We start from the raw sequence: 245,749 nt of genomic DNA, 5'->3' as shown, positions 1-245,749 counted from the left end.
GCTGCCTGGGCTAGGTGACATGAGGTGTGTAGCTGAGACGCTATGGGACAAGCCACCCCAGGGTCCTCGTGGGCTAGCTCGAACCTGAAGCTGCAGGCACAGACATCCTGAACCACAGGCACCACCTGATGCGGACCTGTTTCTCATGGGGCAACTCTACCTGCAAGGGCCCTTGGCTCAGCAAGGTGGGCACACCCTCAGCCAGGCCTCCCCGCACCCCACCTCCCCGCCATGTTAAAGCATGGCTGAAGCACGCATGGGGGCGGGTGTTCCCCACTACTGCCAAGAAAAGCTGGGGGTCTTGGCCGGGCTGTGAGATGCTGGGAAGACACCAGGAGCCTGTGGTTTGGAGGGTACCGCAGCCAAGCATCATGGCCACCTCCCGAGCTGATGTCCCCTTCTGCACCCCTGCAGTCAGTGCCCTCCTCCGGCAAGGCCCACCCCTCCCTTTCCTTGCCTATTTCAGTTTCCATCCAGCCCTCAAAAACTGCTGGTCACCCTCTTCTGTATACCTGCCTCCCGAGGGGCCATAGGAGTAGAAGACAGCACCTCAGGGCCGCTGGAGGTGCCTTACCCAGCTTCCGAGCTAAGGGTGAGGCCGGGAGGGGGTGGCTTGGCCCCTGAGCGCAGCCCCTCTCCCTCCCGTGTGGTTGTGCAATCTGAGCCACAAGCAGAAGTGTGCAGGAATCACCCAGGGTAATTGTAGGTTACACCAAACAATCTGAAGAATTAAAATCATATTTTCATTGCACCATAAAAACATGCAAAGGCGGCGGGAAGGCGGCCCTCAGGCCAGGTGGAGAGCACCTGGCCTGTGGCGCTCTGGCCCCTCCTTCATCCCTAGGAGGAGGGGACAGGGTAGGGGCAGGCCTAGAGAGGGGCCTCAGGCCATGATGTGAGCCTGGAGCCAAGTGGCATGCAAGACAGATGACACTGCTCAGTGCTCTTATTGAGACCCACATGCAGTGAGCCCTGGCTCAGGGAAGCAGCTGTCAGAACACCCTGCCCAGCTGGGACCCCAGAATCTGGTCCCCACGCCCCACAGAGCAGTGTGTACATGTGGGAGTCCAGGTTCCTGGGCACCATGGCAGCAACTGCATACTGACACAGCACATGGCTCAAAGGTGGCTCTGGTGATGGCCGAGGCCAGGCCCTTTGTGGCAGGCTTTCAGCTGGGCCAGGCCTCTGCCCACCATTTACCAAAAAGACGTGACCCCCATGCAGGGGAGCCAGCGGGCCTATGGAGCTTCAGGGCCACATGGGCAGCACCCCCACGAGCTGTCCCGAGCCCCACAGGACTGGACAGTGAGGCTGGTGATGCCCAGCACCATGGGTGCATTGCTCAATCCTAGGTCCGTGGTCGGCAAACTGCAGCTCGCGAGCCACATGCGGCTCTTTGGCCCCTTGAGTGTGGCTCTTCCTAAGCCTTAGGAGTACCCTAATTAAGTTAGTAACAATGTACCTACCGATATAGTTTAAAAAATTTGGCTCTCAAAAGAAATTTCAATCGTTGTACTGTTGATATTTGGCTCTGTTGACTGATGAGTTTGCCGACCACTCTAGGTGATGGCACAGGCCAGACACAGCACGGAGTGGGCATTACAGACATGGCAGGTGCACCGGAGCAAGGTTGGTACTGCAGAAAGGGGTGTGTAGAGAAAACACCGGGGGCTGGGCACGTGGGAGCACCCTGGCAGCCAGTGATGGGCCATCCTGACCCTCACCCCAGAGAGGTGCCCCGTGTGCACGAGGGCTCCCACTCAGGCAGCATCATGTCCATCATCACAAAAAGCAACAAGGCCATTTCAGGTTCCTCATTTGCCCCGAGGCAGAGACCGATCCGGCTCAAGGAATCTGAGGCCCCTGCCTACAAGGGCCCCTCCTGCTGCCCTGGCCGCCGTGTTAGCTGACCTCTGCAGACTTCGCCGTTGCCTCCACGACAGAGGCACACCTCCTCCCCGTGGAGAGGCGGCCCTCGCAGGATCCAGCACGGGGCGCGCCGCCAGCCGTGCGTTAAATGGGACACGGCTGATCTCGCGCTGCACTTGTCGGGAGGGCCCGGCCCAGCCCAGCACTTGGCATCTTAATTGGGCGTCTGAGAGCTCCTGCACACGCTGCACAGAGAGCCGAGGCTCCCGTAGGCCCATTAGGTGCAAAGACATTCCTTTGTTTGCTGACAAGCAGGGTCCCATCCAAGGCTCCCGGGCCGGCAGACTAAGTGATGTTTTCTTAAGAAAGACATGAGATTAACCGCCACTAAAGCCCCAGCACAATGCCAGGCCCTGCCCGGCGCTGTCGGCCTATCTCTCTGCGGTGACTGACAGGCACCATCAAGCCTCAATGTGCAGGATTAGCTGGAGCACAGCACACAAGCTGACTTGGAGGCCACCATGAAAACGAATGAGGTGCCTGACATTCAGGGGACAGAAAGCCTCCAACCCCTGCCCACTCCTGTCGCTGGGTCACACTGCTGGCAGGATGCTCACCTACCGGGAGCTCAGAGTACCTGTGAGCACAGAGGGTCCCGGGAGGGGTTCCCCTAGATCTATGCTGGGAGGAAGGGTCGGGGTCATCCGAGGCACTGATGCTACCCAGCTCCTGTCGCAGAACAATCTGGAAGCAGTTCCCAAATGATGAAGGGAGGTGATGGGGGGGAGGGGGTGACAGGCTGGTGGGGGCACATCGGGGGCACCACAGGCAGGGCACACTTCAGGAAAACACCCTCTTTATTTGCACTCCGGAAATACCAGGGGGGCTCAGACGTGGGCAGCCCACAGGGTGGGTTTCTGCGCAGGTCGTCATCATCTGGCATCGGGGGCCTGGCAGGGCCGGCCCGAGCAGGAGGGGCAACAGGGCAGGTGTGGGGGCTGACGTCCCACGGGAGCCATCCCTGCAGGGCACACGGGCAGTCCATCCAGACACGCCGCCCACGCCAGACACCTCCAGGGCTCTCCAGGCAGGGCGGAGGGTCGCCTGGGCTGGGCCTTCAGTGTCCTGCCAAAGATGGGGGTCAGCATGAGATGGCCACACCATCCCCGCATACCCGTGGCCACCACTCTCGTGCCCACACGCAGGGACCCTCTCAGGGCACATCTACCCTGGGATGAGTCACAGGGAGCCCTGTTCTGTGAAAAATACTCTTCGATGATAAAATTTTTATCATCTTTCAGGTGTGACACTCAGGTAAGAGTTTCCTCAGGTTCCCTGTGTTTGTCTGGATCGAAGGCAGCCCTGACCGGGGCACCCTGGTGGAGCAGGTGCCCCTGGAGAGGCCCTGAGCCACTGCCCATGGGACCCTCGGCCACTGCACGGCCCTTCAGGCTGAGGCTGGAGGATGCTGGGACTGAGAGATGAAAGGCTCTGACCACAGGCAGCCCTTAGGCAGGGGTCAGGGAGGGTCTCGCTAATGTCTTCCTCCTCAGAAGAGGGTTGGAGGCAGCAACGGCAGCCAGAGGCTTCCGGCCGCTGCCGGCCCCGCCTGGCTTTGCGAAGCTCTAGCAGAAGCAGCTGTGTGGCAGCAGCTGTGCGCAAGGCAGCATCTCCACCTTCTGGGCGAGAGAGAAATGAGCGGGTGCTGCTCTGCACGGAGCAGGACTGGAGAAGGAGGCCCGCTCCTCCTACCCAGCAGCCCACTGAGCTCAGCCTGGGGGCACTTTCCACACCCAGTGTCCCACATGGCACCGGCCACCTGAGATGGGTGCGAGCCCAGCCTCAGGGCACTTCCTGCCTGAGGGAGCAGCGGCAGCCAGGCCAGGGTCTGGGGCACCCTGGGGAGGTGGGACCCTCAGTGGCCTCCTTTCCCATCCTTGTTTCTTTGGCTACTATGGCCTGTGAGGTGACCCAGCAGGTACAGCCTGCCACGCACCCTTCCCCCTTCCGTCACGGCTCTACCCTTACTTGGAGCCCACCCCACACGTACCTGGATCCAAAGCCCCGAAGGGCCTGGCTGTGGGGCAGCAGGTGTGTCGTGTGCCCTGGGCTTGGCAGGGATGGCGGCTTAACCTCAGCAGCCAGTCACGGTGGGGTCCAAGCCTGAGCGCTTGGAGATCCGCAGTTTGGTCACCTCCTCGGCACAGGTAGGGTGGATGCCCACGGTCCGCATCACCTGCGCGTAGGAGGCACCACATCTACACGCAGGGGGAGGGGCAGTGAGGCCGGGCAGGGAGACGTGTTCATGTTACCCTGTCCCCGGGAAGGCGGCACACAGGAGGGCACCTCAGAAGTCTTGGTCTTCTCACCCCCTCCCAACCCTGGCCCCCACCCTCTCTCCTCCAGCCAGCAGCCAGAAACACCTGCCAACACCTGCTGGACCCATCCCATCTCCCTCCAAGAAGATGCCTGCAGTGGCCAAGCGGCCCTGCCTCAAGCCCGCCTCCCACCTGAGCCTCCCTCACTTGCTCCAGCCTGGCCCCCTGCCGCTCCCAGCCCACCAGACACAGCTCTACTTGGGCTGTGGCTCCAGCCGGTCCTGCTGTGGGCCCACTTCCTCAGTCTGCCTGAGCCCACTTTTTACTACGGCAGCCTGGACCTGCCCAGCCCCCCCCCCCCCCCCGGCCCGCTCTTCCGCTCGGCACCCGGCACTTAACACGCAAGTGCCGCCTGCATGCTCCCCACGCACTGCGCGCTCTTTGGCACGCTGTGTGTGGGCACCCCACAGGGCACGCCCATCGCACAGCTCTTCTTATGTCTGCACACGCGTGCTGGAATGGCTAGCCGGTGGGAAGAGTCCCGCCACGAATGACTAGTGTGTTCATTTCACATGTGGACAGAGGGCCTTCCTCCCGACTGACGGAAACGTCACTCCGTCGCTCCACTGACCTGCTCAAAGCTTCAGCGTCTCCGCTGTGCAGACGCTGGGAAAGGACCTGGGGTTTCTTGGTGTTTCAATTACATTTTAAAATCCTGATCGAGACACATCAGCTCTCCTCTTATTTTTATGTTCTTTTCCTCTGAACTGCCTATTCATGTTCTCTGTCTATTGGATTCGTCCTGTAATTACTACTGTTGATTTCTAAGAGTTCTTTGCATAGGAAAGAAATCAGCCCTTTGCAGCTGCAGCATTATTGAAAAGGCTGCCGCATTTTAAAGAGTCTCCAGAAATTGTTCCAGCCGAGTGAGTCCTGGCAAAAGCAACCACAAGCCGGAGCATGGAGACGGCTCCGTGGGAGAGCCGTGGCTCTCCGTGTTCCAGCGGCCAGAGAGCTGGGCTGGAGCTGTGGAGGCCGGCCTGCCAGCACTCACACAGGTCAGTGGGCTGGGTTCCAGGGGACACCCTCAGCTGTTCTCCTTGTACCCAGGGTGGGCTGCCCTCCCCACAATGGGCTCTGGCAAGGCTCAGTAGAGCTTTGTACCAGGCACATGGGCCTCCTTCCAAAGGTCACTCTATGTAAGATGAATCCGTGATTAAGGACCACAGACACGTTCCAAGGATGTTACTCCAGTCCTGGACCCAGCCCTGCCCACCCTCCTCTCCTCCAAGGCCCAGCTCCCCTTCCCCTCCAGGGAGAACCTGACGCCACAACCCAGTGATCACCTGGACATGTGTGGGAAGGGCTAGGAGGGCAATGGTGGGCCTGAGGCTCGCTGCCCTATGACGGGTGCCCCACCTGAGGGCCCATGCTGCCCATGGGGAGGCTGAGGTGTCCCTGGGACGTCTGGACTAGACCCTCGCCTTTGCAGCCCTCCATCATCAGGTTTTCTGGGCATCGACCCTGCTCCTGGAACCTCCACACACCCCAAGCATCCGTGGGGATCCGGAAGCACATGTCTTCCGGATGACATGAGTCCAGCCCCTCCCCCCACCCCCCGGCCTCTAGCAGGCCCACACCCAGCTGCCCAACCTCCTCACTGCCCTAGACAACCCCCTCATACCCAGAACCACCGTCAGCAAAGGCTCCAGGCAGGGGCCCCACAGTGCACAGCCTGTGCCCAAGATCCAGATAATGGCTGGGGCTCCAGCAGACGAGTGCTTGCCCAGGGGGGCTGGTGCCCACAGGACACCTGAGGCTGAGACCTTGCTCATGACCACCTGGGTGCATTCTGAGTTAGAGAAGACCCAAAGGGTGACCTCCCCCGCCCAGGGCCAGCCAAGGACAGGATGCTCTCCTCTTGCTCCCCACACTGGCCATACACACTCAGTGTGGCCGGCTTCACAGGGTTTGGCTGGAGAAGAAAGCTGCCTCTTGTCTGGCTGAACCTGCCCCATCTGAGCAGACGTTCTGCTGAAAACACAGACAACACTACATAAAAGCAACGTCAATGCAGCGGACGTTCACTGTAGTGCTGCCAACAGTCGGAGGGACACCCGTCTGAGCATCGAGTAACAGCCGCATTCTTCCGGACTTACTTGATCCCCAGAGCAAATCCTTGAGTAACTTCACCTGCGTTGGGGCCCAGGAAGTGCAGGCCCAGCACCGGCTTTGGGGGCTTCTGCAGGCACACCATCTGAAAGCCACATTGCCAGCTGCCATCTGCTGGAGGTGGGACCCGGGCTGCATGTGGACCACCCCCCAGTGTATGTGTGGCCATGGGGGGCTCCCCCACCCCCGGGGCCCACTCTTTCCCTCTCTCTCACCCCCTGGCATGCCCCGACTGGGCCCCCGAGGACACGCACCTTTATGTAACACTGGGACGCGTCCCGTTCAGCCACTGTGAACTCGAGAGGCTTATAGTAGGCGTGATAAACCTGGCGACAAGATACCGATTCCTGGAGTCAGTGGCTGCAGCCAACCAAGCCCCCTGGACATTTCCCAGCTCTGACAGGCTGTGTGAACACAGCAGGGACTTGGGATTGCCCACTTGGTTGTGGTCTGGGGCCAGGACATGGCTGGCTGGCCTTGAAGAGCACCCCTCTCGCCCACGCACAGGCAGTCAATGGCCAGAGCCACCCTGCAGGGCAGGCCTCGCCCATTCAGGCCGAGATCCCCATGAACCACAGCAGCAGAGCAGGCGCCAGGTTAGCGCCACCCACTGTGACTGGTCACTGAGCCCAAAGCTCAGCACAGGGCATGGGAACCGCCCAGGAGTGCAGTCTGAGCGGACGCTGCGGAGTGACCGGGTGACAGGCAGTGGGAGACAGGAGCGGTTAGCGGGTGGCCATCTGGCCTCCCTCAGGCACCCTGGGGCTTGGTGGGCCCTCACTGAGCAGGGAGGAGGGGGCAGGCGCAGGGGGCCCCCAGCCCACACCGGAGCTGTCGGACAAAGGCTTTCAGCACCCGAGAAGGGACCGACAGCGCGTTCAGGGCTGCGGCCGAGTAAAAAATGAGCAGGGCCCTCACATGTGTTGCACAGCCATTATTAATTAATGGAGCTTCAGAGAATATTGTTCTAACTAAGACAGAATTGTAAAAAAAACAAACAAAGGGTATTTGGCCATTCAACATTGTGAAACATAAAACAACATTATAAAATGCCATGAACATATGTCCCAGTGTACTTGCGATGAATCAAACAAAAATAGCAAATAAAGTGCTGAGGGGAAGGCCGGCCTGTCAAGCCTGGCCTGTTGATGGAGGGGACTGGGGCACTGGGGCAAGGGGCAGGCCGTGGAGTCCAGTGGCTTATTCCCAGAGGGCACCAAGCCCTGCTGTGGTGACCACATGGGGTCTGGTTTCTAATCGGTCCGCCTGCAGGCTGCTGCAGCAAGAGGAAGCCACACTGAAGGATGACTTTCCAGCATCCAAAGTCTCTCCACATCCTGCCAGGCTGCCTGGGCACGCGCTGTGCACCCCCAGGCACAGCTGGCCTGTCGGAGCAGACCCCAGAAGCAGCCTCGTCTGCTGAAAGCCCTGCCTCTGGGATGAGAGGCCAAGTCTGGGCTGTCAGGGGCCTGCGGGAACTAGGAGGGTCTTGAAGAGGAGCAGAGGCAGAAGCTGGCATGGGGCTGGGTGGGGTGAGGAGTCACAGACTGCAGGAACCACAGGGGAGTTGGGGAGTCGCAGGAAGTTGAGGTACCTGGGGGCAGGCCAGGCTGGGACAGGAGAATAGGGGACGAGGGTTAGAGGTCAGAGTGCAGGAGAAGACTTTCCAGGTCTAGGGAGACATGTGCCCCTGTGAGGTGGCCATACCCCAAAGCTCCCAAGGCCACCCTCTAACACTCCCATTCACATGTCCCTTCCAGCCACCTCACAGCCTCACAGCCATGGCTCTGGGCCCCGCCTGCTCCTGCCCTGCAAAGATGCAGTCCTGGGATGCAGGAAAGCCAGCACTCCTGCTCACCAGCTGGGCCTCTCAGGGAGGGGGTGCCAGAGGGCACGGGTGTCACACAGGTGTCACGTTGTGGCAGCCCCTTCTGCTTGGGGCCCTGACTTACCTCCACATGCTCCTTTCCGTGGCGTGCCACAGCCGCCTCCTCGGACAGCCCCACACAGCCATATTCCAGCGGGGTGAACACTGTGGTGGGGACCTGGAAAGACACACCCTTAGGGACCCAAGATTGAAGATTCTCACCGGGCCAAGTTATCAGACATGCTGGCCGGCAGGCCACAAGCAGTGGGAAGACTCACTCACTTATTCCTGGGCTCTACCCACAGAGCTAAACTTCACATATATATGCACACACACACACACACACACACACACACACAAGCACTGACATGCACCCACCCATTGATGTCCACACACACACACACAGACATGCACCCACCCATTGATGTACACACACACACATGCATGCAGATGTGTACATATACACCCATATGCATGCACATATGCACAGACATGCACAAAATGCAGACATATATACACACAGGCATGTATGTACTCACACCACACACCCACATGCACATACACAGACGTGCACATACATGCACCTCACATGTAGACATGCACACATACCCTCACACTCCAGGCTGAAGTTAGCCTGTGAAGAGCAGTGAGCACTCACATTGTCATAGTCCATCAGGTCTGAGGACTGGCCGCAGAGCCTCTGGGCCAGGAGCCTCCCTGCCAGGATAGCTGTGGGTGTCAGCTCGGGCCGCCCCTGACGAGGAAGGAGAGGTGTGCAGTGAGTTCGGCATGTCTTGTAAGGGAGTCTGTGCGTCGCCCTCCACCTTCCTAGTGAGGTGTCTCCCTTTCAGAAACTCCCAAACGCTGTTTGCTGCTGGGCCTCCGCAGTGGGACAGCAGGCCCTCCGCAGGTCTGTGGTTCTCTCTTCACTCCCTCTGTGCTGCTCTGGGCGGTCACACCTTCCCCGGCAGAGCGGTGAGCTGCTAATGAGCCTGCCGGGCTCCCTTGTGGCTTCTACCTGCACCCCTTCTTCATGTCAGTGACCTTGCAGAGCTGAGCCCACAACAAAGCTCAAAAGGGATCCTGCTGCCACTCATTCAGTGAACTGGGATTCTGGCTAAACGGGGCCCTGGAAGCATTCTGTGTGCTCCGGACACAGCTCATCACAGCCCATTACAAACCCAAAATGAAAACACCGCTCTGCTGGGGACCCCTCTGTCCTAGTGTGTGTCCTGCAGGGGGTGGGGGGCGGGGGGACACAGCCCCCAGCGTTCCTGCATGGGTAGGCCTGGGACAGGCTGCCAATCACCTCTGCAGCAGCAGGAAATGCAGATGTTGTTTGACATTCCAGAAATGAATGGAGATCCACAGAGATAACTCGGGAGAGCGGGCTGTGCATTCCACCGAGCCTGGCTAGTTGCGGAAACCTCCAGGCGCACGCTCACAATATCGCACTAAACAATGGCTCCCCCCCAACCCGGACCATTGCGGTGTTAACCCTTGTGCCTGCTCAGAATGACCTTTCCAAGTAAGCGAATTTAATATCTGAATAAACGATGCCTTGTGTGTGCCGCATGTTCCTGGCCACATGGTCTAAAACAGCGGTCGCTAATCGGTGGTCTGCGGACCACTGGTGGTCCACGAGGTCCGAAAGGTTGGCGACCGCTTGTCTAAAATATTACAGTTTCTGCTGTGTTAGCACAAGCCCTGCAGCGGATGGAACACCAACTCACTCAGCTCCCGGGGTGCGTAGAGAGCGCATCCTATTCGAACTGGGCTCTCTCCCAAGACCATGATGCTATCTCAGGGCACAGCTCACAGGATGGACACCAGCAGCGAATGCCACTTCCAGGCCTCAGAGATCACAGTGAGCAATGGCTGCTGGCTATGCCGGCTGGGTCCACGGGACACTTGAGGACATGTACAGCCACTCACTTCCGTTCACACAACAGGACGATTAGGTGGTCAACGGTGACCTGGAGGGGAACTGACCAGAGCTCTGGCCACACGCCCCAGCTGAGCTGTCCCCGAAGACCCATGCCAGAAGGGAAAACTGGCCCTTCAGGAACCATGGGAAGGCTGGGCCTTGCATGTACCTGCCCTGGCCTGTCTCCATGTGCCCAAGCTCTCCCGAAGGCCCCCAAATATCATGACCACAGCAGAGGCTGGCAGGTGACGCTGAGGGAAGGATGGTCCCACAGCATCAGTGACAACTGCCTCCTGTGTCCTCTCAGCTCCAGGATGCCTCACCTAGCAATCCACTCACCTTAGATACTGGCTCCCCTACCCCTAGGCATTTCCCAAGGTGGGTTCCCTGGTGTACCTGGGCACAAGCATCCTCATTCAGCTCCCCTGTGCCCTTTCTAGCTCTTCTCCAGCCCAGGGTTCGCTCACCCCACCCCCCCTTAGGTCTCTCCTGACCCAGTAACTAAGCATCTTCTGAATCCGAAATAGTTTACTCATTTATTTGTCACCTGTGACCACTACCAGAATGTTGCCTCTTTGAAGCCTGGGATTTTATCTGTTCCTGCAGTGGCCCCAGAACCCAGAAAAGTGCTTGGTACCAGAACAGTGGGCACTCAGTCAGTGCATGAGGAATGAATGTAAATTAGCCTATCACTGTGGGTTTAATAGCCCTCCCCCACCCCAATTCACCTCTGCTTGGAACCTCAGAATGTGGCCTTATTGGGAAATAAAGGTCTTTGCAGATATGATTAAGGTGAGGATGGAGATGAGTTCATACTGGATTAGGGTGGGCCCTAAATCCAATGAGAGGGTCCTGCCAAGAGACGAACAATAGCACAGCCGCCTGAGGAGACGGTCACGTGAGACAGAGATTGCAGAGCTGCAGCTCCGAGCCTGGGCCGTCTGGGCCATCAGATGCTAGGAAGGTCCTTCCCCCAGAGGCTTGGAGGGGGCGACTTCAGACCTCCAGCCTCCAGCATTAGAGAAAGTCAGCTTCTATCGTTCTAAGCCACCCAGTTTGCGGTGATTTGTGATGGCAGCCCTGGGAAACTGACATACATGTCAATGATGCCAGCAGGTCTCAAGGCCAGGAGGCTGTTGGGGTCCGGGTGCCTGGTGCCCCTCTCAGTTCCCTTTGACCAGGAACTCTCCTGAGCCACTTCCTCAGTATGTGCTGCACACGTGTGGGGCAGGCCGACTGCAACTGAGGCTTTTGGAGGAGCAGGGGCCCCACAACTGACCAGCTGTAGGTCTTGCTAGGAGCCTGTGAGGGGACAGGGCTTCCACCAGGGACTCGAAGGTGGTGTGCACCCTCCTTTCCAGGGGAGGGAACAGGCAGGCCTGAGTGGGGCTGGGTCCACACCCTGTCAGGCTCCAGCGCCCTCAGGCCCTGCCCGTCTACCAGTCCAGGGAGAGTACTGACCTGCCCAGAGATCAGAGCGTAAACTGAGGCAAGGAGGTCAGATCCAGTGCTCTGGGGCCAACATGGCAGCATTTCCAGTGCCTGTACCTCTGCCCACGTGCGGGGAGGTTGAGGCGGCCACTGCAGTGAACAGGTGCCATTGCCTCAGAGCTGACGCAGCAGTTTGCAATAGGAATCTACTAACGGTGCTCCAAGCCGTCCCCACCTGCCCTCCATGGCAAGGAAGAGCATTCGAGAGAGCAGAGGCTGATGCCCAATTCCTCCCAGAACTCAAGTCTAATGGCACCTGGGACTTGGCCCAGAGCCTCTGTCAGCCATGTGTTTCCCCAAGGCCTGGCCAGGGTAGGTGGCCAGGGTGGGGGACCGGGGGAAGGGGTTCAGGCATCGGGCACTAGCCATACCTCCGCTGTGTCTCCAATGGCATAGATATGGGGGACGGAGGTGGCTTCCTGGGCATCAACCAGGATCTTCTGACTCTCAGGATTGGTGTTCACTCCAGCCTTCTCCAAATTCAGATTTCTGGTTTCTGGAACTCGCCCTGAAGGAAAGAAAGAGCAGTTTATTTATTGCAGTTTTCTTTAGCAGTTCTGACCAAGATCCCTTGGTTTATTTGAAACACTTTACCTACTTTAGAATTGGTAAAACATCAAACACAAACATTGTCAGGGACTCCTGGCCCCACAGGCCTCAAACACACACACACACACACACACACACCCTTTCCATTTGCACAAAGAATCAATGGAAGGATGAGGCAGGACCAGCAGAAACAGTGGGCCTCAGAAAGGGAGGAAGCAGGGGGAAGGGACAGAGACAGGAATAGGATTTCTCTAAACACATCCTGTGATACAGTTTTGTTTTCTTAATCGTATATATGATTACATATTTAAAAATAAATTTAAATTTAAAATGGGGAAAAAATCCCTATGACTTATAAATAACCCGAAACCAAGGGGCCTGAGTGTGTATGAAGCTGGTAACGGCAATAGAAAGATGCTTTGTTCAAAAACTGAAGGAACCAACATTTTAACTGAACATCCTCAGAGGGTTATGTCCTAACAATAAGTAAATCTGCAAACAGCTCTGGGGTGTTGCAGAGAACAGTTAAAACCTCGTAATGTTAAATTTGAAATTCATTATTTTTTTAAAATATAAAGTTCCTGGTTCTCACCACAGAAAGGTCTAGAAGCAGTGAGGACCCAAGGGCGATATGCATCGAGACTGATCACTAAGCCTCCGCCATGAAGGGGCCGGGATCGGGGCGCAGCCCACTCCAGGCCTGGGTGCCCTGGACATGGCAGAGCAGCCACAGACACGATGTGACAGGGCCATGCAGCTGGTAAAGACATCACGTCCCCCGGGAAGACACGGACTGTGTACACCCAGGCCCCTCACAGAAGCTGGGGCTCCTGTCCTGCACGTGCATTTTCCACTCAGGTCTCTATGGAGCCCATCTGTGGGCCTCAGGTGAGCTGACGGCCTTAAGTCCCCATATGGCCCTTCCCGGGGTGGACTGACCCCCTTCCACTCTCTGTGACCCCTGGGCTCCCCATGCTCCTCCTGACGGGTCGGACTGGGGCAAGGGCAGCATTTCATAGGGATTTTATGCTCCTATCCTGCCATCAGATTATTTGAGTGGGTAAGCTGTGGCCTTGCGTCCCAGGTGCCACAGGGAGGGGAGCCAGCCCTGAGCAAGCAGCGAGAACGCACAAACCCACACGCTGCTCAGGGCCTCAGGACAGGCCCCTCGGCCGCTCTAGGGGGCTAGAAGGTGGTTCTTGCGGCGGCTCCATGCTGCAGACCTCAGCTCCCCCACTTGTGTGTGTCATGACCTGCCCAGCAGACAGCCCCAGCTTTGAGAGAAGACCTGCGCCAAGGGGCAAAGCACACCACGCCCACCCCTGGTGCAGTCAGCTTGGTTAATCCTGCTCTTGGGTGCAGAGCCAGGAGGGGCAGGGACAGTGGTCCCGGGGTGCTGGCGCAGTGCCTCCCTGCCAGGCTCCACATGCCACAGCCTGGGCGTCATCACAGCGGAGCTGTCAGCCCGGATCCTTTTATCCCTCATCTAGTCGATGTGGCCTCACTGAGCAGGAAGTGGCAAAGGCAGCTCTTCCTGCCCGACCCTTGGAGGGTAGTGGGCAGCTCATGGCCCCCAGAGGCTCAGGGTGATCCCCTAATGACAAAAATTAATGATTTCTAAGGCATAGTTCCCACAACTTGCAGTGGCTCAGACACACAAGAGGTCGGGTAGCGGGTGGTGCCAATCTGAACATCTGGAGGACCAAGCCGTGTGAAAGGGAAACCTCGTCTCCAGCTGCTCTCTTGAAGCGGGAAGTCAAAACAGAGACTTGGCTAAGCCGCGCTTCTCAAGTTCATGGGGAGCCGGCTCCAGCCTCTTCACTCCGCTTGGCCACAGGAATCGGGTGCCAGGCAGGCTGGCACCCATCACCAATCAGGCCAGACATAGGCAACAAGAGGCTCCGAGGTCCCTGCCTTCTGACGGCACTAGAGTGGTATGAATGGAGACCCGTGAGAATGCAGAGCGGGACATGCCACCGCAGCCAGTGTCCTGCCCTGGACAAGATGGCCTGGGGGGGCCAGGCCTGACTCCCGAGTAAGGGAGATTGGTCTTTTGGAACCAGCGGGCACCCAGGAGCCCTCGTGCATTTGGGAAGGGACTGGAACATGCTGTGCCTCAGTGAGGAAGGAGCTGGGCCCTATGGGCAGAACTGGAGGGGGTTGGCTGGGTGGGCCAAGGGTCCCTGCAGGCAGAGAGCTCCTAGCTCAGCCCGCTGGTTCTTCCCCAGGCCCCCAGTTCTGCGGAACACAGCATTCAGCAGCTCACCATGCCCACCGCTTCCTGCGGATTGCTGGGGGCTGGGGCAAGCCGGTGCCCCAGACCCACTTGCTCTGATGCTGACCACGCTGTACCCGAACTCTCTCCTGCACTGTTGCCTGGCCAGTCACAGGAGACCAAGAGCATTTCCTCACATACCTCGTGGTAACCATGGTAACTACACACCTTGCAGATGCCAGCAAACCACATCTGAGGTCCTGAAGAAAATACAATATCCCCCCTATTCACGGACGTGATACATTCCAACACCCCCAGTGGATGCTTGAAACCGTGGATTGTACTGAAACTTATACTTTTTCTTCTTATACATCAGCACTTTTCAACCTTTTTCATCTCATGGCGCACATAAACTAATGACTAAAATTCTGTGGCACATCAAAAAATATCTTTTTTGCCAATCTGACCAAAAAATAGGTGTAATTTTGATTCACTCACACTGGACGGCTATTGTTATATTGACTGTTGTCGTTTTTTCGTTTGACAATCTAAGGGAAAACATGTCAGAGCTCCTGGCTAGTCAGGTATTGCATGTTTTAGAAATTCTTGCGGCACACTGGTTGAAAGTCGCTGTTATACATGCATGCCTTTTCACTTAAAGGAAGCACTTTATGGCTTCTCGTTGGCATATTCTAACCGCCAGTGTTACCACTCTTCTGCTTTGGGGCCGTTACTAAGTAAAATAAGGGTTATTTGAACGCAAGCACTGTAATACCTCGGCAACTGATCTGATAACAGAGATGGCTACTAAGTGACTAATGGGGGGAGGCAGGTACAGCGTGGACCCTGGACAAAGGGATGATTCACGTCCCAGGATGGAGTGAGTCATGCAAGATTTCATCCCTCTACTCAGAACAGCATGCAATTTAAAACGTATGCACTGTTTATTTCTGGAATCTTCACTTAATATTTTTGGACTTCAGTTGACTGTGGGTAACTAAAATAGCAGAAGGTAAAACCATGCCTAACAGGGGACTACTATATAGATAAGTTTAAAAGTAGCAAATTTGTTACTTAGTAACAAATTTATGAATAACAAATGCATGAATCAGGTTGCCTCTATAGTCCATTTTGAAGCCAGAATTTTTAGGATCCCCGGAGGCCCAGAGGGGGGAGAATGGGTGCCATGGTGGAACCCAGTGGCTGGCCACACAAGCAGGGTAGCTCTACCACATGGACAATGCCCAGCCGCGGCCCAGGCTGTACATAAATGGCACAAAGCAAGATGCAGACAAGTCATCTCCTTGACCATTTTCCTTTTATCTTATTTAAAAATAAAGGTACTACTCTGGCCGGTATGGCTGTTAGTTGGTTGGAGCATCGTCCCGTAAACTAAAACGTTGCAAGTTTGATCCCTGGTTCGGCTGTGTATGGGAAGGCAATTGATTGATGTTTCTTTCTCACATCAATGTTTCTCTCTCTCCCTTCCCCTCTCTTTAAAATCAATAAGCATGCCCTCTGGTGAAGATTAAAAAAATAAATAAAGATACCACTCCTCAAAGGATTTGGGGGAAGAGGGGAGCCCCCACCATGCCCCAGGCTGCATCACCCTGCATGTCACACACAATACTCCCCCCCAATACCCCTGCTCCGCCCCGTACAGAATCTCTCCCCCTTCAGCCTGGGCTCTTGGCACCAGCTTGGGTCCAAGTTTCGCTGAATGGCTCCCCTGGTGGGACTCCTGGAGGCTCCCAAGTCTCTGCTCCCTGGACACCACGGGGCTGGAGATGGCGATCTGTCTACATGTCAGTTTAGATTCATGGGGCAGGTCCTCAGAAGAGGGCCATGGGCCAGGTGGGGCCCGGCAGACGCCGCACCCCCATGGCTCCTTCTCGGGCTCTGCTCTTTCCCAAAGGGGGTGTTGAGGGCTCAGCGCTCTCAGTGCTGATCTTGACTAGCAAACTTATTTTTTGGCCTCGCATTTACTCTATTTCCTCTTGCGAATTGTCAGTTCCTGCCTTTTCTCATTCACTTATAGACATTTTCATGACTTTCTTGCCTTGTAAGAGCTTCTTAGGGAATACACGTATGATACTCTGCCGTGTTACAGCAAACAATGAGAACATTAAAATTCCAGGTACAAACAGATGTTCTCTCTTCCTCCTCAGAGGCCACAACCATCTGCATAAATATTTGAATGGGCCCCACCACGCTCTGCCCTCACCAGGCCCAGCCTTGCCCATTGGCTAGTCCCTCTGGAGGACCATGTGACCCGTGGTGTCTCTGAGGTGAAACAGTCCCTCCTTCCCAGCACCCACCACCCAGGGCCCCAAAGTGGTGGCAGAATCAGCATTCAGCCCAGATGTTCTTGGTACAACCGGATGGGCCAGCCCTCCTCTGATGCCACAGCTGCTGCTGCTCACTGGCCACCACACCACGCAGCCGCTGGAGAAGCCAAATCTGAGAACCCCAAGAACCGCTGGTCAATTACTACTTGCTCTGCCGGGCACTGGGGCGCAGATAACCGGGCACAGGCAGCTTCACGTGCCTCTTCCATCCATTACGGGAAGACGGGCATTCCCCCCGATTTCACGCCTGCCTGGAGCACATGTTCTGACGAGTGAAGGGCAATCCGTGTAACGAGGTAAGATTTAAGTGCCAGCAGGGGTATGACAGGGCGAGTGAGGGCTGTGATCAGAGAGATGCAGCAAGGATTTGCAGGAAGCAGCTGGAGGCTCAGTGCCGGGAGCTCGGGAGTCTAGGCGGCTGGACAGGCAGCGTGGGCGAGGGCCCGGAAGCAGCTTCACACATAGGCTCATTACGGCCCCCACAAGCGACCCTCCTGAGGTGCACGTGGACCCCCAGAGCTGGCCACTCCCCCTGGCCAGGCCTGTGCAGCACCTCGAACCAGGCACAAATGGGAACTCACACCTTCGGAATCTCTAGTTGGATTTTCGGAGCCTTAGTTTTCAAAAATGCATTATATATGTTTTGTCCTCCTTCAGACTTCAGGGGAAATGATAAAAACAGCAAAGGGCTTCTTTTATTTTCTCAAATGGCCCCTTCTCAGTGAGTCCCAGGCGCATCCACAGCTGCAAGCCCGCCAGGGACAGAGAGCTGCTATCCTGCTGGCCTCGGCATCCCAGGCAGGGCTCCATGTTTGTTGAATGAATGAGTGAGGTCCTGGGCCTCAGTGTGACCTGAGGTGGGCTGCTTGCTGGGACCACCAGCATCCACCAGGGCCTCCTAGGCCATCATGAGGGAGCCTCTTACCTGGAAGGCTCCTTGGACAAGCGGAGCGAGCTTGCCCCTTGGGGCGCACATGTCTGTTGGCCAGAGTCCAACTGGAAGACCATGTGTGGGTCTTTCCTGACTAAGCCTGTATGCCAGCACGGGCATCGCATAAAAAAGCCACGCTGGCCCTGCAGTCAGCCATGGACTCAGTGCAATCTCCAGCTCAGTCCCAGCTACAGCCGGGTCCAAGGGACCCCTGGAAGGAACGTGCTCCCTGGCAGGCGGCAATTATAGTTGTAACAGTTAGAGATGTAATTCTCCCGCTGTTGGCTGCTCCGAGTGGCACTTGCAGAGTTGAGACTGTGCACATTAATGTGGTGCCCATTTATCTCTAGGAGAACTTTCACTAAGGTGTGTTTTCTTTCCTTTTTTCCTAATTGGTTTCTGCTAAGTTCTAACCATAAATCCTGGGTTTGACTTGGTTAAGAGACCCCATCTGATCCCTGTGTGCACCGTCGCTGGCTGGCTCTGGTGGCTGTGGGGGGCACGGTGACCCTGGACACAAGGAGCTGGCTTGCAGACCTGGCACAGCTCTCCATCCTGGCTGGTGGCTCATCCCAAGCAGAGGGCATGAGGCCAGTCTGGGAGCACAGGGCACTGTTTTCCCGCTGCCCCTCTCCTGGCTTCTGCCACTGCAAGCCGGGGCGGAGGGACATGAAGGTCACAGCCGATGGCGCTGCTTCAGGAGCGGTGGTGACTGCCGGCCACACGGTGTGGTAGGGAAGCCTGTGGCCACTCCCCTGGGCCTGTGAAAGTGCCGATAGGCACGCGCTCCATAAATGTCTTCTTTTCCTCCAAAAACAAAGCATAGACACAGCAGATTTGGGTCTCTCTTGATGTCAGTAATTACAAACTTGACATGTGCACTGACCTAAAAAGGCATTAGAATATCAGAAGGAGAGTAGTTCATTCTTTAAGGCCAGCGGCTCCACCTTGAGAGAGGGAAGGGAGGGGGGGCACTGGGTGAATCGAGGTATCTGTCACAGAGCAGTCTTCTGTGTGTGACCTGTCACAGCCAGGCCACTGCACAGTCCCCTCTGGGAAGGAGACAGCCACACGCGTGCTTTCCTATAGCCGTAGCAAGATGCGGTCCCAGAGAACAGGCCTGGTGGCCTTGGACCCAAGCCTCTCCAATCCAGGTTGCATCCATGGGTAGCCTACAAGTTCCTCCCCAACATCTATGACCTTGAGGAGCCGGAGCCCTGGACTGCCTCTTCCTTTTAGCTGGACTCGGAGCACTCTCACCCATGAATCCCCAGCCCTGGGGCTCAGTTCTGTTGTGCCTCCTGCCCCCTCTCCTGCTGCCTGGCACCGTGGGGGAAATTCCTCAGGGACTTTGGGAGCCGTGTGGGTGGTGTGGCGGCGCCATCTGATGAGCACAGGTGAGCACGGACGGCTACCATGTGCCCTGGAACACAATCCCGGGGGCAGAGGGAGAAGAGCTCCAGGCCGAAGTCCACCCTGGACAGATGTGCCCCCTCCCTGGGCGTGGTGGGCCCCCATCATGGCTCCCTGGGCACCTCCTGTGCCCCTGGCCGTGGTCCAGTACACATGCTGTGTGGGTGGGCTACACTCAAGAGCGGCTCATGGTGGGCGCCTCAATGTGGTGGTTGATGGAAGTGGGAGCGCTGGGCCCCCAGTGCCTCAGCGCCAGGGCCTGCTGGCTCCTTTTACGCCCCCTTAGCGGCTCAGAGTGACCTAAGGCGGACAACCACAGCTCTTCTGCTGGGACGGAGCCTGAGAAAAGGAAATGGCTTCAGGGCTGATTCCCCAGGTCCCACCCAGGAGACCCTGGGGGCTCCCGAGGCAGGTCTGGAACAGCCCTCCCGGCACTGTGGGCGCTGAGAACACGGCCATCTGGCTCTTCCAACAGTGAGCAGAATGCCCAGGGCCCGGGATGGATGTGCCAAAGCCTTCATCCTTCCCTCGAGTGAAGGACAGCATCTTCCCGAGAGGCTGGAGATGCTGAGGGGCAGGGGTTTCGGCTTGTGACTTTCCAGGCTGCAGTCCAAACCCCTTTCGTCCGCACTTTGAAATAAAACCTAAGCTAAACTAAAGCTGACCACCAGCCTAGAAGCATTGACGCTCGAAGTGTCCACTCCTGACAACTCGTCCTGCTCCTGCTCCCCCAGACAGCGAGGATTCAGGCCACAACTGGTTAACTGTGCAGGGCGAATTCGAGCCGGCAGCACAGGCTGACTGTCTTCACTCAGCACTGTAATCGGCACATCTGCAGACAGGAAATCCTCCTCGCTGCGAGTTCCCAGTCTATTATCTGAGACACCTGGTGTGGGTGGGTGATTCAGAGACAAACAATGAGAGGGCCCCCTGCACAGCAATTAACTGCTTTAACTGCTAATGTGTTTAATCCACCACGTGGAGATCAAGGCTGCTCGGAGGAAGAGGCTCAGAGTCCTCCTTGGCTTCCAGACTGCAGGGCTGACTTTGCCATCCCTGCATGCACTGTCCTCGCCAGCTGTGGCCCAGGCATCAGGCACATGGGCATCCGGGCTAGGCCGGCACTCAGCCCCACTGGAGCTCCTGGCAGCCCTCTGCGTGTGTCCATGGGACATGAGGGGCATCCTTCCCTTTTCTGTTTTTAACTGATGTCAAAGCCCAGCTCACTGCTGGGGCGGGATGTCCGGTCCAAGAGCTCTGTTGCACCAGCTGTGTGGCCCCCAGGGCGTTTTATTTTAACCTCCTGGATCGGATCATCCTTTATTGCGAGTAGAAATAGAGCTTTGGTTAAAGGCTTACAGGAGTAAACCGGCAGAAAACATTCCCAGTCGTTCAACTGGGAAGTAGCTCCTGATGTTTACAAAACCTGGCCCAGGAGCGAGCAGCAAAGTCAGCACATGCCCGTGCAGCCCCAGAAGGCGTGCCAGAAACCGCCGCCTCCGCAGCGCCGCCTGGGGAAGCAAGGTCAAAGGCCAAGGGCTGTGAAAAGCTTACACCCCCAGCATCAATCACGCCGGGCAGACTGTCTGGGGATGCTCTTTTTGAAAACACAAAAAATAAAATGAGCTCCTGGTGGGGGAGGGCAGGCATGCATGTTGGGGGGCCTAGCTTGTCATCCACCAGGCCCCGTCTGGGAGCTGGGCGACCCTAAAGCTTTCCGAGGGCACAGACCCTTGCCCTCTGAGCTGCTGCCATCAGCATGGCCTCAGCAGGTAGTGCTGGGTACAGGCTTGCGCCTCGGTGCAAAGGTGGAGCCCAGGGAGGTGGGGGCACAGAGACGTCAGAAGACGCAGGGCTAGTGCTGGGGTACAAACGGGAGAGAGAAACATGCGCCTCCGAGTTTAGAGCGGAGTTAAGATATTAAAGGTCAATTTACCTTTCTGGGTCTGAACAGTTAAACAATCTTTCAGTGTTCATCAGCATAAACCTACCTAAAGTTTACTTTTACAATTGGATCAAGAATATTTCCCTTGGTAATTTACTGAAGTTTGATGAAGAGGCACTAAATTCGCTCTGGGGCAATTCCGATCCTTCTCCTTGTTCCTCAGATCTGCTCATGTTGACCACCAAAGTGAAGAGCTGACTCCTCTGGAGTTCAGCTCCCCTTGTGATTTCCGATCACTCTGAGCAAGTCGGAGAACAGGCTTTTCAGAAATCCCCTCTGTGATGCAAACCTGCTCCTCAAGGTGCACAGGAACCGAGCCACCAGGTCTTAGCCAGCACCGACCGGACGCCCTCTGAACGCTCGGTACCCACGCGCTTCATGGGCATAAGCCCGATGACAATCCTGTTAGCCACATGGATTTCCAGCCCACGTTCACCGAAGAGGACAACTGACCAGGCGGAGAAAACCCCTCACACTGAAAACATCAAGGGTGAGCAAGACCCCGATTTAACATGCAAGTTGGCGGGTGATGAGGAAAACGGCTCTAACCCCAGAAGCCACAGCAAGAGCGTCCCAGCAGAGACCAGCTCCCGAGGGCATGGTGTCTGGGCCCCTTGTTCTCCCTACCCAGCTCCAGGCCTTTCCTCAAAGCCCATTCCCCTCCTGAGTCCAGCCCAGGTCCAGGCCCTGGGCAAGGATCTTCCCCCACCACACCCACACTCTGCACCCTCCTCCTCGGGGGTGGCCTAGGAGTGCAGGGAGGGCCCCCTGGGAGGGAGTGTCTGGCAAGGTGGGCAATGGGCGAGTTCTGAGCAGCCACACTTGCCCAGCCTTTGCCCTGCCAACAGCTGCTCCGAGGCCTCTCAGAGCACTGGAGGATGAGAACACAGCCCATGCCTGGCCGGAAAAGGCCTCAGGGCTCTGTCCTGTCACTGGATGCTGTCTTTGGAAATCTGCAGTGTGACTTCTGGAAATGCCCCCCCCCCCCCCCCCCCCGTAGCATGTGATGACCTACAGAGCGCCCAGCAGCCCACTGGGAAGTTTATCAGGAGCAATCCCGCAAGTCTTTACGATGGCCCAAGAGGTGCATTGTAGCGCCAACCCGCCTAAGAGCCAGAGGGTGAGGGAGCTCCTGGAGGCAGTGGAAGGGGGAAGCGGTGCCACGCTCTCCACGTGTGTGCACTCTTGCACACGCACGCGTGGCTCACACACCTTACCTATGGCCCACAGGACGGTGTTGAAGGTGTCCATGCCCTCCCTGCCAGAGGCGACGTCCTTCCAGGTGACCTGAAGCTGGTTGTCCGGGAGCCTCTTCACTCTCAAGGGGATGCAGCCCTTCAGAAACCTGGTTCCGTGAGAAGCCATGTAGTCCGTGACCAAGGTTGACATTTGCTGCAAAGCCCAGAGGAAAATGCTATGAGGACCAGGTGGCAGTGAAAATGTCACTACTGATGACTGAGCAGGAAGGGAGGACCTAGCCGCCTGCCTCCTTGCAAAGGCCCTGAGGTGGGGGTAAGAGGGGTCTCTTCCAAAGAGAGGGTTCAGGGCCCCCTTCTTCTACGTGGCCCCATGCAGACCACCCCCACCTTCAGGCCCCCTTGTTCTCTGTGGAACTGAAAGAAGAGCCAGGAGACCATCGGGCACCCCCTTCCCCAGCCCCCAGCTCTAAACCAGAGACCCCTGAGCCATTCAGTTAGGATGCACTTGACCTCTGGGCTCTGTAGATGCTAATTAACTGTCTCCACTGAAAGTAATGGCAGAGAAGCACCCCTTTCTCCTGGGGGCTCCCCACCCTCGCTCATGGAGCAGGGAGCTGGGCCAGTAGGTGGGCCCCTCAGTTCCCCACCAAGAAACGCAGGGGTAGTGGGTGTTGCTGGGGGGCGAGTCATCTATAGAGAGGGCTCCTTGCTCTCAGCCCGCGCTCCCAGGCTGCGGACGGGGATCCTAGTTCCGGAGCCACCGTGGGACTTGTCACCAAGGCGCGGTCAGCCACAGCTTCCTTCTTCAGGAGAAAGTAAGTCAATTTAAATGCTCTGCTGTCCGCTCAGATGCACCAGCTCACTTAGGGACGCGGACACCAGGAGAAGCCCTGCCTCTCTGGGATTGTCGCACCCGTCACAGGAGCAGGCAAGGGGGCTGCCTGCCCTTCCTGGAGCCCTCGGGACTCCTGGTCGCCTGGACATCCCTGTCGCCGTCTGAGGGGAATTGCCGGCCCCCTTGAGCTAAGTGCAGGTCCACTGTCCCCAGGCCTGCCCCTGGAGCTGCATGAAGAGCTCTGACAGACTCTTCTTGCTGAAGCACGGCCATGGCCGCCTGGCCTTGCCATTGTCCTTCCCCCGGGGCACACCTGGAGCCTGCTCCCTCCCCTCCCGGCCCTCCCTGGGTGATCCCATTGCCTCCAAGTGGGACTGTGCCCAGGCATCAGACCGCCTCCCCTGCTGTGCTGCCTCCTGCTCAGCTTTGCTCACTCCAGCCCCTCGGGAGGCCTGATCCAGCCTCTTCTCCTTCCCTCCATTGGCCCCTCTCTGGGAACTGCTCCCCTTCCCACTGTCTCCAGCTTCTGCCTCCATTCAGTGCCAAGGCCAGCCCTCCCGCAGCCCTGATCCCGCAGTCCCCTCTGCCTCTCCTGCCTCATTTCTGCTGCCTCCTCCATGTGGCCTCCTCGTGGCTCCTGTCTGCTGCCTGGTACATTCTCCCCATGGCCCGGGGCTCAGAGGCCTGTCCCCACAGCAGGCACTCGGGGCCTCTGCGCACATGGAGGGCCCTCCATGGCAGGCAAGTCTCTGCACCACCGAGCAGGACAGGCCCAGGAGCGGAGGGTGGACTGAGGGCCAGTGGGACTGTGTGATGAGGGGCTGTCTATCTTCTTTGGGGAGGCACGGGGGGTTTGCCATCATAACAACCCCACGCTTGGATTTTAACAGGTGACCTTTCCTTGGAGAGTTTTTAGTTAAAAACATTCAACACGCTGTTCACATGGGTGCATCTGCCATCGGCACGGGTGTCTGCGTCCCAGACCCTCGTGAGGACAACCTGCACAGGTGAGATGGCCCTCTGGCTCCTGCCACACAGCGGTCAGGGGTGGGCACACAGGCTCACTGTGCATTCAGCTGGCACTGCCCCTGTACAAGGCATGTGAGCGATGAGGCCTCAGAAGCCATACTGATGCTCCGAGTGCTCAGGGTGGACTGTCCACGGCCGGGGAACCGAGTGCTCGTCAGGGCTCGCGGGTCCCGTCTTTCAGTCTATGGCAGGTGGCCAGGAGCTGCTATCTTCTGAAGTGGCCACCCAGGGCCTCGCCAGTCTGCCACCTGCTTCCTTGCCTGGTGCTCCCCTTGCTGAGGGGGCACCCCCATCAGACCCCAGCAAGGAGGCGGGGCTAGCACCTCTGCTGACATACACCTGCTGATGGAACAGCCGAGGTCTGCGAGGCTGGCCCGGCACGCCCAGAGCTGCCACGCGCTCTACATGACAGCCCTGCTTCCACCCTGGCAGGTGTTTTATGTTTTATGAACAACCTCCTCATTCAACTCAAGGGCCACACACTTGAGAGGCTCCCAGCCCACACCTGTGCCTGCCTGGGCTGGGGCCACAGGCTGGTGGGAGCAGACCACAGGGTGGGAGCTGGGCCTGGGCTGTACCTGGTCAAAGCCCCGCAGAGGGATGCTGCGCATCATGACGGTGGTGTCCAGTCCCAGGCCGGTGAGGAAGCCGGCGCACTCCAGGGCCACGTCTGCCAGAGACAAGCTAAGGAGTGCTCGCTGCCATCATGACATCGGGAGCCACGTGGCAAGATCCCCAGGGCCCGACACCACAGCCCACTTCCCACTAGTCCCCAGCCGGCCCAAAGGAGTCTTCCAACGCCAGCCGCAGAGCACCCCTCCCCCATCTCTCAAATGTGGGGGACAGAGGAGGGGCTCCCTCCAGCACCTACAGGCCGGGTGGCTTCTGCCTCCACGGGGCATCTGTCCAGACTCCCCAGAGTTTCATCTCAGCCTTTAGGATGAGGCCCACTCTGTGGGGTCCAAGTGGTGATGGAGTGGAAACGCCCCGTCCATGAAAGACACAAGGCAGCAGCTTCTGGCCTGTGTTCTCGGCTGGCAGCCCCAGCACTTTCATCTCCCGGAATGACCCCCTTCCTGACCCCAGGGCCTCCTGTGGCTCCTCTCCTGACCCCCCTGGTCTGCGGCTCCCTCTAAAGGAACGGACCTGAGTGAGTGGGGCTGCTCTCCAGGGAGGATCACCTGCCTCACGGCTGTGCCCAGCTGGCCCAGCTGCCTCAGCTGCTCAGTGTGTGGCTCAGGAACAGCCTCCGGAAGCCCTAGACTCAAAGGTCAGCCTAAAATTGTCCCCTGAGCACAGGTCATCCACCCTGAGTGGCCCTGTAAGTGCCTGCTTCCAGGCAGCGGAGTGTACTCCCGGGCAGAGGGAGAGCAGTGGGAGGGCTCTGGGCATGGAGCTTCCCCCCTCAGGACGCAGGCACGGCCCTTGGTCTCCTGCACGCCATCAAAGGATACAGCTGGCTCCAACCACCAACCTGTTAGGAATGAACACAGAGAAGAAGAGCAGAAGTGAGTCTCACACGCAGCCCACCGTCACACACAGGCAGCTGCTCCAAGGAGGGGCTGTGCCATGGGGACAGGGCTCTTCAGCCTCCGTGCAAGGCACTCAGTCAGCTGATGTGTGACTGCGGGCGAGTCAGCTGAGGCCGAGTGTTCAAACAGCTTGTCCCAAGGTACAAAACCCACTTCCCAGAGGCTGCAGGTGGGAAATTCAACATGACAAACAGTGTCATTGGATCAGAAAATTGCCTGGTGGTGAAGGATGTGAGTGGCCAGTGACAAAACAGCACATATCCCATGAAAGGCCCTGGAAGTGGGACCACATGGCCCCAGGGACCTGTTGGGAAAGTTCGAGGAAGCAGAAGGATTTTCCTTCTTCCTCAGGTTAGCCCTGCCTTGGGGTCTCTCTGGACCTCCTGCAGCCAGGGTGGAAACAAGGACACTTTGCAGAATGGGGAGGGCACCACACAGTGGGTGGGGGCTCCTGGAAAGCATTGTCTATGGGCAGAACTCTTGACCAGGGAAGGCCAGGCCGGGAGGCTGACACCTGTCTGTCCAGCCCCAGCACACGCCGGCCCAGGGCCTGGAAAGACAGCGTCTCTGAGCAAGGAGAAGGGTGCTTGGGAGAAGAGGCAGACACAGGACATAGGGACCCAGCAGACTCGTTTAAAGTACCTGCCACAGTAGTATAAACGCTCTCCCGCAGTTCAGCTCCACGCTTGGCATGCACACACATACACACTTGCACGCATGCTCACACATGCACGCGTGCACGGAACCTAACGCAGAATGAAAACTCCCAGCCTGGGAGGCGATGTGTGGGTGGGCTTGTCAGATCACTGCTTCAGCCTTTGAACAAGAGGAGGTGATGTAAGGATGGCTAAGCCTAATGTCAGCTCTAATCCCGCCAGGTACTAATGATATAATTCCATTTCAAGAAGTGGCGGATCCCAGGGAACACTCCTTCAGGTGCCCTGAGAGAAGCAACTGGCACATGGCTTCCTCTCGGGAGCTGGAGAGAGCCACGGAGTCACGCTTGGGAGACTGCAGCGAGCTCAGTGCACGGGGAAGCCGAGGGGACTCCTGCACCCGTGTGGTGTCACCTAGATGTCTATGCATAGGCACGTTTTCAAAACTACAAAAGACCTAACTTTTTTTTGGGACTTGATGTATATGGTGAAAGGTATAAGCTTTTCTGTAAGATATGAAATTACGATACAAACAGATTTTAGCTACCCTGCCCCAAACACAAGAACAAAGCTGAGCCAGAGCATCAATGCTGACCATACAACACAGCGAGTGCACTTTGCCCCCCGCTTCCAGTGGCAGCAGTGGCGTGTGCTGACCGCCAGGGCAACCCCTCTGTCCTCCAAATGGCCTGCCCTGCTCATCTCCGAGCCTTCCTGTCTCTGTAAAAGTGGGCCGTCCTGCGGAGTGGACTGTCCACAGCCTGTGGCCTACAGGACAGCTCCAGGCCCTCATGCCACATTGTATACAACACAGCCACGTGGTCTCCTGATCTGGGCAAACACATTATGTTTCTGCAGCCCCCGCATTCCTCCCTACCCTCCTGCACTAAAGATGGGGGGTTGGATGGAGAGATGGGGCAGGCAGGCGCTGACTCCCAGCTCCCCCCACAGACACCCCTCAGTGCACTGGGCCTCCCACTCCCACCTCAAAGTCACAGTGCCCCCAACCCCAGGGCCACCAGCTCTGAGTCGCCAACAGGGGGCATATTTGGGAGGAGGCAGGAGCCAGGCAGGCCTTTCCGAAGGGGTTGTCCTTGACCAAATGTGGGCAGCTGAAATCCCACAAACAAAAGCAGGCCTCCCACAGGTGCCGAGGGCGGCTCTGGGCCTCTTCCTGCCTTCACAAGGCAGGATTATCAAACATCTTGGTTCTCACTCTACCCGGCATCCCAATTTATCAAATAATGCTTATTCTTTGAAGAATGAAGGATCCGAGAACTCGGCCAGGGAACCCCTTCGAATGGACTCAAGTAAGAAAGAGATGGAGCAAAAGTGGAGCCTCCAGGTCATGAGTGGGGAGAGTGCCAGGAGGCAGGGGGCCATCTCATTTTTATTGGTAAGTTTGAAACTGCAGACCAGCTTCCACTGGCCACTGAGGACATGCTCGGCCTGGATAGGGGCCTGAGGATGATGGGGCTGAGCCTGGGTGCTGCGTCACAGTGACCAACACTGGCCTGGCTGGCCATGGGAGGACAGCAGTGCCAGCAGAAGAAGTCGGGGGCCAGCTTGTTGCACCTGGGGGAGGGAGGAGTAAGCTTCTGAGGGCTGGAAACTTGCCTATCTCTGCATTAGGAGGCCCAGGACTGGGCCATCAGCCCACGCCAGAAGTCACCACCTGTCCTTGGAGGCCCCGATTCCATTTCCCTGTGCTCTGAGCAGTCCTACTCTCTGTGCCTTTCGGTGTGCAAACATTTTACACGAAGGTGTAGCTACAGCGGGATTAGCCTAATCACAGGGCAGGCTTTCTTGTTCAAGATCTGAATGGGGGGAAACAGAAACAAAAGCCTTAATTCAGGCCCGGGAAGCCCTGGCTTAAAGAGCTCTCCACCTGCCTCTCGAGTTTGAAGGCCCCTGCTCTGCTCCCCAAGGGGAATACCCACACAAAGTGAGGGCCTCGCGGCAGGCACCTGGCCCCTTGGCAGTCCTGCCAGCGCAGGAAATGCCAAGCAGGCCCCAGGGAAGCAGCACAGGGGGCGGGGGACCCAAGGCCTCCTCCCCCCGTGTGGGCCAGCCCCCTCCCACCCTCAGGGCCTGTTGCTGGGCCCACTTCCACTAGGCGCAGATCTCTACATTCTGGCCCCATGACGGATGCCACCTCGGGCGCTGGCCCCACAACTACTGCCGCCCTGAGGCGGCGTCTCCCCAGCCCCTGAGGCCTCCACGACTTAGTCCCAGGGACACGCAGGGAGGTGGTCAGCAGTGCTGTACAGCCGGTAGCCAGGTCCAAGCTGCTGGCTCACCTCCCTTTCTGGATGTGAGGATGTCACGCTAAAGGAATATGGAAGTCGGGCAGAAAATGAAAAATGAAGCTGCAGTGAATTTTCCTAAATTAATGGCTGTGGTGCTTCGCAAAATAAGATTTACATTCTTCTCTCCTGCTCTTAGGAAGAGGGAAAAGCGGTTACAGTACCTAATCAGCTTCTAACTCAACAAGGGTCACACAAAAGCTCCTGCCACGGCCTCCTCTGACAGGCAGCCCAAGTCACAAACTCCCTGCTTCACGCTCGCTGGGGCCCAAGGACAGAGGTCAGGCTGTGGAGCAGCCGCAGGGCCGCGCACAGTCCGGCTGGCAAGCGAGCTGGGCCATGCGGGACAGGCCGGCCAGCGCCTCCCTCTGCAGACACTCCAGGAGACCTAGGCGGCCGAGTGGCAGTGGGAACACAGGGTCCTGGGTCCCACCTTGACGTGGCAATTCTGCTGCCTGGTGGGTCCCACATGGGAGAAGAGCCGTCCCAGGTGGCTCCGGCCTCATTCAAGTCCTCTTGGCCATTAGAGAAAGTTCTGGCACTGACGTCAGCCGAGAGCTCTCACTCAGAGCCAGGTCTGCAGAGAGCTGACCTCAAGTCCAGAGCGAGCCCCAGGCAGCAGGGCTGAGCAGCTGGGCCAGGAAGCCCAGGGGGTTGAGTACAGTGACCCTGATTGCCTACCCTTAAGGCATGCCAACAGTTGCAACACGTAGGTGGGCCTGAGCAGGTTGGTGCTGGGCCCAAGTCCCAACCAGGCTGCCTGGGGCCAAAAGGCCTCTCAGGGGAGAGGGCCCTCCGTGTGAGCAAGCAAACATCCTGGGGCCGTGGATCAAGGTGGAACCCAGCTGCCTCGGGGGCACTTGGGTCTAGAAACCCCAGGACCTGCATCCTTCCAGGAGCTGTCGGGAGTGGGCCCCTTTCTCCCCTTCCATGTTCCCTCCACCTGCCCGGGGGTTGCCCAGCTGAATGAAGGGCCATGCAGGACTTGGGCCTCCCTAGGCAGGGCTGGACACCCCCTCTGTGCCCCTACTTCCTCCACTGGTTAGGGACAGCTCCCCAAAGCGGCCATTATTCCCCTGCCAGCCCAGAGGACACCTTCCTTCCTCCAGAATCACCCACACATCTTCAACCCATCCTGCATTTCCACACAAAAATAAAGAAATAAGGCCCTAACCAGTTTGGTTCAGTGGGTAGAGCATCAGCCTATGGACTGAAGGATCCCAGGTTCGATCCTAGTCAAGGGCACATGCCTGGGTTGTGGGCTTGATCCCCAGTAGGGGGCTTGCAGGAGGCAGCCGATCAATGATTCTCTCTCATCATTGATGTTTCTATCTCTCACTCTCTCTTCCTTTTTCTCTGAAATCAATACAAATATATTTTTAAAAAAGAGAGAGCGAGAAAGAAACAAGAATAATGGAAAAGGCACACAAGCCGGACACAAAGCTGGCATTCAGGCGGCAGAGCTGAGGATGCCAACCTGTACAGCCTGCCTCAGGCCCCGCACGTGCTGGCCCAGCCTGCCTGGCCTCCGAAGGTCCTGCCCGTGAACTCGGGAACTCATGCTGCACTTACTGGAGTCCTCTACACGGGATGTGTCACCTCCAGGAGGTCCAAATCGGGTACCCCGCTGTGTAGTGAGGGTGTTGACTCTGTTTTCCGACTGGGCCTGGGCTGGGCCACCCCCTCTGCCATCTATTAGCCCTGGGCTCCTCAGACCTGGACACAAGCAAAGGACGAAAGGGTCTCCTCCCATGCCCAGGAGGCTAAGACAGCACTGAGGCTGTGGGGGTCCAAAGAGCAACAAAGGTGGCAGAGCAAACGCAAGAGGCTGAAAGCCACAGGCCCACCGTGGGCTCCACGTACCAGATCTGGAGCTACTGGTCACTGTTCGCCATGGCAGAAGGTCTCTGCTGCCCAGGCCCCATCACAGGAAGAGAAGAGGGGGGGGCCCGCATACGCAGCAGAACCCATGAGAAAGCTGGGGCCTGGCGTGTCACCCAAAGCCTCCAACTGGCCTTGGGGCGCCGTTCAGAGGACAGAGTACCCGCTGCAGGGGGAGGCCAGGCGCATCGGGCACCCTCGGCCACCAGCTTGGCCTCCTTGATGGGGGTGAGTAGAAACGTCCCGCCCGGTGACGGGAGGCACTTGGGGCCAGGGGGCAGCCCTCAGGTCCATATTAATTTCAGCTCCATTTTAAAGGCGAGTTAAAATAAACACGGGGAATATTTATAAGGCAAATAAATCTGGCAGAAACAGCCCCTCCAAGTGTGAGCAGAGGCCTCCCCCTCAGCCCCAGCCCAAGCTGATAAAATACAGAAATGCTACTGTAGACCCTGCGGGCTTATTTTGACTGCACGGAGGAATGTAACATGTAAACACTGACTCCCATATCACACTGTTACAACTTGCATTAACAGCACCGGACAAAAGCTGCATTTTCACAGAAGCATCGTACAGGGATATATCTCCAGCTTAATTTTTTAAAAAAACCATTTCCTCACATAAATCATGCTCAGAACGAAACGGGTGACTGATACATTGCAAACACTTTTTTTCTTAAACAATAACATACCTAGATTCCTTCTAAACGAAAGAGCTTGTTTAAAAAAAAATCTTCTAAATTTTTTTTTCTTTTCTGAAGAAAATAAACACTACAGTTTCTTTCCCGACCAAAGTATCTGGGGCCGTGTCTTCCTGGCCGAATGGGCCACGGCCCCAGCACATGGCCACAGAGGAGCAGTGCAAGCCAGGACCACCTCGCCGCTTGCTGCCGGTACCCACTGCACCCGGGCCCCCCACCTTACCCCTCTGATGCCAGGCACTCTCGCCAATGCCACAGGAAAAGCGGAGCTGAGAGCCAGGGCAGGGCAGGGACTCAACTCCTGGATGGAGCTTTCAGATTGGCCTGAGGGGCTGAGCAGCCAGCTATGCTGGACTCCAGCAGCCTGGTCACCACCCCACCACACCACAGATGAATTGCAAACACCCCGGACACAAAGGCAAAGCCGAAGGGTGGAAGCCCTAAGGGAAAATACAGAAGCTTTTTTTTTTTTTAAGGAAAAAAAAAAATCTTGGGGGTAGGGAAGGCCTTCCTGAACATGCAATAAATCTAAAAGCCATTAAGTGTAAAAAGAGATCTAAGTTACATTAAAAAAAACATTTGTACATTGCACAAGTTAAAAGACATGACAAGCTGAGAAAGCCTGCAACATAAACGACATGGGATCACAGTCCTAATATGCAAACCAGCTGGAAGATAAGAGATAAGAGAAGAAAAAGAAAACCAGATAGAAAGCAGGCCAAGGACCAAGCTAACAATTCACACACGCGCGCAGGCACACGGACATTCACACACAAACTCACATACAGATACTCCATTTTAAATGGCCGATACACAAAAAGATTAATAATCATAGCAGATGCAAATAAAACCAGGTCACGTTTAACCTATTGGATAGTCCAAGATAAAAGAACAGAAACCCAGAAATTATGCATAAAGAGAAAAAAGGAATAAATGTGACAACACAAACATTAAAAATTTCTGCATGAAAAACTACCTTTAAGTCAAAAGACAAACAGCCTGGGGGTGCTTGTGGAAGGTGATGGACAGAGGGACACAAACCTGCATGAGCCTGAGCGCAGATGCTGGGAGGGACCCAGACGTGCCTCGGGCAGAAGCCACTGGTGCTCCCCTGATGGGGGCAGGAGAGGCCCCTTTCATTTTTATGCCAATGGAAAAGCTGGTGCCCACATGAGGAGGTAGAACAGGGAGCAGCCTGCCAGGAGGGAGCATGTCAGCAGATGTGTGAAGGTGTGAAGGGCATCTGCCTTGGACCTCAGGTTTCTACTTGTGAGACACCCTCAGGTATATGTTACACATAAGAAGCACTTATGCCCCGGGCAGTTTGGCTCAGCGGATCGAGTGTCCCAGGTTCAATTCTGGTCAAGGGCACATACCTTGGTTGCAGGGTCAGTCCTCAGCCCTGGTTGGGGCGCATGAGGAAGCAACCAATCGTTGTCTCTCTCTCTCTGCCTCTCCCCTTCTCTTCCACTCTCTCTAAAAATCAATGGGAAAATATTCTCAGGTGAGGATTAACCAAAAAAAAGAAGAAGTAGTAGTATTTATGATGGTATATAAGATGCACACCAAAGGTTTCCATTGCAACATTTTATAACAATGAAAAACACCAAAGGTCCCATTGCAACATGTTATAACAATGAAAAAGAGAAACTACTGAGATGCTCCAGAACCGTGAAAAGATAAAATAAATTACAATATATCCATTCAAGGGAATCCAGCCTTTCCCTGAACAAAGATGCTTGGTGAACAGGAAATGATGGTGGTGAGCAGAGCACCATGACATGCACACACTCCCCATGTACACAACACACACACACACGCCTCACATCTATGCTTGTGCACACATGCCTGTCCACCTCTGGACACATTTTTCCACCCACATTTCCTCGTAGGCAAGTCCCAAGGCAGCCCAGTGCTGCTCACAACCAGGCCTCTGTCGCCCTCTGGTGGCCTTTTTGGTTGGCCCGAGCATGAAGTCCCCTCCATAACCTACAGGCAGGAGCTCTATGGACCTAGAACAGCTCTGTGGATGCAGGAAATGAACTTAGTGCATTTTCACCTGCTTGGGAAACATAAAACCGCTCACATGCTTCACAGCTCTCATTTCCACAACGGGGCTGTGGTTTCTGGAACCTTCTTTGCCAGATCTCAGGGAAGTCCAAGGTACGGACCAGGTGAAAGTAGAAAAGTTTGAGGCCAGAGGGGCTGAGGGCTTTTCCTATGACCTGACCCTCTTTCCCTCAGCGAGTGCTCCCCTCTCTGATGTTTCTGACAGGACCCACTGGAACCCTGGGGCTCCGGGGAACCCTGTTTGAAAACCACTGCCCTAGACAATATTCGATTCACTTGGTGACACATGTGCCAATCAGGGCACAAATACTGAGCTTTCTGTCCTCCTCTCAGGAAGGTGGGAGGAATGTACTAGGAGAGAGGACCACACAGTATTCTACACAGCCCTGATGTTTAAGAAATGAACAAAGGGGCCCCCCACTCAGGCATGTATCAGGTCTTACGTTTTTCCAGGGGATTCCTTCAGCCAGAAGATGTCATCACTTGTAATCCCATGTTCCACAGCACCTTCAATCTATCCAGAAAAAAGGATCAATGTGAGAGGATGTCATCTGACCTGTCCTAGAGACTTCCTCAAAGGGGACACCCGTTTTGTAGACACAACACAACCAGACCCACCCAGCCCACTTGTGGGTGCACTTTCCTGCTCTACAGATTCTTCAGGTTGTGGCCTCTAGGGACAGGTGACCTGTCTATATCTAACTCGGTGTGCCATCTGCCCAGCATGAATGCACTGCCTCTCCTTGGCTGTGCAAGGTGACCAGAGAGCCAGGGCACGGCCAGCAGCTCTTTCCTCTCCGCTCTCCAGGACCCCCAATTCTCTCCAGACCCAGAGCTATGGGGAGGGGAGGGGGAAGCTAGGCAGGGGTGCGGGAGCAAGCCATCTTCCAGGGCACCAGACTGAAGGCTGGACGGGAAGGCCCAATGGTCTCTACCCAGGAGGGGAAGCACAGGTGGCCGTGCCCAGGAATTATATGGGTCCTCCTGTATCCCAGCGGGGCCTGGTGAGGGGCTCTTGAGCAAGTGGAAAGACACCAGGCGAGCCCTAACCGGTTTGGCTCAGTGGATAGAGGGCCGGCCTGCGGACTGAAGGGTCCCAGGTTCAATTCTGGTCAAGGGCATGTACCTGGGTTGCGGGCACATCCCCAGTAAGGGGTGTGCAGGAGGCAGCTGATCGATGTCTCTCATCGATGTTTCTAACTCTCTATCCCTCTCCCTTACTCTCTGTAAAAAGTCAATAATATATATTTTTAAAAGAATACTAAAAAAAAAAAAAAAAAGACACCAGGCGAGCACTCCCTCAGGCCTGTGGGAGTAAGATGTGCTGGTGGAGAGGAAATGGATTTCAAACAGTTTATGATTCCAACTGGCAAAAAAAATAAAGCCAGGGATTTCTTGGGTTTGCTGAAGGGAAACCGAAAGGTCTGAAAATCAAAGGGAGTGAAACACAAGCAAGTCTTGGCAGGCACCCAGGGGAGTGGGCGGCAGGGTCATCCCAGATGAGGTGTCAGAGAACAGGACAGCCAGGACTAGGACCCGCAGCTCCTGCCTCATCTCCCTCTGGGCAAACAGAGACATCGGCAGCTGCCCCGCCGAGGTCCAGCAGGGTGGAGCCAGGCCAGCGCCCTCCATAGGGCACCCTGGTGTGGGGCTGCGTGAGCTCCGCCCGGGGCCTCAAAGGAGCTGAGATGACTATCCGGCTCCTGGGGCTGTAGGCTGGGCGAGGGGTCACTAACAGTCACCCTGCCAGCCTTCAGAGCCAAGCAGCCTGCCCAGGCCCAGCCCTGAGCACAAGCTTCCCCCCGCCCCGAGGCTGCTGCTGCTGGCCCGACAGCTGAAGGGAAGGCCCAGTGGTCTCGGAGGACAGAGGTGTGCTTTTTCCTCGGTGCCCCATTTCCAGAAAAAGCACAAAACAGAAGCTGGAGGTTCGGGGTTTAGGTGTCTGCGAGGAAACAGGACCAGTCCTTGTCTTCCGTCCATGCTCCATCTGGGTCTCGGTAGGAGGCAGGAGTCCTCAGGCTCGTGTCGCCTGTGGGCCTGTGCCCTTTGCTGCGGCCCATGTGGAGGCGCAGGGCTTGCAGCACCCACTTCCCGGGGACCCCGAGAGACCCTTGAGGATGTGGCTCAACCAAACCCCTCTGTCCTCCCTTCCTGCTTCCCCTTCTGCCTCACCCCACCTGGGGCCTCTTCCTCAGCTCACCTTCCTGGTAGCAGGGAGGACAGAGAAGCCCCCCGTAAGACGGGGTCAGGAGGTGACGTCAGCGAACAGGGTGTGGACTGAGGGCCTCCCGAGGTCCACCCCTCCATAAAAACAGCAAAAGAACCGGCAAAAGCGACCAGATTCGACTTTTTCCTAACTCCGGAAGTTAACCGACGGCTTGTGGCAACACAGGGAACATTAAGTCAAGAAAAATGGCTGGAACTTGGTAAGAACGGTAAGTTCTGTGGAGTTTTCATGTACGCTAGTCCCATCCCCCAGCTCAGTGGCAGCCTTGAAAAATGACAGCACGGAGAGAGCAGAACGAAGCAGCCATCGGCAGGCCTTGCCGGGGGCTCCCTGAGAGACCCCACTCCATAGGCTGGTCTTCCTCTGACCTCCCCTGACCTCGCCCAGCGCCGAAAGCCTCTCCCTGGGGAGGATTTGCCCAGTGACCGAACATCACGGCTGCCTCCGGTGATGGATAACAACGGATGCACACAACAGCCGGACCAAAAGCGGAAAAGGAAAAGCTGGGGCCGGAGAGGTCCACTGGGGCTTTCAAACGCTCCAGCGTGTTCCTGGGATCTAGGTGGCCAGGCGTCGGCATTGGGCTGCGCACATGCCTGGGAAAGGCCTGAAATGGCACTGAGCTCTCAGCCTCTGGCTGACCTCGGGCTCTGCCCCACCAGGAAGTGAGGGCTAAGGCAGCTCCTCGTGCCTGGCTCAGTGTCGGAGGAATGCCTCAAAATGCCCACGGGCCCTCGGCAAAGACGGGAGATTTCTTGGTTCCAGGTGTTTAAGGAAATCTCCGTCGTTAGCTGACCACTAAGCTAACTGAGCAGAGAATTCAGTGGCCTCACACAACGAAGAATAAAGACTTTACAAAATCAGTTCAGAAAAATCATCCAACAGCAATACACAAAATCCTACAGTGGAGAGAGACTCTGATTCCCAGAGTTAACGTATTATTTAATTTGGAAAAGTTCTGTTATTGCCTGGCTGGTGTCGCTCAGTGGTTGAGCATGGACGTATGAACCAGGAGGTCACGGTTTGATTCCCAGTCAGGGCACATGCCCGAGTTGCAGGCTCAATCCCCAGTGTGGGGTGTGCAGGAGGCAGCCAATCAATGATTCTCTCTCATCATTGATGTGTCTATCTCTCCCTCTCCCTTCCTCTCTGAAATTAATAAAAATATATTTAAGAATGAAAAGTTCCGTTATCAACAAAAAACTATGAGACAAGCAAAGAAGAAAGTATGACCTTCACACACTGCTGGTAGGAATATGAAATGGTGTAGCTGCTTTGGAAAACAGCCCGGCAATTCCTCAGGAGGTTACACATAGAGTTAATATGACCCAGCAACTCCACTCCAAGGCAGGTAGATATATATATATATATATATATATATATATATATATATATATATATCTCCAAAAGAAGTGAAAACTTAAGTCCACAGAGAAACTCCTACGCAGATGTTCACAGCAGCACGATTTGTAAAAGCTAAAAGTGGAAACAACCCAGGTGTCCATCAATGGACAAGGGCATAAACCAAACCGGACACACACATACAATGCAATATTATTCGTCATAAAAGGAAATGAAGTTCTGATACAGGCTGCACCACGAACGAACCCTGAAGGTGTTATGCCAAGTGCACAAGCCAGTCACAAAGGCCACACCGTGCGTGATTCCATTTATGTGACATGTCCATAAAGACAGACAGCAGGCCAGTGGTTGCCAGGGGCTGGGGAAGCAGGGAATGGGGCGTGACTGCTAAGGGGTCTGGGGATTCATTTTTGGGTGATGAAAATGTTCTGAAATTAAGTAGTGGTGATTGATGGTTGCACAACTCTGTGAAATAGCCACTGAATTGTATCCTTTAAAAGGGTACATTTTATGGTATGTGAATTTTGTCAATTAAAAAAAAAAGATTTGGGTTTGGAGGAGGAAGAACAAGGTCTAAGTCCTGGATGTTCCAATGTTCTGAGGCTGAAGAGAAAAGGAAGAACCAACAAAGGAGACAGAACAAGTGGCGCTGAGATACAGGAGAATAGGTCTGGTGGTTCCCAGATGTTGCTCAGTGATTGAGCATCGACCCAGGAACCAAGAGGGCTCCCAGTTCTATCCCAGATTGCGGGCTGATCCCCAGTAGGGGGCATGCAGGAAGCAGCCAATTGATGTTTCTCTTTCATCAATGTTTCCATTTCTCTATCCCTCTCCCTTCCTCTCTCTCTAAAATCAATAAAAACTATTTTTTTTTTTTTTTTAAGAATGACTTGAGAATGGCTCTTAGGATTCAGCAGTGTGGGGGTCCTGGTGACCTGAGTCAGCAGAGTGGATTCAAGGAAGAATTGGAAAATAGAAAGTAACGATAGTGAGCACGCAAAAACCTTTTTTAAAGAAGAGGAAGAGTGGGGGTGCTGCTGGGGCGGGAAGCATGAGCACAGTAAACAGTATATCACATGAGCCCAGAGACCATGAACTTGCCCAGGGCGGCAGGGAAGGCTGTGTTCGAGGACACTCACGTGCGTGGGGTACTTCGGTCTCCCTCCAGTAGCGATGACAATGTGCTTAGCCGAAAGCAGAGTCTGAAAAGAAACCAAGAAAGCCAGGGTCAGACAGATACATTGTGGTCACCCACGCCTCTGCCAGCAGGTACCCCAGGGCAGAGACCCACGCTTCTAATGCAACCCCTGCCGGGCACTGCGGACCCTGTGGGCAGCAGCTCAGAGGCCCTGTGGAGGTGGGAGCCCATTAGGGTCCAGGGACAGGCAGAAAAGGACAGGGAGCTGCTCTAACTCCAAGCACCTCACAGTTTACAAAGCACGCTGTGGGTGTCTCGTTTCCTTGAAGCCCCACTAAACCGTGCGAGGGTGTGATTGCCCACTCCGTGGCCTCATCACGTGTCACCCCACGTGGCACCTGAATCGCCCATGATCCGCTTCATCCCTCATAGAGAATGACAAAGAGCCTCGGAGGAATCTGCCTCGTCCGCTCAGCAGCACTGATTACTGAGAACAGCACCTCAGTCCGAGGCACGGTAGGTCGGGACTCACCTCTTTCCCACCTTTTGCCACTCCGCGAACCATGTGCGCATCCACAAAGCTGGCCTTCATATTAAAGTAGCTGACTTTTCTGCAAAATAAATAGAATTTTCAAGCATTTCCTATACAAATTCAGCATCACCTGCGCGATGAAATAGGGAGCACTGGGTGGCTAGTAAAATGTGAGCGCGATCCCACAGTGCACGTCCTCCACCCACAGTCCAGGTGGGGAAGCGGAGAGAACGGTGCCAGGAAGCACGGGGGAGGGGCAGAAGCACGGCCTCCCCTAGGGGTCAGGCACATTCCACTAGAAAGAGACCCCCAAGTGCACACAGTTACCCCAAAACATCCCAACCACCAATTTCCCGCTGGCAAGGAAGAGTGCCCAGAGGACAGCCAGCACCCCCAACCTTTAGGGATAGTGAGACCAGGAAATGGGTCGAGCACAAGGGTGGTCAGGAGCAGGGTGTACGGAAGCAACCCACCCTCTCTGATCACAAAGGCTATGCTGTGGTGTGGGCTCTAGGTGGCGCTGGGGAGCCTTCACCACCACCTTGACCTGGCGTTCTTCCCAATGCCAAGCTCTGTGCCTCCACGTCCCACCTGAAGCTCCTACAGAAGTCCTTGTTCACCCATGAAGAGCTGCAGGACACAGACACACAATTCCACACCAGCCTCCTTCTGTGAGCAGCTCTAGAGTCAGCCCACTGCCCGGCCTGTTTGGTGCCTGCCTGGGGTCAGACAGAACAAACGGCAGAGCCTGATGCCTCCAGAAAACTGCACTGGGGAGCAGCGAGCCCCATTCAGAGAAGAAATGATGCAATGTGCCCTAGCTCCCCGAGGGACCGCTGGGGAAGCCGGGGTAGCAGCCTCCTGGCTCAGCTTTCTTGGGTAACAGGGCACAAAACAGCTGCCTACTGCACGGCCAGGAAGATCCCTTGGGACCAAGCTAAGGGTGCTCAGATGAGGGCCACCAGACCTCTGAGGGAGTGGGTCTCCTCCATGACCCACGTGGCCTAGGGCAGAACGACTGGATAAGGAGCAAAGCTTAGCCTGAGTCAAGTACAGTTTCAGGCACCTCTCCCTAAGGATGGGAGATGCTTTGGTGGCAGGAAATGTCAGCATCTGGGCTGGGGATCCCAAAGGGCTGATGGGCCCTGCTGGCCTCAGGCTGGAGTGATCAATCAGGCCTGTGCTCTAGCGCACAACGCCAGGCCTCGTCACCGTGCCCAGGGAGCCGGAAGCCAGAACAGGGGCCGCCCGCTAAACCTTCTACATCGTGAACCTCACACTGTGCTGCTCTGGGCTCTGCTGGGCCACCCCGCAGGGCAGCCTCCACTCCCAGGGCACTCGCCTGCCAGCTGCTTATCTGCACGCTCCACCTTCTGGGCCAGGACTCTCATCTCATTGCTGCTGAGCCCCCATGAGTAAGGGCTTGTCAAGGTCTGAGATGACCCAGGGAAGGCCAGGGGGCGGCGAGGCTCAGTACCTCTCCTGCAGCTGGACCCGGTGCCCCCAGTTCAGGGACTTCACGTAGTTTTGAACGGCTTCTGCCATTTTCCTCCTGTTATCGCACAAAACAAAATGTGAAAAGCCACCACAGAAGTGGTAGCTGTAGAGTCCCAAACAGACTGTTAGATGCAAATAGTGCGTCAACAGAAACACCACGAAACGGAGGTGTCTCTAAAAATGGTCAAACATGATGTCCCTCCCCATGGCCACCACCGCTGTCCAGGTTTGGGGATGTGGACCTTCGGACTCATGGGAAACAGGGCTTTGTTCCCCAGTGGTCAGGACAGGGCAGCAGCCCTGCGTCTAGGTCACCAAGAACCCCAAAGGGGCCTGTGTGTGGCTCTCAGTGGACCAGGTGCCATCTGCTAAACCTAAAATGGTTTCCACCCCAAAACACTGGCCTTGGGGTCAGATCATCCTATTTGGGGGTGTCCTGTGTGCTGCAGGACCTATAGCAGCATCCCAGGGTGCTACCCAGTAGACGTAGCAGTACACCCCTCCCTCACCCCTCTGGTGATAACCAAAAATGTCTCCAGACACTGCCACATGCCTGGGGTCCAAGGTTGCCCCAGGTGAGAAGCCCCATGGGTCAGCATGCTTCTCTGCAGGTTAGCAGATGAATAACCCTCCGCCTCCTCCGGGAGGAGCAGAAAAGCCCAGGGAACAGCCGGGCCCCTCACCAGTCATGCGGGACCTGCTGGGGCACCTCCCAGCCGTAGTAGGGGGCGTCTCGGATCATGCCCCCCAGCAGCGCTGCATGGTGCATCAGCTTCTTGGGGATGCAGCCAACATTCACGCAGGTGCCGCCGAGGCCCCACCGGGTGCCTGGTGTGTTGAGAAGAGCACATTTAGATTTATATGCGGGCGAGGCTTTCCTGTTCTTCTACAGTTTAGAATCCCCTTAGGTTGTGGTTTGTAACTCATACATGGCCCAGAGGACCCTGCTCTACTGCTCTGCTCTGTATAATAGTGTTCAGAGTCCTTTTTTAGTGTGTTTTGTTGTTAATCCTGACTGGGCCAGGGATGGAACCTGCCACTCAGGTACGTGCCCTAGACCGGAAATCGGGCCTGCAACCCTCAGGTGCATAGGCCGACTCTAACCACTGAACAACACCAACCAGAGCCAGAGTCATTTTTAAATAAGAACAAGAAACTTTAAAATAATGGCAGTTTACAGGGAAACAGGGCACTCTCTGGAGACTCTGGAAAGCAGGGGCTCAGCTGCCCTCTATACCAGGAACTGCCCTTCCCTACCCACTTCCCAGGACACGTGGCTCCAGTTGGGGGCTGCCTACCTTGCGGGGACGGTTCCACGTAGTCTACCACGGCCACCTTCTTTCCCAGCTGAGCGGCTGGAATGACAAGAGGAGAGGGCAGGTGGGCACAACTGGGGAGCTGCTTTGGGGCTGGGACTCCAGGAGCCTATGTGACCCAGAAGGGGTGGGAAAGGACGAGGGCCAGTGGCACCACCAGCTCTGCACCTGGGTCTCCCACTGCCTGCTGCCACCCAGCTGTGCTGCCCACAGGCAGAAACCCTCTTCTGGGCCCAGCTCTTCCTCGCCTCCCACCCCGCCTGGTTCCAGGCCCAGACACTCAGCACAAGCCTAGTGCCGTCAATGTGTTGATGTTTCTCTCTCCCTCCCTCTCCGAAATCAATAAAAATATTTTAAAAAACATACATATATGCACACAAAGACACACACACACACACACACACACACACACAGATGTTCATAGCAGCACTGTTCACAATAGCCCCAAACTAGAAACAAGCCAAATGTCCATTTACAGGTGAATGAACCAACAAAATGTGATATATATATAACAGAATACTAATCAACAAGAAAAAAGAATGGACTGTGGATATATATAGCAACATCGATGAATCTCAAAGTAATCCTGCTACGTGAAAGAAGCCAGAAAAAAATACATATAGCATGATTCCATTTGTACACAATTTTAGAAAATGCAAACTAATGTATAGTGAGAGAACACGGATCACGGCTCGCTGGAGGATACCGCAGGGAGCGGGGAGCAGGAAGGACTTCTCAGCGTGTGAGGAAACTTTGCAGGTTGTTATGGGCTGCATTGTGCCCCTCCCAAATTGGGGTGCTAACCCCCAGAATCTCAGGATGTAGCCTTACTTGAAGGCAGGGTCTTCACGGGGGTGAGCTGTTAAAATGAGGTCAGATGGGTAGGCGCTAATACGATCTGACTAGTATCTTTATATAAAAAGACACCAGCAGAGGGACAACCACGTGAGGACACAATGAGAAGGCGGCCAGGTACAAGCCAAAGAGAGAGGTTTCAGAATAAACGGACCCTGCTGGCCCGTGACCTCAGACTTCCGGCCTCCGGAACTATAGGAAAGTACAGTTCTGCTGTTTGAGCCGCTCGGTCTATGACAGGGATGGCGAACCTTTTGAGCTCGGCGTGTCAGCACTTTGAAAAACCCTAACTTAACTCTGGTGCCGTGTCACATCTAGAAATTTGTTGATATTTGCAACCATAGTAAAACAAAGACTTACATTTTTGATATTTATTTTATATATTTAAATGCCATTTAACAAAGAAAAATCAACCAAAAAAATGAGTTCGCGTGTCACCTCTGACACGCGTGTCATAGGTTCGCCATCATTGGTCTATGACCTTCGTCACGACAGCCCCAGCACACTAATACAGGGGTGATGGATTCATTATCTTGATTGTGGTACCATTTCACAGGTGTGTATGTATGTCAAACCTTAGCAAGTTGTCCACTTTAAATATATACGATTTGTTAATTATGTCTTAATAAAGTTGTAAAAAATGCCACTGTTACAAAAGCCAAAGACAGACCCGGGAATTGTTTTGGGTTGAGATACGTCTCTAGAGAGACGACACTGGAGTGGACACAGGTCCAGGGCTTTCTCCTGCTCTAAGGGACAGACAACTGCCCCTAGAGTGGCTCAGTGGTCCAGTGGAGTGAAGACCTAAAGTCCCTCTGGGAACCCCCAAATCAGCCAGGAGACTTCCCAGGTTCCTGGCCCTCAGAGCAGGCGGGGCCCCTTCCCCACCCCTCAGAGCAAGAGCAGTGGAGAGTGAATTTCCTTTACACCATCTGAGATTCTAAAACCTAGTATCTGCCACGAGGGAGCCATAGATTCATGGCCAGGGTGCCTGCTCAACTCCCTCTTGCTTTCGGCCCTGTTTCTCTCCCGTCCCCTCCCCTTCACTCTCCCACATCTGCCCGCTGTCATTTAGACTGGGGAGCAGGCTGCTGGGCGCTCCTCCAGCAGAGCCCAGGGTCTACAGTGAAACCCTGGCAGCCTGTCCCCACCTGGGGGAGTGGCACACTGCAACTCTAGAGAGGCGTGATGTCTCAGGGTGCCTCTGGTCCAGCCCGTTTACTGCACACCTTTTCACTAAATGCCCCCGGGTGCCTGGACCCATCTGGAGAGCAAGACCCAGCCAGCACATCAAACCGTGATCTCTGCGGGACGGTGCCAGGGCTAAGAACAAGGACAGCGGAGCCAGTGATGGGAACTGGACATGCAGGAGGGTACAATTCGCCATCTCAGCAACAAAGACTGGAGGGAGGCGAGTGAGCCCCACAGCTAACAGGGCAGGTGAAGAGCAGGCTACACAGGGCAACCGCCAGCCAGGGCACAAGGCCAGAGGGACCTAAGGGAGCATTTGCAAAACAGCGAAGAGGCAGGGGGCTGAGTGGTGTGAGGGAGGGATTGGGTGGTAGGAGAGATATCCCAAGGTGGGGAGATCCCGTGAGGCCTGGGGCTGGTGCCGAGGAGGGCAGACTCAGACTTGGGGTTCCAACCTGGCTGCTGTGTGCTGCACAGATAACTGGGGTACAATGGGGAGCAGGGCACAGTGATAAGATTGCTGGGGTGATCCTGGCAGAGTGATAGGACCCTGGAAGCCAGCTGTGGAGACAATGAATTCTGCTCATGGCTTCTCAGGGCACATCCCCACCCAGCCCTGGAGAACACCACTGAAAACTTGGTGGCACCATAAGGGCACAAGACACATACCTTCCTTGGCACAGGCCAGCCCGCCGGATCCCCCACCAATCACCAGGAGATCGTAGTCCAGTAGTCCTGCTGGAATAAGGGGAAAAGGCTAAGAAGGGCAGGACAAGCCTGGGGCCCCAATCCCAGAAGGTGACACAGAATATCCAAAGTGCAAGCAGCCCCGTCTGGTTAAAAGTGGCACAGGCCCTTGCCCTACCCAGCTTGGCTCAGTGGATAGAGTGTCAGCCTGAGGACCAAAGGGTCCCAGGTTCGATTCCAGTCATGGGCACATACAGGCTCCTCCCTGGCCCTGAGTTCCTCCCTGAAATGCCTTTGGGGCTCACTGTGGTGTCACCTCAGAGGCAGCATGCATCCTCCATTCCCGTGCCCAGCACAGAGGACTGCTCGTCTCTTCTACAAACTACTGACATAGAAGGCAGTCAAGAGACAGCCAAAAAGACATGGAGAAAGGGAATGGAGTGATAGGTGAGGACAGGTGTGTCCTTAGGGATGGCCAGCCTGTGAGAGCTCTAACCCAGGGCCCAAGTTAGGGATACCCAGCGCAGGCAGGGGATCAAAGACTCTGAAGAGGCCTTAAACTGCTGTCAGTTACTCTGATGGCTTCCATGTGAGCCTAGAGCACCAGGAAAGAAGAAATCATAGGAAATTATCAGTCCGTGGGTCTGCTACCCAAGGCCAGTGACCCTGAGCCTGGGCCTCTCCGTGAGAAGAGTGCAACCGTTTTGGCAGCCACCTCAACCTTCCTGGCTGTGGAGACAACACCCAGAGCCCCAGCCCCGCAGGGACCTGAGCTCAGGAGATGCCCCACAGGCCTCAGTCCGGGGCCTGTGCTCCTCAGGGACACAGCAGCTCGAGCCTAGAGGAGGCCCTGGGTTGCAGTTGAGGAAGCCTGGGGAGCAGCCGCCCAGAGCTGTGTCCAGGCACTCGGTCCATGGCCTGCAGGCAGCCTGCCCATGGGGACCCGCAGCTGTGCCCGCCAAGCAGCAGGAGGCATCGGAGGGCACCTGAGATGCATGCACAGGTTCTTAGGGATCGAATGGAGCCACAACTCGGTTCAAGCAGCCAGTCCAAAGTGGACCCAGTTCCAAATGCAACTCAAAGACGCTGAAGAGGTCTTCACCTGCTGTCAGTTACTCTGATGGCTTCCATATGAGCCTGGAGAACCCAAAACCAACTGCCGCTGGAGAAGAGCTACCGTCGGATGAGGAGCTCAGGCTAGCTGCCTGTCGGGGTACCAGGGGGAGGCTTTACCCAGCAGAACACCCCTACCTTCCATTGCAGGTGCTCGTCCTTCCTGCCACCACAGCAGGGTCCCCGCTGAGTCTCCCTGCCCCGAAGCCCAGCCCGGTGCCCCCCACCCCCTTTATCTGGCCAGCTACCAGGCAGAGGACAGGAAGAGCAACTGGCCATGTGGAATAGGGGCTTATCTTTAGCGGTTTGCTCTCCCCACTCACTGTGCACACCCAGGAGCCCTCTGAGCCTGATAACCACTTGGAAGAGGCCGGCAGTGGAGCCTTCGGTAAGTGAGAGGAATCTGCCTTTGAACTCATGGGAAGGTTCAGATAGATTGCCGGGGAGGAGTGACCCTGAAGGACCCCAGAGGGGATGGGGTGGGAGCTACTCTGCAGAGTCATCTAGACCAGGGGTCGGCAAACTCATCAGTCAACAGAGCCAAATATCAACAGTACAACGATTGAAATTTCTTTTGAGAGCCACATTTTTTAAACTTAAACTGTATAGGTAGGTACATTGTTATTAACTTCATTAGGGGACTCCTAAGCTGGCCTTTGCTAAAAACGTCCTCAATCTGATTGAGGTATGTTCCCTGAGGTCGACCCCTTCCAACTCTCTCCCATCCACATTCGTCTTGTATACTCGTTTCGTATCTCCTTTCCGAAAACCGTTCTGCGCATGGGCCACAAAGTTTCAGTCGCGCTGTACGTGCGCGCCCGCACGTGGTACTTTGTGGAAGAGCCACACTCAAGGGGCCAAAGAGCCGCATGTGGCTCGCGAGCCGCGGTTTGCTGACCACTGCATTAGAGGCACCTGTGCACTCCATGCCCTGGGCTGCCTCACAGCCTCGCCCTCCCCACCTCAGCCAGGCCCAGCAGGCAGGGCTGGCCCAGAAAGGCCTGGCCTTGGAGTTCTTAGCCCACTGCCCTTTAATTTTCTGCTCCTCTCTGACCACGGTGCCTGGCACCGGAGCCCAGCGCGTGTGGCAAGGCTGAGTGAACCGTGTGCTGCTCTGGGAGGGCAAGTGGTCCCCCGGTGTGCCAGTTCGCTTGGGGCACTACCTTGGGGAGACCCTGGCAGTAAGTGTTAGGGGACAAGGGACACCAGCAGCACTGCCATGCTGGTTCCTGTCCAGGGAATGCATCACAGTCTCCCCACAAGCCTGGACGGAGCAGGCATCCTTCTACTCTGAGACGCTGCAAGGCTGACATGGAGGAGAAGGTTTAACATCTGACCGGGTGTCCTTGTTGGGGGTTGGCCCTGTCTGCTCACCACCACAGCTGGGGGAGGGGTGGGAGGGGACAGAATTCTTGGGGCACTGCCTCCTGCCTAACTGGAAACTAAAGACTCCGACCCAAGGCCACTGGCATGACACTCAGCTTAAAAAAAAAAAACCTAACCGTGCCCTAACCGGTTTGGCTCAGTGGACAGAGCTCAGTCAGCCTGCGGACTCAAGGGTCCCGGGTTCGGTTCCGGTCAAGGGCATGTACCTTGGTTGTGGGCACATCCCTAGGAGGGGGTGTGGAGGAGGCAGCTGATCGATGTTTCTCTCTCATCGATGTTTCTAACTCTCTATCCCGCTCCCTTCCTCTCTGTAAAAAATCAATAAAATATATTTAAAAAAACAAAATCCTGAACCGTAGGGGCAGCTCCTGTTTACAGATCTTTTCCTTGGCTCCCCTGGGATCCCCAAGGCCACAGAGTACACGTTTGCCCAGTTACACGTGCAGTCAGCCCTTGCTCCCCAGCCCACCACCGGCCAAGGGCCACCACCCGATTCCCGCAGCCCCAGGCCGGGGAAGGAGCCCTCACCGGTCCCTGCTCGGGCCCTTGCACACCCACTACACCCTCCTGAGCAGCCAGCCCGAGCTCGGGACCCTGGCGGCACTTGTGCGCCTGTGATCACGGTCCTGGTTTGGTCAGTGTCCCTCCGTGGCTCCAGGAGGTTGAGCCACAAGTCCTCTCCAGCCCAGGGCACCCGCAGAGCAGGGCGGACAGCGGGTGCCCAGCCCGCCGGCTCCCCGGCGCCCCTCCCGGACTCCCGCGTGCGCCTGGACTGAGTGAGCACTTGCGGGGTGGGGCGCTAGGGCCTCGGGGAGAGGGGGCGGCCCCTGGGAACCTCGGGCGCCGAGCCGTCCCCCTCGGGGGGTCCAGACTTCATCCTGGGCAAGGGGAGGGGGGCCGAGCGCAGGTGCCTCCCCAGCAGCACCCCCTGCACGGCTCCCAGCGGCTCCTCCCTCCGGACGGGGCCCGAGGGCGCCCGGCAGCGGGAGGACGCCCGTCCCAGCCGCCACCGCGACACCCAGGGCCACCCCCGCGTGGGCACCCCGGCCGGACCCGCCCTACCTGCTGCGCCCTGCGCCGCGCCCCGCACCCCGCCCGCCGAGGCCGAGGTCGAGGCCTGCGTCCGCCACCGGAAGCGCCCGCAGACTCCCCGCAGCGCCGCCCGCACGGCCATCGCCATCGCCGCCGTCGCCGCGGGGCCTCGTGGCCGGGCTGCCCGCCGCGCTGCCTGCGCCGCCCCCGGGTCCGCCAGGGCGAGGTGAGTGCGCGCGGCGGCCGCCGGGCGGAGCCGACCTGCCGCGGGGTCCGACCTGGTCCCGCTGGGCCGGGGATCCGGGCCGGGCGCGGGCACTCCGACCTGGGGCGGGGGGGTCTCTGGGCCGGAGTTGGGGATTCGGTTGGAGGGGTGGGGGGTTCGGACCCGGATGAAGGGGTCCGATCTTGGGGGGCGGGGGGCTCTGGGCAGTCGTTGGGGGAGGGGAACCAGACTTCACCGAGGGCGGGGAGCGCTGTGCTGTGTGTGGGGCAAGATCCGACTTGGGGACAGGGGTCCAGAGTGGGGGGGTCCCACTTCCCGTGGGGATCCAGACTCCTGGGGGGATCCAGACCCCTGGGTGGGGGGGCTGCCGCCTGGGGTGGGGGGCTGCCCTGGTGACTGATTGCAGAGTCAGGTCCTGACTCACCCGGAGAGGGTCACCCTTGGCCTCGGAGCTGGATCGGAACCTCGGGGGCGGGATAGTGAGGGCCCAGGCCCAGAGGGGCTCGGGGTGTCCCCCACAGGCTCTCTCTTGGAGGCCTTGGGGTACCCCAGGCCGTTCCCTTCACGGGAACCGGCTGCCCCACCAGGGAGGCCATGACAGTAGCCCAAGACTCACGCCACCCCTTGAGAATGTAGAGAAAAGGGAAGTTGCCCCAGGCCTGACCTGCTAACTTTTGGGGGTTTCCAGCCAGGGTCGTCTGTGTCCTTTGCTGGGACTGAGCTGGCCTGGGTGCTATGGGGGTGCTCAGAGGAACAATTCCTGTGAGGGGGGCCGTGTCACAGATGAACACAGCCAGACACTAGCTCAAGCGGTGAGGACGGATTTTATTCAGTAAATGCTGAGAGCAGGCGAAAGCGCTTGATATGCTCAGAGGACCTGGATGTGTGTGTATGTATGTGTATGTTTATATATATATATATTAATTGATTTTAGAAAGGAAGGGAAAGGGAGAAAGAGATAGAAACGTCAATGATGAGAAAGAATCAATGATCGGCTGCCTCCTGCACGGCCCACACTGGGGATCCAGCCCTCATGTGCCCTGACGGGGAACCCAGCTTCAACCACCTGGTTCCTAAGTCAACACTCAACCACTGAGCCGCACGGGTTGGGCGAAACTGGGTATTTTTAAAAGGGAGAATAAAATGGGGGGGGGGAGGTCGGGGGGGGGGGGTTGAGAGAGTTGGGAAAGTGAAAATTATGAAAAGCAGAATGGGGGGTTGGTCCACGTGACGCTTACTGGAAAGGGGACCTGGCCCTTCTCCAGTCCACCTCAGGCCAGTCGGTGGGTAGTGTGTGGGTTTTTGACTTTGTGCAGGAAAAATGTTACGAGTCCAGGTGAATTTTAGAGGACGTTGGTTAACGTTGGGGACAGTGAAGCAAGAAAGGGCTGGGGAAGCGAGCCTGGGCTCACCAAGAGGTCAGAGAAAAGGGGGCCTTGGGGTCAGGTTTAGGAGGTTTGCCGGGACGAATTGCCACTGGCCGTTGTTGCCCTGGTTGTAAGCCTCGTGGGGTCACTTAGAGTTTAGGAGATGCATCCCTGTGGAGAAAGGAGGGGAAGAAGGGACGAAGGCTTGGGTGTTCGAGCACCCGCTGGGACCTTCCTTCTCAGGGGATTTAAAGTCTGGGCATTTAGGGGAGGTCTTAAGAGAGGGTCGCAATAGAATATTCATCCGCTTTATGCTGATGTACCAAAAAAAGAGATTTATTCTCTTAGCCCAGTGGTTCTCATCCTTCCTAATGCTGCGACCCTTTAATACAGTTCCTCATGTTGTGGTGACCCCCAACCATAAAATTATTTTCGTTGCTACTTCATAACTGTAATTTTGCTACTGTTATGAATCGTCATGTAAATATCTGATATGCAGGATGTATTTTCATTGTTACAAATTGAACATCATTAAAGCATAGTGATTAATCACAAAAACAATATGTAATTATATATGTGTTTTCCGATGGTCTTAGGCGACCCCTGTGAAAGGGTCGTTTGACCCCCAAAGGGGTCACGACCCACAGGTTGAGAACCGCTGTCTTAACCTCATCTATCCTTGGGTTTGATTAGCAAATGGCACTAATTGGATTTCTGCTGTCTCCCCAAGTAAGGTATTTAAGCCATTTTCACTCTGGTTGGGAAGAAGTGCAAACCATTGGCTCCTAAGTGTCCATGGTTTAGAGGAGATAGGATTTGCTAGGTGTCTAGAAGCTGCTTGGCATCTAGATTTTCTAGATGGCTGCAAACGGCAGTTGAACCATCCGTCTCAGTTTCCCTCTGCTGCTTATCCTGGCTTACTAGCTTGCTAAGTGGCACTTGTGGAAGTTAAGTTCCTCCTCCCTACCTTCACCCCCCCCCCCCCCCCCCCCACACACACAGGTGGGGAGACGGGTGTGTCCTCGGTTATTGTCTGGAACAGGCAGGCACCTTAAGGGAGGGATGGGGTCATCCTGGGAATGGATGGATGCAGCCTTGAGCTGTTAGAAACTATGTTAGTATTTGTTCAAATCTTTATAGGCCAAGGTCGAGGCCTAGTTGAGAAGAAGGCTCAGAGGAGCCAGGTAGGGTTTGGTCAAGGAGAGAGTCCTTATCAAGTCCTGTTCTCGTCGAAGGAAAGAAGAATTAAACAAAGTCCATTGCCTTTTTGGTCATCTTTTGTTCATTAAAGAACAGCTGAACCATCTGTTGGGATTTGGTAATAGAAGATATTTGCTGGATGGTGCAAGCTATGAGGCATGAAAAAAAATGTTTTTATTTATTTTAGAGAAAGAGGAAGGGAGAGGGCGAGAAAGGGAGAGAAACATCATGCAAGAAACATGTATCAGCTGCCTCCTGCACACCCCCTCCTGGAGATTGAGCCTATGACTTTGTGGGGGATTGAACTGGCGACCTTCTGGTACATGGGATGATGCTTAACCAACTGAGCCACACCAGGCCAGGGCATGAGGGACATTGTTATGGACACAGGAAGCAAAGCAGAGGAACTGACTGTAATCCCAGTTTGTGAGTCCTGCGGGCAGACAGTTGAGAAAAGTTTAGATTTGAGCTGTAAGGGTCTGTAGGTGGTGGAGTGAGGATGGCGGTCGCAAACCAATGGATTTCCGGTGTGTAGTTTGAAAGTTTGTGGTGATGGCCTCCTAGACATCGGTGTCACAGGCAAGGTTATAGCCTGGAAGATGCAGGAGTTCCCAGGGACTTTCCGAGTGGCCCATGCAACAGCCACTCCAGTACAGGGGCTGCCTGTACATGATTTATTGTGGTGATGAGTTCTTTGAAAAAAATTTTTAATGTATTTTTATTGATTTCAGAGAGAAGAAGGGAGAAAGAGAGAGAGAAACATCAAGGATGAGAGCGAACCATTGATCGCCTGCCTCCCGCACGCTTGGGGATTGAGCCCACAACCCGGGTGTGTGTCCTGACCCGGAATCGAATCAGGACCTTCCTGGTTCATGAGTCAGCCTTGACCACTGAGCCACACTGGCCTGGCTTTGAAATTTATTTCAAGTTGTGGGGCTCTTTCAGATCCTGAAGGAAAAGGGGCAGCTGCAACACAACCTGAGTCCCAGTAAGGGTCTGGGCAGTCAAGTTTTAGATGCTAAGTCAGGAGGGAGAGTGTAAAATGGAAACATCAGTTTGGAGAATTGGAGCCAGATATTGAAGGAAACTAAAAATGATTTAGTAAGGGCTGACAGTATGTGTAAGATGGCAGGATCCCGTCTCCTTCCTCTGTAGATGATAAAATCTCGAAGGCAGTGAACAAGACCGGTATCTTCAGGGTGTGTTATTTTTCTCCTTTGAGAAATTTATCTCGACAGTCACTTCTTCCTTTTTGATCAAAGATAACCAGAGTAATTATTCTTGTTTAAAATAGTTCTGGTCTCATTAAATTTGGCCCAACTTGTATAAGCAACGTCCAAACCTGTAGAGAATTTTTATGAGTTTATTTGAGCCAAACTGCCAAGTGCCCAGAAGCAACTCTCAACGGCTTGAGAAAATGCTCCCGAGAAGGGCAGTTGGGTAGCTTATTTTAGACATTAAAATAAAAGGAAGAGATGTAAGGAGGGTTACATGAAACTCATTAGTGATAGACTAAGGGGGCCAGAGAAAGCAAAACAGGGGTGTGGGAAATCTCTGGGATTAGCTATAAAGTAAACCGGAGCCCTGGCCAGTGTGACTCAGTTGGTGGGGGGTCGTCCCGTGCACCGGGGGGTTGGATTCCTGGTCAAGGGCACATGCCCAGGTTGCTGGCTCAATCCCCAGTAGGGGACGTGCAGGAGGCAGCCTATTGATGTTGCACTCTCACATTGATGTTCCTCTCTCTCTCTCTCTCTCTCTCTCTCTCTCTCTCTCTCTCTCAAAATCAATAAACTATTTTTTAAAAAATGAATCGGAGAGACACATATTTCCTTTACATGAGTGGTGACAGCACAGTTATAATTAACATTTACAGCACATAGCGATGGCGTGTGGGAAACGAGATAACAACGAGGGCTCCTGTGGTCCGGTGCTCTGGTACCCGGAGGGGTCTGAAAAAGAAGATTACTCTGATATTTCAAAGGTATGTTACCTTAAAGGCAAAAAACAAAACCAAAGTAGACAGGCTTGCTCAAGATAAAGACTGACCTTTGTCAAGGAAGCTACGGGCCTTGACTGCCGGCCAGGACTCACTTTTAGTTAGGAATGTTTACATTCAGACCCTCCTGCGTGGTTACTTTTGGTCTCTGAGTCTGCAAGGCCCGCCATACAGGCCCCCCCTTGAGCTTGTCAGGTTTAGTACTGGGCCACTTTTTCATCCACAAGTGCAGCAAGAATGGTAATTGACCACATAGGCCTTGGTGGGACTTTTTTTGGGCGTCTCAGATTAGATTTTTTTAAAAAATATATTTTTATCGATTTTAGAGAGGAAGGGAGAGAGAGAGAGAGAGAGATAGAAACATCCACGATGAGAGAGAATCATCGATCGGCTGCCTCCTGCCCACCCCCTACTGGGGATCGAGCCCGCAACCTGAGCATGTGCCCTTGACTGGAATCGAACCCGGGACCCTCCAGTCTGCAGGGCAACACTCTATCCACTGATCCAAACCAGCTAGGACTCAGATTAGACTTTTAAAAGCCTCTCAAGGCTAGGAAGCCAAGCCAAAAACTTACCATCACACTTCCCCTAGAGATCTGTGTGAATTCTCAAGGTCTCCAAAATACCCTATGGTTCCTGGGCCGGCCAGGAAGTGACCTCCCTTGCTCACCAGAAGACTGGGAACCCTGTTAAGCCAGGTACCAGACTGTTTTCTCAAGAGGGCTTTGTGAGGCACTGGCTCCATAAAGTCGACCATAGTTCCTTAAAACTGTCTGTCTGGTCATATCTGATTCTATACATCCTTTTCAAATGATATTCCTTGGTAATATAACCAATGTTTTTAATTATGTCCTGTCACAAAGAGGACAGATTCTTTTTTCTTTTTTTTTTAAAAAAAAGAATATTTTATTGATTTTTGAAGTGAGGAAGGGAGAGCCCTAGCCAGTTTGGCTCAGTGGATAGAGCGTTGGCCTGCGGACTGAAAGGTCCCAGGTTCGATTCTGGTCAAGGGCATGTACCCTGGTTGCGGGCACATCCCCAGTAGGAGGTGTGCAGGAGGCTGCTGATCGATGTTTCTAACTCTCTATCCCTTTCTCTCTGTAAAAAATCAATAAAATATATTTTTTTAAAAAAGAAAGAAAAAGAAAACGCCTGTCAAATAAACCTAATTAATTTAGCATCTCTCTTTATAAGGGAAAGAACAAATCCTTTGAGATCTTCCAGGGACCCTCTGTAAAATCCCACAGTCAGTTCGAGATCAAGAAGACTTCATTTAGAATTTGATTTTAGAAAGGGAAAGTTGTCCAAAAATGTCAAAAGGTTTGAACCTTTTTGTAAATAGGATCCCAGGTCACTGTGAAACAATACTTAGTTATCTAGTTAACCGAAGTGACAACAAAAGACTTCAAAAGTAAATATAAGCGCAAACAACTGTAAAATAACCTTGGCTCTTTTTGTAAATAGGATCCCAGGTCATTGTGAAACAATACTTAGTTATCTAGTTAACCAGAGTGACAACAAAAGACTTCAAAAGTAAATATAAGCGCAAACAACTGTGAAATAACCTTGGCTCTTTTGACAGTGAGAAGACTGGGCTGTCCTTAGTAATGACAGGGCGTGAAGTGACAACATGAAGCCCAGAGGATGCAAGGTTTCTGGAGGAAGGGTCAGCGTTGGCACAGGAGGAAGGAGGAGCAGAGGTGATGGAAGGAGCCACTTTGCACAGATCTGCAGTTTCCCGAAGAAGCCATTCAAATTCCAAATTAGCCTTAGTGAAGTCATGCCAACCAGAAAGGGAGCGGCAGAATTAGCACCGAAATGGATGTAGTCAGCCAGGGTGCAAGAAGGGGTACAGTAGCTGAAAAGCACCCATGGAGGGAGCAGGATCAACTAGAGACCAAGAGGCCTCCCCAGGAGCCAGGAGGGATTTCCTCCAGCCCCGAGGAACCTTCCAGAGGAAATCTGGCTTCTCACCCAGCTTCGGAGCATATACTCAGAATCAGAACCAAAACCTGTCCTCACCACACACTTCAACATTTGTCGGGAGCACGGGGTCAGAAGTTGAAATCACCACAAGGTGCCAGAATGAATAGCAGAGGAGATAAGACATCTCTCTGGGTGCCGGAGGGCGTGAAAGGAGGAGGGCTCACATTCAGTTTCCATAAGGGGACAGGGCTCAACCAGACACCTGCTGGGGTTTTGCTCACGGTGCCCAAGAGCTGCCAGAGAGCTTGCTCCCAGTTCCCCAGCAGAGCAGGCTCTTGGGCTCTGACATACAGGCTGGCCTGCGGGGTGGATGGCCAACCACCCCTCCCTGGCAGGCATATCCTGTCCCCACCACAGGATCCTGGCCAGCCCACCCACTTTTGCCCCCAGATTGTCCCTTATATTCTGAGGTCGGACCTTTCTTCTGTCACTCCTGCAGCCAAAGGAATAAGTGACATCCTGCCCCTCCCACAGGCATCCAGAACGAGTGCGAGGCAGAGACTGAGGAGGTGTCGGCAATGCGGGATCTTTGCAAAGGGGCCGAAGGCATTTCTGTTGATCTTTTACGGGTTTTTTAAACGAGCCTAGGAACCGGGTCATATAGTTAGTTCATCTTTTTTTATTATTATTTCAGAGAGGAAGGGAAAGGGAGAGAGAGAGAGAAACATCGATGATGAGAGAGAATCATTGGTTGGCTGCCTCCTACACGCCCCAAACTGGGGATTGAGCCCGCAACCTGGCAGATGACCTGACCAGGAGTTGAACCGTGACCTACTGGTGCGTAGGTCGACACTCAACTACTGAGCCATGCTGGCTGGGCAGTTCATCCTTTTAAAGAATTTTTAAGAGTCTCAGTAACACCCACTGGTGCTTAATGTGCAATATATTTATGAAAAGTGTTTCCATTTCCTTGAAGGAAAGATGAGTGTCATCTAGGATGTGCTAAATGTGAAAATGAATACTGACCAGCTGCAAAGTGATAAACTGGCTACCAAGCACAAAGTACCCCCAACCCCAGCCTCAGGAGCCTGTGGGCCAAGAGGGGCATGCCTGTAGGGCGAATGGAGCACCCCACATGCAGATGTTGGGGGGGGAAGCCTGGACATTGGTGAAGTTTAACTGCGTCAAGCTGGATGTGGCAAAACACTTTTGTCGCGAAGGATTATGGAGTTAAAGGTCCAGGGGTTGATGGCTCTGGGTGTCAGTGACCCATCTGACTGCCCCCCTGCCTCTGAGGTGTTGCAGGGGGAATACATAAGAATGGGTTTAGATAAGGAAAGTTTATTGGGGGGTGCGTGCTATTGTGGTTTCGGGAAAGGGCCTGGCCTGCCCCTTGCCATGTCTGTGTTGTCTGAGATGTACGCTGGATGCACACACTGGGCACGTTGAAAGGAAGCATGTGGGGCGGGTGCAGATTCTGCTGGGACAGGAAGACCCCTTCTGCTGCCTCCAAGTGGGGAGAGGAGCGTGCACCCTGGAGGCAGGTGGCCCGCTAGGTGCATGCAGCCTGCGGCAGTCTGGATCGGGGGCAGGCAGCGGGCGGCAGAGAGGCATTCCTGAGTGTCTGGGTCCCCCAGGGAGAGGGGGGCTTGGCTGCTCTTCTAGATCCTGCTTCCTAAGGGAATGGCATGTTCCTTCTCTTTTGGGGACAGGGAGTGCCAGAGGCAGGACTGCTTGTGTTACTGGTTTTCCACTGTTTTCTTTTAACTGCAGTAAAATATACGTAACCTAAGACTTACCATTGTAGCATTTCTAAGTGTATAACTCAGTGGCATTGTTGTATAACTATTGCCACTATTTCCAGAACTTTCTCACCATTCCAAAAAGAAACTCTGGCCCTAGCGGGTTTGCCTCAGTGGATAGAGCGTCGGCCTGTGGACTGAAGGGTCCCAGGTTCGATTCCAGTCAAAGGGCACATCCTTCGGTTGCAGACTCGATCCCCAACCCTGGTTGGGGTTCATGTGGGAGGCAACCAATCAGTGTGTCTCTCTCACATTGATTCTTTCTCTCTCTGAGTTTCTCCTCCCCCCCCCCCTTCTAAAAAAAAAAAAAATCAATGGAAAAATATCCTTGGGTGAGGATTAACAACAACAACAAAAAACAAAAAGAAACTCTACCCATTCAGCAGTAATTCCACCTCCCTCCAGCTCCTGGCAACCCCTATTCTACTTTCTGTCTCTATGGATTTGCCTATTCTTTGTCATATAAGTGGAATCATACAATATTTATCCTTTTGTGTCTGGCTTATTTCACTTAGCATAATGTCTTTTTTTTTTTTAAATCCTCACCTGAGTTTATGCTGAGAGAAAGGGAGGAGGGGGGAGAGAGAGAGAAAGAGAAAGATTGGTTCCCTTCTGTATGTGCCCTGACCCAGGACTGAAGCCAAAACCTTTTGTGGTGTACGGGACAACACTCCAACCAACTGTGCCACTCTGGCTGGGCACATATGTCCTCAAGGCTCATCTATGGAGTAGCGTCTGTCAGTATTTCATTCATTTTAGTAACTAAATAATATTCCATTGTTTGGATAGACCACATTTTATTTTCCATTCACTCATCGATTGACGGACACTTGGGTTGTTTCTGTGCTTTGGCTATTGTGAATAATGCTGAGCTGTCTCCCGGGAACAGACTGCCCTCACCCTCAGCTCTTTCCAAGGGCAGAGCAGCAGGCACTCAGGTCCCAGGACCCAAAACAAGAGGAGCTCCCATGTTTAATTTCCCCACAAAGGACTCACAGGGCAAAATCGCAGGTCAGAACATCTGCAAGCTCTGGATGGCTTCCCCTGTGGTGTCTGTGAGATTTTATTTTTTATTTTTTATTTTTTTTAATATATTTTATTGATTTTTTACAGAGAGGAAGGGAGAGAAACAGAGAGTCAGAAACATCGATGAGAGAGAAACATCGACCAGCCACCTCCTGCACATCCCCCACCGGGGATGTGCCCGCAACCCAGGCACATGCCCTTGACCGGAATCGAACCTGGGACCCTTCAGTCCACAGGCCGGCGCTCCATTCATTGAGCCAAACCGGTTTCGGCTGTGAGATTTTATTTTATTTTTTTATTTTTTATTTTTTTTGAGATTTTATTTTTAACTAGAGGCCCGATGCACGAAATTCGTGCAAGAGTAGGCCTCCTTGCCCCTGGCTGCCGGCACCAGCTTCCCTCTGGCACCTGGGACCTCGGCTTCCCTCGAAGTCCAGGCTTCGTCCAGAAGGAAGTCCGGTCTCATTAGCATATTACACTTTTATTATTATAGATGGCATGACTCTGTTTCACACTTCCGCCCTTTTGTTCTGCAAAGCTCGGGTGGGCCTGGACTGTTCTCTCCCAGGGCTGGGTGGGTGTGGCCTCGTCCAGCACTGCTGGGCAACGCAGAGCAGTAAGGTTTAGAAACAGGGTGGCCCTGCAATCAGGGAAGGCTGCTGGGGTTTAGAAGGGGAGGTGCCCATTGGGAGGCAGTGTGGCCAGTCACCAGTGCTCAGCCGGTGGCCGGGGGCAACGAGTCCCTCTAGGGTTGCTGGAGGACCAGATGAGGTGGGCATGAAGCCCATTCCCCTAGGCACTGCAAGGGGGAGGGGGATAGTACCTCAAGTGTCTCCCTGAGCCCCATGCCCCTGGCCCAAGGGGACCCTGGAGGAGCCAGTGGGAGGTGGGTATGACGGGCGATGAGGAAGCATGACAGCCCTTGCACAGCGGGGCCACTTCTGTCCTGTTTAGAGCTGCCCTGCCTGTCGGGCATGCCACCTGCTCCTTACAGGAAAGGGGAGGGGCTACAGGCCACCCCACAGGTAGGGCCCCTCTGTGCACCCTTCTGCGGAGTTATGGACAGACAGACCTGGAGATAGAGATTTAAAAGCCAGATTCTTACACAATTTGAGTATTAAGGGGATTGAAATGTATAGTTTATGATCCCAGAGTTTGCCAAGTGATTCACTATTTAAGCAGAATATTCCTTCTTAATTCAGATTTATTTCTAACATTTACTAGGGTTTTTTTAAAAATACAGAGAATAAAACAAAATGGCCCAGTATCTCACCACCCAAACACACTAGTCATAATAGTAATAAATAAAGCAGCACAGGTGTGGCTGGGAAATACTAAGCATGCAGACAGGAGCTCGGTGAACAGTCCTGGGCATTCAGGTGGCGCAGGCCCCCCCGCCATTGTTTCCTGTCCTCTGAGCCCTAGAAGGGAGACACTGTCCTTACCCACCACCCCCTCTCCCTCTGTGATCCCCTCACCTGCGAGGTGTGCCCTGTCCCATGGCGGCCCGGGAACTTCCACAGAAACCAGCCTGATTCACAGTCTGTCAGGCTGTGAGGCCCAGGGTCACCCCAATCTGCTGCCAAGACCTGCTCCTGTTTCCCGTGTCCGCTCGGGGCTCCTGGCCTCCTTCTGTGAGCTTCGTATTTGCTGCCTTAACTCATCTTTTTCTCCCTGATTGGTAGGTGCTCTTTGTAACTAGCCCTTGGTCTTATATGTCACTTCTAAATTGAAAATCGCTCTCCTGGGAAATAGGCCTTGAGCAGAGTGGTTCATTCATTTCTCCTGCTTTTCATAAGTCACGGGTGCACGTGCCCTCATAACCCGGCGGGCCAGCGCGGACCAGAGGGACTGTCCCTTCTCTCCTGGGCTGTCTCTGCCTCTCTGAGGCCTTCCGTCCTCTTTCCCCCGAGGAGGGAAGGTAGAGAGCAAGACTGGCTTCCAGGGTGGGCCCAGATAGCTGGACCCTGGCCATTTTCCAGTTACAGTTTCCATTGGTGATTATCTCAAGGCAGAAGAACTCCCCAGCCCTGGCCGGTTTGGCTCAGTGGATAGAGCGTCAGCCTGCGGACTGAAGGGTCCCGGGTTCGAGTCCAGTCAAGGGCACGTGCCCAGGTTGCGTGTGGATCCTCAGTGGGGGTTGTGCTGGGAAATCTGCCCTGTAGGTCGGGGTGGTGCTGGGAGCAGGGGTGTGGAGCGAGGATTCGGGCCCATTGGTTGCGCAGACTTGGACCTGCTGAGCACGTGTCCGCGCAGCCTTGTGTAAATAGGCCACGTGGCCTGAGAGAACCTAGAGACCTGGTGTCCACGCCGCCCCGGGCGGAGTCTCGGCTGTCACGTTCATTCTCCGCTGTCCCGCAGCCCGCTCTTCCTCATGGCCCAGGGCACTGGGGTTTGGAGCCATCAGCTGTTCTTGAGGGGGCCTCCCCTCCCAGACCCTCAGCCTGCCTGCTCGCCGGGGTGCGCCTTTCCAAGTGGGAGCCAGGATTCCAAGGGCCTTTCCTGTGAGTGACCAGCTCCCGGGGTGAAGCTTCCCATAATCCTCTTTCTTTCGCCCTTTAACATGGTGAGGTCTCCAGCCTGAAATCCGAGCACGCACCCTGAACACTTTGAGATCTCGGCGCTAACCCAGCCTTGCCCTGTCTCCAGGGGCCCTGGCCCAGCTCCGTGTGGCTGGCTCCTGACCTACTTGCCTGAGGGGTGGCAAGCCAGGGCAGGCCCTCAGGCACTTGTAGCAGCAGATACAGCTGGCACCTCTGCTTACACTGGGGTACAGGTGGCAGGGCTGGCCTTTCTTGTCCAGAGATAGCCTCGAGCCCTGGCCTGTGTGGCTCAGTTGGTTGGGCGTCCCATGCACCAAAAGGTTGCCAGTTCGATTCCTGGTCAGGCCACATGCCTGGGTGGCTGGCTCAGTCCCCCGGCAGGAGACATGCAGGAGGCAGCCTATTGATGTTTCACTCTCACATCAATGTTTCTCTCGCTCTCTCGTTCCCTTTCTCTTAATAAAAAAATCTTCAAAAGGAACAAAAAAAAAAAAAGGAAATAGACTCGCCCCCTGTGCCTGGCCTGAGGACTGCCTATGTCCTTATTTGGAAACTCAAAGAACTACATGAGATCCCAGACTATTCTGAGTGGGCACCCACGTGGGCTGAACATAGAACAGGACTCCCCTGTGCCAGCTGTGCCCCCCTTAGGTCCCAGGCTGTCTGGGAACGTGCCCAGAGAGGGGGACTGTGACGAGTAGGCCCAGGCAGGACTGTCAGACACACACCTGGCAGTCTGCCTGAGGATTCAGCCTTAGCTGGAAACACTTTGCATGGGGATTGGGCCTGTGCTCCCCTGGCACTGGGGCACTTGGTTGATCTCTTCAACCTTGGGCCCCCACCAGCACAAGGGGGACCATGGTAGTGTTGTAGGTGGGCAGTGGGAAGGCAGGAATGGCAGCCGGTGTTAGACTGGTGGGGTCAGACCAAACCTGGGTTCAGCAACCTCAGTACTTGGGTTCTGGCTAGGAAAGAATTCAGAGCAAGACCCCAACTGTAAGAGAACATTTGTTTGGCAAATCACAGGGGTAGAAGTCATTCCTAGAAGAAATGGGCTTAGGAATCCAGTTGTGGAGATAAAAGAAGGGCCCTTGAAGCTTGGGAATGAGGAGCTAATGGGAAAGTGCCTGGGGCAGGGAGGTGGGGAGGAGGAGGGAACAGGGTTGCTCCTGGAAGGGAGAGCTTACTGTGTCCTCCATCCTAAGGCTTTTAAGGGCTGCAATTTTAGGGGAGATCCCAGGAGAAGATCTTAATACAGTGGTTCTCAGCCTCGGCTGGGAATCTTTTTAAAATCCTGATTTCTGGGCCTCATCCCCCGGAAATTCTGTTTCTTTGTTATGGGGTGGGGCCACAACATTAGTAACAAAGAAACAGAATTTCCGGAGGATGAGGCCCAGAAATCAGGATTTTAAAAAGATTCCCAGGTGATTCTAATGTGCAGCCAAGGTTGAGAACCACTGTCTTAAAAGAATATTCAGTAGTTTTCCAGGGTGTCCACTCAGTGGTCTCCACTGATGGATTGGCCGGCACCAGGGCAGGAGTCATTATTCCCTGCAGCTGGTCCTGAGGTCAGCCATGGCTGGTTCCGTTGCTTCTCTGGGCCTGGAGCGGAAATACAACCGAGGCCTAGATGTTAGCTCTAGGGAGGAAAGGTCAGGGGGTCCAAATCGCATGACCAGGGTCTGCTAGGGGAGAAAAGGTCACCCTGGGGGCGAGGTCCCACCCTACAATTGATTGGCCCTTGCTCTGCTCCTGTCTAACTGCCTACAGCAGTAGCACCAACAAAGTGAGGAGAGGAGCCAGGAGGGCGGGTCTGCACTAATTTAGGGGAACTTGAGCCCCCAGCTGGCTTCAGGACTGCCTGGCCAGCCACAAAGCACTGCAGCCGGCCACCTCCCCTTGACACCCTCCTCCTTCTTTCTCCTCCTCCCCCGCCCACTCCTGCCCTGTGTCAGATGCTGGAGACTCCACCCCTGCTGTTGGTGGCCTTCTTATTGTGCCTGTCACTGCTGGGGCTGCTGTTCTTCCTGCGACGCAGCGGCTTGCTTCTCATCTGCTGGAACGAGTTCGTCTTGCAGCCCATCTACAGCCTGCTTATGGGTCACAGCAAGGAGCAGCGCATCCTGCGCCACGTGCTGCAGCACGCCGTGGCCGGGGACCCAGAGAGCGTGCTGGAGGCCATCGACACCTACTGCTCACAGAAGGAGTGGGCCATGAACGTGGGCGACAAGAAAGGTGGGTGGCCTGGCCAGCAGGTACTGAATAGAGGAAGGGGGACCCCAGGCCAGGCAGCACAGCCCATACAGGAGGGGCCTACTATCACCCCATTTCTTGCGTGTTGGGGTGGGTGCTCATCTGGAGCCCTGGGGGCCCGAGCCACCTGTCCAGCCAGGGGTCAAGGCTGTGCAGAGACCCTAACGCCCACATCACTGTCCCTGTGGGGAGGGAGGGACATTCGATAAACTCAGGAGGCCACTGTGTGGGGTCCCCTCCTGGCCACAGACCAACAGCCAGTATTACAGGGGACAGCTGTGGCTCCATGCAGGCCTTGTTCTCACACGCCATCCCTCAGAGCCCGGCTGGTGCAGGGTGGGCAGTGGGTTCCTGCGTGTCCCTGCCAGGCATGAGGGTGCACAGAGCTCCTTGGACTCTGCCCAGCCCAGGCACTGGCTGCCTCCTGACCTTTGACTCCAGCTTGGGGCACAGGAGTGTGCTGTGTTGCACGCCCTGAAGTCCAGCCCTGAGGACAAACGTGACAGCTACTGTCTGGCTCCGGGAGCTAGGAAAGCCCTGAGCAAGGCCCCTGGGGGTGGGGTGGGGAGGTTTCCACAGAGGGCAGCTCTGGGTTAAGGCCAGTATAGTCAGCCAGGGAACATGGAAAGAGAAGGGCCAGTGTGTGGAAAGGCAGAGGCCCAAGGTACCATGGGAGCTTGGGGGGTCTGTACAGTGGGATGGGGCCTTGGGGGAGGGCTGGGGCCAGGCATTGGGAGAGGCTGTCACTTAGTCAGAAGGAACTGACCAGGACTGGGATTGGGTTTCTCCTGCCTGCCTTCACCCCTGTCCACCCCTGAAGGCCAGATCGTGGACGCAGTGGTGCGGGAGCAGCGCCCCTCCGTGTTGCTGGAGCTGGGGGCTTACTGCGGCTACTCGGCCGTTCGGATGGGCCGCCTGCTGGCACCCGGCGCCCGCCTGCTCACCATCGAGCTCAATCCTGACTACGCCGCCATCACCCAGCAGATGCTGGACTTCGCCGGCCTGCAGGACAGGGTGCGACACCTCCCCCGGTGACAGATGTGGACACTGACAGGCCAGGTGTGGGAGGATGGGAGGGGGAGGCCTGGGGCCTGCCCCGCATGGTTCCAGACCACACTTATCCCGCTGCAGCCAGGCCTCAGGGCCTCCTGGGCCAGGTTTCACGGGCCTCCAGCAGCTCCGTGAGGGCGCCTTACTGCCCATTCCTCAGAGCAGGAAACCTCCGCAGAGGGAGGGGCAGAGTGGAGACTGTGTCCCCAGAACCGCAGAGAAACTGTCGGTGGGCTTGCCTGGGCGTCCGGGTGGGGCGGGCTCTTTGACCCCCGTGGGCACAGGCACTGATGGAGCGCTGTTGCAGGTAACCGTGGTCGTGGGGGCATCCCAGGACATCATCCCGCAGCTGAAGAAGAAATATGACGTGGACACGCTGGACATGGTCTTCCTGGACCACTGGAAGGACCGGTACCTGCCGGACACGCTCCTCCTGGAGGTGAGCTGTGCCACCACCCGGTCAGGATGCGCTGGCTGCCGGCACGGGCTGCCCGGCCGGTGGGCCTCAGCCTCTGAAGAGCCAAGTGCTCCAGCGAAGCCCTGCCAAGGGGGGGCCTGGGGGCCACAGGTGGCTGCTGGGGGTCAGGGAGCTCCGAGGACTGCAGGAGGCCTGGGGCAGGACGGAGACCAGGAAAGGGTTCTGGCAGCCTGTGCCAGGGCAGCAGGTGGGGAGCTCATGGACCAGATGGTCTGATCCAAAGGGCACAGGGCAGAGGAGGCAGGAGGGAAGCAGCCTGGCGGCCGTGTGGCTCTCCCAGCTGGACGGTGCTGGTCAGGGAACTCAGTGTCTCCTGCCCTTCTTCCTGGGGCTCCTTGCTTTGCACCCCCCATGCCTCCACTGCCAGACTGTCCCAGCCCTCAGTGCCAGCTGCTCAGCCCGCACAAAGTGGTGACCAGTGGTTGCCTTGTCAGGAGGGTGGAGCTTGGGGCCTGTAATGAGTTGACATATGGCGCTTTATATTGATGCCCACTGCATTGGCCCTCCTGGTTGGTCAAGAGGACTCTTAGAAGCACCTTGGCCCTCATGGAGGGCTTGGGACACTCTGTCCCACCCCAGCCTCCCTGCCCGAGGGCCAGCCTGGCGCTGTCCCATGTTATCTGTCCTGTGCTCACCCACCTCGGCTCCCCCACGGGGTGGACACTCTGCCCAGTGCAGGGACTGGGAGCACAGGAGCCACGGCTGAAGACTGGGCAGCACCTGGAACCCAGTGGTTCCGGTGGGTGCGAAAGGGCTTTGAGTGTTCCAGGTGTGGGCCGACTCGGGGCAGAGGGCCAGAGGGCAGGGGCACAAGAGCTCCTAGCACATGAGGGGGAGGTTAGTGTCCAGGAAAGATCCCTGTTGGGTGTGTAGAGAATGGGGAGGGGTGGCTGTGAGGAGGGGGTGCAGATGTCCCGAACCTCAGGGAGGCAGGGCGTGCTGGTGGTGGGAAGGGAGGGGACCCTGGACTAGAAGTTGGACGGGTCCTGTGTTGGCTAAGACATGCGGAGATGACGAGGAGACGCGGGGTGGGGGGGAGGGCAGCGGAGGGGAGCATGCCTGAGCCTGGGGAGGCCCACCAGGCAGAGGGGCGAGAGCCTGGAAATCGGGTATTAAGGGCAGAAACCAGGTGGCCAGCCCAGCGGGGCCTGTGTCACAGGGCGTGGGGAGGATTCCAGCAGCCTGGGTGTGGTGATGAATTCAGGGGCCTGCATTTACCGAAGAGCAGCAAATACTGCCGTTCAGTAACTAGGAGACTGATAGTTTTCTCAGTGCTGCTTGTTCAAGGCTGGTAATTCTCCCAAAAGCAGTGGCTGTCTACCTTGGCTGCACATTAGAATTCACCTGGGAATCTTTTTAAAATCCTGATTTCTGGGCCCCATCCTCCGGAAATTCTGTTTCTTTGTTACTAATGTTGTGGCCCCACCCCATCACAAAGAAACAGAATTTCCGGAGGATGGGGCCCAGAAATCAGGATTTTAAAAAGATTCCCAGATGATTCTAATGTGCAGCCAAGGTTGACAACCACTGCTCAAAAAAGAAGCCACGAATGGGACCAGCTGTACTTTTCCAGCGTGTCTGCCGCCCCACACCTGTGACTCTGCAGGCCCCTGGCTCGTGCGGGGCAGGGCCAGCTGCCCCTCCCCTCCGTTGGGAATAAGGGGCAGGGGAGGCGCAGGGGGTGGGGGTGTCTGTTCAAAGTTGGAGGCCACTTTGAAGAGGCCTCAGCCACTTGGCACCTGGGTGTCTCCATGGGGCCGCTTGAGGTGTCCTCACAACATGGCAGCTGGCTTCCCCCAAAGCCAGAGGTGAGAGAGCAAGAGACAGACAGACAGACAGACAGACAGAAGGAGGGGCTGGGTGCCGAGTGTGACCTCGTCTGGAAGCCACGTCCTGTGGCTTCTGCCTTCTCTGTGTTAGAAGCCAGTCCCTGAGCCCGGCCCACATCCACCCCTTGAAGGTCTGTGACCTGTGGACACAGTTTCAATCACCTCACACCTGGCACCCTGTGCTCACACCACTTCCTCCCAGGCAGCTGGCACAACCGGCTTGCTCAGCCTCTGAGCTTCTGGCCAGAAGTCTCCGGGGGTCTGTGTCCTGTCGGAGGCTGGCGTCTGGGAAGAGGCAGTGCAGGCACCGTGTCTTCCCCTCATGGCCAGCCTCCTCCGGGATGGCTGGGCCCCAGCAACCTCCACAGGTGGCCAAGTTTCCTCCCTTCCGCTCCTTCTCTCCCGGTTAACCGGGTGGTTTTCAGTGCCAGTGGTGCCCTGAGTCCTTCAGCGGGACCCTTCGAGGCTGGAGCCCCTGCTCCCAGCTCACTTTGTGCACTTCATGCCCCCCCTGAGCTGCCCTTCTGGGGCCTGGGCCAGGGGCGCCTCCCCCCGGGGTGCTCTTTTTTCGGTCTTTTTAGGCAATGTTGCTAAAAGTTCTGTTCCTTCTCTTTTTTAAGAGAAAACACTCTATGATTCATAATGATACATTCTGTTCAAATCCTGTCTCGTGGGTTGCCTCAGCCTCGTGACCTCACACTTGCGTGTTTTCCGGAGCTCTGGCTGGAGGGCCCTCAGCTTCCCCCACAGCCCACAGGCTGGAGGGAACCGCAGCCACCACCAGGAGGGCGGGAACCCCAGTCAGACTCCGCCCTAGGGCACAGCCCTAGAGGGGTGCAGAGTTAGTCCGATTTTCAGTCACTTGGAGATGCCCCACGTGTGTGGTCCTGTGGGCAGTTTCAGACACACCTGGGGTCACTTGTTTTCCGTGTTTGGATTGCTTTTTTTTTTTTTAAACTGTTATGATTATGTAAAAAAGTTCTGTGCTTCCAAAATCAAATCCAGGAGACAAGGCAACCCTTATCCTAGTCCACCTGTCCCCCAAGGTAAACATTCCCCCTTTAGGCTTCCCATTCTATTGTTCCCTGTAATCGAAGCAGCCCCTTCCTCGGCTGTGAGCACTGGAGGACCTAGGCTGTGTCCAGCTGCCCCTCCTTCCTTCTGCAGAGCCAGGCCCGGCACGCCAGCTGGCTGCCCAGGGCCCGGTGGCTGATGGAATGGGGCATGTTGAATGCTGGGGCTTGGGGATGTCCAAAGCGAATCCCTGAGGGCAGGCTTGTGGGTGGGGAGATGTGCCTCTCCCCTGCCCCCCTAGCACTGCAGGGTCATCCTGGTCAGGCCAGCTTGCACCTCCAGGGGCCACTCCAAGAGACACACACAGGGGCACCAGGCATTTTTCCCGCCTGGAGAAGCTGCATTTTCTTGGCACTGGGTGATGAGGGACCCACTGGCTTTAGCACTGTGACCCAAATCCCCGCCCCATCATCACCTCCAGTCATCTTGCTAGCATTTAGTGAGCTCCTGTTGCGTACTGCACACAGCTCTAGGGGCCAAGGATGCAGGCGTGAACGGAGGAAAAGATCCTCAGAGCTGTTGTGCTAGAGGTGGGACCTGCACTCAGCACAGCCCTTTCTTGCAGGGGACATGCTGGGGAGGAGGGCTGCAGAGAGCCTCTTGTGACCCCGGGAGGTGAGGGGGCTCACCCAGGGGTCAGGCCAGCATATGGAGCCTCCACCCGGTCAGGGGCACCTGTCCTGCTGGTTTGGAGCAAACTTGATGGGAACCCTTGACCTTCCCCCCCTCCAACTGTCTTGCCCCCTGCAGGAGTGCGGCCTGTTACGCAAGGGGACGGTGTTGCTGGCTGACAACGTCATCTGCCCAGGAACGCCGGAGTTTCTGGCGCACGTGCGTGGGAGCAGCCGCTTTGACTGCACACACTTCTCCTCCTTCCTGGAGTACTCCCAGGCCGTGGATGGCCTGGAGAAGGCCGTCTACATGGGCCCGGACAGCCCAGCACGGCCTTGACCGCCTCCCCTGCTCTGGGGCACTCGCCAAGCCTGGTCAGGAAGGTCACGATGGGCATGCTGCCACCAACCCTGCTTCTGCAGTTCTGGGGTCTGTCCTCAGTGCCACACACTGGAGGCCTGCGAGGCCACGGCCAGCCACACTGGCCCCTCTGCACATGGCTCCAGGCTGTCACACACCAACCCACCCCAGAGCAACCCACTCACCATGCACAATCCCTGCAATCAGTCTGGAAAGTTATCTGTGAATACCAAGTCAGGGTTAGGTGGTGCCCATGGCTCACTCACCCCACCAGCATGCCAGTAGGGTTTCTTACACGGACAGGCCCTGACCCAGCAAAGGGGAAAGTGGGGAACATCTGGAAACTTGGGCTGTGCACTCACAGTCTGTCCTCGAGCTTGGCAGTCACCAGGTAGCAGCAGTGCCTCAGTGCTGGCACTGTGACCAACAACACATCGCACCTCTGATTCCTCATTTTCTCTTCTCCTTCACTAAAACGGGCCGATTTTTAACAATTTTATATATTGATATCATGACTAAAAGATACTAAAATGGTAATTAAAGATCTAAGTATTTCGATATAAGAGGTCAACTTTGTTTTTTTTCAACCACTGCACTGCTCTTTCCTTCCCCTGGCACCCTCCGTGTTGGCACCAAACACACAGCACTCCCCTTGACTGGATGCCAATGTTGCCCATGCGCCCGGGGGCTCCCAGCACTGCTCCTCCGGTGGCCAGGCCAGGAGCCTGTCACAGCCCCACCTGGACAGCTGCAGTCTGGGCTCAGCCCCCGCTGCAGGCTGTGTCACCTGGGAAACCAGAACAGGGCAGCTGGCCACCCTTCATCTCTGGCCAAGCAGGTGTTGGGGAATGGAGGCCTCAGCCTGCAGCAGAGCCAGGCATGGCCTCCAGCACCTGGTCCCTCGGGGCCCCTGGTGGCACTAAGTGTAAGCACCTCCCCCGGCCCACTTAGCCTTGTGTATGGAAGAGACAACAGGCTCAGACCAGGCTGCACAGCTGGTGAGCAATGAGGTAGAGTTGATCTGTAGCCACTAAACCCACAGCTGCCTCCAGCCCCGGCCCTGTCCCTCCAATCCCAACCCCCAGACGGCTTGGACCTCTGGTCAACTCAGGGGAGCATCCTGTCCTGGATGAGCCCCTCTGCCCAGGACACCACACTGGGGCTCAGGGCCCAGCCAACCACCAGGAGCAAGCGCACCCCTCTCTGTATGTAGCAAGGGGATCGCAGAGAATGTGTGTGGGAACCACCCAGGGGCCTGAGAGCTGAGAATCCTCTGGACCCCTGGGGCCACCCTCCCCCCCCAAACTCCCCACCTCGCAAACAGGAGCAATCAGCTTGTGGCGAGAGATCTGAGCCATGAAAGAAGTTCCTTGGTCGCTTTTTTTAATTTTTAAATTTTCTTACAAAAATTTACGTGTTTACCAATACAGTCTTATTTTGGTTTTGTTTTCAATGCTTTTTGTCAGTGTTTTTCTTCTGTTTTGAAGTCACAAACAGCAGGCACTGAACAGCAGTCCCCCACTGCTGCGGAGGGTCAGTCCGGGTGGGGTCAGGCCCCGGGCTCTGGCAGACGGTGCAGAGGCTGCGCCCGGGCCAGTGTACCTAGGGAGGCTCCCACTGCACTGGGGTTCCACGCATCCACGGGGAGGGGGGGGCTAGAACAGCCTGACCCCCATCTCGTTGTCTCCAATCCTCTCTGTGGGGTCAGCCCCCCTAGAGCAGCCCAGTGGCTGGCCTGTAGGGGTGGGGGGGAGCAGGAGTGGAAACCCAGGGGATCCCCTCCACCCTTCAGAGTCAAACTCCTGAGCCCCCCTCCCTGCCCAGCTGCCTGTTCCCAGGGCCAGCTGCCCAGCTCTTCTGGGGCAACTACACTCTCCTCCTATTCTTCTGACCCCAAAGCAAAGCCAGGCCAGGCCCCCTCTCCTGCTGCCTCCCTGGACCCTGCCCTGCAGCCCCCCTCAGCCTTCTCTCGCACTTGCACACAGCACCATGCACACAGCACCATGCACACAGCACCGTGCACACAGCACCATGCACACAGCACCATGCACACAGCACCATGCACACAGCACCATGTCAGTAAACAGCTAACTCTGCCTAGGGAGTTAGGGAGGGAGCGAGGGGGTGGGAAGGGAGGCGTGTCGACAAAGTCCAGCCTTGGCTCCCGCGCAGACTGCCGACCCCTGCCGCCAGGGGGCTCCAAAGCTCCGAGGCTGGGTCTGTGCAGGCTGGCCCTGGAGTTCCCTTCTTCCCATGATCAGATTCCTAAGAATGAAAAGCTGGACCCAGGCCCTGAGGAGGGAGAGGGAAAGGCTGAGCAGGGTCCCAGGCCCTGAGGAGGGAGAGGGAAAGGCTGAGCAGGGTGGCAGGGTGGCAGGGTGGCAGGGTGGCAGGGGAGGGCTGCCTCCTCAGACTAGGCAGATGGAGGTGTATACAAAGGCAGCAGCTGTGGGACGACCCTGAGGGTCTCACCACCAGGGCCAATCCCAACATGCTGTTCTTCAGAGGCCATGAACTTGGGGTGTTTCAAGGTGTAGGGGGGGCCATCCCTGCTCTGGTTCCATCTCCTCAGGGCCCTGACTTGGCTTGTCCTTCCCTAAGATGGGCATTCAGGCGGCTGGGCTCGAGGTGGTGGAGCGGGGAGGGGTCCCACCAGGGAGCGCGCAGGGAGGACAGAGCATGCGGCCAGCAGAGATGAAAAAAACCCCCCGCCCAGAGAACGGGAAACGGCTGGACAAATAACCAGAGGAGAGAACGTACCAGGCATGCAAGCTAGACCCAGGAGTCAACGGGCTGAGGCTTGGTGTCCCCCACAGCGTCCACCAGCCTGACCGCGGGCCTGCTGGGCCCCGGAGGAGGAGCCTTCCTGCTGGGGTCAGGCTGCAGCAGATGGGCGAGGGCAGGAGGGTGTTAGAGGCAGAACACAGTAGGTTAGTCAGAGCTGATTCTGGGCGCTGGTCTGGTCCGAGGGGCAGGGCCCATGCTGGTGCACAGGAGGGGAGGGCCGAAGGGGCGGGGAGCCAGGCTAATGTGGCTCACACAGGTGCAGAGTGATGAGTGGATGCACGAGGCCTGTGCCCAAAGCCAGGGGATTGGCAAAGAGCAGGGGGCAGGTGCTGCCCTGGAAGTGGGAACACGATGGGCCCTTGCCCACACACATACATGCAGAGTAGGGGGTAGACACACTTGCTCAGACTCCTGGGGTCCTGTGCACTGTGCCAGGCTGTGCCCCCTGTCATGTGCCCCCTCCCTCTCTGAGTGTGAGCTTCGAACCAGCTGCACCCACAGACTGACTCTGATGTGAGGTTCCCAAGGTGGAGGAGCCACTCCCTGGGCCCAATCTCCCAGCCCAGCTGCCCTACAGGTGAGCCCCACCCCAGGTGGATGCCAGGCCCCATCTCGCCTGAGCCCCTCTCCAGGCAACCACTACTCATGCTGCCTCCCTGGGCACCTGCCACAGCCACTCACTTTCAACGGCTCCTTCTCAGAGGTCTCCCCTGCAGGGGCACTGCCTCGAGCCCTCCACTCTCTCTGGCCCATCGTGGAGTATCCGTCTGTGGGGGCACAGGGGGGTCCTGAGGGGAAGGCCCCACGGAGCAGATCTCCCTCTGGCTGGGACAGGGTGCATCTGGAGAGGGCACCAGCTTCCCTGCCCCAGCACCGTCCTGGAGGCCTAGGACAGGTCTTCCCATAGCTCCTCCTCCCGGCTCTCACCATCCCCTGCCTCAACCGCTCAGGCCTTGCAGCGGCTCACTGCTTCCCCTTGGCAGCTCAGGACCCCCACCCCCACCCCCCGTGCGCATGCATACACACACACACACACACACACACAGCATAACCACCTGGCCCACGCCCCCTCCTCCCCACACAGGAAGCACGCAGCACTGCCCCTGCACTCACCTGGGCCAAGGGCCTCCATGGGGATCACATCCCGGCTGCCTGGCTTCTCACCATCTAAAAGGCACAAGCAAGGGGCTGGCTGGCTGCAAGCAGCAGTGGGGGGGCCACGGCAGATACACCCATGGCTGGGCTGGTCTCAGAGACCCTGGGTACCCTTCATCACTAACATCTTTGCACCCTTTTGCTGGGTCACTGCCCATTGCCAACCTCTTCCCACAACTTGGCACCAGTGTGAGTACCGTGGTGGAGAGGATGTAAAAGGCTGCAAACAGGGAAAGGGGCCACCCTGAGGCCATTTTCCTGTAAGCCGGCCCACCTCCCTCCTCCACGCCTCACCAGCCTTGTCACTATCAATGCACCGTGTGGAGAGGCTACCCCACCTCAGGGATGGGTTCCCACACCCCAACCCGCCCGTCCTCACCCAGGCTCTTGTCCACCAGCGGCAGTGTGCTGTCATCAAACCCTCCGGGACTCAGTGCTCCCTTGGGCCCCTTGGCATTAGCAGCAGCTGACTGGAGGGGAGAGAGCAAAACAGACAGGGGTGGGGGTCAGGGGCACTCCGGCGGGGGACCCAGCCTGGCAATGTGAGAAAGGAAAGGCTGTGCAGGCTGCACCTGGAAGCGTGCCTTGGTCCAGCCATCCCTCTGCAGGGCGCCACGCAGCTCCTTGTAGCTCCACACAGTCTGCAGCACGTGGGACGCAGCCTTCGCCTCTCGCACCGATTGGCTGTGGCCGGGCCCAGGACGGGGTCAATGTCCGTTCCCACCCCCGGACCGCCCTCCCCCGTCCCCACCCGCGTACCTGGAGGCACCAAGGGCCACCAGCGCCGGCACGCCGCGGGCCTGCAGCAGCGAGCGTGCATTGTCCAGGCTATCGGACACGATCTCGTGGATGGTGTTGAGCACGGCCACCACAGTGTCCTCCTCCAAGCGGGCCCCGGGTCGCGCTGGAGCCTGTGCATTGCGCACGTTCCGCACCAGCTCGGCCATGGCGTAGCTCCCTGAGGGGCAGGGTCGGGTGTTAGGACACGCCTCTGCCCACCCGTGGGGAGAAGCGGGGTTCAGGAGAGAGGAGCCCACAGTTCCCAGTGCACAGGGGGCTAGGCTCAGACAGCTTGAAGAAGACTGGCGCTCCAGTGCCTGGGACAGAGTGATGGGGCCCAGGCCAGGCCCCTGCAGCAGGGGGCCTTTGGCCCCTACGTTAGGACCCCGAGGGCCGTCCACCCAGCTCCCATCCAGTGTCCTCACCGATGAGGTCCTTGTTGCGTCGGTCCAGCGAAAGGTTCCGCAAGGCAATGGCGACGGCGCGCACCACCTTGTCCGTCTCGGACTGCAACAGCTCCACCAGAACGGGCAGGCCGCGCTCCTTGCGCACGGTGGCGCGAATGTAGGTGGCCCACTGTGGCAGCAGAGGAGGCGGAGCACGCTCAGCACCCGGAGCAGCACCTCACTCAGGATGGACTCTCCCACCTGAGCCCTGACCACTCCTTCAGCAGGACTGTGCTCCTGACAAAGCCTTACACCAGCAGCTCAATTCTGCCTCCACCAGACGCCTCCACACCCCACCACCCAGGGCACAACTCTCCCTTCACCAGACGCCTCCACACCCCTCCACCCAGGGCACACTGCTTACAGCCCTAGCGCCCAGAACCCCTGGTCTTGGGGAGGCTCCTCCCCTCCCCCTGCCTGGCCAAAGGCAGGAGTAGGCACCAACACAGGCACGGGGATTCCTTCTCTGGCCCCTCCCTGCCAGACATGGCCTCTCACCATCCAGTTGCCAGCACTGAGGTTCTGTAGGGCACCAGCCGCGGCCTCCAGGGTGTTGAAGTTCCGGCTCTCCGTGAGGAGTGAGAGGTAGAGACGCACCACCTCGGGCTGGTACAGCAACTCAAAGCCTGGGCACAGAGCACCAGCTGCCTACGGTCGCCCAGACCGCCCACATCACCGCCTCTCCCTCCTCCTCCTCTCAGGGCAAGGCTGAGCTGGGACCCAGGGATGGGTGTGGTGCAGTCAGGAAGTGTTTAACAATGTTATGGCTACCCCAGAGAAATAGCAGGCCCACCTCACAGAGGAATCGAGAGGCTCAGGGAGGCCTACCAGTGGAGAGAAGGTGGCAACCAGGGCCTCTCCCCTAGCAACAGGACTCAAACTCCCTAGCAACAAAACCCATCCTCCCAGTAGCTAACAGGGGCTGTGCAACTGGAGGGTGAGGCCTAGCGACAAGACCCCCCCTCCCCTAGCAACAGGGCCCAGCTCCCGTATATAACTGAGGCTCCATTACCAGGGTCATGCCCTTAGCAGCAGGGCCCATCCCTCCAAGAGGTCCAGGCCTGGCAGCAGCACTCGCCACAGTGTTTCAGAGATGAGGGGCTGAGCAGTTGCCAAGGCTACTGTACCCACACCAGGGCTTCTGCCTGTTCCTGGACATTACCTCCCTGTCCCCTGTCCTCTCACCCCCTTCTAGCCCTCATGTCCTATGCTCCCTCCACCCCAGCCTAGCTGGGCTTCCAATTCCCCAAACACGTGGCCCCCTGAGGTGTTGGCTCGGGCTGATTCCTCAGCCTGTGGTGTCCCCCCCAGATCTCCTGTGGCTGGTCCCTTCCATTCTGCTTGGGAGCATCTGGGCTTGCAGGGTGGGCTGTGTCCATATTGGATCCGCAAGGCCCTTCAGGCCTCCTTAGTGGCACAAAGCTTTACTACTGGACAGTCCCGAGCCTGGACTCCACCTCCACCCACTCACCTTTGGCAGCCTCCGTTCTCTTAGGCAGGTCCAACGTGTCAAAGTTTCGGTCCATGTCACCATCCTTCCTCCCTGGAACAGAAGAACAGTGGGAGGTGAGGTGGACCCCGTGGGGGGAAGGTGTGTGTCACGAGGGCCAGGCACAGCACTTTTCTGCCTAGAGCCCAGAAAGCGCCCCCACGTCCAGGACGAGGCACCAAGAGGCCAGGGGGGGCAGTGTTAGCAGCAGGGCCTAGGGATGTCCCAGCCAGGACTCAGCTCCCACCAGGTGCTGGGAGCTGCATTGCAGACCTGTCCAGTGGCCTCCTTGTGGCTGCCAGGTGTGTGCACTGAGGGATTCAGTGGCTGGGTGGTGGGTAGGTGCACACAGGGAAGCCGAGGCCTGGCAGGGACAGGACATGCCTGGCTACACAAGGCAGGGCTGGGGCCAATGAGTCCTACCCAGGGGGAAACTTGCCCGTCTGGGGCCTAGACCCGGTCCCAGGCTCTGTTGGCCAGGAAAACCCTGCTCATAGGCCAAGCCCCTGCAGCAGCTCCACTTAACACCTGTCAGCCTCAACCTGTACACCTCTGGGTGCATCGCCACCTCCTGGCCATCATCCCCACCTCAGATGAAGGAGTTTCTCCTTTGGAAAGCAGCAGAGTTGAGTTTAAGCAGTCACCAACCTCTCGGACCTCAGGGACCACCAGTGGTCTGCAGACCACCGGTTGGCAACCGCTGGTTTAGATGACCTGGGACCCCCACCATCCCTGGCCTTCTGGGGCCTTTATGTGGTCCCTGTGTGAGCCACACATGCCCCATTCCACTGGAGAGACACCCCCAGGCCTTAAGGACATCAGCTCTGCCCCGCTCCTAGCTCCAGGCCCAGCCCTGCCTGGGGAGCAAAGTCTGAGGTTACAGAGGGACAGCCCCTTAGCCTCCAAATCAGTGCACGGCTGACATTCCTGCCGTTGTCATGGAGATGGCTGCCCAGAGAAGGGACTGGGGGTGGGGCAGGACCTTGAGGCTGGAAAGCCCTGCAGTAAAGAAGACCACTGCCTGAGCAGTAAGGGGAGGGGCCTATGCCTCCTTGGTGCCCGCTGCACCCGCCAGGCCTGCATGGCAGGACAAACAGGGACTCACCTTGATGGAACCAGTCCTCTGGGCGGCCGGAGGAAGCACAGGAGAAAGGAGATGAGCCTGAGCGGGCAGCACCCCCCACCCTGTGCCCTCCCAGGAAGCCTCGACTTCCCACTGCACACCCTGGGTTAAACAGGTGGCATGTGGAATCTCACTCCAATTACTCTTGGGGGTTGAGTGCCCACAAGTAGGACAGCAAAGGGGTCAGCAAAGGCCCACACAGGTGGGACAGGTGAAGGTGATCCACAGATTCCAGCAGCTGCCGGGGTGATGTTGGAGCCTGCACCCTGAAGGTGGAGTGGGGTGCTGCCCCCAGGATTTCTCAGGGTCTTCAGGTAGGTGCTCTATCAATGCCAGAAGATGGCATCATCTTCTGCGCTTTCCAAACTTGGGCCCATAGAACCCTCCCTAGAGCTAAGGGACTAGGCCCACCACATAGTGCAGAGGGGTGAAGGCTGGGCCTGTTGGATGGGTATCCCAGGGTGGCCCACCCACCTTGGCTCCCTGCTTTCCCACTTCCCATGAATGCCATGGGTATAGAGAGCCTCAGCCTGTGTGTGTGGCAGGAGGGGGGGTTCTAAAGTGGTACCCCACCCAGTCCCATCCACACACCTTTGGTCTTCTTGCCACCAAAGCAGCCAGCATCATCCCGCCTCCGGTGCTGGGAGCCCACAGTACTGCCCAGGGGCCCAGGTTCGGCCTCCTGGTACCTGTCGGCCCCGGGCACCTCCTTGTGCACATGGTACGACAGGTTCCGCATGATGCATACGCAGTTCTCCACCGACTGTGGGAGAAGAGAGCTGATGGGGTACGGCCGGGTGGATATGGGGGATGCTAAGCCTCTGAGAGGGCTGAGGGTGTAGCCATGGAGGCCTGAGGCAGGGGGCCCACACGGGCAAGAACCCTCAGGCAGGGGCCAAGAGAGGAAAAGGGTGGAGCACCTACTTCCTGTAGGACCTCATCTGGGCTTTGGGGCAGGCCCACTGCACAATATGGTCACTACGGGGTGGCCTGTCCTGCCCCAGACGTGCGGGCCTGTTCCCTCTGTGCCGCCCATATGCTTCAAGCCCCCTGGGCCCCGTTTCTGGTCCATCTCCCTGACCCTTTGTGGGAGGCTGAGTCTGCCCCTGACTGGGACCTGCTGGGACCACCGTGTCTCACCCCGCCCACCTTGTTGTCTGTGTCCTTCCTGCCCACGGCTGACTGAAGGGCGTGCAGGAGCGCGTCCACCAGCCCTTCACATTCCCGAAGTCGCCGCCGGGCCTCTGCGCCATCTGAGCTCACGTTCCTAGGTAGCCAAGAGCAAGCTCCGTGACCCCTGACTCCCACCGGGACTGCCCCGGCCCCCACCTGGCCTTGGGGGCTTGTTTCCATCTACAAAATGGACACTAACACTGCCCTGTTGAGGTGATCGGCAGCTGACACCAGCCTGCGGCAGTGAAGGGGGTGAGGCTGGCCTTCCTTCGGGGAGGGAGCCCTAACCTGGCATCTCCATGGCGGGGGTGGGGGAGAAGCTTTCCTGACTGGGAAGGGACAGAGGTGGGTCCAGAAGCCTGAATCTGTGCACAGACCATTCTGGCTTCCCCCTGCCCCAATGGCAGCTCTACTATTCCTAAGGTCGGGATCCTATAGGATGGGGCCCTATCTTGATAAACAGTCAGGACTGTGGGGACACTGGACTGCCTGTGGGGTCTCTGCAGGCCCTCCTGTTATGGGGGAGAGGTCACAGGAGATAGGATGAGGCCTCTGAGGCAGACTGAAGAGGAGGGTCCTGGCTCCCCATTCCCTGGGTGTCATGATGATGGAAGAGTGGGTCGAAGCTGGGCATGAATAGGGCCATGGGGTACCGCACAACAGGGTGGCAGACTTTGTCCAGAGGCAGCCCTTGGGCGTAAGTATAAGCCCATGAGGCCCCATTCTTGGGACTGGGACAGGAACTGTGACAGGGCTGATCCCTAAGACTCGGGCAGCTAGTTGTCTTCCAGGTTATCTGGGACGGGAGGACATGTCTCTCCCAGGATAGCTGTTTGCATGCAGGTTTTGGTGCCCGGCTCCTGCCTCCTTGACCAGGAACAGCCCAGGGCGGCTGCTCAGGGGGTGCCTGAGCCCGGCCCCACCCCCACCTCAAGCAGCCTGATGTGTTCTTGAAGACAGTCGTCCACTCGGCATCCCGTGGCTTGGAGTCCTCATTGGGCTCTCGCTCCCAGCCCGAATGGGGCACAATGACCTCGTGGGTCAGTGTCTGTAGGCCATGGTCAATGATGACCATCTTCAGGGGCTCGTAGGATGACAGGTTCCAGAGTGTGCCTGTGGGGCACCATTGACCAGCCAGTGCTGACCATGGGCACTGCCTCCCTGCCTCCCATGTGACTGCTCAGGACCTGCCGCACCGTCCATCATGCCCCAGCTCAGGCCAGAAGGTAGGAAGTGACAAAAGCTGTTACAGGCTCTGGATGCTCCTCCTGGCTGGGGCATATGGCACCTACCACTGGCTCCCACTGAGGAGGGGGTGAGGGCCCAAGGGGCTAGGACAAGAGCAAGGAGCCTGGGGCTGGATACAGCAGGTGCTTTCTCTTCCCCACCCCTTCCCAGCCACATGGGTGGGTAGGCCTATGACTGGGGCCACAATGAAAGGTGGTCATGTGACCCTGCCATTGGGAGTAGGACCGGTGGGGAGGGGCCCCGTGCCAGCCCCACCAGTGGCAGCAAAGTCAGAGGTAAAGATCGGGGACCTTTCATGGCATCTAAGCCTGACACCTGCCCCCAGCAGTTGGGACTCCTGACTAAATGGGGTGCTTTCCCGGGCCAAGCCTCACTCTCGTCTCTTCCCAGGGGATGCAGGGCCGGCCAGGTGCCACTCACCTGTGACGAGCTCTCGGACCTCATTGTCCCGGGCGGCCCGCAGCAGGCGCACCAGGGCGGGCACGCCGCCACAGTCCCGGATGGCGGCCTTGTTGTCAGTGTCTCGGCCATAGGAGAGGTTGCGCAGTGCCCCACAGGCCCGGCGCCGCACCTCTGCCCTTGGGTGGTCCAGCAGAGCCACGAGCAGGGGCAGCCCCCGCAGCTGCCTCACACGCCGCTTGACACCCTCGTTCTCAAAGCACAGGTGCTGCAGGTAGGCAGCTGCGTTGGCCTTCACGGGGTCCACGGGGTGCCGCAGCATGGCCAGTACCTCGGGCAGCTCAGGGTCCCGCCAGCGTGGCTCTTTACGGGCGCTGTCGACAGAGGGCGAGCGCCGCACCATCCGGTCCAGGCTGCCCAGGCTGCCCCGTTCTGGCTGGGCCAGGGGTGCTGCTGTGGCTGGGAATGGGGGCCTCTCCTCCATCAGCTCACCGCCGTCATCGGCCGCGTCCTCATAGGCCCTGTGCAAACGAACAGGGCACGCGAACACGTTGTCAGCGGCTGCCCGCCCTACCCCTGAGCTGCCGCAACAGACCTCCAGGGAAACGTGAACCCACTGAGGGTGGGACTGGGCCTGAAGTGTTGGTACTTGGCCCCAAGCACTGCATGGGTGTTGAGAGTCATATTCCAGCCCAGCAAGAACCGACTCAGAACCAACGACAGAATCAACCCCAGCCAATGGTCATCAGGGCTGCATCCCTCCCAGATAGGGCTCACTCACTCCCATCACCAGGCAGTATCCCCTGATTCTGAGTTAAATGCCTTTCTAGGAAATATCTGCCCATGCCTGGGAAGTCCCACCTTCCCATGAGGCCCGTCTCTGCCTGGTGCCAGGATGTGGGGGGAGGTGATCTTTGTATATGGCCATCCTGGTGGGCCCATCTAAGGGGCATACGGACTACCAGTCCCCCAGGGCACAGATGTCCTTGTGGGTTTTTACCATCAAACCCACTTCCCAGGAGAGGGACTAAGGTTAGGAGGAGCCAGGTGTCTTGCCCATCGTCATGCAACATACTCCAGACCCAGGTTGTGGTCATGTTCCCATTCTACAGATAGAGAAGCTGAGGGCAGAGGGAACAGATCCAGAGGTTATGCTGAGGTCTGGAGGGAGGTGGGGCTCTAGGGTTCCAGTTGCATCTGTACATGAGGCCTGGGGAGAGGCTGAGACTTCAAGCTTAGAGAAACACCCCGAGCCTCTTGGGTTCCTGTCTTCAGGGTCACCTGCCTAGAGCAGGGGCACTATGACTACCTTCTTTCATGCCCAGACCTGCAGGGAGGGCACCCAGTGCAACTTCCACCATCCCAGAGCCTATCCTTGCTGCTGTCCTTGAGAAGCATGGAGGCCAACTCAAACTGACGTGTGCGTGACTAACTCATTTAGCCCGGGCAGCTAGACTACCTGTGGGGTACTCTCTGGAGGGCGAGTGGAAGGCAGACTCCCTGTTGGTGGTGGCAGGGCACAGGGTGCTCACCTAGTGCGAAGGCCCCGCCCACAATCAGGCCGCCTCCTCGTAGCCGTGCCATAGTCAGCCTCCAGCTCGGGGCCACCCCCATCATCGGCAGCCAGGCTGCGTGTGTCGTCTTCCAAGCCATATGGCTCTGCCTGGAAGCGCTCGGGCTGGGAGCGACCGGCTGGCGGCACAGGCTCTGGGCCCTCGGTGAAGGCTTCACGGCGGCCAGGCAGCGTGAAGCAGCCATCACCGGGGCCGGGGCCAAGAGGGCCACCACGTGGGGGCCGCACACCCAGCCCCCGGGACAGGCTGCCATAGCTGGGGATGTCCCGGGGCTCGGGGCTGTCAGGAAAGCTACTCCCGCTGCTGAGGTAGGTGCGAGAGAGCGTGGCCGCCGGGCCACCCCCACGCAGCAGGAAGTGCCGGTCCAGGGTGCCATCACCGAAGTGTCCTAGCGGGGGGCCACCATCCAGGAGGGGGAGGCCGTCTGGGCCCATGGGCACCTGGCGCACGGTTCGTGTAGTCACTGTCTTGACCATCTTGGTGACCTGGTGAGTAAGTAGGTAGCCAATGGGCTGGGCAGCCTGAGAGGCCCAGACACTGCCCACAGGGCCAGAGTGGCCTCAGTCTTCCACCCGAACAAGTGGCCTCTAGGAAGCTGGGGCATGCGCCTACTCTACACACAGGACAACTGCGGCTCCACAGCCCACTTGCCAAGCACCTGGGCCCAGCCATACCTTGGTCTCCGTGCGCCGCGTAGTGCCATCTTCTGACATGACGATGGACACGTGGGAGGTGGGGGTGCCGGGGTCCTCCTCCACCGTCACGGTCTCCTCCAGCACGTCCGGCGCCTCTGGCATTGTGGCCAGTGAGACCTGGCTGCCCGGGCTCTGCTCCTGGGTGAGGGGTGTGGGTGTCGGTGGGAGGACCCAAGGCTCACCCTGCCCTAGAGTGCAGGTAGGTGCTGGCCTGGATGCGAGGAATGCCTTCATCCCCGCCCTAGGAACCCACTGACCGAAGGGCCTGTTTCAGCCCCAGTGGTGAGAACAGCACGTACCTGCCTCTGAACGCTGAGGGGCTGACCTTGCCCTGTTGCCCCATCCCAAGGGGGGGCCCCCAGAGGCTGGCCCCCATTCCAGGGCCTCCTGGGGCTGAGCTGGCAGAAAAGGTCCCGTGTCTTAGCAGTGAGGCCTAACAGCAGCAGGCTCCTGGGGGCCCAAGGCTAGGCAGGACCCACTGGATGTCCTCCAGGTGTCCTGGGCCACCTCCCTGCCCCACCTCACAAATGCTGAGTACAGAGGCCTTAAGGCGGCAGTTTCAGTAGCGTTCACCAACTCGCTGTGGCCACACCGAGGCTCCCCTGTCCCTAAGGCCAGCCAGACACCCTCGCAGACCAGAAATACCCAGCTCCCAGAATGCCCTGTGCACTCGGAGGACCAAAATATCCTCACACTCCTTCCGGCCCAGACACTCTTAGGGTGTTGAGTGGGCAAGGCCTAGTCCTACCATCACTAAGACCCTGAGAGCCCAGAGACTGGGTTCAGGCCAAGGAGTGGGTTCAGGCCAAGGGGGCCCGGCTTGTCCTTGACAAGAACACCAGTGTCACCTCCCTGTTCACCACCCCAGATCTCCCCAACCTTGGCCCTCTGCTCCTGAACACCTGCTCATTCTCAACCTGCTCCCCCCCACCCCCAACCTCTCCCCGCCATCATCCCTGCAGGGGACGACCATGGTGGAATTCCAGGCAAGATGGCTCTGGACAGAGGCTCTTCAAAGGCCCTGTCCCCTCTGGCCAATGGGGAAACTGAGGCTCAAAGAGGACAGACCAGCCCATAGCAGAACTGGCTAGTCCCCTGCTGTGCTGTGTGGCACAGGGACCAAGATCTACCCCTGAGTCTCTGACCATATGAATTCCACACACAGCACCGTCTCAGGATCAGCACCTGGCCATGGTGGGCAGGGGCTGAAATCCAAGCCACAGGGGGTGGGTAATGGGGAGCACATTCCTGGACAGCCAGGGCCAGCAGAAGCACAGGCTCTGCTCTGCAGCCCAGGCCCCATGCTTTACAGGATGGGTCCCCAGCCTGGGCCCCAGGCCCCTAAGACCTGCACAGGCATGGAGCTGAGGCCCAGGGAAGACCAGCAGCTCCCATCTGCGTCTGTCTGGCATCTGAGCCCTACTCAGCTCCTGTCCCTGAGTCTTGCTCGGAGTTATGCAGGGAAAGGCAGTCAGGGGTGCCTTCAGGGTGTGACATTTTCCCAGGTCGGGGTCCTGTCCTGAAGGAATGCTTGAGCCCCCCAACTGCTTGTAGCATTGAGGTTCTGGGTCCCTGTAACTTCTTCAGGGGTCCAGAGAAGGGCCTAAACTATCATGATAGGACAGGTGCATCCCTCAGGCTCTGGTGACATAGGAAGAGGCACAGAATGTAGCCCAAGCAGGAGAAAACATGTGATTTTATAAAAGGGAAACTGAGTCCTGACAAAGGGGAAAAGCTCTACCCAGAACTTCACAAACTGCTAATGGGGGGATTTCAGGCATCCTTATAGAAGACGATTTTGCACAGAAGGCAATTTTGCAAAGCCTTTTAGCCACACCTCACCCCTTGTGGGCCACAGCCTTGACTATCACTTTCTCAGTCTTGGGATGCAGGGGGAGTGCCTACTGGAGACCTGGCCAGGAAGGAGGAACACTGTCCCCTGGGAAAGAGAGGTAAACTGAGGCCCAGAGTAGGGACATGCTGATGGGTTGCCAGGCAGGGTGGCCTGAGCGCTTCTTGGAGGGCACTGGGGAGCCAGGACAGTTCTGAAACAGGAGAAGGTTTAGGAATGGCCTGTCACTGCTGGGGCTTTGGGTGCCCCATCTGTATTTAGCAAGTACAGGAACAGATGTGTGGCAGGGACTGAATTCTCTCTGCTGGGTTCCCAAGGGCCAGGCACGGAGGGGCCTCGGGTCTGGCTGGCCCTGGTGGTTGCAAGTATCAGGGCGGGGCAAGAAGCAAGACTGACATGAGGGATGAGGACTGTTGCCCAGGACACAACACTGCCAGTGGGATATGGCCCCTCAGTAAATTTGCATACATTTGCATACATTATCACTTTCATAGAAGAGCCTCTACTCCCTGGCTGGGATTGGGAGAAGCACATTTCAGATCTCAATACTACTCTGTGGTCTAGCTTATTCTTTTCATTCCGACCTGTAGTGAGGTTCTGACACAGTGAAGTCAGGAGGGTGAGGAGATGGGGTGTCCAGGAGAGCCAGGGCCCTCCAACAGGGCCTGACAATCCTGCAGCACCACCCATCTACACCCAGTCCAGGCAGCCCTGTACGATCCTGAGACACCAAGAGCCCCTGCTGGCAAATGACCTCAGGGAGCTAAAAACAGGCGATGACTTCACCCAGGCAGGCAGGCAGGCAGGAGCCTGAGTCAGCCGGAGATCATGGAAAGGCCTGGCCCCCATTACCTATGCCTGGGCACATGCATGCAGACAGGGACCTAGTCACACATGTGCATGTACCTGATCCCTCTGAAAGGGACACACGTGTGCACGAGAACCAGCCTGGCCCATAGGCCTGAGTAAGTCAGTGTGTGTGCTCTAACAGCACTCAGTGGGCAGTGCCCACCATCAGCAGAGGTGTGCACACATCCCCATCCCCTCCTGTCTTCCACCATGGGCCAGACTCCCTCAACCAGCATCCAGGCATCCACTATAGGAGTCTCAGAGCTGGAAGCAGATGGGGAAACTGAGGCCTAGGGTAGGGAGAAGCCTAAGGTCTACCCGTGGCTTGGGACTGTGCAACATCTTTGGGTTGGGGACCTGAGATCATGGGCCAATGACCAGCACACAGTTGGTGCTCAACAGAGGCAGCTGACCAGTGGGCCTGGATCCTTGGCTAGTCTTGAGGCCCTGCTCTAGGGCCACATGTACCACCCATGTCCACCTACCCAGGCCAGCCCATGGGTCCATGGCCCATGAGCTCTGGCCCAGAGAGGGGCCATTGCCCAAACCTGGGGTTTCCCATGAGCTCCCTTGAACTTATGGGGAAGGGGCTGGCCCAGGTCTCCAAGTGGGGGCTGGAGTTCCCCAGAAAGGTAATGCTCACAAGAGGATGCCTAGAGGCACAGAGCTGAGCACAGCATCTGGGCCCTGGGCCTGTTCACACAGAAACAGGAAGGACCCGTGCTGTCAAGGCTGTGGGACAGGCGGAGATAGTGTCAGTCCACCTTTGTGGTCAGATGTGGGACAATGCAGAGGGGTCACTACCTGGGCAAAAGTTCACAATAGCCTCTGGGGTGCATTGGGAATGGCTGAGGGAGGGGACAGAGGAAACAAGCCAGGTTGTAATGGGGGTGGGGGGGTGGGGGGCAGGCTGGACTGGGGTCCCAGAGGCATGGATCTACCTGCACCACCTGCACTTGTCAGATGAGCACCCGTGGTCTGTTTCATGAATAATGAACCAAGGGGCAGGTGTACCACTCTGTCCACGGATTCCCACACCTGCCTCCCATACCCCCCCAGGGCCAGGCCCCCAGAGGGTGTAAGATGGATGCTGCTGAATGAACAGAGGGGTAGAGGAGTGACAGCCCCCTCCCACCAGCAGGGCCATCCCAGCTGGACTCAATGATAAGCCAGGCTGGCCTCTCTCATCAGGGAGCAAACCCTTAGCCACCACAGACACTCTCTCCCTTGGTGCCCATGGCCTCTGCCCAGCCCTGGCGGACTGGAGGTCAGTCCTCCACAGCAGCAGTCCTCCTGCCTGGGCACAGCCTCACTCTGACTGGCAGAGAGGCCAAGAGGTAGTGGGTGCCCAGCAGGCTGGGGGAGCAGGATTGTGGGGCACAGAAAGCAGAGCTGCTGGCTGTCACTCATCCCAACTTCCCCAAACCCAGCCCACATCCATTGGCCACACTGTGGCCCAAATTCCCCAGCTCCTCCCATGACCACCTCATCTCTGGGGTAGTCAGTGGCCAGACCCTGGGGACCACATCAGGGATCCACAGGAGGCCAAGACTGGCTGGCTGTCCCCGGAGGCAGCTCTGTGGGAGACAGCACAAGGGGTCCCTGCGGTTGTCCTCCACCCAGCCTGCTTCTGGACCTATTACTGGACCCCGCCCACTCTGGGCAAGAGTGCCGGCTGCACACGGGCCTCCCCCAGCCCCGGCGCTGGAAGGCAGACAGCCCCGGTTTTCCTCGGAGACCCCACCCGCCTCTGCACGTGGGCAGGGCCGTCCCCACCCCTCCCCTCACGTGCGCTGCCGCCGCAGACAGGGCTTCCCTTAAATCTCCCTCTGGAATCTCCTTCGCAGCTCCCCGGAGCCTGAACCCGCGCTGGGGCGACGGAGGGGAAGGGAGGAGAGGAGGGAACAGGAGGCCTGGCTGGGCTTCCCCCTCCGGACTCGGCATCCCTCTTGCACAGGAGCTGCTCCCGAAGCCTTCGCCCTCCGCCCCTGTCGTCGGCACCTGTCCTGGGCGCTGGCCCGGGGTGCACCCCCCGAGTCCCGGCCCCGCTCCCCGCTCAGGGTCGCACCGCCCGGGCTCCCCCGACCCCGCCCGGCCCCCGGAGACCCCGCGCCAGGCAGAGCCACCGCAGGCGCGCCCACTCCGCCGCCCCGCCCGGGCCAGATGCGCCGGCCCGGAGCACAGACAATAGCCGCCTCCGGCCGCCGGCTTCGAGAGACAAAAGCGGGTCCTCCCGGGAAGGCCGGCGCCCCGCCCTCCGCCGCTGGTCCCGGGACCAAGTTCCCTCCAACCTGTCTGAGTTCGGCCGGCATTGGGCCGGCTCGGGAGGCGCGGACCGGAGGTGGGGCAGCAGCGGCTGGTCCGGGCTCGGCTCCGAAGCCTCGGTCGCTGGTGCTCGGGCTCCGCGGACTCGCTCCCCGCGGGGGCGGACCTGGCGGCGGTCACGGCGAGCAGCCAATCGGGCGGGGCCGCGCCCAGGCGGGGCGGGGCGGGGACCGGTGGGCGGGGCCTGGAGGGGCGGAGCTCTGCCGCCTGGGCGAGGCAGGGGCGGGGGGGGGGGGGGGGGTTGGAGGCGGTGTCCCCTGCAGCGGGTCTGGCCTCCTCATCCCTCCCCCGTACCCCACTTCCCCGCGAAGGTGATCTTTTTCCTGCCCCGAGATGAGCCCAGTCCCTCTTCCCGGGCTTAGGTCTGTCCCCATTAAAAAGCTCACACGTCCCCCCCTGTAGAGTTGAGGAAACAGTTCTGGCAGTGCAGGGTCCAGTGGCTATGGACAGAGGGCAAGGCCACTCTCACCTGCAGGACTGCTCATCCTGACTGCGACTCGGTTTCCCCTAGCCGTGAAATGCGGGCCGATAAGACAGTAGTTCCTAACCTGACAGTGCTGCAGCGGTCTCTCAGACCCCGCTCCAGGCCAACTGCCCATCCCCAAAAGGCCTCCCCCCAAGTAAGTGTCCCCACAGAGCTCAACCGAGACCTGGCAAAGGGACCTGCATTGACCCACTTTGTCTTGGGTTTTCTCCCTCAAGGCCCAGGTCCGGATCTCTCCACCCTCTAAGGAGGGGCAACTGTTGGGTGACCCTGGGTGAAAGCTTTTGAGGCTGAGTTGCCTCAGACCCTCTCCCCTCCATGTATTTGATCTACTGGGAAGTGGTGGTGGTGGGAGGGGGGGGCGTTCAGAGTTGTGGGTTAATCAGGATACACCCCCCCCCCCCTCCCAGAAGCCTGGTGAGAAGGTGCAGCCACACCCTGGGGAGTCTGGCTCTGTTGGAAAGAAATGTAGACAAGAGAAGGGCTGGGCTGGGCTGGGCCACCTCTTGGGTCCTTTCCCACAAAAACAAGCCAGTGGCTCTTGCATTATAATCAAGGTAACCTAACTAGGCTCTGGGAGGCACAGAGCTGGGCCAGCCCAGGGAGAGTCAGTGTGTCAGAAAAGAGAGGAGGCCGGGCCTCCTGTCTCCTACCTGTTTTTCCACAGGCACCACTTAGAGCCACCACAGGGCCTCTTGTCTTCCACAACATGCCATGTGCATAGACCATGCAGCCAGCATGCGCGAGCACTCTGGGTGTCCACTGCCTGTCCCTCTGAGCCTCAGTTTTACCACTGGCACAGGGGTGAGTTGACCTGACCACTGGCCCCTATATCATCAATCCATGGCAGCCCTAGGTGGAGCAGAAGCAAGAGGGCTGGGGCAGAAGCAGGAGGATGGACCACTGCCCTAAGGTCACTTGGCCTGGATGCTTACCCCAGCCTGAAGCTGGGTAGGTCCCGAGTGATGACCATTCCCCCTCCACCCCCCTACACACACACACACACACACACACACACACACACACACACACACTGGTGAGGGCCAGCCCTGCTCCAGCCAGGTGTCTGGAGGAGGGGACTCTTCCTGCTGGAGGATGAAGGGCAGGCAACCAGGACTGTGACACAGTCTAGGGGTGGGGGTAGCCCCTGGCCTCTCAGCCCCCTGGCCCAGCTACCTGCTCCCAAGCTATGCAGAGCCCAGCTCTGACCCTGAGGACCAGCTCCTGGTAGCTCTGTGGCTCAGCAGGTAGGTCACTAGGCCCCCCTCATGCTGAGATGGATCTGGAAAGCAGGTTTGGCATTGAGGTTGCTAGGACTGGACAGCCAGATGTGGTCCCACCTCCCCCAGCAGCCCCCTTAGCCCTGCCAGTCTAGCCACCGCCCTGGGAACACACTCTCTCCCATCTCAGCCTGAGAAAACCATATCCTCCCAAGAGAGAAAAAATTGAGGGCAGGCTAGGGAGGGGTGGTGGGCAGAGAGGGATAGTGGCCTGAGGTCTCCCCTGCACTGCCCTCAGGAAGCCAGGGCAGCTCCAGGCCATGGGAACATCTTCCCTCTTCCCTCGGGGGCATCAACCCTTGTCGGTGCCCTCTGGGCTGAAGGCCCAAGCCTTTTCCGGCCTGGGAGGGCTGGATAGAGCTCCTGGCGCCTGAGGAGCAGCCTTGGGGTCATTGGCTGTTGCTATCCCCGTGAGGCCCAGCTAGGCTGTTCTGCCCCTCCTTGAGTTTGGGGGTACAGGCTTCACCTTTGGAGGACTCAGCAGGACCAGATAAGGGAGGCTGTGCATGTGCTTGGGGAAACATCAGGAGGTGCTCCGGCTACCAAGTTGAGGAGAGCAACCCTACTGTCCTGCCCAGGAAACGGATGAGCCCACGGGGAGGGCCTCCAGGGTCACTGCGAGGAACCCAGGGGAACACTCAGGCCTCTGCCCCCCCCCCCCGAGGCCACTGAGCCTGGTGGTGAGGAGGGGGCACATCGGGAGGCCTGCAGGGTGGGATCCCCACACAGGGACCCTACTCCCAGCTCTCCCTAAGTTCACAGGATAGCTCCACCCTGCCTGTCCCCCACCCCATGCCTCAGTTAATAATGGGAACCAAAATAATCTTGCCAAACTCCAGGACTCCCACATTTCTTTGTCCTGCCCCTACCATCCAGTGAGCAAGGTGCTTTGTTAACTAGTCTGCAGGTTAGGCACTGGGGCACAGTGGGTGGCGGGAAGAGTCCAGGAGGCCTGACTCCTAACCATGAATCTCTAATGGCAGAGTTATCAGGGTCTGGCCACAAGGCAGACAGGGTTCCATACCTCCTGGGGGCTGATCAGGGGCCAGTGGAGACACTGAACCCCCAGGTTATCCTCTGGGCGGCAGGCAGAGCCCAAGGCCTTGCTGGAGCCTTCCCCTGGGGCTGACCCACTGATGCATGCTATGAAGAACACCATGGCAGGGAGACTCCAGGGCTGGCAAAACCCTCCGTGTCCCCATGCTGACCACTGGGGTGCCCAGAATAGAGCCTGTTCAGCTGCCTGGGCTCTGGGGGCTCACTCAAGTGGAGGGTGCTGTTCTGAGGGTCAGGTTGTGTCCTGCCCATTTATCGCATGGTGCCCTGCACACCCACCTGGGAGTTCTAGTCCCTTGGGAATCCCACTTTTCTCCTCTCCCCCAGAGACCCCAGGAGGTCTTGCAATAAGCCAATGCATGCTGGCATGCGGCCCACCAGGAACCCTTGATTGTTTTCCCACTTGACCATTTTATCCTTCCTGAGTCACTGGGCTGTTACCTGCAAGACCAGCTGTTGCCAGGCCATCGGCAGGGGTTGCCCACTGCCCACGCCACCACTGCCCACACCAGGCTGCTGGGCACGCTCCAGCTGCAAGGCAACATGGCGCCGCTCCTGCTCTAGTGCCCGTGTCAGCCGCTCAAAGCGAGCCTCCTGCTCCTTCACCGAGGCCAGGATGCTGGCAGCCGAGTGCACGTTGCAGTCCTCCATGACCAGGACGCCTGCTGGCTGCAGGCAAAGCAGAGCAAGGTCAAGGTAGGGCCGAGGCAGAGGGCACCATGGGCCCCCTGCCTGCCCCACTCACAAATCACACAACTCACTCCCACGCTGGAGCATCCAGCCCTCAAGAGAGAAGCCACATTGATTAAATTCTAAATTAAAAGCCATGAATCTGAGGCTGGCCGGAAGCAGCCGGCTCCTTCCCAGTGGGGTGTGGGGCTCTGCTCCCTGGCAGGAACAGCAGAACCATGGACTATGGGGGTCCTAGAGCCCACTGGGAAGGAAGGGCCAGAAGAGCTTGGTGTGACCAGCACTCAGACCTCCCAGGCCCTCTGCTGCCCACAGCACATGCCAACTCACCCCATCTTATGGGGCCAGCCTAGGCTCTTCTCATGAGGTGAATGCTGGGGCCCAGAGAGGTTGGGGGACCTGTCCATAGCCACACAGCTGGTGTGGCAGAGCCAATGGACCAGTGAGCAGGACATCAGGTGTCACTCCCCAGCCACCAGGTGCTCGCGGGACACCTAGGCAGGCACAGGGGTGACACTGGCCTTCAGACCAGCGGTCTGGCCTCCAGTCACAGCTACACTGGATGGAACAGGGTGATGTCTACCCACACGGCCGAGTGAAGGCCGAGCACAGACAGTGTGGTTGTGATTCTGTGCCTGAAAGTGGCCCATGAATACTGGATCCGGAGAAGGTTGAGGGTAGGGGGCCCAGGCTACCCAGGCCCAGTGTGCCAGGAGAGCCAGGCCTGCCTGGGTCCGGGTCCAGTGCTTCCCCTGCAGGTCCCAGGGAATGGGGAGAGAGTGGCAGAGCTTGGCAGCTGCAATCACAAGCCAGCGCTGTTCCTCACCGCTTGCTCCCTGGCTGCTCAGTGTGTTTGCTTTCCATGGGCAAAAAGATGCAAGAGGAGCATTTGGAGTTCACACCCAGCCACATAGGAGTGCAAGGGGTGCAGGCCATGTGGCCACACTGCCAGGCACTTAGCGTGCCCCATGGAGCCAGTGCTGCTCAGGGCATCCTCCTGATCCAACCCGCACAGGCCACTGAGGCTGCCTCCACTCATGTAGGGCCTGAGCTTAGAGACAGCACAGTGGGCAGCACGTGAGAAGGTCCAGCTGCAGGGGCAGAGCCCTGAGAGGAAGGTCAGTGCTAGGCTTGCCCCCCTGATGCTGGCTGGGCCAGGGACACTGTGGGGGTGTGGGTGCACCTCCAGTTTAAAGAACACCGCGGAGTCCGATCCACTGCGACAACTGGGGAAACTGAGGCCCAGAGAGGAAAAGAGGCCAGCATAGGTCCCAGAAGCTGCTTCTCATTTCCCCAGAACCAGTCACACAAATAAGCTGTCAGTGTGACCTGGAGGAGGGGTGATGAGGTCAGCACAGGCGGAAGAATGAACTGAACTCCTGCAGGGAGAGGTCCTGGCACTCACAGGGAGGTGGGGGTGCAGTGAGTCAGCAGGGGATAAGGGACAAACAGCCCGGCATGGACACAGCCCCCTGTGCAGGGGTCACAGACACACCTACATATGGTGGCCACCAGGCCCTGTGCACAGATCAACTAAACCTGGCTGCCCAGGTGGGTGTTATGGGCACTTTCTCCCTCGAGGGCAGCACAGGGCAGGATGGAGGTCAAAGTAGGTCAGCCTGCAGCCAGCCTTGATTGTGGCTGGGCGGCCTCAGCTGAGCCTCATGCCCAGGCAGCACAGCTGAGACCAGGGCCACACATAGGAGGGCAAGGTGTGTCTGGGAGGGGATGATCAGGACCTATGGGACGGCCAGGAGGTGGCTTCCCGCCCTCCTCGTGCAGAGACATGGGTTCTTGCCTAACCTCAGGCTTCCCCTCCTCCCAGACCCTGGGACAGCAGGCAAGGGGCAGCCTTAGCCTCCAGCTTCCCTGCCCTGAGCCCTCCGGCAGGCCCCAGCTCTGAAGGGGGCCGTTTGCTCTGGCTGGGAGCTGGCCAGAGGCCCAGAATTCTGAGCCTATAGTGAGAAGGTGGCCAAACCCCACACTGACCTTTCCATTACCCAGTTCTCTCAGTTGGAGCTAAATGGCTGTGCGTCTCCCAGGTGACACTCCCAAATGCCAGCCAGCTTGAGGGTAGAATGCCCCACAGCTGCCTACTGGAGAACAGAGACCCCAGGTCTGGGGCCCATGCCCCCTGATCCAGTCTGAAGGTACACCTCTCTGTCTGCCTGTGAGGGAGGGCACTGAACCTTGCAGGCTGCAGCCTTGTCACCTTGGTGGCCACAAGAGCAGCCCTGGCATGTGCAGGAAGCAGACTGCTGGCTGGGGACATCTAGGAAGCGGGGAAGACACAGGCCCACTCTCCAGACATGGTAGCTTCCCTAAGTCCAAGGTGGGCACATGTGACCCAGGCTAGCACCCCAGAGGTGGCTTTTCTGATGGTAACTCAAAACGCTATTTTTATATTAAAACAATAAATATGTAATGACATGAAAGGCAAAATGGGCATGAATGATTAACATCAACCATGAGACTTTCCCAGCTGGCCCTAGGTTGGAGCTCCGATCCTGGGTAGTGGTAGTCACTAGACTCACTCCTGCAGGGACCCAGGAGGCTCTGGAGGCAGGCGGGGAGGTGCCACCCTGACTGACATCATCACAGCCATTCACCTGGGAAGGGCCCTGCACTACCTGCAGGGCAGACCTATCATGATCCCCACCCTGACCCCAGGCACCACCTTTGCATGTGTCTTTTCACCACACACGCCCGCCTGCCCATGGAGGTGACGTAGCAAGAAGACAGGAACAAACAGGCTGTCCAGAGACAGGAGTGGAGGTGCTCGACTGGGGAAAGCCTGTCCAGGCTTTGACACCCAGGAGTGATCCCAGGTGAATGGACTGGTGGGTGGGTGGAGGGATGGAAGTACAGAGGCTGGATGGAAGGGGAAATGAATGAACGAGTAAACAGATGGGTGGATTGCAGAATAAGTAGGTCATTGTATGAGAGGAAGGGGGTAGATGAGTGGATGGGTGGGTGGGTGGCTACATGGGTAGTTGGTGAGTGGGTAAAAGGATGGGTGGAGGCTGGCTGGAGGCATGAGTAAATGGACAGTTGGGCAGATGAATGAGTGGGCAGGTGGGCAAGAATGAGGCTCTGAAACACCGCTGGGAGGAGGGGCCTTGTCCCCAAACCTTCTGGGGCACAACTGTAGACACTGCACTCCATCAGGAAACAGAAGGCACCATCAGAGGAACTGGGGGGAGATGCTGAACCTTCCCCCAAAACCTAAGCCCACATTTTTGTTGTTGTTGTTAATCCTCACCAGAGGACTTTTTTTTCCCATTGCTTTTTAGAGAAGCTGGAAGGGTTAGGGGGAGGGAGGGAGGGGGGAGGGAGGATAGGAAGGAGGAAGAAGGAGGGAGGGAGTGGGAGAAAGAGAGACAATGTGGGAGAGACACATCGATTAGTTGCCTCCCAACTGGAGGTGGGGTGCGTGCGAACCACAACCCAGATACGTGACCTTGACCGGGAATTGAACCCCCGACCTTTTGGTGCACAGGCCAACGCTCTAACCACTGAGCGCCACCGGTCAGGGCCTAAGCCCACATTTGCCGGCTTCCTGCTGACCCAGACATTCCTGCTCACAGGGAGTACAGCCAAACCCTGCTCCAGAAAATCAAATTATGGGGCCTGAGTCCAATCTGGCTTGAGGAATTAGAGGAATTTCCTAAGGGTCAGGCCAGCAGGGGGAGGCAGGCAGGAGGCTTGGGCTCCGATCCTGACCTCTCACCGGCCATCTGTCAGTCTACTGCCAGCTGTCCCTGTCCCCCGTGAGCGGAGAGAGGGGACTCAACACCGGTTGAACCTCCTTCCCCACCCCACTCCCCACCCATCTGGATGGGGAGGAAGGGTGCGAGCAGGAGCGGAAGAGCAGAACCCAGGTCTGGTGGTGCCGAAGCTCTCTCTGCCAGGGGGCCCCATGTCCCCTCAGCACTGCTAGCAGGGAGATTGCTCCCTACACCTCTGGCCTTGTGGGGGGACCACCTTTACCATCACTCCCTGCTGTGGTGACAGCCACAGGGATAGCTTCTGGTCAGCCTACAGGAATGCACCCTGTGCCAAGGCTGGGGAACAAGGTTGGAACAGGAGGCTGGGGCATGGGGTTCACAAGGGGGAAGTCCTCGTCTGTCCGTCCATCCATCCCAGCCAGGACCACTGGGTCACTCATAGTCAGTGCAGGGCCTGGGCTGCCTGGGCTGCCTGGGCTGCCTGGGCGGGAAGAGGCTGTTCTCAACCTTAAAGAAACTGCCAAGGCAAAGACAAAGCAGCTTAATTTTGGGAGAATGAGACATTTCTGTACATCAAAAATAAAAGCCCTGTATTTTGGTTATAGGTTGTTGTTTTTAAAGCGACACCATTCACAGTAGCACATGTAGAGAACGTTACAGGCGAAAGACAATGACTTTACTTCTAGACGGTGACTTCACGGTGGGAGCTGGTGAGGGTACGCGGAGATACGTCACACTAGTCTCTCTACTTCTGTGCATTTGTGATTTTCCACACTGGAAAGTAGGAGAAAAAGACATAAAGATAACCCAAAGCCAATCGACACATTGGGATCAAGTCCTTGTGGTAAAGTATCTCCTTTGTCTATAAAGTGCTCTTATAAATCAATAGAAAAACCAAAACCCCAAAGTAGGTAAAGGTCATAAACAAGGGCTGTGGCCTGAGAGAGAAGATGCAATGAGAGCGGAAGCCACTGTGTGCCTAAGCGCGTACACAGAAAAAGGACGGGAAGGAATTCGTCTCTGGCCTCAGCAGCTCCAGGCCCCTTGGTCCTGAGCCAATGTTCTAGGAAGGAACACAAGCTTCTGCTACCATCAGACCCTAAGAAAGAATTGGGAAAAACAGACATCCGCCCCAGCTGGCAGCCAAGTGGGTGAAGAAGCTGGGGACCTGAGCTCCCCAGGGTCTTGGGCAGTGCCTGCCCAAGGGAAGCAGTAGGATTTTCAGGGAGCTGGCAGAGCCCATCTGGCATTCATCCCGGAAATTAGATTCCCCAGCAGAGGAGGTGCTCCTACTGCATTGGACCATACACCATGGGGGGTGAGGGTGGAGGGGGTGGTGGCCCTTCGGTGACCTCCTCCTACCCTAAGACTATCTGTCCACCTGGACCCCCAGCAGTACACCTCCCATGATCACATGGAAGACAACTCCTACATTCGGGGAGACAATCTGGGGGTGTTCTTCCCAAGAGGTTCTTGCCCTATACTTATGGGGTGCCATAGGTCAAGCACTGGTCAGCACCTGGGTAGGGGGGCCGTTTGGCAGGTGATCCAGAAGAACTGGGGCTGTGTGTGTGTGTGTGTGTGTGTGTGTTGGGCAGGGGCAGGGCGGGGGTGCATGATGCAGTACGTTCAGGGTCAGATCCAGGCAGGGACATTCCTGGGGCCCAGGGATCCTGAGATCGGAGGAGCTGAGAGCCTGGGCCAGGGGTGGGGCTGGGGAGTGGCCAGGTGATTGCAGGTCAGACACAGCAATACAGGCAGGGGCAGGTGAGCATCCCAGCTGCTGCCCCCCCCCCCCCCCCCCCCGCCAGGAGGAAGGCCTGAGCCACAGGGAGCCACTGCCAGAGCCCCTGAAGGGTCTGGCCTGAGATTCCCACTGGGACTGATCAGATTGTGTTCCCTGTGGCCATTGTGGCACCCCTCATGTCTCCTTGGTTCCCTGGGGCCCGCCTCTCTGTGAGGACTTGTGGTGTGGAAATGTACAGCAGTCCCCCAGGTCCTAGGCTGGGATTCTGGGCAGCCCTCTCACTGCCCCTCCTGCACCTGACCCAGACGGCAGCTGCAGCATGTGCCTGAGGGCTAAGCCTTTCAAGCTCCAAGTGTGGGTATGGGCAGCGAGGACCCACCTTCTCTGTGGTCCCTGGAACAGCCAGCCCTGGGGCACCCCAAGGCCCCAGAGTTGGGGAGCCAGGGGCTCCAGGCAGAGGGCTTGGGGGTGGCAGTCACAGTCCTCTCTCCACCTGCACCAGCAGCCCACCCGCTCCAGGTCCAGCATGAGAGGGGAATCTGAGGCATAAGGGAGGGGTTGAACCGCAAGGTGCCCCACTGTGTGGGATCCAGCTGGCCCTCTGCCTCCTTTGCCTCCCCCACCAGGCACCCAGCCTGGAAGGCACCCTGTGTGGCTCCCCAGCCCCTCCAGTAGAGCCCTGCTCACCACAGCCTTCCATCTCAGGAAGAGCAGGGCAATGTGTGGGGGGGGTGCAGTTACGAGAGCGCCAGCTCAGCGACCCAACCAACTGCATTCTGGGGTGATCACAGGGACTGAGGCTCACAGCCAGGCTGGGACCAACCCCAGACAGACCCCACAGCAACCAGGGCCTGGGAGCCCAGCCTCTACTGAGGGGACAAGGGATCCGTGAGATGTTCTGACGGCCCACCTGGCACAGCCGGGCAGCTGTCAGGCCAGGCCGAGGGCTGAAGCCTGGCAGCGCAGCCATCACCCACAGTAGCCACTGGCCTGTGCACACCGGTGCCCTCTGCCTGGAATGCCTCTTTCCCCCCACACAGTGGACCCCCTTCTTCCAGGCCCCCTCTGTCACCATGGCAACACCCAGGCTTCTCCGGGAGGGACAGAGCCTCTTTGTGGTGGTACAAAGCCTCTTTGAGGGGCGGTGGGGTTACAGCCCCTGGGGGATGAGACAGGGTCCCTCAATCCCCTGCCCCCCATTACAGAGCCGAGGAAGCTGGGACAGGAGAGCCTGAGGGTTAGGGGTCCCTGGGATGAGCATCAGGGCACCTGGAAGTGGCTGTCTGCTGGGGGCTGGGGGACTTCCCACTGTCTCCGCCATCCTCTGACAAGCAGCATACTCTGCCTAGATAAATGGAAAACGGCACAGGCAGCAGGGGAGCTCCCACCTCACTGGAAACCAGGCACGGAAGTCCTGGGTGCTGGCAGATAACTGGAGGCCTGGGACCAGGGCTGCTGAAGGGACTGCCCACAGTGTCTGGTCCATCCCAGTTCACTGTCCCTTGATTCTCTAGCCTGGCTTCCCCCACTGTAGAGGCCCCCATCTCTGCCTGCCCGCCCTGAGAATTCTGCCAGCCAAGCTGTGTGGCCTGGAGCAGACTTGCTGAAGCCACAGCCTTGCGACAGGCTTGGATAAGGGAAGCTCACTGTGGCCTGACTTGCTCCAGGGTTGGGGAGATGGGACTGTGAGGGCAACGTAGGTCCAGGGCACAGTGACAGGGATCAAATGCAGAGTCCCTGCCCCCCCCACCCCAACATGTTTGTCCTGTCTGTACCCCAGCTCCACAGTCAGGGAGGCTCACCCCAACAGATGCCCCTCCTCCCAGGAGGTGGTCCTAGCCATAGAGCCCCTCGCCATCTTAGCCCACGGGGTCCTCCCACCCTGACTGCTGCTGACCAGGCACTTGGCAGTGCCCCTGCACATTGGGCCCCTGCCGGGCTGGCCCTCCCCAAGTGACCTCAGTCTGACCCACTGCAGCTTTGCTAACTAAGCCCCTGGGGTGGGGGGATCACAGGCCCAGGGGGCCAGCATGAGGCGGTAATGGCCCCACGACAGATTCTTCCCTTTGTGGGCAGAACCACACTGATGCCAGGGAGGGTGGCCCTGACACATTAGTGCCCCTGCAAGTCAGCAACCATCCCCTGCACCCCGATGTTGGCCCCTGCTCCACCTACCCGGCCAGCTCTCTCAGCATTCCTGCTAGCTGCTGACACTTCAGGCAGCGGGATGTGCCTGCGGGGACCATCATCAGCAATATACCCAGTCAATCCTCTCATGGCCCTGGGCCGGAGGGAGGTGGGAGGGGACCCCAACATAGCCAAGGGGAGATGGGGCCTGGGGCTCAGATGAATCACCCAGAGCCCCCAGAAGAAGGTTCTCCAGGAAGAGTGAGATGTGTGGTAAATTGGCCCTCACTCCCCCATCAGGAAACAGCACTGGGGACCCAGGCAGGGAGACTCCACGTGGCTTCACCTGCAGGCACTCACAGCTCAGTGAGAGGGACAGGGCCTACAAGCAGCACCGGTGTCAGAGGGCCCCTCCAGCTGCTGTGGCAGAAGCAGAGTGGCCGTGGCCATGGCTGCCTTATTCTCGATGGATCGGACGGGGGGGGGGGGGGGGGGGCTGGGGGGGGCTCCAGGCACTCCCAGCCTTGCTCCTGGCCTGCTGCGTCAGAGGGCCGGGTCCCCTCTGGTCCGCTCTTGCCCACAGTCCCAAGTGGCCTCTGGCCAGCTCTGGCTCCTTGCAGGGGCCCCCAGGGACAGCCCTTCCCTCCCAGAAACCGAGCTAGATGCCAGCATTGCTGCTCCCAACCACTCTCCTCCTCCTGGGAACCAGCTCTGCTGCTCTGAAGGGCTGAGTGCCCATGGCAACAAGTCCAGACACCACCAACCTCCAGTCAACAGCAAAGTCCTGCTTTTCATATGCAAATAACCCAGTGGGACTGGGCAGGGGGCTCCACCCCACCCCCACTCAGCACAGACTTTAAGATCTGCAGTGTCCCTGTCTGGCTCCCCCCAACCCACACACATATGTAATATGCCACGAGAGCCTGCTGGGAACCAGGCTTGTCTGTGGCTGGCCACAAGGAGGAAGAAACACTGCAGAGGCTTGCTGAGTATTCTGGGACTTCCTAAAACTCACCTGCAGCACCTGCGTGCAGCCACCCACTCAGTCATGCACACACACGCAGGCATACTATCTGCTCTGCGTGGCTGCTAATGAGCTTGCCATAACTGCCCTATGGAGCTGCTCCTGCCCCACCAGAAAATGGGTGGTGCCCTGGCCGGTTTGGCTCAGTGGATAGAGTTTTGGCCTGCGGACTGAAACGTCCCAGGTTCTATTCCGGTCAAGGGCACATGCCTGGGTTGCGGGCTCGATACCCAGTGGGGGGGCATGCAGGAGGCAGCCAATCAATGAATCTCTCTCATCACTGATGTTTCTATCTCTCTCTCCCTCTCCCTTCCTCTCTGAAATCAATAAAAATGTATTTTAAAAAAATGGGTGGTAGGTGGCCTGACAGTCCTTGTGAGGAGGGGAAGGTAAAACTATGGCTCCTTAGCCATCATGGCTCCTGGTGAGGATCAGCGGTCCTGGGCAGACCCTATTACTGTCCTGAACACCGGGCAAGGCTGCCCCCGACCAAGAGGCCAGACCTGTTCCTGACAACACAGTCTGCAAGCGGCCCCAAGCCTCTGGCCCACACTAAGGTCTATCTGTGACAGATGGGGGTGGCTGGGCCACGGACCCTGGTCAGAAGCACCCAGCATGCACAGACCTCCTGCAGCACCCCACACCCCGGGCAGACCTTGTGCCCTTAGGAGACTCGAGGGCCTTACGCTGAAACATGTTCAGTGCATTTATTATTAGCACAGATATTAGGGAATAGCTGGCATGTGTTCTCAAATGGCGAAAGGCAGCGTTGAACTGATGCACTGAGAACAGACCATAATGAGGAGGTTCCTGTAGAGATTTACAGGAAAACATGGCAGAGGCAGCAAACAGCAGGCAGGGCCGAGCAGAAAACCAGGTTACAGTGAGTTAGCAGAAAGCAAACTCGAGGCAGTCCTTCCAAACCAGCAGAAAATGATTAAAGAGTTGATAAAAGAGGAAAGACAGGAGATGTGGAAAACGAATCCTGGGCCAAGTTTTGACATAACGGGGATTCTCTGAGGCAGAAAAAATAGACAAGAGACCCAAAGAAAAGGTCAGAAACTGGCCTCCCGCGGGACTGTCATTGTCCAGGCCGAAGCTGAGAAAATTGTGGACATGGCTATTGCCTGGGTTTTACGATTCACTCTCATTAGGTTGATATTTCCTCGGACTTCTTAAACATGTGGTGTCCACTCTGCAGTGTGGGAAGGAGGCCTCCCTAGGCTGGCGTCCAGGCCACACTGAGGTCTGGGTTCACGTTCTCCACCAGGCTGCCCACAGCCCTGGACATGGTCCGGATATTCATGGATGTCAGCTGCAGCATCCGCTGCCCACTCATCACCTCCCACGTTGCAGACACTTTTTTGGGTAAAAAATAGCTGACAGCCTTATTAAAAACAAACAGGAAACTTCACCTCCTTAAGTCGAGATCTTTAAAAGGGTTAACCTAGCTCTGAGATCACAGGAAGCAGACTTCAGGGTGAAGTCCCTGGATTTCCAAAGTCACGTTGCTGTTCGCATGGTCAATCTTTCCCGGGAGGCAGCAAACCAGGACCCTGGACTATGGCTTTAAGAGCCAAAAGAAGGGGCCTGGCTGGGTAGGTAAGTTGGTTAGAGTGTTGTCCGGATATGCCAAGGTTGCGAGTTTGATTCCTGGTCAGAGCACATACAAAAAGCAACCAATAGCCCTCACAGGTTTGGCTCAGTGGATAGAGTGTCAGCCTGCGGACTGAAGGATCCCTGGTTCGATTCCAGTTGAGAGCACATGCCTGGGCTGTGGGCTTCATTCCCAGTGTGGGGCTTGCAGGAGGCAGCCAATCAATGATTCTCTCTCATCATTCTATCTCGCTCTCCCTCTCCCTTCCTCTCTGAAATCAATAAAAATTGTTTTAAAAAGCAACCAATAAATGCATAAATAAGTGGAACAACAAATCAATGTTTCTCTCTTTCCCCCCTACTAAAAAAAAAAAATCAATCAATAAAAAAGATAAAAATTTAAGCATACAGAGCTTACTATTTAGAAACAGTGAAAAAATATATTCACATGTCATACATAAACATGTATGAATGGTAGAATGGTGGCTGCCAGAGGGGAAATGGGGAGATGCTGGTCAAAGTGTACAAACTGTCAGTTATAAGATGACTAAATTCTGAGGACCTAATATACAGCATGATGACTACAGTTAATAACATTGTATTATATACAGCAGGTCTTTAATAACATCATTTTGTTCAACATCATTTCATTATAACATTGATGAGATGCCATAGGACCTTAACTCGTTTATATAAATTAACCTGTGGTAAAATTGGTTTCATGATACGTCATTTTGCCCCAGTTCCAAGAACTCATTAGTAATGTTGTGAGGACTTACTGTGCTTAAAAGTTGCTATGAGAGAAGAACTTTAATGTTCTCACTGTAACAACAACAGAACAATAAAAATAATGTGAGGTGAAGGGATGGGTTAATGAATCTTATTGTTGTAAACATTTCACAATATATATATGTATCAAATTGTCACATTATATACCATAAACTTATACAGTATTATATGTTAATTACATCTCAATAAAGCTGGAAATAAAAATATGGGTTATAGCTAAAGCTGTTCTCAGAGGTAAATTCATAGCCTTAATTACTTTTATAATTAAAAATAAAAAAATAATATGGCCCTAACCGGTTTGGCTCAGTGGATAGAGTGCCAGACTACAGACTGAAAGGTCCCGGGTTCGATTCCGGTCAAGGGCATGTACCTTGGTTGCAGGCACATCCCCAGTAGGGGGTGTTCAGGAGGCAGCTAATCGATGTTTCTCTCTCATCAATGTTTCTAACTCTCTATCCCTCTCCCTTCCTCTCTGTAGAAAATCAATAAAATATATATTTTTAAAAAATAATATGGATAAATCTAAAATTAATGAGCACACAGGCATCTAAGTCCCCAAACCAAGATTCTCATCGAAATAACCGATGCATCTCTCACTGACTACCTTTCATATGCCAGAAATGGAAAAAATTCTAATAGAGAAAATTAACCTATGAACCTAGCAGGACTGAAGGAAGACAGAGAAAATTAATCTCTGACCCTAGCTAGGACCACAATGTGAAGTTACTGCTATGCCTCCCTCAGCTCTTAAGCCTCTGTATGGACAAGGCAGACACAACAAATCTAACCTTTCCCCTGCTGCCTCACATGGAACTGAAGGTGCAGGTGGGCAGGGACAGCCATCGCCTCAGCTTCTACTGAATTACAGGCCAGAGCTGAGTGGCAACCAGCACAGCACCTGGCATGCAGCGGTGCTCAATTAATTCCTGCTGCATGAAGGAAGAAAGGATGAGCAGCTGGAGTATAGTGCCCAGTGAACAGAGCCCTGTGACTCCCATGCCTGGGCTGCCCTGAAGAGTCAGAGCATGTGCTGTACACAGAGGCCAATTTTTGCAAGAAACTGGAGAAATGCCAGGAGATGGATTGCCGTGGGGCTCCTGGGGGCTCAGAAGGACACCGACTTGAAGCGAGTGCGTCTGTGTCTAGAATGGCACGAGGGGGGAGTGGGCACAGAGACCTCGCCCAGGCAGAGCCTGCTGATGCTGAAGGTGGGTGTGGCAAGGGGTGAGGCTGGTGCTATCGCAGGGACCAGGTATGGCTTATCCTGAAGGTTGATGGGGAAGCATCTCATGGGGGGTGTTGGGGCAAGAGAACCAGACCCAGCTCAGGAGCTTCCCCTGTCCTGGCCAAAGCAGCCCGCCATCAGCTTCAGGGGAGGGGATGGCAGACACTCCTCCAGTCCCACCCAGCCCCCTTCTCTTGCCCAAGGCTGCTGTCTTCAGACTCCATGCATCTGGCCTGAGGTTCATCCTCTTGCCCATCAGTTGGTGGGGACAGAGGGAGGAGTCTGAGCTAACAGAGCAGAACAGGTTGGGTCAGGGTAGGGGAGGATAACCAGGAGCAAGAGGACATGTCAGCCTGCATGCTGGGCCAGGGTTCCTCCAGGGTACGCAGCTACTGCCTTTGTCACAGGTCACAGATGGCCTCCTTCCCCGCACTGCACCCTGGGACATCACACACCTCCACCCCCAGCAACACTAAACCTCTGGAAGTCCTGGTTCTGCAAAGACAAAGTCTGCAAGCATAAAGGCTTAATTAAAAAGTAACTAATGCCCGTTACAAAGATTTGGCAAATAAACATTTGGAATTATTTCTTCAAATTCAAATATTCTAAATTAGTCTCATCACAAACAATAGGTTTCTGCAGAAACAAAGGCCAGAGAACAGTTAGCAAGAAGATAGAAATGGAAGATGTACTTGTCTGGGGCAGGCCTGGGAGCCACTCCCCCCCCCCCCCCCCACTCTGCTTGTTGAGCCTCAGTTTCCCCATCATAATCTCTCACACTCATGCTGGGAGGCCCAAGAGGCAAGGCCCCAGCTGGGCCTGAGGCTGTGGTGGGGAGCGGGCAGGGAATAGCCAGGTGGTCAGAGGAGAGGCGTGGGAGGGCCAGCACAGTGAAGGGCACCCACTCTCTTGTGTTGGCAAAGCATCAACACAGAAGATGCTGGTGAGGGGGAGGGGAGTCCCAAGCCCAGCAGCTTAAACTTGGACATGCAGAAGCCACCTCCCTAAGAGCCTAGGAAGGACCGCCAGGGCCAGGATGCAGGGGTGGGACAGCCATTATTTTTTTTCCCCTTTTCTGGTTTATTTTCTACATTTTCTATAGAAAAGCACATATTGGTTTATAATTTATTAAAAAGGCTCTGGTGCCACTGTCGTTTAGCATCTGTGGGTTGGTCCTGTGGCCTCTCCCTGGCTTTCAGCCCCTCAGGGGAGCCTGGCCCAGGGATTTAGGAGGCACCCTTGTGGCATCACTGAGGCCATGGCCTTGACCCAGGCAGGGCCTGGGGTGACAGGAGGTGATGGGGAGGTAGGTGACAGGAGATGATTTGTGAAGGGTGGGCCTCGCTGGGGCTGAGACCCCTCCACCTCTGCCATCCCAGACTCTTCAGTGGCCCAGGCCTGTTTCCCCATCTATATACTTGGTGCCCCCCCACTCCCTATCCCTGATCTGGGGCCCAGATCCCACAGGCCAGGAAAGGCCACAGGGCACCTTTCCCTCCAGGGCACAGAGCAAAAGCCTCCCCCTACCCCCAGGATGGGTCTGGCAGCATCTCCACAGCCTCATTATCTCACAAAATGCAGAGAGCAGCAAGTACATTCAGACGAATGAATGGTCTAATTAGGTTTTCAGGAGAGTGAAATATTTTGAAAAGAAAAAGTTTAACTAAAGGCATATTCGAAATACCAAACTCATCAACTGCAAACATCAACCTGGCAAGATGCGCCATGGGGGTGGGGTGCCTCTGGCTTCCCCAACCGGGATGCCTTCCCTGTGGGTGAGAGAAACAGAGCTGATGACTCCGGTGCTCCAGCTGAGAGTCATGCTGGGCAGGGCACCCAGGGCCGGGGGGAACGGAGGCCCCTCAGCAGCCTGATGGTCCAGGGGCTTCTCGGGCAGCTCCCCCAAGGACAGTACAAGAAGGGGGACAAAGCAGAACAAGTCCAGGGAAGAGCCCTAAGCTGACTCTGGCCAGAGTGACAGTGAGAGGCCCCCCGAAGAGCAGAGGGGCAGGGGATGCTCTGGGAGGAGGGTGATGGGGCTGGGGAGTGAGGGTAAACACACCACAACAGCCACTGAGGGCTGGCAGGGACTGCCCGGCCTCACTAAGCTGGCCCCACTGCACCCTCCACGCCACTGGCTGTGACTCACCCCGAGTGAGGGATGGTGCAGCCAGAGCTGGCACGGCACTCACATCACGACTGCAGTGGCCGGCACGGAGCCCTTCATGCGGCCTGTGGGGCCAGCAGAGCCAGGGTCTGAACCCAATCCTGCCGCATAAGTGTCCTTCCTTCTGCCTCACCTGAGATTGCAGGGGTTCTGGGGGTGGAAAGGGACTTGGGGCTGTGGTGCTGGCTCCTGTTTCTCACACTGAGCCTGTAAGGTCTGATCAAATAATTGAATCGATGCCCCCTCCCCTGGGAAACTGACCTTTAAATAATTTTAGGTCTGACATTCCCTTTCGCTTAGACCACATTCCATTTGCTAAGACCAGTAACTTTCCCCTCCAGACTTGCCCAGGATCTAGACCCACCCAGAGAATTCCCCACTGAAGACGCCCACCTAGAGTCCTTTAAAATATCTGACTCCCCTTCCCTGGGTGCAGGCATCATTTTGGGGCTCAGCCTATCTGGTCTCACCAGATGACCTAATAAATTTATAATTCTTTGCCACTTTCGGCCTCATGTGCTCCTCCTTCGGCGACTCTAACAGAGCCCACCTGGGGAATGACCCGCAAGTCCAATCACAGAGGCCCCTAGATACCTGGCTTAGGACAGCCCACAGGTGAGAGGGCAGCTGGCCGGCCTGAACCAGGCTTTCCAGCCATGTAGGCAAGATCCTTGCGTGGCAGGCAGATTGGCCACCTACCACACACCTACCAGCCATGAGGCTGAGACACAAACAGGACACGTGAGCCCCTGGCCAGGTGGTGCCACCCACTGCGGGCATGAGGAAGCCAGGTTCAGGACCCTTGAGAAAGAGGCCAGTTCACTCCCCCAGTATGACAAACCTGCCTGGGTAAGAGACACCACATGTGAAAGCCCACAAACTGTCATCAGGAGACCCATGCCCCTCCTTGCAGGTGGTTCTGGGGCTGTCCCATGCCACTGCCACAGGTAGCACCTAGCATTCAAAGCCTGGATGTCCACAAAGGAACCCGGTCACCTTTGGGGTTTCTGAGGGGGCCCCACCATGGCAGGGACCTGTTCTCAGTAATGAAGGGTACTCAGAGGGGCTTCGAGCCCAAGATACAGGGAAAACAGAGCAGGCAAGGTGTGTATGGGACAGCACGTGACACAAACCCACACAGGGAGGGCCAACGGGCTCCACCAGTGCAAGCCTGTGATTCCAAAGAGAGAGGAGGTCCCAACAGAGTGGACCCAACATGTCCCTATAGCTAAACATACAGAGGGATGGGCTTCTGAGAACAAGGGCTGATCACGGGAGGCCCTGACCGGATCTTCTTAACAATCCACTGGGCTCTGGCCAAGGGCACCACAAACCCAAGGACACATTATGTGACATTTCCAATTTCTGGTGACAGACAAGACACAGTTGAGCAGCCCTAGCCAGTTTGGCTCAGTGGATAGAGTGTCGGCCTACGGACCAAAGGGTCCCGGGTTCCATTTCAGTCAAGGGCATGGAACTTGGTTGCAGGCTCCTCTCCGGCCCAGGCTCTGGTCGGTCGGGGCTGCAGGAGGCAACCAGTTGATATGTTTCTCTCACATCGATATTTCTCTCTATCTTTCTCTCTCTCTTCAACTCTCCCTAAAAATCAGTGGGAAAACTATCCTCGGGTGAGGATTAACAACAACAACAAAAAGATACAGTTCAGCACACTCCCCCTCCCCGGAGCATGCCTGCACCTTCCCCTTCTCCTTCTCCTTCTCCCAAATTCCTGCATTTCCTAAACGCTAAGGGATCCCACAAGACGTGCAACCAGGGGAGCAATGGGCAGCAGCAGCTCATCCCAGGCGAGCCCCCCTGAACCTGTCCCCAAGGCCCCCTTTTCTCTGGCTCTCCAGCCAGCTGACAGCAGCCCCGCCTTGGCTCACTTCTTCCCCATAATGTTTCCTGAGAGCTATGGCTGCCCTACTGCTCTTTCTTGTTGCTTCTTCTACCCTAAGCCCTTCCTTGTTTTGCTGTCCCCAGCTTTAATAAACATACTCTCAAAATAAATAAAAAAGAAACAGCTCAGATACAACTGTATAAAAAAAGTTAAATCCTCTCCTCACATTTATGTCCAAGTAAATTCTAGATCAGGGGTGGGCAAACTTTTTGACTCGAGGGCCACAATGGGTTCTTAAACTGGACCGGAGGGCCGGAACAAAAGCATGGATGGAGTGTTTGTGTGAACTAATATAAATTCAAAGTAAACATCATTACATAAAAGGGTATGGTCTTTTTTTTTTTTAGTTTTATTCATTTCAAACGGGCCGATCCGGCCCGCGGGCCGTAGTTTGCCCACGGCTGTTCTAGATGAATGAAATCTTGAGTGTAAACACTAAACTAGAAAGACCCACAGGAAAAGACTGATGTGAATTTATCTGGCTACATGCTAGGGAGGACAATGCATAGAACAATGAAACAAGTAAAAAAGAAAAAAAACTCAGTAGGTTTCACCACAAAATATGAAAAATGTCTGAATATGTAAACCATCACAAACTAAAATTAAAAGGCTGAAAAAAACTTGCAGCAGGCAGGCAGACAAGGGAAGAATTCATTCTTTAATGCGTCAAGACTCATACCAATGGTTAAAAAACACATCAAAACCTCAAGAAACCCTGGCTAGGGGCCAGAAGTGCAGCCTTACTCAACCACAAAAGCTGAACTGAGCCCCAGCCAGTTTGTTCAGTGGTTAGAGCATCAGCCTGAGGACTGAAGGGTCCCAGGTTCGATTCTGGCCAAGGGCACATTCCTGGGTTTCGGGCTCACTCCCCAGTGGGGGGTGTGCAGGAGGCAGCTGATCGATGTTTCTCTCTCATTGATGTTTCTAACTCTCTATCCCTCTCCCCCTTCCTCTCTGTAAAAAAATCAATAAAATTAATTTTTTAAAATGGTGAGAGAAAAATCATTGATCAGCCGCCTCCTACACGCCCCCTACTGGGGATCGAGCCTGCAACCCGGGCATGTGCCCTGAATGGGAATCGAACCCTGGCCTCCTGCTTCATAGGTTGATGCTCAACTACTGAGCCACACCAGCTGGGCAGCTTGAGCTTCTTTAACCCAATTCAGAGCCCCTGCAAGGCCTACCAGTCCGGCCACCAAGGTGCTCGGCTGGACCTTTGTCCTCCAACGCAGCCAAGTGCAGCGGATCCCCAGGTCCCACCAGCCCAGCTGTGAGCCTCCAACAGCTGAGGTCCTGGGGAAGAGACCAGAAAAGAGGGGGGTTCCTCGCACCTCTCCTCTGTCGCACAGCCCTTAGCACAGGACACGCAGGCATCTGGAGATCCCAGGGCTCTCACCACCCCCTGAGCCCTGACTGGGCCAGGCCCCCCACACTGGGCACTCGGTGAGGCTCCTGAGCTGGTCGGCTGAGCCTCCTACAGAGACGGCACCCAGTGGGTCGGGAGCGGATCACTGGGCTGGGGACTGGGAGCCTGTACTGGACGGAGAAGAGTGACTGGGCACATTCTTACAAGCCATCACCACTCTATGAAAGCCACCACCACAGTAAACTCTGGCAGACTGAGGTGTCAGCAGGGCACACCTTGCACTATTCAGAGGGTCCTTGGGGAGACAGGGGCCACTCAGCCTCCTGCTAAACTTCCTGGCATCATGCCCATCCCACTGGGGCTGTGATTAACAGAGAAACCCACAAAACAGATACCACCCAAGGCCTTGGGCCAGCACATGCCATCAGACTATTCAGGGCACTGTCATCCGTGGCAGCTTTCGCTCTACAACGCAGACCAGTGTGGCTGTGAGTGGCAGACCTACGGCCGGCAGAATTGAAACATTTCCTCTCTGGGCCTGACAAAGCCTGCTGCTTGGCCTTGGTGCCCTCCTCCTGGCACTCTGGCATGTGGGCCCATTGCCTGTCCGTAGCCGGTGGCTTTAGTCTCCCCTGGCAGCAGGGACCACCCTGAGCTAAGAGCAGAGCTGGGCAAGCTGTGCCAATATCAGACACTGCCGTGGCAGACGTCCATGAGAAGGTGGTGCAGAACAGCCCAGCTAACATCCTGGTCAGTTGGCCCGAATGCAGGCTCATCCCTTAAGCCAGGTGTCAAATGGTGGCTGCTGTCCACACTCACGCCATCAGTGAATCCAGGCAGGGGTGGCAGGAGGTCCCAGGTCCTGTTCAGGGTGCTATGCCCACCCAGCGAGACCCTGACTGCAAGCACATACCACTGAGAGCCACGGTCCATCCCTGTTGACCCCACTGACCCAGCCCACCAGGACACTCTGCTGTCCTGTGTGAGGAGATGTCCCCAGGCCAAACCCAGGTCACCTACCTGTCTCAAGGGGAGATCAGCATGTCCCGACACCCATCCTGCCAACTCCAGCTCCTGCAGGGAAACCGAAGGCACCTCGTGAGGCCCACCTGCCAGGCTGTCTCTTCTGGATGTGGCAGACTCCTGTCATCCCTGATCCCGAGGTCACCGGTGGTGCTTCTGACATGCACAGTTGTGAGCACTCTTGTCCCCACTCGACTGGGACCATCACATCTGCAGTGTGCACTGGAATACCATGGTCCCTGTGTTTCCAACGTGTGACGATTCTTCAGAAGTGTGATTGTTGAGTTGTGAACTGATAATAACATCTGTCCCCCTTCTAGAAGGCGGGGTGTGCTTTGTTGTGTTAAAGGCCCAGAAAGGAGAACTCCCACACCAGCATCCAGCCCATGCAGGGTGTCACGACCCACTGCCTAGGGCTCTGTCCCCACCCCCTGCTGGGCCCTGCTTCCCCCTACCTGACCTGCAGGACAGGCCACCTGCTTTTCCCGAGGCTCTCTCAGGCCAACCCAGCTCCCTGGTCTCTGGGCGCCAGGGACTGAAGCTACGGCCAAGTGCCCTTCACATGCCTGCAGAAGTGGGGACAGAGGACCCACGTGGCCTTCTGTCTTGACCAACAACCTGGGATGTGTCATGAAAAAGAAAGCCAGGGTGGCAGAGATGGGCAGGGAGGGTCTGGACCCCAGATGGGAGGCGATCTCCTGGGAGGTGTGATTGATTTCAGGAGCTCTCGCCCTCAGCTCCACGGTATCTTCCAGATGGTTCCACCTAGGTCCAATCTTCCTTTGTGGACGTGGCCCCTTCGGGGCCTGGAGGGTGGGCCTCCGTCCTCACTCAGCCCCTTCATCAAGAGTAGGGGCTTCAAGTCAGGGAGGATCATGGGGTGGGAGGCAGGACACTGGGGCCTGAGGCAGGGAAGCACGGCAGCCAAGCTGGGCATGCACATGCATGTGAAGACATGAGCTTGTGCGCCGAGGAAGGGAGGCGTGGTCAGGAGTCCACCTGCCCATGGACGCCCTCCTGCTCACAGCCCAGGTGCTGCTGCTCCCGTGCCTAGGTCTGAGGCCCAAGGATCAGCTTTTGCTCAGAATGTGACATTTCTGGGACACCTCAGTTTTCGGCTTAAATGTTCATATAGAGCTCGTCCCAGAGAACTGCATGCCTTTTTTATTTATTTATTCAGGCCTGAAAACCACCAGCCTCGCCCTAGCCGGTTTGGCTCAGTGGATAGAGCGTCAGCCCTCGGACTGAAGGGTCCTGGGTTGGATTCTGGTCAAGGGCACATACCTCGGTTGCAGCCTCAATCCCTGGCCCTGGCCCAGGCGTGTGCGGAAGGCAACCAATCGATGTGTCTCTCTCTCTCTCTATCCCTCCCACTCCCTTCCACTCTCTCTAAAAATCCTTGGAAAAATATCCTTAGGTAAGGATTAACAAACAAATAAAAAAACCCACTAGCCTCTCCCCAAGCACTGGCCTCATGAGAACCCCCTTTTTTTAAATGGTGGAGGTTTTATTATTTTATTTTATTCATATATTTTTTATTGATTTCAGAGAGGAAGGGAGAGGGGGAGAGAGATAGAAACATCAATGATGAGAATCATTGACTGGCTGCCTCTTGCACGCCCCCTACTGGGGATCGAGGCCACAACCTGGGCATGTACCCTTGACCAGAATCAAACCCAGGACCCTTCAGTCTGCAGGCCAATACTCTATTCATTGATGAGAAGCCTCTTGAAGTAACTGGCTGTGCACTAACATCACATAGACTCTCACTCGACACCTTGGGCCGGCCCAATACCCCATGTTACAGATGGGGAAACTGGGTCCAGGCAAGGTAGCACTGGGCCAGCACTTGAACTCAGGAGGTTTTCCTGCCCCCAGGGCTCCCACAACTCACCCACTGAGCTGGGAATGTGCGGTCACAAGAAGAATGTGCTCCTTTTCGTGGGGCTCCTGCCAGGCCAAGAACTCCACAAACACAGAGGAGACCAAGTAGTAAATACTAGTGTGGGGGTGGGAACATCTGCAGGGCTCCGCGGGGGAGGGAATCCAAGGAAGAGTTTCCCACAGTGGAGGGTGGAAGCAGAGGGAGCAGGAGGGCATGGGGAGGCATGAGTCTCCACTCCCAGGGCATCCTTGTCACGGCAGTGCTGTATCGGTCGGGGCAGGACAGAGCCTAAACAGGAGCCCCGGGGCAGTGGACAGATGGACAAACCGATGAACAGACTTGAGATATGAAGGTAGAACCAGTGATGTGATTTGTGATGTGAGGGCAGGGGGTACCTGTCATGGGGAGCCCTTCTCATCATGCCCTCAGAATTGGTCTGCAGGTTCTGGGGTCACCGGCCAGGCCAAGAACCCTCTACCAAGAACCTCAAGGTCAAGGGAGTCACCGCACCCCTTAATCAGACCCACCCCAGCCTTGGGAAGGCCTGTTGTGTCTCCAACTGAGGCAGAAGCCCAGCCCAGCCTTCAAGGGCCAGCCACCAGGCCAGAACAGCAAGCTATGGACCCGCAGACATCTGACAACGAGACAGCTCCCATGGGCACCAATGGAGTCCAGAGGAGGGCTGGGGCTAGGGCTGGGCTGGTGGCCTGGGGCCACAGTGGGTAGTGAGGAGCTCAGGTTAGGGTCTCCAGCAGGCCTGTCAGAGAGCCCGCTTTGCACCAGAGCCCCGGGCTGCACCACGGCAAATCCTGATGAGCTCTTCCAAGCCGCCTCCCTGTCACTCTGGTAACTCGGTGCATCGTGAAAAGGCACCCACTTTGGCTGCACCCTTTCGGTTATAGATGAGGGCACTGAGGCAGAGAGGCACAGCCCCGCCCTGAGTGGCTGGTTTGGAGTCTTTGCCTGGATGGTCGTGATGGCGGGGCTGTCCTATGGAAGCAGGGCGGTGCCTGGGGTATGCAACAGAAGGAGTCCTCACTCTCAGTGCTGTGCTGCGGCAGGGCCCGTCCCTTACTGCCCTCGCCCAAGACGGTGCTCAACCACCCTGCCATCCAGACTTAGGGTGTCCTCTGCCTGCACCAACGGTGATGAGGGGCTCTGAGGGGTAGCAAGGGGCTTGTTCCAGGGGTCCTGGCTCCTCTCCAGCCGTGCACCCAGAACAGGCAACCTAGAGAAAGCAGAGCCCTGGTCTCCCTACAGGGTGCCTTGGGGAAGGGTCCTGGGTGGAGCCAGTTTTGCCCGGCACAGTGGTCCCTGGTGCCCTCTGGTGGCCGCACTTAGCTTGCTGCTGCTTTGCTCTAGACCAGGGGTGGGGAATGTCTAGCCCTGGGCAGTACAAGGCCTGAGAAATCATTTAGTCTGGCCCTCCCAAGGCATTAGGGGTGAGTTAATTAAATGTTTGACCAAATATAGCAGGCAAATTTTTAAGCTGGTAATTTTGTATGGCCCTTGATTGATGTTATAAATATTCAAATGGCCGTTGGCAGAAAAAAGGTTCCCCACCCCTGCTCTAGGGGCTGCTGGCCCCTCTGGGTCCACTGGGGCAGGGGGAACGCCTATGACTAACCCAGGGTGGCGGGAGGGGAAAGGGGGAGCCATGTAGGTGAGGCTCCACCAGCACTGGGCTCATCTTCTGACCTGTGAAGTAGGTCACCATGTGCTGCCCTTCCAGTTGGGAAGGCCCACGGAAGGGTTCCTGACCCCATGTCCCCCCTCTGGTTACTCCAATTCAGGGGCTCCCGCAGAGTGGCCCTAGACCTCATCCTCATCTTGATGGAAGCTGCAGCAAAAGAACACATGTCTTCCCCCCATTTGAGCCATTACTGGGGAATTTCCCAGAACCCCTTGTACCCTCCCCTCTGTATACCACAGTGCTTGCCCCCAAGGCCCTCATTTTCCTTTCCTGGTCCTCCACTCCAGCTCTGTCCCCTCCCTCTCTCTGCCCCCTCCCTCTCTTGCTGAAGCTCGGTCACAGGGCAGATGCTAGGGGCTGACTAAGGCTCTGCATGCCTGGTGTCCTTGGCACCCCCCCACCTCAGCTGTGCTTCAGTTTCTGGTTGCTCTTGGAGGCAAAGGATCCCGCTGCTCATGTCCCCCAAGCCTGTCTCTTGGGGTGAAGGGGGCACAGTAAACCCACCCTGAATCCTTGTGCAACGCAAACAGGAAAGGAGATGCAAAGGAACCCCCAAATTAGGAAGAGGCCTGAGGGGCTACCTCTGGAGGGGACACTATAGTCCAGATGTGACAGGGGAATGGGGGCAGCTCTGACTTAGTAGGATGGAAGGCTGAGGGCTTCAGCCAGTTCATCCAGGAGGGACTTGTTCATCAGGTACCAGGGTCTTGCAGAAAAGCGAGTGAGGAAGAGCAGGGTGGGGCTGGCCTCGCTGTACTCACATGACCCTCCTCCCCAGGCCAGATCAGAGTCCCCAGCAAGAAGCACGCTATGTGCCCAGCTCTTTGCTGGATGCTGGCAGACCACAGACTTGCAGGGGCAACAGGGGATAGACATGGTACAGTAGATGGAAGAGAGCAAGGCTGGGAGAAAGCATACCTTCAGATTCATGGCCACCCATGCTGCGGCCAAACTCAAGGCCTGGACCACCTGCTCGGGAATTGAATGGCCACGGGCTTTGACTGTCCCCTGTGTCCAGCACCGTCCCAGAGATACACTGAGCACAGGTCAGGCAGGCAGACCTCTGGTGGCAGCCTGGATCTGGGAGTGGAGGCAGGTAGAGTAGGGGGCTCACAACGTGCCCCTGGTGATGTCCTTATGGGGCAGGTTGCCCCCATAGGCACTAAGCTGCTCATCCCCTGAGCACCTGAATATGTAAGTCCTGACCTGGTGTGTGCCCTGCACAGTAACATGCGTGACAAGGGGAAGGGGCATGAGCAAGAGGTGACCGCCCGAGGTTACATTAAGAGTCTATCCTAAAAGATCAAACCCCATCGAGCAGGTTCTTCTCTTTCCTTTGTTTCTAAACATTTTTGGATCTAAAGTGCATCGGAACCAGAGCAATACACTCTGCATAGGTTATGAACGGTGACTTGTTGTAAGTCCCCAATATTTAATTATTTAAAGATTAAAATGGAAGGCTGGGAATGCCCGGCTGCCTGCCCAAGGCGACACCTCAGCGAACCCGGGCTGGGTAGCATTCTGAGTGGATAGGACGCGGTTCTGCTAGGGCCCCGGAGGTGGCCCAGGGGGATGAAGGTGGGAGGTAGGGTGGGCGGGGCACCGCTCAAGGATCCAGGACAGCGTCCTTCCCACCCCACCCACCCCGCCCCCCTTGTCCTCTAGGCAGTGGAAGCAACGGATGCGGAGACATCCCCTCGGGCCCCCGATGAGCCCCAGCGCTTCCCAGCGGCGCCCCGCCCCCAGGAAACTTCCCTGTCCCCGTAGCCCCTCCGGCGGTTGTAAAGTTTCCGTGGATGCACAGCCCTGCTGGCTACAGGGCGCCCGGCGTCGCGCAGTGCAGGGGCCCAGGTCAGTCGGACAGGGCCCGGAGGCCACGCACAAAGGGACCTGTCCCCGCCAGTCGAGGGTCTCGCGCACCGCGGCGCAAATGTGCGGGTGGGGCGGAGCTGGGTTCCGATCCCCAGCCCGACCCGGTCCAGACTTGGACTCCCAGCCAAAGGCCCCGCCCCGACCCAGCCCCTGCCGGGCCCTCACTGACAGCTCCAACCTCTGGCTCCCTGCGGACCCCGCCCTCCGGCCCAGCCTACCTGGAGCTCGGCGTGGGCGGCTCCGCAGCGCGGCCCCCGCCCCCAGAAGGGTGTCCCCAGGTCCCTGAGCGTGCGGGATGCGGCGTCCCCAGGGCGCACTGCAAGGGGCGGTTCGCAGGGCCTCGAGTGGGAGCCGTGCGGGGGCTGACCCTCCTGGCCCGGCAATCAGCCCCCGGGACAGCCCGCGCGCCCCTCGCGTGGCCCGTGCGCAAAGCGGCCCCAGCCAGCTACTCGGCTCTCCACCCCGCCCCATCCGCCCGCAAATTTTCCCATTGGTCCGGAGGCCCGGCGCGGCCCAGCAACCGGCGCCGATTGGCCGGGCTCGGGGAGACGCCAGCTTCCCATTGGGCCATCTTAATGTCCGTCCCGACCGATACCGGTCCCCTTGTAGAGCGGCGAAGGCCCGGCACCTGCCGGGACCGCTGCTGCGGTGGCGGTCGGGGCCGCGAGGCCGTTCCCTCCCTCCTTCCCTCCTTCGAGGACGTCCCCGGGCCGTCGGGCCCCGAGCAGGAGCTGGAAGGACTAACGCCCCCTCCCCGGATTCCGGCCGCGTTGTCCCCATCACCACCCCCACTTCGTAGCTATTCTTCGCTAGCACCTGCTGTTTGCCAAGCGCTTTTCCTGTCCACACCGAATTATGTTCCTCACACAGCCCGCGGGGGAGAGTTCTGCTGCCACCACCCACCCCGTTTGCAGGTTGGGAAACAGACTCAGAGAGGTTCCCACTTGCTAGAGGCCACGGGGGCCCATCTGATACCTGGGCCCGGGGGCTCCCCCGCCTTCATCTCCCCTGGGTTCCCACAGCAAAGGCAGGGAGCAGGCTTAGAGAGGCCGTCCTGGGTGATGTCCTGCAGGGTTTCCAGGGCGGGAAGGGACCCCCTCGCTGAACAAGGGGTTTTCCTCTACTTAACAGTGGTTCTCAACCTTCTGGCCCTTTAAATACAGTTCCTCATGTTGTGACCTAACCATAAAATTATTATCGTTGTTACTTCATAACGGTCATGTTGCTACTGTGATGAATCGTAATGTAAATATCTGATATGCAGGATGGTCTTAGGCGACCCCTGTGAAAGGGTCATTCAACCGCCAAAGGGGTGTGGCGACCCACAGGTTGAGAACCGCTGCTCTACTATCAGGCCTGAATCTTCAGATACATCAGGCTCAGCCCACCTTATGGCGCAACTCAGGACTATCTTCCACCCCATCCCTCATCCCACTGCCACAGAGGAATCTGTGCCTTTATTACTCCCCTTCCCTGGTGTCCCACTTCCTCCACCCTTCCCTGGGTTCGCAGAGGAACACTATGGGGTTCTGCCACCTGGGTTGAGGTTAGCAAAGGTTGTATTTCCCTGCCAGGTAGAGAGCAGCCACCTGGTCCCTGCAGTGACACAGGGTGCACGTGACCATGAATGGGACTATCACCCTAGGCCAGTGATGGCAAACCTATGACACGCGAACTCATTTTTTTGGTTGATTTTTCTTTGTTAAATGGCATTTAAATATATAAAATAAATATCAAAAATATAAATCTTTGTTTTACTATGGTTGCAAAGATCAAAAAATTTCTGTATGTGACACGGCACCAGAGTTAAGTTAGGGTTTTTCAAAATGCTGACACGCCGAGCTCAAAAGGTTCGCCATCACTGCCCTAGGCCAACTCCCCTTAACTCTGTGGTGTGGGAGGCACCAGTGGGGATTGTTTCAGAGGCCTCGTTCTTGGTTCTAGGCCTTTCCTGTCCTGGTTGCACCTGGAGAGGATGAGCAGATAGACCCTCAGCTCACCATATTCCCCATGGCCACCCAGGGAGCTACGCTGCCCACAACACTGCTAATGGAGGGACCAGACATTCGTGTCTTATCCACTCATGTCAGAGGCCAGAGTGTTCGCCCAATAGTTTCTTAGAACAAAGAAAGGGAAATGACTTGAGGTTAGAACTCACCACTGGGACCACCGTTGGGTCCCCATGTGCCTTGGCATACAAGGCTAATTGATCCCAGAAGCCTTTCAGAGCCAGGCAGCCACCACCAATCAACTGGAGTTGGCACTTAAGGGTGACGTGGGGTTCAGGGTGCAGATTCTTCTCCCGTGGGTCCTGGCCCTATGAAGTTTGAAGAATAAACCTGTGGACAAAAAGGCTTCTTTAATAAAAAATATAGAAGTTTATTGGAAGTATATACAAACTCCATCTGGGCATGAGTGTCCCCAAAGGGGTCCCCCTGGGGAGGGGCCCCCAAATGGGAAAAGCTTGCTCTCTCTCTCTCTCTCTCTCTCTCTCTCTAATGGGAAAAATATAAATCCAAACATCTAGAATCTGTATCTACTGAGTCTCTTTGTCTCCGGGTTTATAAAGGCTGTAGTTGTCTGAACCTGACCCTTTCTAATTGGACCTTTCGAACCCCATACTTTCCTCATTGGTCATTCTGCTATATAGTATTAGTTTCAAAGCTCAAAGCCTACGTGGTGCCCTTCACATACTCGTCTTATCTGTTCAGGTTGGAGTTGCTTTTAATCTACCTTATGGCTCTTTTCATTGCTCAGGCCAGAAGTGCCTGCACCCTCCCTGGACAGCCCCCCTTCCTGTCTGCCTAATTAAGCTAGCTAGCTAACCCTTATCAAGGGGACAGCCATTTGGCATCCTGGCTCAAGGATGTTGCTCAAAGCTCTGGGCAGGCAGAATGAAGTGTCCCTCTCTGGAACACAAAGGCCTTGTTTAGCAAGATAGCTCTTTTCCCATGGAGCCACATAATCAGTGACATTCTGGCCTAGTTGCCACATGGGCTGGGGCATTTAGGAGTGGATTTAATTAGTCCAACATTCACTATAGATCTCACCAAGGGCCTTGGGCCCTGGTCCTTCCCCTCTTTTTACAGTGACCTTGTGGTCCAGCATCACCTCTTCCCTATATACTTGCTCATGGTGGCAAAAGAGGCTGGACAGACTTCTGCTGAGATTATTCACCTAAATCAGCCCAAGCAGTCACCTCTGTCCCCCTTAATTCTTGACAGGGTTGCAAAGACCCATCTGCTCCTGAACTAGATCACCAGCACATACAGAGGATCAGGGTGGGCAACCACAGTTCCAAGAGGACTTGGCCACTATCCAGTAGTGGGCCCACCATGACCCAAGCTGCAGGTGAGGGTCAGAAAGTCAGAGAGCAGGAGAGATGGACACCACCACTCGTTCACTGAGTACCAAGTCTCCTCTCTATCTCCCACTCTCGCTTCTCAGCCAATGGCCATCTCTGAATGACATCCCTGGGGCACATGAGGAAAACTACAGGGAGGAAGAGGTTTAGATAGATGTCAGGAAGAGCTTTCCAGCAGTTGCAGATGTTCAGACACCAAAACCATGGCCACATCAGGTAGTGAGCTCCCTGTCTCAGGATGTGTGTAATTACAAGTGGGATGGTAGTGAGCCCCTTTGCAGCCCTGAGACTTCAGGGCTCAGATGTCCACTGTGACCCATCTCATTGGTCTTGCCTGCTCCCTAACATCACATGTCATCCAGACTGGAGTCAGTGGTGACAGAACAGGAAGGAAGACTATGTCCGTGGGCACCTGAAGTCCCCAGTTCCCATGTCTGCAAAGGGCTTTTGCAGGGTTCCAGGGGGAACACAGATGAGATGGCAAAAGAGTGGGGTGCAATGGATCTTAGGGGATGCCATGCAGGTTTGGGTTTGTCTCTTGCCTTTGCTGATTACCCTTGCCCTTTCTGAGCTCCAGTTTCCCACAGGGCATCAGTGCTCTGAGTCAGGATCAAGGCACCTAGGTCTTCAATGCGGGGCTGTGGAGCTGATCTAGCCACTGCCACTTACCACCGTTTTTAAACTTCAAGCCAGTGACTAACTGCTCTGAGTCTTGGTGTCTGCATCTGTAAAAGGGGATGAATGAGAGCTGTGTACTGAAACACTAGGTTTAGAGTGTTAGCACATTGTTGTTATCCTTAATATAAGTGTCATTCTTGTCATAGTTTGCTGAGTGCCCACTTTGGAGCAAGCTGCCCTAGGCCTCTGATTCTCCACTTTCCTTACACTCAGGTGCCCCAGGCAGTGGGGCTAGGGAGCCCAGTGATTGCTTTTGTCCAGTTGGGAAGGCCCCATTCAGTGCCCTTTCCCGGCCTCTTGCTCACTGGCTCACCTAGTACAGATCAGGCGGGGCTAGCCCTTCATCCTTGGGGCCTGGGCCTGCAGAACAGCCTCCATAGGCTATGGTGGCGGGATGGGGCTGGGATGCCTAGTCCAGGGTCTGTCCTGAACATGGCAGGGATGTCAGGGTATCAGGATTACAGGGGAGAGGATGGCCAGGTCCAGAGGCCCACAATGGATGGACCTAGGGGTGGGGGTGGGGAAGAGGACGACAAGGACCCAGCCTGAGAGGCGGGTCCGGAAGTGAGCATCCCTGTAGTGCTTCCAGCGAGCCTTCGGGTGGATAGGTGGCCCATAAGCTTCTGGAGCTCAGGCCGCGGCCCCACGGGTCCTCGCCGGCATGAGCTCGGGGGCGGCTGCAAGCAGCTGTGAACTCCCGCGGGCGTCCCCAGGACCGGGATGCGTAGAAGGCTGGGAAGCCGTGGGGATCACAAGTCCCCAGACAACGCGCAGACCTGAGTCTTGGCGCAGCTCTGGGGGCGGGGCGCCGGGAGGCTGCAGTCCCCGAGCGACAGCGCAGGTAGCCAACCGTACCCCAGGGTGTAGTGCACTGCCCCGCCCCTCTCCAGGCAACCCAATGGCGAGCGCGCGAATGGTGTCAGAGGCGGGACCTGGGCGGTGGCGGCGGCGCGCGGACGCGGCACCCGGAAGTCGGCAGCGGCGGAGGCGGTGAGTGTGCGGCTGGCTGCCTGGGCTGGCGGGCTCAGTTCCCTGCGGGGCGGGCCTGGGCTCGGGGCGCTGGGCTCTGGAGGCGCGGGTGCGGAGGGGCGGGGTGGTACCTCCCTGCCCTGCTTGAGTTTCCCCTTCCTGAGGCGTGGAGTAGAAATCGAGCGGCCAGATCCGGGGAGACCAAACCAACCCCGGCTGACGAACGGCCCCGCGCCGTTACTGAAAGTCGTTTCTAGGGATCCCCGCCAGGATGGGATGCGGGGGCTACTGGCAGGCAGGGCTGGTCTCGCTGCAGGGAAGCAGAGACTGTCGGTGCTGGGAGTTGCGTGGTCCCGGTGTCGGTCAGCTACGGAGCCCTGAGTCACGCTGCTGCCTCCTTGCGTCCTGCCGCGGGGCCAGCGGGGTGACAGCTGATGCATGTCTGAGTAGGCAGCAAATGCTGGGTTATCCTTTCGCCTGGACAAGGCCTTCCTGGGGTGGCTTTGGGGGGTCAGACCCTCCCCCCAGGTCATCAGGGGTGGGGGCGCGGGTCCCTGAGCCTCAGGCCCTCATCCTCCAGCGGATATATCACATGCGGGGTACAGGCCTGGCTTGTCCTGCTCCAGACCTGCTGACCGCTGTTTTGCTGCTGCTGTTTGGGCTCAGCACCCTCTTCGGTGAGGCAGACGTGATGTGGTGGCAGCTGTCAGAGGTGTCTCCAGCTGGCAGTGCCTTGGAAGTGCTTTCTCACACTTGTTTGATGGTCCTCTGGGCAACCTTTTGGGGCAAGTGTTCATTGACCAAACACTGTTCACAATGAAGAAAACTCAGGCTGAGAGGCAGATGGCGTTCCCAAGGTCACATAGAGTCGGGGCTGGCTCCTGGTGCCGCTGCTCCTTCTGGGTCTCTCTCCCAGGAGCCTTCCTGCATCACGTGACCTGTCAGGTGGCAACTGGAGAGGATGGCTGTGTTGTGTAGGCAGGTGGACACAGCAGAACCTCTGTCTGCCTCCAACCCTGTTCTCCAGGGTCCCAGTGTTCCCATGGGACAGGGTGGTTGGCTCTGGGGCTTCTACCCTCAGGCCCCTGACTATTTAATACCCCAGTCCTGCAGCTTCTTGTTCTGATGTGCCCACAGACTGGCAGGATCTTCAGACCAGGCCACTGCCTGCTCCAGCGTGTGGTGATGATAGTCCTTTCCTGAACGCAGGCAATAGGCCAGCCCCTCTGTTCGGCGGCCCAGCCCCTGAGCTGCTATTACTGCCCCATGCTTCCTTCGTGTTTTCATTTGATGACTCCCATTTTGGCCGTTTCCCCATGGGTGCAGCCGTGTGCTGTGTTCTCTGACCAGGCCTCCGTAAGAAAGGGCAGGCTCTCTGAGGGGATGAGGGGACCCCAGAGCCTGTCTGGAGAGAAACAGGCCCCGGGGGCAGGGAAACTGGGAGGCTTCTAGAAGCGGGGCTATGTTGACACTGATGCTCCAGTTCGAGAGCAGAGTCCATCCTTCGCGAACATTTCCGTCGGCACGTGAGGACAGCACTGCAGAGCCTGGCATCCGTTGGTCTGGACCGTGCGGTTCAATGATGGGTTCTATGAAAATAGGCCACCCCAGAACTACTGAGCTGCCCTTTCATATTATCAATGCAGCTTTTTCCTTTCTCTGTCAACTTTCTATTTATTTATTTACTTAAATATATTTTTATTGGTTTCAGAGAGGAAGGGAGAGGGAGAGATAGAAACATCAATGATGAGAGAGAATCATTGATCAGCTGCCTCCTGCATGCCCCACACTGGGGATCGAGCCCCCAACCCCGGGCATGTGCCCTGACCAGGAATCAAACCGAGACCTCCTGGTTCGTAGGCTGATACTCAACCATTGAGCCGGGCTCAGCTTTCTTTCTTTCTTTCTTTTTTAAATATATTTTATTGATTTTTTACAGAGAGGAAGGGAGAGAGAGAGAGAGTTAGAAACATCGATGAGAGAGAAACATCGATCAGCTGCCTCCTGCACATCTCCCACTGGGAATGTGCCCGCAACCAAGGTACATGCCGGAATCGAACCTGGGACCTTTCAGTCTGCAGGCCGACGCTCTATCCACTGCGCCAAACCGGTTTCGGCGCAGCTTTCTTTTTAGATTGCAAAATATATGCGCACTTAAAAGTAAAAAACCGACCCCCATCTCCTGGTGGCTGTTTCTCCTTGGGTTCATCTATTGAGGTCTTCAGGACCATGCCAACTTTAGTGCTTGCTTTCATCCTCTTTTGAAGGGTTGGGGGAAAGGTGGCCCCTTCCTCCTGTGTTAACCATGTAGGCAGGCCACAGGGGCCACTGTGAGGCCTGGCTGGCTCGCGGGGAAGCGAGGGTTCCTGCAGGAGAGGCCAAGGTGCAGGGGCCACCTCATGACTGGAGCATTCCTCAGTGCTCACCTTTGTCCCTCCTTTGTGCTGCTCCTTTGAACTGTGAAGGGACAATGACACGTGGTGTGAGGCTGAATCAGTGCTCCCAAAACATCTCAAAGATCTTAGGAGAGCGTATCACTGTAGGACATTTGTCATGGTGAAATGCCACTTAACAGTCGAAACGACAAAGTGTAGATCGAGGAGTCCTCAGTCCCCGAGTGGTGAGGAGGGTGGAGCACTGCAGCAGGCCGGCTGCTGAGAATATTTACAGACGTCAGGGCTTTCTCAGCCAAGGCCTGGGAACAGCGACACTGTGTACCCATGTGTGTTTACCTCTTCTGCTGGCAACTGCTAGGAGGACTTCAGGCGGCAAGTGAAAAGAGCAGCGAGCCTATGCTTTCCAGCTCTGCCCCTGGGAACCGTTACTGGGTCGGGAGGAGGTGCCCGGCTCTGCAGCCATCATGTGTGAAGCCTGAGCAATCGCATCCTCTGCACGGCTCCTCAAGACTAGATAGACAGGCTGGCTAGACTTAAAAGTGTATTCCCAAATGTGTAACGTGCTCGGCGTAATGAAATTGGACCTGACTCTAGGGACCAGTTAACCTCTGTCTAGAGCCTTAGCATGTGCAGCTGGATAGAACACTGTTTTTTTAAAAAAATATTTATTTTTATTGACTTCAGAGAGGAAGGGAGAGGGAAAGAGAGATAGAAACATCAATGATGAGAGAGAATCACCGATGGACTGCTCCCTGCACGCCCCACACTGGGGACGGAGCCCACAACCTGGGCATGTGCCCTTGACCGGAATCAAACCCGGGACCCTTCAGTCCACAGGCCAGTGCTCTGTCCACTGAGCCAAACTGGCTAGGGCCTGATTGTTTTTTTTATGCTGATTTGATGTGAACTGGGAGATTCACTTTCCTGAGTGTCTTGCCCCGTTGGCTCTGTGTTGTGGCAAAAATACCTCGTCATTCACTGGCGTGCGTCTCTGCCATGCATTGCTCCATTCTGACCTAGTATCTCCCCACCGACCAGATGCCCTGCTTGCCTTTTTAGTTGATAAAGGGAAGTGATCCCAATCAGGGAGCAAGTCCCCTTCTCCCCTCTGGCCCTACCCCCACCCCCAACCCCCGTCCACACCTGGTGTGACTTTGGTGTCAGCTCGTTATTGTGCAGAAGTCGCAGCAGCCCAGCAGTGCTTGGTCCCTATTTTGAGGCATTTTGAGCCAGGGCTAGGTCTGTTCTTGTCCAGTTTCCTGCATAGCCAGTCATGGGGAAGGAAGATGGGCAATGACATTCCACCTGTCAGATAGCCCTGTGCCTCATACTTTGCTGAGAAAGATGTGAAAGCACACAGCTGACTGGAGATGGGGCTTTTGCTGGCTGTGCAGAGTTGGGAAATTTTCCACACGAGAGTGTGTTTCTGAGCGACCTGGGAGTGGGAACCACAACCACAGACCCCGCTGGCCCCCAGGAGCTGCTGGTTGTGCCAGCAGGAGGTGTGGAGCCTTGGGCTTGGGTACAGAGAGGCTGGGCCAATGAGCCTGCCTCGGGTGTGAGAGGACAGGTGTGCTGGAAGGAAGGGGAAGGGAGACACCCTTGGTGCAAACGCTGCAGGAGGTGGTGCTGGTGGGCACTGGGTGGGTGGCAGCAGTCAGTGCATTATGCTGTTAGCCGCCCCGCAAGATGAGGCGGGCAGCCAGGTAGGGACTGGACCACCCCCAGCAGTGCTGAGGCCTGCCAGTCCCCCTGCTGGGTCCTTTTCCATCCGGGCTGGCAGTGACAATGAGGCCTTCTCGATGGCCCTCCGGCCCCTCTTGCCTCCTCTCCCAGTGGCCTCCATGAGGTCAATGGCTCACTTTGCCTTTCACCCACCTGTATGTGCTGGGGCGGGGGGGTGGAGAGTACGGGGGGAGCAGGGAAGCAGATCCTCACTGTTGGTCAGCAAGCTGTGGACCAGTCCATCACGGTGCCAGGTTATGTTCCCTGTGGCCCTTGCCTGAGCCACTGCAGTCATCGCTGCATCTCTTGGCATGTTACTCTGACCTGATTTGGCCAGGCCTGCCTGCCTGTCATTTTCTCATTGTGCTCTTGTGAGATGCCACACGGAGTCAGGCTTGAAGCTTGACTCGCTGAAGAGCCTGAGCCTTCTGACAGAGGCAGTTTACCTGGCTCCACTTGGCTGTTGGAAACAGCCCTGTTGGTCCTCCTTGAGGCAGGAGAGGAGGAAGGAAGCGCCAGCTGGAGTGGGTGATTCAGAGGCAGGGAGTGAGCAGCAGGACGAAGCTGGCCAGAACTCTCAAAAGCGCTGTCAGCAGATGGGCTGTGAGTGCCTAGAAAGCTTCTGTGCTCTGTAGCCAGCACCCGCGCCAAACCCGAGACCCATTCTTCCTGTGCGTCAGAATCACCAGGTGGTGAGACCGGGGCAAAGCCAGATTCGCCGCGCTGTGAGCTGGGAAGACTTCCACTGGCTTTCTTAGATAGGATGGGAAGCTCTTGGCTTCGGTTTGAAGAGGGCGTTTTCCTTTCGCTTCACACTTCAGGGTGCACGCAGGGACTTCCGGTGCATGTGGGAAGCGCTAGCCCTGCTCTACACATGTGGATCCCCGCCAGCTGCAGGTGGGCAGTGAAGCGAAGAAGGGGAGGGGCCTGTGGGCAGCGGGCCTGGCTGAGTGGGGGGGTGAGGGATTGGAGAGAAAGGCAGTTCCTGATGGTCCCCTCCCCAGGGGCTGGCTTTCCTCTGGTCCTTCCCTCCCAATGACTGCGTTTTCATCGAGGCTGCAGCCCTGGGCTCTCTGTGCCCACACCTCTGGCAGAAGGCTGCCTGGAGATCCATTGGCGGCCTTTCCTTAGACCACAGAACCCTCCCTGCTACACCTGGAGGCTGATCTGCCACTCCCTTGAACCAGCTAGGACAGCGGGGTCCTGCAGCCGAGTCTCTATATGGCCTGTGAGCATCAGTGGCCAGACCTGCCCTTTGCCAGTGGCCTCACCTAGTGGCCAGGCACGCAGCTCAGGGAGGGACACAGTAGGTCCAGGGAGACATGATGGCCTCCTCCTCTGACAGTCCAGAGTGGCACATCCTTAGTGGAACAGCCTTCAGAATAGCCCTTCGTCCCGGGGGGCTCTGGACCAGTGGGATTCCGGCAGGGATGGATTGGCAGGGTTCCTACCACACTGACCGAGGCAGCCTGGGTGCCACAGACACCGCCAGCCGGCCTTGCTTGGAGCATGCTTATGCCTGAGAGAGACCAGCTCCTCTGGGGTGAGGAGACTTGTGTCTTCTGTGTCAGACTAGGATCAGGTGGCAATGCTGGGAACCCTGTCAGCTGTGCCTGGTGGGTGGGGCACGTGGGGTCCTGGGAGGCCCAGCATGCTTCCTATCTCTGCACCATGTCCTGGATGATTCTGCTGACTCATCATAAGCTGTGTCTAACCTGCAGTTAAATCCACTGCTGAGTTGTAGTTCGTGGTTATCTATACCTCCCACTTGGGAAAGTTCTTTCTGGTGCTTCGTGAACCCCTTTTTCTCTGTGGATATTCCCAAGCTCCCTGTTTTCTGCGATGAGAGTGTGGTGAGTTTACGAGACGTGCGGGGATCTCTTTCTGCTGGTTCTTGTACTTGGTGCTTTGCTCTGTTAGGCGGTTCTTTCTGACTGTGTACTGCTTTGTCCTAGAAATTATTTGTGAGACTTCTTGGAGGTCTGGGGGTGAAGATGAGAATTTTGGTTTGCTAGGTGCCCGGGGGCACTGCCAGTGTGGGACTCCTCAAACCACGTCTTGGCGTGAGGGTTCCTGGACCCCTGCGGTGGCCCTGGCTCCATTCTCGGAGCCCCTCAAGGACTCCCTCCCTTGTAGGCTGTCCCTGCCGCCCCCGGTGGCTGTGGCTATAGCCCACCCTCGCCCTCTGAATGTTGCTCCTCGGGGTTCCAAAGGGGTTTCCTACGAGGTCCTGTCTTGAGGCAGTCCTGGGTTTTGTCTTCTGTCCCTCTCTCCCAGGGTCACCAGAGCCAGGTTTGCCTGGATGAGTCAGTGCCCCAGGGCAGGAATGCTCCAATCTCTGTTTTTCCCATCTCTGAATTCCTACATTCTCCAAGATGTTGCCTAAAGTCTGCATGACCAGTTAGCTCTTGGCTGCTTTTAAGATGTTTTCACATTCTCTCAAGCATTTTGAGTTTTTACCAAGAATGTTGGTTCCATCAGGCTGCCCACAAATATTGGGATGGTCAGGGTGCCCACAGATGGGAACCCAGCCCGCTCCTGTCAGCTCGGGCTGGTGGCCAGCAGCCCATCGCCTATGGCTGTACACCCCCTAGCACCTTGCACTTCTGCTAGTCACCATGGCGACACCTCACATAGCTACAGGCTTTACTGAGGGCAAAGGTAGCTCCCCTGTGGCCCTTACCTTTGCCCATGCCTGAAGGGGCCAGGGGGCCAAGTCCTGGGGGTCCCTCCAGGGCTTGTGGGAACCAGTGGAGATAGTGGTGGAGTCAGTCCTTCCCCCCACCTCTCACCCCAGTCAGACCAGTAAGCAGAAGGGAGTGGAGTGGTGGGAGCACCCTGGCATTGTCCACAAGAAGGCCCCAGGAGCTAGGCAGCCTCAGAGTGGCTCTCAGCTGACAGCCTTGGGCCTTCGCCCCTCCATGGCTGTTTTATACTCTATGGCTGTAGCCCCTGCTGCCCGCCCACCTGCCCGTGGGGTGCTGGCAGGGAGATGGCTGTGCAGCGCTGGTGAGCGTCATGGTGTTGGGCACATGACTCTGGCATGTCTAGGGAAGGCCAGGGGCGTTACAGAGCTGGTTCTGTTCAAAGAACATTGCAGGTTTGGGACGGTGGATCTGTTGTCTGCTGGTTATTCAAATCATTTTCTTTTTTCCTTTTCCCACAGACTGTGTAACCCTGTGTGAGCAAAGCCACCCTCAGGGACCGATGTGCATCATCTTCTTTAAGTTCGATCCTCGCCCTGTTTCCAAAAATGCGTACAGGTAACCCCTCACTCTGAGTCTGCCGCCATCTGCTCAGCCTCGGGTGCCCCACAGGCCACAGTAGCCATGTAGGTGGCCCAGGCAGGAGAGGCATGCTGCTGCTGCCCCGGCGGGAGGAGGGCAGCCCTGGGACGAGCTGCTCAGGCCTGGCAGTGCCTCTCGGACCGTGGTCACTCAGCATGGGCGCTGGAGGGAATGCCCCTGGAGGGAATGCTGGAGGGAATGCGGTAAAGACCCTGAGCCGATGTACAGATTGTACAAATACACTAAGACTCGGCCTCTAAAGATGCCTGCGTGGGCGGGACGGAGGAGTGAAGTGGGCCCCGGCAGCGGCACATCCCTGTGGGCTGACAGAGGACCAGGGGGCAGCGGAATTGGGGTGTGGGAGCCCCACTTGCACTGGCTGGTCTGTGTTGCCGGGAGAGGTCTGGGTAATGCGGTCAGGGTGCGGGTTCCTGTTGTCTTTGGGACTTGCCCATGTTGTTACTGAGGCCAGTTTTCCTTGTTAACTAGAGAGAGAAGACCGTGGCTTCTCTGTTTTGACCCGAGAGTCTCAGTCGTGCTTTCTTCTTCAGGCTCATCCTGGCATCCAACAGGGATGAATTCTACCACAGGCCATCCAAGGTGGCAGAATTCTGGGGCAACAACAATGAGATCCTCAGTGGTGAGTCTTTCCTCGTGGTGGGTGGCCACAGCGTGGCAGGAAGCGCCAGCCCCAGACGGTTCTAGCAGTTACGGTGCTGCTTCCCCGTGTACGTTCGGAATGAATAAGTGGACACTGATGGGTCTAATGGGGTCGGCTCCAAAGTCTCGGTCCCGGGACAGTGTTGGGCTGGCCAGCCCCAGAATTGTCCACCCAGCACTGTCCCTGTGGCTTCATGTGTCGTGGGTCCCCAGAAGAGGTAGCTGGAAGGATCCGTTGGTTTTATTTGGATCCACATGTTCCCTGTGGACATGCAGTTGTATTGGTGTGTGGGTGCAAGTCCACCCTCTGTCACTCTGCAGCATCACTGTTGTGTGTGTGTGTGTGTGCGCGCACGCACATATGTATGCACACACACGTGCTTATCTCTGCACACGTTTCTGTTTACATACAAGCACCCTTGGTCCAGTGAGAGCTGGTCTGAATTTGGGGAGCAGAGGTTTGGTTGGGGCACCTTTGGGTGGGAGCCTCACGAGGGGTTCCTGTGGAGGAGAAGTGAAGGTGACAGCCAGGTCCCCTGCCCACCCAGCCCACAGCCTCCCTGAGCCACTTGGACAGGGAGAAGTTCCTGCTCATGGGGTGGGCAGGGGTTGACTTGGAGGGCATGCAGACAGGTGTTGGCTAGGCCAGGAGTCCCATTGCCTGGGAGCCAGGTGCCAGGCAAGCACAAGGGAGCCTGGCAGAGTTGACACGGTGCCCAGTGTGCTGGGCAGGGTGCCCTCGTGGGCCCAGGGAGGCAGCGTGTGCTCTGCTCCGCCTGCAGTGTCTAAAGGCTCAGCTATGGAGCTTCCTGTGTAGACGATGGTTGGGCAATGGTGCGAGGGAAGCACTGCTAGACCATCCTGGTGCTGGGTGACAGGAGGACAGGAGTGGGGGGACCAGGGCAGGGCGCTGTCCTGGGCAGGAGGTCTCGGAGGTGGTGGGCAAAGCTGCCGAGAGGCTGGGAGTGGGGACTCAAGATGACTGAGTGCAAGAGGGAGGAGAGGCTGGGTCCCAGCCCTCTTGGGCTAGGATAGAACAGAAGGGAGATAGGGCAGGCTGTATGTGTCGCTGCTGCACACAAGGAGGCTGAAGTGTGTGTGTGTGTGTGTGTGTGTGTGTGTGTGTGTGTGTTGAGGGGGGCTTTTCGGGATGAGTGGGGTGAGGGGCTGTTGCCTTGGGGTAGCGGGGCAGGAGGCACCTCTCCAGGATTCCTGTAGATGAGGATTGGATGAAAGGTTAGGCTACCTGGGCCATCCTGGCCACCTGGGCTCCACCCTACCCTGGCACCTGGGCCAGCACCCTGCCCCTGAATCAGTGCCAGTCCTGGCTGGGAAGCTCCAGCCACTCCGAATTGTTCATCCTTTGTAGTGATTTGGAGGAGGCCCCTGGCATGCTGAGAAGGAGCACCTGCCTGGTGGAAGGGAGGCCCAGCTGCAGCACAGGCTGGGTGAGCCCAGTGGGTGCTGCACGCAGCTTAGGGGCAAACACACCAAAGTCAATGGAACAGGTAGTGGGTGGGTGCGCTGCAGGCCTGGATGTGCACCGGGCTCCCAATGAAGCTCTCGCTGTGAGGGTCCTGTGCTTTCTGCCGGAGGAGGACAGCCAGCCACCCTTGCACCAGATGCGGGATGAGGTTCCCGCGATGGAGCTGGTGCTCTGCTCCCAGCCCAGTGCCAACCCAAGCTCCAGGATGCTGTTGGCATCAGTTGGCCTGAGGGGTGGAGCATGGGGAGGGCATCTTTCCAGTGTCTTGCCCCGCCCTGTGGACTCAGATCCCCCGTTCCACAGCCAGGGCTGTGGGACTGAGGTTCGACTGCCCAGGACACAGGGAGAGGGTGGGTACTGCTAGTGGTGATGTTGGCGTCTGTCCAGGGCTCGACATGGAGGAAGGCAAGGAAGGAGGCACATGGCTGGGCATCAGCACTCGGGGGAAGCTGGCAGCGCTCACCAACTACCTGCAGCCGCGGCAGGACCCAGATGCGAGGGGCCGAGGTACCATGGGGCGGGGGAGGGGTGCTGGGGGCTAGCTTAGAGGAGCGGGGGCTGGCCTCGGGTGGGCCTCGGGGTGGGGGCTTCCTTGGGCATGTGCAGAGGCAGGAGGAGGAGCTGGAATGGGGGAGAGGGCGTGTTTCCTGGGTCCGGTAATCCACTGGCTGGCAGTCACTGTGGGCACCACCCTTGGTCTGGCCCACATGACACTGACCTTTCACGCCTCTCAGGGAATATGTTTCAGACTTGTCCCCAGGCAATGTGTCCCTCTGGCTATGTGTCATTGTCCCCCCTGTTCAATGTTTGCAGAGCAGATGCCCGTGGGAGGATAGTTCCCGGGACACATGTTGTCCCTACTAAAGACGTTCCCCCTCATGCTGGACTTCCATATGGGGGCATAATGGAGGAAAACTTTTTTTTTTTTAAATATATTTTATTGATTTTTTTACAGAGAGGAAGGGAGAGGGATAGAGACTTAGAAACATCGATGAGAGAGAAACATCGATCAGCTGCCTCCTGCACATCTCCCACTGGGGATGTGCCCGCAACCCAGGTACATGCCCTTGACCGGAATCGAACCTGGGACCTTTCAGTCCGCAGGCCGACGCTCTATCCACTGAGCCAAACCGGTTTCGGCGGAAAACTTTTTTTTAACCAATAAAAGCAGAATCCTCTATGCCGACCTCCTTGGCTGTGGGGTCAGTGAGGTGTAGCCAGCCCACGCGGGGCCATCCTTCTCCCCAGGGAGGGGGCTAAGCCTGCTGCCTCAGCCATGTCTGTTCCCTGCTCACAGGTGAACTGGTGGCCCACTTTCTGACCGCAGACATGGACAGTTTTTCCTACTTGAAGAAGGTCTCCACAGAGGGTCACCTGTACAATGGCTTCAACCTCTTAGCAGCCGACCTGAGGTGAGTCTGCTGGCGGGGGCCAGGGGGGGGGTGGTGGCAGCCCACCGAGTGCCCCCACAGGACTGGGACTGGACTCAGCAGGGAGTAGGGTGCCTGCCCCGCTGCTCAGCTCGGGTGCCGTGGCATCTGGGGCAGCCTCTCTTAGTCGGCTTGGTGAACGTCCTGAGGGCTGAGCCCCTCCCAGACCCACTGCCGTGGGGACCTGGGAAGTAGAGCTTTGCAGTGGGGCTCCCTGTGACGGTGTGGGGGCTGTTGGCTCCTGCCATCGGGGAACTGGAGCATGACTGCCGGGCGCTGTCCTAGTACAGGGCATGCCCCCTGCCGACACCCGCCCCTCGGACCCAGGTCCTCTCCCGTCCGTGCCTATGGCTGAGGAGCCCCCTGCTTTGGGACCATGCCTCACTTGCACTGCTCGCTGGGAGGCAGAGGTGCCCCAGGCCGGAGAAGGAAGGTGCAAGCACAGCTGGCAGTGGCCCTGGAGCGCTCTGGGACCCCATGGGGATAGGGCTGTGGCGATTGCCAGACAGCGACGGGTCTGCACGATCCGTGGCCCCTGTATGACCCTCTCTGCCCTCCTGTTCACAGCACAGAGAAGGGAGATGTCTTCTGCTACTATGGAAACCAGGGGGAGCCCGAACCCATTGTCCTGGCGCCAGGTGAGCCTGCTCTGGTGGGTGGCGACAGGGTGGGGGCTGCTCCTATGGGGACACCGCTGTATTTTTCAGAGACTGGGGCCCGCTCATATTTCTCTCCTGGGACTGCTTTTTGGCTGTTTGTGTACCTTAAGGCCTACATGACAGGCTGCCCTCAGCTGAGGCCGCCTCCCCCCAGCACTGAGCCTGGGACCGCCCTGAGAAAACGGGAAACTAAAAGGCACAAAAGGACAGAGAGTGCCACCCCCTCCCACCCCCAAATTCTATGCATCGGCCCCGAGGCCTTTGTGGAAGCATCTGGAATCGGTCTCCGTGATGCCCTCAGTTCTCAGTGCTAGGGACTCTGTGACTAGAGATGCTTGATTTTTGCTAGATTGTTGCTTGGAAGAAATTCTTTTCACCTAACATCCTATTGTTTCATCCCTGAGCCTGCCCTCGCCTGGTCCATGTCACTGTCTTTTTAATAACAGTTTTATTGAGATACTAGTAGGCCTGTACATGAATCTGTGGGCCAGTAGGTCGCTGCCACCCTGCTGTAGCTCTCCATCGCCCTCCTGTAGCTCCCTCCATGGGCCCCCCCCCCTCCCGCCCTTAGCTTGTTGCCCTGCCCTTTCCTGTAGCTCTCCTGCCTCCCGCTTGCTTGCTGCCCTGCTCCATCCTGTAGCTCTCTGTGGCCTTTGTAGCCAGTAGGTCGTTGCCACCCTCCTGTAGTTCCCCACCCCCAGCTCCTCTCCCCTCTTACCCCCCTAATGGCTTGCTGCCCTGCCCCCTCCTGTAGCTCTCCACAGCCCACTTGTACCTCCTGGCCCACCTGCTGATTCGTGATCTGGTCGTGATGCGCTTGGTCGTTACACCTCCGGGCGTAATGGCTAATTAGCACATATAACTCACATGCCATAGTTCCCCCATTTAAGTGTACCATTTAGTGGATTTTCATATATTCACACAGTTGTGCAGTTGTCAGCATCACTGCTATTTAACGTTTCCATCCCCTCAAAAAGAAACCATACCCTTTCCTCCTCTTCCCCAGCCCCTGGCAACCACCAATCTACGTTCTGTCTCCGTGGTTTTTCCTATTCTCCTTGGCATGTTTTCAAGGTTGATCCGTGTTGTAGCATGAATTAGGTTTAATTCCTTTTTATGGCTGAATTATATTCTGTTGCATGTATATCCTACATTTTGTTTCTCTGTTCATCCCTTGATGGACATTTGGGTTTTCTTTTCTACCCTTTGGCTATTGCGGATAATGCAGCTATGAACATTTGTTACAAATTTTTGTGTGGACACGTGTTTCCATTTCTCTTGGGTATATACTTAGGAGTGGAATTGTTGGATCATAAAGTAACTGTTTAATCTTTTGAGAAACTGCCAACTGTTTCCCAAAGCAGCTACACCATTTTACATTCCCACCAGTATAGGAAGTTCCAGGTTCTTCACATCCTCGCCAAAAGTTGTCATTGTCTATTTGTGTGTGTGTGTGTGTGTGTGTGTGTTCTATTACAGCCATCCTAGTGGGTATGAAGTGGTATCTCATTGTGGTTTTGATTTGCATGTTCCAGATGGCTAATGATATTGAGCAGCTTTTTGTGTACTTAATAGTCATTTTTGTATCTTCTTTGAGGAAATGTCTATTCAGATCTTGAATTGGATTGTTTGTATTTTTATTTTTATGTTGAAGTTCATCATATATTCTCGCCCTTATCAGATATATAATTTACAAAAATTGTCTACCCTTCTTTGAGTTTTCTTTTTACTTTCTTGTTGATCAAGAAAGTTTTGAAGTGCATCATTGTAAATTGATGATGTCCATTTTATATTTTTTCTTTTGTTTTTTTTGTGTGCTTTTGGTATCATAGCTAAGAAATCATTGACTAATCTAAGGTTGTGTAGCTTTTCCCCTATACTTTCTTCTAAGAGTTTTATAGTTTTAGCTTTTACATTTAGGTCTTTGGGACATTTTGAATTGATTTTTGTATATGGTGTGAGGTAGGGGTTCCACTCCATTCTCTGCCTGTGGCTGCCCAGATGCCCAGCACTACTGCTGAGTGGCCTTTCCCGTCACTCCTGATAGATAAAGCTCAGTGATACTCTGGGCTGGTGGCGTGGCTATGGGGGCCTGGTAGAGCCAGAGCTGTCTTCCTTGGAAGTTGCTGAAGTCATGCCATACTTAGTCAAGTTCTTGCCTGGAAAGTCTGGTAGCTGGAGGGGGTGGTGGCTCCCTGTCCTCAGTGTATCTTTCAGGACGCATGACTCTGAGCTCCCCTACCCCTGCTACCTGCTGTAACCTCTCCACCTCAAGGCCATGACTCTCTCTCTCTCTCTCTCTCTCTCTCTCTCTCTTTCTCTCTCTCTCTCTTCCTCTTGACATGAGAACCACCCCACCCCTTTTTTTGTGATGCCTTCTATTAACCACCGAGAACTTGTTCTGAGAAACTCGTGTCAAGACCTTAAGGCTCCCCCAGCCAGGGTCCCTGCCAGCATGTAGGGGAGGCCCTGCCCATGCCCACTAGGTGGGGCTATCGTGATGTGGTGGGTTCTCTACCTGCTGATGTGAGCCAGGATCCATTTGGGGCAGTCACCCTCCTGGCCTCTGGTTGTGATTTTCCCACCCTTGACCTGCTCGGGTGGGCCCACACATTGAAGCCTTTTCCTAGCTTAGGGAGGGATGAGAGTGAGATGGGGAGGTGGTTCCCCCTTTCCTTTGCCCAGTTGGATTTCAGGTTGTGTATTCCTTATTGTCAAGGCCATTTGGCCTCTGTATCTTGCAGTCTCCTATTGGTGCCCTACCATGTTGAGTTTTCCACCTCTGGCCATGCCGATGGTTGGGAGTACCCATAGAGAAGATGCTGGAGTGTGGGGCAGCCTGGCCTCCGTGCCCCCAGCTGTATCCTGGCACCTTGCCTGGTGCTGGGTGGGTGGGCGGGAGCTTACCCTAAATTCAGGCAGTGGGGCCTTTGCACTGGTGGACTGACCCCTCTCTGCAGGGACCTATGGGCTGAGCAATGCGCTGCTGGACACGCCTTGGAGGAAGCTGTGCTTTGGGAAGCGGCTCTTCCTGGAGGCTGTGGAGCGGAGCCAGGCCCTCCCTAAGGAAGTCCTCGTGGCCCAGCTTCTGGACGTGCTCAACAACGAGGAGGCGTGAGTGGGTGGGTCCTGCTGGGGTGAGCAGAGTGTCTCCCCATCACTCTGGCCCTGGGGCAGAGAGGCAGGCAGTCTCTGCTGCCCTGTGAGGCCTGTGGAGGTGACGGGGGCCAGCTCCTCAGCTGAAGGAGAACCTGACGGATATGCTGACACGCTGTCCCCTGCCCCCTCCCACCTGTCCCTGTGGACAGGTAAGGTTTCCGATGGGGGCCTTTGAGGATGGGAGGTGGGGCAGTCGTGGGCCAGTAGTGTGCTGGGAAGCTCGGTGCTCTCAGAGCTTGATGTGGGCTTGGGTGGTGCTCACAGGAGCTGGAGGCTCCCCTCTGTTTGCACACGGGAGCTGTGGCATAGAGGCCCACCCAGATATTACCTGGGGAAAAGCTGTCTCCGGCCCATCTTCCCTGAGGCACTTCAGAGGTCTCTGCATGGAATGGCATATTTCAGCCATCCCAGTGGGGGTAGGGGTGTGTGTCAAGGTGCTGGCCAAGCTACCTTCCTCCCACGCAGCAACACGGCCCACACATCCCTCCTCCTCCCCACTCAGGCCAGGCCAGTGTCCTGCCCAGATGCCCATGGCCTCTTAGAAGAGCCGCCCACAGCCTGCCCCTCACTCCTCTCCCCTACAGCCCCTTTCTGCCCTGGCTCACCCTCCCTCTCCTCTTTGAACCATGAACCAGGGCACTGCCTCAGCACAGCTGACCCCTTAGGGAAGCCCTGCCTGGGCCGGCCTGGTCACTGTCCATCATCCCTGCTGGCCCATGACAGGCCCTGGCTGCGTTTATTGATAGCTGTGGTGGCCAGCAAGCTGCAGGGCTTGAGTGGGCTCCTGTCACGTGGAGAGATGCCCATAGGGCACCTCTTGGCATAAGCAGGAGCATATGTGGCCAGGTGACTGCATCTCGCAGCCTGGCCCCTGCCCGCAGCGCCCCCACTGATGCAGGCCCCACTGAGAGGAGGAGGCAAGCTTGCTCCCAGGGTGGCTTCTGTCCCCCTGCAGAGGACGGGACGCTGCACAGCTCTGACCAAACAGACGCCAGGCATTTTCAGGTCCAGCAGAGCCTTCCTAGCACTGAGCTCATAGGTGCTCATGTCCTCGGAGTCTTGAGTTCTGGGTCCTGGGTCCTGGGAAAGCTCCTGGTGGCCCTGGCAGGGGGTGCTGTCCCAGTAACCGCTGTCTGGTCTCCTAGGCCCAGCCACGGAGTCCTAAGTGAAAGTCTTGACCAAGATTTGAGCCTTTGAGCAGAAAAGTGCAAAATAGACCTTCCAAGGCTGCGGGCGGGCAGCAGGTGTGGAGGTGGGGAGGTGACCCCTCCTTTGTCCTTCCAGGCAGTTGCCAGACCCGGCCATTGAGGACCAAGGCAGGGAGTATGTGCAGCCCATTCTGAGCAAGTATGCGGCTGTGTGCGTGCGCTGCCCAGGCTACGGCACCAGGTACGGCGGGCTGCTGGGTGCATCTGGTCCTGTCTCACCAGGAACCTGGCCTTACCCGAGCTCTGTGGATCCCAGAGCCTCTGCCTTATCTAGAAGTGGATGCCGTTTCAGCTCAGGGGGCTGTGGGGTGAGCAGATGCCAGCTCCAGGGGTGCTGTACACCAGACACAAGGCCCCCGAGGCTTCCATTGCTTCCCAAGAGGGGGTCCTAGGCTGCCCCCTACCCTCTTACACAGCCACAAGGGGGCCAAAATGGCATTGGGCAAATCCCTGTCAGCCTGGAGGTCCCAGTGTCTGGCTCCTCCCTTCACTTGCCTGTGTCCCTGGGCCTGTCACGTTCTTTGTGTGACCAAGGTCGGGATTAGGTCACCTCAGCCGGGGATGTTGCCGTATCCCAGGAAAGGCGAAAATGTCTCAGCTGCGAGATGATAATGTCCAGGAGTAAGAAGCTGTCCTGGCAAATTCCTTTCCTGTCTTCCTCCCTCCTGGGTGTGCGGCTGGGAGTCCTGGCCTGCCCATGTGGCTCCATCAGAGGGCAGCCCACATGCTGTACTTAGAGGTGGCTGGGAGGCACAGAGGAGGGTAGGTTGGGGTCCAGCCAGATGCGTTAGGAGTGCTGCTGCCACGTGCCTGGTCTACCTGGCCTGGAGGTGGAGCACAGCCTCGTGTACAAGCCACATCTGCCTAGGCTCAGCTTGCACCAGGCCCCAGGGGCACCAGCCTTGTGTCAGGCTGGGGACCTGCAGTGACTGTGGTGGATGAGCCATGCCCTTGGGGGTCCATGGCTACCAAGGACTCAGGGAAGAGTACTGACCGTGACCAGTACTGACTAACGTCAGGGTGATGTCACACATTTACCTGGTTTTTGGATTCAGGTCGTTTGAGATTGAGTGAGCCAAGCCCCTCCTTTCCCCGCAGGTGGGAGAGGTTGGGTTATTGCTGCCTTAGGTGGTTCTCCCAGGAGGATGTGTGCCAACCTTGCTACGGCTCTGCTGATGCTGAGGGCATCAGGCAGGGGAATGGGCATGTGAAGTCCTGGTGACCAGCAGGCCCCTCTGAGTCTTCTATCCTTCAGGAACTGACCGTTTCAAGCCCTCTGGCTGGGGGAACGGATGGTGTGAATGCCGGCACTGATGCTCCCAGGCCCCGGGAGGGTTGCACGCCTGAATGGCAGTCTTTCTGGCTGGGCGGCTTTTTCCTTGGCAGGGGCATATTTCCCTCAAGCCCTCCGTCATCATAGGCTTATTTTTTGACTAAACCGTGTGCTCGTGTGAACTTGGTGTGTGAGGCAGAATGCCAGGTCTACTCCCTGTCTGGTTGCATGGCCGCTGGGTCCCACCTTGACTGTGGGGAGGGCCAGGCAGGAGGACAGGTGTGTTGAGCATTGGAACAGGGTAGTGGGGGCGGCGAGGGAGGGCACAGAGGAGTTTTCTAGGTGAAAGAAGGCCCGGGCCCCAAATAGTTGACAGGCTGACCGCTTGGAAGAGCTGTGTGGCCGAATGTCCGTAGTTGTGCTGGGCCATTGCCGGAGAGCCCAGGGCTCACCCTGGTGAGAGTGGTGGGTGGTTGGAACTTGTACCACAGAGGGTGGGCAGGGAAGGCTGGGGGTGTGTCAGAGTGGAGGCAACAGGAGTCATCAAGCTTCATCCTGGGGGGCCAGCCAGGGAGCTCCAGGCCCCACCAGGCTCAGTGCCCAGCTACCCCAGAGGGTCCCTCTACTTCCAAAGGCTGCTGCTCATTTGTGACCTGCCTCTAGGCATGCTGAGTGCCTAGCACAGGCCCCAGGTGTGGTGGACTTGCCCCTTCTGCCTCAGATCTGACCCCAGTTGGGGCGCTGACAGGTGGGCCGGGGTCGAGGGCAGCGGGCTGAATGTGGGCCCTGTGCTCTCTTTCAGAACCAACACGGTCATCCTCGTGGACGTGGATGGGCATGTGACCTTCACAGAGCGCAGCATGCTAGACAAAGACCCTTCCCGCTGGGAGACCAGGACCCACGAGTTTACGCTGCAGAGCTAAGACCTCCCCCTGAGTGCAGCCAGCAGGCTCCTGTAAGGCCCTGCCTTGAGCACTGGATGGGAACCTTCCACAGCACAGGCACTGCCTGTGTGTGACTTGGCCAGCATCTCTCAGCACCAGGGCCCTCTGATTTGTGTGTGATCTGTCTGTGTCCCAGTATCCAGCTCGAAGTCCATCCTTATGCCAGTGGGAGTGGCAAGTCCCACACAGCCAGGTCAGGGGCAGGGCCAGGTGCATTCACACATGCACAGCACACCTGGCCCTGCCCCCTCCCCATGCATAGAGACACCCACGCAAGGCACATGCTTACATACATGCCTACAGGTGTATAGGCACACATGTACACCCATGGTGCACACACACACAGGCACAGGCACAGGCAATAGATGTGTGCACAGTTGCTGGAACACACACATGCTCCCAGGCATACACACATGTGCTTGTGCCAGACAGGCAGAGGTGTGCCTCTCACACCCACACTCACTTCTGGCCAGTGGATCTTTGGCTTTGATCAAAAACAACAGGAGTAGACCTTTGTCTAGAAGTGTCCCCTTCTCTCCTGGACATGGTCCAGATCCTGACAACCAGACCGGCTCTTGGAGGACAGACTGGCCACATTCTGAATGAGGAATGAGGAAGAACCAAGGAAAACCTTCTCTCATCACAGAAGCACAGTCTGGTTGGTGGATCCAGTGGTCCCGTGTGCATGGGGCTGTCCCATGACTGGAGTCCTGCATGTGCTGGGCACCCAGCAGCCTGTCAGACCCTCCCTGCCCACTGGTCGTGGGTTCTGGGCAGGCCCATCTCAGCGAGGGGACACAGCCAGCCCCTGCCCATCCCTCCTCTTTAGGCGAATCACACTTCACAGGAATCTGTACTTGAATGTGAGACGTTGACAATAAAACGCTGAGGCTATGGTGAGTCCATCCATTCCATGTGCTTAACTTGTGTGACGGGGACAAATGGAGCTGTTGTATGTGTGGGGTTGGTGGCTGCTCTCCGGCCTGCAGGAGCTCCTGTGGCACAGGTGATAGTACAGGGCTCTTTCCACTTTCTCCTTTGCGCATGGTCTCCTGAGCACCATGCTGGTCCTTGGGCTGATGCCCGGGTGTGGGAGAGCCTGGGTATATGGGATATAGTAGGTGCCAGTGACAGGGCCTCCTGAGCTAGGCCAAGGAGCCAGGGATGTATCCAGGTTCAGCGGGGAGCCCCCGAGAGCCCCCTGACGGAGCAGTGTGGTCAGACCTGCACTTGGTGTGGACTGTGGAGTAGGTTTCAAGGTAAGAGGGTGATGGAGTCTGTCTCAACCCCAGGACCAGGGTTGGGGACAAGCACTTGGGAGTTCCTATCCCCATTTGGGGCCAAGCATAAGGGGGTCCCACACGTCCAATGCCAGGACCCAGGCTTCCCTGTGCCTCTGTAGCCAACCCCCAACTTGGGGCACACACACACAGGCACACACAGGCACAGGCAATAGATGTGTGCACACTTGCTGGAACACACACACGCTCCCAGGCATACACACACATGCGCTTGTGCCAGACAAGCAGAGGTGTGCCTCTCACACCCACACTCACTTCTGGCCATCGCAGAGAAATGAGAGCTTATGGGATGTGGACCTGCATCAGGCCCGACTTGGCTGCTCATTCTATGCCGACACCCTTTATCTGCCTCAGCGGGCTGCCCCACAGCGTGGGCCAGTGCCCACACCAGCATCCACCCTAGCCAGGCATGTCCACCCTCGTAGGGCACCACTGGGCTGGGTGCAGAGCCACTGAAGAGCCTCCAAAGGTATTCACCTCTGCCCCAGGGGTGGGCAACAAGGGAAACTTCCCCACCTGTGTCATGGCCTCCTCTGTGTCTAGCCTGCCCAGGGCTCCCCAATAGCCTGGGTCCCCCGAGGAAGAGGCAGCTCAAGGTGTAATTCTGTGATTGTTAGGGGTTGAATTTTGTGCCCCCAAAGGATATATGTAATCCTAACCCCAGGACCTCAGAATGGGACCATATTAGAAGTAATCAAGGTAAAGTGAGGCCATTAAGGTGGGCCCTAAGCAAATATGACTGATGTCCTTATAAAAAAGGGAAAATCTGGACATGCACACAGGAGAACGCCCTATGAAGACGATGACTATGCTGCCACGCACCAAGAAATTACCAGAAGCTGGGAGAAAAGCCTGGAACAGATCTTTCCCAGCACTATTAGAAGGCGCGTGGCCCTGCTGTCACCTTGATCTTAGACTTCAGGCCTTCAGAACTGTTGTCGAAGCCACTCATTTGTGGTACTTGGTTATGGCATTCCTAGCAAAACGATATAATTGTGACCTTCACTTGACAGGTGAGAAAACCAAGGCTTAGATTTGCACCATAACAGTCCCTCAGTCCCCAGAGCACATGGGAGTCAGAGCCATGAGGCTAGGAAAGAGCATGAAGAGGACAAGCTGTGTGCCTGGCCCTGTAGGCCCATAGTGTCCTCCCACTCTGGCCTCATCCTGCTGTTGGCACCCCTCCCACCTTCACCTCACTTAAGCCCCTGCCACTGCTATGGCCACATTTTCTGCACAGCTCCTGCCCCAGGGCCTTTGCACTCATTGTCCCCTCTGCCTAAATAACTCCTCTTCCAAATATCCCAACTGCACTCTCCATCACATTCTGCAGACTGTTGCTAAAGTGATTTTTGGAGGGGCATCCCATCTAAAATTGCCATTTTCTCTGCCTGACTCCCTGCTCTTTCTCTATATCAGTTAGCACTGTCTGACATACTATGTATTTTGATTGTGTATGTTTCCCTGTCAGGAGAGCTCCAGGAAGGTGGGACCTTTCCTCTTTTGCCTACCGCTATATCCTGATGCCTTGACTCAAGGATATAGTGCTGATGTTGCTCAAGCCTCCATTTATTTAGTGCCTTTTAGTGAGGCCCCTATACTGTTAGAAGGGTACTAGGACCATAGGAATCTGATGCCTTCTAGAAGCACTTTTGGCATACCATCCAGGAAGTCCTGGGCCTGATGTTGGCATGGCTTAGCCAGTCTTCTCTGCTTGCCACCGGATGCATTTGGTCCCTGAGTTCCCCAACATGGGTCTTCTTCTCCTGGGTGAATGGGGAATTCATCCATCCCTTTCTCAGATGCCCTTTTTCCCAGATGAGCTTCTCTTACTCTCTGGCTCCACGACAGCCAAGTTGAGATGTGCTGGCACGGAGGCCAGAGGTGTGGAGCTGACGGATGCAGAGGCAAGTCTATGAGGAGGCATGACCAGCTCAGGAATGCAGCCTGACCTTAAGTTTTGTCCTGGCAGTCTGCAGAGACTGCCCATGACACCCCATCTTTTGACAATTTTTGTCAACTGATGGTCATTGGTGCTAATTCAATGCCAACAGGAATTCCCAATTTGGGGTGTGGTGACAAGGAAACTTTATTCAGTGCAAAACAGGTAAATTGTGATAGCAGTGTGGCTGGGAAAACAGCACAGCTGTAGAACAGCTCTGAGGCCAGGCCCCTCTCCAACTAGACAGCTCTGCTCTGTCCTGCAAGATGCTCTGCTGTGGCCTGCAAGATATCTCCAGTGTTTCTGCTCAGCCAGGGGAAGTCTTCAGTCTTTGATGAAAAGGGAGAGTGTGTTCTCTGAGCCAGAAGGGAGTTGGCTTATAAGGACAGAAGTCCCTGCTCCTGGTCCCTGATTGGTCTGTCCTCATGCAAGGACTCAACCTTGCAGTTTGGTTGGTCCAAAAGGCGGTCCTGATTGGTTAGAATAGAGTCACTCTGATTGGTTGGAACTGCACAGCTCCAATTGGACAGGGAAAGCCTCAGCCCTATTGGTTGAAATAGGATTCTCAGAATTCCTTCATAAAGCCTGGCTCAGATGGCAAAAACACGGTGCAGGAAGGGAGTTCAGTGGTCCCTTCTCTGTGAAGTGCAGATTGTGTGACAGGTTCATGTGCAGAAATGGCTGCTAGACTGTTTTTTAAAATTTGAGCTCAGTTAGCTACCAGGAGCCCTTCTTAGTAGTTACCTTTTTTTTTTTTTTTGCTCAGGGTTCACAATTTAGATGTGTTTACATTTGCTGGTGACCATGATCACTTGGCTAAGGTGCCAGCAGATGGCATCATCCAGGCTCTTCAGCAGAAACCTGGCTCCTGGGTGGCTAGGCTAAAGTGCAAACAAGCCCAGAGGGAAGTTGACCATCGCAGCTTGGGCTGGAGTTCCAGATTCCAGGCTTCAATCTTTGTGACTCTGAGGCTGGAGCCAGGTGGGGATTATGGGGGAGGGCTGGTGGTGAGGGTCCTTGTCCATCATCCAGTTGGTAGAGATAGCTAAGGCTGAATGGTGGTGTAGCAAGGGTCCCATGGGCCCTGATGGCACTGGGCCAAGGTCAGCAGCTGGCCAAATCCAGGAACCAGAACCTCATGAGGCTCAATGCCCACTGTGAGGTGCCTGGTGCTGGCAGCTAGGTGGATGGAAGGGGGCAGGAAGGGAAGAATGGGACTGTGTAGGCTTCCAGTTTCCTCACCTGCAATATTCTCTCTCCCCACTTTTATTAACCTTTCCATTGAAGGAATTGCAATTTGCTACAAACTTCAAAAAAAATAGAACTATGGACGTATGAAAAAAAGGCCACATGCTAACCTGACTAGTTCAGGGAAGGCCTGCATGGCGGTTTTGCAAATTCCAAGACCAAAAGTAACCACAAGGGATGGTCTGAAATTAAAAATTTAATTAAAAGCAGTTGATAGGAGGTAGTCATTTCCTAGGCCAGTATTTTCCGTGACAAAGATCAACTTCTGATCTTTACTGAGCCTATTGTCTTTCTGCATCTAAGAAAACATACCTGTGAAGTGTCTGGGTAACCAAAAATGGCACCAAGGGAGACCACAAATCCCCTCATTGTTATTGTTATCATGTGAATTGTTGACTGTTAAGTATTCTGTACTCACCTATGTAATAGAAGCATGTGTCCATCCTTTCACTTTTTATCCAATCTCAGAGGTTTCCCCACTTTGCTTTCTCCCACCTCCCTAATCTAGCACCAGTGGATTTCAAGTAACCCACTTACAGCTCCTCTTTTGATGGTAGTTTATAAAAACAAGGTAAAAACCAGCCATTCTCCGGAGCATTATCCCAATACATTGAGGTTTTGCTTCCTGGCAATTGTCAACAGTTTCGCTCAAATAAACTCACAAAAATTCTTTACAGGTTTATTTATTTTTTTATGTTAACAGAACAAAGAATTCCAATATCATTCATCCACTTCCCCCAAATGTTAACACCTTGCCTAACTACAATAAAATGATTACAACCAGGAAAGTAGCATTGTTAAATACTATTAACTGATCTACAGGCTTTATTTGAATTTTACCAATTGCCCCACTAATATCCCTTTCCTAAGCCAGCTTCCAATCTCTGATCCAGATCCCACATCGCAACTTGTTGTGTCTCCTTTGATCAAAGATGGCTCCTTAGTCTGTCTTTGACTTCCATGATCTTGACACTTTAGAAAAGTACCAGCCAGTGTTTTGGTAGAATGTCTCTCAGTTGGGTTTGTCTGATTTTTCTTCATGATGACATTCAGGGTTAGCCTTTTGGGCAGAAATACCAAGTGATACATGCCCTCAGGAGGCACACAGTTTTTCTCTTTTCTGGTGCTTCTTTCCCCCTTCAGTTTTATTTGGGTATAATTAACATACAAGCAACACATTCTTACAGTGTATAACTTGGTAAGTTTGGATGTGTATACGTTTGCTGATGACTTGGATCACTTTGTTAAGGTGGTGTCTCTCAGGTTTTTTCCACTGCAATTGGGGAAGAAACCGCACCTCTGTAAAACACACCCCACCACCAGTTTCTCATACTTTTGCCCACCTTTAAAAAATATATATATATTATTGATTTTTTTTGCAGAGGAAGGGAATAGAGTTAGAAACATCATGAGAGAGAAACATCAATCAGCTGCCTCCGGCACGCCCCCTACTGGAAATCGGCGCGCAACCAAGGTACATGCTCTCCATCAGAATCGAACCCGGGACCTTTCAGTCCATGGCCCGGCGCTCTATCCACTGAACCAAACCAGTCAAGGCTTGCCCACCCCTTTTTTTTTTTTTTTTTTTTTTAAGCATCCATTGATTTTGTCTGAAGCAGTTTAGGCGCTGTCTGCCAGGTAGGATACTTTCTACTTCCATCATTCCTTCACCATTTATTTACGGGCACTCTGGTCTAACTAAGGAATAACGGTCCTTTCATTTCCTATATCCTCCCTTTCTTGAGGCTCTTGTCACAGTATTGGCAAATGGAAGACTGCAAGACAATTGAGGATACTTGTCTTTTTATCCCTAATGATAATATTTAATTATTTTAATTGGAAAATTTCTGTGTGGACACTCTCATCCGCACGGCCTAGACTGGAGACGGAAGGAGCCCTGAGACCACCCAAGCACCCTCAACTCCCGGCATTCCCGAGCTCCCGGATTCCCGGCATCCACCGTAACCCTCCCCCAACCCCCCATTCCCGGCGTTCCCAGCGCTCCTCTGTTCCCGGCATTCCCTGCGCGCCCCGTTCCCGGCGCTCCTCGCGGCGATCGCCCTCCGCGCGGCAAGCCCCGCCCGGGCTGCGACGGTTAGCGCGGCCGCGGCCTCAGTTTCTGGTCCCGCCCACGCGGCCGCGCTATTGGGCTGCACGCCGAGGCCTCGAGAGCCCTGCGCCGCCGATTGGCGGCCTCCTCAGCCCGCTCCGCGGATTCCCCAATGCGGGGCGGCCGCGCCCAGGGATTGGCCGTGCACCGCCAAGGCCCGCCCTCCGCTCGCCCGCGCGGCAGGCGGGTCCGGCCGACCCGGGAGAGCCTGGGTGGCCTTTCTGGTTGGCGGCGGCGGCCGGGCCGTGAGGGTCTCCCTATTGTAGTCGGGCTGCGGGCAGCTCGGGCAGGCCGCGGGCGCCAGAGGTAGGTGCTGGGCGCGAAGGGCGCCCCGCGGGTCGGGCGGGCGCTGCGGCCTGCGCGAGGGTGCGCCCTTACTCGCGCGGGCGGTGGGCCGCGGCCCGGGAGGCACGGAGGGGCGGGGCGGGGCGGGGCGGGTGTGCGTGAGGCGGGCCTGGCCACGCGGAGTCTCGGCCTTTGTGAAGTATTAGGGACGAGGGCCTGGGAGAGCGTGGGGCTGGGGTCCCGCACGGCCGGGGGGGGGTGTGTGGGACGGCGAGGTTCTGCGGCTGGGGGGCGGGCCCCGGGACCAGGCGGCGCCGAGGCCGGTCCCTTTCCGCCCGGGGTAACTGTCCGAGTGTAAAGAAACCCCTCACCCCGTGGGCCCGAAGCCCTAGCATCGCTTTCGGGCGGGAAAGGTATGAACATGGTCGTGCTTGCTTAGGACCCTGCGGGGAATCTGAGAAGTCGCCCAAGTCTTTCTCTCCACTAATCCTCATGGGTTGAGTATCACACCTAGATACTCTGGACGTGGTTTTATCATAACAATGATCGTGGTAGAAGTACAAGGAAAAGGGGGCAACCTGTTGACAGTGATTATCTGTCAGGTATCCTCTCATGGACTTGGGTTGCTCATGGTAGGAGTTTGACTTACCGTTGCTGCATGCTGTGCATGTACCTTGCTACCCGGTGCTCGGTGCTCGGTGCTCGGTGCTCGGCCGTGCAGTCTAGTGCTGGTGACCGGGAGGCCAACCACTAGGACGGGGCCCGCTGTTTCCTGGCAGCGGAATGGACTTCTCAGTCACCGGGCTATGGGCAGCCCCCTCACGGGCCTTCGCTCCCCAGAGGGAGTGAACGGTCCCAGTCGGCGGTGCGGGCACAGGAGGAGGCCCATTGGAGGATGACAAAAGGGACGGATGAGGTCACGCTGCTGCTGGGTTGGGCGGGAAGCCGCCGCAGGAGAGGCTTGACCTCAAGGCAGCGGCCACAGCCTTGTAACCAGCACAGCTGTGCCTCCCTGCCAGCCCCGTCAGCGCAGGGTGCTGTCCAAGTGTGCCGGTTGTACCCCCGCGCCGGGGACTCAGGGAAGCCCGCTTTAAGCCTGCTGCTGGCTTACTGTCCACTTGGCAGGCAGGGTCTGCATGTGTTCAGGCAGCTGAAGCAGCAGTGAGGCCCACGGCAGGGTGAACCATCCGTTTGCGTTCTCTGTGGTCAGGCACCGTGTGGGACAGTTCCCAAGTGTTGTTTTACAGCTTAACCGTGGCCTTGGGGGTAGCAAACATCCGACCGGTTTGCCCGGCCCTCCCCTCCGTGGTGATCTCATCCAGCCGCCTGGCTTTAATGCCATCTCTCCTTGACATCTCCATCTCCAGCCCAGCCTGCCATCTGAGCTGCAGCCTCAGCTTTCTAGCTGCCTCCTCCCATCTCTCTGTGTTACTTTGATGCTAAGTAGCCACGTGCAAACTGAAACGCCCGATCTTTACCCCCAAACACTCCTCATGCTGCCTTCACCACCTCAGTGCATGACAGCTCTGTTCTTGAGTTTGGAGCCACCTGGATTCTTCTCAGGCCTCCATACCACCCTCGGGACCATTTATCATCACCCCCGGTTTAAGTCTGGTAATAAGCCTCTTAATTCTTCTTTTTGCTCTCACCCTTGCCCCTCTCCTCATGATTCTTTTACATTGCAAGATAATGTAAGACGGAGGCAGTTCAGCTTGGAGCCAGCTTGCCTGGGTGGTAAAGCAGCTCCACCACTTTCTAGCTGTGTGACCTTGAGCAAGTTGCTTAACCTTTCTCGGTGCTGTGTGAGCACTGGCGAATAAAAGTTCACGAAGGGCTTAGAAAAGGGTCCAGCTGAGAGTTGGCTGCCACTGCTGTCCTTGGGTCACGTGACCCCACTGCTTGGGCTTTCCTGTCCAGTGGCCCATCTCAAGATAAGAGCCAGAGTCCTGGTCTTGCTTGCTCGCACAGACCTGGCCTCCTCTCATTTCCTGTCAGCACACTGCTCTCACCTGCTACACCACACTCCTACCCAGGGCCTTTGTTCTTTCTGTGCTTGGAGTGTCCCCTCCTCACACTCCCACTACCCACCTGGCTCACTCTCCTTACCTTCAGATGGACAATGGCTATGAGGTCTTTACTGTCCATTCTTTCTGAAGCTGCCTCCCCTTTCTCAATTCCTTGCTTTATTTTCTCTTGAGCACTTATCAGTTTTTCTTAGTTGTTACTTGACCATCTCCTGCTAAAACATGAGCTCTGTGGGGCAGGGATTTTGTCTGCCTGGCGTCCTCAGCATCTAGGATAGTGTGTGTGTGTGTGTGTGTGTGTGTGTGTATGTGTGTGTGTGTGCAGGCTACATTGAAGGGGTTTAGCAAACACTTGTTGAATGAGTAGTGAAAGCTTGCAGAGGGAAGGTAAGGAACTTGTTCAGAGCTGCCCCACTGTGGGGCTTTGCACCTTGAGCTGCTGCCTCCTGGGGCTGGGCAGTTTTTCCTGATCTTCCAAGAAGCACACACTTTCTCTCCACAGCTCTCCAACCTCACCCTATGCACCTCTTCAAGGCTTCCTTCAGCTGTTATCATTGTCATCTTTGCTTTGTGCTTCTACCACATGGCTACTTCTTAGCCTTTTAATATGGTAGTAGGCATTCCCTCTCCTGTGCTGCCACTTGTCTTCAATCCTCCCATCTCCTTATGTCTTCTTCATTTTAGTTTTTGTTTTTTGGGTTTTTTTTAGCCCCAAGAGTCACATTTGGCCCTAGCTTGAGTCTGGACAGACCTGCCAGGTGCTGAGGGGTTTGGTCCTGGTCTGATCTGTGTTCTGTAGCTCTGGGCATGCTGACCTGCTTGTCCTTCTCTTAAAATGATCTTTCTTGGTTGGCAGGAAACTGGTCTTACTCTACTCAGTGTTCCTGGTGCCTCTCTGGTTGCAGCCTCCTTAGTGTTTGCCTGCAGCTCAGTCTATCTGTCCTTATCTATGTGCTGCATTTCCTTCATCCTTAGCACCTTTGACAGACACATCTCTGGGGAGGTATTGTGTTAAATTACCATTGAAACCAGAACAGTAAGGACATCTTAGAATCTTGGAAATAGAGTGACAGCTTGGTGATCATTGCCCTTCCAACTGTGTCCAGGTCGTGGGGACCTTACTTGTCTCTGGTAGTGCCTCCCTCAGAGTAGACAGCCAGTATTTGTTCAAAGACTTGATTAAACAAGCCTCTGGTTTTTATGTTGTGCCAGCTGCAAAATACAACCACCATACTCTGTCCCATCACCACAAACTTTTTAAACATGTGATGTCTGCTGATTCCTGTCTATGCAACCAGTCATGCTGCCCTGTGCATATATAGGCATGCATGTGCATATCTGCACCGTGTGCATGGCATATTTACATGTATGTCTGTCTGCACTGTGTGTGAGCCTGCATGTGCTTTGCTCTGATGCTCAGGCCTCCTGCAGACCTCTGGGTTTTGGATTGCCCCTCTGAGCTGCCTTCCAGCCTCATACCAGTCCGTTTGTCATGCTTTCTCTGGAGTGAAGCTTCTCAGAGCTGCGTCCTCAACCCTGTTCTTGGTCTCTATTCCCTCTCTGGGCAGCCTCTCTTCTGTGGCTTTGACGACTACCACCTCTTGAATGTGTTCTGGCCCGTATTCTCAGGACCAGTTAGTTCCAGAGCGGTGACCTCAGCTCCTGTTGGACAGGGCTCCTGCCCGAATGCTGAAACACATGCGTCCCTCCAGGGGAAAGCCTCATTTGCTCTCAGTTCCCTCTTGTCTGTGCTCTCCACCTCTACCCAGTCAGCAGAGTGGTTAGTATGGTGTCTTCACTGTTCCTGAAGGCTCCTGTTCTTTCACGCCTTGGCCCTCTGGCCTCGAGGACTCCTACCCCTTGGGCATAGGGACTGTGCCTGGAGCAGTGGTTAGCTTCTTTTCTCAAATAAGGATTAAACTGTGGCATGAGAGTCAACTCACCCTGTGTGGCTCCTCATTGCCCCCAGGATGGAGCCAGGCTCCAGATGGTACCTAGAACTCCCTGTGCCTTGGCTCCAGCTGTCTCCTGCAGCTGCCCCACCAACCCTGGCCTGGCTCCCTTCCCACAGCCACCACCCCTTCCTCTACTGGGAACAGAACCACGCCACCTCTGGCGACTTCAGCACGCTGCATCACTGTCCCGGTCCACGTGCCACCTTGTGGGCCCAGGAGAGCCCTGGGGTTCCAGGGTAGCAGAGCGCCCGGCTGTACCTCTGAGGCCCTAGTGCTGCAGAGTTGAGCTGAGGGTCTCGTGCTCACCCTCTGACTGACCCAGCCCTAGCAGGTGAGTAGATTGATGTTGCTCTGATGGCCGGAGGGAGGCCACACACCTTATGTGTGCTCTGGAAAGGGCAGCCTTACACCACGTGCTTGCTTACCAAATAAACTGAGTTAGTGGAATGCTGCGGTGAAGTTTAGTGTAGATTTTTTTTTAATCCTTTTGAGCCTTAAGACTAAATACTGTTTTTATGCTTCTGAAGTAGGAACTACAGTGGACAATTAATAAAATATTTAACTTGGGCTTACTATCATTTAGGTTATAAAGAAATAAAGTAAAGGTAGTTTGTTTTAAAGCTTAAAAGGTTCTCTTAGGCAGTATTTTTGTGTGTGTGTTTTTTTGTTTGTTTGTTTGTTTTTTGCTACACTGTTAAAAGCACTTGACTCTTGGTACCAGGGAAGTAGAAGGTTTCTGTCATTTGTGACGATGTTTTTAAATCTCTTTGCAGGTAGAAGAAGAAAGGTGCCACTTTGGCATGAAGACAGACTCGCTTAGTCGTCAGTCATTTAAGCTGAGTGCATTGTGATTTCCAATAATTGAGGCAGTGGTTCTAAAAGCTGTCTACATTAATGAAAAGAGCAATGTGGCCAGCTTGACTAAGCCGCCAGTGTGTGCAGCGCGGGCAGGACGGCACCGGGTCTCGACGGACTTGTGCATGTTAGCAGTATAGATTTATGTGAGGTTTTTAAAAACTGGTCTTTTAAAATAGTTTTAACCACTTTTACTATGGAGACATATGAGAGTCCCTCTCCTCTCCCGCGTGAGCCCGCAGGAGAAGCGGTGATGGAGAAACGTGCTTGCCCCCTCCAAGCGCTGCCCCGTGAACAGTCTCCACCACCTCCCCTGCAAACGTCCAGTGATGCAGAGGTAATGGACGTTGGCTCTGGTGGTGATGGACAGGCCGAACCCCCTGCTGAGGACCCACTCAACTTCTACGGAGCTTCTCTTCTCTCCAAAGGATCCTTCTCTAAAGCCCGTCTCCTCATAGACCCGAACTGTAGTGGCTACAGCCCGCGCACCGCCCGGCACGCACCTGCGGTCCGGAAGTTCTCCCCTGACCTTAAGTTGCTTAAGGATGTAAAGATTAGTGTGAGCTTTACCGAGAGCTGCAGGAGTAAGGACAGGAAGGTGCTGTACACAGGAGTGGAGCGCGACGCTCGTGCGGAGTGCAGTCTGGCCCTTAGCCCTGTCAGTGGAGACATGCATGCTTGTCCCTTTGGCGGGAGTGTTGGTAATGGGGTAGGCATAGGGGGTGAGAGTGCTGATAAGAAGGATGAGGAGAATGATCTGGATCAGGAAAAGAGAGTGGAGTATGCAGTGCTCGATGAGTTAGAAGATTTTACTGACAATTTGGAGCTAGATGAAGAAGGAGCAGGCGGGTTCACGGCTAAAGCAATCGTGCAAAGAGACAGAGTGGATGAAGAGGCCTTGAATTTCTCCTACGAGGTATGTCGGTGACCTCTCCTTTGGAGTGCTCTTGACAAAACCCAAAGAGAGGTGTTTGGGAACAGCAGCATCTTTTGTAAGCTGGTGTTGCAGAGAAAAGAAGTCCATGCGAGGTGGAAGAGGGTTAGCTATAAAGAGTCCACGTTGTTAAACTGATGAAAAGTTTGGCTGACAAGTCAGCCTTTTACCAACCTGAGTTGGAAAATGCTGCGGAGACATGCTCCCTAATGGTGTGTGTGCCTGGACCAAGCCTTTTGGCTTCCGTTTTTTGTTTTGTCCCGTTTGTTTTTCAGATGATCATGCACCATAAAGGCACATCTAGGTCCCATTCAGAGTGCCTCATTTCTGTGTCCGTTCTCACTAGTGTTGTTAAACTTGCCTGTGGTGCAGGAATGTAGGTGCTGGGGCTGTAGTGTCTGAATAGTATGTTTTGCAGGATGATTTTGACAACGACGTTGATGCTCTGTTGGAAGAGGGCCTTTGTGCTCCCAAAAAGAGGAGAGTGGATGAGAAATATGGAGGAGACAGCGACCATCCATCTGATGGAGAGACAAGTGTGCAGCCAATGATGACCAAGATTAAAACAGTGCTCAAAAGTAAGTTGGGTCAAAAGTAGTGAGTGTTTGCAGGGCAGTGGAAGTGCAGGTTTGAGAAGTTTTTGGATACCAGATGACAGTCTCGGCATGCTTTTGAGGGCAAGATAATCATGTCTGATGAAGGGGAAATAAGACACAAGGACGCACCCAGAAGCACTACCACCCAGGTGCAAATTGTGGTGTATGCTGTGGAAACTACAGAGAAGCTAGTGTCTTGCAGGGGAACTGGGAAGGGACTTCTGATGGGGTGGGGAGTGGACCCCTGAGGAAGGGACATTGGTGTGTTCTGGGAGATGACAAGACAGGCAACCAGTGTGTGTGGAGGTTGAGGCCAGAGGTGGGTGCTCAGCATGGTGGTAGGTGAAGGTCAAGGTCCAAGTTCTCTAGACTCTGTTGTTCTCAGGAGAAGTCACTAGAAGCAAACAGGTGTTCAAAACAAAACATGGTAGAATAAATTTTATTGTGGCATAATTGCTCTCAATAAAAATGCTAAATCTAATGATTTGTGGGTTTTTTTTGTGTTTATATTTAATTCTCACCTGAGGATATTTTTTATTTTTTCCATCGTTTTTCAGAGAGAATAGAAAGGAGGGAGGGAGGGGGGAAGAGTGAGCGAGAAACATCAATATGAGAGAGACACATCGACTGGTTGCCTCCTACACTCGCCTGGACATGGGGTGGGGAGCAAACCTGAAACCCAGGTATGAACCCTTTACCCCAAATCAAACCCGGGACCCTTTGGTGTGCAGGATGATGCTCTAACCACTGAGCTACGCCGGCCAATGGCTGGTTTTTAAAACAGATTTAGAAATATGTTATATTTTTAAAGATTAAAAGGATGCTGACAACTTGGAAAAAAATGTATCTTTGTAGCTAGAGGTAGAAAAAAAGCAGGCAGATATTGTTACACAATTTTTATCTAAAAGCATAGCTCCTATGGCTGCAGCATGGCACGTGTATTTCAGATAGGCAGGGTGGGAGCTCTTGGTGTACAAGTGGAGGTGTTCTAAAGGTACAGGCAGCAGGATTTACACTTGGATTTGAGGACAGAGTGGAGAGCAGTAGGGAGACGTCCAGAGTTTTGTTCGCGCAACTGCTTTGCCAATGCAGTGCCAGTCTGAGAGGAGTCTGTCTGTCCTGGCGGCACCTGTGAGTGTCTAGGTGGAGATGTAGAGCTGGGCATTTGGACAGCAGAGATGGGCTGAAGAGATGCATGGGGACTCTGGTAGGCAGACAGGTGACACCTTAGTCTGAGGTGCTTGGTACAGAAGGTGATGAGGTGTGATGGGAGGAAATTGAGGGGTAGGTTGTATGCAGTCTCCTCTGGCTATGTAGTGGATGCGTCATGGTGGGCAGGTGTGTATCTGCCTATGTTGACGTGGTTGGAATAGGACAAATGTTGGGTTCACTGATTGCAGACGGAGATGAACTTGGGTCTCAGCTTCTGCGAACGGGTTGAGGGGCAGTCTTCACCTTGGTGCCTCTGGCAGGTTTGCTTTGTGCTCTTTCTGGGGTTTCAGTACCTCATTCTGAGCAGGTAAAGTCGTGTCCGTTTTGAGCAGTGCACAGGCTAGCAGTATGCCTGGCCACTCTACCTACCTGCTTGGGCACTGGCTTTCCCTCTGCATTCTTCTCCACCTGGCAGCCTGACTGGCAGTGGTGCCTCCCTCCCAGGAGTTGCAGCTTGCTCCTCCTGCTTACAGACTGCATATGAGCAGCATGTGAGCTCTTCGGACAGCCGGGGCAACTTTATGGCCACTCATTGGTATAAATGAGTGGCCTGGATGCACCTGTGTCCCATATTGTGCTTGGTTTGTATTTCATTTGATGTAAGGCAGCTCTTTGGCCTGGCTCACAGGGGAGAGTGCCTGATAAGGGTTTGTGCACTTCTGACCTGAAATACTCCCTTCCAGGGGCTGTCCTGACACCAGCTGTCCAGGAGGTGCTGGGAGGTGCCAAGCAACAGACAGGGCTGGGGTAGGCTCTGTCTGGAGGTGGGGCACTTCCTTACTTGCTTAGTTCTTAGAGGTTCTTTTCAATATTTGGTCCATTTTACCGTTTTTATCTGCCTTATGTCATAATTTTAAAAAATCCCAACAGTTTTTGTGTTTTTCAAGTGATTGTAGGATGTTCTTCTATGCAGGTCGTGGCCGCCCACCTACAGAACCATTGCCTGATGGGTGGATCATGACATTCCATAACTCCGGAGTCCCTGTGTACCTACACCGAGAGTCTCGGGTGGTCACCTGGTCGAGGCCGTACTTCTTGGGAACGGGAAGCATACGGGTATGGGATGCATCAGTCCTGAATTTAGTCTTGCAAATTCGCAGACAAGAATGTGCACACATTGCATCATAGCCAAGCTGAGGCAGCTGAAAGACATCGGATTTCAGACTGGGGTCATCCTTATAATCTATTACAATTTTACTATCCACAGAAACATGACCCTCCTCTGAGTAGCATCCCCTGTCTGCATTACAAGAAAATGAAGGACAACGAGGAAAGGGAGCAAAACAGTGAGCTTTCCCCTAGTGGGGAGGTGTCCCCTGTCAAGCCCCTCAGTCGATCTGCAGAGCTGGAGTTTCCCCTGGAAGAGCCTGATTCCATGGGGGCCGACACGGGGCCCCCAGATGAGAAGGATCCACTGGGGGCTGAGGCTGCCCCTGGGGCCCTGGGGCAGGTGAAGGCCAAAGTTGAGGTGTGCAAAGACGAATCAGTTGGTAAGTTTCCAGAGTGAACTCTTTCCATTTTGCTGCCTTGTACTATCTGCAGGGATGCCCCTACATCCTGTGGGGTCTCCTTCTTTCTGCTGAAGACCATCTGTTCCTAGTTATGTCTGTGAAGAAGGGACTGCTGGGGACCTCTGTCTACCCACAACATGGCTGGGAAGTCCCATCTCCCTGTTCTTTGGAGAACCTGCCTAGGTCCCACGCTCCAGGCCCCTGCTCCTGGGCTCTGTGGGGCCCATGTGGCCAATGCTGTCATGGAGATGGCTGTTAGTGCAGGCCCACCTTTTTCTCTAGTCATTTTTATGTTCTTTCCTGAAGTTTTGCTTTTTTTAGTAGGATGTATTTGATGTGGCGTTTTGATTTATCTTGATGCACTCAGAACAGGCTACTTCAATCCATAGACTCATTGTTGGGAAACTATCACTATTCTGTGGGCATTTCACACTTAAATCCTGCAGTTGTGGGTGTGTGTTGGTGTTTTTCACTCCCTCTCCTGTCTTTAAGCTTAGTTTCACCCATTCAAATTTTAACATTTTGATAAAAATTTTTTATTATTTTTTAAAAGATATATTTTTACTAGAGGCCTGGTGCACAAAATTTGTGTACTGGGGGGCGGGGGAGTCCCTCAACCTGGACTGCGCCCTCTCGAAGTTCAGGAGCCCTCAGGGATCTCCGACTGACAGCTTAGGCTCGCAGGAGAGGCTCCTGCCACCGTTGCGGCACTCGCCAGCCGTGAGCCTGGCTTCTGACTGAGCAGCGCTCCCCCTGTGGGAGCACACTGACCACCAGGGGGCAGCTCCTGCTTTGAGCGTCTGCCCCCTGGTGGTCAGTGTACATCACAGTGACCAGTCGTTCTGCTGTTTGGTTGATTTGCATATTAGTCTTTTATTATATAGGATTAATTTCAGGGAGGAAGGGGGAGAGAGAGTGAGAGATAGAAACATCAGTGATGAGAGAGAATCATTGCTCCATTGCCTCTTGCAGGCCCCACAAGGGATGGAGCCCAAAACGTGGGCATGTGGCCTGACCAGGAATTGAACCATGACCTCCTGGTTCATGGGTCAATGCTTAACCACTGAGCAACATCGGTTGGACTTTTATTATTACTTTTAATCCTCACCTGAGGACATGCTTAGAGAGAGAACGGGGAGGGGGAGAGGGAGGGAGAGAAACATCAATCATGAGAGAAAATCATTGATCGGCTGCCTCCTGCACTCCCCCTACTGGAGATTGTGCCTGCAACCAGGCATGTACCCTTGACTGGAATCGAACCTGGGACCCTTTAGTCCACAGGCTGACGCTCTACCCACTGTGCAAAACCCGCCAGGGCTTTTGATGTTTTTTGAATTGATTTCAGAGAGAGGAAAGGAGAGGGAGAAAAGAATAGAAACATCAGTGATGAGGGAGAATCATTGATTGGCTGCCTCGTGCATGCCCCCTACTGGGGATTGAGCCTGCAACCCAGGCATGTGCCCTGACTGGGAATTGAACTGTGACCTCCTGGTTCATGGGTCGACGCTCAACCACTGAGCCACACTGGTTAGGTTGAATCTTTTTTCAAAGAGGACTTTGCCTTTTCAGGATTTCTGATTATGTGTATTGCTGCCTGGCTTGTCTCCTAACTATTCCATGTAAGGAGCCTAAGGGCTAGGGAGATGGCTTCTGGGGGATGGGGGAGAAGCAGCATGCTGGTTATAGCCTTGGACATCTGGGGAAAGGCAGAGTCTCACTGGTCCCCGAGTTCCCCCGATGGATGGATCTCAGTCTTCTCTCAACCTGTCTGTCTGGTGTTGCCTTCCTCCCTCTTGCAAGCCGGCTTCCTCTGTCTTCTGTGGGTGTGTTAAGGCTTTTCTCTGGGACCTAGCTGGAAGGGAGCTCTCCCTTTGAGATAGTGCTCTACTTTTTTGTACTATCTTTTATGCACGTGTAAATGATTGTATTTCTGTTTTTCGAAAACACCTGCCTCCCACTTATAACCTCATTCTCCTGTGAGAGGCGACCACTGGTACTTACTTCCAGACTCACTTCTCTGCATTCTGTGCAAAGAAGTATGTAGTTTCAGTTTATAATTAAGTAGGTGCAAGTTTATTTTTTGTAGCCTTTTGTTTTAAAAAGCTACATCTCAGTGTACATCTCAATCTTCCTACACAGAATCCCTCTCTCCACCTTCTGCTGGTATTGCTCTTAGGGCTGGGCTTGAGCTACGGCACACTTGAGTGCTAGGAGGCAGGCAGGAGACTATTGAGGCTGATGGGAACCTCTAGGAAGTCCTGGGGAGAAGGGGATAATAGTAGGTGTAACAGTAAAAGTGGGAGGCCCCAGGAAACTTCACTGAATGGTGCGGGGGTGGAGTACTCAGCTGAGGCAAGGCCCTGCCTGATCTGTGGGGCTGAGCCAGGGGCCATGTGGGGAGAGGCATGATGAGTATCCAGGTCTAAGCTGCCAGAGGGTGTTACTGAATTTGGAGGCTGCCAGGGTGGCTGGAGGGGAGAGCAAGCAAGATGGGCAGTGGGTGCATGGCTCCCCTGCCTGCTACTGGCAGTTAGGCACCTGTTTTGATGGACTCTGAAGGCCATCTGATTTTTTTTAAAGCTTTCTTCTTTTTTTTTTTAATCCTTGTTCTTACTCCAAATTAACTAAAAGAATATCCCAGAAGTTTGTTCATAAGGACCTTTCAGAATAATTTGAGCTGGCTGAGTGAAGGGACCTCATTCTTTGCTTCCCATGCCCTTCAAAAGGGACATGGAAAGAGCAGTGGGTATTGTGTGGTGGGACCTGTCTAGTGGCAGCCCATCACTGTCCAATTCACTGGACAGAGAAAATGACTTAATTGAAAATTAGTAATATGTCTCGCTGGTAAATCTTATATAGATCTTGAGGAATTTCGGAGCTACTTGGAGAAGCGTTTTGACTTTGAGCAAGTTACTGTAAAGAAATTCAGAACTTGGGCCGAGCGGCGGCAGTTTAACCGAGAAATGAAACGTAAACAGGCGGAGTCTGAGAGGCCCATCCTGCCGGCCAATCAGAAGCTCATTACTCTATCTGTGCAAGATGCACCCACAAAGAAAGGTGAGTGGGGCTTGTAAATTGTAACATTGGCAGACTGGTTATATTGTTATTTTTCATTTGATGTTCTTAAAATGTATACTTTGTGTGTGAGTTGCATTTTAATTGAAAGCTTATGTTTACCCTACGAATGCAGAATTCCGACACATTCATGGCAGTGCGCCTCTAATTCAATGACTTGGTAACTTGGATGGTGCCAGGTCCCAAGTGCTAGCTTGTAGCGGGGTCCTCACACTGTTGTTGAGATGGTCCTTCTTGTCACAGAATTTGTCATTAACCCCAACGGGAAATCGGAGGTCTGCATCCTGCACGAGTACATGCAGCGTGTCCTCAAGGTCCGCCCGGTTTATAATTTCTTTGAATGTGGTAAGTTTGACCTTCCTCATCTCAGTACTAAAGTCACACACCTCACTTTGATCATGGCTGGGGAGATGGGAACTAGCTGTTAGTTGGGATAGAAATGAAAGGGAAGGACAAGGAGAAGGATATTGCAGATAGGCAGTTCATTTTTATGGGAATGTGTCTAGAGACTAAGGGTTACTGCCTCTGCTTCCCCTTTTATTGTTCACACTCCACCCTCCTTCATCTTCCTTTGTTCCTTGCTCTGAGGAAGGCCTCCCATTGTCTCCAGGCTCCCCCAGGTGGATGAAGGAGCTTCAGGCCTGCCCTTCCCATCAATTGTCTCCTGTCCATCCTTGTCACATCCTTGAAAACCAATTTTTCTTCCTGTTGGAAGCCAGAACCTAGGAATTACTCATTGCTTTTCATGTTTCTTTGGCTCACTACATCTGTGCATCCCTGCCCCTCTCTGTACTCTGTCCGTCTTTCACAGACATTGGTCCCTGTTCCTGGTGGTTCTGCCTCTAACCTTCAGCTCACTATCACATGGTCCCCCTTTCTTGAAATTTTCCGGGTGTGTTCTCTGCCTGCTGACCATGTCAGCCCCATCTCAATGCCTCAGGGAGTCTCAGGTCTCTGTCTTCCAGCAGCAGTCTTGGCCCCACCTTGTCTGCTGGTGTGAGCAGATTGTGTGTGTGTGTGTGTGCGTGCGCTTGAGTGTGCACACTGGCTTCTAATGTCTTGGCAAGTGTGTTTTAAAACAGTAATTTTAATTTTAAGAGAACCCAAGTGAGCCTTTTGGCGCCTCGGTGACCATTGATGGTGTGACCTATGGATCTGGAACTGCAAGCAGCAAAAAACTTGCGAAGAATAAAGCTGGTAATGTGCCTGCTTAGATGTCAGAGCCCCATACTACCCACTGTGTTTGTCCCTCCTCTTGGTTGGGGAGGGCTGAGCAGCAGGAGTGGGAGTGGTGTGGTTGGGGAGAATCCATTTTATTTCTGTAATTGTCTATTTGATTTTTAAAAATTATTTGTTCATTGGGAAAGATTCAGATATAGAAAGTAAAGCCTGAGAAATAAAAGTAGAAAGTTCCTTCTTAACTCATTGGCAGCCAGGCTGAAATCTCCCACCCTTTCCTCCCTACTCACAGAGCTGACTGGGCTGCACTAGGCACATGTTGTAGAGTGGGTTTGTATTTAAACGGAGCAAAATGTGGGCATGCTAGGAGATGAAAAACAGGTGAGTCAGCATGCTATTGGCATTCTCTTTGAGTGGTTTTGACATTTGTGAGGACGATTTCCTGAGTCCTTCAAACTGCACATTTGGGACTGCCACTCATTGAACACAGCAGATCCGGGGGAAAGCTTATGTTTTCTGGTTAAAACCCATTGCTCTTTTTGACCGTGTATTTGCTGTTCACTTTTATGCTCAGCACTAGTAGTTGGCATTTTTTTCCAGAAGCCATTTGCCCTAGCTCAGGGCTATTTGGCCTCTTCTTAGGAGTGGACCACATTGCAGGGTAGGTGTTGGGTGCACCCCAGACTCTGGTACCCATAGGCTGATTCGTGAGGTTTCTACTATTCCCATCGTCTTCCAGAGCGGCTCTGCCCTTCACAGAGTGTGAAATATGTCAGTGTTGTTCAAATCTCACTAGGTCTCGGCTCAGTTTAAGTGTTTTTGCCCATGGGACTTAGCGTTTCCCTCGGTGTTGCTTTCTTTCGATGGTGTATGCTGAATACAATTGGAATAATACATTACTGTCTGTCCTTCCTCTGTGAGGCTGTGCTGGGCTCATCCAGTGCGCCCCGTTCTCTAGGAAGGCCTATTGCCCATTTTTGAGAAATTCTGTCAGAAGACTTTTTTTTAAATCCTCACCCAAGGATTTTTTTCCATTGATTTTTAGAGAGAATAGAAGAAAGACGGGAAGACAGAGAGAAATATCCATGTGAGAGAAACACATGGATTGGTTGCCTCCTGCACGAGCATTTTTTTCCAGAAGCCATTTGCCCCAGCTCAGGGCTATTTGGCCTCTTCTTAGCAGTGGACCACAGGGCCACCTGACCAGGGCCTGGGCTGGGGAGAAAGCCTGCGACTAGGTACGTGCCCTTGACCGGAATCTAACCCGGACCCTTGGGTCCACAGGCCCACGCTCTATCCACTGATCCAAGCTGGCTAGGATGACTTTTTCTTTAAAAAAAAAAATGTTTTTATTGGCTTTTAGAGAGAGAGGAAGGGAGAGGGATATACAGATAGAAACATCTATGAGAGAGGAACATCATCAATCAGCTGCTTCCTGCATGCCCCCTACTGGGGATTGAGCCCACAACCTGGGTGTGTGCCCTGACTGGGAATTGAACTGGTGACCTCTTAGTTCTTGGGTTGATGCTCAAACTCTGAGCTATACCGACCGGGCCCCAAAGACTTTTTCAGCTCAACAGGCTGGGTGTTACTGAAGTCATGGAGCCGTTAACATAGAGCAGGCCCAGCATGGGGATGGAGACATTCTGGTGACAGGACCCTGCTGCACTCCTCCCACGAGCAGGGACCCACTTTTTCTGCCCAGACTCTAGCTTATCTTTAGACACCTCCACTTGGATGTCTTGCTGGTACTATAACCGTACAGGGCCAGGCTGTCACACATCCCTCCCCGCTCCCTCAGTGCCCCACGTCCCCATGCCATTGGTGAGTGGCACCCTTGCTCACTTGGACACCTGTGCTCAACATGGAGTCATCCCTGTGCTCTGTCCTGCAGCTGTTTTTCCAGATAATCCATCTGATCTGGCTGCTTCTCCCTGCCACACACATGTAGCTTACTCAGTTTGCAGTTCTCCCTACTTGGTCCAGGTTCTGCTGAGCCATTTGTCTGCATGTCACGTGAATCCTCTGACATGCACATCTCCTCTCCCTAACCTGCTACAAGTGCCTCAGGGCCGATTGCCTCTGTCACTGCCTCCTTTTCTTAGGATGTGCTCTTTCCATCCTCTGCTGTCTCTGCCTCTAAAAGTACTGCTGCTCCCTAAGGCCCTTGCTCCCCTGAGTCATGGGGTCCCTGGTCCTGCCGAGGAGCCAGTGTGTAGCTTGCTCTGCAGTTGGAAAGCTGGCTGGGCCTAAATCCTCATCCTCAAGATTTTTCTTTTCCTAGCTCGAGCTACGCTGGAAATCCTCATCCCTGATTTTGTTAAACAGACTTCTGAGGAGAAGCCCAAAGACAGTGAAGAGCTGGAGGTGAGTGTCATGACTGCCCTGTTTGGAACTGCAATTCTCAGCTCAGCCTGCCCTGCCAGTGCAGGGTGTGCTCAGTGATTTAATCATTCAAGGTGATATTGTTTGTTCATATTTTATAAAAGGGGAAACTTGCTTATCTTTGTGCAAGCACAGGAAAGAAATGTCATTTTTGTCCCCTGTGTCTTGTAATTGGTGTCAAGAAGTTGCTTGTGAGCAATAAATGTATTTAGAAGGAAATCAGCTCTCTCCTTATAGTAGATCTGTGGTGGGAATGAACCTTTGAGGCAGGGTCTACAAAAGTTAAATTAGTCTTATATTAGGAACCATTTAAAACTACTTGTGAACTTTTTTGGGGTAAATCTGTTTCTATGATTTCTAACAAGGGCTTTTCAAACTCTGAAGAGTTTGAAAGATTATATATCAATAAAGCTTTTAGTCTTTTTAACTAAAAGCTTTATTGATATATAATTTATATGCCATGAATTTTATCCTTTTAAAGTTCAGTGGATATTTGTATATAATCATCACAACAATCTAACCTTAAAAATTTTTAGCAATAATTCCCAATTCTCCCCATTCACTAGCCCTCAACACTAATTAGAAGCCACTAATGTACTTGCTGTCTCTGGATTTGCCAGTTGCTATCTCTGGATTTGCCAATTCTGGACATTTCATAGGAATGAAATCACATATGCGGTCCTTTGTGACTGGCTTCTTTCACTTAACATGTTGTGTTATTTGTGGATCTTATTAGATTGAGAATGTTGACTTCTACTCCTGGTTTGCTAAGAGTTTTTGCCAGGAATAGATGTTGGATTTTCTCAGATAGTTTTTCTGTATCTAATAAGATGATTGTGTGTGTTTTGTCTTTTACTTTACTAATATGGTGATATATTACATTGATTTTTGAATGTTTTTTTTTTTAAGCTGTGATAATTTGTTATTTATTTTTAAACATCCATACATTCCCCAACAGGGGATTAAACTGGCAACCTTTTGTTGCACAGGACAGTGTTCATCCAACTGAGCCACTCTGGCTGGGCTGATTTTTGAATGTTAAACTAACTTTGCATTCCTGGGATAAATCCCACTGGTCATGATGTATCTTTTTTTTCTCTTTTTTTGTTGTTAATCCTCCCCTGAGGATATTTTTTCCCATTTATTTATTTATTTATTTATTTATTTATTTATTTTTTAGAGCAATTAGAAGGGAAGTGGAGACAGGGCAATGTATAATTATTTTTATGTATTGCTGGATTTGGCTGCTAGTATTTTATTGAGAACTTTTTGTAGCTCTATTTATTTAGAAGGGATACTGATCTGTAGTTTTCTTGTATGTTTTTGTCTAGTATTGGTATGGGGTAATACTGGCCTAAAAGAATGAGTTGGAAAGTGTTCCTCTTCCATTTTGTGGAATAGTTTGTGAAGGACCGGTATTAATTTTTTAAACATTTGATAGAATTCACCTGTGAAACCACTAGGGCCTAGAGCAGCCGTGGGCAAACTATGGCCCGTGGGCCGGATCTGGCCCATTTGAAATGAATAAAACTAAAAAAAAAAAAGACCGTACCCTTTTATGTAATGATGTTTACTTTGAATTTATATTAGTTCACACAAACACTCCATCCATGATTTTGTTCCGGCCCTCCGGTCCAGTTTAAGAACCCACTGTGGCCCTCGAGTCAAAAAGTTTGCCCACCCCTGGCCTAGACTTTTCTTTGAAGTTATTTAATTACTAGTTCAATCTTTTTACTTGTTATACATCTATTCAGATTTTTTATTCCTTCTTGAGCTAGTTTGGGATATTGTATCTTTCTGGAAATTTTTCAATTTGATGTAGGTTATGTAATTCATTGGTATTTCTTTTTCTTGCCTTATTATTTTGGCTATAATCTTGAGTACAGTGCTGAGTAGCAGTAGGGAGGGTGGACATCCTTGTCTTGTACCTGATAATTGGGAGAAGAATCTAGCAACTCTTGCCAGTGAGTATGATGTTAGCTGTCAGGTCATTTCATCAGATCAAGGAAAGTCTCTTCTATTTCTTCTTTGTTGAGTGTTTTATCATGAAAGGGTGTTGGATTTTTGTCAAATGCCCTTTCTGTATCTGTTAACATTATCATAAGGTTCTTCTTTGTTAATACTAATATAGTGAATTATGTTGATTGATTTTTTAAAAATGCATTTCTGGGCCCTGGCTGGTGTGGCTCAGTTGGTTGGAGCATTGTCCCATGCACCAAGGGGCTGCAGGTTTGATTCCCTGTCAGGTCACATATCCAGGTTTCAGGTTCGATCTTGTTGGGATGCATTAGGGAGGCAGTCGATTGTTGTTCTTCTCTTCCTCTCTCTCTAGAATCAAAGGAAAAAGTGTGTCCTTGGGTGAGAATTAAAATTTAAAAATTCATTCCTATGATAAGTTCTACTTGGGTGTGATAGAAATTTTTTTATGTTAATGGTTTCAATTTGCTAATACTGTTTAGGATTTTTATACCTGGTTTGTGAGGGATTTTAGTTTGTTATTTTCTTGTACATCCATGGTCTGGTGTTAATATCAGGGTACTACTGCTCAGCATCATAAAGTGAGTTGGCAGTTGTTCCCTCCTCTTCAGATTTTTTGAAAGAATCTCTATAGAATCAGTGTCATTTCTTCCTCTTAAATGTTTGGTAGTCATCACTACTGAAGCCATCTGCACCTGGAGTTTTCTTCAAGGAAAAGTTTTTAGCTACAAATTTAATTTCTGGAATAGAATAGGGAAGCAATTTTCTTTCTTTCTTCTTTCTTTCTTTCTTTCTTTTTTTAGGGCAGCAATTTTAAAACAGTATGCTGCAAGAATTTTTAAAACATGCAGTACCTGACTAGTTAGGGGCACTGACTTCTTTTCCCTTAGATTGTCAAATAAAAAATGACAACAGCCACACAATAACCCTCTAGTGTGAATGAATTAAAATCATACTTTTTTTTTTTAATTAGGCAAAAAATATACTTTTGGAGTGCCGCAGAATTTTAGTCATTAGTTTATGTATTCCATGAGATGAAAAAGGTTAAAAATAACTGGAATAGGGCAATGCAGGTAGTTTGCATTTTTTAGGGATTGGTCTGTTTTATCTAAATTTTTAAATTTATGGGTCTTGGGTTCTCTGTGGTGTTTCTTCACTGTCTGTTGGGCCAGTCACCTGGGCTCTTGCTGTTCTCAGTGGTCACTTCTGCCCTTTGCCTTTGCTCTCTAGAGTTGGAGTACCTACACTCCCCTGGCAGCTTAACCATCAGTAACATGTGGCCATGGCTACTTGGTAATTGTGGTGTTGACCTTTGGCAGAGGCTGTTGGGTATTTTGGGGCTTCTGAGAGTGGGCATGTGTGTGTGTTGGCTTTAGCTCTGTCAGGGAGGAACCTGGAGCTGTAGGGTTCATAAGTTATCCACCTGCTCAGCCTCATTACAGGTCCACAGCCCAGGTGCCGACTACTGGTTAGAAAGTTAGTCCTCACAGGCTGAATGAGAAAACCAGACATTGCTGATGTGTTGGCTGCCTGACCAGCCATTAAGGATGGGCCCAGAGCCTTACGTCTTGATAAGTAACTTTTCCTGGAAATTGATCCACAATGATATGGGCGCTTGAGATGGAGGCGTCTTGTGGGAACCTGTGAGAAAACAAATAACTAGGTGATAGCAAGAGGATTTCCTGTTCACAGAATCAACAGTACTTTTCAGAAACAGTGCCTTCCTTTCCTCCACGCAGTCATAGTGAGCCTGTCTCCTCACTGAAGCAGGTGGAGGTAGAGGAGCCCCACCTCCCTGCTCAGAGCAGAGGGGAGGGAGATAGAGAGAACGCCACGTGGAGATGGGAGTTAGGCTTCCACAAGCCACCAGAAGTTGGAAAAGTCAAGGAAGGCTCTTCCTTGGGAGGCTTCAGAAGGAGCAGGACCCTGCTGACACCTTGACTTCTGGCCTCCAGAAGTGAGAGAAAATTAATTTCTGTTGTTTTAAGCCACCCAGTTTGTGGTACTTTGTTATGGCAGCCCCTCCTGGGGAGGTGAACCTCGCTCCTGACTGGCATCCATTCACCCGGGGGCGGCTCCTGTCTCTTTTGTGCAGAGTTTCCCTTTTTTTCCCTGACGGGTTAAGTGGTTTCTTGTTAACCTTTCTATTCTTTGGTCGCAGTGATCACTTTTAAATCCAGGACAACATTTGTGTTTAAGACTAGAGCCCGACCAGGCACTTTGTAGCCTTTGGGGAGAATTAGAGTGCAGCTTTTGCTTTGCTTACCTTCTCTGTTCTGTAATCTCACTTATGATGTTCAAGTTTTTCTCCAAAGGTTATTTATCCTTAGATTTCAGACTATGTGAAGTCTGAAGATTCAGGTTCAGAAAAGGCTATCCGGGCTGGCTAGCTAGGCAGCCCAGGTCCTCACTGTACCAAGGTCTCCCACCCCATCCATGCCCTGTCTCTAGCCTGGTGTAGTGCAGCTACTCATCCTTGTCTCCAGAGGGCCAGCTGGACAGGGAAGTGGGGGGTGTGAGGTGCTCTGTGAAGCAATAAGGAGGACAGTAAGCCTCTGGGGGAAGCAGACAGCATGGGGAGCAGCTCTGCCAGGCCAGTACTTAGGAGTGGCTGCTTTGTTTTGTAGTATTTTAACCACATCAGTATCGAGGACTCGCGGGTCTACGAGTTGACCAGCAAGGCCGGACTGTTGTCTCCCTATCAGATCCTCCACGAGTGCCTTAAAAGGTAGGGTGGGAGCTTCCCGTCCTAAGCCTGGTTGGGGGCTTCTATCTGGGTGCCCAACATCCTTACTGGCTGTTGATCCTGACTCAAGAGGCAATGCTAAAGCCCGAGAGCCATTGCAAGTGTTCCCTGGCGGTCCATCAGAGAGCCCCATGGGATCAGGTTGGGTGTACCTGGAGAACCTCACCCTCCAGCTGAGAAGCAGTTTTGGGGAAAGGGTTGGCATTGTCTTGAGAGAGCCCTTAACTTTCTGGAAGTAGCTGTTTCCTCCTCCTCAGCAGATGCCACCTGTTGTCTTTGTTTTTTTCTTAGAAACCATGGGATGGGTGACACATCCATCAAGTTTGAAGTGGTTCCTGGTAAAAACCAGAAGAGTGAATATGTCATGGCGTGCGGCAAGCACACAGTGCGCGGCTGGTGTAAGGACCCCATCTCCTCCTCCTTGCCACCCACCATGCTGGCAGATGACCACTGGGGGATGTTGCTTTGCTGCCACCCCATCCTGGGGTCTCTCTGGGAGTTTTGAGCCCCTTTGCCTTGGTTCCCAGTCACTGCCTGCTGTTGCTCCTGAGCTCCAGCTGTGTGCACTGGCTCCCTACAGTTTTGTCCACCAGCATCTCACGTCAACATCTGAAACACAGTCAGCCTGAGGCTCGACTTTGGTAGTCCTGTCTGTGCTGTCTCTGTCTTCTCTCCCCTGGGCTAGGACTGCTCATTCTGGTTAGGCCATGTGTGCCCCTCCTGCCATCTCTGCCCCCTACAGTTCTTGGTCCTTGTGGTCGATGCTGCTCAAACAGCAGCAGTCTCCACCCCGCTATGCTCTGCATTCCTGTGCTGCCCCTCTGCCTCTGGTCTGTGTGCACTACCTGTGCTCTTTACCTAATGTGAGTTTTGAAATGACGGCCTTTTAAAATATAACTTTATTTTAAAAGAAAAATTTTTGTTACTACGATATACACAAAACCAATGCTGTATAAATTAGAAGGTAGTGCACAAGTTGACCCTGGGAAAATTCAGAACCACGTTGAGACCTGGTGTGCCTCGCACTCTAGCAGACACCAGTCCCACTGAGAAGTGCTCCTAAGCAGGTGGGCGGAGCTTGAAATAGAAGAGGGATCCTGGTGCCAGAATTCTCTCCTCCAAGCTGGGAAGCCCTGTCTGAAAGTGTGGTGGCCTGGGCCTTCTGGGAAAACCCTCCTCCTGTGCCTCCTCCAAGGAACCTGAGGCCACATGCTTCATGACACCTCATTGCTGCTTGACAGTGTGTCTGGAAGTATGGGGTTGTGGTGGGAGGAAGGGCCCTTAAGCTGTGTGACTTGATCATGTCCTGACCTCCTAGAGCCTCTGATGGGCTGTTCTGTGAAGTGAGATAGGGGTGGGTCCTGGTCTGGAATTTGTGAGGTGCTTGTGCTCAGCTTGGTGGTGGAGCACTTCTCACCTGCTTCCTGTAGAATGTGCCCTCAGCTCGAGGGGGGAGGGGCAGATGAGCTCCTTTTTAGGCAAGGTGACTGTTTTGGATAGCTGGATATTTGTGACTCCCTCTCTGTGTATCCTTCCCCTCTTCACAGGTAAAAATAAGAGAGTTGGGAAGCAGTTAGCCTCTCAGAAAATCCTTCAGCTCCTGCACCCACATGTCAAGAACTGGGGGTCTTTACTACGCATGTATGGCCGTGAAAGCAGCAAGATGGTCAAACAGGTAATGGGACTCTCCTCCCAACCTTGGAGTATATGCTTGGGGTCGCACTGTCACAGGGATAGAGTCACGCAACTCTGCTCTTGTTCATGGCCACCTTTCTTGGGTTCTCTGCTGGGCTATTTCTGTGACTTTGTTGGGGTGGGGTCATCCTGCCCAAGGGACCTGGGCCTGGCTCTGGCAGTGTAGGGAAGGGACTGGAGCAGCAGAAGTGCAGATGGTGAGTGCTGCCAGCCCCGAGACCTTAGTCCAGTGATGGGAGGCCTTATGCTATTTTGAGGCCACACAGTGGCTGAGGGAGAGTGAGCATGCAAGGGCAGCTCTCTTGGCTATGAACACAGTTACTGAGCTTTAATTAATTCAACAGCCTGTGTGTCATTTGTTTTGTTTCTGCTACTTTTGCCAAGATCTTGAGATTTAAACCAATACCTTTAGGTAGATCGCAGATAGTTGGATGACAGATGCTTTGTTGGGTGGAGGGAAGTACTAGGAGGTGAGTGTTTACATTTTTAATTCCCCCCCTGATGTTTATAGAAAACGCACTGGGTTATCAGCACCCCAGTAAGTAGAGGGATGATCAGTGTACAGTTGGGGAACTACAGGTGGTAACTCCAAAGATCACACAGTAGACCCTCAGACCATCCCTGAAGATGCTCTTGCTTTGGGCATGATAGGTGGGATGAAGGAAGTGACAGGTCCCCAACTTCCTTAGAGGAACCTCAGGATATGTGTTTTTGAGAAAACTTGGATGCAATGCACATGAAACTTACCTTGCCTTTTATATATGCTTGCCTTCTGTGTACCCTCTCGGGCTAAGGTTGAAGGAGAGAAAGCCCACTTTGGCCCATGGGTGGGAACCTTTCCTAAGCTGGAGGGCGAGGGGTCAAGCCTGGGAACAGCCCAGCATGCGGCTTTTGGAAGACAGGTGGGGTCTGGCACCCCAAATACAGTAGTTGTCCTGAGAGATGGAGGGCCTTAGGACAGTTGGATCTTACACTGAGAGTCTAGAGCAGCTGTGGGCAAACTACAGCCCCCGGATCCGGCCCGTTTGAAATGAATAAAACTATTGAAAAAAAAGACTGTACCCTTTTATGTAATGATGTTTACTTTGAATTTATATTAGTTCACACAAACACTCCATCCATACTTTTGTTCCGGCCCTCCGGTCCAGTTTAAGAACCCATTGTGGCCCTCGAGTCAAAAAGTTTGCCCACCCCTGGTTTAGAGCATGCAGAGAGCTCAGTGGCTGGGGCTGATGGCCTCCCAGCCTAGGTACCACTTCAGTCAGAGGGCTCTGGGCACAGCAAGCCTGGCTGACTACTGTATCTAAGGCAGTGGCTAGCTTCCTTGGGTCTGGATAGGACTGGAAACAGCTGGGTACCTGGGTGCTTTTGTCCCAGAGCAGGTTGTGGCTTTCTGTCCACTGAGGATGGGGCAGTGGGGGCAGCATAATGTTCTCTGCACAGGTTGAGGGTGGGGCAGCTGGTGTGGGGTCCAGGGCAGACCTGAGATGGAGGCACTGTGCTCCTTAGGAGACCTCAGACAAGAGTGTGATCGAGCTGCAGCAGTATGCCAAGAAGAACAAGCCGAACCTGCACATCCTAAGCAAGCTGCAGGAGGAGATGAAGAGGCTGGCCGAGGAGAGGGTGAGCACAGGCCATGGCTCCTCCATCCCCTTGCCCCCAAGGCAGGGGAGGGTACCAAGCTGTGTCACACTATGGCAGCTGGGGGGCGGGGGAAGCTGTCCCATAGTAACCCATCACTGGCTTCTGATACCCTGGCAGTGCCCAGGCACCTGAAAAGCCATCCAGATTAGATTTGCTTTTCCTTGAGCTTTAGCATTCGTGATACTTATGCTAAGTCCCTATTTTATATAATTAAATTAGAGAGCTGGCAGCTCTAGCTTGATAGTGCTTGTGAAGGGCCCGGCCTCTTATGCACTGACTTTTAGTGCTGGCTGTTTGAGGGCAGGGGAGTGCACTGGCTAGCACTCTGCCCCTTGCGTGCGCGCCCCCCCACACACACACACTCTGGGTCCTTGTGGGTGACAGACTGCCATCCTGGACCTTTTCCTCTTAGAGTCCTCAGCAGTTCTGAGGAAGGAGTGTGGTTCACAGAACGGTTGAATGCAGGTAGGGCTCAGTCCCCATGCCGTTTCTAAAACCACCCATTCAGGGAGCCTCTGGTCTCGGATCTTTTCAGCTGTGGTATCAGCCTGGGCCTGTATAAACCCTGAAGTAGGTGTCTGTTGTCTTTGTGGACTTTTTGGGTCCAGGGGATGCCTCGCTGCTGCCCTCAGGTAGGGGTGAGGAGAGAGACCCACTAGGGGCGTATCCCTGGTGGCTGTAACCTCCTTGGCTCTTCATTATTGACTGTCCTGATACCCAGGGAATCATGTACTCTGATGGTGTCCAGGGTTATCCTCCCATCCAGGCCCCTGCCTGGCCCACTCCTCAGGCCTTTATTCTTTCCAGCCTGAAATTGCAAAGCACGGGGGCCCTCCTACTCCAGAGGCTGCCTGGCACCAGTCTGCTGGGCTCACCCCCCACCCACCCATCTCCCTCTGGAGCCTCTTGCCTGAAGCTGGGCTGCAACATGTTCCCACCTCACTGGCATCCCTGACCTTCATTGTTTTTCTAGGAGGAGACGCGGAAGAAGCCCAAGATGTCTATTGTGGCATCTGCTCAGCCTGGTGGCGAGCCCCTGTGCACTGTGGACGTGTGAGGAGGTGGTGGACCGGGCATGGGGGCTGCCAGCTCTGTGCCAGGAGACCATGCACCGCTCACTCTGCAGCCTCTCATCTCCAATCTAAGTTCCTCCCCTGCAGCCACATGTCTGAGGCTGGGGCCAGAGGGGTGGGGCTCCAGTGTATGGGGACAGCCAGGGCCACATTCTACTATACCATTTCCTTGTGGGCCACCCACAGGTCTGAGTGGACGTGTTCAAGCATCAGCTCAGCCTGCCCGTGCAGGTGGAAGCTGAGCTTGGAGATGACCTATGCTTTTACGGATTTGCTGCAGACTGGTTTTATGAAGATTTTCATGAATTTTAGTATGTAACATGCACTGACAAGAAATGATAGTTGGATCACAGATGAAATGAGAAGTGATGGCCAAGTGCTATGGCGCCCTGTGTCTAGGGCTCCTGCAGGCCACTGCAGGAACCTGGTCAGAAGGCGCATGCTGGCACACCATCCCCTTTCCTGCCTCCTGTGTTTTCCCCTTTTTTCCCCTGAAAATGTAACAGGAATGAGTATTTCAGACCTTTTAGGTTTAAAATAAACACAATTTTAGCATCAGAACTATTTTTCAGAGATTGCAGGCAAATCAAGGTGATTATTTTTCAGCCAGTGTGTTTCTGCCTGGCTTGTTTCCCAAGCCCTGAGCTGGGTTGTGATCCATTTTTCGAAGTCTTTTTAAAAAATTAGTTTTTTTTTTTATTGATTTGAGAGAGAGAAAAGCAATCAATTTGTTGTTCCACTTATTTATGCATTTATTAGTTGATTCATGTATGTGCCCTGACCAGGGATCAAACCCGCAAACTTGGCATATCATATCAGGACGATGCTCTGACAAACTGAGCTATCCACCGGCCAGGGCCTTCTGAGTAAGTCTTAATGCCCTAAAAACACACCTAGGCTGGTTACCTTCACTGGCCTTTAGCAACTTTTTACTAAAGATTTTTGCACAGTCAAATCTCTCTATCCACTCTTCAGTTTTTAAAGCTTTTATGATATTTTAGCATTTGGAAAGAAACTTTTACAGTGTGTAGAAGATAGATTTGGAATCATGTAGCAGATATAAACAATTAATGAATTTTAGCACGTGGGTTTATTTAAGAAGAGGGAACAAGGACCCGTAGTGCAATCCATTCTTGATCACAAACTGGCACTCCTCTCCAGATTTGGTGCAAGCACATGGATGGTAGCTTCACTGGATTTCAAAGGCAGCTGCCCTGTGCAGCCAGGTCTGGTAACCAGCTCACTCCTCTGACCAGCAGCCTGTGCTCTCCAGGTGGCCCCTGTGGACAGGTGCAGGGTTAGATGTGACCCTGCTCTGAGTCCCAGAGGGTGCGGGGGCCCTTGGTTGTCCCCCACATGTAAGGTAGTGGTGGTTAGCCTTTGGTTTCCTGTTCCCAGCACCTCTTCAGGGTGCCACATGCTCATGGTGCACTGCCAGATACAGGAGCCCAGTGCTGGGTTGCATTGTTATGTTCTTTGGGTGTGCCTGTCCACCACATCCCCTGTGGATGGTGTTTTGTTTCCAGGAAGACAATTGGTGGTGTCTGCTTCCGGGAAGACAATGTTGGCCTTGTAGGCCACCCAGTGTATCCCTCCCTCAGCACCCATGTGACCAAGGTTAGCTTCTGTGTTGACCTTTATAAAACAGAGTCCTCAAATCAAATTGCTGTAATTATGCACTTGCTTCTGTCTTGCTTCCTGTCTGCAGCAATGAATAATTGACTGACGGTTTGCCCTTAAAACAGCCAGATGCGCCATTATGAACCAAAGCTTTGTGCACGTGTTACTAGAAGTGGGTGAGCCTCTGTGGCCCCACCATATCCTTCCTGTCCCATGTGTGGTGTGCGTGTGGTGTGCACACAGCTGTGCTGTGGGGGTAGAGGGCAAGGAGAGCCTCTGCTGATCTGATGCCACCTCTGTGCGTCATGTATGTCCCAGATGGTGGCTGATCCATGGCTGTAACAGCGAGCCTTGATTGTTTGGACACATAAAACAAACCTGTCCAAAAGGTTCTGACTGGTGTTTTTTTCTAGCTGTGGAAGACTAGGGGGTCTTGTGGACCCTCAGTTTGCCAGAACCTCTCTGGAGCAAACCCCAGTGAGCCTAGGGCTTTTGCCTGGACACAGCTGCTCCCCATAGTAGCCAAACAGCATCCCAGTCCAGCTTCCTTCTTCAGGGTTCAGTTGGGGGTGGAACAAAATTGACGGTCCTCCCTTTGGTGCAGGGAAAGTGGGGGCTAGACAGGCAAGGCCAGCCCCTTGCCCTGTGTTGTACACCCCGACAACCCCCTACACACACACTTGGCCTTGGTTTCTCATCACAGAAACATCAGTAGTTTAGCAGTTGTTTATTCTGGCCCTTGTGGTCCAAAAAGAATGAGTGTGTGTGTACCTGTGTGCAGGGTGCAAGAGCCTATAACCCACAGTAACGGGAAGGCCCTGGGCAGGACAGCTGGGTCTTAATGTCCTGTTGGTAGTACTACCTCAGTGTTTTGGGGTGAGGCAAGGATTTGAGGAGCTACTTGGTTTCTGCCCGTGAAGCCGACTAGACTTGTTCTGGAAAGGCTGGTTTCCACTGCTCCAGGGCCTAGGAAGGAGGGGAGGACCCAGATTCCTGCTGGGTGTCATCTGGGGGCCCAGGTGAGTGCTGAGCTGGTGGGTCCTGGGGCTCCAGGGTCTCTGTGCCATTGGGGTGCTCCACCCTCTCGAACAAGATGAGCATCTCGCAATGCGGGGTCTGCGGGAACAGGTCCACAGCCACAGCTTTGACTGGCCGGAAGGGGGTGCCCTTCACCCGATTAGATGGGGCTCTGCAGAGGCTATGGTGGGAAGGGAATAGTCCAGGTCAGTCACATGGCTGGGCTCCTGTGGGAGGCGTAGGGCTGGGTGCTGGCCCTATTCCACCCCAAGCCCCCACCTTAAACTCACTCTACAAAGTTGCCTATGGCCGCGCGGGGGTTGCAGGAGACGTACAGGAGCCTCTTGAGGTTCTCAGCTCTGCGGATGGCCAGGATCACTTTGGAATCTGAGGAGGCAGACTCCTTAAGGGGAGGTTCCCATCTCAAAGAAGGGGTAGCCCAATGGATGTGGACATCACCCAGACGTCACTGCCCTCCATTCCCGGTACCATCCACAAATGGAGGCTACTCACGCAGGCCGGCACGGGGTGGGTCCAGGATGGCAACAAGCTTCTGGGAGGCCAGTTTGCTCACCAGGGCAGGCACCAGGTCCTCAGCCCTCCCACAGTGGAACTCGACATTGCTCAACTCTGCAGATGGTACAGCAAGCCTGTTGGGATCCAGGATGCTCTGCCACACAGGGCTCGCTGAGCTGCCCGCTGTGGTGTCCTGAAGCCCCTGACCAGAGATGCCATAGGAAAACTCACTGGCCAGGGAGCTTGCTCACCCTCCTTCCCTGTCAGGCAGCCCCAGGCTTTGTGGGTGGGTGCACACTAGGGGCCCTGTTGTACCTTCTGCAGTTTCTGTCACGTGTCCCCACATCCCCCCACTCCCTAGAAGCCATGTAATGGGTTCTAGGTGTGGTGTTAAAGTGTATAGCAGTGGGGACTGCCACTGTGTGGTACATTGGCTCTCACCATTGTTGTTGGCATTCACCCGGGCATCTTCCACAGCTTCCTGGCACAGCTCAATCCCCACAACTCTCTTCACCTTCTGAATCAAGGGGAGGTTACAGGCTGATGGTGCCTTGCACCTCCCCAGGGGCCTGGGGTGGAGAGTAGCAGGAGGCATTGTGGGGAGTAGAAGAGGATCTGGGACAGGCTAGGGGGTCACAAAGTGGTGATAGCAGGAGGGTTGGGTGAGGAGAGGGCATCCTCAGCTGAGGTGGGTGGGAGGGCTCACCCGGGCCAGGGCCAGGCCGATGGTGCCAGTGCCACAGCACACGTCCAGCACTGTGCTCTCCATATCCAGCTGGGCCCAGTCCTGGATGACTGTGTAGAGCACCTCAGCAGCTGGGGTGTTCACCTTGAGGTGGGCCAGCACGACCCAGGATGTCAAAGCAGCCCCACTGCCCAAATTTGCCTCCCCCTGCAGCGCCCCACCAAGTGTCTGCATTCCCCGGGGAACTCCCCCTCTCTTAAGACCTGTGGCCAGTCCCTGGCTCACTCATCTGATCCCACCTTTCCCCACCTCTAATTGCTGAAGCACCCCTAGTGGTCCAACTGCTCTTCCATCTACAAGATGTTGGGCAACCTCACTCAGGGCCCTGACTTTAAAAGCAACTTGATGCTGACCCCCCACATCCCTAACTTAAGAACTTCTGAGTGATGGATGTGTGGGACCCTCCCCCATCAGCATCAGGCACAGAAGACTTCACACCAGAGCCCTGGCACTACCCAGCTCCCACTCCCTACATGTGTCTCTCCAGCAGGGTTATATCACAAAGGTCTAGTTAGTGAAATTTACTACCTCACAGCACTTACGGCTCCCCCGCCTGAATGCTCTCCCCCAAACTTGTGCAGGCTAACACTTGTCACCTACCCTAGCCCACTATCCCAACTACGTCCTGGTGTCACATTGGGCCTCCATGTGTCTGTATGATCCCCAGGGCACTCAGCTACCTGGAAGAAGGCATGAGGGGAAATCTGGAAGGTCAACCCCAGCAGATCTTCGTGGATGTACTGGTCCCCAGCTATGTGCTCCAAGGGCAGGCCCTCTTGGCTGGGTGTCTTTCTGTGGGTGGTGAGGCCAGTCAGTGTTGCTAGCCCTCGAAAGGATTCACCCCAGCCTCCCATCCAGGCTCCTCACCGCTGTCCCTCCTTCACGAAGTAGAGGCAGGTCACCCCGCTGGCCTTGCCTGGTCCCGCTGTGAAGTGCTGCGCTAAGGAGGCCTTCAGCCCTGCCAGCTCCTCGGGGCTCAGTTTCTGGAGGAGACAGTAGAAAAGGCCGTGAGGCTGTGTTGCATGCAGCCCACTCTGGCTGGGACACCTTCACCCAGCAGGGCCACCCAGCCTGAGACCTGAGGATGGAAGTAGGCAATGGCCATGGCTTGGCCACGGCGGCTGGTGCGCACGGTCAGCTGCTTCCAGTGGCCTGAGTATGTCTCTGGGTCGTATGCCGAGTACGGAGTAGACCTGTAGGAGCCATAAGCAGCCCTGAGTCCCCAACATCTCCTGACCAGAACTGGGCAAGCAACCTTCCTGCTCTCCTTTAGCCACACCCACCAGGCCACCACAGTCATAGGACTCTCGCCCCCACCTTTCCCCAGCAGGACTCAGGCTCTGCGATAAGTCCGAACATTCCGGAACCTTCTCCCAGCTGCAAGTCCTCACCGGATAAACTCTTGAAAGGCCTTCACCACCTGCTTGGTGGCCTCAGGGATGTGCACAGTGTCAAAGGGGGCCGCCACCGCACAGGTCCCGCCCTTGTACTTTCCTAGCCGGCAGCCCACAGTGTTGTCCTCTCCATCCACTCCGATGCCCACCAGAAACTCACACTTGTTCCGATACTCGGTCTGCAGGGTGAGCAGAGGGAGGCAGAGAGACACAGCTGACCTTAACCTGGCAGCCCACCACCACTTGTTCACGGAGGGAACCACAGCGAGTGGGAGAGGGCACTGTGTGAGAAGCCCCCGCTCCCCCATCGGGTGTGGCAATCCAGGGGACAAGGCCAACAACAGCTAGCAGGCTAGTGACCAACACGAGTAGCACATGCAAAGCAAGGGGTGGGTGAGGACGGTTTTCTTTAGGAGCGTGGGGTAAAGGTTTGTGGGCTACACCTGCTGGGGTGATGGCCGGACCCCCTCCAGGGGGCAGCAGGCTTTGTTGTGCTTGTGCCTCTGCGAGATCAGCCAAGGCAGCAGGGCACGGTTGGTGTTCCCAATTTCCCTGCAGAGTGAGGGGGGACCAGGGTTAGACTCAGCCCCCAAACCATCTCCAACGACTCTCCAAACGCCTAGGTGCCTAGGACCCTCACTTTGTACCTCATTATCCCCACTGGTAGCACAGGGTCTTACTGGCTAGCTCCCCAAGAGTCTGTGCAGATGCCCAGGAGGTCTGTACAGAGCACAGGCAGGTCTGACCAAGCATGGAGCTAAACAGAGCTCCGGGGTCGAGGGGGTGACTGTGTTCACACTCACTTGGCAAGCTTCTGCAGCACCTGTTCACACTCCAGCCGCTTCCGGTCAAGCTGCTCATCATAGGGCACCGTCCAAAGAGGGGTCACTACATCAGCCACGCACGTGGCTGGAGGCTCGCCCTCCTCCTCACGCTGCCTCTTCCTGGCCATGGGATCGGCCTTGGGCCTGGCCAGGCGCACGCTGAGGGGGCGGCCCTTCCAGAGGGCACCGTGCAGTACACGCAAGGCCTTGTCCCGCTCAGCGGCGCAGCGGAATGTCACAAAAGCGCAAGGAGGTTGGCCGAAGAGCTTGGTCTTATGGGGCTGCAGGCCAAAGCGGCCCAGAAAGCGTCGGACATCACTGAAGCTGGCGTGGCGTGGCACGTTCTGCAGCTCCAATTTGAAGATCTCTGAAGTGAACAGGTCGTCCCTGATGTAGCTGTAGAGCCCCGGCTGAGGGCCTGCCTTGGCAGCTGTCCCAGCTCCTCCTTCTTCCTCCTCCTTCTCGTCGGGGACTGGGGCTGCAGAGGTGCCCAGGGCACTGCTGCTGTCCTGGCCGCAGCCATCCATTGGCCCAGGGCCCTGTGTGGAGACAGGCATGGGCTGGGATGAGGGGTGGACTCTGGGTGCTGACGTCCAGGATTCATCGCCTCACATCTAGACCTCCATTTAGTGCTTCCCACACCCAGCCCCACCCTTCCTACCATCCTCACCCTCCGATCCCTTCTCTCCCATCTCACACCCCCATCCCCAGTGGCTTCCCACCGCGCCCCCATCTCCATCTCCTTTCATGAAGTCCGCCATCGCCGCCCCGCGGGTCTAGCCGGGATCGCCCTTCACTTTGCTTGGTTGTCGAGCTTGTCACTCATCGTCCGGTCGGTCCTGCTGCCTGGACCCACCGCCTCACCCTGGGCCTGGCGCACGGGAAGCTCTCAGAGCGCGGGTTTGGCTCCCTGAGGCCGCCTCCCGGCTCCGACCCGAGGGCGGGGCGCGAACCCTCGGTGCTCAGGTCCCGGTCTCGGGAATGGGGCGCACCGCCCGCCGGCCAGGGGCGCGCGCCAGTGGCTCGCCCCGCCGGCCGCTGTCCAGTCGGCTAGCGCATGCAGACTAGGCGGTGCGCCTCCATCAGCCTGGCTTCCGGCTACGTCATCGCCGCGCGACGGCACCGACTCCAGCGTCTGGCCCTTGCTTTCTTGAGCCCCAAGACCACGCGCGGCCGAGGGGCGGAAGTGCGCGCGAGGGCCGTCGGGAGCGCACGCTCTCTGGGCTGCCAGGAGGGCCGGGCATGCGCCGCGGGCGTTTTGGCGGGAAGCACGGGGCGGGCCGGACAATGATAATGTCCGTCGCCTGAGCCAATAAAGCTGCACTGGTTTTGAATCGCGGCGCGTTTCCCGCCTCCGGGGTCAGGGGTCAGGGTTCGGGTCGCTGGGCGGAGGGAAGAGCGGGCGGGCGGGAGGCGCCGGCGCCAGACGCGGAGTGAAAGAGCTACGAGTCGCCGCCGAGAGGCCCCGGAACCAGCAGCGACCGAGCCAGCCGCGCCGCCGCCACCGCCGCCGCGCCGCCATGGCGGCCGCCAAGGTGCGGCTGGGCCTGGGTTGGGGGGGGGGGTGATGGCCGGGGGCCGGGGGCCTGAGGCCGCTACCGGCGGCCACGTGGGCGGCCCGCGCCGTTGCCGCCAACCCCCGCTGGCCTGCGATCTTGGCGCTTGCGGGTCGCCGTGGCGCGGGATCGGGCTGTGGGGGGTGCGGCCTGGGGTCTCGAGACATTCGGAGCCAGGACGCGCGGGGCCTGGGGTTGCGGGCTCGGGCCCGGGGTCTGCGGGTGCCTACGCGACCTTGGCGCGGCCCCACCGCCCAGTCTTCTGGGTCTCGTGTTCCCTTCGCCGCTCTCCTCGGACGCAGGCCGGTTTCCTCCGGCCCGGCCCCCTTGCGGGCTCCCGCCGAGCTCGTGCATCCCTCCCTCTGGTCTGCGCCGCGCTCCATTCATTCTGGCCTAATCCCGGCCGGCCACGGCCTCTGCGGTCCGGGGGGGTCCTGGCCGGGCGGGCCCAGGGTGGGGGCGGCTTTGTCGGCAGCGGCTGTCTCCTTGCGGAGCTGGCCGCGCGCAGAGCCGCAGTGCCGTCCGACCCAGGAAAGCGGCGAAAGGCTTATCTTTTCTTTCTCGGCTTCAATCTGGTAATGAAGTGACCGGGTTTCTTACAGTTTTGTGGATCAAAGCCGCGTGTTCTGTACCTAAAATAAGATCCTTTGCGTCCTCTCTAAAGCGGGCCAGAATTTTACGGCTCTTAGTTCTATGGCTCTTTTGACTTTAATTTCCGAAGCAAGGTAAAGTTTTCGGACAGAACTGCGAATTCCTTGTAAAAAACTGGCAGTCCCCAACTTTTCCGTCTGGTAAGCAAGAGCACACGTTTTTCTCGATCAGTGCAAACTCAACCGGTTGCTTTTTGCTTTCATTGTGACACTGTCCTCTTCGGCCCATCATTGCGCCCTTTCATCTAAACTGGGCCTGATCGGTATCTGCATTTTACAGATGACGGCACTGAGGCTCCAAGAAATGGGGCGGGTTTCCCCCAGGCCACTTGCTCGGTAGGTGGCTGAGTTTTGGGAACCCCAGTCAGTTGTGATTGATGCCTCCTGGGGGAGGAGGGTGCTGAAGCCCAGCGTGTCTCACCGTGTGCTGGGCCGACATGCAAACCTTTCCTAGTGTGAAAGGCTGGAGGCGTCATCTCTTGCTGTGTGCTGAGGCCATGCGCTGGTGAGGATGCCCACTTTGGACCCTGGTGAGCCCTGGCTTGCAGGCCATCAGTCAAAACTCTCCACACCTCCCTCCACAGGACACCCATGAGGACCATGATACCTCCACCGAGAATGCAGACGAATCCAACCACGACCCTCAGTTTGAGCCTATAGTTTCTCTTCCTGAGCAAGAAATTAAAACCCTGGAAGAAGATGAAGAGGAACTTTTCAAAATGTAAGTAACTGATCCTCTTACAGGAGTAGATTATCTTTCGTTTGAGACGGAATTGGTGCTTTTTGTGGGTGCCCAGGCCTTGGCTTGACCTATCATTGGACCGAGGCTGAAGAAAGGGCCTGGAATTGTGTGATGACTAATCAGGGCTGCTATTGCAACCCACTTATTACATAATTTATTACTGGGTACCCCTGCTGCTCTGTGGCCAGTGCTGCGGAGGGCACAGGCACTCCCTGGTGTCCTGTGGCTGTTCTGTATCCACAAAGGTGCATCTCCCCATGTCCCGCCAACTCCCAGAGCCCCTTTCCCTGGGTTGAGCAGGGAGTCTATTATTATTATTATCTTTTATTATTAGTAGTAGTATTTTGCACATGGTCTTTAGCATTCTGAAGCTTGTGAATTCTTTTTTTTTAACCTTGACCGGAATCGAACCTGGGACCCTTCAGTCCGCACGCCGACGCTCTATCCACTGAGCCAAACCAGTCAGGGCGTGAATTCTGGATTCGTTGTGTTTAATGCACAAAACAATGCCTGGAATTACAAACCAAAATGGGTGGTGTTATAGTCACTGGGGTTACTTTTTAAAAGTTACTCTGAATGTGCTTCTTGGCACCTTCAGTGAGAAGCTACAAGGCATTGTTTTTGGAGGGGAGTGCGGGTTAGTGTTGTTTTGAAGCAGTGCCTACACGAGCAATGTGTTGTTGAGATGTCTGACCTGTGGCCTATTGGGCATGCTCAGAATTGCAGGAAATGCTACAAGTTAATGAGAATAGGGTGTAGTGTGTCCCTAGTCCAAGTGTGTGGAACTCCCCCCTCCCCAAACCTATCCAAGATACTGGGTTATGGTTTGAGTGCTTTGCTTGAGGTGGAGGCAGGGGAACAGAGGCAGTCACCAACCCTGGGACCCATCCCTTTAAGGAAGGGAGCCTGGGGAGACCAACTCCCAAGGATCTGGGAAAGGGTTGGGAAGCACAAGAGACTCGGTTGGGAAGTTTGTAAGGGGGACATTCTGATAAAAGGGAAGTATGTGCCCTGTTTATCAGAATTCTGATTTACAGGAGTGTCAAAGGCGGCACCTCTAATTATTCCTTGACCTTTTCCAAACAAGCCTGCTTATGCAGACCCCCGGGTGTTTACTGGAATCCTTATGCTTAATCCCTGGATGCCCTTGCCTAGAGGACAGTGTAAACACGTGTCCTCCCAAGATTACTCACCCTACTGATTGCATAAAAAAATTCCAATAAAAGCTTAACAAGCCCTGACCGGTTTTGCTCAGTGGTTAGAGCGTCAGCCTGTAGACTGAAGGGTCCCGGGTTCGATTCTGGTCAAGGGCATGTACCTTGGTTGCGGACACATCCCCAGTGGGAGTGTGCAGGAGGCAGCTGATCGATATTTCTCTCTCATCGATGTTTCTAACTCTCTATCCCTCTCCCTCTCTGTAAAAAATCAATAAAATATATTTATAAAAAAAAGCTTAATGAGGCAGGCAAGCCCCTAAGCCCTCTCCACCACAGTCAGACTGTGTCGGAGTAATCTCTTCATCCGTCATTCAGGGGCTGCTGGTCAGCCCCGGCAGGAAAGAAGAGATGAATATGCCCCTTTGATTTCAGAAGGTGGTTCTCCAAATCTCTGCTCTGCCCAGAAATGATGCTGCAGCCAGGGCTGGCTGTTACTGTCATCTCCTTGTCCCTGCGGGGGTGGGAGGTACTCTTGGTGTCCTAGACACAGGCCCTTCCTGAGGGAAGTGAGGCCAGCAAGTCTCACCTTTGTATGTGGTCCTAGGGCTCTAGATCAGTGGTCGGCAAACTCATGAGTCAACAGAGCCAAATATCAACAGTACTTCTTCAAAATAGACTCACCTAGGCCAAAAACCGACTTCTGCATGGACTACGCCGAAGTTCCAATCGCACGTGGTATTTTGTGGAAGAGCCACACTCAAGGGGCCAAAGACCCGCATGTGGCTCCAGAGCCGCAGTTTGCCGACCACGGCTCTAGGTCAAAGCCCTTGGGGGCGTCCTTGTGAGAACATGCCTCCCTTAACAGAGTTGAGTTTTTGGGAGAGAGCAGAATTTCTGCAGAAAAGGGAACAATAGAGTGGGGATCCTGTGGGGAAGCAAAACGGGCAGGTGTGGTTGGTGATGGGAGGATGTTGGCCTGAGCCCTGAGGAGGACTGCTGGGCTCGGCTGTGGTGGCGGCCTTGCCTGGGCCCAGTGAGGTACTGTTCTGGGCAGGAAGACAGGGGATTGGGCCAGAGCCTGGTGGTCTGGTGGGGGCTGGGGAAGCACAGGGGGCATCTCACAGCTGAGGGAAAGGTTGGCCCTGTGGAAGGCAGGGGTCCTTGGCCTCCATCTGCTTCCATGCTGTCCCTGTGGCCCCACGGATCACCAGGAAGTCCCGTACCGTCTTCACAGACACGCTCAGCAGACTCAGGTGAGCTATTTTGCTGATGGGTCAGGTCTTTCTGTTAGAAAACGTGACTGGCCCTAGTCGGTTTGGCTCAGTGGATAGAGCATCGGCCTGCGGACTAAAGGTCCCAGGTTCGATTCTGGCCAAGGGCACAGGCTTGGGTTGTGGGTTCGATCCCCCCTAGTAGGGGGCATGCAGGAGGCAGCCGATCAATGATTCTCATTATTGATGTTTCTCTCTCTCCCTCTCTGAAAAAAATGTTTTTAAAAAAGGAAAAGAACACGGTGTGACTGTAGAAATCTTTTATTCTTTCTTATCATCATGTTAAAACTTGGAATTTGCTTTTTTGCTCTTTTGGTGACATTTTAGTTTGTAGTTCTTGGAGTACAAAGAAAGGAAAGGGTGTACGTTTGAGACATCAGGTACAGCTGTTTGTTTAACACCCAGAAAAGAAGTGCTTTTTCCATCAAAGGTTGGTGCCTTTTGTCTGATACCTTTTCTGTGTATCTAAGCTCTCATGTAACGGCTTTTCTTGAAGGCGGGCAAAGCTGTTTCGATTCGCTTCAGAGAACGATCTCCCAGAATGGAAGGAGCGAGGCACCGGCGACGTGAAGCTCCTGAAGCATAAGGAAAAAGGGACCATCCGCCTCCTCATGAGGAGGGACAAGACCTTGAAGATCTGCGCCAACCACTATAGTAGGTGGCCTCTCGGGGGTGCTTTCCTTCTGGGCCCGACACGGCATCGGGGCAGCTTCCGACCTGTGGGCAGCCTGCTTCAGGCCTGCACTGCGACCCAGGAGTGTCCCGTCCGCCAGTGCACGTTTACAGTGTGTGTTTTCTTTTAATTTAAACTAGGAAATGAGGTTTTCCAACGTGCCTCAGACCTCAGAGCAGACCTGCAGAGAAGCTTATAGCCCACGGGGGTGTGGAGACTGGGCAGGTGGGACCAAGCGGGATGGAGGCAGAGCCCAGTGTGGCCTCGGAACCAGGCTCGGCCTAAGGGCGTGTGAGTGCGTTTGTGTGTGTGCTCACGTGCCTCTGTGTGTGAAGTGCCTGGGCGGCAGCCTTCCCACCCGTTGGTGTGTTCTGTCCCCACGTGGTGTTCCCTGGGGAGGACATGGGATTGGAACGGGGTGGGGAGAAGGTGGCTACCTCACCCTTAGGAGCCTGGGAAGCGTCACGAGTGGGTGGAAGCCCTTGGGCAGGTGTGACGTTAGCGCTGGGCTTAGTGCGGTAGGGTTTTTAGGATTAGCCACCCAAGGCCTGGCCTGTGAAGAGGTGACTGAAGTCAGCGTGTCCTGGACTCCGTTTCTGATCCAGGGCCGTGCTGCATTTCTGGTGTGATGTGTGTCTGACAGGGCAGGGCCCCTTTGCTCACAGGGTGACTGCTGTCCGGAACCAGAGTGCAATGGCCCTCGGGGGTGATGTGGGGGGTCCTCCTTGTACCACAGTTGCTTCGGCCCCATTCGGCCTCTGTGTGCCAGTCTCCACGTCCCAGCCTGCCTGCTCTTCCCTGTCCTTGCCGATCAACCCAATTTGAAGTGCCTTCTCAGGGGTCTTCCTGACACTTGTGCTATTTTTAGAGGTTTGCCAGGTGGCTAGGTCACTTCTGTGTGAGTTGCAGGTGAGTCCTGGGCCTGGTGCACACCCTAGGCCCTTGGTGGACCCGGCGGTTGATGGTGGGAGGAAGGCTGTGCATGCCCTGCGAGGCACACGGCTCGCCGCTCATCTGGGTGATGATGTGATGTGTGGCCCAGGGCTGGGCTTGGCCTGTCCCACATCCCTGGAGACCTCTGCTACTGGTAGACGGCTGGGCATGGCACTGGGGGTGCTTCTGTTCTTTCAGAACAGCTAGTCTCCCTTGGATGTACGTAGAGCCTGTGGAGAAGGGCAGTTTGCTTATTCCAGGCCATGACTGTGTCTTCCGTGACATGACCATGTCACAAGGCTTATAGTGCCCACTTCTGGTAGACTGGCGCCTCCCCACTGGCCTGCCTTGGCATAGATAGCTGAGATTGGGTGTGTGGTTCTGACTGTGCACCATTCTGGGTGATCTTCCCACTTCTCAGCTTTTGGCCCTCTGATGACCCCCAACTTCCAAAGGGTCAGGTCCCCAGAAAGGGCTGGGTCTGCCTATCATTGTGCCCATGTCTCCTGGGTCTGGAGGCTGCACCAAGGGGCGGGCTGTGATCAGCTGCATTGGCTTTGGAGCCCTTGACTGATTTAGGGTGTTCCTGGTTTTAAGTGAACATGGGGCATTTTAAAAGAGGTTTGGGTAAATTCCAGATTGCCCCAAATCATCCCTGTTTGGCCCAAAATGGGACCTTGGGTTGGCAGGCAGAACTGCAGTCCTGGAGTGGCGTGGCCGGGGTGGTAAGTTGGCCCTGTGGTAGTGGACATTATCCTCATGGCGCTTCTCCTCCAGTCACGCCAATGATGGAGCTGAAGCCAAACGCAGGCAGTGACCGTGCCTGGGTCTGGAACACCCACGCCGACTTCGCTGATGAGCGCCCTAAGCCGGAGCTGCTGGCCATCCGCTTCCTCAATGCTGAAAGTAAGCAGGAGGGGGGGCGGGCCTCTGGGCTGGCCTGAGTGCTGCCGCCAGTTTTACAGTGTAGCAGTTTCATTGCAAACAGAAACACTATTGCTTTCCAGGGAGAATTGATGGTAATTGGGAAGCTGTGGTGGGAATTGTTACTATCTTGCTATCTGGTGGGCCCTCAAGGAAGGGATCTAAGTGCAGTCAAGCCAAGCGCTCTTGCATCTAGGTCTAGGAGCAGTGAGTGCCTTTCCCTCTTAACCGCAAAGGAGGCTGCACCAGCCAGGTTCCCTTCACCATCACCTGGTCACCTGGGTGCCAGCAGGGGCTGTGCTAAGATCCACAGGCTGAGGCTGATCTCTCCCCTGCTTGGGTGTCTTTTCGGCCCAGCTGGTCAAAGCTGTGCCCAGTGTGCCCTGCAGGAGTTGGGTGGGTGCTGGAGCTCAGTGGCCCTGTAGCTCACCATTGGTGTGAGTGAACCTCTCTTCTGCTCTAGAACGGGGCCTGTCCAGCAGCTACTTCAACCTGAATGGAGGGCAGAGTACCTGGGCGGAGGCCCTGGCCCTTGGTTGCATGAGGCCACCATACTGCTGCTGTGCCCAAATTGTTGCAGAGTCAGATGGAAGGAGACGGCTCAGCATAGCCACTAGCCTCAGGAGGGACCTAAGAAACAGTCACTGCCCAGTCTGGGCAGAAGTGGATCCAGGGTCATGTTAGATGGCCCAGCTTGTCAGAATGGCTATGGGACTGGCCCTTAATGAGCCCTGGCTCTTCACACTTGCTGGACTTGTCCCCTTCACTTCTCAGGATTCTGAGGAAGTCTCTTCTTTCCGCAGATGCACAGAAATTCAAGACAAAGTTTGAAGAATGCAGGAAAGAGATCGAAGAGAGAGAAAAGAAAGGTAACATGGTGTTCATGGGTGGGGGCCTCCTTGCAGACTCACTCTGCACCCGGCTGCCGTCCCAGACGGGTGCTTTTTCAGTCTGCCACAGAAACATTCCAGGGACTGCGACTACCTTGACCTGTGCAGGGTGACGCAGCTGCCCGGGGACATGGTGCTTTCTGGGAGTGAGCTGGCCATCCAGGCCCCAGTGCATGCTCACTGACCTGGTCTCACTACACTTGGGCCGGTGGGCAGGTCATAGTGTCTGACTGGAGCCCTACAGAGGCTGAATGGACTTTGAGAGGTCCTCACGGCCATCTGCTTATTCAGGGCCTGATAACGGCTGCCATAGCCAGTGACACAACTGAGCAGACTGACTGAGGTCCCAGGTGTGTGTGTGTATTTGGGTGACTCTGGAGGCATGCGATAGAACAGCAGCCTGTCCTGAGGGGAGTGTCAGGATCCCGTGAGGCAGGTGCATCTCGCTCCCGCGTGGGCCGGGGAGAAGACGCTTCTGTTTTCTTACTGTGTTCCCCGTGTTTCAGGAGGACCGGGCAAAAACGATAATGCCGAGAAAGTGGCTGAAAAGCTAGAAGCTCTTTCGGTGGAGGAGAGCAAGGAGTCCGGAGCGGAGGAGACCAAGGAGAAAGCTGAGGAGAAGCAATAAGTCCTCTGCCCTTGTTTTCTGTTCCTTTTTCCTTTTTTAAAAAATTTGCCCTGCCCCGTCTTTTCGGTTTGTTTTTATTCTGTTTTGTTTTTACAAGGGACTTTATATAAAGAACTGAATTCCAACATTCAGGTGGGTTTTTTTTTTTTTTTGGAAGTTTTTGCCCTATTGAAGATGACCAGAAAATCCATTCCCCAGTCATGCAGATGTACTGTGCTAACTTTCTTTTCCATAGTGGAAACACTTATTTATAGTCATCAAACATAGTGAATAAACAACTCATTCGAAACCTTCATGGAGGGCAGGACCTTGTGTGCGCTGGCCCTGTCCTGGCAGCTGTGTGGGTTCCTGCTGGCTCCAGGGGGTTGGGGTGGCACTCTGGGTCTGACCCTGCTTGTTCTGCCCTGGACTTTGGGCCACTGTTGGCTACTGGGGCTGTGGTATGTCTGAGCTGGTACTAGTGGGGCAACTGGGCTCAGGGAGACCAGTGTTGGGTACTGCCTCCTGAAGGCCTCAAGTGCCTTTGCCGGTGGTGAGGAGTAGAGAGGATTTTTTCTTCCTTTGCCTTTGGGGAAGAGAAAGGAAGATCACCAGATTCTTTGGCTGTGGTACAAGGAAGCCAAGCAGATCTCCGGGCTTTGGCCAAGGCTGTCTCTGGTCGGCCCTCAGGCTGGGAAAGGCCAGTCCCGTAGCACCCAACCCAATCTTGCAGTGCCTCGGCAGGCCTTGGCCTCATCGCCATCGTCGGAGAAAACCATCCCATCGTCCATGTGTTCTCGGCATCCATCTGGGTGGAATTGTGGACATCTGCAATGGCTTTAAATAAAAGGATGCTTTCAAGAGTGCAAATGGGGTAGTGCCATTTGGGGGTTTGTCTTGTAGATGGGCTACCTCTGTAGAATCATCCCACGTATGGGAGGATTCTTAGTGTGCCGGCAGGATCTGGAAAACACATGGTCTCACCTGGGTCGGCATGTTCCTGGCAAATAACCAGGCCCCCGAGGATCTGTGGCCTTCCCACCCTCAGCGGGGGAGGAGCAATCTGTGCCCACCCAGACGGACATGCTCCTGCCGCCGGTGGCTGTTTGAGTTAACACCTACCAGAGGTCTTTCCAGTGTAGCCAAGTCTAGCTGGGCCCTGTGTGTCCTGTGATGTTTGTCCCGTTTAAACTGTGTCCGTGGTCACTCGGGGATGCACCTCCAAAGGAAGCCGCTCTTGTTTTAAAACTGAAGACTTCCCTGGCCAGCTTAGTTGTGTCCTGGCAGCCTTAGGCCCCAGGGCACAGGCCAGTGTTGTGCAGTGGTTTTTCCCACCCAAGGAGGAACACAGAAGCATGTGCACTGCCCCTCTGGAGTTGGAATTGTGATGCTGTGAGGGCAGATGCCCTTTCCTTGTGAGGTCTCTGTTGGATGCATTATGTGAAAGGGCCCAGGGGCTTGACACGCCTTTCAGCACAGAATGGATGTTACTGTTTTGGGCTCCAATGAAAGCTAACCTCACCTCATGTAAGACCCCAGGCTGACTCCTTGGACGAGGAGAGGGGAAGGCCCCTCAGAATTGCTGGAGGAGAGTGGTGCTGTGACCAGGGTGCATTAACGATGCGGCTGTTCACACTACAGAAGGCGCTGCAAGGGGAGACATGCAAGTGTGAGCCAGGACGCCGGTAGGGGTTCCTTTAACCCCCCTCACTCGCTGCCCCCAGCCGGTGTGGGTGGCACAGGTGATGATGTTAAGCCAGAATTGAGGTGCTAACAATATTGGGGAAGAAGAGATAGGAATGACCTACATTCATTCATTCCCACCCTGTGGGTGGGAAGGGGGTTGGGAACGCTGCGCTTTCCTTTCCCTGGGATCTTAACTCCTTGGGTAGAGTATTTCTGGGCTGTGACCTCACTGGGTCTCCCCCACCCAGGACCCCCTCTACAGGGACTTCAGCAGAGACATGACGGCCCTCTCTTCCTGTGACCAGCATTTGGCACTCAGCTCTCAGCTGACCTGGCACCCCTACACAAAGCAGGGCCCTACTGTGGGTGCAGTGGGGGAGGGGCCTCTTGATGGGTGGGCCTATGTCCAGGCCCTGTTACCAGAAGTTGGTGTGTGTGTGTGTGTGTGTGTGTGTGTGTGTGGCAAGGGGGGCGGTGGGGGACAGCATTCCCTGTACAGGGCTGCAGAAGGGCATGAACAAAGGTGAAGTGGTGGGGCAGGGTTTGGCTGGCGTGGTGTCCCCTGTCCCGAGGGCCTGTTTGCATTAGGCCTGTAGGGCTGTGGCATCTCCGCTAGGCTTGAGGAGGGGTCTGCTCCAGGTGGAGTCTGTCCTTTGTCCACCTTTGCACCTTGAATCCACCCCACCGCCCCCAGACCCTGTCATAGAGCCAGTCCCCCAAGGGCTGGGCCTCCCGGAGTGGGCAAGGCTACAACTGGATGTGGTGGGAGAAAGCACATCACCAGATCTGCTGTCAAGCTGCATTAACGCTGGGGTCTGGCCCCCATCCAGGGTTCCTTAGTAGTAGCTTGCAGCCTTTGGGGCCGGAGCCTTAAGAAGGCCCACCTACCAGCATGGAGGGGCCTCTAGGAGCCACCGGGCCTGTGTCAGCGTGGCCGGAGGAGATGGCCAGTGTGCCTCGCAGTGCCGCGGACAGAGACACTTGGTGCTCACTGGGGAGGCCTTGGAGCTTGATGGAGGTTCCGACCTCCCAGAGGCGCTGCACTCGCTGCCCAGATGGTCCCGCCCACTCCGCGCCGGCTCTGCGAGGCCGCGGGTCCACCTTAAGTGGCGTGGGCAGGGGCGGGGGGGATTTCCTGCCGGAGGTGGGCCTGACCACGGGCCGATCCCACGCAGGGGCAGAGTGCCCGGTGCTTCCTGAGGGGTGCTCCACCCTGCCTCGGGGGGCCGAGGGACGCGCCTGGCCCGGGGCCTCTACCCACCCACACCCCAGGCCTGCAGCTCGGGCCAGGAGGCAGAGGGACCACTCCCCCTGCCCTGAGGCTGTCCGCGAGCGGTGCTGCTCCAGCCAAGCGGCCCGAGGGCTGAGCGGCGGGACGGGGATAAACACCCAAGGTGCCCGCGCAGTGTCACCGCTGACCCCCTGGTGGGGGAGCCCCCGAGGAGCCGGGCCTGGCGCTCCCGAGAATGGCCTGGAGCGGGGGCATCGCCTGCCCGCAGGCACCCGCTGCTCGGGGGCGTTCAGGGAGCGAGCGGTCTGCAGAGGCCCAGGAGGGGCCTGCGGGCTGGACACAGGGTGCCCGGTGTCCTCTACAGTGTCCAGCTGGTGGGCAGGGCTTTGCAGGTGCGACGGCTGTGGCTTAGAGAGCCGCGGGCACTCGCTAGACCGGGGCCCCGAGGCGAGGAGAGGCCCGCTTTCTGAGCGTCCCGAGCGCCGCGCAGGAGGCCGACCCGGCTCCACCGCGCGCGCAGGGCCCGGGGCGGGAGCTCGGGAGCCCCAGGCTGGGGTGGGCTCTGCAGCCCGCATCCTCACGAGGGCGTGGTGGGGCGGGAGCGTCCTCCTGGCCTCTGGCCCCGCCCCGCGCCCCCGCCCCCCGCCTCCCGGTCCACCTTAAGGGGCGCGCTGACATCAGTGCGCCGCCGCCGCTCCGCCCCTGGGGTGGGATTTCCTCCTCCTCCGCCGCCGCCGCCGCCGCGGGTCCTGCGCCGCGTCCAACCCGCCCCGCCGACCCCGGCACGACCCCGCCGGCCCCGCCCGTCAGGCCCCGGGGAGGGATGCGGCGGCGCGGCGCCCAGGATGCCCCGCAGCCCCGGGACGCGCCTCAAACCCGCCAAGTACATCCCCGTGGCCACCGCCGCCGCGCTGCTGGTCGGCTCCAGCACCCTGTTCTTCGTGTTCACGTGAGTCCGCCGCGTCGCCGGGGGCGCAGGGGCCACAGCCCGGCCAGAGGGGTAGGGACCAGGGGCAGGGACCGGGTCCAGAGGGCTGGGCAGGACAGGGCTGGCACCAGGGGTTTGGGCAGCGTGAGCCCGCACCCTGGGCTGAGGCCGAGGCCGTGAAGGTGCCTGTCCTGGGCACCAGGAAAAGGTGAGTCCTGTGTGCGGGGACACCCGTGCCCCGTGGGCACCTAATGAGTGTGCCAGGCAGGCCCTGGGTGTGAGCCGCTGGGCCTGGGCAGGAGAGTGTGTGCAGTGGCTGCCCAGGGTGTGGCTGCAGCGCTCCCCTCCCCACAGGCTTCAGGAGGGACGTGGGCTGCCCGGAGCCACCAGCCCTTCCTGCAAGGAGCTGAGGATGTGTTCGGCCCCCTCTCCTGGCTGTCCGGCCAGGGGCCAGAGCCGCGTTGTTCCTGAGTAGGTGTGGTCTAGCCCATCTGCCACGTGCCTGCCCCACGGCCCCCAGTGACCCTGGCGTGGCAGCACCCTCCTCCCTTCCTTGACCTTCATAGGAAAGCCTAGTGATCGCGGCTGGAGGGCCCAGGCCAGGCCACACCCAGGGACACTGGCCATGGCGGGCTTTGGAACCCTTGAGGCAGAAGGCAGGCTGGGCTCTGGGTTTTGCAGCTTTAGACACGGGCTGGCTCACAGATCAGAGTGGTGCTGGCGATGCAGCTCCCTCCCCGTGGTCATGCCCCTCCCCGCCCCCCAGGTCTCCTTCTGGCACAAGGAGGGATTGGGGGCCCCAGACTTCAGCCATGCGGGACTGTGACCACCTCCTTCCACAGGTCCCAGACTTAGTTAGACACAGCTCTGGGGACCAAAGTAACCTGGGACCTGAAGCCAGTGGGACCTCTGTTCAGAGGCAGGTCAGCCCCCGAGAGAGAGTGAATCGGAGGCGGGGTGGGCAGGGGCCGGCATGGCCCCCTTTCACATTAGCCAGAGCGAGCGTGGCTGCCTTGTGTTCGGTGGGTCTGCATTGGGTGTCTGTGGAGGCGGGAGAGCCCTCTACCTGGACTCCGGAGCTGGGTAGGTGCCACCGGCTGCCAAGAGCGTGTTTAAAAAAGGCCTGTGTGGACGGGCTTATTTCTGGCTTTGGTGAGCAGGCGGATTCGTGTCACTCAGAAGCTGCTGACTGTGGGGCAGAGAGGAGAGGGGCAGGTGGGCAGCAGACACCGGAAGAGGGGGGGACGAGTCCTGCTGGGTCTCCTGCAGGGATGGGGCCCAGCGCAGTCCTGGCTCTGGGGTCGGGGTGAAAGGTTTGAGGGGGGTCTCTGCGTGACCATCATTTTCTCAGTTTCTCATTTCCTATGTGCATTGTAGCATTTTTTTCCTCCCAACTTTCAAAGTAATACGTGTTCTCTATTGAGCACTTGTGAAATGCAGGAAAAAAAAAAAAGACCATTTAAAAAGAAATTGAAATTGACCTCACCCCAGAGAGCCATTGTCTCTTTCTGTAGGCTCACCTGGCCTGGTGTCCAGCGCTCGTGGTGAGGTTGTGATTTCAGAGGGCTCTTACTCCCTGTCCTGTGAACTTGACCCACCCCCAGGCCGTAGGCTCCAAACCTGCTGCCCGCTCTGCACCCTGCCCCATGCCAGGTCTTCCTCTGTTCTCACAGATGGGGGTCTGGGTTCAGGGACGTCGTGCTAGGAGGTGCAGGGTTCCTTTGGGGTACCACAGGTGGTGCCTGCCTCCTGCCCTGTGTATGGCTGTGTGTCTTTGTGGCAGGATGGGGAGCCGGGGGCACTAGTCGGGGTCCCGGTGGAGTGACCACCTAGCGAAGGGAGCCTTGCTCATCCCCAGGACAGGGCTCCCCTGTAGCCCGACCCCGAGGCCACATTGTTTGGACCGAATGAACCCTGGCCTGCCCCTGCCCCTGCCCTGGTAGCTGGGCCCCTGAGAAGGGGGCTCTGTGGGGCAGGCCTGGCCCATTCATGCCGGCACCATATGCCGGTTCTGGGCAAGCAGGGGCCCAGGCGGTCCCCTTTCGGGACTGGCCTTTCATCACTCCAGTACCCATGCTTCTGCCCTGTTTCTGCCCCAGGCCTGCCCCAGACTCAGACACGTGCAGGGAGGGAGCAGCTCTCCTGTGCCCTCTCCCCACCCTCAAGCCCGCAGGGTTGTCTTCTCTGCCTTTGATCCTTGGACTTCACTGGATGCTGAGGGCCCCAGGCCCCGCTGTGCACTCAGTAAACATGAGATGCCCCCCTAGGGCAGGTCCACACAGGCAGCAGCTCCTGGTGTCATGCGAGGTGAGGAACCACGCCTGGAGGACCAAGGCCAGCTCATTGAGGGGGCTCGGACCCTGTTGCTAGGACAGTCTGTGGCCTGGAAAATATGCCAGGAGGTTGGAGTATCCCTCCTCTGAGAATGGGGAGCACATCACAGGGCAGGTTCCCAGAGGCCCTTCTCTTCCAGGAAGCCTTCCTAGGTTCCTGCGCCCCAGAAGCTCTTCACACTGGCTCAGTGCCTGGCTGGGACAGGTGTGAGGGTGTGTGGGAGGGTCCAGGCTTTTGCCCCTGCCCCTTACTCCTCCCAGAGCCACTTTGCAGAACGACGGGGACCCTGTGAAGATGAGAGAGCTGGGCTGCTTGCCAGAATACCAATGCCTGGGGCTGGGCCGGGCCATCATGCCTATGTCTGGGGCCAGTGGGTTGACTTCTGGGATGTCGGGGCTGGTTCCCAGGGTGGGCCTGAGCCCTCCCCATGCTCAGAGGCCCAGACAGGCAGCAAGGCCCGGCCTAGGACAGTGGGAGGGCCAGCCCAGGACCAGGCCAGACCATGGTGGGTCCTGGTGGACAGAGCTGCATGGGGAGGGAGGAGTTGGTGTGAGTCCCTTGCCAGGACTTGTTGCATGTGGCCTGGGGTATCCCTGGCCCTCTGAGCCCCAGTTTCCCTCTCTGTAGGGATTAGGTGGTTGGGTGCAGCTGGCCAGAGGCCTTTCTGGCCTGATCAGGGCAGAGTGGCCACAGACCCTCTGGTGCTGGGTATCCATGTGCGTGAACACAGACTGTTAATGACGAACCCAATTTAAATGAAAATGTCTGAGTTAAAAATTTCAGTCCACATTTAACTTTGGTGAGCATGCTGCCCTTGCATAACCTCCCACGCCCTTGGGTGGTGTCTCCCTGTTGGTCCTGGCAGGACCTGGGGCCTCGACATGTGGGGGGAGCTCATAGCAGTGGTGTGTGGCCCTGGCGCTGGAGAGGCAGGGGCTGGTCAGAGAGGAGGGCTCAGAGCTTCGACTTGTTCGCCCCTAGCCCTGGCCTCACTCTGGCCCCAAGCTTAGCTGTAGGCAGCAGGGTGAGCCTATAGTGTACCATCCGCTGGGTGGGAGTGGCGTTACTTCCCTGTGGGCAGAGGGGCCCTCCTGGTGCCTAGGACAGACTCAAGGTGGGCTGAGCAATGCTGCCTGTCGGGTCCTGCCCAGAGCGTGTGTCCCCACACATCCGTGTGCTTACCTGGTCACAGAGCGAAGGGACGCCCAGAGAGGTGGAAGGGCAGCGAGAGGCAGCCCAGCCGGGTTGGATGCGGCTGGGGTCAGTGGGAGGAGAAACGTGTGTTCACAAGTGCATACGTCTGTGTTTATGCAGGTGTGCCTATGTGGCCATGTATGTGTAGCCATGCAGGTGTGCTAGTGTGTGCACAGGCGCGCACATCTGTATGTTTGTGCGTCACGTTGAACACATGTTCATGTGTGTTCACGGATGCATGCCTTTTATGTACAATTGTGTGTGGACATGTGTCTCTGTGCATGCTTGTTCAGCGTGCACTTATGTACACACATGTATGGAGCATGTTTATGTGTCTCTGTTCTGAGCACATGTGCATGCATCTGTCCCTGCGTGTTCACATGTGTGCATGCATATGTATGTGTTTGCATGGGCTCTTTCATCTTTCCTCTCTTAGCCCACATGTTTCCCGAGGTGGCTGAGTTCCAGGCCTTGGCAGCATTGGCCAGTGAGCCATACCCCTTAAGCGTGAGCCCAGCCTGAGCTCCCTTTAAGGCATTTCCTGGTGGGTGAAGGCCACCTGGGGGGAGACGGGGGTGGGAGGACGGAGGACAGGATCGCATGGGAGTGCGTAATCTTTGGGTCTGAATCAGTTTGGGAGGATGGAGATGGGAGGCAGAGTGGGCAGTGGCTCAGGTCCCAGTCAGAGGACCTGCACCCCTCCCCAGCCTACCCAACACCAACTAAGGTCTGTACCCTCCTGGGTACGTGCGGCCCAGGCAGTGGTAGGTGCTACCCACAGTGGACGGAGGCCACCCAGCACCTCAGTGTAAGCGTTGGCCCATCACAGAGCAGATTTCCAAACCTGGCCCCAATGCTGCCCAGCTACACCCCGGTCTTAGGCATCTAATCAGGGCCACTGTCTAGCCCATGTGGCCTGGGTGTTCATCAAGGCTCAAGGAGGACAAAGGAGTACCGGCTGCCCAGGTCAATGGGAGCTCTGGTCAGCATAGGGGTGGGGGCTGCCCAAGGGGTTCAGCCTATGTAATGGCTTGAATCCCAGCTCAGACGCAGACTTGTCCTAAGGCCTTGAGCATGTGTCAAGCCCTCTGATACCTGCTCCTTATCCGTAAAATGGGAAGAGAAGCACCCCACACCCCCTACAGCTGGAGGATGGAATGTGTGGTCCACTGTGCAGGGCAGGTAGGCGGTGGGTCTTGTGAATTCATCAGCCAAACCTGGACACGGTGGTGGGCGGGGCTCACACTCTAGTCTCCCCCCTGTGTCCTGCCTTCAGTGCCCACCTGCCTGCTGTGCTCAGTGTCTGCACATCTCCTGTCCTCAGCCTGCCCCAGTGCATCCTGGGTTCCCTCGGCCTCTTCCTTTCCCAGAACAGGCTGCCTCCACTGGCCTCGGACCGTTCAGGTGCACGAGGGCCCGTATTTGCTTTAATGCTTTCACTGTCTTGAAATTCTTCATACTTTTTAAACAAGTGGGACATTTTCATTTTGGCAGATTACGTGGCCAGCCCTTCCCAGACGGTGCCATGGGGAGCTGGTTCAAACCGCCCGTTTGGGGTGCACAGTGCTCCACTTCTCCGTGGGGGCCGGGCATGTGTGGAAAGCCCATCCCCACTGGCATTTGGGCCTATGCCCCCACCCCTGCCTTGCGGGGCAGACCATGCCTCAGGCGCCCACGTTGTCTTGCTGAATGGGTCACATTGAGCGCTGTCTGTATGCTAGGCTCCAGCATGCCGGGTGGGGAGTGTGGAAGGTGTGGAAGGTGTCTGTTGGGGGGTACTCGGGGCCGCCCAGGAAAGGGGTGGCAGAGGAAGGCCCTCCCGGCTGAGGGAACCCCGTCCTCAGGCTGTGCATCCACCTCCATGGTGGGTCCCGGAGAATGGGAAGGGGTAGCTCAGGCTCCGGGTGCCAAGCGTGCTGCTGTGGGAAGGGAATCTTTAAATAGCTTCTTGCTTTCCACTAAAAATAGCGAAGTTCTGCTGCTATGGAGGTGGTTGCCGGGGTGGCGGGGCTGGCCTCTGGCCAAATGAGGCGTGGGTGCGCCAGTGTGGCCTGTACGCACTGGGTGACAGGCAGGGCTCATAGTCAGGGCTGCGGCGGGGATCCCCGGTGCCCCGCCCCCCGACTTCACAGTGAGCCTCGGTACTGGGAAGAGAGCAAACCCCCTGAATGTCCCTGCTTGTCACAGCAGCCAGGGACCATGAGGGAGATGGGGAGCCTGAGGCCAGAGGGGCTTTGTGGGTGCTGAGTGAGGGGACTCAGGGACCCACTGTGAGTTGGGGCAGGGGCCAGAGGCCATGTGCCCAGGGACTGGCGGGGGCTCTGGTTAGGTCCCAGGAGAGCTGAGGAAGATACTGTCTGTGGCAGAGTACCCATCAGGGAGGTATGCGTGACCCTTACAGGGCAGCAGGAGTCTGAGAAGGCTTCCTGGAAGAGGGGGCAAGTGGTGAAAGATTTCGAAGGGGTAGGGGCGTCATTCTTTCCTAGAGTCTCCCAGCGTTCTGCATTGTCATGTGGAGTGTAAGGTGACCTACTGAAAAGAAGGCGCTGCCAGGTGGCCCAGACTCTGAGACTGCGCCCCTCAGGGAAGAGCAGGGATCACTCCACTTTGCATTCACTGGCTGAGAATTGGGGCTCCTCACACCCGAGGATCTCCAGGCTCAGGGGCCCCGCTGGGCTGGGACAGGTCTAGGTGAGGATAGAGGTGGCCTGAGCTACCTGGTGGGTCACTGGCCTCTGTCAGTCACGGTGCATGGACAGAAAGGGCTCATTTCCCTCCGGGGAGCCTGGGTGCGGTGGGAGGACATGGGTGGGCTCTGGTCACCCCTCCTAAGTCGTGCCACCCCAGGTCTATGGCCCTCTTTGAACCTCAGTTTTCTCAACTGTGAGTTAAATTCCCAACAGCTACCAGGGGGCTTGCTGGGGTTAGAGCTGGCACACAGAGTCCGTGCACCATGGACAGCGTGCAGTGCCCAGTGGTTGAGCAAAGGAGCAGCAGGCAGGTGGGCAGGGGTCTGCCAGGACCCACAGCAGCATGGCCTTCCTGGCTGCCATGCTGAGCATCGACCGTGGCCTTGAAGGCCTGCACGTGCACGTACCTAATTTCTCTGCCCCCAAGTCCCCTCCTCACCCGCCACACTCCCAGACCCAGCCCTGCCCTGCTGTGCCACACAGGTGCCCATGGTTGACACGTGCTGTGTCCCCAGCCGTTCCCGTCTACAATGGCATCATCTTCCTCTTCGTCCTGGCCAACTTCAGCATGGCCACCTTCATGGACCCTGGCGTCTTCCCCCGAGGTAGGACCTTGTGTTGGGGCAGGTCATCCGCTCTCTCTCACTAGAGTGTGAGTGGCTGACACGGGGAGAGCCTTTGGTAGGGAGTTCCTGACGGGTGGGGTGGGCTGGCAGAGATCGGGGAGGGGCTCTCCTGCCAGGGAAGTCACTTTCCTGCCACCACCCTTGGCTCTGACCCACAGCGGATGAGGACGAGGATAAGGAGGATGACTTCCGAGCCCCGCTCTACAAGAACGTGGATGTGCGGGGCATCCAGGTCCGTATGAAGTGGTGTGCCACCTGCCACTTCTACCGCCCACCGCGCTGCTCCCACTGCAGCGTCTGCGACAACTGCGTAGAGGTGACCGCCCCGCCATCCCATCCATTCCCCTCCTGCCATGTCCCTCATCCCCCGTGCCCCCGCCCACCCACCGTTCACCCTGACGTGCTGCTCCTGTCCAGGACTTTGACCACCACTGCCCCTGGGTCAACAACTGCATCGGGCGCCGCAACTACCGCTACTTCTTCCTGTTCCTGCTGTCCCTCAGCGCCCACATGGTGGGCGTCGTTGCCTTCGGCCTGGTCTACGTGCTGAACCACGCCGAGGGGCTGGGAGCTGCCCACACCACCATCACGTATCCTTGGCCCGACCACAGAGGCAGTGTGGGCTGGGGGCACATTCTCAGGGGAAACAGACTCGGGGTGGGTCAGCTGCCTGGGAACCCCCAGGGGGTGGGCTGCCCTTTCTGGATGGGTGGGAAGTTTGTCCACAGGCACCTGCTCTGTGTCTTCATCCTTGGCCGTTGGCCTTAACGGGCCAGCATGGCTGTCATGTGTGTGGCCGGCCTCTTCTTCATCCCTGTCATCGGCCTCACCGGCTTCCACGTGGTGCTGGTCACTCGGGGGCGCACTACCAATGAGCAGGTGCAGACCCTGGATGGGGCCATGCTGTGACAGGGATGGGGGTCCCCGATGCTGAGAGGGTCAAGCCTGCACTGGGACCCTGGGGGGTCAGGGCAAGGCTGCAGGGGCACTCACTCAGGTGGCCCGTGTAGGTGGGGGAGGCTCTGGTCCAGTGCACCCAGGTGGGGTAGGGGGGTGGAGCTCTGCCACTGCAGCCACCAGTGACTCGGGGCCCGGAAGTTCCACAGCTCCCTGCAGGGACAAGCTGGGGTGGCCTGGGTGGGGCTACCACTGGCCTGACCCTGACCAACCCAGGAGGAACCCCAGCTGTCCCTCTGCCCACGGTGGGCTGGGCCCCGGGTAGCCACGCTGGCTGAAGGGCCCCTTGTCCGCAGGTGACGGGGAAGTTTCGTGGGGGCGTGAATCCTTTCACCCGAGGCTGCTATGGGAACGTGGAGCACGTGCTGTGCAGCCCCCTGGCTCCCCGGTGAGGCCTGGGTGGGGTGTTGAGGGGGCATCTGCCTGGGCTCAGGGCGGGCAGCTGCAGACCCTAAGCCTGGTCTACTTCTGCCCTTGGCAGGTGGGGCTGGCCCTGCCCTCGGGATACGTTCAGACTGGGTCGGCCTCGCCACTGCCCCCTCTTCCCCGGTGCAGGTATGTGGTGGAGCCGCCCCGGCTGCCGCTGGCTGCTCGCCTGAAGCCGCCCTTCCTTCGGCCCGAACTCCTGGATCGAGCTCCTCCGCTCAAGGTCAAGCTTAGTGACAACGGGCTGAAGGCTGGCCTGGGCCGAAGCAAGGTGGGGGCCCTTGGGTGGGTAGGAGATGGGGGAAAGTCAGACCCTTGAAGGCGCGAAGCAGCTAGGTTGGAGGGGCCTGGAAGAATGGAGGGCGGAGGAATTGGGCAGGTCCTGGGGCAGGATCGATGTCCCAGGGCCCCAGGGAAGCATCCCCGGTTAAGCCCTGGCCCACGCTCTACCCACCGCTGACCCTGCCCCCTCCCAGTCCAAGGGCAGCCTGGATCGGCTGGATGAGAAGCCACTGGACCTGGGGCCGCCACTGCCCCCCAAGTCGGAGGCTGGCTCATTTGGCGGTGACCGGCAGACCCCACGCCCAGGCAGTGCTGGTGAGGAGGGGCTAGCCAAACGAGGGGAGGGGCATGATTGACCCTGGCCTGACTGTGGTCCATTTCCCCCAGAGAGCGCCCTGTCGGCCCAGAGGACCAGCCCCCCGACACCCGCCATGTACAAGTTCCGGCCTGCCTTTCCCACAGGTCCCAAAGCGCCTTTCTGTGGCCCAAGCGAGCAGGTGAGGAAACCCGGCCCTACCCCTGATGCCCTGCCCGGGCGACCCCACCCCCAGAGGCCTCACCCGTGGGAGGCCCTGCCGGGGTCATGGAGGGTGTCAGCAGGATCCCACTTTGCAGAGATCCCAGCTAGGGCCAGTGGACGGGAGCGGAGCAGGGTGTCCTGGGAGGGGCTGGCGCAGGCGGTCCTGGCCCTACTCCCTTGGCCGGCACTGCCTGCTGGCCCAGTAGGCGGCTGCCCCCAGGAGCAGTATGTGCCAGGATGCCAGGAATTGCACCATTAGTCACTCCGTCAGGCCCACGGGAAGGCTTCAGAAGAATCTGAGATTGTTTGAGAAAGCACATTATTTGCCCAAGTATAAGCATTCTGTGCTCACTGTGGAGCCATCGGCGGCCCTGGACTGCCAGGAATTCCCAGGAATTCCCCAAGCGTTCCCAGGCTGGCCGCCCTCCTTCACAGCCATTGAGAGGCAGCCCTGTGGCTGGACCAGCACACCTCGACCAGCCCCCACCCCCCAGGACGCCCCTCTTCTCGGGGCCCACTGGTCTCAGCAGTGACCCCGAGCCTCTCTGGCCGTGTGCAGTGTCCCTGCCTGGGGATAGGGGTGGGCTTTGGGTGCCCTCATCCAGGGCACCTCCTTGCGATAGTCCTGGCTCTTCCAGAGGGCCGGGGGTTGTCCCCCTGAGGCTGGCCCCTGAGGTCACATTTGTCCGCACCCATGCCTCTTCTGTTGTTTTTTTTTAATTTATATATATTTTATTGATTTCAGAGAGGGAAGGAAAGGGAGAGAGAGCTCATCAATGATGAGAGGGAATCACTGATTGGCTGCCTTCTGCACACCCCCTACTGGGGTTTGAGCCCGCAACCCAGGCATGTGCCCTGACCTCGAACTGAACCTCGACCTTCTGGTTCATAGGTTCATAGGTCAGCGCGCCACCACTGAGACATGCTAGCTGGGCTCTGTGTTGAGGTTTTGCAGGTTCTTGTCTCCAGCCTGAGCCTCGAATCACAAAGACCCTGTTGCTGTGGCTGTCCCGGAGCTGGCGGGCTGCAAGCACACTGCCCTGGGTGTGTGTGGTGGCCAGTTGTGGCCCTGTTGTGGCCCGACACTCAGAGGTGGGGCGCCCAAGAGAGGGCCCTGGTCCCTGTGTGGTTATGACATCTCCTCAGGGTCCAGCTGCCGAGGCTGTCCCTGCACACCCCACCCCCACCCCCACCCCGGGAGTACGAGCTGGAACAGTGTGCGCACCCTTCCCCGGGGGGTACCACCTGGGGCTGCTGCTCTGCTTCACCCCGCCCCCCACTTCCTTCTCTGGTGGACAAGGAGCAGGTGGTGCGGCCAGGGGTTGGAGAGCTTCTGGGACGGCTTGTCGGTTGTACCTGCCACCACCTAGACTAAGTTTGCAGCCTCCACGTGGGCACAGAGCATCCGGTGACCAGGTGGGGCGTGGCGGGTGGGCAGTGGCAGGCGTGCACCCTCTCTCCCTGCAGGTCTCAGGCCCTGACTCGCTGACTCTGGGGGAGGACAGCCTCCACAGCCTGGACTTCACGTCTGAGCCCAGCCTGGACCTCCCTGACTACCCCCCTGGTGGTCTGCACACCACCTACTCGCCTTCCCCTCCGCTCAGCGCTGCCGACACCTTCTCAGGGGCCTTGCGATCCCTGAGCCTCAAGGCGGCAGGCCGGCGGGGCGGGGACCACGTGGCCCTCCAGCCCCTGCGCTCTGAGGGTGGACCCCCGACACCCCATCGCAGCATCTTCGCCCCCCACGCGCTGCCCAACCGTAACGGCAGCCTGTCCTACGACAGCCTGCTCAACCCCGCCTCGCCCGGTGGCCACGCGTGCCCCGCCCACCCCTCAGCCGGCGTGGCCAGCTACCGCTCGCCCTACCTGCACCCTGGGGCTGCGGGTGACCCACCGCGGCCCCCGCCCCGCAGCTTCAGCCCCGTGTTGGGCCCCCGGCCCAGGGAGCCCTCGCCTGTGCGCTACGACAACCTGTCCAGGACCATCATGGCCTCCATCCAGGAGCGCAAGGATCGGGAGGAGCGGGAGCGGCTGCTGCGCTCTCAGGCCGACTCGCTCTTTGGCGACTCGGGCGTCTACGATGCGCCCAGCTCCTACAGCCTGCAGCAGGCCAGCGTGCTGTCCGAGGGCCCCCGAGGCCCTGTGCTGCGCTACGGCTCCAGAGACGACCTGGTGGCCGGACCGGGCTTCGGAGGCGCCCGCAACCCCGCCCTGCAGACATCCATGTCCTCATTGTCGAGCACAGTGAGCCGGGCACCGAGGACCTCCTCCTCCTCCCTGCAGGCAGACCTGGTCAACAACAACGCCCCGGGGCCCCGGCCAGGGAGCGGCTCCCACAGGTCTCCCCTGCGCCAGGGCCCCGCCTCCCCGCCCAGCACTCCCCGCTCGCCTTCCTACATGGGCCCCAAAGCCGTTGCCTTCATGCACTCGGACCTCCCGGAACCACCACCCTCGCTGGCTGTGCAGAGGTGGGTGCTGGGGACTCTGCAGGCTTCCTGGCAGGGGGCAGTGTCTGGCTGGCTGTGGGATCTCTTGGCTGAGCAAGTGCGGGTTGTCCAGAAGGCCTGAGGCCACCGGTGGGGTGGACCTTCCCTGCCTGGGGGGTTGTGCCCCTCCAAGGACACCCTGGCATGTCCCAGGGTGTGGCACGATTTGCATCTTAGCCTAAAGCTCCACATTCCTGCCAAGTTAGCACAGACCCGTGCCTGGGGTCCCCCAGGCCTTCTTCCTCAGGAGATGGTGCTGCTGTCCCTGCTCAGGAGGGTGGGCATGCAGCTTCCTGCTCAGAAATGCAGGCGGGCCCAGACCCCCAGGGGACATAGCAGCATCTTCGGGGCATCACCCACCGCCTTGAGCACAGGCCAGGGCAGGGAGTCTTGTGGGTGTAACAGGTCCAGCAGGTGGCAGCTGCAGAGGCAGGGATGGCAGCTAACGGAGGGAGGGCCTCCTGCCCTCATGAGTGGACAGCGAGGTCATTGCTGGGCAGCCTTTGGGGCAGGAGGGAAGCCCCTCGTTTTCCCAGGAGGCAACAGGGAAGGGCCGCACAGGCATCACTGGGCTTCCCAGCTCAGAGCACCAGGACCGGGCAGAACCAGGGGCTTGGCTGATGGTGTCCACCTGGCCGCCCCATGCGTATGGTCTTGCCAGTAGGGGGACTAAGGGTCCTCGGGGTGTGACAGCTATTCTGACACCTGTCGGTCCTGTGACAGCACAGCCCTCCCCCTATAGGCTCGGTGTGGCCACCTGTCTTGTGGGTGGCACCTTCTGAGCTCAGAGGCGTGGCTAGCCAGGGCTTCGTCTGCATCATCTGTCCTGTTGCCTCACTGGCCTCTGTCCTGCCATGGTCGGTCCCTTGTTCACCGTGTGTCTGCATGTATGTGTTTGCTTTGATGCAGGGACCACCCTCAGCTGAAGAACCCCCCAAGTAAGCTTAACGGGCAGTCCCCAGGCCTGGCCCGCCTGGGACCTGCCGCCGGCCCCCCAGGGCCCTCCACCAGCCCCGCCCGGCACACACTCGTTAAGAAGGTGTCTGGCGTGGGTGGGACCACGTACGAGATCTCCGTGTGAGGAGTGACAGCCACCCGTCCGCTGTGGCACCACGGGGACCAGGACCCCCCAGCAGCTGCCCCCCACCCCCCGACTTCTCTGCCTGACAGAGGAGGAGGCCCAGCAGGTGTGGACGCATCAGCAGGAGGGAGAACCACGCCTCCACGCGTCTGTCCCTCGGTTTCCACCTGTCCATCCACTTATCTGCTCACCAGGGTGCGGCCAGGCCAGGGGCCACCAGCTCCAGGATCTGTGTTGGTGCCCTTGCTCCCATAGGCTGGGCCTCGAGGGTCACGGACTGCATCTGCGTGGACTGCACCCATGTCCCCCTGATTGTCACCAGGCCAGCCCCCACCCAGTCCCTTTATAGAAGGGTCACTGTGGCTCGGAAACGGACAGAGGGGCCTGGGTCCCTGGCCATCCTTTGGACTGAGGGCCCACCGCCGGGCTGACCCTAACCGGCCGCCTTTCAGGGACCCGCTGGAAACTTCTAGTGTGGTGAGGCCGCTGCTTCTGTGGGGAAGGCCAGCCCTGGCCCACGGCCACCCGGCTCCAGGGCTACTCTGGGTTTTGACAGGTGGATGGACAGACGGACAGACTGCCAGCCGTGGGTGGGGTCCTGGCTCCATGTGTCCCGTCTTGCCCAGCTGGTGGGCGTGTCCCCGTGTCTATGCGCTGAGCTGCCATGCCACGCCCCATGTGTTAAAGCTCGGGGCCCCGCGGCCCCACTGCCGGGAAACTCGCTGTCATTGAAGCCTTAACCTCTGCTTTATGCTCTTGTGGTGGCACCGGGGGCAGGTGGGAGCAGGCACAGGCTGGATGCTGCGACAGGGGCCTCTGAGACCAGGAGTCCCTGCCCTGCCAAACGAGATTCCCTACCCCAAGGCATGCAGAGTCGGGGCGCCAGAGCCCCGGCGTCTGCATGGGAAGCACATGGGGAGGGGGTCAGAGCTCTGCCTGGCACCAGGGACCCGAGAGTAAGCACACAGCAGCGTTTGCTTGCGTTGTGTCTGTTTTATGTTTTTATATCTACATCTATATATCTATAATTTTATTAAAAAAAGAAAAAGAGTCATTTCGATCCTTTCCTTGAGCAAGGCCAGGGCTGTTGCTGATACTCAGGGGCTCTGGGGTGGGGGTGGGGGTGCGGGTGCGGGGGAGAGCCATCCAGGCTCCAGGAGAGGTGGAGGCCGGCAGTGTGGGATCGGATGTTCCGTGTGGGCATTTCTGCTGACTTAAGCGGAGTTGGAAGCCTGGGAGGTGGGGGCTGGCCCACAGGTCTTTGGCTGACGAGCGTGCGGCTCCCCTGGGTCTGCGTCATTCCTGGCAGCGACAGGGCTTTTGGAGAAAGACTGGGGCTGCAGCTGCCCCCGGGGCCCCCCCAGGAACCCAAGGGCTCGCAGGAGATGGAGGAGGGGGTGTACCCGGGGCCGCCTGCTGCCTGGGGGCCCTGCGGTGGCTGTTGCCATGACCTGCAGCTGCATTTACTGGCCCTTTACCTCTGCCTGCTCAATGTGTTGGGGGGAGGCATCGGGAACACACAGCTTTTCAGGACTCACAGCTAGGCAGAGGGGGGGAGGCGGGGGTTGGCCCCCTGTGGGGGGTACCCCAGACCTTGGACCCCTGCACTGGTCAGCCTCATGCTGACCTCCACCTTTCTGCTTCTCTCTCATGGGACGCTGCGGCCCGCAGGGGGCGAATCGGCACTTATAGCCATGGATGGGGGCGTCGTGGCCTGCCCAGGGTGCCCCCCGGCCTGCACCTGTGCCGCCTCGGCCCCCCTGAGGACCGCCCACTGCTGCAGGTCCCCTGGAGCCCAGCTGCTGGGGTGCTTCCCCGAGGAGCTGTGTGCCGCCTGCACATGGCTGCCTCCAGCCTTTTCCCCCGCCTCTCGGGGCCTGCACGGGACACCAAGTAGGCACCTATGGGAGAGTAGGGAGGCCAGGCTGCCACGGACCCTGGGGGTGTGGGCTGAAGGGCCAAACCTTGACCGACTCCCTACCCACCGGGGTCCGTGACCAGGTGCCCGCCCACCTCTGGAAGTTCCTATCTGCTGCAGGGGGTCCAACACCCCAGGTGGGGGTCCTGGAGCTGCTGGGACCTGCATGGCCTTCCTAGGGTGTCACGCCATCACCTGACCTCCCTGCTGACCAAGCGCTTTAGACGTCACTTCCTCCCCAGGAAGCCCAGACCTCTGTGTCAGGCTGGGGTGGGGGTCTCAGATTGCCCTGGTCACTGCACTCCCCCTCCCCGAACCCAGTGCAGATGCCTTAATGTCCTGGAGCCACCAGCCTGCTGAGCTGTCCAGGCCCTGCCTGGGCAGGAGGAGACCAGCCGCCCGGCCCAGTGAGCCCGCTCTGCCCAGGCCCTGCCCGCAGTCTCCACTCCTCCGCTCTGAGGTGGACACTTGGGCGCTCAGCACCTTTCCCTGCTTCGGCAACAGCCCTGCCTCTCCCACTTGGGGTGAGCAAGCCACAGAGCTCCTATTCTAGAAGGTATTCCCTGCCCCAATTCAATGCCCTAAATAAAATGTTTGGTGTTCACCTCCATAGCTCTCTCCACCAACGTGGTTCCCTGACCTCTGAGCCTTGGGCAGTGCCAGGAGGCTGGACTGGACAGGGACCCTGGGTTGAGGAGGGCGCAGGAGTGGGGTGGGCGGTGGTGGCCGGGTGGGTGTGGGGAGCGGGGTGTGGGGTAGTCTACTGGACAGGGACTGGAGTCATGTGCGAGGTCTGAGGTTCAGGCTGAGAACCCGACCCCTGATGAGGGTGGAGGCCTGGGGATGCCCAGTCCTCACTCAGTGGAGACCCTCCTGGTCATACCCTCTGCTCAGGGCCCTCTTGGTGCCAGGGGCAACCTGGGGGCTTGCTGTGGAGGGGCTGCCATCCAGCAGGCAGGTAGGGCATGAAGGCCGAGGGGGGGTGCCACCCTGAGGGACCCCCACTTTAAGATTAGCTTCAGGATGCAGTCAGGTTCCCCCCATCTCCATGGAGACAAGCTCAGACGCTGTGTGTGTCACCACTGTATGTCCAGCCGCAGGTCCAGCCCTCCGGACAGACCCCGCCGCCACCCTTCTCCGAGGCTCTTGGCAGGACGGTGTGCACGGCAGTGCTGTGGGCAGGGGCTGGCTCGGCTGCTGGGCACCTGGGGCCGCGCTGGCCGCCTGGCCTCCTCCTCACTGGGGCCTCTGGGCCTCCAGCTAGAAGGGCAGGAAGTCGTCCACCTCGAGGCGCAGGAATGGGCCCAGTAGGGCCCGGAGCTTCCAGACTGCAGCGCGGCTCAGCAGGGGCGGCACCAGCCCCTCGAAGGGTGTGGGGTCCACCACGTACACGTAGGCGGCGGTGCAGGCCAGCAGGGCGCCCAGCAGCAGCCTCAGGGCCAGCAGCCTGCGGGCGGCGGTGGTCAGGGGGCAGGGGCACCCGTAAGGCAGCCCCGGGGGACTGGACTCTGCCCACACACTCATGCACCACCTACCAGAGCTGGCCTTTGAAGCCCTCGGAGCATCCCAGCTGTGGCAGCGCCTTCTGTGGGGGGAGCAGCCAGTCAGAGCCTGCCCTTCCCTGTGGGGTCTGGGTGCTGTGTGTTTCTACTCCCCAGGCCCAGGACGGGCACCTGCAACCATGTCTACCCGGTGAATCTGACCACGTAGCTCCTGGTGGGGCTCCCACCCTGGGGCCTCTTCCACTGCAGCCCACCTCTCCCCTCCCCAGTTAGGGCCGTCAGGGGGGGAAATCGGGAGAGGGGCGGGGGCTTACTGATATGCACAGGTCCTTTCTTGCCTGGGTGCGGCACTGGGCGCGATCCCTGGGGGAGGCGTACAGTCAGGGCCATGGGCACTCCCTACACCAGCCTGGCACCACCCCTGGTCTGGTGCCACGGAAATGGGGAGGGGTTAGGGATTGGTTCGTCCCATCCTGAACAGGACACCTGCACCATCCCAGCTCAGTGAGCCACCCTCCCCTCCCCCCCAGCCCCCGACCACACACATCACCCCAGAATCTCCAGCTGAATGTCTTCCATCTGGTCTAGCACACCCCGGATATCCTTCTTGAGGTTCTAGGGGACAGAGGGGCTCAAGAGTCCTGTACCCCTGACCGATCGCCCTGCCTCCCCCCTCCCTCCCCCACTCATTTCCTGCCTCTCCCACCTTCTAGGTATTGCTCTTCGGGGACCTACCTGGAGCCCGGTGGCCTGGTTGTTCAGGGCCATGTGTACCTCGGCCACACCATCCCACACCTGGTGGGGCGAAGGCTAGGTCAGGCCCCAAGGATGTGCCCTACCACGTGGGTCTCCCAGCACCCCTCCCACCCTGGCCAGATGGGCACCTCGGTAATGGCCATCTTCTTCCTCTCAAAGGACAGTCGGATCTGCTGCAGCTCATTCTGGGGGAGGAGCACAGGATGGGCATGGGGGCGGGGCCACCGGTGGTCAGCTTCTCCCTCCTCCACCCACCTGGGACCTTCCCCCATCCCCCAGGGCCCGTTCCAGGTGCCCACCTGGGACTGCTGCACGAAGGACTCCTCGCCCCGGCACAGCTCCCGCCGCAGCACCTGCAAAGGTGCCCTGTCCTCCAGGGGCCTGGTGCCAGCCTGCTCACGGGGCTGCGGAAGAGCCCTGGGTCAGCCTCAAGGTTGTGGGCAGCCTCTGTGGTCATGTGGTCATGGACTACTTGGGATCAGGAGTGGAGGGTGTGGTGCGTGGCGTCGCAGGGTCCATCCTGACAGTAGCCGAAGTCCTGCTGGACCCTTGCTGCCGCCATTACTTACCCAGGTCAGGGCTGTGCAACTCGAGTGCTCCGGGCACAGTGGCAGGAATTGCTGCCCCGGTCCCAGGAGGGCCCCCAGCTGCTCTCGAAGGTCCTGGTTCTGTCTTTTCTGGGAGTGGGAGGCAGAGAGATGGATGGGGCTGCCCATCACAGCTATTTCTTGGGCAGGAGACAGAGGCAGCCCAGGCCTGGGGCTGAGGAGGTCCAGCAACAGCTGTGAGCTCATTGCACGGACAGGTGCCAAGCCTGGGGCCAGCCCCGCGGCCCTGGCTGGTGCCTCACTCACCAGCTTCTGGTTCTCCTGCTCCAACTGTAGGAAGGACTGTTCGGCAGGCCCCAGGGGCCCGCTCTGGAGCTGGGAGGAGGCTGGCCTGGGTGAGGCTGGGGTCCCTGCCCCCGGTGACAGGTGCTGGCACGGGAAGGATCTGGGCCCTGAGCTGGGGGCTCCCTCCTGCCTGGATGACCCCTGCTCCCTTCCTGAGTGCAGGGACCAGCCCCATGCCAGCCCTGCCTCCATCTGTCCTGGCCTCGCCCCTGCTGGGTCTCGTGGTCTCTGCCTCTGCATCTCTCCCTCTTCACTTGCGATAAAGCCCCCAGGTCCTTCACTGCCTACGCTGGCCCCCCCGCCCCCTGGCCCCGGGGCTGGGAAAGTTCCGGAAGACTCCACTGAGTGAGTGGAGCTGAGAGGCACCAGGCAGGGCCACCTCACAAACCCCTGGCAGGGTGGCTCGAGGCATCCTCCATGGCTGCTTGAAGTTGAGGGTTGGGAGCATTGGGGGTGGGAGTGGCCATAGGGTCCCAGGGTTTTCGGTCCCTCCATACTTCCCTATGACCCCTTCCTGACCCTAGGTCCAGGCTCTGGCCTGGCCAGACCTACCACCCTCTGACTGAGGCCCTCCAGGCATCACAGCTCACAGGTCCGCCTCAAGGCGTTTGTCACAAAGGCCTAGACACAACTAGGGAGGTCATAATGGGCGGGGTGGTGGCCAGAGCCTGGCTGGCAAGGCCCCTCCCACCACGCACCCCTGTCCCTGAAGTGTCCTCCCCTAGTCACCCCTTCTGCATCTTCACCCCACTCACCCTCCCCACCCCACCCACCCCACCCACTCACCTTGACTATTTTCTTAAAACGTAGAACATAATGAGGACACACGGTTAAAACAAAATCAAACAACAAACAAGGTGTCTGGTGGGACCCTCCCGCACACCTCAGTCCTCCCTGCTGCCCCAGCCCCGACGAGGCTGGTCTGGTCGGCGAGATCCTTCCTGGGGCGGCTGCATGTCCCCGACGGGCGGCACCGTGACCTGTCCTCCCTCCCCACGCAGAATAGGTCATCCCATAGCCTGGCATTTTTTACCTAACACATCGCCAAGTTTTATTTTATTTTCAGGTTTTACTTATTTTTAAATAAAATAATTTATTGAACGTTCACTTTAACGATCCCGTCAGGACCACTGTTCTCCTCTCCTACAGGTGGGGAAACTGAGGCATGAGGACATTTAGTGGCTTGCCCGGGGCCACACCCCTGTTCAGTGATAGGATGGGATTGGAGCTAGCTCTTCACCGCTTCGGGGGTCTGGTACCCACGGCGGAGCATGTGTCCAGTGGTGGAGCCCGATGGGCCCCTGGTCGGGTCTCCATCCTTCTCTCCAAGGTTCCATCACGCCGTCGGTGGGCCGCACCTCCCCCCCCCCCCCACCATCGGGGCCCTGTTTCCATGACCTCTTTCTCCGCGCCCTCCCTTGTTTCAGGGAAGTGCATCCTCGAATAACATCCTCCAGAAGGTGGATCAGAGGAAACGCGAGTCCCCGTGCAGCAGCAACAGCCACAGCTGCCTCCTCTCCTGTGCGCCTGGCCCTCTGCAACCTGACTGTGCCCTCCTCACACCAAGAGACAGGGTTCTCGCCCTGGCCAGTTTGGCTCAGTGGATAGAGCGTCGGCCTGTGAACTGAAAGGTCCCAGGTTCGATTCTGGTCAAGGGCACATGCCCAGGTTGTGGGCTCGATCCCCAGTAGGGGGCGTGCAGGAGGCAGCCGATCAATGATTCTCTCTCATCATTGATGTTTCTATCTCTCTCTCCCTCTTTCCTCTCTGAAATCAATAAACACATATTTAAAAAAAAAAAAAAAAAGAGAGAGAGAGACAGGGTTCTCTCTTCACCCTGGACTCTGGACCGGCCTGGGAACCACTGGGCCAATGGGTTCTTTTTTTTTAATATATATTTTTTATTGATTTCAGAGAGGAACGGAGGGGGGGGGGGGAGAGAGAGAGAGAGAGAGAGAGAGAGAGAAACATCAATGATGAGAGAGAATCATTGATTGGCTGCCTCCTGCACGCCCCACACTGGGGATCGAGCCCGAAACCTGGGCCTGTGCCCTGACCGGGAATCGAACCGTGACCTCCTGGTTCTAGGTCCGACACTCAACCCCTGAGCCACAACGGCCAGGAGCCAATAAGTTTTTAACATATTGGCAGTTGGGCCTGACCTCTTGCTGCTCTGGGGACCCTCTGGGGTGCGGAGGCCTTGCTATAGCATCATCGTCACGGGGACAGAGGCTCCGTCATCTCAACCGGGGCCCAGGGGGCCCTCGAAGAATGGCCCCGAGGGCGGCCAACTCGCCGAGCCCTGGGCTGAACCGCTTGTCTTAGCCGCGATGGTTGGGCATGGTCTGCCGCATGGGGATAGATCATGAGGCCCCTCTTGGGTCTGAGAGCATCTTACTCTGCCCTCGTATTTGTTGGGTGTTTTCCCACAGGAGTTCGAGGCGGGCCCGTGGTCCTCGGCGCTGCGCGAGCAGCGGGCTTGGCTGCTGGTCTTTTAAATCCCAGCAATCTGGGTTTAAGTTGACGATGCATCTCGATTGTTCTCTGAGAGCCCCCGTCCTTTTTTTTTGCGTTTTGCGGAGCGTCTTGTTCTATTTTAGGAAGGAAGTGGGTTTTGTTTCCTTCATTCTTTCTATTCTCTCTGTGGTTCATTTTCTCTATTTGTTCTTGGGACTTCCTAGTAGACACTGTCCTCAGATGCCTGGCTGGCCCACCCCTGTGCAGGGAGGAAGGGAAGAGCAGGCTGGCGCCTCACCCAGCCCCCTGCAAGGCAGGCCCCTGACTGTGGGCAGATGTCTGCTTGCTGCAGCTAGATCTGCGCGTGGAGCGGGGAGGCTTGGCGAGTTTGTCTGAGCAGTCGTGTGTCACCTGCTACCCCTTCGAGGTGCTGGGTAGTCACTCCAAGCTGCCCCCTAACCAGCCCCAGGTTCCTGCCCTGCCTCATCCACACCCAGGCTGCCCTGCGAAGTCAGCCTCCACTTCCCTTCTGAAGTTTGTTGAAATCCCTCGTCTGAAGGTGCCTCTCCCCTGTCCTCTTTGCCGGGCGGGTGGATATACTGCAGGGACGCCCGGTGTGGGCTGCTCACCAACAGAGGAGGTGAGTGCACAGTCCACTGGCCGTGACTGGCTGACACACGTGGGCCCGGCCCCAGGGGTCCCTGCCGTGTCTCCAGGGCAGGGTGGCCTCTGCAGCCCTCAACGGCAGGCTCTGGCAGGGGAGGGGTGTGTGTGTGGGGGTGAGCCGGGAAGCATGGGCCTGGAGCCAAGTTCAGGCACCAGCTGCCCTCGGAACTGCCGGCCGGGGGTCTGCTCAGCCACCCAGAGAGGAAGGAGCCTCCCCCCCTCGCCCCCCCCCCCACCGGTGGCCTGGGCCCTGCCACTCCTCTCTAGAATCGCACGGGTCTCAGGCTGTGCTCCTTCGGGAGAACTGGGGGTGGGGGCCAAGGAAGGCCTCTTGGCTGACATCTGAGGTGAGGCCGCCATGGAGAGGGGGTGTCCCAAAGCCCTGGGTGGCTGGTGTGGGGGAGAAGGTGAGGTGGGGGCTGCTGCCTGTACTCAGTGCCCCTGGGCGCCTTCAGATGCCAGTAGAGCCTGGAAAGGCGCATGGGGAGAGAGTCCTCATGGACACTGGTCCTCACAGACCCTATAGTAACAGCATCAGTACCACAGGCAGCCTGGGAACGGGGTTTGGTGGCGGGGGTGGGGGGGTGGGGGGGTGGGGGACGGGGGGGGGGACGGGCGGGTGGGGAGAAGGGGGTGCCTCCTGTCTCCCCGGGGGCATAGGCCAAGCTGAGAGGCCAAGAAGCAGGGGCAATCTCTAGCGGGTTTGAGGAGATGCCTGGGGCTCCTGGGTGACACAGGAGCCTCGGCCCCACCCCTTGCAGCCTCCCTCTGCCTGTGACCCTGGGATTCCTCCCTTCCTGGCCTGCGAACTCCGCGCTGCCTGACACACCCACACCCTTACCAGGCTGTGTCCCCGAGTGGGAGGCTCAGGCCCAGCCCTGAAGACCCACTTTCCTGTGACCTCCCTTCCTATCCCCCTCCTGGTGCCCTAAGCTGGAGAAGGCCCCAAGGGACAGGGAGTTGGGGCTCTCAGAGGGAGAGGGTGCTGGGGGTCCATCGTGGTGGCATTTCCCAGAATGGGGACAGATACGCTAATGTATGCAAAGCACCCCGAAAATCATGGGGGTCCTGCATGGGGGTAGCTCCAGGATGGGGTCCTGGGCAGGCAGGATTGCTGGCCACAGGTGGAAGGTTTGGCTCCTGCACAGGGCGGGGAGCACCAGGCCATGCCCTGCCGCCCCCCTCCTGCCCCCTCCCCCCCCAGCCCACTGCCAGGTAGTGCTTTACCCTGCCTGGCCATTGCCATTGCAGCTGCTTCCTGCCTAAGTTGCTGTGACCCCCAGTGGCCGCCGGGAGCCAGGGGCTCTTAAGCAGGCCTTGGGCAGGGAAGAGGGACAGGAGGCCCACCCCTTCCTGCCCTTCTCGAAGCACGCCTGCCTGGATTCACGGTGGCCTCGGCATTCGATGCCCCGCGCTCATGTCTGAAGCTGAGAAACAGGTTTGGAGCAGATGGAACTCGGGATCACTGGGCCAGCCCCTCAGGAAAAGTCCCGTCTCTGTGCCTCCAAACCTGGGTTCCTGGCCCAGACCCTCCCCCTCTAGTCCTCAGGGCCTCCTTGCGTGTCCCTGAGCCCCTCAGGCTCCCTGGAGCCACCTGGGCTGGGGGTCCCCCTTACCTGCGCTTTCAGGCTATTCTTGACCCTCAACCCCCTGTCAGAGCCAGGGGATGAGCTGTCCTTTGCGCTGCGTGTAACACACAGTGGGCGACCCGTGGCTCGGCCCATGGTTGTTTTGCACCTACCAGGTACCCCCAACTCACTCAGCCAGGAGGATGGGCAGACCCACCGGGTGTGATGGTGTGAGAGCCGGGGCAGCCTGGGGAGTGCCCACCCCATCCCAGGGCCAGAGGGCAGGCACACGCCTTGTTCTCTGAGTGCCGGGTGGCTCCCCTTCCCAGCCTGTGGGGCAGCCCTGCAGGATGGAGAACTGGCTGGGTGGGCCCTGGGCGTGGGAGTGCAGGTGAAGGTCAGGGGAAGGTCAAGGGCTGTGCCCTGAGGTGCTCCCAGAGTGGCCCCATTTCTGAGGCTGAGATGGGGGTCATGCTCCTGTGTCTGCCCTGTCCCCGTGTGGTGATCCGCTCCCAGGGCACGGGCCATGGCAGGCCATTTGTTTTCCTTTCCTGGGTGACTCTCTGAAGGCCGCTGCTCATTTTTTATTTAAGGATCAGGGAGATAATAGGAATGTCAGGGAAATCCTCTCAGGGGCACACAACACCAATAAATTACCATCAGCTGGGGCGCCGGGGACGCCAGGCCGGGAAGGTGGCTGTGCTGGGTGCTGCCAAGGCTCCAGAACGGGTGACTGGACGTGCCCACCCCTGCATGGGCCCAGAGACACCCCCCCCACCTTCCCCTGCTTCCCCAGAGGATCCCAGCCAGGCAGGTGCACCCACTTCTCAGCATCCCTATGCTCATCTGTCCCTGTTAGACAGACAGTGGTGCCTGGGGAGCCAGCATGGCTGGGAGTGACTGATGGTCAGTGCGAGGGCCACCTGACCAGACCCTCACTGGGTCCAGAATCCAGGATGCCGGCCCACCTTGCTCTTCACTCTCTGGCCCAAACCAGCTCTTGCCGGGAGTGGACAGTGCTGGGCCATGAGCTCCGGGGGCCCGTCCCTGCACCCAGGAAACAGGCCCAAAGGGGTTGAATGAGAGACTGGGTGCCGGGTGAGGGGCAGAGACCTTGAGTGGCCACAGGTGGCTGGTGTCCTAGTATCCCTTGGCACCAATGAGCTGGGGCCATCAGAACTGAGCGTCCTCGTCCTCCCTGGGGAGGCCACGGTGTGGGTTCCAGGATTCACCACCAGATGGCGCCACAACCCCGCAGACTGGCTGCAGACCGTTGGACGGAGTGCCCCTGACAGTCCCCGGGATGGAGGAGGAGCCAGGGGTGGGTCAGCCCTGACTGGCGCTTCCAGCAAGCCAGGAACAGTGCTGGGGTGGGGGAGAAGCTCCCACCCAAATTGGATCTGTGCTCAGCTTGTTGCTTTCACCCCACTGTTCACATGGGACTTACGCTGGCACCCCTCAGGGGCCCCTTGCCTGTCCCCTCCCAAGGGGCTGGGGCTCAGGGTTGGCCGGCCCCATGTTGTCTTGTCTGTCAGTGGGCAGCTGGTGTGAGGGGCTTTCACTGTTGGGTCCTTTGTTTGAAGGTGGGTCAGCCGAGTGCAGCCTGCGAACCCTCGCAGTGAATTCAGTCCACAGACGGGGTCGGCGTCCACCCAGTTACCCACCAGCCCACCCAGCAAGAGGCACGATAGCTCACCCCCTAGCTAACTCCAACACCACACCCACCAACCAGCTAGCTTACAAAGTGGCCAGTCAAACAGCTGGTCACCCCTCCCGCTCCCTGCCTGCGTGGCAGCAGCTCCCCGAGATGCCACGAAACCCCTGGGTGCCCATCTCAGCCCGCTGGCCAGTTGGTTCCCTGGAGTCAGCTTTGGCCAACAGGAGTGGGGGCAGGGGTGAATTCCTGCTCCCTTCCCACCAGGCCTGGTCACTACTGGCCCTCCGTCTGGCCTCAGGCCTGGCTTTCTAGGATTCCAGCTGGCCCCAACCTACACCATCAGCCAGCTACTCAGCAAAGGAGCCTGCTGCCCTCCCCGCCCCCCAAGCCCAGGTGCGGCTGATGGAGCGCCTCTCGGGCAGACCCAGCCCGCTCAGGGCTGCGGGATCCGCAGGTGCCTATGGAAGGCAGGAGGCATTCCCCTTAGTGAAGCCCCGAGAAGCTGATGAAGGGCAGTCGCCCCTCGCTGAGGCGCCCTGAGCGCCGCCTTACAAGGGAGACATTTAATTTATCTCAGGAACTGGGTGCAAGTTATAAAAATGGTAGTTTCTTGGAGATTCAGTGACATGTTTTCATTGTTATCCTCGGTAATCAGGGGATTGATGAGAACCAGGAGGAGGACGGGGGCTGTGTCTGCCGGGGCCTGAGCTGCCTGGCCTCAGTGTTCCCAGCCAAGAGGGGCCCATCTGGGGCCCTGCTGGCTTGGTGGGCAGAGATGAAGCGTCCGTGTGGTTGCCAGGACGCCCACTCCCCTGTCCAGTGCCCTGGGCTGGGCATAGTTTATCGCCAGAGGGCTCTGTGGTGGGACAGAGGGGGAGCTCCTTGTGGGGTTCGGGGTTCGGACCTGATGTCCGCCCCCCACAGGCGGTGTCTTGGCTCTAAATAATGTCCCCGGAATTAACGGTGCCGGCAGCCAGCAGCACAGGTGATTGGAAAGGGTTTTATGGCCCCGAGGGTGGCATTGAACTGGCACTGAGACGCAGATTTCAGAGATGGGATTTTCCTCCCGGCAAAGGGGCACGTTTCATGCTGATTACAGCGCAGATCCTTGCAGCCCATCACCCGAGGCTTGCAAGCACCTGGGGGCTCTGTCGGGACCTCTGGGCCTGGAAGTCGGGGCTGGGGTCGCTGCCAGGCCATCTAATCTCATCAGACCCTGGCGATGAGATTGGGGGGTGGGTGACTCCACACAACCAGGGGCCAGGGCGGGAGAGGAAGCCTCAAGGGAAGGAGGGGCTGGCCTGGCTGAGTCACATAAGGAGGGGGCCAGAAGGAAGCCCCCAGCCTAGAGGGGGGGAGAGGGGGGAGGTCTTCCTGGGATCAGCTCCCAGAGGCCTTCGACCAGCAGACTCCGGCGGGGTCTGTCCTCTCCTGTGGACGCGGCCGGGGTCTCGGGCTGAGCTGGGCTCTTGGCCTCAGATCTGGCTCTGCCGCCCCTGAAATCCCTTTTCTGCCTGACTCTGAGGCGCCCAGGGTCCAGCCAGGCTGGGCAGGAGCAGCCCCCGCCTCCAGCAGGCCTGTGCGGTGCCCCCGACTCCACGGGTCTTCAGAGCTCAGGGTTCTTAGAATGGGCCTGGGGGCCTGGGAGGAGGCGCACGGCGAACCCCTCGGGCTGTTTGAGGTCTGTGGAGGGCAGGCAGGGGAGGCCCCACCATCCACACACACACAGGTTGTTGTCACAGGCCAGCAGCTCCCTACCTCCCACCACAGGGACATGGACCATCAGCCCGGGCACCCCTTCCCCCCGGAGTGGGGGGGCAGGCAGCTGCCTCATCACCCATTTTCCAGGTAAGGACACAGGTTCATAGGGGCAAAGGGCTTGTCGGGGGTCACACAGCAGGTGAGTCAAGGGCCTGGGGGTACTCAGAACCACCCCCTCCTGCCAGGGTCTGGATTGTGACTGTGTCCTGGCATCTAGGGGTGAGGGCCCGGGCCTGACCAACAGGTGGGGGCTGGGCCAGGGAGGAGGCGGGCACCGCCCTGGAGAACATAACGGGGTCCACCCCCAGGGGGAGGGGGGTGAGCCCTCCCTGCTCCGCCCCCCCAGGGCTGCAGCCGTGATCCTGACAGGAGGGGCGGTGCCCAGAGCCTTAAAGTGCGCTTTCCTAAGTCATCACCTTCAGCTCACTTACAGTAAACACTAGGCTATTTTTTCTCTTTCCAATAATTGGACTTATTTATTTTTAACTAAGATTAAATGTTCTCTGTGAGTTTAAGATATAATGCTGTCCTGTCAGGCCTGGTTAAATCTTTCTCTCTTGCCTCCCAGGCACCGCCCACCAGGCAGGGAAGGGGCCGCAAAGATGTTGCTTCTCTGGAAAACTCTGGGTTCTGGAAAATAGTTTTCATTGTCACCATGAACATAACCATCATTTCCATAACCACCGTCATGATCACCTCCATTTTCACCACCACCACCACCACCTCCATCACCACCTCCACCATCTCCACCATCACCACCACCATCACCACCACCACCATCACCACCACCACCACCACCTCCATCACCACCACCACCACCATCACCACCTCCACCACCTCCACCACCACCACCTCCACCAGCTCCACCACCACCACCTCCACCAGCTCCACCACCACCATCACCATCACCACCTCCACCACCACCATCACCACCACCACCACCACCACCACCACCTCCACCACCTCTACCAGCTCCACCACCACCATCACCATCACCACCTACACCACCTCCACCACCACCACCACCACCACCACCACCACCACCACCACCTCCACCAGCTCCACCACCACCATCACCATCAACACCTACACCACCTCCACCACCACCACCACCACCACCACCACTACCTCCACCTCCATCACCACCTCCACTACCACCACCACCTCTACCACCACCTGCACCACCACCACCTCCACCAGCTCCACCACCATCATAACCATCACCACCTACACCACCTCCATCACCACCACCTCCACCACCACCACCTCCACCTCCATCACCACCTCCACTACCACCACCACTTCCACCACCACCTTCACCACCTCCACCACCTCCACCTCCACCACCACCACCTCCACCACCACCTCCACCTCCTCCTCCACCAGCTCCACCACCACCACCACCATCACCACCTCCACCTCCACCACCATCACCACCTCCACCAGCTCCACCACCACCACCACCACCACCTCCACCACCATCACCACCTCCACCAGCTCTACCATCACCACCTCCACCACCACCACCACCATCACCACCACCACCTCCACCACTACCATCACCACTACCACCATCACCACCACCACCACCTTTACCACCACCACCACCACCACCACCACCACCTCCACCACCTCCACCACCTCCACCACCCCACCACCACCACCTCCACCACCACCACCTCCACCTCCATCACCACCTCCACTACCACCACCACCTCCACCACCACCTGCACCACCACCATCTCCACCACCACCACCACCTCCACCACTTCCACCACCACCTTCCCACCTCCACCTCCACCACCTCCACCTCCACCACCACCACCTCCACCACCACCTCCACCTCCTCCTCCTCCAGCTCCACCACCACCATCACCACCTCCACCTCCACCACCATCACCACCTCCACCAGCTCCACCACCACCACCACTACCACCACCTCCACCTCCTCCTCCACCAGCTCCACCACCATCACCACCATCACCACCACCACCACCTTCACCACCACCACCACCACCACCACTATCACCACCTCCACCAGCTCTACCACCACCACCACCACCATCACCACCTCCACCACTACCATCACCACCACCATCACCACCACCATCACCACCTCCACCACCACCTCCACCTCCTCCTCCACCAGCTCCACCATCACCACTTCCACCACCACTTTCACCACCTCCACCACCACCACCACCACCACCACCACCACCACCTCCACCTCCTCCTCTACCAGCTCCACCACCACCACTACCATCACCACCATCACCACCTCCACCACCACCACCTCCACCAGCTCCACCACCACCACCACCACCACCTCCACCAGCTCCACCATCACCACTTCCACCACCACCTTCACCACCACCACCACCACCACCACCACCTCCACCTCCACCACCACCTTCACCACCACCACCATTACCACCTCCACCACCACCTCCACCTCCACCACCACCATCACCATCACCACCTCCACCTCCTCCACCACCTCCACCACCACCACCACCTCCACCACCACCTCCACCACCACCTCCACCTCCACCACCACCACCACCACCACCTCCACCTCCACCACCACCACCACCACCACCACCTCCATTACCACCACCGTTACCACCAATCTCTACCAGCATCACCTCTATTACTACCATCATCACCTCCACCTCTATGACTACTACCTCCACCTCCTCCCACCCCTACCCCTACCACCACCTCCACAATTACCACCTTTACCACCACCACCACCACCACCATCGCCATCACTATGATCAAATCTTTGGCACTGCCTGGTAGGGCTGCTCCCCCATTAGTGTGTCCTGGGCCCTGGGCATGATCCAACCCTCTCTCCAGCTCCCTGTAGGGCCCCCGAACACCAGACTAGGCGGGTGGCCCACTCCAATGTCCACACACAGCCTTATGTCCGCCAGCCTCTCTGAGACCCATGGGTTGGGGTACACCCTGGCACCAAGGCCAACGGGGAGAGTTGCATTGGGAACACTGCCAGGTGCCCTCCACATAGCAGGTGCCCACCAATGGCCCTGCTGTCCCCAAGTAAACCCCAGCTTCCAGCTCTGGGCTCCTCAGGCCTCACTGACCACTCAGCCCCACTGAGTCTCCAGTGTCCTCAGGAGCTCTGGCTTCCATTGTGACCACTGACACAGGAGGGCCACCAGGAGCCTCTCCTGGCGCGCACAGGCCGCTGTGAGGACAGGAAAGCAGTGCCTGCGGCTGACTGCGGCCGGACCCTCAGTGGGGCCACAGCTGGCATGTGGGTAACATTATGTGACCCCAGCGACCTAGCACCACGGTGGGTGCGAGCTCCCAGCTCACTTCTCGATATTCTCAGCAAGTTGACGTGGGAAGGCCGCCCTGTGGACGCCGGGCCCTGGCCCCTCCTCCCTGGCAGTGTTCTGTGGCCCTTCCTGGCCTGCTGTGCAGAGAGCGTCCACCATCCCCATCTCACAGCTGAGCTCAGAGGCTCAGAGGCAGGAGACTGGCACAGACATGTTCTGGCCACCTCGCCGAGTGGCAGGCTCTTCTTGGTTGACACTTACTGAGCCACTTCAAACCAACGCCCAGCTCTGAGCCCAAGGTCAAATGCCTTGGGTGGGGCTCCTTCTCAGGCCCTAGGGCAGCGGTTCTCAACCTGTGGGTCGCGACCCCTTTGACGGTCAAACGACCCTTTCACAGGGGGCGCCTAAGACCAGCCTGCATATCAGATATTTACATGACGATTCATCACAGTAGCAGCATGACAGTGATGAAGTAGCAACAAAAATAATTTTATGGTTGGGTCACAACATGAGGAACTGTATTTAAAGGGCCAGAAGGTTGAGAACCACTGCCCTAGGGCTGTGGTAGGCAAACCGCGGCTCGCGAGCCACATGCGGCTCTTTGGCCCCTTGAGTGTGGCTCTTCCACAAAATACCATGTGTGGGTGCACACTTACAGTGCGATTGAAACTTCGTGGCCCGTGCGCAGAAGTTGCTATTTTGTGGAAGAGCCGGTATTTTGTGGAAGAGCCACACTGAAGGGGCCTAAGAGCCACATGTAGCTTGCAAGCCATGGTTTGCCAACCACGGCCCTAGGGGATTGTCCCTGCTTCACCCCAGGCAGGAGAGACTATATGGAGTGCATTAAACTCGCTTGTGTTTGGGGAAATATCCTATATAATAAAAGCCTAATATGCAAACTGACCAAACAGCGGAACTACTGGTCGCAGGGGGTGGGGCTGGCGAGGGGGTGGGGCTGGCAAGCGGGTGGCACCAGGCCAGCCATGGCAGGTGCCAGTGGGCAGAGGGAGGGGACGGCGATGGGGGGTGGGGCCTAAGCCATCTGTCAGACATCCCCCGAGGGCTCCTGGTCTGCAAGAGGGCGCAGGCTGGGTTGAGGGGCTACCCCCCCTCGCCCGGAGTGTATGAATTTTCATGCACCGGGCCTCCAGTTAACAATGAAAAATCTTAAATCTTTGTGACACTCCGATGGCCAGATAATTAATATAAGCGCAGATAATAATTACTTAATGATTAACAACTATGCTTAATAGTTTCCAACATAATTGTGATAAAGAGAAAGTTAAATGAAAAACCATCAAAATTGCTCATGCCCAGCACAGTTCGGGCACCTTGGTGCTGGGGGGTGACTCTGGGGCACCCCTGGGCTGCCCATGTCCAGGACCTGCACCCCAGGGGCAGGTGTTTTCTCCATGCGGAGGGTGAGGACCTCACACCCACCTGCAGAGAGGTGGGAGTCTTGCCCAATCACTGGCCAGGTAGGCAAAGCCTGTTTTCCTTCCCGGGGGGTGAGGGGGGAGGGCATGTGGAATAGCCATAGAATTGGTGAGTGGGTCCAGGACTCTCTACCCCGTACCTGTAGGTGTCCTGGGCCTCAGGGCTGATAGGCAGGGGCATCTTCTGCCTCTGAGGGCCAGTCCCTGGTCCTCCTACTGCCCACAGCCCCTCTGGGAGCACCCATCCACCATCAGATTTACCCTGCCATGCCCTTGGGATCTGGCCCAAGGATGCTCTATCCATCAATTCTCACTAAAGTGTGAGTGGTTGCTCTGTGCTGCCCTAAATTTCTAGGCCTGCAGTCTGATGAAGTTTAGCAATGAAGCCTTCACCTGCAGGAAGAGAAAGAGGGCCGTTCCAGGCAAAGGAGGCCTGGTACCCGCTGCCCTGAGCCTATGGACTTGGCCAACCCTGGTCAGTGGGTCAGAAGATGCCAGGAGCCCTGGTAGGGGCAGGATTTGGGGACCTGCTGACCTTCACATGAATCGGTTTTTTCTGGTCCTGGTTCCTGGCCCCATCTGGCCAGACTCAGCTGACACCTTACCTTGGCCTCCCAGCAGGACCGTCCTGTTTGTGCCCCTCCCCCGAGTCCTCACAGCTTCCAGAGCCCTCACAGCCACCTTGCCCCTGACAGCCTGCCCCAAGGCCATGATGGACAGAGTGGTGCCTGGCACCTGATGGTGGGCCAGGAGCAGGTAGACGGCCACTTAAACTGCTGTTCCAGCTTTGCTGAGAGTTTGAAGTTTTTCAAAGCAAAAACTTAAGAAAAGGTGGCGTCTGGAGAGACAAAGCAGTGAAGGTGGCAGCGCCACGGGGAGGCTGGGCAGGGAACCTGCATTGCTCAGGGCACGTGGTCGCCATGGGTGTTGGGCGAGCAGGTGTGGATGCTGCTTCCATGACCCCACCTCCTGTTTTGGAGAGTGCCACCTCGTGCATCGCCCCTACATGGGTACACTGAGCCCCTGAAGGGGTCGGCGCTGGCCCTCTAGGCCAGGCCCTCAGGTCCAGACCCTCTGGACGTCTGTCGGGGTCACTGCTCTGGAGCGCTTTGGCCAGCGCTGCCTGTTAGCCTGTCACAGCGCTCAGTTCTGAGGTCAGAGGCTCTGAGGGCTCACAGCACCTCTGGGCCTGTTTGCTCACTGAGGCTCCTCCGTGGTGCCTGCTCACCTGCCTCCTGTGCCCCCCAAACGTCCTTCCTGGCACAGGAGTTGGCTGTCCACCCATTGAGCACCCGGGGACCACACAGTGGGGTGGGCAGCTCTGCCCACTGCTCAGCCTCCCTGACTCCTGTCATCCCCCTGCCCCTGGCCTCCTTCATAGGCCCAGGAGGGGCTGGTGATCTCGGGGAGGAGCTCCCAGATGCACCCCAACCAGCAGAGCCGGAAGGGAAAACACAGGCTTTCCAGGCAGCCAGGAGGGGCCTGGTCCCAGGCTCTGTTATTGGGGCTGCCCAGCCCAGGCCTCAGTTTCCTTATCTGTAAAGTGGGTTTGGCCACTGTCAGTGGGTGCTGAGGTTCCTGTTATCAGGGGTCCTTGGGGCCGAAGCCAGTCCTGAGAGCAGCCTCCACGTGGCCCCTAGGATGGGGGTTCTGGTTGTGTCCCTGGCTACTGCTTCCATGTCTCTGTGAGGACGCTGAGTCCACCATGGGGCTCCGGGTCAGAGTGTAGAAGATGGAGGCACTGTGTGCTGAGCTGGCCTGGTCCCTCGGCTGCCTCTCCCTTCTCAGAAGGGGCAGGGGGAGGGGATAGCGGGAGAGAGGGCAGGCTCCCGAGGTCAGAAGGCCAAGGCCATGAGCCATCATTACTCAGTGACTGTCCCGTGGACCCTGACTCTGCTCCTCCAAGGTGGGGTCAGAGGCTGGGGAGGGCGCTCCCGTGGCTGCCCTCAGAAGGTGGGGCGTGGGGACTCTCAGGCTCAACCAGCGTCCAGGGCGGAACAGGGGCCTCAGGCCATGGCATTGATCATCCTTGAGCCCCTGCCCAGGACCTGGACACAGCTGGGGTCCTGAGCACCCAGGGATCACCTGCCTGCAGCCTCGCAGATCCTCCTGGGGGCTGGACTACTCCCCCATTAATCATCAGGGATTCAGGGTGAGACCAGGAAATTTATTGGTCTGCCTAATTAGGCCTCTTCATTAATAATGCATCCCTGCTAATGACCTTCTCTCTTTGGTGGCATTAAACCTGTCAGCGGGCTGGTGGGTGGTGGGAGGCAGCTGGGGCAGCCGGTGAGGCTTGGGGTCCCCAGGAGTGAGGGGGCTCTGGGAGGCTGGGTGGAGGACCATGTGCAGGATCTCTGGCTCCTGGCATAGTCCGGAGAAGCTCTGAGGGCGGGCAGGGGTGGTGGCCTGGCCTGGAAGAGAACTTGGTGGGGACGGGGAAGGGAGCCCACATGAGCCTCTTGGCCCTCTGGTCAGTGGGCAATGTCAGGGCGGTGCTGGGGCGGCCCACACTCCGGAGGCCAGGCCTGGGGATGGTGGTGATATTAACGGACAGTTTTGGGGAGAAGGAGTCTTGGACCACATGTTCAGGGCAATCCTGTGAGGTGACAGGAGAAATAATGTGGCGATGCTTCCTATGGGTGGGCCTGGGCATTGGGGGCATTCTTACCCCATTTTACAGATGAGAAACTGGGTCCAGGGAGGGGAGGGACCAGCACCATCCAAGATCCAGATGGGGAAGTAGCTACTGGGGAGGGACCTGTCCCTGCCTGACCCCTATGCCGGTCAATCCTGCCCCATAGGCGGAGAGTCAGGCTTGGCGGGGGCAGGGGACACATTGACTCTGGGGGCGGGGTGGGGGGGGGAGTGAGGACATGGTTGACCCTGGGGGGAAAGTGGGGGGAGTCTCAGGCCAGGGCCCAAGGACACCCCACCTCTGAGTTAGGTAGCAAGGGGTCTAGTTCACACCATGCCCTCTGCAGCCAGCAAAGAGGAGTCCTCCATCAGGCACGCTCACGAAAGTTCTCAGACTTAATTAAAATCAATCTCCAATTATTCAAAAGCCATTGATTTGGGTCTTGACTGATGGGGAGAATATGATCATCGTTACGGGAAACGTCAATATTAGAGCGGCAAGCGTTGTCTCGGCACAGAGCAGCCCACGTGCAGGACCCGCTTCCAGACCCTTCCGGGAGGGACAGCCCTGCCGCTCCCCCACTGACGTCCCACAGGGGCTGCCTCCCGGCTGAGCCCCGGGAGCTCGCAGAAACCGCGGCTGCTGGGAGGCTCGACGGTTTCCAAACAGTGAGTGTCTCTCTGGGGGGGCCACGGTGGATGATCCGTGAGGATGGCCGATATCATGTGGCGGGGCCCTCTTGCTGTTGCAGTGGGAACCCCTGGCTGAGTCTCACTGGGGACCCCTGATTGGGTGCAGGAGAGAAGGGTCCCATGGCCTCGATAGAAACTCCTCCCACTCACAGGTTTTGGGGCCTGGGCTCAGCCTGGGGGCCTGGCGGGCAACAGGTGTTCGGTGAACAGCATCAGACACCTGGACCTCTGTGCCCGTCTCGGTTCAGACCCTCAGCTTAGCCTCCACAGAGGAGTGAGGATGGAGAGGAGGATGCATCAACAGAGGTAGAACATCTGGGAGGAAGGAGGTGACTCTGTGTGTGAGCTGGGAGAAGTGGCTTAGACCAGAGAACCGTGGGTCCTGGTCTGGCCTTGGAGTCGTTAGCCTGTCCTGGGGCTGAGGGGCAGCCAGACTGTGGGGTTCCCAGGGCAGGCCTAGGGCGGAGGGAATCCAAGGGGATAGTTAGGGTGGAGGAGGAGTAACTGGGTCTATGTTGTAAGCCACCTAATCTACCAGTAGTTGGATGTTTTTCCTTAGAGAAACACATATAAAATCTTTAACTCTCCTGCTCTCAAAATAAAAAGTTGCATAAAACACCTCCCACCAGTGCAGAAGCTCTAAACTCTCTCATGATTCTCTGTTGTGGGTGGAGAGGCAACAGCTTGAGGAGTGGGAGTGGGGGAGATGAGGGAGGGAGGTGGTGATGAGTCACAGCGCTGGCTGCAGAGAGGCCCAGCCCTGGGCCATGCATGGCCAGGAGGTCAGGGAGCAAGGCCTGAGTGGCCTCTGGTGGGCGGGCCTAGGGGTGGGTGGGGATGGAGGATTTGAGGACACTTGAGACCCCCACTGTCCCCAGTCCTCTCAGCCTCCCTTGTGCACCTGGACTAAACCTTCCCTGGAATTGCTCCGTGTCCAATAGCCGAGTGTCCCATTAGATGCAAGTTGATGTGACTGTTGCAGTAAAACCAGGCTGGTGCAGCCTGGGGGGCAGCCAGCTGCACACAGGGAGGGCACCCAGCCTGTGCCCTGGGTGGGGGGCCTTGCTGGGCCATGCACTTGGGGCCCAGCCTGGAGGGAACTCACCCCTCCTGTGAGCTCTGGGCCTCCAGATCCTTGCACACCAGAGGGGAGCCTGCATTCTCCCCACGGATGCTTCCTGTTCCAATGACATGAGAAAAATGAGAAAATGCATAAAATCAGAGAAAGGAAGGTGAGGCCCCTGTCACCTCAGAACTGGGTGCCCCTTTCCCTGTGTTGTCCTCTTGGGAGCCTGCCTTGGGCTCTGCCTGGGGGGTTAGGGTGCTCTCTGAGGCCTCTGGGGGGGTCTGGGGCCCCTTGGGTGGGTGGGTGGGCGATAGTGAGGAGCCCCTTGTCCTCAGGGCGGGCAGCACGGTTGTTCTTCAGGACCAGCAGTTCCAGGAGGAGCCCCAGGGCATGAGGTGGGGTGGGGGGCGGGCTGGACAGGGTGGGTTCTTACCCTCATGGCTCCACTGTCCGAGTGGCCGAGGGGGTCATGCCTGGTTTGCTTGTCCCCCCTGAGTCTTGGTTCCATTCCTAGAGGAATTGGCGGGGTGAGGAGTGGGTGGAATGGACAAGAGAGAAGGCCCCTCTGGGGAACTCCGTGGAGGTCACCATGTGGGTACTGTCCTCCCTCTGGGCTAGGCTCCCCCATGGGGCCTGGGGGACCCCGAAGGTGGGAGTGGCTCTGGCCAAGGGTGGTGTTCAGGATGGGTGTGGCTGTGCCGGTGGTGAGGTGGGCTCAGGGGTGGGGCCAGGACAGGTCTCTGGCTGGTGGTGGTGCTGGGGCCGGTCCCCCTTCCACAGCTTGTAGGGACATATCCACTTGCCCTCCTGCCCCCCGGGTCCAGCTCGGTGCCCCTGAGGGGCTGGGGAAGTGTGTGTGTTAGGAGATGGAAAGAGGTCCCCTGCTTCCTCCTGGGGACACCCCATGACTTGGTGTCCATGGGAACAAGGGACCACCTCCTCTGTCCCCTCTCGCATGGGCCTGGCCCCAGCACCCCCTGTGCATTCAGTTACTTTCTGAGCCCCTCCCTGCGGTGCAGCAGCAGCTGCTGTTTGCAGAGCAAATCCGGGCGTGTTTGTTTAGCGAGATTGCCTCTGCCGGCGCTGGCGCTGCCCCCTGGGACAGGCCAGGCGTGGAGGCGGGAGTGCACGCACCGATGGCCCTGGGAGGGATCCTGCTCCCTGCCGGCCACTCCAGAGGTGGCGACGCTGCAGCCAGCCCTGAGCGCTGGACGCGAGGCGGCCACCCCTAGTGGGGTGCCTGACCCCCCCAAATCAGGCCCTTACACAGTGACCCTATTGGCCGATGTCCGAGGGCTCTGAGATGCTCTTAGAAGGGCCTGTCCTGGGTCAAGGTCAAGAGGGACAGCCTCCTTCCCTGGGGGACAAAGGGGCGTTGGAGGAGCGGGAGGTGGCAGGTGTGGACAGCAGACGTACACACTCTGGGGGCCTCATTAGGGGACGGGTGGGGCCAGCCTGTGGCCAAAATATGACTCTGGAGCCAGAGACACCGGGTTCATGTCCTCATTTCTGCCATTTATAAACGGGGGGACCTCGGGCAGCTGGGTCTCCATGTCTGAGCCACTGGGCAGGGGACACAGAGGAATCTGCCTCACAGGGAGGATGAGCAGCACGCTGGCTACACGCGGTCTGGGCCCTAGGCGTCCCCGACAAATAGCTCCCAGGGAGCAGGTGGGGGGGGGGGCGCGGTGCATCCAGGGGACACTGAAGGCAGCCAGCCCTCTTTTGAGCACCCCACTTGAGCACCAAGACCCCATCTGCACAAGGGTCCCAGTGGCCCTACCTCCTGAGCGTGGTCAGTGCAGGATCACTGCACCCCTTATCTACTCAGAGGGGGCCCTGGGGGTGTTTCATCCCCACCCATCAGTGTTCAGATAAAGTAGCTACAATCTTGGGGTCACTCCGTATCCTTTTTTCTGGAAAAGACGCCCAAGAGGGAATCTGCCTGGAGCTTCAGGGCGCTTCAGGTGGCCCTATTTTCTCTTCTTCTTTTTGTTGTTTTTATTTCTCACCTGAAGATATTTTTCCATTGATTTTTAGAGAGAGTGGAAGGGAGGGAGAGAGACACAGAGAGACACACACATCGATTGGTTGCCTCCCGCACGCACCTGGACCAGGGCCGGGGATTGAGCCTGCAACCGAGGCACATGCCCTTGACTAGGAGTCGAACCCAGGACCCTTTAGTCCATGGGCTGATGCTCTATCCACTGAGCCAAACTGGCGAGGGCTGTTGGTCCTATTTCTAGGGGGCTTGCTGGGCCTGGGTGGGCGGCCGCACCTTTGCCGTCTCCAGCACACTGTGCCGGGCCCAGCCTGCGGGGCTCGCAATGCCGCTGCGGATGGCCACATGCTCCTTGACCATCCGTTACACGGGTTAATCCTGCCCTCGACCCAAGCCACCTGAGCCGCCTTTGATCATTAGCGTTGGGTGGACGTGGTGCTGTGCTGGGCCCAGGTCTTCTGAGCCCATTGCTTCCACCTGCTGCTCTTGGCCCTGAGCTGCCACGTGGGGAGTCTGACCGCCTTGGGAAGGGGCCTCCCCTTAGCCCTGCCTGCGAGCCTTGGTGAAAGTCGGGTGTGCACGGAGTGCCAGTGGGGGCCCCCTGCAGAGGTGGAACAGATCCTGAGCCCTGCCCAATTCCAGACCCTCCCACTGAGCACACAAGAGCCAGTGGGCTGGTCTGTTACCTGCAGCCGGTACAGGTAGGTAACTGGGCACCAGTTCTTCCATTCCTCCGCCCTCTTGCAGCCTGTGGGGAGGTAACTCTGGTCCAAGGGCTGGAAGCTTGTGCCCAAGGGCCAGGATCCCTGAAAAGAATCCCAGCCTGGCCAGCCCTGGGGAGATTCAATGGGATTGGGGTCAGGGTTTGAATCAGGGGTCCCTTTCTAATCTGAGTTTGGACCCCGTCCAGCCCCGGTGGCACAGAGGCTGAGGACTGACAATTCTCACACTGGCGAACTCCTACCTATGCCTCAGAGCCCACTCCACAGAGCCCCTGCTCCCCCACTGGGGCCCCACAGCACCTGTGCCTGCCTCTGCCAGCACTAACCACTGTGATGTTGTTTGTGGTTTTATGTGTTTAAGACAAAGGCCGTTCAAGGTTTAGTTGGCCCCGTCCGTCTGCCTGGGGAGGTCATGAGCTGCTCCGAGCAGGGTGGGTTGAGTTCTCTGGATCCCATATCTTGCCAGGCACACAGATGGGAATGCAGATCCTTTGGGGGAAGGTTCCAGCGGGGGGCGGAGGGGGAGCACAGCGAACCCACTGGGAGCGGCAGAGGCCCCCTCTGCCTCCTGTTGTTTCAGTAGCAGCTAAGAAGGGAACAAGGACTGGACCGCTGTCAGCCTGTGCCTTTTACAGCCCTCAACTGCTGTGAACACTGGGCACCTCTTGGAGCTGGGAGAGTCCTAGAACGTGTGTGAATGTTTATGTTCCATTACCCGAGGTAGCCACCCCCAGAACCCTGACCTGCCTCAGCCCCACCCCTGCCCACCTCGGGGGAGAAGCCTGGCCCCTCCTGCTTCCCAGGTGCTGTTTCACACCCTGACCTGCTACCTCGGGGAATAGCCGGCCCCGGCCAGACTCTAAACGCTGCACCCCACCTCATCTTTCCCCCCTTCTGTCCCCACCTGTGAGGGAGGCAGGGCTCATCAATCCACATGAGCCCCAGCCAGAGGCTCCCGAGAGGGTGACTCCTTCCTATGCGAGGCACCCCACTGAGGCCAGAGGGGCTCTGCCAGCTGGGCTGGAGGACCAGGGCTCCTGTGGCCCCAGCACAGCCTGTCCTCCTGAGCCTCGGTTTCCTCTCCTGGAAAATGGGCTTGTAACGAATGTCACTGCTGAGGAAATGCCTCTCAAGAGGTTGGCACTTGGGCACCGTGGCCCAGGGTCAGGGGCAGAGTGGCCGGGCCAGACCCAGGGGCTGGCGGGGGTCTGGCTGCGCAGGGACGCTGAGCGCAGCGGGGAGCAGGCTCATCAGTTGCAGCCTCACGTCCCTTCATTACGGCGCCTGCAGAAGATGTTCTCTGATTAGTCTGCTGAATTATGAATTAGGTTCCGGGTCCCTGTGCAGCTGTTCCCGGCTTGTCATCCCCACCACTTTATTTCCCTATCTGCTTATAAAACCAGGAGCTCTGTCCTGCAATAAACACTTCAAACGCTTTTTTTAGGGGCTAATTAATTGTGTTGCATTTCTCCGACACAGCATGCAGGCCGGACCTGCCCCGAATTTCAAATGTGGTGCCCCCTCCCTCCGGTGCCTGGGGAGAGGGCTGGGGTTGTCTGTGGGGCCCAGAGCCCAGGGCTGCCTGGGGCTCCCCCACCCTGGCTCTGGCAGGCACAACTACATAGGACCCTCTGGCTGCAGGCCCCACAGGGACACTGGATGAACCCTCCCCACCAACTCGCTGGTGACACATCCAAGGTCAAGTGCACACTCCCCTTGTTGGCAGCACTGCCCCTGTGACTCCCCCTCCACAGCGCCCCGTCTTCATTCACCAAACCTCCCTGGGCACCACCTTCATGTCTCCTTGACTTTGCCCAGGCCTTTCCCCTGCCCAGAGCACGCTCAGCCCCTGCTCACCTGGTGACCTTCTCCCATCCCCGAGCCCCTGCTCCCATGTCCCCCTCGGTGAGCTCCCCAAATGGGGTGGCAGTTTTAGGGGAGCCAGTCTCTGCTGAACTACTCACAGGACCATTCAGAGGAAGCCGTTGGGAGCCCCACCTCTGCTCTGCACCCCGAGTCCCAACAGGTGAGGGAGGCGCTTTAAAACAATGACATTAGTAAGAAAACAGAATCACAGTCATTGAGTTACAAAACAGCCGACTCAGAGGCAGTGAAGCTATGGCAGCCATTTGCTCCCAATGCCAAGCAAGTGGCCTTTTATGAAGTTGATTCTTAAAGTGGGTTCTGCATTGTCAGGAAGAGTTTTTTGAGTTAAACCTCTGGCCAGGTGTTGGGACCCCATCCAGCCCCCTCTGGCCGGTGGGACCCCGCTTGACTTCAGACAGGACAGAGGCGTCTGTCGAGAGGGCCTGGTGGGGCCGGGGTCCCCTGTGCGGAGGGCAGCATGGCTCCCGGGGGCCGCCAGCGTGCCTGCTGGAACTGGCTGGGCTGGTCCCCGCCGGTGCCTCAGGCTTCATCCTCAGACATGGGGTTGGGGTGGGGTCTCGGCCCCTCTCCTGACAAACAGAGTCTTCCGCCCTGGCTGGCATCTGGGCACCATCTGGGCACCATGGTGCGCTGGCAAGGGCCCTCCATCAAGACCACAGCCCATCCTCATGCACACGGGCATGGGGAATGCTGAGACCAGGGACACACTCGGCTGTTGGGCTTCCAGGCCCAGGGGGTGTTGGGGGCACCCTCCCCAACCTCCAAGGCACCCTCCCCAACCTCATCTTCCAGCTGCATTGACACCGCGCGCCCTTTGGAGAGCCCGGGTGGGTTCGCTCCTCCATCCCCTCCTGTCTAGGGCCAGGGCACCCTGACCAGGGAGGTGCCTGCAGCCCCACAGGAGGAAGCGGAGGCCGGGGAGGCCAGGCCCCCTCCCGCCGGCCTCAGACCCTCAGTCTGAGGGATGGGCCCCGGGGAGGCCTGGGGATGTGTGAGTACAGGGGTGACACGGGGACAAGTGAGTCCTCAGGCGTGTGGAGAGGTGCTGCCATCTTAGTGTGGGTTCGCCCCCAAGGCGAACCCTGACCCTAGGCCGGGGCTGGGAGCTTGTTTGGGAAGCCAGGAGCAGGGGCAGGGAGGGCAGGAGGTGACCTGGTCATGCCAGGGGGTGGGGTGCTGGGGGCTGCTAGGCGCAGTCTGCTGGGGCTTCAGGGAGCCAGGGGAGTGCACACCTTCTGGGGGGGGGGGGTGAGGGGATGGAGACCCCTGCAGGGCCTGGCACACTCAGGAACGGAGAGGGAACAGGCAGCTCCTCGGACCACTTGGGGTGCCCACCCCCCTCCCCAGGACCCCACGGAGGAGGTGGAGATGCGCTTGCCTGGTGGCAGGTCTGCTCAGAACACTTTTATGGGCTGTTAATTGTGATGCTTCCATTTAATTCTGGGTGTCATTCCATGTCAGCCAAGCCCGACAGGCTGGGATTTATGCCTCCAAATGACGGGGCTCGGGCTGTTCGGAGGTAAAACAATTACCCATCCATCAGCCACTAACTGCTCACGCTTGGGGCTGGCAGCATGTGAGCGGGTGGGTGCCAGGATCCCAGAGGACCCCTCGGGGGGCAGAGCCATCCCCCAGGGCAAGGGTGGGCAGAGTGGGGTCCCCCTGCGGGTGGCCCCTGCCCGTGTCCTGGCTCAGCTTCGCGGGGAGGCGGCCCTGAGGGGAGGCGCCAGGGCCCGCACTTGGCCTGTGCCGGCTCCTCACTCGGGGTCTGGCCTCCGTGTGTGTCGTGGCCCCGGCGGGTTGTGACCTGAGTGGGCTGGGTGCTGTGCTGTGGGTGCTGTGGACGGAGAGTGCAGGCCCGTGTCCCAGCCTGAGGGACAGTCACCTGGACCTGCCCACACAGGTGACAGAGCCTCCTCGCTGGGCGGCGAGCCACGAACTCACCTGCCCCCCCGCAGTGGCGTTGGGCAGAGTCTTCGTTCTCCTCCGTGCCCTCAGCATAGCTTGGGGTGTGGAGAAGGGAGACTGAGGTGCCCCAGGAAGGACGGGCTGTACATGCCCCGCCCGAGCCTTGAAGGGCTCTTGGGAAGGTAGGGTGGGTGGTATCCTGGGAGCTTGGAGTTGTGGGGACATGTGAGGTGTAGAGCGTGAGGTGGGGAGGAGGGGGTGAGGTGGGGAGAGGTGGGGGTGAGATGGGGAAAGGTGGGGGTGAGATGGGGAGAGGTAGGGGGTGAGATGGGGAGAGGTAGGGGGTGAAGTGGGGAGAGGTAGGGGGTGAGATGGGGAAAGGTGGGGGTGAGATGGGGAGAGGTAGGGGGTGAGATGGGGAGAGGTAGGGGGTGAAGTGGGGAGAGGTAGGGGGTAAAGTGGGGAGAAGAGGGGGTGAGGTGGGGAGAGGTGGGGGTGAGATGGGGAGAGGTGGGGGTGAGATGGGGAAAGGTGGGGGTGAGATGGGGAGAGGTAGGGGGTGAAGTGGGAGAGGTAGGGGGTGAAGTGGGGAGAGGAGGGGGTGAGGTGGGGAGTGGTGGAGGTGAGATGGGGAGAGGTGGGGGTGAGATGGGGAGAAGAGGGGGTGAGATGGGGAGAGGTAGGGGGTGAAGTGGGACGAGGTTGGGGGTGAAGTGGGGAGAGGTGGGGGTGAAGTGGGGAGAGGTAGGGGGTGAAGTGGGGAGAGGTAGGGGGTGAAGTGGGGAGAGGTAGGGGGTGAAGTGGGGAGAGGAGGGAGTGAGGTGGGGAGTGGTGGAGGTGAGATGGGGAGAGGTGGGGGTGAGATGGGGAGAAGAGGGGGTGAGATGGGGAGAAGAGGGGGTGAGATGGGGAGAAGAGGGGGTGAGATGGGGAGAGGTAGGGGGTGAAGTGGGACGAGGTATGGGGTGAAGTGGGGAGAGGTCAGGGAGAGGGAGAGTGGGCAGGATGGTGGGACGGCTCTGGGTGCCTGAAAGGTCTGGGGAGATGTGGTTGGCAGAGCAGACCTTGTCCCGTCCTGACCCTGGTGTGGTTAGGAGTCTAATGTGGGGGACCAAGGCCTCTGCCTTCCCTGGGGGGTCGTGGGGTGGGGGTGGGGGGTGAGGAGCAGTCAGCCAGAGCCTGGCAGGAAGGCAGCTCTTTGGTCCTGGGCATCGGCATTGGGCAAACCTCTCCCAAGCTGGCTGCTGAAGCTCCCTATGGTGGGTGTGGCTTCGATTCATGGGCCACAGGGGTCCCTGGAGGGGCTGCTCCGGCCTCCAGCACAGGGGTGGGGAGGATCAGGGCAAGGCAGGGTACCAGGCCCCACCCCTGCCCCAGCTACAGCCAGATACCTGCCATGGAGGAGGGCGGGGGTGGTCTTGGGGCCAGGAGGCCAGCCTACCTGCCACACTCAGCAGGGATGGGAGCTTGCCCTCTGCAGGGTGGGTGGTGCTGAGATCAGCCCCAGGCCCCCACAGCACCCATGGCTGCACGTGGTTGCCCTGGGCTCTCCCTTCCAGGCCTGGGCAGCCGCGCTGGCATGGGGACCGGGAGCCTCTGACGGAGCTCCTTCTGCTGGCTGAGGAGGCGCAGCCAGCCTGTTTGGAAATGTCAGGCTGTGGGGCAGTGGGTACTCCCCACCCCCACCCCACGGCCCCGCTCCTACCGGATGATGCTAGAAACGGGCTTTGGCCTCAGTGATGGAGCCAGGCCGACAATGCGGAGCCGGAGGCTGACACTGCGCATCTCCAGCCCCTCGGGGAGGGGAGGGGAGGGGAGGGGAGGGGGGGCCAGCCCCCAAGGGGAAACACTGATGGACGAAGGCTCGTCCAGGCCAGCTTCGCAGCCCTGGTGGGCCGGTCGATGCAGAGGAGTGATGGTGCACCTGGGACTGGGGTATCTGAGGCAGGTTTATTGGCGGCAGCTGATTTCCCTGGGGGGCCCCTGCTGGCAGCAGCCGCCATGGCCCCCAGAACTCACGGTGTCAGGCTGGAAGAGTGGTGGGGAGGCCCGGTGCCCAGTGGAGGGACTTTGGTTATTGGTTGGCTGGGCCTGGACCGAGCCCGGTGATGGGCATACAGTGGGGTGTGACAAGGGAGTTGTGGGCAGCTGGGGTCATGGGTGGGGCAGAGGCCGGGAGGTCGGTGGAAGGGCCTGCGGGAGAAGGGTCAGGGGGAGGGGAGACAAACTCTCGAGGGGGGTTATGGGATGGAGGGCACCAGGTAGCACAGTGATAGGACAACTGAGAGGCCCAGGGGGAGACACCCAGACGGGCAGGTGACGACATGGGCCTAGCCTAGGCCCTAGGGCAGTGATGGCGAACCTTTTGAGCTTGGCATGCCAGCATTTTGAAAAACCCTAACTTAACTCTGGTGCCGTGTCACATATAGAAATGTTTTGATATTTGCAACCATAGTAAAACAAAGACTTATATATTTTTGATATTTATTTGGTATATTTAAATGCCATTTAACAAAGAAAAATCAACCAAAAAAATGAGTTTGCGTGTCACCTCTGACACGCGTGTCATAGGTTCGCCATCACTGGCCTAGGCAGTGGTCGGCAAACTCATTAGTCAACAGAGCCAAATATCAACAGTACAACGACTGAAATTTCTTTTGAGAGCCAAATGTTTTAAACTTAAACTATATAGGTAGGGACATTGTTATTAACTTAATTAGGGGGCTCCTAAGGCTTAAGAAGAGCCACACTCAAGGGGCCAAAGAGCCGCATGTGGCTCGCGAGCCGCAGTTTGCCGACCACGGGCCTAGGACATCAGGAAAGACCTCTTGCTTGCAACTTGGTCCACCCTCCTCATTTTTTCCAACCCAGCCGGGCTGCCCCCTCCTGCCCACACTGCTGGGCTCAGGTCCCCTGTGGCCACCACCTTCCTGGGTTCTGGCCATGCACATCGGAGTCCCTCCTGGAGGCTTCCCTGGTCCTGACATTGCTGAGGGTTACCAGCTGCCGGTCCCCAGGCCTTGGCCCTCATCGGGGAGAGGCCCTTCCCTTGCCAGTGGTCCTGAAATAGGTTTCCCTTTGTCCCTACAGTTTAATGACAAGAAGCAGGACCTGATCCAACTGTTGTCATCACACAGGCTGTGCTCCCTGAGAACTGAGTGCTCAGGTACAGGAGTGAGGGGGGTCCCGGGAGGACCAGCTTTCAGCCTGAGAGCTCAGCTCTTCCTCTGTGACGGGGCTGGTGGCCTGGGCACAGCTCCCTGCCCAGGCCCTGGCACCTGAGCTCCTGCTCTGGGCTTCACTGGCCCCACACCTTCCCCATCTCTGTCTTTTCCTCTCTGTTCCTTGTCTCCACCTCTCATTCCTCTTGGTGTGGCTTCATGTTGTCACCGACCCAGGTGACTATGTCCCCTCTTCCCTGGACTCATGTCTCTACCCTGGATCTGGACCTGTCTCTTCTTGGCCCTCGGGCCACGTGGTATCGTTCAAACACGTACACATTGTACGCATGCTCCCCTGGGCCTGGTCCCAGCTCAGCACGCTTCCTGCACTCCCTGGCCCCATCTGTGCCTCAGTCTCCCTGCTCGCCCCCTGGGCTGAGGACATCGGTCTTGGATGTGGTGGGCAGGCTGGTCCGGGATATCTGACAGTGGTCACTCTTTACTCCCACAGGTCTGGCCACTCTAAAATGGGTTCAGCTCTGCCCCGTGTCTGTCCCATGTGGCCCTGGGCATGTGGCCCTGAACTGGTCTGCTAATAGGGCACCCACACCCCCTGGAAGGTACTTCCCTGTTCTGTCTCTGTGTGTCTTGAGGAGGCACAGGGTGAGTATAGGATCTCAGGCGGTGTCCATCCACCCCACCCACCTCCCAAGCTGGTCCAGGCTCTGCCCAAAGTCAGACTCGAGGTTTCCCCAGAGCAGTGCCTGGCTCAGAGCCACACTGAGCATGGCCCAGGGTCCACAGTCCGGCCTGACCCTTCTGTGCAGGGCTCTGGGAGGCGCCTGGCCCCAGAGGACTCAGGGCTGGCGAGGCAGGGACAGGTGGCTGTTTTGAAGTCCCCAGCAAGGACAGTGGGGACAGATGGCTCTTGGCAGGATATGTGCCCCCACACTGCGAGGCCAGCTGTCCCGAGCCGGCATGGAGCGAGGCTTCCGGCAAACCCCAAGGAGCCGGGTCTGGGGGTGGCCAGGGGCCTGGGGACGCTCCGGGCCTGTGGTTGGGGCTTGAGGCCCACAGTGGGGCTGGGCCCAGGAGTGCAGGGGGTTCCAGACGTGTCCAGCCTTAACTTTTCATTGACTTTCATAACTATTAAAGAAGACACTTTAAAAAAAAATATATATATATATATATTATTGATTTTTTACAGAGAGGAAGGGAGAGGGATAGAGAGTTAGAAACATCAATTAGAGAGAAACATTGATCAGCTGCCTCCTGCATACCCCCTACCGGGGATGTGCACACAACCAAGGTACATGCCCTTGACTGGAATCGAACCTGGGACCCTTGAGTCCGCAGGCCGGCGCTCTATCCACTGAGCCAAACCGGTCAGGGCAAGAAGGCGCTTTTTCTTTTTGGTGGAAATTAAAACATAATGATTCTGAAAATGATAGAGAAACTAGAAAGTTCGCCCCCGGCCTGCCCCTCTTGGCATGGACTTCCCTTCCATCTCGCTGGGCCGGCTCCACAAGCCCCTGATGCCTGGCTGCATTCGGTATGGGCCCTGCTTTTCCGTGAACATGGCCTCCAGCGCTGCGCCCAGAGACTCCCCGGAAATGGGCTCATGGCGCCTGTGTTCCCTCCTTCGTGGAGCCGAGCTCCCCTGGCCGGGTATGTGCCCACAGCTGTGCGTCATCAGCGAGCCAGCAGAGGAGGCCCTGGGACACACCTGCTGCCTGTGTCCTCTGAGAGTCGGTTCCTGGCGGCAGCGCACAGCATGGCCAGCGCCACCACTGGGAAGAGAAAGCTTCGCTGCCTTCAGGCCTCTCCCACCAGGCCAGGCCCACCAGAGACCCAGCCCTGCCGGTGACCGTGCCAGCCCGGCCAGCCTTTGGAGCCTTCACCCCACGCATCTCCTGTGGCACCTGCCAGGTGGCCTCATCAGGTGTCACAGAAGGAGGCCTTCAGGCCTGAGTGTGTGGGGTAGGGCCCCAGGTTCAAGTCCAGCCTCTGCCTCATGTCCTTGTTTGTGGGGGGCTGGCAGTGCCACGCTGGCGGGAGCCTCCGGGCACCCTCTGAGCGAACCTGTGAGGCTGTCCTCAGGGCCCGACCTGTGAGTGTGCCCAGGAAAAGGGGGCTTTGAGCCCATGGTATGTGTGGGACCCCTAGGCGCCTTCTAGGGTGTCGAGGAGGGAGCCCTTTGCCATGCCAGGCCTGGCCAAGTCATCCCCCGGCCTCCCTGGCTTGGCAGGGATGGGCGTTGGCAGAAGAGGCTGAGGTTCCATCCCAGTCACCAGCCAGGCTGCCCCAGACGCCTATCCGTGAGCGCTTGTCGCGGGGCTCAGGGGGCTAGTTTGGAGGCGAGCAAACTGCCTGCTGGAACACGCACGTCCTCGTCCTGGCCCCTCGCCACCCGGCGCCGTCACAGCAGATGCCAACTGCGAATGTCAGAGCCAGTGACTAAGTCGCATTGGACTGAGTCTTGTTCTCCTCTGTGACAGGCCTCCACAGCCCCCATGGCCACCCCCACCCCCAACAGAAATGCAGCCTTCTGTCCCCTGCTGGCATTATGGGAGGGAGCTGCCACCATGGCCACAGGAAGCTTTATGGGTGGGAGAGGGCTTAGGGAGGAGATGCTGGCGTTGAGCTGTGGGGCCACCCATGATCCACTAGAGTGGCCCTTGGGACTCCTGGCTGTGTCTGGTTTCACTTAGGCTGGGGTGGCTGGGCTGAGTGAGGCTCTAGCGCCTGGATCCATGAGCCACGGCAGCCCTGTGTGTCCGTGGCTTTGCTGGACACAGTCGGGAGAGCAGAAGATACCATCTGGGTGGGAGTCATTTCACTGTTGGTGCGAAGCGGGATTCGTAAGCGCACTCACCAGGGACAAATGTGATCTGTCCAGGAGAGCTGTCTGTCTATCTGTCCACCCCGAAGACCTCTCCAGACCCAGGGTAGAGCCAGGGGCGGGGGGGGGGGGGGGAGGGAAGGGTCCCCTGGGAAACCTTGTATGAAACAAAGTGGAGAGGTTCCCTGCAGGACTTCTCAGTGCCTTGAGCAGGTGAGCTATAGGGGAGTCTAACAGACGGGGGTAGCCTGCCTGTGGCTGTCGCCAGGCAGGGTTGCTGTCTTACTGCTCTACCCCGGGGCCCTGTGCAGGGAATTGGGACGAGACCCGGGCTGCCTGGGACAAAACAGAAGGAGGTGGGAGTCCCTGTTCCCAGACGTCACCTCTGAACTGGGGTTGAGATTCTGTCATTTCACGTCCCCACCAGACAGCGCTCCCGGGAGACGCCCTATTAGTGCTGCATTGACCCTCGGTGGGGGGGCTCTCCTTGTAGGCGAGGGCGCCCTGTCCTCTGAGATGTGAAGGGACCCGGTTTGTAACTGAGGAGTGGCTGGGACCAGGGCCCCTCCCAGCTCCGTGCGGAGCCGACGCTGCCGGGGAGGGCTCCAGCCTCTGCAGGTCCCGGGCCCCGTGGGATTTTATAACATGTTTTGTTTTCATTGTTTGGACGGATACCTTCTATTTGCCTCCTTCAATGCTTGTTTTCCATTTCCAGTGGTGCTGTAAGATTTCCTTTCAAAATATAATCACTTAAGTAAAAAAAAAAAAATCCATTTGAAGAAAACTCTCCAGTAAACAATAGTGAAGCAGGTGGGCAGACGCAGGATGGAACGGCGCAGGGCCTCGGCAGGGCGGTGTGCGGGCTGGGGGCGCGCAGGCGGGAGCGGGGGCAGGGGAGCAGGGAGCGGACACCTCCTCTGTTGCTGCCCAGACCAGCTTGGCCCCCGTGGCTGCTGTCCTTCAGCCGAGGCTGCCATTGGCTGCCCGCTTGCTGAGGTGGCCAGGGCCATGCTTGTCCAGCCCTGGCTTCCCAAGGTCCTCCTGGTCTCATGCCCACTTGTGCCCTTGAACCTGTGTCTGGCTGTGCTTTTTTTTTTTTTGCCGGTTAACCTTCCAGCACATTTATTCATTGGAGAGGTGGCAGAAAATGGGGTGTCCCGGGGGAAGTCTGGGATGCCATGAGTCAGCAGCGGGCTGCTTCTAAAGCCTGGCTTGGTCGGAGTCTTCCTCCCACAGACCCACATGGGCAAGGACAAGGGGCAGCCTTTGCACAGAGGGTAAACTGAGGTTCAGGTGTCACCCCTTAACCGAGCCTGCATGGCCTGGTAAGGGAACAGGCCCTGAACTTTCTGCCCCCTCAACAAGGGCTGATGTGGCTGTGCCCAGAGCAGGTAGGTGTGTGGGTGTCTGGCTGGTGGGCATCTCAGGGGCTGGGCCCCTCCCTCAGTCTTGTGCGTTGGGACTTATGTCGTCACCCTGTTCTGACTCCTTTCCTGTTGGGTGGAGTAGAGAGGGTGAATAGGGCGGGCAGACTGGCTGGGGCCCCAGTGCAAACTCTGCCTGTGGCTGGAGCTCACATGGTCTGGGTGGAAGTCACATGAGCAGGGCCTAGAATGGACATTCTCGGGGGTATAAACCCTTGGACTGAGGGGACGGCTCAGGACCCCGGGCACCAGAAGTTGCAGTCCTGGGTTCCAGTCCTGTCTATGCCCCTTCAATGGGCACAGAGCTCCAGGCCGGGGCTCTGGCCTCAGGGCACCCAGCTGTCGCCTCTGAGGTGGGCGGGGCTGTCAGAGCCTGGATGGTGCCTGCAGGCAGTGGATCGGGGAGTCCTGAGCCCACAGCCTCCCATTGTACAGATGAGAAAACTGAGGAGAGTCATCAAGTCACCTTCCTGGGTCTCACCAAGAGCCAGCCACAACCAAGGCCTGTCAGCTTCCCGTGCAGCAAGCCCCAGCCCAACGCCCACTAACCCTCCCCTTGGAGGGTAACTCCCCCTGCAGACTCTCAAGTGAGACCCCAATCCACTTCCTCTTGCCACACCCAGACCACACGACCCTCCACCCCATGCAGGGCAGGTCCTGCCTCCTCCTGCTCCGGGACCGAGCAGTCAGGGACCAGGCCTGTGGTCCAGGCTCCCACTGGGAACAGGCCTCCCAGCGGCCTGGACGCCCCACAGACAACATTGATGCTGTTTTTGCCCAAACAACCAAATGCCAGGTATTCATTCCAGGCTCTGTGGGGAACACAGAAATCGATGCCCACAGAAAGGGAGGCAGACCCGCCAGAGGCATAGATGGTGGCCCCTCAGCAGGAAGTGGTCACTGGTGCGGGGGGGCAGGTAAACAAAGCTCGTGACTGGTGGACATCCTGTCACTGGCCTCCCCACGGGGCCCAGACCTTCCTGAGCTCATGGTCAGGAGGAGGGGCTGGTCTACACGGCCCTGGGTCCCACCAGCCCTCCCAGTGGTAGCAGTGTGCCCCCCACCCCTACCCTAACTCCTATCCCAGCACCTTCCAAAACCCCAGCACGGGCCCTGCCAGCCCCGGAGGGCAGTGAGCACCCCCCCCCCCCCCCCCCGCCTGCTAGGAAGTACACGCAGGAGGTGCCCAATATTTGCTGAAGCAGCTGCCGAGGCCCCCTGCTGGTGTCCTGGGCAAGGTTTTCAACCTCTCTCAGCCTCAGTTTCTTAGTGTATAAACCAGTTGTGGGGGGTGGGCAGCTCCTTGGGGGCATGTGGAGGCATTGGAATTGCAGTGGAGCCTGCCTGCCCTGGCCCTGTGCTCTCTACGGGCTGGGGCGATGCCATCTCTCAGTCCTCATGGAGCTGCCTCCTGGGGCCTGGGCCCCCCATGGGCCTACTCTCCCAGGACTGAGCTGAGCTGACCTCGGGCCTGGCCCCCATGGGACCACTCTCCCCAGGACTGAGCTGAGCTGACCTCGGTCCTAGGCCCCCATGGGACTGTTCTTCCCAGGACTGAGCTGAGCTTACCTCGGGCCTGGGCCCCCCATGGGCCCACTCCCCCAGGACTGAGCTGAGCTGACCTCAGTCCAGAGCCCCCCATGGGCCCACTCCCCCAGGACTGAGCTGGGCTGACCCTGGGCTGGAGGGTTTCCCTCAGTGAGGGAGCACATGTTTTAAGTCCTGGCCTCCTCACGTGCACCTGTGCTTCTTGGCCGCACATTCTGTTTGGTTCTGTGTTGGTGGAGCAGAGCCAGGAGTCTCCTGAAAGGGTTTCCTGGTGCCCTTAGGGCCAGGGCTAAAGCCTCTCCAGCACCCTGATGGCCCCGGGCCCCCTGTCCTCCTGTCCCTCTGCGCCCCAGGCCGTGGCATTCCCGGGAGCAGCAGCAGCGCTGGGGTAGGTTTGCTCGCGGCAGTGTTGTGCTGGAGGAATCTCCCCAGCTCCAGGCGGTGGGGAATGTGTACACCCTCGTACTCGGCATATGCTCAAAACCAGAGCCCCCTGGCCTGTCCCAGCCGGTGATGAAGCCTGCACCCGCTCCTCAGGGCCCAGGGAAGCCCCCTCCCACACTGGCCTTTCTCGGGGCCCACTAGGCACCAGGGTCACCCATGAAAACGTCTCATGGGTCTAGTGCAGCCCTCTGCCAGGGCATGGGAAACTCCACGGGGTGGACACATCACTTACTTATCCAGCGTGCCAACCGCTGGGCCAGAGCTGAGATAGGTGCCTGCCCAGGTGCCCCGTGTGGACAGAAGGTGCTCCTGGTGCCGCCATCCGGGAACGCTGCAGGGAGCCTGCCTGCCTACCCATAGGGCCTCCCAGCCCCCTGGGGCTTTCACATAAAGTGGATTCCAGAGGGAGGGGTTTCCACTGGGGAAAACTAACCCTGGATTACCTGGGAAACTCACCCAAACAAGCCAAGCAGAGGTTGAAAACCCCGCCCAGGATACCAGCTCGCCACTTCCTAAGCTGCCTTCCCCATCTCTGCCCCTAGCAACACCTCACCCCAGGGAACAGGACACGGGCTGTGGAATGTCAGGTGGTGTCTGCGCCTGAGCCAGGTTGTCCCTGGGTTGGGCAGGGCATGTGCTGAGGTGTGTGTGGGTGGCAGGTGGGGTGGGGGTGTGGGGGCAGAGGAGGGGCGGGGTGTTGCGGCTCTGCCCTCTCTGGCTGTTTTGCTTCCATTCATCAGCCTGCAGCTCCCCAACCCTATCCTTTGAAGCTGCAATAAATATTGATTCAGGGAAATCAATGTGTTTCCGAGGACCCGGATCGATAGCAAAGTTACAAGGATCAGGGCAAAGTCGTCCGTGCGCTAACTTCTGCGTTGCTGAGAGCCTGGACCTAAATGTACTGGACACATAGCAAGGGGCCAGCACCAGTGTCCGGGTCCACCCAAGGTCCCAGCAGAAACCAATCCTTGACCCTCACCTGGCCACGACGGAGGGGGCATTGACTGCACCCAGTGGCCCCTTTATGCCCCTGCCTGTGCCAAGCTCCCAGCTCCAATGATGCCTGCCTCTCCCCCTCCCCCATCCCATGCCTGTCTGGGCAGGTCTGTACCTGTGGCTCTGGGTCTAGGTCACAGCAAAGAACCCTGACAAGACAGCCTCCCTCGGGGCTCTCTGTGTGGCCCCTGCTGTCCTGCTGGCGGCGTGCCCCTGAGATGGGGAGCTCGCCGCTTCCTAAGCGGCCTTTCCCATCTCTGCTTCTAGCAACACCTCACCATGGCTCCTGGGACACAGAGAGGGCACCCTCCCCAAACGCACACTCCAGGAGGTACCCCTGCCTACTCAAGGTCACTCTGGCTGCTTCCGGCAGCTCCATCGCCGCCACCTGGTCTGTCCCGTCCATCTCTCTGATCACCTTTTCCCTGAATCGAGTCAGAACCCGGCTGGCCCGTGGGGTCCTCTGGGACTCCATTACCCCTCCGCACATTTGCACCTGCTGCTCCCTTTGCCTGGGGCTCGCATCCTCCCTTCTCTGTCCTCTATCCATATCACACCCCCTTGGCCAGTCCTTCTCTGAGCTCCCAGCTGTGGGAACTGTTCTCCCAGAGGGCGAGGCTGGAGCCCAGGACCCTGGGAGGGTGCCCTCTGCATCTCTCCTGTGCGAGGCTGGGCAGGACAGGCTCCAGGGGTGGCATCTGGGTGGTGGATGCCTATCCTTCCCTGTCTATTTCTTGGACATTTCTTCCTCCCTCCACACTGCCCCCCCAAAGCCGGTCTCTCCCTGCCCCCGCCCTTCCGGCCCCCCAATCATTTCTCATATCTCCAGCTCACTCTGTTTTCCTCGAACGTCAAGGCTAGGGCTGGTGTGATCCAGCGGGGCTGCTTTCTGAGAATTTGGGAAATGCAGATGTGATGTTTCCAGCTAATAGCCCCAAATCGCTCTCGCCGCCCCATTAGCAGGGAAACCGGCCTGTGTACGTTACGCACTGCCTAAGTGGGAGCCCAGGCAGCGGTTTTATGACCCCATAAAACTTTGGGAGTTTATTGCTATTGAACAAACATGTAATCCGATGCTTCGAGTTCAATATATGTAGCCGACGGCATCCAGAGCCGGCTGCAGCTGAGGCCGCGTGGGCTGGGCCCCGGAGACATGCAGATGACTCTGCTACATCCAGTTCCTTCGGCGGCTTGAGTTCCTTTCTGTCGGCACCGCCGTGTCTTCCAGCCCACGGTTTTGGGCCCCACGTTCTGATCCAAGGACTTTGGAACTGATGGGTGATTGACTGGCTGCAGGAGGGGAAAGGTTTACAGTGGCCATGCTGGGCGGGGCCTGTCCTAAACACTGAACAGCCCAGAAGGTGGGCAGAGATGAGGGGCGGCCACCTGGGACCCAGGGCTCTGGGCAGAGGGTTGGCCCATAGCCCCAGGGCAAGGGGCTGTTCTGGGGGTGTCGAGGCAGAGGCCTCAGCAAAGGGAAAGTGTGCTCCCAGGCCCCGCAGAGCTCCTGGCAGGAAAGGGCGAAGGGTCAGACCAGGGGGGAGGTCCATAGCTATGGCTTACACACCAAGGGCCCCTTCAGAAGTCCCCACCTACCCTTCTGTTCATGCACCTGTCCACCCACTGATTCAGCCACCCAGCCATCCTTCCACACAACCACCTATCCATCCCTCTATCCACTCACCCATCCATCATCCACACACTCACTTATCCATCCACACACCTATCTATCCATCTATCCATTCATCCCTGCATTCATCCACCCATCTGTCCATCCACCCACCTATCAGACTTTTCTGTCTGTTCACCCATTCATTCTCCCTCCATCCACCTGCCCACTTGTCTATCATGTCTCCCTGGCCCCTCCCCTCCACCCCCAGGGCTACCCCTCATCTAGGATCAGGGCTGTCCTTTCAGTCCCAAGAGATGACTCAAGGCCGGGAAGGCCTCAGCGACTCACAGCATCACACAGAAGATGCTGGCGTGATGGCTGTGGCTTTCCCAGGGCACCCAGGTGCTCTTGTCCTGGGCTTCCTCCTGTCTGTCTATTTAATATATTTATTCTAAATACTGGAGACCCCCCGTGACTAAGGAGAGTTGGTTTCCTTCCATTCTTGCTGTGTGCACACACTCTTTCTTCCCGGTTCATATCCTCCTCCCCGTGCTTGTCCGTTCTGCATTTTCACCTTGTGTGGTTGGGTCTTGCAGCTGTCCGCACCTTTTCTGCAGCTACAAGGAAACGCTGTGGCCACACCTGAGCCCACTCAGCTGGGTCTGCCCGTCTGAGTCAGACGCCATCAGCACAGACCCCAGAGAAGGTTCAGCAACTCTTGACTCAGGACACCGAGAACCTGGCCCACTGACCCCTCCCTCCCCCAGCCCCCTCAGTAGATGAGGGACTTCTGTGGGGCCTGGCTGGAGGGGCGGGGGTGGGGCTGGAGTCTGGGGAAAGCCCGTGCCCCGGTTTAATTTCTCATGCCAGCAAGGTGTTGCCTCCTCTGCAGTTTGCTCACGCCCTTGGTGTTCGGCTTCGTAGAGGCTCGTGCTCTGTTGATGAGATTAATTGCCCCTGTTCCTTGCTTGACTTCGAGCTGCCTGGTGTCTTTGGCACTAATTGCTGATTGACTGGCTGCAGGTCGGCCACCTGAGGGTTGAGGTTCACACCAAGTGTGCTCATCCTCGCCTTTGCTCTTGGAAAGTTCTTTCCTGGGGGGGAATTCGGTCAGTGTTGGCCTCTGTTTACACCCAGTTCCTTTCGGTGGCTTTGGTTCTTTTTCTGTCAGCACCACCTTATACTCCAGCCACATTTTGGGGCCCCACGCTCTGATCCAGAGGATCCGTGGGATCTGTTTCCCTCCCTCCCTCCCTCCCTCCCTCCCTTCCACATAAACTTTTCTCGATAGTCTCCAGGTTGGAGACTATCACATTGACCCAACCACACAGATGTGCAAAGCACAGAAACAAGTTGTGGAGTTGGGGCCGAGGACTAAGAAACTGGAGTTGGGGGCTGCAGGAGAGCGTGGCGGAGTGAGCTGGGGACGCTGAAAAACTCCGGAGGGATGGCCCTCTGAGAGGGAGCTAGTGAGCAGGCAGGGAGACCCCCTGGGGCTGGGGGCTGGTGCGGGGGTGGGGGTGGGGGGTGGGGGGTGGAGTGGTCTTGAGGCCCCAGCTCAGCTCTGTGTCTCTTGCTGGCCCAGCCTTTCTCTGTGCAGCAGCCTCATCTCTTATGGCTGAGATTTGGCCCTATCAGCTCCTGGGCGGATCTGGAGAATTAATGGCCAGAGAGCAGGGGCTGTTCTACTGCCTAGCCTTGTCAAGTTATCAGCCTCCACTCGCACTTGACCTGTGTCCTGTGCTGGGCTCCTGTCAACTCATTACTGCTAATTGCAAGGACTGGTGGTCCCTCTGGCCTCTGTCACCTGGATCTCAGCTCCTGTTCTGTGAAGGTCCGTGGGTGTGGGGGAGGCGGGGAGGGCATGCAGTCAGGGACTGGAGGTGGAGTGGGGCACCTCCTCACAGAGCCCCCGTCCGGCTGCCTGACTCCCCACCACTGGGCCAGGCCCAGCCCCTCTGTGCTGCATGCAGTTGGGTCCACTGGCCTGCAATCACCAGGATTCTTAGAGCCCCTGTATTGCCAGGCACCCAAGGGGGTTAAGAGTGGACCCTTCGGCAGAGAGTGTGTAGGGTGGGCATGGCTCTGTTGAGGGCAGGGCTCTGAGAGTATGTCCCGTTCTGGCCTTGGTCCCTTCTCTGCCCGTTTTGTGACTGTCTGTCTCCCTTTGCCCACACTCCCCTTTCCGCAGCGGCCACCTCAAGACCTGCAGAGGTGGGGCACGTAGACTCACTCACTGGATCAACAAACTCTTTCCAGGCTGTGCAGTGGGAGGGTGGGGCGGGGCCACCCTGGACCCTCTATGGCAGTGGTTCTCAATCTTCCTAATGCCGCGGCCCTTTAATACAGTTCCTCATGTTGTGGTGACCCCCAATATTATTGCTACAAATTGAACATAATTAAAGCATAGTGATTCATCACAAAAACAACATGTAATTATATATGTGTTTTCCGATGGTCTTAGACGACCCCTGTGAAAGGGTCGTTCGACCCCCAAAGGGGTCGCGACCCACAGGTTGAGAAACGCTGCTCTATGGCATCCTTGCCCATTCATTTTTATTGCAACAAGCTCCTTGCTGGAGGTGTGAGACCTCAGGGCACCCTGGATGGATGGTGGTTCTCTCCCAGCTGCCCCCGGGCCCCACAGCTCACCACAAAGGTGGGTGGCTCTCTCCTGAAAGTTGCGGCTGGTCCACCAAGACACCCTGCCCCTCATTTGCCTCTGCAGGCCCTGGGCTGTGCTCCGCAGCTGTCCGGCCCCCCGGGTCAGCAGGGGCTCCGTGATCCACCCAGGCAGGTGCTGGGAGCTTCCCACTGGGCACAGACGCAAGCGCAGCTCCTGAAACCTAGGACCCCGAGGAGGTCGGCCCTCGTGCGGCTGGGAGTGCACCCTCGCCACAGCCTCGAAGTTAGGACGGGTGGGCGGGCCTCATCGTGGAACCAGGATGCGTGGAGCGGCTTCATCTCTGCTGAATTATGGATTTAATAGCAGAGACGCGAGCAGGCCGCCTGGGTGCTCCGTGCTGGCTCAGGGCCGGGGGCCAGGGCCCGGGCTGCCATCGCCCGGCACCTGCCCGCCCCCTGTCAGCGGCGGATGCAAGCGAGAGATTTATCCTCCCCAACGTTACGAGGCACTAACAGAGAGGAGGCTGAGAGGCAGAAGCTAAATAATTGATGGTCCTTGCGTGCTCGCGTGCTCCGGGATCCGCTGAAGCAGACAGGTCTGGGGGCGGGATGACCTCGGAGAGCTGGGAAATGAGCCAGAGGAATGGAGGACCCCGACTCGACCCGGGGACCCAGGGGTCACAGACACCTCGGCGAGTGTCTTCAGGAGCGGAGCTCGGAGGGCCCCAGGGTTGGCCTACCCGCTCCTCATCCCCTACCCCCTGGCTGGATGTGGTCCCGCCAGGCTTCTGGGCTCTGTTCTCAGCCATGGGAACCGTGAGAGCCATGGGAGCCATGGGAGGTGAGTGGAGGGTGAAGGGATGGGGGTGGGCTCTGTACCCCTTAGCACCCCTTTTCCTGGTAGCCTCGACCTCCCTCCCCACCTGCTAGATACACCTGCCCCCCCACATTGTGCTCTCTCTTCTCCTCTCTGCCTGCCCACCCTCCAGCAGCCTGAGGGCCACTCCCTGCCAAGGACACAGACAGGTGCACCAGGGGTTACACACTCAGTGTCCCCTCCAGGCCAGGCCTCTGGTCGGGGTCCCTGGACTTTGGCTCTGGGCTGTCCCAGGTGCTGAATGGACATGGTAATAAAACACTCACCTATCACACCTCCCCTCCCGCATGCTCCTGGGCCCCCAGGCCCCCTGAGAGCCTCAAGGCAAGTGACTGTCATAGGGAGGCTCCTGAAGTGGCCCTCGCTGCCCCGTCTTCGCCACCACGCCCTTCTCCTGTGGGCAGTCCCGGAGCCCTGACTGCGGCTGCTCCCTGTGGCCCCCGGAGTGCCCACGGGCAGGCGTTTACCAGGCGGGCAGAAGGCTGAGCCGCAGAGGATCATCCCCCTTGAGTTTGCTTCCAATTAACACTTGTTTAGTGCAGCTTTCCTCCTCCAAATCTCCCCCCACACCGCCGGGCACTCCCTCGGCCCAGCATAATCTGCTGAGCTCTTGCTCAAATATAAGCAGCTTTGCCGCTTACTAAACACAGCTAATCCAATTTGGGTTTTGGGGACTGGGGGTGGGCAGCGCCAGCGATCAGAGAATCCTAGGAGGACCCAGGGCTGGGGCAGCGAGGCGGGCACTGGGCCAGGGTCGTCATGAGTCCCCTCCCCGGGCAGAGAAGCCTGGCCAAGGAGGAGGGCAGCTCTGAGGGTCTCATAGAGGCAGAGCTGGCTGCAGCCCGGCCAGGGCTCACCCTGACCAGGGCCCAGCCCCACCCTGTGCCACACCCCGCCCTTGTCCCCACCATCTGTCCTTCTGCCTGTCCTGGATGATGACTGGCAGGGGCACCATGTGGCCCCACAGCTGGATGGATCACTGGGAGACCAGGCCCAATGCACCCCATTTCCTGAAGAACCAGCAGGGACCCAGGAGTGCGGGTGGGGCCTAAGCATCACTGGGCCAGGGCCCCTCAGCCTGAAACCCCAGCTGAACCCGCCTGCCCCCCCATTTCCTGTTCCCCCACCCCTATGCCAGCGCTCCTGGATCTCCTAGTCCCTCGCTGCCAGCCCTGGCCTCAGCGCTCTGCCCCACCCAGCCCAGCCTGCGGAGCCTGGAAGACACCAGGCTCCCACGGGCCCCTTACCCCGGGGTCAGGTACGATTGGGGTCTTCCAGGAGCCTCTTGCCGGGTGTTGCCTGCCAGCGGCAGAGACCGTGAGTCTAACCAAAACACGTGTAGCTCCCAGTTGACGGATTCAATTCAATTCCACAAATATTGACCGCTGTCTAAGCCACTCGCCCTCCGGCGCTGCTCACTCCTCTGAGATACACAGAGCGATAGCCAAGTCAGCCTGCTTCATCCGGCCCGACAATGTCGCCGGGTCACAGTGCAGGGGCTGAGGTTCTGCAGGGCCCCCAGCAGGTGGGGGCCAGAGCTGGGGTCTGAACAGGGTCCCAGGCTGG

The 245,749-nt window shown here is 56.9% G+C and overlaps 9 protein-coding genes and 1 non-coding gene across 37 annotated transcripts; 6 read left to right on the top strand and 4 right to left on the bottom strand.

Annotated features, from left to right (window-relative positions):
* Positions 1 to 2,708: 2,708 nt before the first annotated feature.
* On the bottom strand, positions 2,709 to 47,772 carry TXNRD2 (thioredoxin reductase 2). Of its 8 annotated transcripts, XM_036353191.1 has the most exons (18): positions 47,620 to 47,772; positions 44,041 to 44,109; positions 41,308 to 41,364; positions 40,693 to 40,837; positions 39,990 to 40,064; positions 38,513 to 38,591; positions 37,982 to 38,044; positions 33,697 to 33,767; positions 25,563 to 25,582; positions 24,687 to 24,778; positions 22,263 to 22,437; positions 12,016 to 12,152; positions 8,885 to 8,980; positions 8,312 to 8,404; positions 6,614 to 6,685; positions 6,347 to 6,444; positions 3,920 to 4,127; positions 2,709 to 2,994 (listed from the first exon to the last, which is right to left on the bottom strand). In XM_036353191.1, exons 1-17 carry the CDS (start codon positions 47,735 to 47,737, stop codon positions 4,004 to 4,006), a joined length of 1,584 nt encoding a protein of 527 aa, XP_036209084.1. In that variant the 5' UTR covers positions 47,738 to 47,772; the 3' UTR covers positions 2,709 to 2,994; positions 3,920 to 4,003. The 8 variants fall into 8 exon arrangements, with proteins under 8 accessions (XP_036209084.1, XP_036209086.1, XP_036209087.1 ...); XM_036353193.1 differs by lacking the exon at positions 2,709 to 2,994 and having other exon boundaries at positions 3,958 to 4,127; positions 6,347 to 6,473; XM_036353194.1 differs by lacking the exon at positions 2,709 to 2,994 and having other exon boundaries at positions 3,958 to 4,127; positions 6,347 to 6,470.
* COMT (catechol-O-methyltransferase) lies at positions 47,687 to 67,891 on the top strand. Of its 2 annotated transcripts, none has more exons than XM_036353199.1 (5): positions 47,687 to 47,815; positions 61,631 to 61,910; positions 62,749 to 62,942; positions 63,286 to 63,417; positions 67,110 to 67,891. In XM_036353199.1, exons 2-5 carry the CDS (start codon positions 61,631 to 61,633, stop codon positions 67,308 to 67,310), a joined length of 807 nt encoding a protein of 268 aa, XP_036209092.1. In that variant the 5' UTR covers positions 47,687 to 47,815; the 3' UTR covers positions 67,311 to 67,891. The 2 variants fall into 2 exon arrangements, with proteins under 2 accessions (XP_036209092.1, XP_036209094.1); XM_036353201.1 differs by lacking the exon at positions 47,687 to 47,815 and adding an exon at positions 59,344 to 59,636.
* An 811-nt stretch (positions 67,892 to 68,702) lies between these two features.
* On the bottom strand, positions 68,703 to 88,709 carry ARVCF (ARVCF delta catenin family member). 7 transcript variants are annotated; one of them, XM_036353189.1, is made up of 18 exons: positions 88,488 to 88,709; positions 80,180 to 80,338; positions 79,464 to 79,990; positions 77,953 to 78,452; positions 77,214 to 77,397; positions 76,261 to 76,378; positions 75,703 to 75,874; positions 75,094 to 75,111; positions 73,971 to 74,042; positions 72,998 to 73,125; positions 72,479 to 72,629; positions 72,033 to 72,231; positions 71,846 to 71,957; positions 71,653 to 71,743; positions 71,232 to 71,285; positions 70,800 to 70,885; positions 70,092 to 70,211; positions 68,703 to 69,623 (listed from the first exon to the last, which is right to left on the bottom strand). In XM_036353189.1, exons 1-17 carry the CDS (start codon positions 88,695 to 88,697, stop codon positions 70,104 to 70,106), a joined length of 2,889 nt encoding a protein of 962 aa, XP_036209082.1. In that variant the 5' UTR covers positions 88,698 to 88,709; the 3' UTR covers positions 68,703 to 69,623; positions 70,092 to 70,103. The 7 variants fall into 7 exon arrangements, with proteins under 7 accessions (XP_036209082.1, XP_036209078.1, XP_036209079.1 ...); XM_036353185.1 differs by lacking the exon at positions 88,488 to 88,709 and adding an exon at positions 85,193 to 85,330 and having other exon boundaries at positions 77,214 to 77,445; XM_036353186.1 differs by lacking the exon at positions 88,488 to 88,709 and adding an exon at positions 85,193 to 85,330.
* A 29,168-nt stretch (positions 88,710 to 117,877) lies between these two features.
* TANGO2 (transport and golgi organization 2 homolog) lies at positions 117,878 to 137,021 on the top strand. 3 transcript variants are annotated; one of them, XM_036354078.1, is made up of 9 exons: positions 117,878 to 117,910; positions 125,177 to 125,273; positions 125,849 to 125,937; positions 127,831 to 127,950; positions 128,741 to 128,855; positions 129,441 to 129,511; positions 132,493 to 132,646; positions 133,976 to 134,207; positions 135,975 to 137,021. In XM_036354078.1, exons 2-9 carry the CDS (start codon positions 125,218 to 125,220, stop codon positions 136,188 to 136,190), a joined length of 1,053 nt encoding a protein of 350 aa, XP_036209971.1. In that variant the 5' UTR covers positions 117,878 to 117,910; positions 125,177 to 125,217; the 3' UTR covers positions 136,191 to 137,021. The 3 variants fall into 3 exon arrangements, with proteins under 3 accessions (XP_036209971.1, XP_036209972.1, XP_036209973.1); XM_036354079.1 differs by lacking the exon at positions 117,878 to 117,910 and adding an exon at positions 123,740 to 123,863 and having other exon boundaries at positions 133,976 to 134,080; XM_036354080.1 differs by lacking the exons at positions 117,878 to 117,910; positions 133,976 to 134,207 and adding an exon at positions 123,740 to 123,863.
* A 5,851-nt stretch (positions 137,022 to 142,872) lies between these two features.
* Positions 142,873 to 169,520, top strand: DGCR8 (DGCR8 microprocessor complex subunit). Of its 4 annotated transcripts, XM_036354420.1 has the most exons (15): positions 142,875 to 143,023; positions 147,098 to 147,312; positions 147,755 to 148,752; positions 149,189 to 149,348; positions 151,492 to 151,634; positions 151,786 to 152,068; positions 154,949 to 155,146; positions 155,408 to 155,509; positions 156,263 to 156,361; positions 158,628 to 158,710; positions 163,333 to 163,433; positions 163,743 to 163,849; positions 164,999 to 165,126; positions 166,656 to 166,769; positions 167,764 to 169,520. In XM_036354420.1, exons 3-15 carry the CDS (start codon positions 148,033 to 148,035, stop codon positions 167,845 to 167,847), a joined length of 2,322 nt encoding a protein of 773 aa, XP_036210313.1. In that variant the 5' UTR covers positions 142,875 to 143,023; positions 147,098 to 147,312; positions 147,755 to 148,032; the 3' UTR covers positions 167,848 to 169,520. The 4 variants fall into 4 exon arrangements, with proteins under 4 accessions (XP_036210315.1, XP_036210313.1, XP_036210316.1 ...); XM_036354422.1 differs by lacking the exon at positions 147,098 to 147,312 and having other exon boundaries at positions 142,873 to 143,023; XM_036354423.1 differs by lacking the exon at positions 156,263 to 156,361.
* Positions 168,935 to 175,125, bottom strand: TRMT2A (tRNA methyltransferase 2 homolog A). 8 transcript variants are annotated; one of them, XM_036354428.1, is made up of 12 exons: positions 174,702 to 175,119; positions 173,959 to 174,518; positions 173,599 to 173,707; positions 173,153 to 173,334; positions 172,840 to 172,954; positions 172,629 to 172,744; positions 172,442 to 172,553; positions 171,723 to 171,845; positions 171,458 to 171,533; positions 171,014 to 171,130; positions 170,791 to 170,887; positions 168,935 to 169,143 (listed from the first exon to the last, which is right to left on the bottom strand). In XM_036354428.1, exons 1-12 carry the CDS (start codon positions 174,738 to 174,740, stop codon positions 169,104 to 169,106), a joined length of 1,686 nt encoding a protein of 561 aa, XP_036210321.1. In that variant the 5' UTR covers positions 174,741 to 175,119; the 3' UTR covers positions 168,935 to 169,103. The 8 variants fall into 8 exon arrangements, 6 of the variants coding, with proteins under 6 accessions (XP_036210321.1, XP_036210318.1, XP_036210319.1 ...); XM_036354425.1 differs by lacking the exon at positions 168,935 to 169,143 and adding an exon at positions 170,196 to 170,681 and having other exon boundaries at positions 171,458 to 171,530; positions 174,702 to 175,118; XM_036354426.1 differs by lacking the exon at positions 168,935 to 169,143 and adding an exon at positions 170,196 to 170,681 and having other exon boundaries at positions 174,782 to 175,117.
* A 374-nt stretch (positions 175,126 to 175,499) lies between these two features.
* On the top strand, positions 175,500 to 183,696 carry RANBP1 (RAN binding protein 1). Its single transcript, XM_036354431.1, has 6 exons — positions 175,500 to 175,514; positions 176,770 to 176,906; positions 179,852 to 180,009; positions 181,739 to 181,867; positions 182,689 to 182,754; positions 183,282 to 183,696. Exons 1-6 carry the CDS (start codon positions 175,500 to 175,502, stop codon positions 183,401 to 183,403), a joined length of 627 nt encoding a protein of 208 aa, XP_036210324.1. The 3' UTR covers positions 183,404 to 183,696.
* LOC118678695 lies at positions 182,787 to 182,911 on the top strand. The gene has a single exon (XR_004974979.1). It is a non-coding gene; the product is annotated as a small nucleolar RNA SNORA77 (small nucleolar RNA).
* Positions 183,697 to 187,017: 3,321 nt separating the features above from the next.
* On the top strand, positions 187,018 to 202,340 carry ZDHHC8 (zinc finger DHHC-type palmitoyltransferase 8). Of its 2 annotated transcripts, none has more exons than XM_036354104.1 (11): positions 187,018 to 187,248; positions 193,929 to 194,050; positions 194,230 to 194,387; positions 194,489 to 194,661; positions 194,848 to 194,950; positions 195,325 to 195,416; positions 195,584 to 195,725; positions 195,931 to 196,051; positions 196,124 to 196,233; positions 197,724 to 198,724; positions 201,495 to 202,340. In XM_036354104.1, the coding sequence occupies exons 1-11, from the start codon at positions 187,145 to 187,147 to the stop codon at positions 201,718 to 201,720; spliced, it is 2,352 nt and encodes a 783-aa protein (XP_036209997.1). In that variant the 5' UTR covers positions 187,018 to 187,144; the 3' UTR covers positions 201,721 to 202,340. The 2 variants fall into 2 exon arrangements, with proteins under 2 accessions (XP_036209997.1, XP_036209998.1); XM_036354105.1 differs by lacking the exon at positions 201,495 to 202,340 and adding an exon at positions 199,652 to 200,877 and having other exon boundaries at positions 187,019 to 187,248.
* A 661-nt stretch (positions 202,341 to 203,001) lies between these two features.
* On the bottom strand, positions 203,002 to 205,387 carry CCDC188 (coiled-coil domain containing 188). The gene is made up of 9 exons (XM_036353595.1): positions 204,854 to 205,387; positions 204,569 to 204,676; positions 204,299 to 204,403; positions 204,128 to 204,184; positions 203,979 to 204,038; positions 203,794 to 203,858; positions 203,558 to 203,606; positions 203,277 to 203,326; positions 203,002 to 203,188 (listed from the first exon to the last, which is right to left on the bottom strand). Exons 1-9 carry the CDS (start codon positions 205,385 to 205,387, stop codon positions 203,002 to 203,004), a joined length of 1,215 nt encoding a protein of 404 aa, XP_036209488.1.
* Between the last annotated feature and the right edge of the window lie 40,362 nt (positions 205,388 to 245,749).

This window comes from Myotis myotis, unplaced genomic scaffold, assembly GCF_014108235.1.
Source record: "Myotis myotis isolate mMyoMyo1 unplaced genomic scaffold, mMyoMyo1.p scaffold_m19_p_20, whole genome shotgun sequence".
NCBI classification, from domain to species: domain Eukaryota; kingdom Metazoa; phylum Chordata; class Mammalia; order Chiroptera; family Vespertilionidae; genus Myotis; species Myotis myotis.
This window is presented reverse-complemented; position numbering and strand designations above follow the sequence as displayed.

Bases quoted from the DNA above. Each gene is read 5' to 3' on its own strand.
- TXNRD2 (XM_036353191.1), bottom strand. From the start codon at position 47,737: ATGGCGATGGCCGTGCGGGCGGCGCTGCGGGGAGTCTGCGGGCGCTTC. The intron at 41,365-44,040 runs GTATGTGTCTTG...TTGTCATTCCAG, and splicing joins GCTGGCCTGTGCCAAGGAAG to CCGCTCAGCTGGGAAAGAAG. The intron at 8,405-8,884 runs GTGAGTGCTCAC...GTGTCTTTCCAG, and splicing joins ACCTGATGGACTATGACAAT to GTCCCCACCACAGTGTTCAC.
- COMT (XM_036353199.1), top strand. From the start codon at position 61,631: ATGCTGGAGACTCCACCCCTGCTGTTGGTGGCCTTCTTATTGTGCCTG. The intron at 61,911-62,748 runs GTGGGTGGCCTG...CCACCCCTGAAG, and splicing joins GAACGTGGGCGACAAGAAAG to GCCAGATCGTGGACGCAGTG. The intron at 62,943-63,285 runs GTGCGACACCTC...GCGCTGTTGCAG, and splicing joins TCGCCGGCCTGCAGGACAGG to GTAACCGTGGTCGTGGGGGC.
- ARVCF (XM_036353183.1), bottom strand. From the start codon at position 88,697: ATGGAGGACTGCAACGTGCACTCGGCTGCCAGCATCCTGGCCTCGGTG. The intron at 73,126-73,970 runs GTGAGTGGGTGG...CTCTGTGCCCAG, and splicing joins GAGAACGGAGGCTGCCAAAG to GCTTTGAGTTGCTGTACCAG. The intron at 71,744-71,845 runs GTGCAGCCTGCA...TCTCCCCTCCAG, and splicing joins GGACCAAGGCACGCTTCCAG to TCAGCTGCTGCTAATGCCAA.
- TANGO2 (XM_036354078.1), top strand. From the start codon at position 125,218: ATGTGCATCATCTTCTTTAAGTTCGATCCTCGCCCTGTTTCCAAAAAT. The intron at 129,512-132,492 runs GTGAGCCTGCTC...CCCTCTCTGCAG, and splicing joins ACCCATTGTCCTGGCGCCAG to GGACCTATGGGCTGAGCAAT. The intron at 134,208-135,974 runs GTGAGCAGATGC...GCTCTCTTTCAG, and splicing joins TCAGCTCAGGGGGCTGTGGG to AACCAACACGGTCATCCTCG.
- DGCR8 (XM_036354422.1), top strand. From the start codon at position 148,033: ATGGAGACATATGAGAGTCCCTCTCCTCTCCCGCGTGAGCCCGCAGGA. The intron at 155,510-156,262 runs GTAAGTTTGACC...TTTAATTTTAAG, and splicing joins TTATAATTTCTTTGAATGTG to AGAACCCAAGTGAGCCTTTT. The intron at 156,362-158,627 runs GTAATGTGCCTG...TTCTTTTCCTAG, and splicing joins ACTTGCGAAGAATAAAGCTG to CTCGAGCTACGCTGGAAATC.
- TRMT2A (XM_036354424.1), bottom strand. From the start codon at position 174,740: ATGGCGGACTTCATGAAAGGAGATGGAGATGGGGGCGCG. The intron at 172,554-172,628 runs GTGAGGAGCCTG...CACCACCCACAG, and splicing joins TTCGTGAAGGAGGGACAGCG to AAAGACACCCAGCCAAGAGG. The intron at 170,888-171,013 runs GTGAGTAGCCTC...CTGCCTCCTCAG, and splicing joins CCCACCCCGTGCCGGCCTGC to ATTCCAAAGTGATCCTGGCC.
- RANBP1 (XM_036354431.1), top strand. The intron at 180,010-181,738 runs GTAGGTGGCCTC...CTTCTCCTCCAG, and splicing joins GATCTGCGCCAACCACTATA to TCACGCCAATGATGGAGCTG. The intron at 181,868-182,688 runs GTAAGCAGGAGG...TTCTTTCCGCAG, and splicing joins CCGCTTCCTCAATGCTGAAA to ATGCACAGAAATTCAAGACA.
- ZDHHC8 (XM_036354104.1), top strand. From the start codon at position 187,145: ATGCCCCGCAGCCCCGGGACGCGCCTCAAACCCGCCAAGTACATCCCC. The intron at 195,726-195,930 runs GTGGGGGCCCTT...GCCCCCTCCCAG, and splicing joins CTGGCCTGGGCCGAAGCAAG to TCCAAGGGCAGCCTGGATCG. The intron at 196,052-196,123 runs GTGAGGAGGGGC...CATTTCCCCCAG, and splicing joins CCCACGCCCAGGCAGTGCTG to AGAGCGCCCTGTCGGCCCAG.
- CCDC188 (XM_036353595.1), bottom strand. From the start codon at position 205,387: ATGGAGGGACCGAAAACCCTGGGACCCTATGGCCACTCCCACCCCCAA. The intron at 203,327-203,557 runs GTAAGCCCCCGC...CTCCCCCCACAG, and splicing joins GAAAGGACCTGTGCATATCA to AAGGCGCTGCCACAGCTGGG. The intron at 203,189-203,276 runs GTAGGTGGTGCA...CGCCGCCCGCAG, and splicing joins GGCTTCAAAGGCCAGCTCTG to GCTGCTGGCCCTGAGGCTGC.